The 282,720-nt window shown below is 47.6% G+C and overlaps 9 protein-coding genes, 1 non-coding gene and 1 pseudogene across 16 annotated transcripts in view; 4 read left to right on the forward strand and 7 right to left on the reverse strand.

Annotated features, from left to right (window-relative positions):
- Positions 1-12,496, forward strand: part of Tmem11 (transmembrane protein 11) — a 17,332-nt gene extending 4,836 nt beyond the window's left edge. For both annotated transcript variants that reach the window (XM_004669028.3, XM_004669029.3), the window contains one exon: positions 11,595-12,496. In XM_004669028.3, coding sequence (XP_004669085.2) covers positions 11,595-12,111 — 517 coding nt within the window. In that variant the 3' untranslated portion in view covers positions 12,112-12,496. The remainder of the gene's footprint in view (positions 1-11,594) is intronic.
- A 5,942-nt stretch (positions 12,497-18,438) lies between these two features.
- Positions 18,439-63,713, reverse strand: Dhrs7b (dehydrogenase/reductase 7B). The gene is made up of 7 exons (XM_045131214.1): positions 63,659-63,713; positions 50,748-50,926; positions 34,428-34,528; positions 26,512-26,728; positions 25,481-25,573; positions 20,542-20,694; positions 18,439-18,895 (listed from the first exon to the last, which is right to left on the reverse strand). Exons 1-7 carry the CDS (start codon positions 63,676-63,678, stop codon positions 18,690-18,692), a joined length of 969 nt encoding a protein of 322 aa, XP_044987149.1. The 5' UTR covers positions 63,679-63,713; the 3' UTR covers positions 18,439-18,689.
- LOC123453900 lies at positions 36,901-37,031 on the reverse strand. The gene has a single exon (XR_006633072.1). It is a non-coding gene; the product is annotated as a small nucleolar RNA SNORA70 (small nucleolar RNA).
- An 18,660-nt stretch (positions 63,714-82,373) lies between the features above and the next one.
- On the forward strand, positions 82,374-112,726 carry Shmt1 (serine hydroxymethyltransferase 1). Its single transcript, XM_004669031.2, has 12 exons — positions 82,374-82,550; positions 94,167-94,281; positions 95,648-95,793; positions 97,828-97,943; positions 98,319-98,479; positions 101,458-101,539; positions 101,967-102,179; positions 102,908-103,024; positions 106,042-106,164; positions 109,902-110,018; positions 111,387-111,497; positions 111,788-112,726. Exons 2-12 carry the CDS (start codon positions 94,186-94,188, stop codon positions 111,958-111,960), a joined length of 1,455 nt encoding a protein of 484 aa, XP_004669088.2. The 5' UTR covers positions 82,374-82,550; positions 94,167-94,185; the 3' UTR covers positions 111,961-112,726.
- A 943-nt stretch (positions 112,727-113,669) lies between these two features.
- On the reverse strand, positions 113,670-125,329 carry Smcr8 (SMCR8-C9orf72 complex subunit). Its single transcript, XM_004669033.3, has 2 exons — positions 122,736-125,329; positions 113,670-118,511 (listed from the first exon to the last, which is right to left on the reverse strand). Exons 1-2 carry the CDS (start codon positions 125,087-125,089, stop codon positions 118,058-118,060), a joined length of 2,808 nt encoding a protein of 935 aa, XP_004669090.2. The 5' UTR covers positions 125,090-125,329; the 3' UTR covers positions 113,670-118,057.
- A 270-nt stretch (positions 125,330-125,599) lies between these two features.
- Top3a (DNA topoisomerase III alpha) lies at positions 125,600-163,186 on the forward strand. Its single transcript, XM_004669034.2, has 19 exons — positions 125,600-126,197; positions 131,268-131,327; positions 134,654-134,727; positions 135,900-135,975; positions 141,242-141,350; positions 141,658-141,801; positions 141,925-142,095; positions 142,362-142,462; positions 143,862-143,936; positions 144,382-144,464; positions 146,493-146,700; positions 149,988-150,173; positions 150,298-150,427; positions 153,722-153,835; positions 153,938-154,103; positions 155,978-156,121; positions 157,041-157,163; positions 160,221-160,921; positions 162,442-163,186. The coding sequence occupies exons 1-19, from the start codon at positions 126,018-126,020 to the stop codon at positions 162,618-162,620; spliced, it is 3,024 nt and encodes a 1,007-aa protein (XP_004669091.2). The 5' UTR covers positions 125,600-126,017; the 3' UTR covers positions 162,621-163,186.
- Positions 127,281-127,399, reverse strand: LOC123453933 (annotated as a pseudogene).
- Positions 163,187-168,452: 5,266 nt separating the features above from the next.
- On the reverse strand, positions 168,453-176,830 carry Mief2 (mitochondrial elongation factor 2). 3 transcript variants are annotated; one of them, XM_045130971.1, is made up of 4 exons: positions 176,711-176,830; positions 171,728-171,881; positions 171,341-171,494; positions 168,453-170,784 (listed from the first exon to the last, which is right to left on the reverse strand). In XM_045130971.1, the coding sequence occupies exons 2-4, from the start codon at positions 171,872-171,874 to the stop codon at positions 169,730-169,732; spliced, it is 1,356 nt and encodes a 451-aa protein (XP_044986906.1). In that variant the 5' UTR covers positions 171,875-171,881; positions 176,711-176,830; the 3' UTR covers positions 168,453-169,729. The 3 variants fall into 3 exon arrangements, with proteins under 3 accessions (XP_044986906.1, XP_004669093.1, XP_044986905.1); XM_004669036.2 differs by lacking the exon at positions 176,711-176,830 and adding an exon at positions 173,619-173,734; XM_045130970.1 differs by lacking the exon at positions 176,711-176,830 and adding an exon at positions 173,551-173,668.
- On the forward strand, positions 175,724-194,909 carry Flii (FLII actin remodeling protein). 2 transcript variants are annotated; one of them, XM_004669037.2, is made up of 30 exons: positions 175,724-175,821; positions 179,627-179,737; positions 179,991-180,062; positions 184,863-184,943; positions 185,251-185,336; positions 185,435-185,596; positions 185,772-185,875; positions 186,920-187,095; positions 187,170-187,327; positions 187,531-187,615; positions 187,856-188,003; positions 188,152-188,288; positions 188,447-188,659; positions 188,778-188,957; positions 190,172-190,254; positions 190,365-190,439; positions 190,633-190,716; positions 190,807-190,978; positions 191,844-191,948; positions 192,029-192,220; positions 192,452-192,640; positions 192,732-192,871; positions 192,957-193,191; positions 193,326-193,480; positions 193,548-193,608; positions 193,692-193,820; positions 193,897-194,003; positions 194,089-194,194; positions 194,326-194,391; positions 194,513-194,909. In XM_004669037.2, exons 1-30 carry the CDS (start codon positions 175,759-175,761, stop codon positions 194,645-194,647), a joined length of 3,810 nt encoding a protein of 1,269 aa, XP_004669094.1. In that variant the 5' UTR covers positions 175,724-175,758; the 3' UTR covers positions 194,648-194,909. The 2 variants fall into 2 exon arrangements, with proteins under 2 accessions (XP_004669094.1, XP_012806789.1); XM_012951335.2 differs by having other exon boundaries at positions 188,155-188,288.
- Positions 194,910-194,953: 44 nt separating this feature from the next.
- On the reverse strand, positions 194,954-213,808 carry Llgl1 (LLGL scribble cell polarity complex component 1). Of its 3 annotated transcripts, none has more exons than XM_045130968.1 (22): positions 213,681-213,808; positions 208,885-208,982; positions 207,055-207,136; positions 206,825-206,955; positions 205,719-205,865; positions 205,486-205,648; positions 205,267-205,399; positions 205,077-205,131; positions 204,768-204,922; positions 204,432-204,655; positions 204,195-204,262; positions 202,688-202,841; positions 202,494-202,598; positions 201,702-201,994; positions 201,299-201,446; positions 200,993-201,146; positions 197,638-197,933; positions 196,881-197,145; positions 196,642-196,738; positions 196,360-196,472; positions 196,030-196,150; positions 194,954-195,935 (listed from the first exon to the last, which is right to left on the reverse strand). In XM_045130968.1, exons 1-22 carry the CDS (start codon positions 213,759-213,761, stop codon positions 195,860-195,862), a joined length of 3,159 nt encoding a protein of 1,052 aa, XP_044986903.1. In that variant the 5' UTR covers positions 213,762-213,808; the 3' UTR covers positions 194,954-195,859. The 3 variants fall into 3 exon arrangements, with proteins under 3 accessions (XP_044986903.1, XP_044986902.1, XP_044986904.1); XM_045130967.1 differs by having other exon boundaries at positions 205,267-205,402; XM_045130969.1 differs by lacking the exons at positions 207,055-207,136; positions 208,885-208,982; positions 213,681-213,808 and having other exon boundaries at positions 205,267-205,402; positions 205,719-205,922.
- A 21,767-nt stretch (positions 213,809-235,575) lies between these two features.
- Alkbh5 (alkB homolog 5, RNA demethylase) lies at positions 235,576-265,373 on the reverse strand. Its single transcript, XM_004669039.2, has 4 exons — positions 264,607-265,373; positions 252,072-252,152; positions 239,750-239,905; positions 235,576-237,320 (listed from the first exon to the last, which is right to left on the reverse strand). The coding sequence occupies exons 1-4, from the start codon at positions 265,371-265,373 to the stop codon at positions 237,143-237,145; spliced, it is 1,182 nt and encodes a 393-aa protein (XP_004669096.2). The 3' UTR covers positions 235,576-237,142.
- Between the last annotated feature and the right edge of the window lie 17,347 nt (positions 265,374-282,720).

Consider the following 282,720-nt stretch of genomic DNA (forward strand, 5'->3'; position numbering starts at 1 on the left):
ACTGCTAAGCCATCTCTCCAGCCCTCTAGTTACTTTTTTGTTGTTGTTTCTTTTTTGTTTGTTTGTTTGCTTTTTCAAGGTAGGGTCTCTAGCTCAGCCTGACCTGGAATTCACTATGTAGTCTCAGAGTGGCCTTGAACTCACAGTGATCCTCCTACCTGTTTCCAGAGTGCTGGGGATTAAAGGCATGTACCTCCACACCCAGTTGGATTCTAGTTATTTTGGTTTCCTTCATGGTGCAGTCCTATAAGCATATTCCATTGGAGATATCCTGAGGAAAGCTGGGCTCACCATGTTCCAGGAAAAGGGAGGGACTGAAGCCAGGCCTCAATTGGGCTTCTCGGTACTGCTTGGGTGAGTTCAGTGAGGGGCTCTGGGTGAAGGTGGGGCGTGCACCAACATGCTCAGGAACCTGAACCTGTGTTTGATCCCTGGTACCAGAGGCAACTTGAGGGGCACAGGTCCTGGGTAAAGTGATCACAACAGTTCTTCAGCTGAGGGCTGTGCCAAAGAGCCCTCTGCATGTCTGCTGCACATCAGCACTGCCACGAGCCTTGTGTGGATGTCAGCACTTACAATGCTCGTGTGCTAGGGACTGAGGTTTTATCTATGTAGATCTAATTAAACAGCCACAGTTGCTTTGCTCCTGTCACATTTGGTTTGCACACCTGGCCCAGGTCATCACTTTACCTCAATGCTTTTAGAGACCAGAACTTTTGGGCCTGTTTGACACATAGGAAACTGGCTTAGTGTAACAAGTTTTTTTTGCCCTTGGACCCAAAGCCAAAAAAGTGAACTTGAACCCACGACCCTGAGTTCTCACTTGACACAAAGATGACACAAATATCCTCACTGCTTAGGCAGAGGGCCTTCTCAGTCACCAACCACAGAGCAACAACAGAGGTGACCTCTTTCTTATACAAGGAAGTGTCATGTGCCCTGTGAAATAGCCCCTGGCTCTTAGTACTGGCCTCAATGTATGGGCCTGTCCCTCTCTGACCTTACTGACCCTTATATCTGCAGCATAGGGCGGGCTGACTGCTTTTTTTTTCCTGCTCTTTCCTGCCAGTCCTGAGGAAGCAATGCTTGGTTAGCCAAAAGTGACTTTCTGGGGCTGGAGAGATGGCTCAGTAGTTAAGGCACTTGCTTGAAAAGTGTAAGGACCCAAGCTTGACTCCCCAGTACCCACATAACACCAGATGTACAAGGTGGCACATGCATCTGGAATTTGTTAGCTGTGGTTAGAGGCTCTGGTAGGTCAATTCTCTCTATTTGCTTCTTTCTCTTTATCTCTGTCTCTCAAATAAATAAGTAAATTTAAAAAAAATTTTTTTTTTTGGTTTTTCGAGGTAGTGTCTCGCTCTAGCCGAGGCTGACCTGGAAGTCACTATGTTGTCTCAGGGTGACCTTGAACTCACAGTGATCCTCCTACCTCTGCCTCCCAAGTGCTGGGATTAAAGGCGTGTACCACCACGCCAGGCTATTAGGTCAGCCCTGAAGAGAGACAGTATCTTCATAAACCAAAAAATGGGTGGGGGAGAATTTCCTCAAACCCCAAGAAATGCACAAGTGACTATATATTTATGGATCAAAACACAGTTTGACAGATGAGCCTGCTTTACATTTTTAGGCATCAGGTTCCTTAATTACAACAAAGGGTTTTCTCTTCCTGGCCTTCATTACAGATTTCTATTAATGTTTTGGGAACCTGTTGCCTTCAGGCTCAGAACTAGATGTGGGTGTCCTGATATAAACAACACCTGTCATTCAGGAAGCCCAGTGCCCTCCCTGATTATGCTTATTATTTTTGTTTGTTTATTTTATTTGAGGGACACAGAGAGAATGGGTGCACCAGGGCCTCTAGCCATTACAAATGAACTCCACTTTTACTTTGTTTGGTTTTTGAAGTAGGATCTTGTTATAGCACAGGCTAACCTGGGACTCACTCTGCATTCTCATGTTGGCCTTGAACTCATAGCTATCCTACTACCTCAGCCTCCCAAGTACTGGGATTAAAAGGCTTATGGCACTACACCTGACAATAAGAATATTTAAAACAAAACAGAACCAAAGCCAGGTGTAGTGGTGCACACATTTCTTTCTAGCAGAGGCAGAGGAAGGAGGATCACTGTGAGTTCAAGGCCACCCTAAGACTACATAGTGAATTCCAGATCAGACTGGACTAGAGTGAGATCCTACCTCAAAAACAAACAACAACAACAACAAAAAACCATGTTGTGACAGGGTTGGGGAGATGGCTCAGCTGTTAAAGGTGCTTATTTGCAAAGCCTGCTGGTCCCAGTTTCAGTTCCCAAGGACTTAAGTAAAACCAGATGTACAGTAGTGCATGTGTCTGGAGTTTGCAGTGGCTAGAAGCCCTGGCATGCCATTCTTTCTTACATATAAATAAATAAAACTTTTTAAAAAATTTTTTTGTTCATTATTATTTATTTGAGAGAGAGAGAGAATGGGTGCGCCAGGGCTTCCAGCCACTCAAATGAACTCCAGATGTGTGTGCCCCTTTGTGCATCTGGCTAATGTGGGTCCTGGGGAATTGAGCCTCGAACCAGTGTCCTTAGGCTTCACAGGCAAGTGCTTAACCGCTAAGCCATCTCTCCAGCCCTTTGTTTCTTTATGAGAGAGAATGGGCATGCCGGGGCCTCTAGCCACTGCAAATGCCAGACGCATGTGCCACCTAGTGCATCTGACTTATATGAGTACTGGGGAATCAAACCTGGATCCTTTGGCTTTGCAGGCAAGCACCTTAACCACTAAGCTGTCTCTTTAGCCCAAATAAAAATATTTTTTGTTTGTTTGTTTGTTTTCAAGGTAGGATCTCACTGTAGCTCGGCTGGCCTTGAATTGTGGTGATCCTCCTACCTCTGCCTCCCAAGTGCTAGTACCCCTCGTCCAGGCTGACCTGAAATTCACTATGTAGCCTTAGGGTGGCCTTGAACTCACAGTGATCCTTCTACCTATACCTCCCAAGTGCTGGGATTAAAGGCGTGCACCAAAGCCAGAGGACAACCTTGGGCATTGCTCAGCAACACCATACATTTTTTTTTTTAATTTATTTGACAGAGAAAGAGGGGGGGAGAGAGAGAGAGAGAGAGAGAGAATGGGCTCCTCAGGGTCTCCAGCCACTACAGATGAGCTCCAGATTCGTGGGGCCCCTTGTGCATCTGGCTGATGTGGGTCCTGAGGAATTGAACTGGGGTCCTTTGGCTTTGCAGCCCCAGTCCAGCTTCTACCCCTTCTTTCTCTCTTTTTTTTTTTTCCAAGATAGGGTTTCACTCAAGTCCAGGCTGACTTGGAAATCACTAAGTAGTCTTATGCTGGCCTTGAACTCACAGTGACCCTCCTCCCGAGTGCTGGCATAAAAGGTGTGTGCCACTGCGCCCAGCTTCTGTTTTGTTCTGTTTTGTTTTGTTTTTTGAGGTAGGGTCTCCCTTTAGCCCAGGCTGATCTGGCTTCACTCTATAGTCCCAGGCTGGCCTCAAACTCATAGCAGTCCTCCTGCCTCTGTGTATATATACCACCATGACGCCCAGCTTTTTTTTTTTTTTTTAATTTTAATTTTGAGACAGTTTCACTACGTTATCCACACTGGCCTTGAGTTTAATTCTCCTGCCTCAGCTTCCTGAGTAGCTGTGATTACAAGCCTGTACCACCAGGTCCAGTTTTGTACAATGGAATCTTACTTGGCCTTAAGATTCTGGAACATAATATGCCATGTGGCTGGACTTTGGAAAATATTCAAGTAAAATAGTCAAAAAAGTTCAAATACCATGTGATTCTGTGCATTTGGGGTCCCTGAGATAAATTCATAGAGACAGAAAATATAGTGGTGGGTGCTGGTGGTGAGTGAGGACTTAATGTTGAATGGATACAGTTTCAGTTTTACACAGTGAAAAAGTTCTAGAGATTGATTGTACAATGGTGTGGATGTAATTAATACTTAAGGTGCTGAAATTTTGTTATGTGAATTTTTTTTCTTTATTTATATGAGAGCAACAAAGAGAAACAGGCAGATAGGGAGAGAGAATGGGTGTGCCAGGGCCTCCAGACACTGTAAATGAACTCCAGACTCTTGCACCCCCTTGTGCATCTAGCTAACATGGATACTGGGGAATCAAGCCTTGAACCGGGGTCCTTAGGCTTCACAGGCAAGCGCTTAACTGCTAAGCCATCTCTACAGCCCTGTTATGTGAATTTTATCACAAATAGTGATGAACCTTGTGTTTACCACTCAGCTTTGCCTTGCCCTGGTCCATGAGAGCTCCTAGGCAAAGATTACTGCTCATGCAGCCTCATTCCCTTGCTCTTCATAGTTGACTGTGGGAGACAGCCTAATGGCAAAGGCTTTGCTCACTTTGCACACTTGAGTGTGTTCCATCTCTTTTGTGGCTGGGATCCCATCAACCTCACTTGGATGGCAGGTGGTCCAGTTTAGAGTTGTTGCTTCTCTTGTCAGCTTTTGCTCTTATCACACAGCAGTGCTGTGAACAGTCTAATGCAACTCATCGCTTGAGGTGTCTGTAAACTATGGGAAGACCCACATTTGAGATTCCCTCATGCTTTGTGCTAGAGTGAGGCAGCCTGCCAGGGACATTGTCAGTTCCCAAAGGATACAGTGTGTTCTTCCTTTTTTTCTTTTCATATTTGATGGATTTTGTTTTGTTGTGTTTTTTGAAGTATGGTCTTACTCTAGCCCACGCTGGCCTTAAACTCACAGCGAACCTTCTACCTCTGCCTTCCGAATGCTGGGTTAAATTCATGTACCACCATGTCCAGCATAAGCCATAAGGCCACTTTTTCCTCCCCAAAATATTTATTTATTTGAGAGGGAGAAAGAGGCAATGAGAGAAAGAATGGGTGCACCAGGGCCTCTGGCCACTACAAATAAACTTAACTCCACATGCATGTGCCATTTTGTGAATCTGGCTTATGAGGGTTCTGGGGAATTGAACTTGGGTCCTTAGGCTTTGCAGGTAAATGCCTTAACTGCTAAGCCATTTCTCCAGCCCCTTGTTTGTGTTTTCTAGAAAGCACTACTGATATAACAGTATAACAGTTCGTTTTATTATTGCTATGTCTATCCCAGAAGAATGGAGGCTCCAGAAAGGCAGAAATGGCCTTTGTGTCAGCCTGACATGGGATTACAACTTTACTTCTAAAACAACCAAACAAAAAAGCTGGGTGTAGTCAGCAGGAGGATCACCTTAGGTGGGTCTCCTTGAGTTAGAGGTCACCCTGAGACCCCACCTCCAAAAAACAAAAGTTTAAGTCTATCTGGTCTCAGGAGGGGGCTGGCTATTCAGCTGCCCACCCTTTCCCCTACAAAGTACAGGGTTTTCCTTCAATTTTCCAGCATGGGACGGAATAGGGACCAAACATGGAGGACTCATGTGCCCCAGTGACTTGGGGCACATCTTGGTTACTACAGCCTGGGTGTAGGTAGCAGCAGACAGCTGTCCAAACCCTCGCTGTGGAGACAAGCTAAGAAAGTTCATCATTGGCTGGGTGTGGCCTTCAGGAGGCAGAGGTAGGAAGATTGCTGTGGGTTTAAGGCCAGCCTGAGACTACATAGTGAATTCCAGGTCAGCCTGGGCTAGTGAGAGACCCTTCCTGGAAAACCCAAAAGTAAAAAAAGTCTGTCATTGAATCCTGTCCAGTCCCAGTCCTGAGAGTATGCCTGGTACCTACTTCATACTCCCCAAGGTACAGGTGGGACAGCCACCTTATCTGGAAGCTGGGGCCAATGATGGGCACCAGAGAACTGACCCAAGATGATGATCCAAGGAATTTGGTTGGGTTGAGGGTAGGCTGGAAGAGAGGGAGGTCTGTTGGAGCCATAGTGGAGTGCCAGGATTAACAGTCTTGGATTGGAAGCATGGAAGTGGGGGTGCAGGGAACCTGGTGGAAAGAAGAAACCAAGAAGGGAGCATTGGCCAGAGCCATTGAGTTTTTTAAACTTATGTATTTGCACGTATGTGTATATGTGCATGTGTGTATAGGTGCACTAAGGCCTCTTGCTACTGCAGATGAACGCTAGACATTTGTACTACTTTGTGCATCTAGCTTACATGGATGGCTTTGGAATTGAACCTGTGCCGGCAAGCTCTGCATGCAACTGCCTTTAGCTGCTGAGCCATCTCCCCAGCCCCAAGTACTGCTTTTAAATCTGCTTCCATGAACTAGGCAGGGGTCAGGCCACCCAGGATCTAAAGCCCATGGCCTTCCAAATTGGGGCTAGCTGGTGGTGCCATGAGTGATTTAAGGCAGCTTTCCACCTGGGCTCATGACCAGGTTACATTTGACCTAGAAGCCTCAGCCAGCTGCTCTGGCTGGGTGCTAAGGTGGTAGGGAGATGGTTGGACTTGACTCTCTGTTGGGGAGCTCAGCCACCAATTTCTGAAGTGAGGAGTCCAGAGTCCTCATCAGCCATGCAGACCTGAACCCTCAAATACCTACATATGCCATGGCATACAGCACCTCTCCTGCCAGTGTATAATAGAGTGGAGTGCTCACTGCGTATCTGCGCCACTGGGCTTGTGCCTGTGTGTTTCTGTTTGAACCTTAGCACTGACTTGTACTCCTGACTCCCTGGAGCTACTCAAGCCCTTCCTGCAGCTGGAATAACCTGTCTCTGGCTTCCTGTTGGTTACAAGTGTCTTAAATGCTTTATTCTTCTGGGAAGAAACAGCTTCAGTGACTTGTTCACCTTCTCCTTCTGAACATTTGCTCCAGCTGGAGAAATGCCAGAGGACCTTGTTGAGAAAACCCAGGTTTCCAGTTGAGCGTGTTAGCTGCCCAAGGTTTCAGGCAGCCTCGTCACTGTTGCAGGCTGTTTGTTGCAGGCTGTTGTTTTCTTGGCAGCACCCGGGGTAAGCCTAAGGCCCCAGCACAGACAAGCCAGCTCCACCTCTGAGGCACCTTTCCCTCCCATGCTAAGACTTCTGGACCCACCCAGGGGAATACCTTTCTTTCTAATGCACAGTTGACTAGGGGCCTGCAATTTAATTAGGCATTACCTGAGTGTAGCTTAATTACAGTTATTGGTTTAGGGTTAAGTATTCCCATTGCCTGAGTCTAAGCCAATGCCTTTTTTGGTTTTTTGAGGTAGGGTCTCACTCTAGCTCAGGCTGACCTGGAATTCACTATGTAATCTCAGGCTGGCCTCGAACTCACAGCGATCCTCCCACCTCTGCCTCCCCAGTGTTGGGATTAAAGGCGTGCGCCACCATGCCCAGCAGCCAATGCCTTTTTATTAAAGGAGTTCCCATCTGAGCATTGGACCTCCTCCCTCTGCACCTGGAAGACCGATATTTATTTTATTTATTTATTGCATTGGTTGTTAGATCTACTTTTTTCTCAATTTTTTTTCTATTTCTTTTTTATTTTTTCTCAATTTTTATTAACATTTTCCATGATTATAAAAAGTATCTCATGGTAATACCCTCCCTCTGCCCCCCCACCTTTCCCCTTTAAAATTCCATTCTCTTATCATATCCCCTCCCCATCTCAATCAGTCTCTTTTATTTTGATGTCATGGTCTTTTCCTCCTCTTATGATGGTCTTGTGTGGTAGTGTCAGGCACTATGAGGTCATGGATATCCAGGCCATTTTATGTCTGGTGGGAGCACGTTGTAAGGAGTCCTACCCTTTCTTTGGCCCTTACATTCTTTCTGCCACCTCTTCCACATTAGACCCTGAGCCTTGGAAGGTGTGATAGAGGTATTGCAGTACTGAGCACTGTGGTCATTTCTTTCCACCAACCCCTATGATACCTTCTGAGTCATCCCAAAGTCACTGCCATCTGAAAAGAGAAGATTCTTTACCAAAAGTGAGAGTAGTGTTAATATATGGGTATGGATATTAAGAGAAGTACTTACTGGGCAGTTTGATAAGCATAGTATATACATTTTTCCAGACATCAGCAGATGTTACACCCCTAGGGCTTATGACTAACCCTGTTTTAACTTTTCATATTAGGGATGTGTTTCCCCCCATGGAGTGGGCCTCCAGTCCAATTGGAGGGCAATTGGTTTCCACCATGATAGACGTGCCACTATTGCACCTGTTGGCTCCTTTGGCCTGGCTTTCCAATTATGAGGTTTGCAGTGTCCACTGTTGAGTATCTTCAGTGGTGGTATCTTTCTCCCATTGAACTACATGTAGAATAGCTTCTTCCAGCTTTCTGTCGGCTGGTCTACATGGAGGAGGTTATCAGCTCAGTTCCAGCAGGATTTCTCAGTGACCTTGCAGCCCAAGTATGTGGAGTGTTCAGCAATAGGGTCTTACCATCTGTTCCTGGTGGGAAACCAAGGGCTTCAGCAACAGCCTATAATGTTTTGGGGGCATCAGTGACCTCCCTGGTCAACAACTCACTGGAGGTATCCCATCCCTGGCACTGAAAATTTTCTAACAATTATCTATGGCTCCTGAGTGTTTCATTGTCCAAAACCGGAGGATTACATATGATTTATTTGTATCTTCTTAGATTTTGATTCGCCCTCCCTCCACCTTTCCTTTACTCAGTCTCTTCCCCTGACCTCACTTTTGGGCCTTTTCACCCCCGTTAATCTATTCTTCTACTTTCATATATACAATACCAACCTATTAAGTACCCTCCTCCCTTCCTTTCTCTTCCCTTTATATCTCTTTTTTAATTTGCTGGCCTCTGCTACTGAGTTTTTTCCTTCTCACACAGAAGTCCAATCATCTGGAAGACAGATTTTTTAAAAATATGTATTTATTTATTTATTGAGAGAATGGGCATGCCACAGCCTTTAGTCACTGCAAACAAATCCAGATGCATGTGCCACCAAGTGCATCTGGTATATGTGGGTTCTAGGAATTGAAACTGGTTCCTTAGGCTTTGCAGGCAAGTGCTTTAATCGGTAAGCCATCTCTCCAGCCCAGAGGTAAGGTCTCGCTCAATCCCAGGCTAACCTGGAATTCACTATGTTGTTTTAGGGTGGCCTTGAATTTATGGTGATCCTCCTACCTCTGCCTCCCAAATGCTGGAATTAAAGGTTTGCACCATCATGCCAGGCTCAGCCCCAGATCTGCCCTCGCCTAACTCCCCCCACTCCCCCGTAAGGCCTCACTGTAGCCCAGGCTGATCTGGAATTTACTATGTAGTCTCAGGGTGACCTCAAACTCTCTGCGATCGTCCTACCTGTGCCTTCGGAGTGCTGGGATAAAGGCATGCGCCACCGCACCTGGCTCAAAAATTATTTATTTGCAAGCAGAGAGGAAAGAGACAAAACTATGGGCATGCCATAAGAGCAATAGTGAGTTTATCCAGCTAAAGTGAAACTCAGTCTTTGAGGATTGCTTATCTATTAAGAGTTGTTCTTAAAGTGTTGAGTCTTGCCTGAAAAACTCTGTGGTAGAGTATATTCTTGGCATATATGAGGCAAATTTATCCCTAGCACCAAAATCATATAAGCAAGGTTTAAAATAAAGCACTAAATCCTGCCCAAGAGTGACAATAGGAGGTCTGTTGGGCTCTCTGGTGCCTGTCATTTTCTTGATGTCTGCCCCAGTGATTCCGTTTTCCCCACCTTTGGAGCAGGGCTGGAATCACAGCATGCCAGGTTCTAGGGTTGGCTGTGTTTCAGGTCTCTACTCATCTCTAGTAGTAACTGACGAGTCACTGCCCTACTCCCTGTGGCTTTCTTCTGCACAGCTGCTGGCGTGCATGCTTCTGGGACAACCCAAGCAGCCAGGCTTTCTGTGAACACAGGAATGTATACTGCTGGCTATTGGAGCCTGGCTCCTATCAGGCAGCCAGCTGCAGGTAGATGTCACACTGACTCTCATGTGGCTGGGTATACTTTCACAGAGTCCTCAGTTAGAGGTGCCTGGATTTAAATAAGAAGTCATGACCATCAAGTCCCTGGGATCATGTTTCCTTTGTGGTCTGTCTTGTCAACCGGGGACTACAGGCTGCTTTTCATTGAGACAGAGGTGGGTCGTTGTAGCATGGGTAATGAGTTTGTGGGTCAAAAGCCTGATCCTGCTTCAAGGGCTATATGTACAGTGTCTCTGGGAGGCTTGGACAAAGGCTTCCTGTCAGACATAACATAGAACTAAAGAAGCAGTCAGATGTGAATAGGCTGAAGCAAGGCCTATGAAACATGTTGTGATGCATCTTGTCAACTTGAATGAAAGATGCCTCGGCTACTAGAGAAGTACACCTGGGTGTGTGTCAGGACATTTCTAAAGACCATTACGTTACCAGAGCTCTGACCTAATCAGTTATAACTCTAATGTATTGATGGGTTAAAAAATACTGGGATGTGGTAAAACTGAAAGGTGGGGCCTTATTGGAAGAAGTAGGCCCAGGGATGTGTCTTAGCAGTGTGGGGGGTGTATCTTGCCCTGGCCTCTTGATGTCTAACACCTTCCTGGGTACCATGAAGTGAACAGCTCTGTTCTACCGCGCTCTTCCTCCATGATCCACCTCACCCCAGGCCCAGAAATACAGAATCAGACTACCATGACAGAACCAAATTTCCCCTTCATTTTTTTTTTTTTTTTCAGGAATTCAGTCTACAACATAAGGAGTGTACAGCCTTATAGTTAGGTTTGCCTGTCACAGTGGGAGAAGATTCTGCTCTGAGTGAATTCTGCACAGGAGAGGCCTCAAACTACTTGATGTTCCCTAAAGCCATGATCATCACATTGAGGCCTGGCTGTCTTTGGCTTTGGTCCAGAGCTTAGCTTCCACAGTGCTCTGATTCCTTGTTACCTGGTCAGAGGCCTGTAGTCCATTCCCTGGGGAGGTTAAGTCCCTGTATACAAGAGCAGAGCAGTATCTTTAAGTTGACAGAAGCCCCCCCCCCCCCCCCCCCCCCAGTGATGACAGCTCTGGCCCTCCATGGTTAAATTGTAAAGCATCTGGGCAACATGTTTAAAAAGCTCTGCAGATGATCCTTTTTGTTCACCAAAGGATCTGAGAAGTCTGTTCCAGCTCAGAGAGGGTTGTGTTTACTTCCAGTGGCTTGTGTTCCCTGATCCTCTACAAGAGCCTTTGCTGAAGAGAGGGGCTGGTGCTGCGCACTATCCTTCCAGGGACCAGAAGAATCTGGTTGGGGGCACTTGGGTTAGAGTTGTTCCTCATTACCTGTTGTTCTACAGGCCAATGTGACCAGTTGAGTTCTGAGCCCAGGGCAGGTTGTTCAGCAGCCGCTGTCAGTTCCACTGAGGAACCTCCTGCAGGTGCCCTGAGGAGCTAGAGCAGAGCACATGTTGACTTGTGCTTCTGTGACTGCATACGCAGTGTTCTGGGCTGAGACTCCTTTGCTTTGCATTAGTGATGGCTCACAGGTCTGTCAGGTGCTGGGCAGGGGGCTCCCCACTAGCCCAGCATACAGCATAGCAACTTGTCCTACACTGAGTACTCCTTTTCCTGTGTCCTTTGTTTCATGTTTCATTCTTTCAGAAAACACCATTGCTGAGAATCTTGTGTGCTGGGGTCTAAAACAGATGAACCCATAAGTGAAGCGTGCTTGAGGCTGAGGGACACACATCTATCCAACCAGACTTGCTCAGCCTAAACTCTTTCTCTTTCCCTCCTAAAGGGTGAGCCTGTCGGCCACAGACTGCTACATCGTGCACGAGATCTACAGTGGGGAGAATGCCCAGGACCAGTTTGAGTATGAGCTAGAACAGGCGCTGGAAGCCCAGTACAAGTACATTGTGATCGAGCCCACCCGCATTGGAGACGAGACAGCACGCTGGATTACTGTGGGCAACTGCTTGCACAAGACGGCTGTGCTGGCAGGCACTGCCTGCCTCTTCACCCCGTTGGCACTGCCCTTGGATTACTCCCACTACATCTCCCTGCCCGCTGGTGTGCTGAGCCTGACCTGCTGCACTCTCTACGGGATCTCCTGGCAGTTCGACCCTTGCTGCAAGTACCAGGTGGAGTACGACGCCTATAAACTGTCCCGCCTGCCTCTGCACACGCTCACCTCCTCCACCCCAGTGGTGCTGGTCCGGAAGGACGACCTGCACAGAAAGAGACTGCACAACACGATAGCACTGGCCGCCCTGGTGTACTGTGTAAAGAAGGTTTATGAGCTCTACGCTGTATGACTGCAGGAGCGGGACGCGGAACAGAACCACAAGGCCCACAGGACACAGAGGACTCAGATCGCTACAGCAACACTTTGGGCTTGCTCTGTGAGGCAGCGGTGCCTGGGAAGGTGTTTGGTTTAATACATGTTATTTTTAAAAAAAATAACATCATGGGTGTACCAAGGGTTTTTTTCAGCTCATCACACTAAGATGTCTCTTTCCCTAACCCAGGAGTGGGTCCGAGACCATAGAGGTCATGCTGGGCAGTGGAGTGTGGATGGAAGCCACCCTATTTACTGAGGGAGTGTGAACATGCTTGTGGGGGGTCTTTAAGTATATTGTTTAACCATACCATTCAGAGCCAACCAGAAGCTATTGACCATTAAAATTATGAGAATTTCAACTGCTGTTCTCTTTCTATGCCTGAGCCTGTAGTTGCAGTGGCTGCATGTGGCATGTGCAGGTGCTGCTCCTCACCCTGCCAATTTCATCACCTCCAACAAGGACAGACCAAGATCGGAGTTCCTGCACAAAAAGACCGTACAGCACGATACCACTGGCCACACCAGTGAGTCGAGTTCAGTTATGACTCCCTTGGCCCTGATGTGCGATTTCAGAGAAGTGGTACAAAAAGGTGGCCTAGAGGCCATAGGATCTCCCTTTTGTTCATTTGGGGACTAAAGGGCTATGAGCCCTTCTCCAAATTTCACCATGCTGCACTTTGATTTAGGGCCCAGAAATATTTCTGCTTTCCTCTTTGTTTTTTGAGGTAGGGTCTCACTAGCTCAGGCTGACCTGGAAGTCACTCAGGGTGGTATTGAACTCATGGCAATCTTCCTACCTCTGCCTCCTGAGTATTGTGATTAAAGGTGTGCACCACCACGCCTGGCTTTGCTTTCCTTCTTTTTTTAAGAGAAGTGCTGTGCCAGGGCCTCAGCAATTGAACTGCAAATGCTTGTGTCACTTAGTGGGCATGTACAACCTTGCATTCGCCTCACCTTTTGTGCGTCTGGCTTATGTGGGATCTGAAGAGTTGAACATGGGTCCTTAGGCTTATGCACTAAGCCTTCTCTCCAGCCCTCTGCTCTCCTTTAAAGCACTGAAGCAGTTCCTAATGTGGCCTGAGCCCTGCAGACCCTGGCCATGGTGGATCTGCCTGCTTAGGGGAGCTGATCCACTTTTGTCTAGACTTTGGATAAGCGGAAGTGGTCCCCTGCACAGAGGCTGAGGCTGCTGTCACTGCTGGGTAGCCGCCCAGCATCTCTGCAGAGAAGTCACAGACAACCAAGCTGACTCTTCCTCAGGAAGGTCTGGTGCCAGTGTTAGGAAAGGGTGCCTGCTCTGCGGTATAAGGCAGGAAAACCTTTGTGGGGAGCTCAAGGGGCAATTGGGCTATTTCGGGTACAGATTTTGAAAGATATGAAAAGGGACCCACGGCCCTCCAAAATTTTACAAACTTTCACTTAATTCCAAATACCCTAGGGAGATTAATGACTTAGTTCAGATGGATACACAGTATTGTGGACATGGCAGCATGGCTGGGACTGTACTGAAGAGGTAACTGCCTTGGCCACAAGCAATCCCTGGTGCACAGGCCTCCTGACTGCAAGGTGGGTTGAAACGTGGCACGCGCGAGACCTTGGGTGTCCGCAGGCTGGCTTTGAGCCTGCTGGTCATGCATAGCATGGGAGGGGTTTTTAGAACAGGCACCTGGACTGATTGCTCTTTCTGCCCATCAGATTGCATGAGGGGGAAGGAGTTGGACCCCAGTGGGCCAGTAACCCCAAGTAAGCTTAACAGGTGTTCTTGTCCAAAACAAATCAGGTTCAAGGTCTGGCAAGATGGCTCAGTGGGCAAGTGGTTGCTGCATAAGCATAGGCATTGCACACCCCTAGGAAAAGCCAGAAGTGGTCACATGTGCCTCAAAACCCCAGTGTGCTAGGGGTGGGGTGTGGACAGGAGAATCATTGGCTGGAGCTCCCTGGTGGGACAGTCTGGCAAAAAAAAAAAAAAGAACTCCAGGTGCAAGCGGCTCCTTTCTGTTTCCCCAGCTGTGCTGCACTTGAACAAAGTGACTCTCATCAGAGATGGGTTTGACACGTGCAAAGAAAAGGCCACCTGGCCTAGGCCCTCCTATGGGAATCCATCTGACAAGGGAGTCCCATGTGGCCATTTCAGGACATGGGTCAGGCTAGTCTGCCCGCTCACCCACTTCGGGAGACCCATAAGCTGTGTAGAGGCAGCCAATGGGAAATGTGGACAAGCAGATTCTGGGGCGCGCCTGCTTGCACCGCACGTGCATTCACCCTTTCTCTTGTCCTGCAGGAGCAGTTGCTGTGGGAGTAAGAAACGCCAGTGACCCGCTCCTGCCCAAGCACCAGGGGACTCGTAGTCTTGAAGATACCTGAAGCAGAACAAGCTTTGAAAGCTTCCCAGCAGAATTTAAGGATGACAAGGGTTGTGGGTGACAAAACACCCACTAACCTTTGAGGACCGAAAACTGGCAATAGTGGCAGCACCATTACCCCAGTGGCAACCACTCATTCAGACACCAGCTAGAAGAGCCAGAGCAAAGTGAGGCTTGCGGAGGCCCCGAGCTGAGGGCAGGCTGCTGCTGGGGGGCCCTCCCCTCACGCGGCTGCCTGGATGACTCGCAGAGCAGGTAGACAGGAAGTGAAGCCTAGCTTCCAGGCAACTCTGAGCTGATTGGGAGCAGTTCCATGTTTCAGAACCCTCCTGGCCTGTCTGCCCTCAGTCCTCAGCCAAGGGCATCATCTAGCACAGGGGTAATTATCTTGTTCTTCCCCCCCCCCCTCCCCCCCAGGTAGGTTCTCCAGGCTGACCTGGAATTCACTATGTAGCCTCAGGGTAGCCTCAAACACAGTGATACTCTTACCTCTACCTCGGGAGTGCTGGGGTTACCTGTTAACACAGAATAAGGTATAGGAAGCCAGGTTTTAAATTTTTTTCAAAAATAAATTTTGGATTTTTTTTTTCCTACGTTTCTCCAGGTAATCTTGCTCTAGCCCAGGCTAACCTGGAATTCACTATGTAATCTCAAGGTGGCTTCAAACTCATGGCCACCCTCTTACCTCTGCCTCCCGAGTGCTGGGATTAAAGGCATGTGCCACCACACCCGGCAATTTTTTTTTAATTTTAAATTATTTTACTTACTTGAGAGAGCAGATAAAGAATGGGCATGCAGGGGATGAAGAGATGGTTTAGTGGTTAAGGCTTGCAAAGCTAAAGGATTGCATTTCGAGTCTCCAGGACCCACATAAGCCAGGTGCACAAGGGGGCACATGCATCTGGAGTTCATTTGTAGTGGCTGGAGGCTCTGGGGTGCCCATTCTTTCTCTGCCTCTTTCTCTCTCTCAAATAAATAATAGATAAAATATATTAAAAAAAAAAAAAAGAATAGGTGCTGGAGAGATGGCTTAGTGGTTAAGGCACTTTCCTGCAAAGCCTAAGGACCCAGGTTCAAGTCCCCAGTACCCATTTAATCCGTATGTCCAAGGCAGTGCATGCATCCTGGAGTTCATTTGCAGTGGCTGGAGGCCCTGGCATGCCCATTCTTTTTTTAAAAATATTTTTATTATTTGCAAGCAGAGAGAAATAGAAGAGAGAATGGGCATACCAGGGCCTCCAGCCACTGCAAATGAACTCCAGATATGTGTGCCACCCTTTGCATCTGGCTTTACATGGGTACAGGGGAATCAAACCTGAGTCCTTTGTCAGCAAGCGCCTTAACCACTAAGCCCTCTCTCTAGCCCAAGGTTTTTAAATTTTCAGTAAAGAAACTACCATGATAGTGACCTTTAGGTTACATGAATTTTTTTTTTCTTATGTGTGTATGTAATGTGTGGTGTGTCCCCTTGCAGTGCCCCATCAGCAAAACATCAGGTGTCTTGCTCCATTGCTCTTCCACTCATTCTTGGAGCCAGGATCTCTTACTGCTTTTTACAAGCCTGGATAACCCCTGGTCTCTGCTCCCCTTGTATGGAACTGGGGCTACAGGTGCATGCACGGCCTTGCCCAGTTTATGTGGGCTCTGGAGATTCAAATTCAGGCAGGCTCAGGTCCCCGCACACTCTCATGCTTGCACAGGAGGGCCACGTGACCAGACTTAGCCCTATGTGAACTCTAGTGCTGCTGTGCTCTCCAAGTCCTCCATACCACAGCTGGGAGTCACAGTGGTTCCCCAAACCAACCGCTTCAGCATGTTTAATGTTCCATCTCGTGATGACTGAGTGCTGTTGCTCACCTTGTGTTCCTCGGAGCGCACTCTGGCTACCATTTTATTTAATGGAGGTGAAAGGATCGTACTGGACATGGCCCTTCTCAAAGTACCAAAGTGTCCAGAGAGAGGTGTTCTTATTTCCACATAGAGGAAAGTGCTCTGGCTGCTGCTATTCCCTGGGACCATGCTGGGTACTTTGTAGTTTCATGCCACTCCGGATTAGGCCTCAGCACCAGTGTGATCCTCAGGGCTGAGTACCAGTTCCTTTCGTGTGCTGGCATCTTCTATGAACTATTGAAACATAAAGGAGTGCTTTTTCCCTGTTGGAATGGAGGGTCTGTGCAGCCACATTTCACCCCCAGCTCCTGGGCCATGCAGGACATGGTAGGTCACCATTTCTGATCACTACTTGTCTTCTCCCATCCCTGAACTTGAATGAAAGCCTCCAACACCAACTCCGAGATTTTTTTTTTTTTTTCTCCTGAGGTAAGGTCACTCTAGCCCCAGCTGACCTGGAGTGTACTGTGTAGTCTCGGGGCTGCCTTGAACTCGAGGCAATCCTACCTCTGCCTCCCAAGTGCTGGGATTGATTAAAGGCATGTACCATGCCTAGCTTGAGGTCTTTTTTCAAGGAAGGGTCTTGCTGTAGCCCAGGCTGTCCTCAAACTCACAGCGATCCTCCTACCTCTGCCTCCCGAATGCTGGGACTAAAGAAAGGCATCACCTGTCAGGGGCAGGTGATTCAGGTAGAAGTACAAAGGGCAGACTTGACGTACTGAAGACGGCCTGATTGGGGGGGAAGGGGAGATTTGCAAGTTGGGAGAAATCTGCAATGGCCCTCCTATGATTTCAACTGTTTCAAAAACAAAACATTTTTTAACTTGAGAAATGAAACTGACCCACTTAAAAAAAAAAAAGCAGAGAGATGGCTTAGCAGTTAAGGTGGTTGACTGCAAAGCCTAAGATTCAACTCCCCAGAACCCACTAAGTCAGATGCACATGGTGGTGCATGCGGCTGAAGGCTCTGGTGTGCCAATTCTCTCATAAATAAATTTAAAAAATTTAAATCATGTCAAAGGTAGATAAAAATGCGTCTCTCTTCCCCTTCTGGGTGTATGTGTGCATGTATGTGTACAGATGCATGTCTCCTGTGCCCATGCATGCAGAGGCCAGAGGAAGAGGTCAGTTTCACTCTTCCACCTTATTTCTCGAGACAATCTCTCCCTAATTCTGGAGCTCATTTTTCAGTTAGACTGGCAGCTCAGTGATTCCCAGTGCACCTAGCCATTTTTTCAGCTCCTACATGAACTCCTGAATAAATTTTGCTGTGCTTCAAGAACACTATACCACAGCTGTGAACTGGCCTGTCGCCACCTCTTTAAGTGCTGGGATTACAGTCATGCGGCCATGCCTGGCTTTTTACATGAGGGCTGGAGACTGAACTCAGGTCCTCATGATTGGGCAGCAAGTGCTCTCAATCTGAGCCATTAGCATGTGTTCTTCACTTCATCCTACCAAGTCTCTACTAAGGAATTCCACCAGGAGGCCTGGCCAGTGTCTGAAGGCCTCCTTGCACAGAGCCAAGCAGGATCTCTTCCTTGTGGCTGCTGTCTTGTAGCAACAGCTCAATCTACTTGGAGTGGTACCCGGTACCCTACAGGCTATAGTAAAAACAGGAACATGAGGAGACCTGTTGCTAAAGCTGGCACTAAATATAATGTACCAACTACCCTATCACACTGACACCCATCTTCCACATGGAAGGAGCCATTATAAGGACCCTAGGAGTATCCTAAAGCGACAACCAGCATTCTCTCAGGCATCAGAGCTAAGCCAGTGGCCTCAGGTTCGCTAAACGTAAGAGCACATGGGCCAGGGACTCTCATGATATCTGATGCTGAGTCCATTTTTTGAGGCAGGATCTTAACTCTAATCCAGGCTGACCTGGAATTTGCTCTGTAGCCAGGGAGGCCTTGAATTCACAGTGATCCTATTTCAGCCTCCCAACTGCTGGGATTACAGGGATGAGCACAACGCTTGACTTTGTTGCTAGGTCTTACACTTTTAGAACATATAGTTCTCCTGGTCCCACAGGACTCTGACTCTTACTGTTCCAGTCATTTATTTCATATTTTGAGTTCAAGCCCAGCTCCATATATATTCCCCTTGGGAGAAGCTCATTGCTGGTTTGGTTTCAGTTTTCTGGAGCAGGGGCTAAGTAAGAAAGCAGCAGGAGTGTTCACTAGACCTCCATCAGGTCTCAGCAATGCACAGTCCCTTATGGAGCAAACCTGGCCCAAGAAGGTGTGCTGCTCAGCCCAATCAGGCTAGCCAGAGCTGTCAGCTTGAACCTCTATCAGGAGTTCTTGGATTTCCGCTCCTTCCTGGCCCGGGACGCCATGACCTTGAAGAAGAGCCCAGGAGCCAGAGTTCGGAGGTAAATGGCCACAGAAGGCAGGAAGTCAGCCAGGACCACATCTTTTTTCCTCTTCCCCACAGCAGCAAGGACATCCAGAGCCACTTCAGCAGGACTTCGGCCCTGGGCTGTATTCTTGTCCATAGCTACAGTTAAAAAAATAAATAAAGGCACATGAGGCAAAGTCCCTTTGAGGGCAAGGCAGGATCCACAGGCCAGCTCCCCACAGTCCCATCAGGGATGTCTTTCCCAAAGAGCGTAATTTTACACTGAGGAAATGAGGAACCACTGGCAAGCGAGGGAAAGGAAAGTACACAGGATGAGAGGACAAGATAGACTAGGCATGCTAATAATGCTACAAAGTCCCCTGCCTGGTCGTCTATGACATGCCAACAGCCAGCACAGATAGGTCTCAAAGTGGTTCCCAGATCACATCTGAGGAGAAGCTTCCTGACCCTGGATGTTCTACAACTGGGAAACAACCAGTGACTAGGAAAGGTACACAATTTACTTTCCTGGCTAGCTCAGCCCCAAACTGCTGGAGGACAGTGGTTGCCATCTGACCCCACGCATGCCCCCAGAGCAGTCGGGAGTAAAGAGAGAGCCCAGCTTCCAATGGCATGCAGTAACTGGGTAAGAGACAGCTGGACGGGTGAGAGGCAGAGGGTAACAGTGGCCGATGTTCTTTCTTCACTAACGGCAGGCATTTGACCAGCAAAGCAGGACCAGTGGGCAGGTACAGAAGGGAGTCCCCTAGCACACTGTCAGCTGATCGTGGCCTCCCCTACCAGTTATCTTCCTTCACTGAATGCTCACCACAGGAGAATGGGAAGTCTTAACTGCTAGAGAAAGAAATGTTTATGCTGAATCTTCTGGGATAAACAGGCATGCAGCTCTTGCCACTGTAGCTTTCTGTGGAAAATCTACAGCAGCAGCTACCACGCAGGACAGGGTAGTCAGGTCTGGCTAGGCAACATGGAGGACCAGCAGGCCCTGGGCAACATCTGCAACACAGACCCAAGGGAGAGTCTATCCCACGACGCAGGGCCTGGTGGGCAGTCTTCAACAGAAAGACAGGGCTGGCTCCAACACTCATGGAGACAGAAGTCAACTGCTTCCTTCCTGGCCCTGTATCTGCATGGTAGGCCTGGGCGGCTCAGCCCACAAACAGCACCTGCAAGTCAGTTTCACAGTGCCTCCAATTTGAAGCAAGATGGAAATGCTGATACTGTTCTCCACACTCAACATGGCCCTGAAACCAGTCATTTCTCCAACAGCAGACAAAGGGGCAGGTCAGCCTCCCCTTATTAGCCATGAGTTGGTTTAGTCCTAATTGTGAACATATGGGATATAAGGATGGGTTAATGGGAAGCTTGGTGGCACTTCAGTTATTTTTAATTGGGGGGGGGTGGTTTTGAGATAGGGTGTTGCTCAAGTCCAGGCTGGCCTCAAATTCACAGCGATCCTCCTACCTCTGCCTTTAGATTACTGGGATTAAACGTGTGCACCACCACGCCCAGCTCAATTGAGGAACTTTCTGCCCCTCAGTCCTCTAAGTAAGGGGTCCCGTTCTTAAAGCTGCAGTGGTGGCGATAAGGCCAAGGGCGGCTCAGTGGGGAAACAACGCTTAGGCAGCAGTCCGTATCTGCAACCAATGTTCGGGCCAAGGCTTTTAATTTTGAAAATTACATTCCAAATGAAAACAACCAGAAATTAACGGAGGTAAGAGTAGCATGATGCATGATCACCAATCAATAGCTCTTTGTGAGGAAGGAGAGAAACCAGGCCTTACCTCCATATATGGAGCCATCACCTGTGACAGCATTGACAGAGAGGTTGGTGTGGATGTAGCCAGGACTTATCACAGTAACCTCGATCGCATCCTGTTCCATCTCTGCACGCAGGCAGTCAAAGAACGCCTGGGTTGCATGCTTGGAAGCTGCATCTGCAGACATGGACAGAGGTGATGAATGTTCTTGTTCTTAACAAGGCCTAAAGCAGCCATTAGAACAAAGCAGCACCAGCTGGGCTTTTACCTGGTACATGTGGCCAGCCTCTGAGAGGACCCTGCCAAGCGGGTTTTGTGGTCTAGGGGCCCTCAGTGACAGAAGTGCCCCAGAGGCGCCTTCGTGTGTCGTTTCAGTCTCTTCCCTGCCGGGTGTGCTCCCAAAGCCTGCCTGCATGAGTGCTGTGCAGACCCAGGCCTGGCTCTCAAGAACTTCTTACAAGCTGGGCGTGGTGGCACACGCCTTTAATCCCAGCACTTGGGAGGCAGAGGTAGGAGGATTGCCATGAGTTCAGGGCCACCCTGAGATGACAGCTAATTCCAGGTCAGCCTGGACCAGAGTGAGACCCTACCTCGAAAACAAAAAAAAGAACTTCTTACAGCTTCCATCTGGAGAAACCTGAACTTGCTCCACCTGGAGGAGGGGCCTCTCCTCCCCCGCAGCAGCTCCCCAGCCTGGTGCCAGGTACTTTGAGGGACACAGCGACCCCAGAGCCAGGCTCTTGAGAAACAAACCAGCATCTCTACAGAAGAGCTGCTACCTCCAGCTCACAGTCCTGAACTTAGTTTTGCTCTCAGCACCTAGCCGCCAAGCAGACAGGAAAAAAACCCATTGACAGCAGCCAGGCTGCTGTAGTCAAGTCCACACTGCTTCCATGCACAGTGGGTCCTCCCCTGGGCACACAGGGTGCTGTGCACCCATGCAGATCCCATGACGTATTCTCAGTAACAGCACCCACATAAACAGCTAGGCGTGGCTGCACATATATGTAACCCCAGTACTATGTGGAGCAGAGACTGGAGAATCTGGAGTTCCCCAAAACAGCAAACTCTGGAATCAGTGGACAGCTCCATTTCAAGGAAACACACAGAGGAGTGACAGAGGGGGACACCTACTAGCTCCTTTGGTCTCCACGCCTGCACAGGGTGTGTGAACCTACATACATGCATACACCATATACGCTACACATACGACACACATGCAAAAAATAAAAAAAGCCAGGCATGGTGGCTCACATCTGTAATCTCAACATGTAGGTGGATTACTGTGAGTTTGAGGCCAGTCTGGGCTACAGAGTGAGTTCTAGGTCAGCCTTGGCTAGAGTGAGACCTTGCCTCAATAAATAAATAAATGGGCCCCCAAACAAGAAACTCCATTCTATGTACTTGCTAGCATAACATGGACAGAGAGATGAGGTGACATCTGACATTGGGGCACCCCACTCTCCTATAGGAAGGTGACCATGGGAACTGGAAGTCAATTTTTTGTGTTTGTTTTGTTTCGAGGTAGGGTCTCACTCCAGTCCAGGTTGACCTGGAACTCATTCTGTAGTTCTACACTGGCCTCACACTCATAGCAATTTTCCTACCTCTGCCTCCCTAGTGCTGGGATTAAAAGTGCACACCACTATACCCAGCTCCTGAAAGTCTTTTTTTTTTTTTTTAAAGTAAGAGAGTGAAAGTGAGAGAGAGAATTGGCATGCCAGGGCCTCAGCCACAAGCAGTCAAACTCTAGATGTGTGTGTCCCCTTGGGTACATGTGCAACCTCGTGCACTTGGGTCACTATGTATCTGGCTTACATGGGACATGGAAAGTCGAACATGAGTCCTTAGGTTTTGCAGACAAGCACTTTAACCACTAAGCCATTTCTCCAGCCCTGAAAGTCAAAAAAAATTTAAAAACTTTAAAAAATTTTATTTTTATTTGAAAGACAGGGAAAAGGGGGTGGGGAGAATGGGTGCGCCAGGGAATCCAGCACTGCAAACAAACTCCAGACGCATGCGCTACCTTGTGCATCTGGCTTACGTGAGTCCTGGGGAGTCAAACCTGGGTCCTTTTGCTTTGTAGGCAAGCGCCTTACCCACTAAGCCATCTCTTCAGCCCTCACTTTTTTGTTTCTTTGTTTTGGTTTTGATTTTTCAAGGTAGGGTCTTACTATAGCCCAGGCTGACATGGAATTCACTATGTAATTTCAAGGTGATCCTGAACTCATGGCAATCCTCCTACCCCTGCCTCCCAAGTGCTGGGATTAAAGGTGTGCACCACCATGCCTGGCTTCTGAAAGTCAATATTTTTTAAAGATTATTTACTTATTTATTTATTAGAGAGAGAGAAAGGGCATGCCAGGGCCTCTAGCTACTGCAAATGAGCTCCAGATGCATGTGCCACCATTGTGCATCTGGTTTATGTGGGACCAGGAGAATCAAACTTGAGTCCTCAGGCTTCACAGGCAAGCATCTTAACCGCTAAGCCATCTCTCCAGCCCTGAAAGTCTTTTTTTTTTTTTTTTTGGTGTTTTCTGAGGTAGGGTCTCACTTTAGCTCAGGCTGACCTGGAATTCACTGTGTAGTCTCAGAGTGGCCTTGAACTCACTGCGATCTTCCTACCTCTGCCTCCCAAGTGCTGGGATTAAAGGCATGGACTACAACACTCAGCTTGAAAGTCAATTTTTAATGTTTTGATTTTGCCTAAAGATTTCTACTTCTTGGAATTTATCTTATTAAAATTGCCCTGTGAACACCCAGAAATGGAAATATTCACAGATACTCAATGTCATAAATCAGTGCTAAAGGTCAAAGCCTGAAGTGGGAGAAATTCTCCAGTGTCCATGAAAATGGCTAATTATGCCACATCTATTCATCCTTGTCTCTATATCCACTTAAAAGGATGAATAAATAGTATAGAGAATATCTGCAGGTCCCCCAAATGGCAAGCTCTGGAATCAGTGAAGGACTCCATCCCAAGGAAACATGCAACTGAGTGATGAAGAGGAACACCTCCTTTCTCCTTTGGTCTCCATGTATTTATTAAGTAGGTCAAGCAAGTCTCAAAACAGTAAGCAAAATGTGGGCTGGAGAGATGGCTTAGTGGTTAAGCACTTGCCTGTGAAGCCTAAGGACCCCGGTTCGAGGCTGCATTCCCCAGGACCCATGTTAGCCAGATGCACAAGGGGGCGCACACGTCTGGAGTTCATTTGCAGTGGCTGGAAGCCTTGGCACGCCCATTCTTTCTTTCTCTCTCTCTCTCCCCTTCTTTCTCTCTCTGTCGCTCTCAAATAAATTAAAAAAATTAAAAAAAAAAAAAAAAACAGTAAGCAAAATGTGATCCCAGTGCTGTTTGATTATATGCAGAAAAGAAATGAAGGCACATGCACCAAAATGCTAAAATAATTTTAGTTCAGAGCCCTCCAGGTCTCAGGGGGGTCTCTATTTGCAAATAAGATGTCCACACAGAAGTAAAGACACCTGCCCAAGTTCATGCAGGGTAAGAAGTGGAGATGGGATTTGAACCTGGGCATGGGTCCTGGCAAAATTCCCTCATGGGCCGGGTGTGGTGACGCACACCTTTAATCCCAGCCCTTGGGAGGCAGAGGTAGGAGGATCGCCGTGAGTTCGAGGCCACCCTGAGACTCCATAGTGAATTCCAGGTCAGCCTGGGCTAGAGTGAGACCCTACCTCAAAACAAACAAACAAAAAAAAAGGACTGGAGAGATAGCTTAGTGGTTAAGCACTTGCCTGCAAAGCCAAAGGACCTTGGTTGGACATGTGTCTGGAGTTCTCTTGCAGTGGCTGGAGGCCCTGGCACGCCTATTCTCCCCCTCCCCTCAAATAAATAAATAAAAATTAGCCAGGCGTGGTGGCACATGCCTTAAATTCCAGCACTCAGGAGGCAGAGGTAGGAAGGCTGCAGAGAATTTGAGGCCACCCTAAGATTACATAGTGAATTCCAGGTCAGCTCGGGTTAGAGTGAGACCCTACTTTGAAAACAAACAAACAAACAAAATGCCAAACGCTTGCACCACCTAGTGGGCATATGTGACCTTGCTTGCCTCACCTTTGTACATCTGGCTTATGTGGGATCTGGAGTAGAATATGAGTCATTAGGCTTCACAAGCAAGTGCTTTAACTGCTAAGCCATCACAGCCCTCCCTTTTTTAATTTTTTTTTTTGGAGATAAGGTCCCATTCTAGCTCAGGCTAACCTAGAATTCACTATGGAGTCTCAGGGTGGGCTTAAACTCACAGTGACTCTTCTACCTCTGCCTACCCAGTTCTGGGATTAAAGGCGTGTACCACCATGGCCAGCTTAAACATTTTGAAAATAAGTTGATTTATTTGAGACAGAGAAAGAAGCAGACAGTGAGTATGGTGGAGGGGCATACCAGGGCCTCCTGCCACTGTAGACAAACTCCAGAAGCATGTACCACTTTGTGTATCTGGCATTATGTGGGTAGTGGGGAATCTAACCCAGGCTGTCAGGATTTGCAAACAAGTGCCTTAACTGCTAGGCCATCTCTCCAGCTTACCATATCATTTTTTTGTTTGTTTGTTTGTTTTTGTTTTTCAAGGTAGGGTCTCACTCTAGTGCAGGCTGGCCTGGAATTCACTAATCTCATGGTATTCTTGAACTCATGGCAAGCATCTTACCTCTGCCTCGCAAGTGCTAGGATTAAAGGCAGGCACCACCATGGTAAGATATATTTTTACTTATTGAAGACACACACACACACAGAGAATGGGCATGTCAGGGCCTCTAGCCATTGCAAATGAACTCCAGATGCATGCAGTACCTTGTGCATCTAGCTTATATGGGACCTGGGGAATCAAACATGGGTCCTTATGCTTTCCTGGCAAGTGCCTAAACCACTAAGCTATCTCTCCGGCCCTCATTTTTATAACTGGGAAAAAATAAAAATGCTTTGGAGGGAAGAGGAGGATGTACTCACATGCTGATCGAAAAGGAATGCTGATTTTGCCCTGGATGCTGCTGATGGTGACAATGTGACCTTGCTTCCTCTTGACCATGGAGGGCAGGAGCGCTGAGGGGAGACAGTGGAAAGTTAGGTTTTCACCCGTCACTGTGCCAGATGCTGCTGGAGGCCACTGGGGAACATTCCTATGAATAGTTCTCCATGGAGCACCACAGGACAGGAGGGAAACAACAGGTGGCACCAGCAACAACCAGCAACGTCCCCTTGTCCTACATACCAGAATATGCCGACCTCGGCTGGCTGCGGAACCATGGAGAGGACATGCAAAACAGTGCCAGTGAGGGCACCACTGATAGGAGGGCAGAAGCAGATCAAATACAAATCTAGGCCAGGTGTGGCAACTCACACCTAAAATCCCAGGTCAGCCTGAGCTAGAGACCTTGCCTCAATAAATAAATAAAGCTGGGCGTGGTGGCGCACGCCTTTAATCCCAGCACTCAGGAGGCAGAGGTAGGAGGATCACCGTGAGTTCGAGGCCACCCACCATAAGACTACAGAGTGAAATCCACGTCAGCCTGAGTGAGACTCTACCTCGAGAAACCAATAAATAAATAAATAAAATAACGAATGAATGAAGCTGGGCATGGTGGTAAATGTCTTTGATCACAGCACTTGGGAGGCAGGGGTAGGTGGATGGCCTTGAGTTCAAGGCCAGCCTACAGAGTGAATTCCAGGTCAGCCTGGGCTAAAGTGAGACCATACCTCAAAAAAGACAAAACAAGAGGGAATTAACACTAGATTTTTTTATAATCATGGAAAATGCTAATAAAAATTAAAAAAAAAAAACAATAAGTAGATGAATGAGTGATATAAAATAAAATGCAAGCCTGGAATAGGCAAAAAGCAAATGCCTAAGCTAATGACCACAACCACTGCATGGGAGACAGTGGGTGGGGACAGGCAATGTCTCACCAAAAAGAAACCAGGTGAGACAAAAGGCAAGTTTATGATTAGTGTTCATGTCTCGTTTGACCCAAGATGGCTACCTTTAGTTAGAGCAACCGGACCAAAGTAGTTTGTCTCCATCAACTTCCTGTCCACGTCCACTGTGGTGTCTGTGATGGTACCACGGAAGCTGATGCCAGCATTATTGATGAGGATATCCACATAGCCAAAGCACTGCAGAATTTTGGTTGCTGCAACAGAGATGGCCCCAGGATCAGAGAGGTCGAAGGTCACTGTGTGCGGCTTGTGGGTCTGTCCCTGGTCAAATACAAGACATTGATGCATCAACTGAAAGCCATGTGAGCTATGTGTCCCTGCCTTTTGTGGTTTTTTTTGGTTTTTTTGAAGTAGGGTCTCAATCTAACTCAGGCTGACTTGGAATTTACTATGCAGTCTCAGGGTGGCCTTGAACTCACAGCGATCCTCCTACCTCAGCCTCCTGAGTGCTGGGATTAAAGGCGTGCACCACTACGCCCTGCTGTCCCTGCTTTTGAGGCCTGGGACTGGCCCGCTGGCCACAAGAGGATGCAAGTTGTAGCAGCTCTTTCTAAGAAGCAGCCTATGGAGTTCCTGCCCGTGGTGCTCACACCTGTCCCGGCAGCTCTTCTCCTGAACGGAAGATGACTAGTGACGAGTACACCTTACAAGATGTGACTATGGGCCGGGCGTGGTGGCGCACGCCTTTAATCTCAACATTCAGGAGGCAAAGGTAGGAGGATCACCGTGAGTTCAAGACCACCCTGAGAACATAGTGAATTCCAGACCAGCTCTGAGCTAGAGTGAGACTCTACCTCGGAGAAACAAAAAACAAACAAAAAAGATGTGACTCTGGGCCCTTCATGTCCGGCCCACGCAGGCTCGTGTACGGTGTACACTGCTCTAGCAGGTTGCCACAGGAGCTGTTAATCACAGCCACTTTGCTCCGCCAGGGACTCATGGACAGGGTTGCTCATTTGTTCATGAAACATTACTTACAGGTCACATATGTGCCTGGCACTGGGCATGGCAGAACATATGCCATAGTTTCTGACCGCTGAAGCACAGTCCAGAGGGGCGGTCAAATAATAGGGTCGATTACTACAAAGAGAGCTGCAAAGAACTAGGGGTGCTAGAAGACTGAGGAACTGAGCCGTGGAGCTCGGAGGATTCCTCCGGGAATAAGAGTGATGAGAGTGAGACGGCGAGTGCGAGCGAGGTCAGAGAAGATAGCAGAACAGGATGTGCCAGGAGCCCGTCTCCCACCCAGACTGCAGCACTACACAAACTCTCTGAAGTGCTTCTTTTGCAACTCAAATTTACCTAAATGCTTGCGACTTCCAGGGACATGGTTTGCTGCCAGACTGTCATTAACTTTGGTGGATTTCCACCATCCACTGCCACCCGCAACTTGGGAAGCAGCTCTGTGGAAAAGCAATCCACATTTCTGAGGAAGCTTGCAGGAGCCAGGGCAGGCAATAAGAACCTTGTTCTTCACATAATGGGTAACCTGTTACTCTGATGCCCATGCAGCCCAAGGGCAGGTGACACTGTTTCAACCACGACCAGCTGATGCAGCCTCTAGCAGACCTAAGGACCTGCACCTGCTGTAGAGCATTCGAAATTATATGGAAATCTCTAGAAAGGGCTGGAGATATGGTTCAGCAGTTAAAGTACCTGTCTGCAAAGCCTAAGGACCAGAGTTCAATTCCCAAAGCATGCGTTTGAAGTTTGTTTGCAGTGTCCAGAGGCCCTGACACACTCATTCTCTCTGTCTCTCTCTCTCTCACTCTTTATCAAATAAAGTAAAGTAAATATCTACAACAAAAGACCTGAGGAAGCTGAGTTCCTTAGCTAGACAAAGACACTGCAACAACTGTCTCTACAATGCTGACACAACAAAGGACGGCATGGGCAAAGACAGGAAACTGAATCAGCACAAAGAACATTTCATTAAGGGGGAAATTAAAAAAAGAAGTTCTCGCCAGCCAAGGTGGCACATGCCTTTAATCCCAGCATGCAGGAAGCAGAGGTAGGAAGACTGCTGTGAGTTCAAGGCTACACTGATTCTACAAAATAAATTCCAGGTCAGCCTGGGCTAGAGAGCAGGACCCTACTTCAAAAAACCAAAAACTAAAATAAAATAAATTCTGGAACTGAAATATAAAATAAATGAAATGGAAAAATATACTGAGTTAAGGCAGGTGAAGGAAAATGGAGAGAACTGGTAAACTTTAACAAGGATAATTTAAATGACCAAATCTAAGGAGAAAAATAAAAAAGTACAGTAAGAGCCTAAGAGATCTGGGGTAGAATCTACGAAGCAAGGCAACCTGCAAACTGTGGGGATCTGAGAGGTAAGGGCATTTAAAGACACAGTGTTGGTGAAATACATGAATTGGCACATCTACCAGGTTCAACAGCAAGTAGCATAAACTGAGTGACCAACATTGATATTAATTAATTAATCCCCCCCCCCTTTTTGAGAAAGAGACACAAAGGGAGAATGGGCATATCAGGACTTCAGCCACTATAAACAAAATCCAGATGCATGTGCCACCTTGTGCACATGGCGTATGTGGGTCCTGGGGAATCAAACCTGGGTCTCTTGGCTTTGCAGGCACATGCCTTAATCACTAATCCATCTTTCTAGCCCTATTTATTTTTTAAATGATTTTTTATTTATTTACTTTTTTGTTTTTCAAGGTTGGGTCTCATTCTAGTCCAGGCTAACCTGGAATTCACTATGTAGTTTCAGGTTGTCCTCGAACTCACGGTGATCCTCCTAACTCTGCCTCCAGAGTGCTGGGATTAAAGGCTTGCACCACCATGCCTGACCCTATTTTATTTTATTTAATTTTTTTTTTTTATTTATTCATTTGAGAGCGACAGACACAGCGAGAAAGACAGACAGAGGGAGAGAGAGAGAATGGGCACGCCAGGGCTTCCAGCCTCTGCAAACGAACTCCAGACGCGTGCGCCCCCTTGTGCATCTGGCTAACGTGGGACCTGGGGAACCGAGCCTCAAACCGGGGTCCTTAGGCTTCACAGGCAAGCGCTTAACCGCTAAGCCATCTCTCCAGCCCCCTATTTTATTTTTGAAAGAGAGAGAGAGGGCACGCCAGGGAACTGGAAATTCAAACAAGCATTCTTCAGCTTTGCAGGTGTTGCAGTCCGGTTCGCATTTCTGGTAGAAATCACCCAACCAAGAGTAACTTCTGGGAAAAAGAGGTTTATTTTGGCTCACAGGCTTGAGGGGAAGCTTCACGATGGCAGGGGAAAACGATGGCATGAGCAGAGGGTGGACATCACCCCCCGGCAAACATAAGATGGAACACAGCAACAGGAGGGTGTGCCAAACACTGGCATGGGGAAACTGGCTATAAAGCCCATAAGCCCGCCCCCAACAATACACTCCCTCCAGGAGGCATTAATTCCCAAATATCCATCAGCTGGGAACCTAGCATTCAGAACACCTAAGTTTATGGGGGACACCTGAATCAAACCACCACATTCCGCCCCTGGCGCCCATAAACTGATAATCATACATGATGTAAAACGCAATGCATTCATCTCATTTTAAAAGTCCCCATAGTTTTTATCAATCCTAAAGATGTTCATACATCCCCATATTCCAAGATCTTTTAACTGAGCCATAATACCAAAAAATAACCTCAAAAAACCCATACTGGCACAGATTAATATTCACATTGCAAAAGATGGCATTGGGCATAGCAAAGAAACATTCAACCAATACAAGATTTAAAACAACCAGGGCAAATATCAAACTCTGTAGCTTCAAGTCCAGTAACTCTAACCAGTGACAAATCTTCAAGTCCAATAATTCTAACCAGCAACAAGTCTCTGGCATTCCAATTCTGCCCCTCCAGCTAGGCTACTCACAGTCCTGGAAAACTTCATCGGGGCCGGCAGCTCCTCGGCAGCCATCTCATGGTCCCGGCATCTCCACTGGGTCTCCACTGCAAGCCATGGTTCATCCTCATGGCCCCATGGGGTCTCTGTACAGGCAACCAGCAAACCCGCTTCACACTGCCCATGGCCATTTCCAAAACACAAGACCATGTTGCAAACTCAATGACCCTCTTTCCAGCATTTCTTATACTCTATGATACCAGGTAGGGTGCCAATTTGTTAATCCAGGGGGGAAATAAAGCAGACTTTGAAGAACAGGACACTCCTTAAGCACTCAGACCCCTTCTAAAGAATCTACATTCTTCTTGTTGCCCCAGTGCAGGTCAGCTAGCCCAGTCTCAAAGGTTGTAATCTCTCAGTTGCAGCTGAATGTGCAATAGTTCACCCAAAGATTTTTCTTTCTGTGCCATATCCCTCTGCACACACCAGTTCATTTCTACGCAAAGCAACCCTGCACAACTTCTCAGGACATGGGCACAAGAGCAAGCTTCTCACACAAACTGCTAGCCCAGTCCAGGCAAAGCTCTTTCTCACCCTCATAAGCCAAACCTCACAGTCCATAGTTCTCACTGCCTTCAGGTCTTGCAACTCAGACCAGAATAGTTCATCAAGCTGTACTTACAGCACTGCAAGGCATCTCTTAGGCCAAAGTTTCAAATCCTTCCACATTCCTCTTGAAAATCAGCTCCAAAAGGCCAAAGCCACACAGTCGGGTGTCTAGCAGCAACCTCACTCCGGGTACCACTTTACTGTTGCAGTCCGGTTCGCATTGCTGGTAGAAATCACCCAACCAAGAGTAGCTTCTGGGAAAAAGAGGTTTATTTTGGCTCACAGGCTTGAGGGGAAGCTTCACGATGGCAGGGGAAAACGATGGCATGAGCAGAGGGTGGGCATCACCCCCTGGCAAACATAAGATGGACCACAGCAACAGAAGGGTGTGCCAAACACTGGCATGGGGAAACTGGCTATAAAGCCCATAAGCTCGCCCCCAACAATACACTCCCTCCAGGAGGCATTAATTCCCAAATATCCATCAGCTGGGAACCTAGCATTCAGAACACCTAAGTTTATGGGGGACACCTGAATCAAACCACCACAGCAGGCAAGTGCCTTACCCACTAAGCCATCTCCCCTATTTATTTATTTTTGAGACAGGGGGCAGTTAGAGAGAATGAGCACAACAGGGCCTCTAAGCCACTGCAAACGAACTCCAGACGCATGCACCACCTTATGCATCTTGCTTACGTGGGTCCTGGGCGATCAACCCTGTGTCCTTAGGCTTTGCAGCCAAGTGCTTTAACCACTAAACCATCTCTCCAGTCTTATCTGTCTTTTGATAGTTTGATTATAAGTTATGGGGCTGGAAAGATGGTTTACTGGTTAAAGCACTTGCCTACAAAGCCTAAGGACCCAGGAGTGATAGTCCAGAACCCACGTAAGCCAGATACACAAGGTGACGCATACATCTGGAGCTCGTTTGCAGTGGCTAGAGGCCATGGCGTGCTCATTGTCTAACTGCCCCCCTTCTGCCTCCGCTCAAATAAGTACTTTTTTTGAAAAAAATTCTTAAAAGTTGAAAAGAGAATCTTGGAAATAGCAAAAGAGAAGCAACTCTTCACACAAAAGGGATCCTCAATAAGATTACCATCTCATTTCTCATCAGAAACCTTACAGGTCAGAAGCCAGTGGGCTGATATATCAAAGTGATGGGAAAAATCAAAAAACTAAGTCTAAATCTGGCACAGCTGTCCTTCAAGAATGAGTGAGAAGCCAGGTGTGGTGGCGCATGCCTTTAATCCCAGCACTTTGAAGGCAGAGGTAGGATTACAGTGAGTTCGAGGCCACCCTGAGACTACACAGTGAAATCCAGGTCAGCCTGGACTAGAGCAAAGATGTAATTAAAACTGTTGTGGCAAAAAAAAAAAAAAAAAAAAAAAAAAAAAACCTGTTGTGGCCATCTTTTTTTAATAAAGTTAAGGCATAGTTCTTCAGCCTTAGGTTAAGTAATTATTTTCAATATTCAATATGTTGAAATTCATGAGAATTAGGATTTTGGTGCATCACCACTTGATAGGAACAGTGGTTGTAAACGTTGCTAAGATGTTTTTACATAAGGTTCAAAATAATACAGAGAAAAAACAGGTAGTGGGGGCATATGTGTTAAGAATTTTCTTTAGGGCTGGAGAGATGGCTTAGCGGTTAAGCGCTTGCCTGTGAAGCCTAAGGACCCCGGTTCGAGGCTCAGTTCCCCAGGTCCCACGTTAGCCAGATGCACAAGGGGGCGCACGCGTCTGGAGTTCGTTTGCAGTGGCTGGAAGCCCTGGCGTGCCCATTCTCTCTCTCTCCCTCTATCTGTCTTTCTCGCTGTGTCTGTCGCTCTCAAATAAATAAATTAATTAATTTAAAAAAAAAAGAATTTTCTTTAGTGTAGCTACCTATAGATGAAACAGTAAACAAGTATTAAAATATTAAAATATATTTCTACTGGTCAATTGTTATAGTGTTCTGTAAACTTGAAAACTTGATCTACTCTTCGCTAATGTAATTTGAAAGCAAACTTTAAAATAAATTTGTCTGTAATTGTATATAGTTCAGATCCTGTGAAATGAAGTATGGTTATTGTAGACCAAAGGGCAAACTATAGGTAACAGAATGGAAATCATTAGTTGAGAGAAAAAGTTATCTTGAAGTGGTGATTATAAATTAATCCTTTTCCAGCCTGTACCAGAGTGAGACCCTACCTCAAAAAAACAAAAAAACAAAATTAATTAATTAATTAATCCTTTTCAAACTGATACACTTAACAAAAATCCTTATAAAATAAACATGAAGTTAATGGACTTGCTTTCGGAAAAAAAAAAAGAGGGCAGGAGGCAGGGAAAGAAGAAGAAAGAAAAGACCTAAATAAAATAAGGTTAAGAATGACTGAGGAGGGCTGGAGAGATGGCTTAGTGGTTAAGCGCTTGCCTGTGAAGCCTAAGGACCCCGGTTCGAGGCTCGGTTCCCCAGGTCCCACGTTAGCCAGATGCACAAGGGGGCGCACGCGTCTGGAGTTCGTTTGCAGAGGCTGGAAGCCCTGGCGCACCCATTCTCTCTCTCCCTCTATCTCTCTGTATCTGTCACTCTCAAATAAATAAATTTAAAAAAAAAATTAAAAAAAAAAAAATGACTGAGGAAGACACTTTACATTGGCCTCTAACTCCCACGCATACACATATGTACATGCAGATACATAAGCACCCACACATATACAAAGACCACCCCTCAAAAAAAATGATTCAGGGGTTGAGGATTTAGAAGAGTATACTAAATTTGGTCCCCAGCACAGGGGTTGGGGAAGGGAGGGCAGGAAGATGATCCAACTATATGTTATGTGTCAAAGTTACAAAGAAGGATGTTCATTACAGGCTGGAGAGAAGGCTTAGCAGTTAAAGATGCTTGCTGACTGTCTGGGTTCAATTCCCATGTAAAACCAGATGTACAAAGTGAGGCATACATCTGACATTTGTTTACAGTAGCAAGAGGTGCCCATTTCCTCTCTCTCTCACTCTTTGTAAATAAGTAATTTTAAAATCAGCCAGGTGTGGTGATGCACGCCTTTAATCCCAGCACTCAGGAGGCAGAGGAAGGAGGATCACCATGAGTTCGAGGCCACCCTGAGACTACATAGTTAATTCCAGGTCAGCCTGGGCCAGAGTGAGATCCTACCTTGTAAAACAAAAATAATAAAAGAATAATAATAATAATTTTAAAGTCATCATTCCACTACTCCTACCCTCATTAGAGGAGTAGAAGTTAGTCCGGCGCAAGGAACAGGAGTGAATTCCCACAGTAGGAACTTCCTCGGCTGCAGTGGCCCTGCCGCGGTGTGCACTGTGGAATGGTTCTTGGGCTGTGGCTCATGGTGGCTGGAGTCCAGCTTCGTTCCCTGGTCATGTGTGACCACATGGATGCTCAGCAGTCCAAAAGTGGACCACTGTGGCCTCAGATGCCCATGAAAGACAGACACAGCCCTTCCTTTCCCACAGAGCCCTCACCCTCAGCTCACCTGGGAAGCAGCGAGCTCTCTGGAAAGTTCTTCAAGAGCCTCCACATTTCGGCCACAAAGTACCAGTTTAGCACCTGCTGCATGGAAGACTCTGGCACATTCTAAGGGAAAAGAAAAGGACTTTGACAGCCAAGAATATCCACTGCTATTATTCCTCAACCCAGTCCAGTTCAAAGTCACCTGTCATAGTCAGCTCCATGCTGCTGTGGTGAACCTCCAAGCCAGACAGTTCATGAGTGGAAGGGATTTATTTGAAGCTTACAGATCCAGGGGCAGTTCCACAGTGGCAGAAGCTGGCCCCTTTATCAAACATGTAGAGTAAAACCAGCAGCAGAGCCACAGCAAGCACACTCCGGCACTCTGCACACCTTAGACTGGAATTCACATCTGCCTCTGTAACACCTTAGGGTGGGACACAGATCTACCCAGTGACACCTATTCTAGCCAGGCAGCTGGATATCGAAGTTACAGCTTTAATAAGACATCTGAGTCTATTGGGAACATAAATTCAAACTACCACATCACTCAATGTTGCAGAATGTGTGCTTCTCATGCACTCAACACATATGTGGACAGGTGCGGTAGACCATAGTGGAGTAGGAGTTAGGGCCCAACTGAAGAGTTCCTGTCCAGAGGGGGTGTGACATACATCTATCCGCAAGGCGGAGGAAGGTGAGGGAGGCAGACAACTGTGCTATGCTCACAACTTTCCCTGGTGTTCAGCAATCCTGTGGGATTGGCCCATGGTTCATGTCTGAAGAGGCCCAGCCACCCTAAGCAAAGTTCTTAACAAGCAGCAGGTGGCCTGTCCCTGAGCACTCACACAAGCAGTGCTGGCTATCAGGACAGTGTGGTCTGCTACAGCCCAGCACCATTTACCCTGCTCCTCAGCCATTAATACAGCCATACAATCAGCACCGATCCACTGGCATGATTCTGTGTAAAGTCAGGGCAGAGGGTCTCAGGAAGTGCTAGGAATAGAGGGAACCGTGCACAAAGAGTGCTCAGGAGGCCATGGGAGGTGACGCGGAGCAGAAAGTGGAGGGCCCAGGGCCTTGCTGGGCTGGGGAAGGAGTTCAGCCAGCAACATCACATGAGGCAGAGGAGGAAGATGCATCTTGCTTCCTGCTCGCCTTTCCCACAAACATGCCCTAGATAACTGCCCAGTCCCTTGCAAGTGCAGCTTTGGGAAGGGCTGTGATGCTCAGTGCTCCAGAGAATGAACTGGAGCCAGGCTTCCTATGCACCATTCTGACTTTTCTCGCCACTAATTCTGCGATCTCAGCTGAGTTACAATTTCTCTGTTTCTTCCAGTCTCCTTCTGTAAGAGATAATAACAATACCTAATTCAGAGGGAACTGAGGCTGAGTAAGTTAAAGTAGGTAATCTACAGTGTTGGATAGGGAAGGAGTACTATGAAGTTTGTTTCAAGGTAGGGTCTCACTTTAGCCCAGGTGGACCTGGAAATCACTATGTAGTCTCAGAGTGGCCTTGAACTCATGGTGATCCACCTACTTCTGCCTCCCAAGTGCTGGGATTAAAGGTATATGCCACCATACCCGGCTCCGTTTTTTGTTTTGTTTTGTTTTTGCAAGCAGAGAAAAAAAAAAAGAGGAGAGATGAGAAAGGAGGGAAGGGAGAGGGGAGAGAAGGAGAAGGGAAGAGAGGCGAAAATGGGTGCATCAGGGCCTCTTGCTGCTGCAAAAAAACTTCACACACATGTGCCATATTGTGGGTACTGGGGAACAGAACTCAGGATGGCAGGCTTTGCAAGCAAGTACCTTTAATCACTAAGCCATTTTCCCAGCCCCTATGTAGTTATTATTATTATTTTTTATATTAAGATTTATTGAGTGAGCATGGTTGGGAAGGCATGGGCAGTGGAAAACCTCATGAGTACAGAGCCTGCCACTTGTCCAGGGGACCATGACTGGGGATATATTTGACCCCGTAGCCATCAGGGATAAGCAGTTTCTCAGCTAACGTCTTCAATTTCATCTGCATGACACTTAGTAAAGCCTCATATCTTTGACATGTGGATCTTCTGGTGGCCAGGAAACTTGGACTTGACTCTCTTGCAGGGCCTCAATCACATGCTCTTTATGCTGCAGCTTGATGCAGATGGACATGATGACCTGGCTAATATGAGCTCGGCCCTTTGTGCCCTTTGGCTTTCCCAAAGCAGCCTAGATTGGGAATAGCATGAGATCAGAAATATGATATCGGGCTGGAGAGATGGCTTAGCGGTTAAGCGCTTGCCTGTGAAGACTAAGAACCCTGCTTCGAAGCTCGATTCCCCAGGACCCACGTTAGCCAGATGCACAAGGGGGCGCACGCGTCTGGAGTTTGCAGTGGCTGGAGGCCCTGGGGCGCCCATTCTCTCTCTCTCTTTATCTGCCTCTTTCTCTGTCTGTTGCTCTCAAATAAATAAATAAAAATTTAAAAAGAAAAGAAATATGGATATCCACCAACAAACTGTCTTCAAGGTACGTTGGGGCAACCTGTACAAGCAACAATTGCTACACTTCAAAGAGGCTGCTGCATTCTGACACCGCACCTCGCACCCCATGAGGACAGGAACCCAGTCAGCTTAGTTGGCTGCAGAGTATGAAGTTCTTTTTAAAATATTATTTATTTATTTATTTGGGAGAGAAACAGGTAGGGAGAGTGAGAGAAAGAGGCATGTAAGAGAGAATAGGTGTACCAGGGCCTCCAGCCACTGCAGATGAACTCCAGATGCATGTGCCTCCTTGTGCACCTGGCTTATGTGGGTCCTGGAGAATCAAACTGGGGTCCTTAGGTTTCGCAGGCAAATGCTTTAACTACTAAGCCAACTTTCCAGCCCTGAAGTATTTTTAACACTTATCTTTCATACTTTTTTTTTTGTTTTGTTTTTCGAGGTAGGGTCTCACTCTAGCTCAGGCTGACCTAGACTTCACTATGCAGTCTCAGGTGGCCTTGAACTCATGGCGATCCTTCTACCTCTGCCTCCTGAGTGCTGGGATTAAAGGTGTACACCACCACACCCGGCTAATACTTTTTTTTTTTAAGGTAGTTTCAGCCAGGCATGGTGCTATAGGTGCATAGGGGTGCCATGCATTCTGAAGGAGGCTGGTGGCTTTGTCATTGGCTCATTCTGATGAAGGGCAGATGCCCAGAAAAGTACACCACTGTTTCTACCTGTCCCTGGGTAGCCTGGTGTGGTCACAGCCCTTCTAGTAGAGTAGCAAAGGATTCCTGGCGCAGGCAGGGCGGGGCAGAAAGTAGTCCATGGGTAGGACTGCAGAAGGCTGAAACTGTTCATCTGGTTTACTTAATCAGTCTGAAGGTCAGAAGCCTTGGGCCTTGCTGGCTTCCTTACTCCATTTTGCCCTGTCTTGACCAACATGGGACATTTAAAAACTTTTTTTAAGGAATGGAGAGATAGCTTAGTGATTAAGGAGCTTGCCTGCAAAGCCAAAGGACCCAGGCTCAGCTCCTAGGACCCACGTAAACCCGATGCACAAGGGGGCGCCTGCATCTGGAGTTCATTTTTAGTGGCTAGAAGCCCTGGCATGCCCATTCTCTCTCTCTCTACCTGCCTATTTGTGTATCAATCTCTCTCTCTAATAAATAAATAAAAATTAAATATTTAAAGAATCCAAAAAACATTTTTAAAATATTTATTTGAGAGAGATATATACAGAGAAAGAGAGAGTAGAGACAAGAGAATGGGCGTGCCAGGTCCTCTAGCCACTGCAAATGGAACGCCAGACGCGTGCACCACCTTGTGCTTCTGGCTTATGTGGGTCCTGAGGAAATTAACCTGGGTCCTTTGGCTTTGCAGACAAGCACCTTAACTGCTAAGCCATCTCTCCAGCCCCAACATGGGACATTTTCTGGGTGCCAAATGGTGGCACATAGGAGGAAAGGCAGAGTCATGCTGGTGGACAGCAAGCTTCTAGAAAAAGATGGCCCAAATTCTGCTTGCACTCTGCTTTCCAGCAGCACCTCCAAGAGGAGACTGAAGTTGTAAGGAGTGGGAGAGGTGAAAACAACATATTGGAAGGATTCTACTTTTGTTTCTAAAAAAAAAAAAAAGCTGTCACCGAGAGGCAGGAAGACCAAGGGAAAGGCTGTTATCTATGTACCAGTTATCTAGGGTTACAGACAAGTCTCAGTGCTGCTGGCAGCCCTGGGCTGTAAATCAAGACAGCTGTACATGGCCATGCTTCAAGCTAGCTGAAGCCAACATCTAGAACATTCTGTTCATTTAGTCAATGGTGTTACTGTTCTACAAGGACAAGCTCATGTAGCTCAAATGTAAAAAACAGAAGACAAGCTGGGTGTGGTGGCTCATGCCTTTAATCCCAGCATTTAGGAGGCTGAGGTAGGAGGACTGGCATGAGATCAAGACCAGTCTGGGCTACAGAGTGAATTCCAGGTCAGCCTGCGCTATAGTGAGAGCCAGCTTTAAAAAGCACAAAAACAGCCAGGTGTGGTGGCGCATGCCTTTAATCCCAGCACTGAGGCAGAGGTAGGAGGATTGCATGAGTTCGTGGCCACTCTGAGACTATATAGTGAATTCCAGGTCAGCCTGGGCGAGAGCAAGTCCCTACCTAAAAAGAAAAAAAAACCTAAGCAGAAGGCAAAAGACAAGCTAGGAGAATACAGAAAGCTCACGGTATAACCCCTGACCTCAGGGCAGCAGGCATGGCAAGAGCGCCACCAAGACAACATGGATCTTCTCAGCAGATGCTAAGGCACTGCATCATTGCTTTGGCAAGATCAACAGTGGTTTCTATACCTGAAATGGCCAGTTAAGACTCTTCCCACTTTATTTGCATGGAATCCTGTTGCTAAGGTGTTAAATGGAACAAAATACAAGCACAGTGACTGGAACCTTGGAAAAGTCTGAGTGACATCACATACTACACACCCAGGTGTGGTTTCCCGCTTTATTTTTTGCTCTTCAGTACTGGTGTCAGGAGAGGAAATGAAAAGTAATAGAGGACAGTGCTCTTCTGCACAGCTTCATATCCACACCTGCCACAGTATTCCACCCAGCCAGCTTTCAAATGGTAGTGCACACCTTTAATCCCTGCACTTGGGAGGCAGGAGGCCTACCATGAGTTCAAGGCCACATTGAGACTACATAGTGAATTCCAGGTCAGCCTGGGCTAGAGTAAGATCCTACCTTAAAAAAAAAAAAAAAAAAAAACTGTTCCTTCCAGGCTGGAGAGATGGCTTAGTGGTTAAGAAACTTTCCTGCAAAGCCTAAAAACCCATGTTTGACTCCCCACATCCCATGTAAGCCAGATGCACAAGATCGCACATGCTCACAAAGTGTTGCACGTGTCTGGAGTTTGACTGCAGTGGCTAGAGGCCCTAGCATGCTAACATTCATTCTCTATCACACACACAAAATAAAAAACTGCTCCTCTCGGCTACAGATTCCTACCCAGCCCACTGCTTTCTTCCAGTGTTCTCAACAAACTATTCTTCCTTTTCTGGTCTAGAGGGTGAATTCACCCATCAATCCCTTCCCCACTACAAAATAAGTAAAATTGCTTCTCTCAAAGTGGGCATACTGATGCATGCCTGTAATTCCAGCACTCAGTAAATGGAGGATCACTGCAAGTTCAAGGCCATCCTTGTCTATATAACAAGTTCCTGGCCAGCCAGGGCTTCACAGTAATACTCTCTCTCAAAAATAGGTAAATAGGGGACTGGAGAGATGGCTAAGCAGTTAAGACACTTGCCTGTGAAGCCTAAGGACCCAGGTTCAATTCTCTACTACCCACATAAGCCAGATTCACAAGGTGACACATGTGTCTGGAGTTCATTTGAAGTGGCTAGAGGCCCTGGCACATCCATTCTCTCTCCTTTGGCTCGCTCTCTCTCTCTCTCTCTCGCTCACGCTCTCTCTCTCTCTCTCTCTCTCTCTCTCAAATAAATAAATAAGATATTTAAAACCAAATAAATAGGGCTGGCAAGATGGCTTAGCAGTTAAGGTGCTTGTTGGTAAAACCAAAGGACCTAGGTAAATAAATAAAATACTTTTATTTAAAAATAAATGCAAGGGTACCCTGAGACTACATAGTTAATTCCAGGCTGAGCCATAGTGAGATACCTCAAAAAACCCCCAAAAATTTAAAAATAAATAAATAGATAGGGGCCAGAGAAATGGCTTAGCAGTTAAGGCACTTGCCAGCAAAGCCAAAGGACCCAGGTTTGATTACCCAGTACCTATGTAAGGCCAGATGCACAAGGTAGCACATGCATCTGAAGTTTGTTTGCAGTGGACAGAGGCCTTAGCACATCACAATCTCTCTCTCTCTCTTCGTGTCTGTGTGTGTATGTGTGTGTAATCTTTCTCTACAATAAATAAATAAAATATTACAAAAACAAATAAATATTTCCTCTTCTCTTAAGATCCAGGAAGGCAGCTGCTAACTATACTATTTATAGTAGCTGAGTAAGGTTGGAGGACTGACCCATGGCAAAGAGCTTGATGGCAGCTGTGCCAGCATATCCAATGGCAGACACAGTGGTCACCACCCTCGCCCTGCATAGGTTGCCTAACAACCAATCAATATTAGGCACACAAGTAAATTCAAAGGCCTTCTCCATTCTCCCTGGATGAATGCAGATCTCTAACCCTACATGTCAGGTCCCGTCTGCATCTGTTCCTTTGTGTTCCTTCAACGTCCAGCTGCTCACAAGTCCCTGCATCACCCTACTGCTCCTATTTCTGGCCCATCTGGAATACCATTCCTTTGGTCACCCCATTCTTTTGCGGGGCCACTTCCCCAGATGAGGCTTTTGAGTTGAGCATTGGAGTCAGAAACATGGGTTTGGCTCTGAGTTCTTCACTTTCTTTTTTTATTGTTTGCTTTTGGTTTTTCGAGGTAGGGTCTCACTCTAGTCCAGGCTAACCTGGAATTCACTAGGAAGATACAAGATGGCCCCAGATTCCTAGTGCTGGGATTCAAGGTGTGCACCACCACGCCCGGCTGAGGTCTCTACTTTCTGATGGAAGTTCTAGCGCTCCTCATGCTGTTATGAATCTGAGACGGGATAAAGCGGGGGAGATCACCTAAAATGCTCATAACAAGCACTACAAGTAACTGTCTCCCCAAACATGCCTAGTTGGTAACATCCAGAGCTAATGCAGATAAGGCCGGGCCTTTCTCCAGGGGACTGTGACTTCCCCAAGGAAAGGGACCCTTCATCTGTCTGTCCAGCCCTTGGCCCACAGCCTCAATCCCACCAAACAAAATATGCAATGGCTGGGCATGCTGATGAATACCTCAAATCCCAGCCCTCAGGAAGCAGAAAGGTAGGAGGATCACTGTGAGGTGTCCCTCTCCCCACACAGATAGGATCTCACTTTAGCCCAGAATGATCTGGAATTCATGGAATACACTGTGTAGTCCCAGGGCGGCCTCAAACTCAAGCACCACGTACCTCTGCCTCCTGAGGTGTGGGATTAAAGGCATAAGACCCTGCACCTGGCTAATGGTTTTTTGTTTGTTTGTTTGTTTTTGGATGCTGTGAATTTGAGACCAGACTGTTCATAGTGAATTCCCAGGTCAGACTGGGCTAGAGTGATGGAACAGGGCAGGGGGCTCCCCAGAGTGGAGTGTCAGTCAGTGATGGAACAGGGCAGGGGGCTCCCCAGAGTGCAATGTCAGTCAGTGATGAACAGGGCAGGGGCTCCCCACAGTGGAATGTCAGTCAGTGATGAACAGGGCAGGGGGCTCCCCACAGTGGAGTGTCAGTCAGTGATGGAACAGGGCAGGGGCTCCCCACAGTGGAGTGTCAGTCAGTGATGAACAGGGCAGGGGCTCCCCAAGTGGAGTGTCAGTCAGTGATGGAACAGGGCAGAGGCTCCCCAGAGTGGAATGTCAGTCAGTGATGGAACAGGGCAGGGGGCTCCCCACAGTGGAGTGTCAGTCAGTGATGGAACAGGGCAGGGGCTCCCCACAGTGGAATGTCAGTCAGTGATGAACAGGGCAGGGGCTCCCCACAGTGGAGTGTCAGTCAGTGATGAACAGGGCAGGGGCTCCCCAAGTGGAGTGTCAGTCAGTGATGGAACAGGGCAGAGGCTCCCCAGAGTGGAATGTCAGTCAGTGATGGAACAGGGCAGGGGGCTCCCCACAGTGGAGTGTCAGTCAGTGATGAACAGGACAGGGGCTCCCCACAGTGGAGTGTCAGTCAGTGATGAACAGGGCAGGGGCTCCCCACAGTGGAATGTCAGTCAGTGATGAACAGGGCAGGGGCTCCCCACAGTGGAGTGTCAGTCAGTGATGGAACAGGGCAGGGGCTCCCCACAGTGGAGTGTCAGTCAGTGATGAACAGGGCAGGGGCTCCCCACAGTGGAGTGTCAGTCAGTGATGAACAGGGCAGGGGGCTCCCCACAGTGGAGTGTCAGTCAGTGATGAACAGGGCAGGGGGCTCCCCACAGTGGAGTGTCAGTCAGTGATGAACAGGGCAGGGGCTCCCCACAGTGGAGTGTCAGTCAGTGATGGAACAGGGCAGGGGCTCCCCACAGTGGAGTGTCAGTCAGTGATGAACAGGGCAGGGGGCTCCCCACAGTGGAGTGTCAGTCAGTGATGGAACAGGGCAGGGGCTCCCCACAGTGGAGTGTCAGTCAGTGATGGAACAGGGCAGGGGCTCCCCACAGTGGAGTGTCAGTCAGTGATGAACAGGGCAGGGGCTCCCCACAGTGGAGTGTCAGTCAGTGATGGAACAGGGCAGGGGGCTCCCCACAGTGGAGTGTCAGTCAGTGATGAACAGGGCAGGGGCTCCCCACAGTGGAGTGTCAGTCAGTGATGAACAGGGCAGGGGCTCCCCACAGTGGAGTGTCAGTCAGTGATGAACAGGGCAGGGGCTCCCCACAGTGGAGTGTCAGTCAGTGATGGAACAGGGCAGGGGCTCCCCACAGTGGAGTGTCAGTCAGTGATGAACAGGGCAGGGGCTCCCCACAGTGGAGTGTCAGTCAGTGATGAACAGGGCAGGGGCTCCCCACAGTGGAGTGTCAGTCAGTGATGGAACAGGGCAGGGGCTCCCCACAGTGGAATGTCAGTCAGTGATGAACAGGGCAGGGGCTCCCCACAGTGGAATGTCAGTCAGTGATGAACAGGGCAGGGGCTCCCCACAGTGGAGTGTCAGTCAGTGATGAACAGGGCAGGGGCTCCCCACAGTGGAGTGTCAGTCAGTGATGGAACAGGGCAGGGGCTCCCCACAGTGGAGTGTCAGTCAGTGATGGAACAGGGCAGGGACTCCCCACAGTGGAGTGTCAGTCAGTGATGGAACAGGGCAGGGGCTCCCCACAGTGGAGTGTCAGTCAGTGATGGAACAGGGCAGGGGCTCCCCACAGTGGAGTGTCAGTAGGTGATGAACAGGGCAGGGGCTCCCCACAGTGGAATGTCAGTCAGTGATGAACAGGGCAGGGGCTCCCCACAGTGGAGTGTCAGTCAGTGATGAACAGGGCAGGGGGCTCCCCACAGTGGAGTGTCAGTAGGTGATGAACAGGGCAGGGGGCTCCCCACAGTGGAGTGTCAGTCAGTGATGGAACAGGGCAGGGGCTCCCCACAGTGGAATGTCAGTCAGTGATGAACAGGGCAGGGGGCTCCCCACAGTGGAGTGTCAGTCAGTGATGGAACAGGGCAGGGGCTCCCCACAGTGGAGTGTCAGTCAGTGATGGAACAGGGCAGGGGCTCCCCACAGTGGAGTGTCAGTAGGTGATGAACAGGGCAGGGGCTCCCCACAGTGGAATGTCAGTCAGTGATGAACAGGGCAGGGGCTCCCCACAGTGGAATGTCAGTCAGTGATGAACAGGGCAGGGGCTCCCCACAGTGGAGTGTCAGTCAGTGATGGAACAGGGCAGGGGCTCCCCACAGTGGAGTGTCAGTCAGTGATGGAACAGGGCAGGGGCTCCCCACAGTGGAGTGTCAGTCAGTGATGGACAGGGCAGGGGCTCCCCACAGTGGAGTGTCAGTCAGTGATGAACAGGGCAGGGGGCTCCCCACAGTGGAGTGTCAGTCAGTGATGGAACAGGGCAGGGGCTCCCCACAGTGGAGTGTCAGTAGGTGATGAACAGGGCAGGGGCTCCCCACAGTGGAGTGTCAGTCAGTGATGAACAGGGCAGGGGCTCCCCACAGTGGAGTGTCAGTCAGTGATGAACAGGGCAGGGGCTCCCCACAGTGGAGTGTCAGTCAGTGATGGAACAGGGCAGGGGGCTCCCCACAGTGGAGTGTCAGTCAGTGATGGAACAGGGCAGGGGCTCCCCACAGTGGTGTGTCAGTAGGTGATGAACAGGGCAGGGGCTCCCCACAGTGGAATGTCAGTCAGTGATGAACAGGGCAGGGGCTCCCCACAGTGGAATGTCAGTCAGTGATGAACAGGGCAGGGGCTCCCCACAGTGGAGTGTCAGTCAGTGATGAACAGGGCAGGGGGCTCCCCACAGTGGAGTGTCAGTCAGTGATGGAACAGGGCAGGGGCTCCCCACAGTGGAGTGTCAGTAGGTGATGAACAGGGCAGGGGCTCCCCACAGTGGAGTGTCAGTCAGTGATGAACAGGGCAGGGGCTCCCCACAGTGGAGTGTCAGTCAGTGATGAACAGGGCAGGGGCTCCCCACAGTGGAGTGTCAGTCAGTGATGAACAGGGCAGGGGCTCCCCACAGTGGAGTGTCAGTCAGTGATGGAACAGGGCAGGGGGCTCCCCACAGTGGAGTGTCAGTCAGTGATGGAACAGGGCAGGGGCTCCCCACAGTGGAATGTCAGTCAGTGATGAACAGGGCAGGGGCTCCCCACAGTGGAATGTCAGTCAGTGATGAACAGGGCAGGGGCTCCCCACAGTGGAGTGTCAGTCAGTGATGAACAGGGCAGGGGCTCCCCACAGTGGAGTGTCAGTCAGTGATGGAACAGGGCAGGGGCTCCCCACAGTGGAGTGTCAGTCAGTGATGAACAGGGCAGGGGCTCCCCACAGTGGAGTGTCAGTCAGTGATGAACAGGGCAGGGGCTCCCCACAGTGGAGTGTCAGTCAGTGATGAACAGGGCAGGGGCTCCCCACAGTGGAGTGTCAGTCAGTGATGAACAGGGCAGGGGCTCCCCACAGTGGAATGTCAGTCAGTGATGGAACAGGGCAGGGGGCTCCCCACAGTGGAGTGTCAGTCAGTGATGGAACAGGGCAGGGGCTCCCCACAGTGGAGTGTCAGTCAGTGATGGAACAGGGCAGGGGCTCCCCACAGTGGAGTGTCAGTCAGTGATGAAACAGGGCAGGGGCTCCCCACAGTGGAGTGTCAGTCAGTGATGGAACAGGGCAGGGGCTCCCCACAGTGGAATGTCAGTCAGTGATGAACAGGGCAGGGGGCTCCCCACAGTGGAGTGTCAGTCAGTGATGGAACAGGGCAGGGGGCTCCCCACAGTGGAATGTCAGTCAGTGATGGAACAGGGCAGGGGCTCCCCACAGTGGAATGTCAGTCAGTGATGAACAGGGCAGGGGCTCCCCACAGTGGAGTGTCAGTCAGTGATGGAACAGGGCAGGGGCTCCCCACAGTGGAGTGTCAGTCAGTGATGAACAGGGCAGGGGGCTCCCCACAGTGGAGTGTCAGTCAGTGATGGAACAGGGCAGGGGGCTCCCCACAGTGGAATGTCAGTCAGTGATGGAACAGGGCAGGGGCTCCCCACAGTGGAGTGTCAGTCAGTGATGAACAGGGCAGGGGCTCCCCACAGTGGAGTGTCAGTCAGTGATGGAACAGGGCAGGGGCTCCCCACAGTGGAATGTCAGTCAGTGATGAACAGGGCAGGGGCTCCCCACAGTGGAATGTCAGTCAGTGATGAACAGGGCAGGGGCTCCCCACAGTGGAGTGTCAGTCAGTGATGGAACAGGGCAGGGGCTCCCCACAGTGGAATGTCAGTCAGTGATGAACAGGGCAGGGGGCTCCCCACAGTGGAGTGTCAGTCAGTGATGGAACAGGGCAGGGGGCTCCCCACAGTGGAATGTCAGTCAGTGATGGAACAGGGCAGGGGCTCCCCACAGTGGAGTGTCAGTCAGTGATGAACAGGGCAGGGGCTCCCCACAGTGGAATGTCAGTCAGTGATGAACAGGGCAGGGGCTCCCCACAGTGGAGTGTCAGTCAGTGATGGAACAGGGCAGGGGCTCCCCACAGTGGAATGTCAGTCAGTGATGAACAGGGCAGGGGCTCCCCACAGTGGAGTGTCAGTCAGTGATGGAACAGGGCAGGGGCTCCCCACAGTGGAATGTCAGTCAGTGATGAACAGGGCAGGGGCTCCCCACAGTGGAATGTCAGTTGTGATGAACAGGGCAGGGGCTCCCCACAGTGGAGTGTCAGTCAGTGATGAACAGGGCAGGGGCTCCCCACAGTGGAGTGTCAGTCAGTGATGGAACAGGGCAGGGGCTCCCCACAGTGGAGTGTCAGTCAGTGATGAAACAGGGCAGGGGCTCCCCACAGTGGAGTGTCAGTCAGTGATGGAACAGGGCAGGGGCTCCCCACAGTGGAGTGTCAGTAGGTGATGAACAGGGCAGGGGCTCCCCACAGTGGAGTGTCAGTCAGTGATGAACAGGGCAGGGGCTCCCCACAGTGGAGTGTCAGTCAGTGATGAACAGGGCAGGGGCTCCCCACAGTGGAGTGTCAGTCAGTGATGGAACAGGGCAGGGGCTCCCCACAGTGGAGTGTCAGTCAGTGATGGAACAGGGCAGGGGCTCCCCACAGTGGAATGTCAGTCAGGGATGGAACAGGGCAGGGGCTCCCCACAGTGGAGTGTCAGTCAGTGATGGAACAGGGCAGGGGCTCCCCACAGTGGAGTGTCAGTCAGTGATGGAACAGGGCAGGGGCTCCCCACAGTGGAGTGTCAGTCAGTGATGAACAGGGCAGGGGCTCCCCACAGTGGAGTGTCAGTCAGTGATGAACAGGGCAGGGGCTCCCCACAGTGGAATGTCAGTCAGTGATGGAACAGGGCAGGGGGCTCCCCACAGTGGAGTGTCAGTCAGTGATGGAACAGGGCAGGGGGCTCCCCACAGTGGAGTGTCAGTCAGTGATGAACAGGGCAGGGGGCTCCCCACAGTGGAATGTCAGTCAGTGATGAACAGGGCAGGGGCTCCCCACAGTGGAGTGTCAGTCAGTGATGAACAGGGCAGGGGCTCCCCACAGTGGAATGTCAGTCAGTGATGAACAGGGCAGGGGGCTCCCCACAGTGGAATGTCAGTCAGGGATGGAACAGGGCAGGGGCTCCCCACAGTGGAATGTCAGTCAGTGATGGAACAGGGCAGGGGCTCCCCACAGTGGAGTGTCAGTCAGTGATGAACAGGGCAGGGGCTCCCCACAGTGGAGTGTCAGTCAGTGATGAACAGGGCAGGGGCTCCCCACAGTGGAGTGTCAGTCAGTGATGAACAGGGCAGGGGCTCCCCACAGTGGAATGTCAGTCAGTGATGGAACAGGGCAGGGGGCTCCCCACATGGAGTGTCAGTCAGTGATGGAACAGGGCAGGGGGCTCCCCACAGTGGAGTGTCAGTCAGTGATGAACAGGGCAGGGGGCTCCCCACAGTGGAATGTCAGTCAGTGATGAACAGGGCAGGGGCTCCCCACAGTGGAGTGTCAGTCAGTGATGAACAGGGCAGGGGCTCCCCACAGTGGAATGTCAGTCAGTGATGGAACAGGGCAGGGGCTCCCCACAGTGGAATGTCAGTCAGTGATGAACAGGGCAGGGGCTCCCCACAGTGGAGTGTCAGTCAGTGATGGAACAGGGCAGGGGCTCCCCACTGTGGAATGTCAGTCAATGATGGAACAGGGCAGGGGCTCCCCACAGTGGAGTGTCAGTCAGTGATGAACAGGGCAGGGGCTCCCCACAGTGGAGTGTCAGTCAGTGATGGAACAGGGCAGGGGCTCCCCACAGTGGAGTGTCAGTCAGTGATGAACAGGGCAGGGGCTCCCCACAGTGGAGTGTCAGTCAGTGATGAACAGGGCAGGGGCTCCCCACAGTGGAATGTCTGTCAGTGATGAACAGGGCAGGGGCTCCCCACTGTGGAGTGTCAGTCAGTGATGGAACAGGGCAGGGGCTCCCCACAGTGGAGTGTCAGTCAGTGATGAACAGGGCAGGGGCTCCCCACAGTGGAGTGTCAGTCAGTGATGGAACAGGGCAGGGGCTCCCCACAGTGGAGTGTCAGTCAGTGATGAACAGGGCAGGGGCTCCCCACAGTGGAATGTCAGTCAGTGATGGAACAGGGCAGGGGCTCCCCACAGTGGAGTGTCAGTCAGTGATGAACAGGGCAGGGGCTCCCCACTGTGGAGTGTCAGTCAGTGATGGAACAGGGCAGGGGCTCCCCAGTGGAATGTCAGTCAGTAATGGAACAGGGCTGGGTCTCCCTAAAGTGGAATGTCATTCAATGATGGAACAGGGTAGGGGGCTCCCCAAAGTGGAATATTAGTCAGTGATGGAACAGGGACTCTTTGGGCTGCCAGAGTAGTGATGGAACTCCAGCAAAAGGTTTCCCATGAAGGTACAGGGCCAGGGTCTATATCCCCGAACACTCTCTCTGTGTCTCAGAAGCTTGAGGTATCCCTGAAGGGGAATGGAGTTAAAGAGGAAATCCTTGCTAAGAACCTGTTTCCAATGCTGCCAAGCCCTGAAAAGGGGAGAGGGAGGGGAAGGCACAGAGAATACAAGCACCCAGCCCACAAAGTCAGGGTACCTGCTGAAACCAGAGAAGATAAAAATACTTGTTCATTCAGTTAGCAATATTTGAAAATGAGATTTCATATCAAAATCCTCTTTCAAGGACAAGGAAGATGGCTAAATGGTTAAAAATGCTTGCTTGCAAAGCCTGACAGGCCAGGTTCAGTTCCCCACCTACCCACTGAAAGCCAAATGGGCACTTATATGCAGCAGCAAGAGACCCTGGCACACCCAAACACACACACTTACACAGCACATACAGGTGAAAATAAATAAATCCTGTTGTTTTTTTTTTTTCAAGGTATGTCTTACTCTTGCCCAGATGACCTGGAATTCACTATGTAGTCTCAGGGTGGCCTTGAACTCATGGCAACCCTCCTACCTCTGCCTCCCAAGTGGGATTCAAGGTGTGTGCCACCAACCTGGCTCAACAAATATATATTTTTTAAAACCCCTCTTTGGGGGCTGGAGAGATGGCTTAGTAGTTAAAGACACTTGCCTGTCAAGCCTAAGGTCCCAGGTTCAATTCCCCAATACCAATGTAAGCCAGATGCACATGGTGGCTCATGCGTCTGAAGTTCACCTACAGAGGCTAGAGGCCCAGGTGCACCCATTCTCTCTGCCTCTTCCTCTTCCTCTCCCCCTCTCAAATAAAAAAATAAAATACTAAAAAATATTTAAAGCATTGAAAAGGGGCTGGAGAGATGGCTTAGTGGCTAAGGTGCTTGCCTGCACAGCCAATGAACCCAGGTTCAATTCCTCAAGACCACATAAGCCAGATGCACAAGGCAGGACATGCATCTGGAGTTCATTTGCAGCAGCTGGAAGTCCTGGCGTTCCCATTCTCTCCCCCTCTTTCTCTCTTTCTGGTTCTTTTTATCCCCACCCCCAAATAATTAATTTTTTTAAAAAGTAAAAAAAACAAAACAAAAGGGAGCTGGAGACATGGCTTAGTGGTTAAGCGCTTGCCTGTGAAGCCTAAGAACCCCGGTTCGAGGCTCAGTTCCCCAGGACCCACGTTAGCCAGATGCACAAGGGGGTGCACACATCTGGAGTTCATCTGCAGCAGCTGGAGGTGCTGGCGTGCCCATTCTTTCTCTCTCTCTCTGCCTCTTTCTGTTACTCTCAAATAAATAAATAAAAATAAACAAAAATAATTTTTTTTAAAGTAAAAAACAAAAATTGGGCTGGAGGGATGGCTTAGTGATTAAAGTGCTTGCCTGCAAGGCCAAAGGACCCAGGTTCAATTCCCCAGGACCCATGTTAGCCAGATGCACAAGGGGGCACATGTGTCTGGATTCATTTGCAGTGTCTGGAGGCCTTGGCACGCCCATTCTCTCTTTCTCCCTCTCTTTCTCTGTCAAATAAATAAAAATTTAAAAAATATTTTAAAAATATTGAAAACAAACAAACCCCCTTCCAACAATCAGCTGAGCTGTGTAAGACCATTGCTTCTGGGGGCAGAGCAGCTTCTTCACACATTTTCCAATCCACACTGAGATCTGGGCCTTTTCTTGTTGCTCACAAGGTAGAGTTTTTTCCCAGCTGGACCAAGGACAATGGCATCTCTTTTGCTTGTCCTGTGGTCCCTAGGCAGCCTGCTGACTCCACCCTCGAAATCACCATCCCCATGACTCACCTCTCCCGAGCCCTGAGGTGGCCCCTGTGATCACCACCACAGCATTCCGCAGGTAGGCCTTTGTGCGCATCCACTGCAGCAGCCGGAAGAGCCCAAAGATGCCCAGGCAGCCGAACAACAGGGGCAGAGTGGTCGTGTGGGTGATCAAGTCCATGACCTTCCCTTTCAGTAGACTCTTCCTGAAGACCCAAAGCAAATCCAGCAGGGGTAAGATGAAGCAGACCAGACGCAGCTCTTTCCTAGCTGCTGCAAAGCCTACTGAGCCCCATCAAGTGTGTCTCAGGCCTCACACCCCACTTGGCTATTCAGCATAGTGAGTCATTTTCTCTCACTGTGCACAGAAACGAGCAGACAGCAAAGCACCAGGCCTCAGGATGTCCCTGAGAACAAGCTCAGAGTGTGACTCAGGATTAGACTCCAGTTTGGCCAGTGTCCCTACAATAGCATTCACCCAATTCCCCTTCAGTAACTTGTTTGGGGGCAGGGAACCTATTTGGGGAAACTTATGTGGGCCTTTAACAGTTTTAATCCATAAGTAGTTATGAAATAAACAAAACACATGTTTGTTTGGTTGGTTTTGGTTTTTTGAGGTAGGTTCTCACTCCAGCTCAGGCTGACCTGGAATTCACTATGCATTCTCAGCATGGCCTCAAATTCATGGTGAGATCCTCCTACCTCTGCCTCCCAAGTGCTGGAATTAAAGATGTGCACCACCACACTGGCTCAAAAAATATTTTATTTTTTATTTGTTTATTTGAGAGAGTGAGAGAAAGACAGAAAGAGAAAGCAGAGAAAAAAAGAGGCAGATAGAGAATGGGTGCACCAGGGCCTCCAGCCACCACAAAGAAACTCCAGACAGGTGTGCTATCTTGTGCATCTGGTTTACATGGGTCCTGAAGAATCAAACCTAGGTCCTTTGGCTTGACCTTAACCACTAAGCCATTTCTCCAGCCCTTTTATTTTTATTTATCCACTATATGACAAAGAGGGAGGGGGGCATATAAAGAGAATGGGCATGCTGGGGTCCTCAGGCTTCACAGGCAACACATTAACTATTAAGCTATCTCTCCAGCCCAACATTTAATTTTTTTATTTATTTGCAAGCAGAGAAAGAGAGAATGAGCACATCCAAGACCTCCAGCTGCTACAAATGAACTCTAGACGCATGTGCCACTTTGTGCATCTGACTTTACATGGGTACTAGGTAATCGAATCTGGATCATTAGGCTTTGCAGGCTAGCACTTTAACCATTAAGCCATTTCTCCAGCCCCTGTAGAACATTTCTTTCTTTCTTCCTTTTTTTTTTTTTTTCTTTTTCTGTTTTGGTTTTTCGAGGTAGGGTCTCACTCTAGCCCAGGCTGGCCTGGAATTCACTAGGTAGTCTCAGGGTGGCCTTGCACTCTCAGTGATCCTCCTACCTCTGCCTCCTGAGTTCTGGGATTAAAGGTGTGTGCCACCATGCCTGGCCTAAAGTTTAATATTTAATTCTTTAAGGTTGGAGAGAGCATGGTGGCGCACACCTTTAATCCCAGAACTCAGGAGGCAGAGGTAGGAGGATCACTGAGAGTGCAAGGCCACCCTGAGACTACCTAGTGAATTCCAGGCCAGCCTGGGCTAGAGTGAGACCCTACCTCGAAAAACCAAAACAGAAAAAGAAAAAAAAAAAAAAAAAAAGGTTGGAGAGATGGCTCAAAGGTTGAATATGCTTGTTTGCTAAGCTTGACAGCCTGGGTTCAATTCCCCAATTCCCACATAAAGCCAGGTGCACAAAGTGGCAAATGCATCTGGAGTTCATGTGCAGTAGCAATTGGCCCTGGCATTCCCATTACTTTTCCTTCTCTCTCCTTACAAATAATAAACTTAAAAATATATTTCTTTGCACATGTGCATTGTGTGAGTGTGTGGGCACACCAGAGCCTCTTGCTTCTGCATATGAACGCAAGATGCCTGCTCCACTTGTTGCACCTGGCTTTATTTGAGTGCTAGGACACGGAACTCAGGTCAACAGGTTTTGCAAGTGCTTTAACCACTGAGCAATCTCCCCAGCCCCTAGTATTTTTCCCCTGCCTGCTCAAGCAGCTCTAAATATTTTCATTAAGTAGAAAGTTGTATGGAATGGATACATCATATGTTAGTGCCACCATTTCCCTCCTCCCTGCCCTCATTCGGCTGTACTTCTAAAGTTTTGAAAACTAATTATATTCTTAGACAGTAAAAATGACTTTCTCATGATCTTCCACTAGGGGTCAGAGTGGCATCTCAAATACACACTACCTGGGTGGGGCACTGACCTCGCCCTTAGCAGGAAGTTGAGTTCTCTACTATGGTATGCTGGGCCTAAGCATGCTCTGGGGGACCCATGGCTGCTTCAGCTGCAGAGTTCAAAGCCATCCCTGGTGCTGTGCCCTGCTAGTGTCTGCCAGGGTCCTTTAGGGGCCCCATCTGGGAAGAATGTGGGTGAGGGAAGGGTTCCCAGGGGTGAGGCAGGAAGGGCTACCAGTGTTTTGGTATGTTGGTACAGTAAGTGGCAGAAAGTCTAGGCTGGCCCCAAGGTAAGCATATCTCAGACTTTCCAACTAATGAACTGGGGGCGGGAAGGATTGAGGCTTAATTTATCTGGGTGGCTGCTTGGGAAGTTTTGTTGTTGTTTTTGTCTTGGTGGTTCTTTCTTTCATTCTTTCCTTCCTTCCTTCCTTCCCGCCCCCTTCCTTCCCTTCCTCCCCCCCCCCCCCACCTTTCTTTCTTTTCCTAATTGCAACCCAGATCCTTGTTCCAGGCAGGCCTCAGGGTAGAACAATACTACCTTGCCCAGAATGGCCCAAGACCCAGCCACTTCCCAGGATGAACAGGAAAGTGTTTGGTAGGGCCCTGCTCAGGGAAAGACAACACACCTGAGACCAGAACCAGAGTCCACTAGGTCTGTTTGGGGGAAAACGCTGCACAATATTCCATGGGCCCCTAGAGACCACAACTGGCAGAGCTGGTCCACTTCAGACCCTCAGCCTAGTACTGAGTCACCAAAGGTGCAGCCCATTACCTTTCAAGGTGCACAGGTTCCAGAGACCACCCACGGACACCAAATGTGGCGTGGCAGCAGCAGTGTGAGTCAGAGGAAAAGCCTTCCCACTGGCCTGACTGCTGTACATCCTGCCCTGCACTTCCACCCTGAGCCTCGGTGTCCTTGGTCTTTCAGGTCCGTCAGCCATTTGGGTGGATTACCTTTGTGCACAGCTCAGTTACCCGCTCCAGGGATATGGCTGCCAGCAGCAGCATGACCCAGGATGATCTCCAGAACTCAGAAACTCACCTCACAATAAGTAAATCCCCAATCTTCTAAAGAAGATAGTCTTCAGTTCCTGAACACTGGTTCTTTCCAAATTAAAGAAACTCACTCAACAGGGTTCAATGAAATCATTTTTCTTTTTTTTTAAATTAAAAAAAATGTTATTTTTTTATTTATTTGAGAGTTACACACAAAGAGAGAGGCAGATAGAAAATGGCATGCCAGGATCTCCAGCCACAACAAACGAACTCAGAGGCATGAGGCACCTTGTGCATCTGGCTTATGTGGGTCCTGGGGAATAGAGCCTCGAATTGGAGTCCTCAGGCTTCACAGGCAGGCGCTTAACTGTTAAGCCATCTCTCCAGCCCTCTTTTTTGTTTGTTTTATTTAGGTAGTGTCAAGATGGCCTCAAACTCACCCCTCCTTCCTCTGCCTCCCGAGTGCTGGAATTAAAGGCATGTACCACCACACCTGGTTTTATTTTGCTTTTGGAGGTAGGGTCTTGCTCTAGCCCAGGCTGAGGTGGAATTCAATATGCAGTCTCAGGCTGGCCTCAAACTCACAGTGATCCTCCTACCTCTGTCTCCCAAGTTCTGGGATTAAAGGCATGCACCACCATATCCAGCTTTTCAATGAAGTTTTTATGCCTTCATAAACCCTTTAACTTTTCAAAACGAGTCCTATGTCTCAGGTCCTGTGTGTCTCCAAGGTCAGTGCAGCAACAAGCTGGTACACAGACACTGGATTATCCCTCAACCCTTTCACATATGGGCATACCAGGATGAGAGTTACATGGCCCAGTGAGGCTCCCAAATGGAAGACATTGAAAGCACATTTTCATGAGGCCTAATTAAACTCAAGCCAGCATCCTATGACAGGAAGAAAAGTGAGAAAGGGGCTGCAGAGATGGCTCAGTGGTTAAGGCACCTGCCTCCAAAACCAAAGGACCCTGTTCAATTCCCCAAGACCCACGTAAGCCAGATACACAAGGTGGCGCATGTGTGTGGAGTTCATTTGCAGTGGCTGAAGGCCCTGGCGTGCCCATTCTCTCTCTCTTTCTCTCTCCCCGCCTCTTTCTCTCAAATAAACAAAATTTAAAAAAAAAACAAACTAAAACTAAAGATATCCTAACTTATTCCGCTCTGAAGTGCCCATGGCCACAGAGCCTAAGGACCCTAGTTTGAGGCTCTATTCTCCAGGACCCATGACAAGGTGACGCATGCATCTGGAATTCATTTACAATGGCATGTCCATTCTCTCTGTATCTGCCTCTTTGTCTGTCACTCTCAAATAAATAAATAAAAATATACAAAAAATTAAAAAGGAATGTGAGGAGCTGGGCATGGTGGCACACGCCTGTAATCCCTGCACTTGGGAGGCAGAGTTGGGAGGATCGCCATGAGTTCAAGGCCACCCTGAGAATACAGAATGAATTCCAGGTCAGCCTGGGCTAGAGTGAGACCCCTACCTCAAAAAACCAAAATAAATAAATAAAGAATAAAAAATAAAAATAAAAAGGAGAGTGAGAGGGCTGGAGAGATGGCTTAGCGGTTAAGGCACATTCCTGTGAAGCCTAAGAACCCAGGTTCGAGTCTCCAGGTCTCATGTAAGCCAGATGCATATGGTGGCACATGGAGTTTGTTTGCAGTGGCTAGAGACCCTGACGTGGCCATTCTCCCTCTCCCTCTCTGTCTCTAATAAATAAATAAAAATAAAATCTTTTTTTAAATTTTTTATTTTTATTTATTTATTTGAGAGCAGCAGAAAGAGAGAATGAGGAAGGGGGGGGGAACAATGGATGCACCAGGGCCTCCAGCCACTGCAAACGAACTCCAGACGCATGCACCCCCTTGTGCATCTAGCTAACGTGGATCCTGGGGAATCAAGCCTCGAACTGGGGTCCTTAGGCTTCACAGGCAAGCGCTTAACCGCTAATCCATCTCTCCAGCCCACCCCCTTTTTTTTTAAGAGTGTGAGCAAGTATTTTGCTCAAGAGTTCCAGCATTTGGATATCAACTGGAAGAGAGAAAGGACAGTCTGCCTGAGCCTTCTTTGAGCTGTGGCAGGAAGCGAGACAGGAAGGGGAGAGGGTTCAGAAAAGGAAGACGCCCTGGACAGAAAGCACAAAGCACATATCCAGAAGTGAGGACACACCACCTACACATACAACATATGCATGTACCAACCTCAGTCACGTCCACTATTGTTGCTAAGGAAGGGACCTGATGATACACGAGCTGCACCAACAGGCAACATGAACTGACACGAGGAAGTGGCGGAGCTCAGGGAGTCACACCGGAAGGCTGCTTAGGTTTTCATATAACGCAACATCGGAAAGCTGTGGGCCTCCAGTGAGTGTGGGACAGGAGGAAATCCCTTCCAGGGTGTTCCTTGGACCAGGGAGCCACAGACTTGATGGGTTCTCAAATCTAGCTGCTCCCTTCTTTTCCACTGAGAGTTCTTGTCAAGGGTTTCAAGAATCTCACCTTAAGGCTTAGAGGTTAAAGTGCTTGCCTGCAAAGCCAAAGGACCCAGGTTTGATTCCCCAGGATCCATGTAAGCCAGATGCATAAGGTGGCGCATGTGTCTGGAATTCATTTGCAGTGGAATTCATTTCCTGTTGTGCCTGTTCTCTCCCTCCCTCTCTCATAAATAAATAAAAATATTTAGCTGGGCATGGTGGTGCAGGCCTTTAATCCCAGCACTCGGGAGGCAGAGGTAGAAGGATTGCTGTGAGTTCAAGGCCACCTTGAGACTACATAGTGAATTCCAGGTCAGCCTGGGCTAGAGTGAGACCCTACCTCAAAAAAACCAAAACAAAATGCTCATCAAACTGCCCAGTAAGCACTTCTCTTAACATTCATACCCATATATTACGCTACTCTCACTTTTGGAACGAGAAGCTTCTCTTTCCAGATGGCAGTGACCACCTTAGGATGACTCAGAAGGCACCACCCTACCTCAAAAAACAAAAACAAGGGCTGGAGAGATGGCTTAGCGGTTAAGCGCTTGCCTGTGAAGCCTAAGGACCCCGGTTCGAGGCTTGGTTCCCCAGGTCCCACGTTAGCCAGATGCACAAGGGGGCGCACGCGTCTGGAGTTCGTTTGCAGAGGCTGGAAGCCCTGGCGCGCCCATTCTCTCCCTCTATCTGTCTTTCTCTCTATGCCTGTCGCTCTCAAATAAATAAATAAAATTCAAAAAAAAACAAAAAACAAAAAACAAAGCCGGGCATGGTGGCGCATGCCTTTAATCCCAGCACTCAGGAGGCAGAGGTAGGAGGATTGCTGTGAGTTCGAAGCCACCCTGAGACTCCACAGTGAATTCCAGGTCAGCCTGGGCTAGAGTGAAACCCTACCTCGAAAAAAAAAAAATATATATATCATTCCACACCTGGAAAGAGAGGACTCATGCAACACCATGCCACATTCCAAGCAAACTGGGTAAAAGAGCAGAGTGGGTTCCAAATGGGAAACAAGACACTGAACTCTCTGCAAAGAGTGGCTTACTGTCACCCAAAGCAGCTAGAATCTGTTGTCCAAAACCTCCACCTCCTCTTCTACTGTCTTCCTCTTCTACTGTCTAACAACCTCCCACCCTAATCAGCTGGTCTATTTCAAGTAGTGTACACTCTGGTTTTGACCCATATGTGAAGATAAACCTGAAAATTCCTATCTAGTTTCAGAAAGTAAAGGAAGGCCAGGCATGTGGTGAGTGAGTGAGGCATGCCTGTAAGCCTAGGTTCATGAAACAATGGCAGGAGATCACAAGTTTGAAGCAGCTTGGTTTGCAAAGCAAGTACCAGGCCAGCCGGAGTTAGTCAGCCCGTCTCCAAAACCTAAAAATAGGCAGAGTAAAACCATTCTTTTGTGAACTCAAGTATCTATATGGCAGCAACTGCAGCTGTCTTCAGTTCGAGAAAGACAACCAATTAGGGCCAGTGGCAAGTTCTCTGCCAACAGAGCTCCTGGTGCCAATGGCAGAGTGACTGAGACTAAAGGCCATAGTGTCAGTGGAGAGGGGACTGTGACATGGCTCCACATTGTCACCCTCAGCAGCCTGAGGAGTTTGCCTACACTTTTAAGAAACTCTCAACTCAGGCAAAATCCAGGACTTATAAATTCAACACAGTTAAGAATTCCAGGAAGCTGGGCATGGTGGCACATGCCTTTAATCCCAGTACTCGGGAGGCAGAGGTGGGAGGATCGCTGTGAGGCTAGCATGAGACTGCACAATGAATTCCAGGTCAGCCTGAGCTAGAGTGAAACCCTACCTCAAAACAAACAAACAAACAAAAAAAAAAAAAAAAAGAATTCCAGGAAAGCAGGTATGAAGCAGAGTTTAGGCCCAGAAAACCAACTCATATGTGGATCCTAGCTACAAATGACTGGACTTCTGTGTGAGTAGGAAGAAAACACAGTAGCAGAGGCCAGTAAGCTAGAAAGGGAATAGAAAGGGAGAGAGGGGGACCTAATAGGATGGTATTGCATATATGTAAGTAGAAGAACAGATTAATGGGGGTAAAAAGGCCTAAGTGAGGTCAGGGGAAGAGATTGAGTAAGGAAAGGTGAAGGGAGGGCTTATCAAAGTCTAAGAGGCTATAAATAAATCATATGGAAACCTACTTTTTTGAACAATGGAACATGTATATTGTTACTAGAAAATTTTCAGTGCCAGGGATGGGATACCTTCCAGTGAGTTGTTGGCCAGGGAGGTCCCTGATGCCCCAAAACATTACAGGCCATTGCCGAGACCTTTGGTTTCCCACCAGGAATAGATGGCAAGACCCTATTGCTGAAGACTCCACATACTTGGGCTGCAAAGCCACTGAGAAATCCTGCTGGAACTGAGCTGATAATCTCTTCCATGTAGACCACCTGACAGAAAACTGGAAAAAGCTACACTGCATGCAGTTCAATGGGAGAGAGAGAAATCACCAATGAAGATACCAAACAGTGGACACTGCAAGCCTTATATTTGGCTGGCCAGGACAAATGAGCCAATGGGTGCAACAGTGGCATATCCGTTATGGGGGAAAACAAATGCCCTCTAAATTGATTGGAGGCCTACTCCAGGGGAAGGAATACATCCCTGATCCTTGAAAACCTACAACAGGGATAGTCATGAGCCTTAGGAGTGTAACATCTGCTGCTGCTGTCTGGCTAAATGTATATACTATGCCTACCCAACTGCCCAGTAAGTAATTTCTCTTCATGTTCTTCACTTCTGTTAATGTTCATACCCATATATTAATGCTACTCTCACTTTTGGTTAGAGAACCTTGTCTTTTCAGATGGCAGTGACCTTGGGATGACTCAGAAGGTACCATGATGCTAATAAGAAGTGACAGAAAAGTGCTCAGCACTGAAATACCTCAATCATACCTTCCATGGCTCAGGTTCCCTTGCGGAAGAGGAGGCAGAAAGAATGTAAGAGCCAAAGGAAGGGTGGGACTCCTTATAACGTGCTCCTCCAGACACAAAATGGCCTGGATATCCATGACCTCACAGTGCCTGACACTACCTACACAAGACTATCATAAGAGGAAGAAAAGATGATGACATCAGAGTAAAAGAGAGACTGACTGAGAGGGGGAGGGGATATTATGGAAAATGGAGTTTCAAAAGGGAAAATGGGGGGAGGGAGGGGATTACCATGGGATATCGTTTACAATTGTGGACGTTGTCAATAGAAAAATATATTTAAAAAAGAATTTATTAGAGATTTTAATACAGGCTTAAGTATGAAGTTTGAAGGAGAAACTCAGAAATACACCAGACATCATGGATCATGGGTGTGGGCTTCTTTCTCCCCCCCCCACCCACCCACCAGGTAAGGTCTTGTTCTAGCTCAGGCTCACCCTATGTAGTCCTATTCATGTATGACCTATTCACTATGTAGATTCAGGGTGGCCTCAAACTCAGTGATCCTCTTACCTCTACCTCCCAAGTGTTGGGATTAAAAGTGTGTGCCACCATGTTTGGCCGGGTGTGGGTTTCTCTATGAGAATTTCACACAAGGAAGTGATATATGCAAAATGTGGGTGTAGGCATCTCAAGGGAGAGTTCTGGTATATGGGGGCCTTCTGGAATCCCACTGTTCAACGGGCTCCTAGGAGATCCTCTTCTCTTTTCTCTGTTCTCCTGTTTGATCCCTGAGTTTAGGGGATGGCTCCAGAGAGGCCACCATCTGATGAGATAAACCAAGAACCACTAGTTTACTGTAAATGAAAATTTGGATGAGACTACTAGAAAATTGTAGGCTTACAGCTGGGAAAGGAAGAAAGTCCTTAAACAGTTCTTGTTTCTCTGTGGGCGAGAAGAATTAATCACACTCCTGAATGGAGGATCCTTTCTCATCTCATATTCCCAAAACTTTCCCCATCATTCTATTCTGCCTCAAGAGGATACCTTCAGGACAGCAGGAGCTTGCTGGAATACTAGAGACAAACTATGGAGGAGTGGCCTGTCATGTATATTTTGTGGTGCCTGCCCAAGGGTCCCGGGTCTAAGGGATGCAGGATAGCATCAGTAAGCATGTCCAACTCATTTTCATTTACTGAAATGTTTCTACACAGTATAATATTCTGCAACATGCAACATACTTAGAAATGTAACTGATATTTTCCTCCAAAGCTATATTAAGTGGATTTTTTTTTCTATAAAATTTTTGGAGAGTTATTATCTGAGAAACATATTAAGTATTATAATTTTTAAATTAATAGATTGAAGTTTTTAAAAATCCACTAGCATCTAAACATGGTGGTGCATGCTTATAATTCCAGCATTCAGGAGTCTGAGGTAGGAGATTCACCATGAGTTCAAGGTTAGCCTGGGCTAGATTTGAGATCCTGCCTCAAAAAAGCTAAAAACAAACAAAAAAATTTAGTCCACTAGAGTATTCCTCTGTTAAGAATGTAAGTTTGGGGCTGGAGAGATGGCTTAGCAGTTAAGGTGCTACCCTGCAAAGCCAAAGGACCCAGGTTCAATTCCCCAGGACCCACGTAAGCCAGATGCAGAAAGTGGCACATGTATCTGGAGTTCATTTGCAATGGCTCAATGCCCTGGTGTGACCATTCTCTCTCCCTCTGTGTGTGTCTATGAAATAAACAAAATAAAAATAAAACTTAAAATATTTTTATTAAACTCAGGCCTTATGCATGATAGGCAAGCACTCCATCAATTAGCTACATCTCCAGCCTCAGTGCTTTTTAAAAACTCAGTTACTTGTGTGTGCATGTATGTGCACACGTGCCAGGGTGGCTTCCACCACAAATGGACTCTCATCCATAGCTTTATGTGGGTGGCTGAAGAATTGATCCTGGGCCAACAGATTTTGCAAGCAAAAGCCTTTGACTGCCAAGCCATCTCTTTAGCTCCCATCAGTGCTTTTTATATATCACAAGATGCTATAAGATCTGTCACAATCCTTCATTCCTTTGAAAATTTCATAAAAATCCAGGCCTAGTAGCACAGACCTTTAATTCCAGATACTCAGGGGATCGAGGCAGAAGGATAACCAAGTTTAAGACCTGCTTGAGCTACAAAACAATTTCAAAAAGGGCTGAATAGGAAATAGTTCAGTGAGTGTATCGGTCAGAGTTTTCAAGAGGAGGAGAACCCATGGAATGAGTATGTACTATAAAGGGAATTTATTAGAAGAGTCCACAGGATATGGCTGGGCAGTCCAACAATGGCTGTCTGCTTGCTGGAGAGCCTAAGAACCCAGTAGCTGCTAAGTCCACAAAGCAATGTCTCAGCAGTCCCAATATGATACAAAAAGTCCTGCAGGATTCCTGGAGAACTGTTGGCCTTCAGTCCAGGCTGGAAGGCTGAGGAAGCTGGGTTCTGATGTCCAGGAAGGATGGAAGCAACAGGCTAGATGCACTTACCAGCAAGTAGCACAGAAGGCCAGGAAAGGCCCTGGGTTCTCCTGAAGCCACCACCAGAAGGGCTGCCCACTCTGGGGGAAGGGCTTCCAACTCCATCAAATCCTTCTTGGAAATTCCCTCACAGACCTACCTATGAGGCATATCTCTTACTTGATTGCTAAGTCTTATCAAGTTGAAAACAACTTGAGTTTCAACTTAAGTTGAAAACAACTTAACCAAAGCAGGAAACAGTGCTGGCCACACAAGCATGAGGGCCTAAGATAGAAGGCTGAGACCCCTGGAGCTCAATCTAGCACACATGTAAAAAAACTGGACATGGAGGACTACAGAGATGGCTTAGTGGTAAAGGCACTTACCTGTGAAGCCAAAAAACCCAGGATCAATTCCCCAGAACCCATATAAGCCAGGTGCACAAGGTGGGGCATCTATCTGGAGTTCATTTTCAGTGGCTAGAGGCCTTGACATGCCCATTCTCTCTCTCTCTCCTCTCTGCTTGTAAATAAATAAATACTTAAAAAAAAAAAAAAAAAAAGATTCTGGGGCTGGAGAGATAGCTTAGCAGTTAGGGTGCTTGCCTGCAACTGCAAAGCCAAAGGACCCCCAGGTTTGATTCCCCAGGACCCATGTAAGCCAGATGCACAACATAGTGCATGCATGTGGAGTTCCTTTGCAATGGCTGTAGGCAATGGTGCACCCATTCTCTCTCTCTCTCACATTCTCTCTCTCCGTCTCTCAAATAAATAAATATATATTTTTTTAATTAAAAGGCCTGGAGAGATGGCTTAGTGGTTAAGATGCATGCCTGCGAAGCCTAAGGACCCCAGTTCTATTCTCCAAGTTCCATGTAAGCCAGATGCATATGGTGGCAAATGTGTCTGTAAGTTAGTTTGCAGTGGCTAGTGGCCTTGGCATACCCATTCTCTCTCTCTCTCTCTTCCTCCCTCAAATAAATAATTTTTAAAAAGTAAAAAAAAAAAAAAAAAAAAAGCCAGGTGTGGTAGCGCACGCCTTTAATCCCAGGACTTGGGAGGCAGAGGTAAGAGGATCACCATGAATTCGATGCTACTCTGAGACTACATAGTGAATTCCAGGTCAGTCTGAGCAAGAGTGAGACCCTACCTCGAAAAACCAAAATAAAAAAAATAATAATAATAAATAAAAAATAAATCGGGCTGGAGAGACGGCTTAGTGGTTAAAGTGTTTGCCTGCAAAGCCAAAGGACCGATGCACAAGATGGCACATGCGTCTGAAGTTCGTTTGTAATGGTTAGAGACCCTGGGGCGCCCATTCTCTCTCAACAGCTAGCGGCCTTGGCACACCCATTCTCATTCCAATTCATTCCCTCCCTCTCTTACAGACACACACACACACTCACACCCACACACTCACCACCCTCCTTTGCTAGTCCTAACCCTCCACCAGCTAAGCTGCCCCGTTCCTCTGGCGTTCCAGCCCTGGGTCACCGCGCCGCAGGCCCTCCGTGCGCCGCGCACAACGCGGGGAGGACACGCGCGACCCTCGGCACAGCAGCCCCGGGCCCCGCGGAATCGAGCCCAGGCGGCCCCGCCGAGCACCACCGAAGGGCTCCGTCTCCGAGCTCCGGTCCGTCAGGGTGGAAGCACCGCGGGGGGGCACTGGAAGTCACCGGGGCCCGCGGCCTCGCGCCGCGTCCCGCCCTTCCCGAGAGCCCGGAGTCGCCGGATCGGCGGGGGAAGAGGTGGCCTCGCCGCAGCACTCACCGAGGGGACCGGGAAACCATCGCTGCTCACTTCATCGTCCCGCCCCGGAAGTAACGTAAAACCCTCGGCCCGCCCCGACCAATCCCAGCGCTGGGAATGCGCGTGCGCATCGGACTCGTGCGCGGTGTTGGCGGAGTCCCTCGGACCCTGGTCTGAGGAAAGTCCTCTGCAGCCCTTCCATGGCTTCAGAGGGAAATTGGAAACGTGTTTGGGGCTCCATGCACGTTCAGGGAGAAAGTAAGGGAGATGTGTTTGTTGTTTAGGATTTATAGTACAGAGCCGAAGGTGGACTCCTGTAATCACAGCACTTGGGAGGTGGAGGCAGAAGGATCAGGGGTTCAAGGTCTTCCTCCACCAGGGCGACAAGACGCTGCCTTAAAAAATAATAATAATTATGCTACAGTTAGCAGAAAAAGCCCTAGTAATGAGAACAGAGATATTGGGGAGATGATTAAAGCAGTTTAGACTGGGGATTCCCCAGGGCAAGCTGAGTAAACTACAGTAGCCAGATTGGCAGATTCTGTGATCCTGCCTCAGTAAATAACGTTGAAAGCTACAACTTCTGACCTCCACTTCCACGCACGTGTACCTCCCAACACACACACACACACACACCAGTATAAAAAGAAAAGCTTGGGCTGGAGAGATGACCTAGCGGTTAAGCACTTGCTTGTGAAGCCTAAAGACCCCAGCTCGAGGCTCCGTTCCCCAGGACCCATGTAAGCCAGACGCAGAAAGGGACGCACGCATCTGGAGTTCGTTTGCAGTGGCTGGAGGCCCTGGCGCGCCCATTCTTTCTCTTTAACTTCCTCTTTCTCTCTCTCTCTGTTGATCTCAAATACATTTAAAAAAAAATTTTTTTTAAGAAAAAAAAAAGCTTGGGCTGACAAGCTGGCTTAGCAGTTGAGAGGCATGCCTGAGAAACCTAAAGACCTAGGTTTGATTTCCAAGTACACACGTAAGCCAGATACACAAGGTGGAGCATGCATCTGGAGTCCATTTGCAGAGGCTAGAGGGCTCCTGTTCTCCCTCCTCTCAGCCTCCTGCCACTTTCTTTCTAAAAGAAGGGAGGGAGGGCAGGCAGGCTTGAAACATCTACAAATAAATAGTTACTTCTCCCCCAGCCCCAAGTAGCCACTGTGATCTAAGGAGGAAAGCTCTATTAATAGTGGTAAATCTGCCAATTGCTTTCTCTTTGCTGAAACAAAATACAGGGCCAGAAGCAGCTTAAGGAAAAAAACAGGGTTTGTTTTTGGCTTACAGTGTTAAGAAGAGTCTTTTGTGGCTGGGAAAGCCTGGCAAGCCTAAGCAGGAAGCCTGTGTCACATCTTCACATCAGCAGTAGGCAGTAGAGCCAAGAGACATTTGGAGCTGAGCTGTAACACCTCAAGCCCTGCCCCTAGTGACCCAATTCTTCCAGCAAGGCCCTACTTTATAAAGTTCCACAACCATCCTTGACAGTGTACCAACTGGGATTAAGTGTTCACATACACAAACCTATAGGAGACATGTTACATTCAAGCCATCAGAGCCTCATTAGTAGACCAAGAGGGCCTACAACTCCTGATCCTCCTTCCTCGGCCTCTCAAGTGTTAGGATTACAAAGTATGTACCCCGACACACCCTCATTGGGCAAAAAAAGAATCTTGACTCCCACTTCATGCAAAGGAATCAATGTGAAAAGTACAACTCTAGACAACAGGAGAATATCGTGATAAAAGAAATGAAAAAGGCTTTTTTTGGGGGGGGGGTTGAGGTAGGGTTTCACTCTAGCCCAGGCTTACCTAGAATTCATTATGTAGTCTCTAACAAAAATACTTCTTAGTAGGATATAAAAATAATAACCCCAGGGCCTGGGAAGATAGCTCAGCAGTTAAATGTGCTTATTTACAAAGCCTGCATCATGGGTTCAATTCCCCAAAATTAAGTGGTGCAGGTCTGGAGATGACTCAGTGGCTAAGACTCGCCTACAAAACCTAATGGTGATGGGTTAATTTCCTCAGTACTCACATAAGCCCAGATGTACAGAGAGGAGCATGCATCTGGAGTTCATTTTTGGTGGCTGGAGGCCATAGCGTGTCCATTCTCCCTACCTGCCTTTCTCACTCTCTCTCAAAATGGATAAATAAATAATTATTTTTCAAGGCAGGGTCTCACTGAGGCCCAGGCTGACCTGGAATTTACTATGTAGTCTCAGGGTGGCCTTGAACTCATGGCAGTTGTGGTGGTTTGATTCAGGTGTCCCCCATAAACTTAGGTGTTCTGAATGCTAGCTCCCCAGCTGATGGATATTTGAGAATTAATGCCTCCTGGAGGGAGTGTATTGTTGGGGGCCGGCTTATGGGCTTTATAGCCAGTTTCCCCTTGCCAGTGTTTGGCACACCATCCTGTTGCTGTGGTCCATCTTATGTTGGCCAGGGGGTGATGTCCACCTTGTGCTCATGCCATCATTTTCCCCTGCCATCGTGGAGCTTCCCCTCGAGCCTGTAAGCCAAAATAAATCTCTTTTTCCCAGAAGCTGCTCTTGGTTGGGTGATTTCTAACAGCAATGCGAACCGGACTGCAACAGCAATCCTCCTACCTCTGACTCCCAAGTGCTAGGATTAAAGATATGCACCACCACACCTGACAAATAAATAAAAATGTCTTTGTTTTTATTTTTATTTATTTATTTGAGAGTGAAAGACGAAGGGAAAAGGAGGCAGGTAGAGAGAGAGAGAGAGAATGGGTACGCCAGGGACTCCAGCCACTGCAAATAACTCCAGACACATGTACCCCCTTGTGCATCTGGATAACGTGGGTCCTGGGGAATCGAGCCTCGAACCAGCGTCCTCAGGCTTCATGGGCAAGCACTTAACCACTGAGCCATTTCTCCAGCCCAGATAAATAAAATTAAAAAAAAAAAAAACTGACCAGGAATGATGGCACACTCATTTAATCCCAGGACTCAGAAGGCAGAGGTAGGAAAATTGCTGTGAGCTCAAGTCCAGCCTGAAATTACATAGTGAATTCCAGGTCAGCCTGGACTAGAGTGGTAAAACTCTACCTCAAAAATCTAAAACATAAAAAATAAAAATAAAATATTAGAAAAAGAACGGCTGAGCTGACAGAAAGCTAGAAAAAGCCACACTACATGCAGTACAATGGGACTGAGAGAAATCACCAGTGAAGATACCCAGCAGTGGACACTACAAGCCTTATATGTGGCCAGCCAGGCCAGATGAGCCAATGGATGCAATAGTGGCACATCTGTTATGGGGGAAACCAACTGTCCTCTAATTTGACTGGAGGCCTGCTCCATGGAAGGGAATATATCCCTGATACTGAAAACTACAACAGGAGTAGTCATGAGCCCTAGGGGTGTAACGTCTGCTGCTGACTGGCTAAATGTATATACTATGCTCACCTACTTCCCAGTAAGCACTTTTATTAATGTTCATACCCATATATTAATGCTACTCTCACTTTTGATTAAAGAAGCTTCTCTTTTCAGATAGCAGTGACCTTGGGATGACTCATAAGGCACGCACCATGATGCTGAGAAGTGACAGAGGAGTTCTCAGTACTGAAATATCTCAATCTCACCTTCCATGGCTCCAGGGTTCATTGCGGAAGAGGTGGCAGAAAGAATGTAAGAGCTAAAGGAAGGGTAGGACTCCTTACAAAGTGCTCCCCCTACACACAAAATGACCTGGATATCCATGACCTCACAGTGCCTGACACTACCTACACAAGACCATCATAATAAGAAGAAAAGATCATGACATCAAAATAAAAGAGAGACTAATTGAGGGGTGGTGGAGATATGATGGAGAATGGAGATTCAAAGGGGAAAGTGGGCAGAGGGAGGGAATTACCATGGGATATTGTTTACAATTATGGAAGTTGTCAATTAAAAAAACAATATATAAAAAGAAAGAAAAAAAGAAGGGCTGGAGAGATGGCTTAGCGGTTAAGCGCTTGCCTGTGAAGCCTAAGGACCTCAGTTTGAGGCTCGATTCCCCAGGACCCACGTTGGCCAGATGCACAGGAGGGCGCATGCATCTGGAGTTTGTTTGCAGTGGCTGGAGGCCCTGGCATGCCCATTCTCTCTCTCTCTCTCTCTCTTTCCCTCTCTGCCTCTTTCTCTCTCTGCCTGTTGCTCTCAAATAAATAAACAAAAAATAAAATAAAATAAAACAGAGACTGATTGAGAGGGGGAGGGGATATGATGAAGAATGGAGTTTCAAAGAGGAAAGTGGGGGGAGGGATGGCATTACCATGGGATATTGTTTACAATGATGGAAGTTGTCAATAAAAATAATAATATATAAAAAAAGAAAAAAGAAGGGCTGGAGAGATGGCTTAGTGGTTAAGGTGCTTACCTGAAAAGCCAAAGGACCTAGACTCGATGCCCCAGGACCCACATAAGCCAGGTGCACAAGGTGGCACATGCATCTGGAGTTTGTTTGCAGTGGCTGATGGCCCTGGTGCACACATTCTCTCTCTCTCTCTCTCTCACACACACAAATAAATAAATAATTTTTTAAAGTGTGGGGGCTGGAGAGATGGCTTAGCGGTTAAGCGCTTGCCTGTGAAGCCTAAGGACCCCAGTTCAAGGCTCGGTTCCCCAAGACCCACGTTAGCCAGATGTACAGGGGGGGCGCATGCATCTGGAGTTCGTTTGCAGTGACTGGAAGCCCTGGCGCACCCATTCTCTCTCTCTCTCTCTCTACCTGCCTCTTTCTCTCTCTGTCTGTTGCTTTCAAATAAATAAATAAAAATGAACAAAAATATTTTTTTTTAAAGTGTGAGCCAGGAGTCGTGGTGCACACCTTTAAGTCCCAGTACTCCCAGTATTCGGGAGGCAGAGGTAGGAGGATCCTCGTGAGTTCGAGGCCACCCTGAGACTACATAGTGAATTCCAGGTCAGCCTGGGCTAGAGTGAGACCCTACATCATAAAAAAGTGTGACTGCAGTCGGGAAGCTGAGAGAGATGAATGCTGGTGTTCTGCTTAAAGTGGGTGTGGTGGCACATGCCTTTAATCCCAGCACTTGGGAGGCAGAGGTAGGAAAATGGTCATGAGTTTGAGACCAACCTGAGACTACAGAGTGAGTTCCAAGTCAGCCTGGGCTAGAGTGAGTCCCTACTTCACAAAAACCAAAAGAAGAAGAAAGAAGGAGGAGGAAGAGGAGGAGAAGAAAATAAAACAGGAGATTTGGGCTGGAGAGATGGCTTAGTGGTTAAGCGCTTGCCTGTGAAGCCTAAGGACGCCGGTTCAAGGCTCAGTTCCCCAGGTCCCACGTTAGCCAGATGCACAAGGGGGCGCATGCGTCTGGAGTTTGTTTGCAGAGGCTGGAAGCCCTGGCGCGCCCATTCTCTCTCCCTCTATCTGTCTTTCTCTCTGTGTCTGTCACTCTCAAATAAATAAATAATTAATTTAAAAAAAAAACCACCAGGAGATTTCTGTTTCCAATGGGCTAAAGTGAATTTCCCTATTTCTATCTCTAAGAATGACTATAAACCTTCAACATCATATGTGAAACAAGCAGAAGACAGAAAGGAAAGGAGAAGGTAGACCAGCTAGGGACCTCAAGCCCCAAGAAATAACATGATGGCTGTTACCTCATGTACCCTAAGAATAACATGCTACATAGGCAAGGAAGCCTAAGAGCAGGTTCTCCAGGTAACTACGCCTTGAATAGCCAATGAATAAATAAGGAGCTAAATAGAGAGTTCTCAAAGGAAGAAATACGAATGGCATATAAGCATCTAAAAAAATGTTCTACGTCACTAGTCATCAGGGAAATGCAGATTAAAACTACATTGAGATTCCATCTCACTCCTGTCAGATTGGCCACCATCATGAAAACAAATGATTATAAATGTTGGCGGGGATGTGGAAAAAAAGGAACCCTTCTGCACTGCTGGTGGGAATGCAATCTGGTCCAGCCATTGTGGAAAACAGTGTGGAGGTTCCTAAAGCAGCTAGAGATTGATCTACCATATGACCCAGCTATAGCGCTCCTAGGCATATATCCAAAGGACTCATCTCATTTCCTTAGAAGTACATGCTCAACCATGTTTATTGCTGCTCAATTTATAATAGCTGGGAAATGGAACCAGCCTAGATGTCCCTCAACAGATGAGTGGATAATGAAGATGTGGTACATTTATACAATGGAGTTCTACTCAGCAGTAAAGAAAAATGAAGTTATGAAATTTGCAGAAAAATGGATGGACCTGGAAAGTATTATACTAAGTCAGGTAACCCAGGCCCAGAAAGCCAAGCGCCACATGTTCTCTCTCATATGTGGATCCTAGCTACAGATGACTGGGCTTTTGCATGAGAATGAAAATACTTAGTAGCAGAGGCCAGTAAGTTGAAAAGGAGACATAAAGGGAAGAGAAAGGAAGGGAGGAGGGTACTTAATAGGTTGATATTGTATATATGTAATTACAATGATTGTAATGGGAGGTAATATGATCGAGAATGGAATTTCAAACGGGAAAGTGTGGGGGTGGGGAGGGAGGGAATTACCATGGGATATATTTTATAATCATGGAAAATGTTAATAAAAATTTAAAAAAAAAAAAAGTGACCCATCACGGACTGAAGAGATGGCTTAACAGTTATGTGTTTGCCTGCAATGCCAAAGGATCCCGGTTCGATTCTCCAGGACCCATGTAAGCCAGATGCACAAGAGGACACATGCATCTGGTGTTTGTTTGCAGTGGCCCTAATGTGCCTATTCCCCCCCCCCTTTCTCTGTCATAAATAAATAATTTTTTTTTTTTTTTTGGTTTTTCGAGGTAGGGTCTCACTCTGGCCCAGACTGACCTGGAATTCACTATGGAGTCTCAGGGTGGCCTTGAACTCATGGCGATCCTCCTACCTCTGCCTCCCGAGTGCTGGGATTAAAGGCATGCGCCACCACGCCCGGCTAATAAATAATATTTTTTTAAAGTGGCCCATCGCATAATGTGAGTCACACATACCCCATTCACCCACCCCAAGAGAAAAGTGACCTCCAATCCAAGTCACATATGCCTCACTCTCCAGCCCCTTTGTGAAGCCTAGATCACATATGATGCAAAGACCTCCTCTTCTCTGAAAAGCCTTAAAAATACATCTCCATTCTCTCTGGGTGGCTAAAGTGGCTGCTTTAAGCTCTCACTGTTTGGCCAGTGTTGATAAAAAAAAATTTGGGGGGCTGGAGAGATGGCTTAGCAGTTAAGCGCTTGCCTGTGAAGCCTAAGGACCCCGGTTCGAGGCTCGATTCCCCAGGACCCATATTAGCCAGATGCACAAGGGGGTGCACGCATCTGGGGTTCGTTTGCAGTGGCTGGAGGCCTTGGCGCGCCCATTCTCTCACTCTCTCTCTCTGTCTGTCACTTTCAAATAAATAAATAAAAATAAACAAAACAATTAAAAACAAGTTTTTGAATGATTTTTATCATTAAAGCATATAAACATCCTTATGCCTCCTGGGGAGAAGGGAGTCATTAAAGTTCTCAGAACCAGACACAATAGAATGTGTCTGTAATCCCAGCATGGCTGTAGCAAAATGAGAGACAGAGACAGGACAATCCCCAGAAGCCTTCAGTCCAGCTAGTTGTGATATGCAATGATGAACAAGAGACCCTGACTCAGAAACAAAGTAGAAGGTAAGGACCAACCAACACCAAGCTTGCCCTCTGGCCACACACATGCTGTGACATAGATGTGCCTGTATTCACACATACACAGAAGACAGATTTATTTTTTTTTAATTTTTTATTAACATTTTCCATGATTATAAAATATATCCCATGGTAATTCTCTCCCTCCCCACCCCCACACTTTCCCCTTTGAAATTCCATTCTCCATCATATGACCTCCCCATTACAATCATTGTACTTACATATATACACAATATCAACCTATTAAGTACCCTCCTCCCTTCCTTTCTCTTCCCTTTATGTCTCCTTTTTAATTTACTGGCCTCTGCTACTAAGTATTTTCCTTCTCATGCAGAAGCCCAATCATCTGTAGCTAGGATCCACATATGAGAGAGAACATGTGGCGCTTGGCTTACAGAAGACAGATTTAAAACAAACAACAACAAACCTTTGCAGTAAAAAGGACAATCCGTCTTCACATTTCTCTTGAACCACTTCTTTCTCTCACTCTCTTTCTCCTTACCTTCTTTAAGAAATTTTACTTATTTTTATTATTATTGTTATTATTATTATTATTATTTTTGGTTTTTCAAGGTAGGGTCTCACTCTAGCCCAGGCTGACTTAAAATTCACTATGTAAAAGGGTAGAGAAAGGAAGGGAGGAGGATACTTAATAGGTTGATATTGTATATATGTAATTACAATGATTGTAATGGGGAGGTAATATGATGGAGAATGGAATTTCAAATGGGAAAGTGTGGGGGTGGGGAGGGAGGGAATTACCATGGGATATATTTTATAATCATGGAAAATGTTAATACAAATTAAAAAAAAATTCACTATGTAGCCTCAGGGTGGCCTCAAACTCACAGCAATCCTCCTACCTCTGCCTCCCAAATGCTGGGGTTAAAGGCATGGGCCACCATGCCCGGCACTGATTTCTATGAAGTTATTATTTTTTTAAATTTTTTTGTTTATTTTTATTTATTTGAAAGTGATGGACAGAGAGAGAGAAAGAGGCAGATAGAGAGAGACAGAATGGGCACACCAGGGCCTCTGGCCACTGCAAACAAACTCCAGATGCGTGTGCCCCCTTGTGCATCTGGCTAACATGGGTCCTGGGGAATCAAGCCTTGAACCGGGGTCCTTAGGCTTTACAGGCAAATGCTTAACCACTAAGCCATCTCTCCAGCCCTATATGAAGTTATTTTACAGACTCTCTCTACTTATTCCCTTAAAGTCCAACAGAACACAACTCAGTTTAAATATTCATTTGAGGGCTGGAGGGATGGCTTAGCACTTAAGGCATTTGCCTGCAAAGCCAAAGGGTCCAGGTTCAATTCCCCAGGACCCATGTTAGCCAGATGCACAAGGGGATGCAAACGTCTGGAGTTTGTTTGCCGTGGCTGGAGGCACTAGTGTGCCCATGCTCTCTCTTTCTCTGTCAAATAAACAAATAAAAATAATAAAAAAAATTCATTTGAAGCCATGCATGGTGGCGCATGCTTTTCTAAATATTTTATCTTTACTTATTTATTTGAGAAAGAGAGGGAGGGAGAGAAAGAGGCAGATAAGAGAGAATGGACATGCCAGGGCCTCTAGCCACTGCAAACAAACAAACCCATATGCAAGCACCACCTTGTGCATCTGGCTTACGTGGGCATGGGGAAATCAAACCTGGGTCCTTAGGCTTCACAGGCAAGTGCCATCTCTCCAGCCCAAGATGGCATATGCTTTTAATGCCAGCACTCTGGAAGCAGAGGTAGGAGGATTGCCATGAGTTCAAAGCCACCCTGAGACTACATAGTGAATTCTAGGTCAGCCTGAGCTAGAGTGAGACCCTACCTTGAAAAATTAAAAAAAAAAAATTCATTTGACACCTGCTTCTTCAGGCTAACCTTTTAAGACTATTCCAGAACTCCAGTCATCACTTAGCTTGGGTTATGGCTCCATCTTTACCTCCTAACTGCAGCATCACTGAGCTTCTATACTGGGCACGGGGCTTCTTTGCCTCCTCAAAACCACTGTTATCACACTCTTACCTGTCTTGCTGAAATCGCTCTGTGGTGTCACTTTTAGCCACTATGACTTCTGTTATTCTTTTTTAAAATCATTTTATTTATTTATTTGATACAGAGGGAGAGAGAATGGGCACACCAGGGCCTCTAGCCAATACAAATGAACTCCAGACGCATGTGCCACGATGTGCATCTGGCTAACGTGGGACCTGGAGAATGGAACCTGGGTCCTTAGGCTTTGCAGGCAAGTGCCGTAACCACTAAGCCATCTCTCCAGCCCAGACTTCTGTTATTCTTTTACTCATGTTCACAGTCCTGTTCTCATTAATTCAACAACTCACCTCAAGGTAATTCCTTCTGCCAGACAACTGACTCCTGCTATGGGGCCTCCCAACAGGCCTCCATGGTGTGTATAGATTTTCTGGCTGGGTCAGCTTCAGGCAGCTTTTCAGGATGTGCTTGGATTCTCTTTGGTCCTATATCACCTTTCTTTTTTCTATTATTATTATTATTTTCGAGGTAGGGTCTCACTCTAGTTCAGGCTGGCCTGGAATTCAGTGTGTAGTCTCAGGGTGGCCTCAAACTCATGGCAATCCTACCTCTGCCTCCCAAGAGCTGGATTAAAAGTGTGCACCACCATGCCCAGCATAAATTGTTTTTGTTTTTTTCCAGCCAGCTTTTCAGGATGTGCTTGGATTCTCTTTGGTCCTATATCACCTTTATTTTTTCTATTATTATTATTATTTTCGAGGTAGGGTCTCACTCTAGCTCAGGCTGACCTGGAATTCACCATGTACTTTCAGGTTGGCCTTGAACTCAGTGATCCTCCTTCCTCTGTCTCCCAAGTTCTGTTATTAACAGCATGAGCCACCATGCCAGGCTCAGCTATAGGCCCTTTCTTGTGGATTTTATTTTATTTATTTTATTTTTTTGGTTTTTTGGGGTAGGATCTCACTTTAGCCCAAGCTGACCTTGAATTCACTCAGTAGTTTCAGCCTGGCCTTGAGCTCACTGCAATCCTCTTACCTCTGCCTTCCAAGTGCTGGGATTAAAGGTGTGCACCAACATGCCTAGTTTATTTTTTATTTATTTATTTATTTTATTATTTTTTTTCAAGAACAAATTATAATGTTTTTTCTCAATTTTTATTAACATTTTCCATGATTATAAAAAAAATCCCATGGTAATACCCTCTCCCCCCCCACCAGTTTATTTTTTCTTAAGTTTTTTTTTTTTCTCTTTCAAGGTAGGGTCTCACTCTAGCACAGGCTGACCTGGAAATCACCATGTAATCTCAGGGTGGTCTCAAACTCACAGCGATCCTCCCACCACCACACTGGGCTTTTGTGGTGAGTTTCAATAATCCCAGTGCACCTATGGGCAAGGAGGAAGACAGAGGGCTGGAGAGATGGCTTACTGGTTAAGGCACTTGCCTACACAGCCTAAGGACCCAGGCTCCATTTCTCAGTATTCACATGAGCCAGATGCACGTGGTGGCCCATGCAGTGGCTATAAGCTGTGGCGCACCCATTATTTTTTTTCTCTCTGTCTGTCTGTCTCTATCTATCTCCTTCTTTTTCTTTCCCTTCTTACATAAATAAATAAAATATTATAAAAAAGAAAGACAGAGACATAAGAATTTCCCAGAAGCACACGAGCAGATAAGAGACCCTGCCTCAGAGTGGGGGAGAGGACCTATTCAAATGTTGTCCTCTGATCTCCACACATGCATTGTGTCATACATGTGCCTGCACTCAAACACATGAACACATATACATATACATATACATATACATATACATATACATATACATATACATATACATATACAAATACAACATATACAATTCTTCCCCCGCCCCCCAGGCTGACCTGGAATTCAAAAAACCAAAAACAACAACAACAAAAAAATTCACTATGTAGTCTCAGGGTGGCCTCAAACTCACAGCAATCCTACCTCTGCCTCCTGAGGGGTGGGATTAAAGGCATGTACTACCACGCCTAGCTAACCAATACAATTTTTAAAAATACTTTTATTTATTTGAGAGAGAGAAAGAAGAAGAGAGAGAGAGGATGAGAGAGAATGGGCATACCAGAGTCTCCAGCTGCAGCAAATGAATTCCAGACACATGTGCCACCTTGTGCATCTGGCTTACCTGGGTCCTGGGAATCAAACCTGGGTTCTTTGGCTTTGCAGGCAAGTACATTAACTGCTAAGCCATCTCTCCAGCACCTCTTTTAAATTTTATTTTCACTTATTTATTTGAGTCAGAGAGAGAGAATGGGGTGCTCCAGGGCCTCTAGCCACTGCAAACAAACTCCAGATGCACGTGGCCCCTTGTGTATCTGGCTTACATGTATCTGGCTTACATGGGTCCTGGGGAATCAAACCTAAGTTCTTTGGCTTTGCAGGCAAGCACTCCAAGAGCTAAGCCATCTCTCCAGCCCATAATAAATACAACTTTTTAACATTTTGGTTATTTATTTCTGAGAGAGAGAAAAGGGATACACCAGGGCCTCTAGCCACTGCAAATGAACTCCATATGCATGCTCCACCTTGTGCATCTGGCTTAAGTGGGTCCTGGGTAGTTGAACCTGGTTCCATAGGCTTCACAAGCAAGCACTATAACTGCTAAGCCATCTTTCCAACCCAACAAATACTTTTTAAAAAAATGTATTTGAGAGAAAGAAAGGGCAGAGAGAAAGAGAGAATGGGCTTGCCAGGGCCTTCAGCAGCTGCAAACGACTCCAGATATGTGCGCCTCCTTGTGCGCATGTGTGACATTATACATTTGTCTCATTGTGCATATGGCTTATGTGGGACATGGAGATTCAAAAATGAGTTCTTAGGCTTTGCAGGCAAGCACCTTCACTGCTAAACCATCTCTCCAGCTCACAAATGTTGCCCACAAAACATTACAGGCTATTACCAAGGCTCTTGGTTTCCCACCAGGCATAGATGGTAAGACTCCATAGATGAAATCTCTACATGCTTGGGCTATAAGGTCACTGAGAAATCTTGCTGGAGCTGAGCTGAAAACCTCCCTGTAGACCAACTGACAGAAAGCTAGAAAAGGCTATGCTGCATGCTACTTCATGGGAGAGAGAGGTCATCAGTGGAGATAAACAACAATGGACACTGCACGCCTTAAGTTTGGTCAGCTAGGCCAAATGAGCCAATGGGTGCAATAGTGGCATGTCTGTTATGGAGGAAACCAACAACTCTCTAATGGGACTGGAGGCCTCCTCCATGGTAGAGAATACATCCCTGATACTGAAAATCCATAATGGAGGAAGTCATGAGCCCTGGTGGTATAACACCTGCTGAGGTCTGGCTAAATGCATTTGCCATGCTCACCAAACTGTCCAGTAAGCACTTCTCTTAATGGTTATACCAACATATTAATGCTACTCTCACTTTTGGTTAGAGAAGTTTCTCTTTTCAGAAGGTGTGGTACCTCTGGGATGACTCAGAAGGCACCATAGCGCTGAGAAGAAGTGGCAGAGGAGTGCTCACCACTGAAACATCTCTATCACAGCCTCCAAGGCTCAGGGTGCATTGCGGAAGAGGTGGCAGAAAGAATGTAAGAGGCAAAGGAAGGATAGCACTCTTTACGATGCACTCTTCCAGACACAAAATGGCCTGGATACCCATGACCTTGAATTCCAGGTCAGCCTAGGCTAAAGCAAGACCCTACCTTACAAAACAAAAACAAACAAACAAAAAGACTGCCTAATCTCTAAGCATAAGGCCCAGTTATTTTCCTGTGATGATTTGATTCAGGTGTCCCACATAAACTTAGATGTTCTGAATGCTAGGTTTCCAGTTGATGGAGATTTGAGAATTAACCCCTCCCAGAGGCAGTGTACTGTTGGGAGTGGGCTTCTGGGTATTATAGCCAGTTTCCCCTTGCTAGTGTTTGGCACACTCTCCTGTTGCTATTGTCCACCTTATGTTGCAGGGGGTGATGTCCACCTTCTGCTCATGCCATTGTTTTCCCTTGCCATCGTGGAGCTTCCCTGCAAGTCTATAAGCCAAAATAAACCTTTTTCCCCACAGGCTGCTCTTGGTCAGGTGATTTCTGGCAGCAATACAAACCTGACTACAACATTTCCCAAAAGGTATTATTATATCTAGGATTCATTTCAACTCCAGGGATAAAATTCTTTTGGCTGATTCTATCAATGCTAGCCAGGCCCTTCCAATTCTTAGCACTAAAACACAACTTAGGGCCTATTAGTACTAACAGGTTACTCTTTAGAATCCAGAATAAATCCTTTTGGAATCCTGAACACAGCCTTGTGGCAGGAGAGTAGGAATGCATAGAGGGAGGCTTCAAAATGAACATATGGAAGGGGCTGGAGAGATGGCTTGGTGGTTAAGGTGTTTGCCTATAAAGCCAAAGGACCTTGGTTCAGTTCCCCAGGACCCACGTAAGCCAGATGCACAAGGTGGCTCATGTCTGTCGAGTTCGTTTGCAGCAGCTGGAGGCCAAGGCACACCCATTCTCTCTCTCTCTCTCTGTCACTTTATCTCTCGCTCTCTCAAATTAATTAATTAATTGAATAAAAAAAGATGAATATATGGAAGAAACCAGTTGGCAGAAAGATTGCAAATCCATCCTCAACTAGGCTTGCTTTCTTCCTTTTTTTTTTGGTGAGGTAGGGTCTCACTCTAGTCTAGGTGTGGTAGTTTTTTGGTTTTTTTGTTTGTTTTGTTTTTCTAGGTCTTGCTCTAGCCCAAGCTGCCATGGAATTCACTATGTAGTCTCAGGCTGGCCTTGAACTCACAGAGATCCTCCTACCTCAGCCTCCTGAGTGCTGGGATTAAAGGCGTGCACCACCATGCCCAGCTTTGATTCAGATGTTTTATTCAAGCTTGTAACTTGGGTCTCCAGCACCTGGCTGTCCAGCCTTCTGGCTGGAGGAGGTGTCACTGGGGTGGGCCCTGGGGTTCAGCACCAAGGTATATTTGGAAGTAGATATGATTTCTAGTGTTGGGACCCCTCCTCACGGAGGGACTCCAAATCTCGGGAATCGAGCAAAACCCCAAAGACTGACACTGACGCTTCTCGATGCAATGTAGCAAGAGGTGTTTATTGAAGTACCGGTGCACGGGGGGCTCAACACAGAGTCCTCACGCAGCAGGGGTGAAGAGCCTCGAATAGCAGCTTTACAGGGTTTATATAGGGAAAAACCACAGAGCTAGGGAGGGGTCTTGCTCAAGGGATTTTCCATATAGAGTGGATTCTGATTGGTGGAGTAAGCCACAGAGCTAGGGAGGGGGTCTTGCTTAAGGGACTTTCCATATAGAGTGGATTCTGATTGGTGGAGTCCACCTGGTGTTGCTTGGCTAGGCCAAAAGTGACCACAGGCAGGGTGGTGGCTTCCTGGGTTCCAGGAAACAGAGACAGGGTTCGGGAACTAGGCAATGGAGCAAGGTTCAAGAACAACAACAGTCGGTTAGATTCTCAGGGCAGGGGCTAACCAGAGATTACCATCTCAAAATGGTTGTTCTTTAGTCAATTTGAGGCAAGCAAGCAACGTTACAAAAGCTAAGAGGGCAGGTTAGCATTTTTTAACCTTACACTAGCACAAAGGTATACAGAGCAGTCTGAGCTCTTGTGTGGTCCCTGATGTTTATTGCCAGTTTTGTGCTTGCTGCTTTTGGATTTTGCTGGCTGATGATGGTTTCTTTCTGCTTATATGTATGGAAACAGCTTCTTCCACCACAGAGTGATGGAATTTCCCCTGGATCTGTAAACTTGAAATAAATTCCTTCCTCCTCTAAACTCTGCCTGGTTTGGATATTCACCCCAGCAATGTGAAGCTGATTACAACAGAAACTTGGTACCAGGAGTGGGGTGGTATTGTTGCATAATTAATCTGACCATATGGATTTTGGTCTTGAAAAACAAACAAACAAACAAATACAATTAAGACATCTAGGTAGCTGGACATAGTGGAACATGCCTTCAGTCCTAGCACTTGGGAGGCTGAAGTAGAAGAACCACTGTGAATTTTAGGTTAACCTAGAGCTACAGAGTGAGTTCTAGGACAGCCTGAACTAGAGCAAGACTTGGTCTTATCAAATACAACATAAAAGACTTCTAGGAGCATGTTATAATAAAGCAGTTCTTAATTTTTCTTTGTCAGTAGGTCAAGCACTTCCAAAATACAAATTCCTAGCCAGGCATGGTGGAGCACGCCTTTAATCCCAGCACTTGGGAGGCAGAGGTAGGAGGATTTCTGTGAGTTTGAGGCCACCCTGATAATACAGAGTGAATTTCAGGTCAGCCTGGCCTAGAGTGAGACCCTATCTCAAAAAACAAAAACAGCAGCAACAAAAAAACAAAACAAAACAAAAACAAAAATGAATTCTTATACACAGTGAGTACTGGACTTAAAAGGAACACTTACTGACCATGGCCAGCCTTGGGATAAGTTGACAGCATGCATTCAGCTAGGCAGGCAACAAACCATAGTGACACATGGAAAAAAAAAAAAAGGTTGTTGCAAATAAATTTTTACAACTCAGTTAGCTTGTACTGGACAGATTGCTTAGCGGTTAAGGTGTTTGCTGGCAAAACCTAACAACCTGGGTTTGATTTCCCCAGTACCCATGTAAAAAGCCAGATGCACAGTTGTGCATGCATCTGGAGTTAGTTTGCAGTGGTAGGAGGTCATGGCACCCCATTCTCTCTTTCTCTGTGTGTCTCGGAGAGAGAGAGCTGGGTGTTATGCTACACTCCTTTAAGCCCAGCACTTGGGAGGCAAAGGCAGAGGCAGAGGCAGAAGGATCACTATGAGTTTGAGGCCAGTTTGAGACTACTAAGTAAATTCAAGGTCATTCTAGTCTAGAGCGAGACCCTACCTTAAAAAAAAAAAAAAAAAAAAAAAAAACCAGACTTCATGAAGAATGTAGATATGTCTGTTTAGTTCAGGTGTTTCAGTTGTTTCAGAATGGATGTCTCATGATAAATCTGAGGGGACAATTTCATACTGTAAGGTGCTAATGTGTCCTGGATTGATTTCAGGGGCAGCCCTACTGGACTATGACAGTGCAGGCTGCCTAGACTCAAGCTGCTATTAAGAAACCTTGCCTCGCTTCCTTTCTCCCCAAGCTTCCCTTCCTTCACTGGTTCAGTGACTAGCACCTCGGTCCTCTTTCCTGGTCCAAGCAACTAGTGTCTGTCTTTTCCTTCCCTGGTTATGCAGGATAATTGGCTAATGAGCGAGCACTCCTCCCTACCACACACAAGCTGGCTGTCCCAAGAAGACTGGTACGTGGCTCTAGCTGAGCCAAGTTGTCATTCTTTTTTTCTCCTCCTCCTCTTGACTTACTGACTTTGAAATCGAGCTTTTCAGTGTGAGTGGGGACAGTAAGCTCTTCAAGTTGTTTAAGCTAACATCAGCAGGAGGCTCATGCAGTGAACTAACCTGATTTGTGATGAAGGAACAATGTGGAATCCTTGCTTCACCATTTCCACCCTAGCCAGCTGCAGAGGTGCCTCCTCCAGCCTTACCCAATCCATTCTTTTCAAGCTTTGACATGCCTTTCTTATCAGATTTCTCTTTGCCTTGTTTTTTCCATTTGGAAAGCTCTAGAATGAGTTTGGGTTCACAGTAATGGTTAACCTTACTCTCTTTCCTAACCAAATTATCTAAAACCAAGGATGACCTCATGTTGTAGTTACGTGATGATTTGGGTACTGCCACCATGGCTCAGTAGAGTGACTGGTGTCAAAAGCTGGAGGGCTGGAGAAATGGCTTAGCTGTTAAGACACTTGCCTGTGAAGACTAACGACCAGATCCCAGATGCACAAATGTGACGCAAGTGCAAGGTTGTACATGTGCACTAGATGCCACAAGCATCTGCTGTGTTTGACGCCCTGGCATGCCTATATATTGTCTCTTTCTCTCTCTTACATAAGTAAATAAATATATTTTTTTTAAATGAATACAGGGCTGGAGAGATGGCTTAGTGTTTAAAGCATTTGCCTGCAAAGCCAAAGGATTCCAGTTCAATTCTCCAGGACCCAAGTAAAGCAGATGCACAAGGGGGCGCATGCATCTGGAGTTCATTTGCAGTGGCTGGAGGCCCTGGCCCATTCTCTCCCTCTCCCTATATATATAAGGAAAGTGTACAAGAAAGGCAAAAGAGAACACTGGACTTGATCTCTACAGACATGAATGTCTTACTGAGAGAAAACAGCAAGTTTCCTCAGCTTTCCCTGGATGAAGGCTGAAGCACTGAACCAGGTTAGGGTGCGAGTTTATAGAGAGAATGCTAAGGAAAAGCCAGGCTGTACCAGGTGTAGTTAATAAGAAAATTATAGCTGTTTGTGTTCTTGTTCAGAATAGGCTTCTTCAGTCAGGAGTGTCTAAAGAAGGATACTCAGATGTTTCTGGTCCTTCAAGGCCATCTAGGCTGACTGGGAGTACATCAATCAGGAAAGGTGTCAAACTTAATGAGGCTGAATACCTCTGTTGTTTCTTTTATTGCCCTGAGCCTAGGGGATAATCATTAACTCTTTTTGTTTGTTTTCAAGGTAGGGTCTCACTCTAGTCTAGGCTGACCTGGAATTCACTAGTAGTCTCGGTGGCTTCGAACTCAAGGCAATCCTCCTACCTCTGCCTTCCGAGTGCTGTGGTGGCACACGCCTTTAAATCCCAGCACTCGGGAGGCAGAGGTAGGAAGATCGTCGTGAGTTCGAGGCCACCCTGAGACTACCTAGTAAATTCTAGGTCAGCAAGAGCCTACTTCGAAAACCAAAAACAAACAAACCAAAAAAGCATAATATAGACTTTATTCATGACTCCCTAACTTGGCCAAGCAGTCACTGTCGCCTTCCGTGCTCCCGTAAAGCCCTTAGGATCTTCCCGCCCCAACCCAAGGTGAGCAGCCGCGCCTCCCAGCGGGCCTGGCGGCCAGCGCGCACAGCCGCGCAGCCCACCGCTCCGGGACGCCTGGGGGCGGGGTCTTCCCGGACACGCCGTCTGATTGGTCCGCTGAGGGGGCGGTGCCAATCCGGGGGCGGGGCTCAGGGAGCGTCTAGTAAAGCTCCCTCCGCTGGGCGCCAAGTTCGGGTTCCGGGTGGACTCGGCCGGTCACGTGTTTGGGGTCCCTGTCCCCGTCCAGGTCGGCGAGTGTTGCGTCCTGCTGGGACGGTCGAGCCGCGGAGGCGTGGGGCCCCGGGCGTCGTCGGCTTCGAGTTGTGGGGTCGTTCCGGTAAGGTGTGCGGCCTCCGGTTTGAGGGACTTGGCGGCGGGCGATGCCGCGTGCTCCCCTCGCCCGGGGTGAGCCGGCCATCGGCGGTTAGCGCCTGGCCCGACGGCTGGGCAAGAGGCCGGCTTCGGCTGCCCGTGTCCGTCCCGTCGGTGCGAGGCGGGGGTCTCGTGGCTCACCGAGGGTAAAAAGGAGCTGCCTTGTTCTGAGCGCTGTTCTCATTGTACTGTTTTTTTTTTTGGGGGGGGGGTAGTGTTGGCGGAGTCGGAAGGGCTCATTGACTGTTTTCGAATTGAGGATACTCGTTCACTTTGCTCCTGCTGGGTGAGAGGGTTAGTGGGCTGAAAAGGCTTAGTGCCATTCTTAAATTCCAGCCCGGGGAGATGGAGGCAGGAAGATCAGAAGTTCTAAGCCACCCTGTGCTGCTATGTGAGACTGTCTCAGAACAAGTGCATGCTCCTAAAACTAGCTATGTAATCTCTATTGTCCTGTTGTTTCGGTGTTGTTTTTTTTTTTTAAGTTTATTTGCAGACAGAGAATGGGCGTGCCAGCCGCTAGATTCCTGTGCCACTTTGTGGTTTTGTGTGGGTATAGAAGAATCGAACCTGAATTGTTAAGCTTTGCAGGCATGCGCCTTTACCGCGGAGCTCTCTCTCCATCCCTTGCTTTTTTAGGGGGCTTGGGGTGGGGGAGAAGACAAGGTCTCATGTGGATCAGGTTGGCCTTGATCTTGCTTTGTAGCAAAGGATGACTTTGAATTTCCGATCGCCTGCGTCTTCTACCTTCCCAGTGCTAGAATTAAAGCTGTGCACCACCAGTACTGGTTAATGTGGGGCTGAGAATGAAGCCCAGGGTGTTGTGTATGCTAGACAACACTCTTACTAACTGAGCTACATCTCCAGCTCTATAATCTACCTTTGGTGTGCGCACAGGTCCCTGCTGTCTGCAGACTGTTCCTCATGATCTAGGAGACAAATGTTGCACTGCAGGATTCTTGGCCAAGTGCCCGTAGTTCAAGATTCTGAAAGTTAGGTGACCCTTGGACCTTTGAGGCAAGCACAGGCAAGATCCCTTTCTATCAGGCAGTTGTTGGTCTGAGAACAGTTTAGGTTCCTGTGGGATACAATTTTAAATTTCTTATTTGAGGGACCATGTGAAGGAGGTGGTTCAGAGCATGTCTCATGGTGTTGTATGACCATACACAAGGTAGCTGTTCGCCTCAGTGTCTTCCTGTGTAAAAGCAGAGAGCACAAAAATCCGTGTGTGAGACAGGTATTCTGTGAGGAAGTTGCTTCTGCAGCCCCTGCTTGGATTCACCGATGTGGCAAAGTCTCAGGTTAGATTCACACATATAGTCTGTAAATTACAGTTGGTCACCTTTCAAGTGACTCCTTACTGGATCTCTTTCCCTGGAGTTGTGAGCATTGTGCCACACATGGATGGCACTTCCACAGAAATATCAACAGTTGGGTGGCTGGACATTGCAGTGGGCTGGGCTCGGGTGCTCAGCAAAGAACAACACCCAGGCTTCTTTAATAACAATAAACTAATCACTGGTGTGGGTTTTGTTTTGTTTATTTTATTTTTTAAAGCAGTTTCACTCTAGACCAGGCTGACCTGGAGCTCACTCTATATAGCCCATGGAGATCCTTTCTATCTCATTCTCCCAAGTGCTGAGATTAAAGGTATGAGCCATTCTGCCCAACTGTTTCCTGCCCCCCTCCCCAAAGTAAGGTCTCACTCTAGCCCAGGCTGACCTGGAATTCACTACCTTAGTCTCAGGGTGGCCCTGAACTCATGGTGATCCTCCTACCTCTGCCTCCCGAGTGCCAGGATTAAAGGTGTGCGCTACCATGCCCAGCTTCTTTCTTTTTGACAGAAAAAGAGAGAAAGACAGATAGAGAAAGAATGGACTTTGTTTTATTTTTTGACATAGGGTCTCTAGCCCAGGCTGACCTGGAATTCCTCCTACCTTTGCCTCCTGAGTGCTGGAACTAAAGGTGTGCCCATGACACCCAGCTTGTTTTTGTTTTTAAATAATTTTTATTTATTTGCAAGCAGAGAGAGAAGAGAGACTGAATGGGAAAATGAACTTCAGACATATGTGCCACTTTCTTTGTATATCTGGCTTTATGTAGGTACTGGGGAATTAAACCCTGACTGTCGGGCTTTGCAAGCTGAGCTGTTTATTTAGTTATTTTAATTTAATTTTGTTTTTTTTCGAGGTAGAGTCTCACTCTAGTCCAGGCTGACCTGAAATTCACTATGTAGTCTCAGGGTGGCCTCAAACTCACAGAGATCTTCCTATCTCTACCTCCCGAGTGCTGGGACTAAAGGCATGCACCACCATGCCCAGCTTTTAGTATTATTATTATTTCTTAATTTTTTTTTGAGGTGGGGTCTCACTCTAGCTCAGGCCAACCTGGAATTCACTATGTAGTCTCAGGGTAGCCTTGAACTCATGACAATCCTCCTACCTCTGCCTCCCGAGTGTTGGGATTAAAGACGTGCACTACCATGCCTGACTCTTATTATTATTTTTTAAGATAATGTCTCCCTAGCCTAGGCTGCTGACCTGGAATTCACTTTGTAGTCTCATGGTGGCCTCAGACTAGCAGTGATCCTCTTACCTCTGCCTCCCAAGTGCTGGGATAAAGGCGTGCACCACGATGCCTGGCTCTTTTTTTTAAATTAATTAATTTTTTTTTTTTTTTGTTTTTTCGAGGTAGGGTCTCACTCTGGTCCAGGCTGACCAGGAATTAACTCTGTCATCTCAGGGTGGCCTTGAACTCATGGCAATCCTCCTACCTCTGCCTCCCAAGTGCTGGGATTAAAGGCGTGCGCCACCACTCCTATCTCTGCCTCCCAAGTGTCCGGCTTTTTTAAAATTTTATTTCTATTTATCTATATATTTGAGACAGAGAGAGATAGAGAGAATAGGCGCACCAGGTCTCTAGCCACTGCACATGAACTCCAGACACATAGACACATGCACCACCATGTGCATTTGGCTTATGTGGGACCTGGAGAATCAAACCTAGGTCCTTAGGCTTCACAGGCATGTGCCTTAACCACTCTTAAGCCATCTCTCCAGCCCCTCTTGTTTTTTTTTTTTTTTTTTTTAATTTTTATTTATTTGAGAGCGACAGACACAGAGAGAAAGACAGATAGAGGGAGAGAGAGAGAATGGGCGCGCCAGGGCTTCCGGCCTCTGCAAATGAACTCCAGACGCGTGCGCCCCGTTGTGCATCTGGCTAATGTGGGACCTGGGGAACCGAGCCTCGAACCGGGGTCCTTAGGCTTCACAGGCAAGTGCTTAACCACTAAGCCATCTCTCCAGCCCTGTTTTTTTTTTTTTTTTTTTTTTTTTGATACAGAGTCTCACTTCATTTGTAGCCTAGGCTCCCTTCATTTGTGGTAATCCTCCTGCTTCAATCTACTTTATGCTGGGGTGACAGGTGTCCAATTACATGCCCACTTTCCCCTGTGCTTTTGAGTATTGTTCTGAGTGTCAGTGACTGATGTCTCTGCTTCACAGCTGGCTTCAGAATGTCATCATCTCTGTCAGATGTGAGGAAGCTGAGACGCAGATGCCAGTAGATGGGGGTCACGCGTTAAAAGTTGGCAGTGTAGCTGGTGTGGTGACGCATGCTTTTTTAATCTCAGCACTAGGGAGGCAGAGGTAGGAAGATTGCTGTGAGTTCAAGGCCACCCTGAGACTATATAGGTAATTCCAGGTCAGCTTGGGCTGGAGTGAGACCCTACTTGGAAAAACAAAAACAAAACAAAAGGCAGTAAAGGATTTGAATCTAAAGCCATCTTTCTTTTAAAAAATATTTTATTTATTTATTTGTTGGAGAGAGGGAGAGGAAGGCACAGAGAGCATGGGTGTGCCAGGGCCTCTAGCCATTGTAAACAAACTCTAGATGCATGTGCCTTGTGCATGTGGCTTACATGGGTACTGGGGAATCGAACCTGGGTCCTTAGGCTTTACAAGCAAGTACCTTCACTGCTAGGCCATCTCTCCAGCCCCCAAAGCCTCCTTCCCTTTAACTCACACCTTGTGTATGTCCCTTGCCTATTGGAATAAGAAAATCTGAGGTGTCCATCTTATAACATACCCACCTGTTGTCTCACTGAATGATCTTGCTTTTCTCCCATTGGTTTTCCCTCGTTGTTAGACTTCACAGGTGGATTAGGAAATAGCTCAGGACCTAAGTTTCTGGAAAGCAGTTTGAAAGTGGAGAGATAGCAAGGTGAAAGCCTGACCTGCAGTGCTCTCTCTTTGGGCTGTGAGTCTTGGTGCCTGTGGCACTGCCTTGCTCTCCCAGCGTCAGCTTCATGAGCCTGCCCTCAACCTTCAGCCAGTCCACCTTCCTCCTCTCTCCTCAGTGCTTGTTTTTCCACCAGGGCTTGGCTCCCTTCCATTCTTGGGGTCGCAGTGCAGGTGCTCTCCTGGGACCGATGTGTGCTCTCTTTGTGGTGCTGGGTACTGAACACACAAGCACTCCACAACTGAGTGGTACCTTTCTCAACCCGTCACTCTAAGGCAGCCACACCATCTATAGCCCTTTATCATCACTGCCTAGAATTATCTTACATACTTCTTTCTGTTTGCTTTTTTGAGGTACAGTTTTGCTGTAGTCCAGGCTGACCTGGAATTCACTATGTAGTCTCAGGGTAGCCTTGAACTGACAGTGATCCTCCTATCTCTGCCTCCCAAGTGCTGGGATTAAAGGTGTGTGCCACCACTCCTGGCTTGTTTTCTTCTTTTTTAAAAAATATTTTTTAGAGCTGGGTGTGGTGGTGCACACCTTTAGACCCAGCACTTGGGAGGCAGAAGTAGGAGGACTGCTGTGAGTTCAAGGCTACCCTGAGACTACATAGTGAATTCCAGGTCAGCCTGAGCTAGAGTGAAACCCTACCTCAGAAAACAAAAACAACAAAACTTTTTTAAAGTTTTATTTATGAGGAGGGGGGAGGGAGGGAGGGAGAGGGGAAAAGAGAGAGTGGGCGTGCCAGGGCCACCAGCCACTGCAAATGAACTCCAGACACATGTGCCACCTCGTGAATCTGGCTTATGTGGGTACTGGGGAATCAACCTGGGTCCTTAGGCTTCAAAAGCAAGAGCCTTAACTGTTTAGTCATCTTTTCACCCCCTTATATGTAGCCCAGGTTTCTTTAGCCTCTGGAGCACATGTCACCATGCTCAGTACTGTCTTGTGTGTTTTTTGTTTACTTGTTTATAATCTATTTCTCATAAGTACAAGGACTCTTATTAGTTTTAGGAGTTTTGTTTTGCTTTTTGTTTCTTTAGAGATAGGGTCTCATAGAGCCCAGGGTGGTCTCAAACTTCTGACTTCTGTCTCCTTACTAAGTCCCAGGAATAGAGATATGCCTTACAACACCCAACTAGGTTCCATTTCATTAACCTTCATAGTTTTTTCTCCCTCTCTTTCTTTTTTTTGGTTGTTTTTTGAGGTAGTGTCTCACTCTAGTCCAGGCTGACCTGGAATTCACTATGTAGTCTCAGGGTGACCTCGAACTCACAGTGATCCTCCTACTTCTGCTTCCCAAGTGCTGGGATTAAAGGCGTGTTCCACCATGCCCAGCTTTAAAATATATATATATAATTTATTTACTTGAGATAGGGAAAGAGGCAGAGAGAGAGGGGTCGGAGTGCTCCAGGGCCTCTAGCCACTGCAAACAAACTACAGATGAATGTACCCCCTAGTGCATGTGGCTTATGTGAGTCCTGGAGAGTTGAAATGGAATCCTTTGGCTTTATAGGCAAATGGCCTTAACCGCTAAGTTACCTCTCTGGCCCCCAACCTTTGTATTCTTACTGTCTCGCTCTGTTCCTGGGCTGGGACATAGATGATGCTCAGTAAATATTAGTTGTCCCAATCGAACATGCTGGCCCATGCCTGTAATCCCAGAACTCAGCAGGATGGAGGATTGCTGTGTTCAAGGCCAGCCAAGGCTGCATAGTATGACCCTGTCAGAAAAATCATGGGCTGGAGAGATGGCTTAGCGATTAAGGGGTTTGCCTGCAAAGTCAAAGGACCCAGATTCGATTCCCCAGAACCCACGTAAGCCAGTTGCACAAGGGGGTGCATGTGTGTGGAGTTCGTTTGCAATGGCTGGAAGTCCTGATGTGCCCATTCATATTCTTTTTTTTTAAATATTTTGTTCATTTTTTATTTATTTTGAGAGTGACAGACAGAGAGAAAGACAGATCGAGGGAGAGAGAGAGAATGGGCGAGCCAGGGCTTCCAACCACTGCAAACGAACTCCAGATGCGTGCGCCCCCTTGTGCATCTGGCTACGTGGAACCTGGGGAACCAAGCCTCGAACTGGGGTCCTTAGGCTTCACAGGCAAGCGCTTAACCGCTAAGCCATCTCTCTAGCCCACCCATTCATATTCTTTCTCTTGCTCTCTCTCCCCCTGCCTATTTCTGTATCTCTCTCAAATGAATAAATAAAATATATAAATATATATAAAGACAACAAAAACAGGAAGCTGAAGAGCTGTCTCTGTGGATAAAGCGCTTACAGCCTAACTTGAGTACATGAAGTTCAGGTCTCTAGACCATATGGAAGCTGTGGTGGGCTTCTGTAATCCCAGTAAGCCGACAGTGAGAAGAGAGGTGAAGACAGAACAGTTTCCTAGATCGGCTAGCCTGGCCAGCTATGAGAGAGATCCTGCCTTAAAATGAGGTGGATGGTGAGGACCCACCAAAAGTTGTTCTCTGACCTCCATACTTGCACATGAGTTCCCACATGCTCATATGCACACACTAAATAAATAAATAAAACACATACACACAAACACACACACACATATATATACATTTTGCTTTGCTTTTTGAGGTAGGGTTTCACTCTAGCCCAGATTGACCTGGAATTCACTATGTACTCTTAGGGTGGCCTTGAACTCGCAGTGATCCTCCTACCTCTGCCTCCCACATGCTAGGAATGTGTCTGGAGTTCCTTTGCAGTGGCTAGAGGCTCTGGCACACCCATTTTTTCTCTCACTGAGATGAAAATAAAATATTTAAAAAAATAAATACTTGTTGAATGAATAAATGAATCCATTCTAGGCTAATTTCAGCAGAGTAGTGTGCTTACATTGCACAGGCTCAGTTTGATTGTAATGTAGAATCATCCTATGATCCAGTGATTCCACAAGTGGTCATATCCCTTAAGAAGTTTAAAAAGAAAAAAAAAGACGCAAGCTGGGAGTGGTGGTTCTTGCCTTTAATTGTAGCACTCTCGAGGCTGAGGTAGGAGAACTGAGTTCAAGGCCAGCCTGGCCTATGAGTGAGTTCCCGGTTAGCCTGGGTGTGGTAGTCAGTTTGTTGCTGGAATGAATCTCCAAACAGACACAGTTTGGGGGAGGAAGGAATTTATTTATTTTACTTTTTGTTTTATTTTTTTTTAAATTTTTTTTTGCTCATTTTTTATTGATTTATTTGAGAGCGACAGACACAGAGAGAAAGACAGGTAGAGGGAGAGAGAGAGAGAATGGGCGCGCCAGGGCTTCCAGCCTCTGCAAACGAACTCCAGACGCGTGCGCCCCCTTGTGCATCTGGCTAACGTGGGACCTGGGGAACTGAGCCTCGAACCGGGGTATTAGGCTTCACAGGCAAGCGCTTAACCGCTAAGCCATCTCTCCAGCCCACTTTTTGTTTTATTTTTTTTTTATTAACAACTTCCATGATTGTAAACAATATCCCATGGTAATGTCCTCCCACTTTCCCTTTTGAAACTCCATTCTCCATTATATCCCTTCCCCCTGTCAATCAGTCTTTTTTTTTTTTTTGATGTCATCATGTTTTCTTCCTATTATGACAGTCTTGTATAGGTAGTGTCAGGCATTGCAAGGTCATGGACATCCAGGCCATTTTGAGTCTAAAGGAGCATGTTGTAAGGAATCCTACCCTTCCTTTGGCTCTTACATGCTTTCCGCAATAGACCCTGAGCCTTGGAAGGTGTGATAGAGATATTGCAGTGCTGAGCACTCCTGTCACTTCTTTCCAGCACCATGTCACTTCTTTCCAGCACCATGATGCCTTCTGAGTCATCTCAACGTCACTGCCTTCTGAAAAGAGAAGATTCTTTACCAAAAGTGAGAATAGCATATGAGTCTGAACATTAAGAGAAGTCCTTACTGGGCAGTTTGGTGAGCATAGTACATACATTTAGCCAGACAGCAGCAGAGCACCCCTAGGGCTCATGACTACCCCTGTTGTAGGTTTTCACTATCAGGGATGTATTCCCTCCCATGGAGCGGACCTCCAGTCCAATTAGAGGGCAGTTTGGTTTCCACCATGATAGACATGCCACTGTTGCACCCATTGGCTCTTTTGGCCTGGCTGGCAAAATATAAAACGTGCCGTGTCCACTGTTGAGTATCTTCACTGGTGATTTCTCTCTCTCCCATTGAACTGTATGCAGAATGGAGGAAGGGATTTATTTCATCTGGAATTGTTTTGCAGTGGCTAGAGGCCCTGGCGTGCCCATGTGCTCACTTGCGCGCGCGCGTGCTCGCTTCCTCTCTCTCTCTCTCTCTCTCTCTCTGTTTCTTTTTCTCTCAAATAAATAAATTTTAAAAATAAAAAAGTAAGATAAGCTGGGCATGGTGATGCACGCCTTTAATCCCAGCACTTAATTTGGGAGGCAGAGGTAGGGGAATTGCCATGAGTTTGAGGCCACCCTGAGACTACAGAGTGAATTCCAAGTCAGCCTGGCTAGAGTGAGACCCTACCTCAAACAACAAAAAACAAACGAAAAAAAAAAACTTCTAGATTTTAAGAACAAACAGTGTTTGTTTTCCCTAAATAGAATATTAGCTAAAAGTGACATTTTCCTTTTGTGTCTTACAAGGCATATCATCTCAAGATCTTTCTTACTCTAAGAATGCCCAGGATATAATATAGGCCGAGAATCTTGAACTCTTTGAATAAATACAGCCTTTTTGTGGTTCAGGAAAAAAAGCTTATTTAGGACTCACGCAACTATGAGTAAAATAAGAGATGTACTACTACTACTAAGGGTTAAGAATTCCTGGGCTTGAGGGATCCTTGGTCCTGTGTGTTAATAGGAACAAAGTGGAAAACGCCACCTTGTAAAGTGAGCAGGAAGAGATTGCTGGGTTCAGGAGCCTAGGTTGCCACGCTGTCAACTCCCACCCTGGCCTTGGAAGGGAAGCACAGCTCACAAAGACTGTCGTGGGTCAGAAGAAGCATTGCATATGGGCAAACCGGCAGCACGATTTCGCTGAACAGAATGGGGGTGGGTGGGGTGGGGTGGAGGTGGTGATCTGTTTTTCCCAAGGCACAAGCTGACCTGAATGCCCCTTGTCAAGTGATAGAAAGTTTGCCTTCCAAAGAAGAGGTTTCCAAATGGACTTGAGTTCTTTGGTAGTTAAGAAATAGCTCTTCATGTTGTTAGGCACTGTGGAGCCCTTTATAGAACTAGGTCCTTTATAACCTTCAGTAGTTAATATTTGATAGAGGTGTTGATCTTTGGGATTCCAGGAGCAGAGGGCCCAGCTTGACTCTGGGGCTGATTTGTGGCTCCCACAGTAGGCCCATAGAGGTATTGGGATTGCCTGAATTCCAAGCTGTGTGGGAAGAAGAGATGGCATAGCCAAGTTCCTCAAGCACGTACCTGCGTCAGTGTTCTCCCCACGCCACAAGGCACAGGTGCTGCCGTTGCGGCTGAGAAGTGTGTTTGAGCCCAAGCACTTCTGCTCCAGTGCCCCTTAATGCTTGTGCCATGGCTGTGTGCCTGATGATTTCATGTTTGTGTGAAAGTGACTGCTTTGAGAGCTCCTAATAGGAATTTCCTGGTCAAAGATAACTGACAGTTCCTTTGTCTAGCTCTGTCAGAGAGAAGAGGAGCCCTGTGGTCTGGGACCACTTAGGTTGTTCAGCCCATTATTTGTATATGATGTGCCTCTTGGAGAATGTGCTTTCCTTTCATGACCACCTCTTTCTTTTTTTTTATTTTTTAAAAATTTAATTATTTATTTGAGAGAGAAAGAGATTGAGAAAGTATGGGCATACCAAGGCCTCCAGCCACTGCAAACAAACTCCAGACTCATGTGCCACCTTGCACATCTGGCTTACATGGGTTGTGGGGAATTGAACCTGGGTTCTTTGGCTTTGCAGGCAAATATCTTAAGCCATCTCTTCAGCCCATGATCACCTGTTTCAATGTAGGTATCTGCTCCTCCAAAAGGCCTTCTTTCCTGACATCTATTATCCTAGCACTGAGGTCTTCACCCATTTGGGCCTTATGCAACCAGTGCTTGTGTTGGTGAGTGGTCTGTCTTCCCACATATATCCCTCAAAAGGCAGGGCTCCAGTCGGACTTGTTCACCGTGGACCCAAAATGTGATAATTCATGCAAGTTTCCATGCAAATGTCCTCAAATTGATGGAAAAGGACAGATGAGCTAACAACCATTGCTTAAAGGAAGGCCTTCTCTGAATGTTTAAACTTCTACCTCAGAGTTGCTGTGTAGCTCTGGACTAAAGACACTTCTGATCTCATTTTCACTACTAAAAACATGACAAAAATGAGCACATTGAAGTGATACCCAGAGTTCAATGACATGACTGGAATTCAATATCTAGAAGAGGAGGTGTTTTTTTTTTTTTTTTTTTTTTAGAGGTAGGGTCTCACTCTAGCCCAGGCTCACTGGAATTCATTGTGTAGTCTCAGGGTGACCTTGAACTCAAGGTGATCCTTCTAGCTCTGCCTCCTGAGTGCTGGGATTAAAGGCGTGCGCCACCACTCCCGGCTTAGAAGAGGAGTTTCTTGCACAAAACTCCCATGTGCACTCTAGAGTCTTAAGAGAAGTGGATACTGATGGAAGAGTGCTATACTTGCATCATAGTAGCCAGGTCTGGCAGTTGCTGTCTGCAATCCCAGCACGTGGGAGGTGGAGGCAGGAGACCAGGAGTTCAAGGTGAGCCTCAGCCACATAGCCAGTTTGAAGCCAAACTGGACTACATGAGACCCTGCCTTTAAAATATATACATAGGGGCCGGGCATGGTAGCGCATGCCTTTAATCCCAACACTCAGGAAGCAGGAAAAACAGAAACAGCACTAAGTCCTTCCCTTCCAAGACCTTTGTCTAATTGGGAAAAAGGGGAGTGTCAGAGGGGGCTCTTCTGGGTTTGGTGTAGTTGCCTGGAGAGGCCTGGTGGGGGAGGCTCTGGTGGACAGCATTGGAAGAGGTTTGGAAAGGAGCCACAGATTTGCACAGTGTTTTTACAACAGATGCTGTTCTTTCCCTATAGAAAAGTTGCAAAGGGGGCTGTAGAGATTTCTTAGTGGTTAAGCTGCTTGTCTGTGAAGCCTACGGACCTATGTTTGACTCTCTTGGATCCACAAGGTACCACAAGCATGCAAGCACATGTGCACAAGGTGGTGCACGTCTTGAAGTTCCATCGCAGTGGCTGGAGGCCCTGGAACACCAATTCTGTCTCTCTCTCTCTTTCATAAAAAAGAAAAAGTTGAAAAAGTGTGTCAGCAATCCAGAAGAGCTTTCTGGTTTCTCTGCGGATTGCTGGGGTTGATGCTTTTTTTTTTTTTTTTTTTAAGGCAACTTTGAACCAGTGCAATGGCAACATCAGTCAATGGAGCCCACAAGGATGCTGCCTTGTGGTCCTCCCATCATAAGATGCTGACTCAGCCCCTCAAGGACAGTGACAGCGAGGTGAGATTTGTGACATTTTCACATATGTTTTCATTGGAGGCTTCGTTTGGGTCTCTGCAGGTTTTTTGTTTTTTCTTCTTTTGTGTGTGTCATGGGGGGTGGGGGGGAGGCGGGACCTCATCTGTGCTAGGCATGTCCTCTCCCACTGTGCTGCCCCCTCGGCCCCTAGATCACTAGTTGCAATCCTGAATTAACTTTATTACATATAGACAGCCTTGCATTTACTGTAAGAGTACCAGATTGTGGGCTAGGGTGTTGCTCAGTGGTGGAGCACTTGCCTAGAATCCATAAGGCCCGGGGTCTCATTTCTAGCACCAAAAGGGGGGGGGGGAGGTGGCAGATTGAGAGGCTAAAAGTCCCCTGAGGGTAATTGTCATTATTTTGAGTTTGTAGAGGAGAGAGCATGTGTTGGGTGCTATGGAGGAAAGTTGGAGGAGGCTGATCTTTCCCTTAGAGTGCACAGCAAGTATCTGCTTGGATGTATAGAAGCAACTTTAGTTTTTTATAGCAGTTTTATCAAGATACTTTTCACTTATCATACAATTGACTAATTTTTAGCATACAGATGATTCTCAGCACCCTGATAAGCATGTCATAGGTTGAAAATATCACCAAAGCGCATTGAATGCACTACTTCTCACCTGCCACACATCTTGTAGATTCTTGAGTGCTTCTTGCTCTTGTGAGAGTGGGGCTGACTGGGCGCTGTGGTTTGCTGCTGCTGCTGCCAACATCAGAAGAGAGGCTCAGACCACGTCCAGCCCAGGAGATCCATGTTCAGAACTGGAAGTATGGTTTCTGCTGAATGCATTGCACTTTCCACCACCATAAAGTTAGGGAACATCAATACTCAATATCAGTTTTAGAATATTTTTGTCCCCAAGAACGCATCAGCAATCACCTCGTCCTTCCCAGATTTCCATCCCTGGGCAACCACTAATGGACTTTATGTTTTCCTGGGTTTGCTAAAGAAGAATAAAGTTTAGGGAGGCAGGAACTTGGTAAAATGTAAGGATAGAATTCAAAATTCAGATACTAAATCATGTTGTTTTATTTAAGTCTTTTTTTTTTTTTTTTTTTTGAGGTAGGGTCTCATTCTTGCCCAGGGTGACCTTAAACTTACTCTGTAGTCCCAGGCTGACCTGAAACTCACAGCTTAATTCATTTTTGTTGTTGCTTTTTTTTCTTTTGTGGCAGGGACTCACATGTAGCCCAGGCTGACCTCAAACTTGCTGTGTATCTGAGGATAACCTTAAACTTCTGATTCTCCTGCTTTTACATCCTGGATGATTATAGGCTTCTTCTACCACTCTGCCCATGGTAGGCATGCACAGTGTCAGCCTCCTGTCTGTTTTCTTCTTACAAGGTTTACGACATCATTAAAAAGGAGAGTAACCGGCAGAGGGTTGGATTGGAACTGATTGCCTCAGAGAATTTTGCTAGCCGAGCTGTATTGGAGGCCCTGGGCTCTTGCTTAAATAACAAATACTCTGAGGGATACCCAGGCCAGAGGTAAGGAAGTGTCCTCAAAGTACCGCTCTGATATAGTTTTGTTTGGTTTTTTGTTTGTTTGGTTGGTTGTTTTCAAGGTAGGGTCTCATTCTAGTCCAGGCTGACCTGGAATTGGCAGTGACCCTGCTACCTCAGCCCCCCCAGTGCTGAGACTGTAAGTGTGCACTACCATGCCTGGCCCAGCTGTGTTGTTTATTGTTCTTTTGTTTTGAGACAGTCTTGTTGTGTCGCCCAGGGTGGCCTTGAGCTCTAATTGTCCTGCTAGGTACTGAGATTACAGGTATGTGCTACTATGTCTGGATTTTTTTATTTCTTATTTCTTTAGATTTTATTTATGAGCATGCATTCAAATGTGTGACGCCAGAGTGACTTACCACTGCAAACAAATGCCTGTGCCTTTTGTTCTTGTTTTTGTTTTTTCCAGGTACGGTCTTGCTCTAGCCCAGGCTGACCTGGGATTCCCTATGTAGCCTCAGGCTGGCCTTGAATTCACAGCCTCCCAAATTGGGGTTAAAGGCATGTGCCACCACCTTTTGGTGGGTTTTTTTTTTGTTTTGTTTTGTTTTTGGAGGTAGGGTTTCACTGTAGTCTAGGTTGACCCGCAGTTCACTATGTAGTCTCAGGCTGGCCTCTAACTCTTGGTGATCCTCTTGTCTCTGCCTCCTGAGTGCTGGGATTAAAGGCATGCACCACCACGCCAGGCCTTGTTTTGTTTTTTTAGGCTGGGTCTCATTCTAGCCCAGGCTGACCTGAAACTCACTCTTTAGCCCCAGGCTAGCCTTGAATTCATGATGATTCTCCTATCTCTGCCTCCCAAGGGCTGGGATCAAAGTTTTGCTGTGTGTCCCTCTGTACCTTGTTGTGTAACTGAGGTTGCCTGAAAACTTGTGATCCTCCTGCCTCTGCCTTCTGAGTGCTGGGACTGTATGTGGGGATATGCCACTCTACCCAGCTTTTTTTTCTTTTTAAATTATTTATTTGAGAGGGAAAGTAGCAGGGAGAGAGAGAGAGAGAGAAAATGGGCACAACAGGGCATCCAGCTGCTGCAAACAAACTGTAGACGTGTGTACCACCTTGTGTATCTGGCTTATGTGGGTCCTGGGGAATTGAACCTGGGTCCTTCAGCTTTGTAGGCAAGTGCCTTAATCGCTAAGCCATCTCTCCAGCCCTTTTTTTTTTTTTTTTAAATAATATTCCAGGTCAGCCTGGGTTAGTGTGAGACTCTACCTTGAAAAACCAAAATAAATAAATAAATAAAAATTAAAAAAAATATTTCAGAGAGGAGACAGGCAGATAGAAAGAATGGGGTACACCATTCTCTAATAGTAGCCTCTAGCCACTGCACACTAACTCTAAACACATGCACCACTTTATGCATCTGGTTCTATGTGGGTACTGGGGAATCAAGCCCGGGTCCTTTAGTTTTACAGGCAAAGTGCCTTAACCACTAAGCCATCTCTCCAGCCCTGTTTTTACTTTTTTTTTATTTTAAATTTTTTTGTTTATTTTCATTTATTTGAGAGCGACAACAGAGAAAGAGGCAGAGAGAGAGAGAGAGAGAGAGAGAGAGAGAGGAAAAAATGGGCACACCATGGCCTCCAGCCACTGCAAATGAACTCCAGATGCCTGTACCCCCTTGTGCATCTGGCTAACGTGGGTCTTGGGGAATCGAGCCTTGAACTGGGGTCCATAGGCTTCACAGGCAAGCGCTTAACCACTAAGCCATCTCTCCAGCCCTGCTTTTACTTTTTTACATTGTTATCAGGCAAAGAAAAACAGACATTGGGTCCTGAGATTTCATTAAAGCCCACTGTAGTAGTCTGAGGGTCAAGTTGAAGGCCTTGTTTTGTTTTTTTTTTTCCCCACTGTGGATAACTGTTTAGGTGTGCTTTCACAGTTAACATTTCAATGGATCTTCATAGCAGCTTTAGGACAAAAGTCACTCACTTCCCTCCACCATGCGTTGCCCACCCATAAGCACCTTTAGCCTCTAGGTACAGAGTTTTGAAGTGGCCCCTGCTTTTCTCTCCACAGGTATTATGGTGGGAACGAGTTCATTGATGAGCTGGAGGTGCTGTGTCAGAAGCGTGCACTGCAGGCCTATCATCTGGACCCTCAACACTGGGGGGTCAATGTCCAGCCTTATTCAGGTGATTGCCACATCCAGATAGGCCCATGCAACTCATTAGGCACAGTTCCAAGGGCTGACATTCACCAACAGGAGTCCTGAGAAAGGCTTCTTATAAAGAGCAGGAGAAATAAGTCAAACTCACTAGAAGTGCCTTTTTCCCCATTGGCCCTTGGCTCCTGGCTCCACATCTCCTTCCCAGGCAGCACTATCCCTGGAACTGAACTTACTCTCAATGCCACTTGGTAAAAGGTCACCTCCCAGGGCTCAGGGTAGATAATGTTGATGGCCAGGTGTGTTCTTGCCACTCTAGTGTGACTGTCTAGTAGCCACACACCTGGATCCACTCAGTGTGTCCTGGGAAATAATCATGGCTCTTCTCACCTCCCTGTTTCAGGCTCCCCTGCAAACTTTGCTGTGTATACTGCCCTAGTGGAGCCCCATGGGCGCATCATGGGCCTGGACCTGCCTGATGGAGGCCACCTGACTCATGGGTTCATGACAGACAAGAAGAAAATTTCTGCCACATCCATCTTCTTTGAATCTATGCCCTATAAGGTAGGAGTGTGTGTTTCTCCAGAGCTTTCTTTTCTCAGGAGGCCTGCAGTGTTGGCAGCACCTTTCAGGATAAGTAATCTAATTCTGCAGCACTGCCAGCTTTAGTTCTGGGTATTAGGAGCTATTCCTGTGCTCCAGTGCCCAATTTTGTCATATACTGTGCTGGCTGCAGCCTGATAGGCCGTGATGGTGCCTCCCTGTGGTGGCCAGTGGAATGCAGAGTGGCAGGGCCAGGATGGGCTGGCTAGGGCCCAGGAGGAGGTACAGCTTGGCTGCTGCAGGGCTACTGTGAGCACTTACCTTGATGGCCAGGGAGGAGGAACTCGGAATAACTGGCCACTGCCCAGTTTCTTAGGCCTGCCTGGGCTGCTTTCTACCTAGACTTCCCCAGACGATCTGCTTCTGTCTTTAGTTCCTGAGCGTTGCCACAGGACTCTTGACAGCTGCTCTCTGAAGGTCCCTGTGTTGCTTTTCTCTGCGGAGCAAGAGCAACCCGCCCTTTATTGTGCTTCCAGCTCACTCCTCTTCATAATAACCTGGCCTAATAAGCTTGGTAACCTGTGAATACTTCAAACTGCTGTTGTTTTTTTAATTTTATCTTTATATTTGAGAGAATGAAAGGCAGATGTGTGTGTATAAGAGAGCACGCCAGGGCCTTCAGCTGCTACAAACGAACTCCAGATGTATGTGCCACTTTCTTCATCTGGCTTACATGGGACCTGGGTAATCAAACCATGATCCTTTGGCTTTGCAGGCAAATGTCTTAACTGCTTAGCCATTTCTCCAGCCCCTGCTGTTTTGTTTTCTGAGTCAGGGTCTTACTCTGTAGCCCAGGCTGGTTTCAAACTCATAGCAATATTCCTGCCTCTGTGTCCTGAGTACTGGAATTACAGGTGGGAGCTGTTATACTTGATTTTGTCTTAATTTTCAAGATCAAAAAAATTTTTAATTTTTAAAAGATTTCTAGGTTGGGCTGGAGAGATGGCTTAGCGGTTAAGTGCTTGCCTGTGAAGCCTAAGGATCCTGGTTCGAGGCTCGATTCCACAAGACCCACTTCAGTCAGATGCACAAGGGGGCGCATGCATCTGGAGTTCGTTTGCAGTGGCTGGAGGCCTTGGTGTGCCCATTCTCTCTCTACCTACCTCTTTCTGTCTGTTGCTCTCAAATAAATAAATAAAAATGAACAAAAAAATAATTCTAGGTTGGAAAGATGGGTTAGCAGTTAAGAACTTGACTGCCAAGCCAAAGGACCCAGGTTCAATTCCTTAGAACTCACATAAAACCAGCACAAGGTGGCCTATGCATCTGGAGTTTGTTTGCAGTAGCTAGAGGTTCTGGTACACCCATTCTGTGCCTCTTACTCTCTCTCAAAAAAAAAAACTGCAAATGAATTCCAGATGCTTGTACCATCTTGTGCATCTGGCTTATGTGGGTAGTATGGAATCAAACCTGGGTTCTTAGGATTCTCAGGCAAGTGCCCTAACTGCTAAGCCATCTCTCCAGCCCAGGAAGTGTTTTTAATTGCTCCAACCCTTTAAACAAAATTTCTTTTCTTTTTTTTTTTCTTTTTTTTTTTTTTGAGGTAGGGTCTCACTCTAGTTCAGGCTGACCTGGAATTCACTATGTAGTCTCAAGGTGGCCTTGAACTCATGGCAATCCTCCTACCTCTGCTTCCCGAGTGCTGGGATTAAAGGGGTGCACCACCACTCCCGGCTAAAAAAAATTTTTTTTTACCCGCCTTCCATGTGCCAGGAGTTCTCTGTACTTCTCTTAATCTAACAGTGTCTCTAAACCTTTTTAAAAAATTAGGGGCTGGAGAGATGGTTGAGCACTTAAGCGCTTGCCTGTGAAGCCTAAGGACCCTAGTTCAAGGCTTGATTACCCAGGACCCACGAAAGCCAGATGCACAAGGTGGCACATGTATCTGGAGTTCATTTGCAGTGGCTGAGGGCCCTGATGTGCCCGTTCTGTCTATATCTGTCTGCCTCTTTCTCTCTCTCTCTCTCTGTTGCTCTCAAATACATAAATATAAATAAAAAATAAAGTAGGCTGTGTGTGGTGGTGAACATCTTTAATCCCAGTACAGCCATACTGGGAGTGAATAGGGTCCTTTTTTCTTCTTTCCTAATCTTTACTTTTTTTTTTTTTTTTTTTTTTTCCTTCTTGCCTCAAGGGACTTAGAATGGAAGTGGTGTTAACTGGCAGTTTTGTGCCTGAAGATAACAGAATTTAGGATTGTGCATCATGAGGGAGTCTATTGTCTATTGAGAGCATTTTTACTTTTTTTGTATGGATGGAACCCAGGGCATCTTATATGCTCAGCAAGTATTATATTACTGAGCTACATAACCAGTTCTTCTTTTACTTTTTTTTTTCCTTAAGGTAGGGTTTCACTCTTTCACTCTAGCTCAGATTGAGCTGGATTTCACTATGTAGTCTCAGGATGGAGTTGAACTCACAGCAGTCCTCCTACCTCTGCCTCCCAGTGTGCTGGGGTTAAAGGTGAGTGCCACCACGCCTGGCTTTTTTTTTTTTTAAAGAGAGTGAGAGAGAGAGAATTGGTGTGCCAGGGCCTTAGCTACTGAAATTGAAATCCAGACTCTTGTGCCACCTAGTGCACATGTGCAGCTTTGCGCTTGCATCTGGCTTACGTGGGATCTGGAGACAGATCAAACGGGTACTTAGGCTTTGCAGGCAAGTGTCTTAACCCCCAAGCCATCTCTCCAGCCCCACGTGGGCTTTTTTGTTCTTCCTTGTCATGGGTGTGGCAAGTGTTCCTCTTCACCTTGAGGTCCCTTGGAGGGCTTCCCCAGGCTTGTGTGATTCTTGGCCCTCTACACTCCTTGTGCAGGCTGAAAACAGTGCCCTGCCTCAGATCTTAGACTGGATCATGGCAGGTACAGGGGCTTAAAGTGGGTGGGCAGGAGGCTTCATGCATCGAAAGGAAGCAGCTGAGCCTGTTTTCCTGATCTCACCAGGTATACCCAGATACTGGCTACATCAACTATGACCAGCTGGAGGAGAATGCCCGCCTCTTCCACCCGAAGCTGATCATCGCAGGTGAGCAGAAGGCAGGAAGCAGCTGGGTTTCCAAGCAGGGCCTGTGCCTCCTGCAGAGGATGTGAAGCTGTCTCACCTTCTTGCTCACTGCAGGATCCACCTTGGATAGCTGAGCTTGTGTCAATGCATTTATTTTGGTACTCAGTCCATGTTGCCCACCAATACTGCTCAGCAGTGGTTCAGATCTAAAGCTGGTCTCAGCAACACATTTAGAAATGTTAGTCCTTCCTGACTCACGGTGCTGTAGTGTATTAGACGTCATCTCACCCCATGAGCTGAAGAGGCAGGTCAGCGTGCCACCTTCAGCACAGGGTTGCCTCTAGTTTTGACCTCAGGTGAAGGAGAATCTCCAAGCTTCAGATCTGTACATCTAGACCCAAATGTCCTAGACATCCCTGACACTCCCATGTCACCTCTCCTTTCTCAGGCACCAGCTGCTACTCTCGAAACCTGGACTATGCACGTTTACGGAAGATTGCCGATGAGTGCGGGGCATATCTCATGGCAGACATGGCACACATCAGTGGGTTGGTGGCGGCTGGTGTAGTGCCTTCCCCTTTTGAACACTGTCACGTGGTTACCAGCACAACCCATAAGACCCTGAGAGGCTGCCGTGCTGGCATGATATTCTACAGAAAGGGTGAGCTCTCTTCACGCGGGCCAGGGCCTGGGAACACTCTGGTCTGCGATTTCTGGAGACTATCGGGATCTGTTGCCTTGAAGAGCTCCTTAGGAAGGAGTAGTGATGGACTTTGAGGAAGCCCTAAACTACCTCAGTCTTTGTGTCTGCCAGAAAAACAGGAAGCAAGTTAGTTACTGCTGCATGTTATAGTGGTGCTGGGGGCCAAGAGGCCCTGGAATGCAGCGTTATTTTGGTGAACTTGCTGTGGTCCAGCGTGTTTCTCAGAGAAAGATCACAAGGGTTGTGTGCAGAGATGTGCACCTATAATCTCAGAACCTAGGAAGCTGAGGTGGGAGGATCATGAGTTTAAGGCCAGACTGGACTATTAGTAACACCCTGTCTCAAAAAACAAATAGAGAAAAAGAGCTAGAGAGCCTGACTTACAGGTCAGGTGTAGAACTTGTGGGGCTGAAAGCAGCACTTCAGCCACTCATCCATGTACCAGGGCCCTCTGCTTGGCATTAAACCAGCTCTCTTCACAGCCAGGTCAATCTGTTAAGCATTCTAATGACATTTATTTTGAGTTTTCGAGGTAGGCTCTCACTCTAGCCCAGACTGACCTGGAATTCACTCTGTAGTCTCAGGGTGGCCTTGAGCTCACAGTGATCTTCCTACCTCTGCCTCCCAAGTGCTGGGATTAAAGGTGTGTGCCACGACTCCTGGCTTCTAATGGCTTTCTTTACTAGGTGTGCGCAGCGTGGATCCCAAGACTGGCAAAGAGATTCTGTATGACCTGGAGTCACTCATCAACTCTGCCGTGTTCCCTGGCCTACAGGGTGGCCCCCACAACCACGCCATTGCTGGTAACATCATCACGTTCATCTCATCTTGTGGGTGACACTCGGGTTGCAGCTTCAGCCATGAAAGCCACTGTGCAGTCTGAAAGGCATCCCATGGCTCATAATTCCTGTCCTCCAAAACGTGCTGGACATTGACAGTGGGGAAGGGATGTTAGGGACCATCTCTGTCCAGGAGATGGTAACACTGGAGGTAATTAGAAGATAAGGGAGGCTTTTAGGAGTGGTACAAGGGAAGCTGGGCGTGGTGGCGCACACCTTTAATCCCTGCACTCGGGAGGCAGAGGTAGGAGGATCACTGTGAGTTCAAGGCCACCCTGAGACTACATAGTGAATTCCAGGTCAGCCTGGACCAGAGTGAGACCCTACCTCGAAAAACCAACCAAACAAAAAGAGTGACATAAGGGAGGGCAGGAGAGAAGCATCCACTCAATTGGCCTCCCTCGGGCAAAACTACAGCAGGGACGAAATGTAACACAGTAGAGTATAGCAGGAATGAGGAAAAGCAGGCTCAAATCCTCCTGCCCATAGACGTTGCCTATAGGGGTGTAGGCTCCCGCTCCCACATGGGAACCTTGTACCCCAAACCTTGGCCACAGCAGTAACTCCTGGGTCTATATCCACAGTAGCTCCACAGACTCTCTTAAGCTTGTTCCTTGTGCTTGGACACACGGTGTATGGACATCTGTGGCAGTCTGAGTCATCCCATTGTTGTCTTGGGCAACAGTGGTGCTTATTGGCACTGAGTGCTCAGGACAAGGTGGGGTTTCTCAAGTGAAGCACACATGTGCCCACGGAGATTGGAGAAAGCAGCATAGAGTGGGATGGAGGTGCGGGTGTGGGGTAGAGGCCAGGAGGCTTTTGGGTTCTCTATGCTCAGCACTTAGTTCCTGCCACCCAGAAATGCTGAGGCCCAGCTACTGGCAGGTTTTCTAGGTGTTTGCACAAGCAGACAGGAGGCTCCAAATGAGGTGCATGGGTTTGGCATGATCATCTGTCCCTGAAGTAATACAGTTCTTGGGACTGACCCCTGGGGGCTCATTGCACTTGGGTGGTGTAGGGGAAAGCTGGCCTTCCTTCCCATGGGTATGATGGGAATAGTACATGATATAGTGCCAGGCAACAACTTCCTGGGTACCTAAGGATTCATATTCACATGTCAAACATGAAAAAAAAAACAACCTAAAATCCATCTTGCCACTGATGGTTTTCCTGTGGCAGTTGCATTGTACTGGGCTTTCCTGCCTCAGGATAGGCTTCCTCCAAAGCAGTCCTTGAAAGGGGTTTTCCTTCACTGAGGTCTACAGGGATAGCCAGGTAATATAGGGCCAAAGCAGTATAGCTGGGGTGTGGCTCAAAGACAGAGCATATGCTTGACATGAATAAGGCCCTGGATTCATTCCATCCCTAGCACCCCAGCACTACATTAAGCAAAGCATATTGGGGCTGGAGAGATGGCTTAGCGGTTAAGCGCTTGCTTGTGAAGCCTAAGGACCCCAGTTCGAGGCTCAATTCCCCAGGACCCACGTTAGCCAGATGCATAAGGGGGTGCACGCATCTGAAGTTCATTCGTTTGCAGTGGCTGGAGGTCCTGGTGCGCCCATTCTCTCTCTCTCTCTGCCTGTTTCTCTGTCTGTCACTCTCAAATAAATAAATAAAATTAAAAAAAAAAGAAAAGCATATTGTTTGGGAGTGCTGATCCACATCCACTGGATAGCCATGGTGCAAAGCAGGAGGCTTCCTTGGCAACACTCTGAGAAGCCCATATCCATGATCTCAGATGTGTCTTTGCAGCACTTCCCTTATGCTTTAAGTCTGTTAAAAATACCTTTTGATTGCAATGGCTAGAAACCCTGGCACACCCATTCTCTCTCTCTCTCCCTCTTACATAAATAAATAAATGTCAAGAAATAAACCCAGCCTCCAAAACCAAAACGCACCAATAAAAATATCCATGAAGATTTTTCACCACTTTTCAGTGGTTCTTGGCTATTGTGGGATGAGAATGTGCCTACGTTAAATCTGCTTTATTTCATTTTGCACCTGGGTTGGGCTCTATAGGTCCACAGAGAGTCAAGATCACCTAGCTGGAAAACCCACTGGTTTCTAAGACAGTTGACCCTAGCAGTTTTGCAAATTTATAATCTGTGAGCTCCTTCCACCTAGAATCCTTCTAGCACTCTGGAAGCTGATTCTACAAATGGGAAGAAGGAAATTTGCCTTTTAGACTCTTAACAGACTGGGGAGATGCCTCAGTGGTTAAATGTGCTTGCTTGCAAACTCAGCCAACCTATGTTCAGTTCCCCCAGCACCCACATAAAGCCAGATGCACAAAGTAGCACACACATCTGGAGGTCATTTATAGTGTCAAGAGGCCCTGATGTACCTGTTCATATTCTCTCTCTCTCCCCTTGCAAATAAATAAATAAAAATACCTTTTGAGCTGAGCTGGGTGTAGTGTCACACACCTTTCATCCCAGCAATCAGGAGGCTGAGGTAGAATCACTGAGAGTTTGAGGCCAGCTTGGGACCACATAGTGAATTCCATGTTTCCATGTCAGCCTAGGCTAGAGCTAGACCCTAACTGGAAAAACTAAAAGTAAAACTTTTTTTAAAAAAGGTCTTGATAAACAATTTACCTTTTTTGTTTGTGTTTGTTTTTCAAGATAAGGTCTTGCTCTACCCCAGGCTGATCTGAAATTAAAGGCCTAAACCACCATACTTTTTTTTCCTTTAAATATTTTGTTATTTATTTATTTACTTGACAAAGAAAAGGGGGTCAGAGAATGGATGGCTGTGCCAGGGCCTCCAGCCACTGCAAGTGGACTGCAGATGCGTGTGCCCCCTTTTGCACCTGCCTAATGTGGGTCCTGGGGAATATAACCTGAGTCCCTTGGCTTTGCAGGCAAGTGCCTTAAGCCATCCCTCTAGCCCCCCCCCCCCCCTTTTTTTTAAAGGAGGCTTCAGGGTTTACTCCTATGTCTTCAACTCTGATCCTGCCTTTCTGTTGTCTCTCTGTTCAGGTGTTGCTGTGGCCCTGAAGCAGGCCATGACTACAGAATTCAAAGTCTACCAGCTCCAGGTGGTGGCCAACTGCAAGGCTCTGTCCGAGGCCCTCAAAGAGCTGGGCTACAAAATAGTCACAGGTATAAATGCTCATGATGGTGGGCAGATGTGCCCCCCTCCTAGGTGAGTGGGTGGGTGCATAGAAGCCTTGCCCCTTGGTTCATTTTATCAAATGGGTCCTGCAAGACAGGGGCTCTGGGCACTGCCATCACTGACTGCTGTGATGCTCTCAGACACCATGTCCTCCAATGAAGAGCCTGCTTTGTGGCCTTTCCCTCCATTTGTCTCTGCTACCTGTCCCCTCAGGTGGGTCAGACAGGATAGTAATAGTAGCTGCCACTTAGCACCTAGTATGGCAACTATTCATTCTGGAAATAGCAATAGCTTTGGGGGAGGTTGTGAGGCTCACCTGAGAGGGCTCAGACTATGATCTTGGCTGGCTGGTGCAGACATGGCATTCTTCACCGTGGTGATATCTCATGCCTCACCCACACAACAGCTTCTCCCTTCTTGAAAAGGCTTTGGTTGGCTGGTGGGCATTGATTTACTAGAGCCTTGTCTGCTTTAAAATAAACCATGCTGGTCTTTCCAAGGGGTGGCTCTGATGTGAGGTTCTGTCCACCTCCCGGGTGCTGTGAGTTTCCATAAGAGAATGGAGCTTTCTCAGTACACAGTCAGTCATTGGGCGGGGCGCTGAGGTGGCTTATGTATAATCACAGGCCTCAGTGCAGCACAGTGAACCAGGAAGATGGGGTCTGGCATCTGCCAACTCAGGCTTCCTACCTGCTCCCTTCACTGTGTGCTTTTTTCTTTTACTTTTTTTTTTTTTTTTTTTTTTTTGATGCAGGGTCTTACTCTAGCCTAGGATAACCTAGAACTCAATCTGTAGCCCAGGCTGACCTCACATTCTCAGTGATCCACATCTCAGCCTCCAGAGCACTGGGATTACAGGCCTGAAGATCCATATCAGGTTCCCTTTTTCTCTCTCTCCTTTTTAACCTAAATATTTATTTTTTGAAAGAGAGACTACAGGTGTGCCAGGACCACTTGCTGCTGCAAACAAACTTTAAGACACGCGTGCTATTTTGTGCATTTGGCTTTATGTGGATACTGGGGAGCTGAACCCAGGCCATCAGGCTTTCCAAGCAAGCACCTCTAACCACTGAGCAATCTCTCCAGCCTTCCCTTGATTCTTTATAGAGATTACAGGCACTGCATTGTGTAGAGGAGCTCATACCAATTGTTGGTAGCAGGGACTGGGCAAGCAACTCCTTTCCCCGAGTCTTGGGCACACCCTTCTTTTGTGTTGTACTTCTTCAGCCTTCACATCTTAAAGTAATGAAGCCTGAGAAATCCCAGTGTCCCAGTGTGGAGATGACCTTCAGGGCCCCTAAGGTCATTTTTTCAAACTCAGATGTGCTCATGAATTCCCATTTAAGTCACAGCTTCTGACTTGGGTTTGGTGTGGGAGCTACAGTTGTAGCCAGATGGCACTGGTCTGTGAATTGCCCATGGAGTTGTAAGGACGTAGGTCTTGTACCTTTCTGCCATAGGCCCTGTGGGGTAGCCTTGCTGTCAAGAATGTCTTAGTCTCCTTGGCCTTTTTGCATCCAGACCTGCCCTCCTCCTGGTGCTATGCTGGGTATATTACTGAGTCTCATGATAGTCTTGTGCCTTACTGCTCATTTTTTACACATGGGCATCTGAATCCAGTGTTTACTGACTGATGGAAGCCACATAGCAAATCTGTGAGCCTTGGTTGTGGGGCTCCAAAGCTAAACTGGGGGTTTAGTTAACCTGCACCTTTGAAACCATCCCATGGCTATAATCTTTGAAAGCCATACCATAGTTTAATAAAGTTTGAAGTAGAAAAACTGAGGACGAGGGTGTGAAGAACACTTGGGACTTTGTGCTAGATCCAGAAAGCTCTGTTTTATCCCTATTTTCATCTGTGTTAGCTAGCTGTCATTAACAAGGACCTACGATCATTATCTTTAAAACAGAAGAGACTTTGGTTCACAGTTTTGGAGTTTCCATTCCACAGCTGAGTAGCCCGATTAGTCCCATTACTTTTGGACCCATGTCAAAGAGAGTACATCATGGAGGAAGCATATGATGGAACACAGCCATTCACCTGGTGGAAGAGGAAGGGACTGTGTCCCAAAAGTACCCCTGGTGACCTACCTAGTAGGGCTATCTTGTTATTTTATTTATTTATTTGAGAGAGAGAAGGAGTGCACCAGAGCCTGCAGTCTCTGCAAATGAATGCCAGATACATGAACCACCTTGTGCATCTGGCTTAACATGGGTCTCGGGGAATTGAATCTGGGTCCTTTGGCTTTGTAGGCAAGTGCCTTAACCACTAAGAAATCTCTCCAGCCCTGTTTATTTTTAGGGAGAACTATAGAGAATTGGTGTGCCAGGGCCTTAGCCACTGCAATCAAACTCCAGATGCTTGTGTCCCCTAGTGGGCATGTGCGACCTTGTGCTTGCCTCACTTTTGCGCAACTGGCTAATGTGGGATCTGGAGAGTCAAACATGGGTCCATAGGCTTCACAGGCAAGCGCCTTAACTGCTAAGCCATCTCTCCAGCCCTATTTTTGTTTTCGAGACAGGGTTTTACTATGTAGCCCAGATTAGCCTCAAACTCATGATTTTGCCTTCCCAAGTGCTGGGATTACAGGCATGTGCCACCAAGCCCAGTGTCAGGCCTGTCTCTTACAGGTTCTAGTGCTGTGTCGTACAGTAAGAACTTAATCTTTACCACCTTCAGAGACAATCTACACTGTAGAATGATCTTGATCATTGACAATACAGGTTACAATTCTTAATCCAGAGTCGGAAAGTTTAAGGACTGACAAGATACCGATCAGCCCTGAAGTCTAGTATATTTGAAAATACAAAAATATTCCAAAATCTGAAATGTTGCTTCTGATCTGAAGCTTTTAAGTTAGGGATCTGTACTGCTAGCCTTATGAGGTTTGGGATAAAGTGACTGGTAAGACTAGCGCAGTGATTCTGGTGACTATGTGCTCACTACGTTACTGTTTGCAGGGAGCCTTCAAAATTGGCTTCAGAGAGGCTGGGTATGTGACTCAGGTAGAGCGATCATCTAGTTGTGCATAGGCTCTGGGTTTTCAGATGGAGGCACTTGGGAAAGTCCCAAATCCATTTGTCACAGAACCTAAGAAGACACTAAGCCAGATATACCTCAGTCTGTGCAAGCACCTTGTACGTCCTGGTGTGGACAAGGGCGGACTGTGCTACAGGATCTGTTTTACCCAGCAGCCTTGTTTTCTTTTAATCAGGAGCACCATTTCTAAGAGTTGTCCTTTTTCTTTTTCTTTTTTTTTAAATTTTTTTGTTCATTTTTATTTATTTATTTGAGAGCAACAGACAGAGAGAGAAAGAGGCAGGTAGAAAGAGAGAGAATGGGCGCCAGGGCCTCCAGCCACTGCAAACGAACTCCAGATGCATGCGCCCTCTTGTGCATCTGGCTAATGTGGGTCCTGGAGAACCAAGCCTTGAACCAGGGTCCTTAGGCTTCACAGGCAAGCACCTAACTGCTAAGCCATCTCTCCAGCCCGAGTTGTCCTTTTTCTAATTCCTAAGTCTGGGGCATCTTTGCTTGCATGGGTGATTCTCATTCTGGGCCCCATAGTTGGGTCCTCTGTTTCCTTGGACTCTGCCTCCTCTACCGCTGAGTATGTGCTCAGTGAGTGTGGCCATTTCCCAAGTTCTGCCCACATCTCTCTGGAATTCAGGTTCCTTGTAGTCAACCATGTACAGATTCCTTTGTGTCCAATTCTGCTCCCAGGTGGTTCTGACAACCATTTGATCCTAGTGGATCTCCGTTCCATGGGCACAGATGGTGGAAGGGCTGAGAAGGTGCTAGAAGCCTGTTCCATTGCCTGTAACAAGAATACCTGCCCAGGTGAGACTTCTCCATGGTTTTTCCTTCTATACCCCACCCATTTCTTCCAGCCAATATTGTAGCTGATAATATTTTTTAGTTCAAGGGAAAAATAGACTACAGGAGGGGTCCCCATCCATTCCTCCAGACCTGGCCTTAAGCCAGTGTGGAGCAAAAAGGAAAAGCTAATGTGAATGGCTCAACTGTTGGTGAGAGGCAGGGCCTCTTGCAAACAAGACAGCATTTCTCACATCTGAGAGCCAGCTAGATATGTTAACTACCTGTAGGACTCAGGGCCACACTATAGAAGACTGCTTTGCACAGGTTAATCAGTGGTCCATACTCATCCAACCTCATCCTCCGACTGTTTCTAGTGGGTTTTTTGTTTGTTTGTTTTGTTTTTTTTGAGGTAGGGTCTCACTCTAGGCCAGGCTGTCCTGGGATTCACTATGTACTCTCAATTTGGCCTTGAACTCGCAACAACCCTCATACCTCTGCCTTCCAAGTGCTGGGATTAAAGGCATGAGCCACCATGCCCAGCTGTGTTTTAATATTTTTTAAATTATATATCTATATGAATGAGCCAGACAGAGACTGTGTGCACTAGAGTCTTCAGCCACTGCAGACGAATACCAGACACACGCGCCACCTTCTGCATCTGGCTTAACATGGGTCCTGAGGAATCAAACCTGGGTCCTTTGGCTTTGGAGGCAACTGCCTTAACCACTAAGCCATATCTCCAGTCCTGTTTCTAGTTTTTATTTATTTGTTTATTTATTTATTTTTATTTGAGAGCGACAGCGAAAGAGACAGAGAGAATGGGTGCTCCAGGGCTCTCTAGCCACTGCAAATGAACTCCAGATGCATGCCCCACCCTGTGCATCTGGCTTACATGGGTCCTGGGGAATTGAGCCTTGAACCGGGGTCCTTAGGCTTCACAGGCAAGTGCTTAGCCGCTAAGTCCTCTCTTCAGCCTCTGCTTCTAGCTTTTAAGTCGATTAATTGCCTTCTTGTTAGATCAAGCTGGAATCCCTTGCCTAAGTGTCCCCATAGGATCTCACTCTAACTGGAATTCACTATGTAGTCTCACGGTGGCCTGGAACTCATGGTGCTGCTCCTACCTCTGCCTGGGATTAAAGGTGTGTACCACCACGCCCAGCAAAGAGAGAGAATGGGCATGCTGGGGCTTCCTGCTGTTAAAAACAAACTCCAGACACATGTACTTTATGCATCTGGCTTTATGTGGGGAATTGAATCCAGGCCATCAGGCTTTGCAAGCAAGTGCCTTTAACTGTTGAGCCATCTCTCCAACCCTCCAAATGTCCCTATTTAAATGCAGTGGCCACAGTAGTGTGTTGGGGCGTGGCTTAGGGCCCTTTTGTCTTGCAGGTGACAGAAGTGCACTGCGGCCCAGTGGACTGCGTCTAGGGACCCCAGCACTGACATCCCGAGGACTTTTGGAAGAAGACTTCCGAAAAGTAGCACACTTTATTCACAGAGGTAAGGATGACGTTTGGGCGTCAGCACAATTACTGTGTGTGTGAAGTTTCTTAAGACCTGGCCACTGGAGGGCATTTCGGTGTAGAAGGTGAGGGCTGGGGATAGGACAGCAAAATCACTCTAGTAAGATATTTTGTCTGAAAGGGTTGTCAATGTGTGCTGCCTAGGATACACCTGAGAATCTCCTAAGGGGAGAGTGCTCATACCTATGAAGCTTGGTCATTCCCTGCTGTGGGAACATTATGGAAAATGTCTAGTGAGGGGAACCTCATACACTGTTTTGTATCCAGGAATAGAGCTGACTCTGCAGATTCAGAGTGACATGGGCCCAAAGGCCACACTGAAAGAGTTCAAGGAGAAACTGGTGGGAAATGAGAAGTACCAGAGTGCCATGCAGGCTCTCCGGGAGGAAGTGGAGAGCTTTGCTTCCAGCTTCTCACTGCCTGGACTGCCCAACTTCTGAAGGTGCCAGCCCACTCCCACACCTGCCAGCTAACGGGACTGCCCAGAGGACAACCTGCTCAAGGACACTGTGGCTTTTACCCAGAAGGGACCCCACTGAGCTGCTCTCTGTCCTTGTGAGGACATTTCTTTTAGGCTTTTCTCATGTTTTCACAAAGCAAAAAGTCCCATTGTTAGTATATACGTCTGAGACAGGCTACAAGGAATTTAAATTTGAAATTCATTTCTCAAAAACCGTATGTAATTCTGGCAGGGTGTGGTGCACACGCCTTTAGTTTCAGCACTTGGGAGGTTAAGGTAACAGGATAACTGAGTTTGAAGCAAACCTGTGACTTCATACTGAATTCCAGGTCAGCCTGGGCTATATAGCAAGACCCTATCCTACCTTGGGGGTGGGGAGAACTATGTAATTCTGGAAAAAATAAGTACTTGGCCTTAATCATACAGATAGAAGCAAGCAGTACGTGGCAAAGCTATTAGAAAGATTCCAGGATTCTTCTCTTTCTCAAAGCTCACTGAGCCCTGTAGCATGTAATGAAGGTTCAGGTTCACAGCTTGCAAATGCTGCTGCCGCTTTCTCTTCTGCTGTGCAGGGCATGCCAGAGCAACGCTGAATTACAGCTGTTAAAATGGCTGGGAGTGGGGTGGGGCTGGGAAGATGGCTTGGTGGTTCAGGTACTCGTCTGTGAAGCCTAAGGACCCAAGTTTGATTCCCCAGTACCCACATAAGCCAGATACACAAGGTGGTGCATGTGTCTGGAGTTCGTTTGCAGTGATTAGAGGCCCTGATGTACCCATTCTTTTTCTCTCTCAAATAAATAAATAAATAAATGTAATATTCAATTAAAAAAAAACATTGCTGGGGAGACGGCTCAATTGGTAAAGTGCTTGAAATACTAAGACCCAAATTCGGTATACTCAGTACCCACAAAAAAAAGCTAAATGTGGAGCTGAAGAGATGGCTTAGCAGTTAAGGCGCATGCCTGTGAAGCCTAAGGACCCAAGTTTGAATCTCCAGGTCCCATGTAAGTCCCATGGTGGCACTTGCATGTAGAGTTCATTTGCAGTGGCTAGAGGTCCTGGCATGCCCATTCTCTCTCACTCACTCCATCTCTAATAAATAAAAACTAAAAAAAAAAAAAGTTGGCAAAAATAAACCTTACAAAAACCCAAAAAACAGCTGAATGTGGTGGCACATGGCTGTAATCCCAGTGCTGGGTAGGCAGAGACCTGGGATTTGCTGGCCAGCTAGTCTGAATCAGTGAGCTCTTGGTTCATGGACAGGGCCTGTCTCAAAAAAATAAGACAGAGAGTGACTGAGGAATGCCTGACATTAATGCCTGGCCCTCCTTACGCAGTGTGGACAAACAAACATGTTCACATAAACACACACAGTAAAAATGGCACAGGACAATTTGGAGTCATCTGCTCAGAGCTTCACACTAGACAAGTGTGTAATGGGATGTTACAGAAGGGCTAGGCATAGGTGTATCGCCTGAAGATGAAACATGTACTTAGCATGCTGAAGGCCTGAGTTCATCCCTAATGCATGTATGCACATACACACACAATTTCATAAAAATGATCTGCTCCACTTCCCACCCAGAGACATGCCCTTTTTTCCTGGTTTAACAATCAGCAAGGGCCAGGGACCTCCTGGGTCACCTGCGCAGAATAACTAGCTCCCTCCTATAATCAGGATTCCAGATGTCACCTTCCCAAAGAATCTTTTATTTTTCATAGTGGAAGTGCAAACTATAGGTGATTTTTTAAATATGCACATTTTTGTACCACAGAATGTTTCTACAAGAATTATAGCCTTAAAAAATACAACCAGTTTTTATATTTTAAAAATATCTGAACTCAAATTAATTTCTTAAAAAAAGTACAGTCTTCATACTATTTCTTTAGCATTTACTCTGGTTAAACTTGTGCAGTGACACTTGTGGGACAGTCACGTCAGCTGTGCTCTGGCTCCAGCACTGTGGCTGCAGTTCACAGGGTTGGGAACAGTCAGAGATGTGGTAGGGCTGGAGAGACAGCTCAGCCGTTAGGAGATGCTTGCTTGCAGAGACATGGTAGGAACATGCAGTAACAAAATAGCTTTTTAGAAAATGATAAAAGTTCATTATAGCCTGTGCTTCTCACTACAACCTCAGACAATTATCTCCCTCAGTCCAACCTGCTGCTTCCAACTCTCCTGTACTAAACAGCTTGGCCAAGGTTTCTTGGTGTCCAGCCCATTGTCAGCACTTCTCCATGCTGTGACCGTCTTCAGGGGTCATGGTGACATGATAGAGTTTCTACATCTTTGCTTCTAGGGCTGCTCTGCTACCTAAGCAGGTTTACATACAAGATCCTGATTCCTGCTTGGCTAAAGGCAACTGCACATCTCCAGGGCTTCTGTGCATAGCCGCCCCGGAAGCTGAGCCAGTTGCTTAATACACTGTGTAGGGTGCTCACTCCCCACCCCACCTGCTACTGCTACCTCCTTCCCAAAGCTTTAACCAAATGAAAACTTAGTGGGCTCAGGGAAACTGTGTCTACCTTATTAGGAATGGCTTTGCCAAGAGAAATCTGATGCACTCATTTTCACATCTAAGACAGTATATATAAATATGTGAGTGGTTCCAATTTGATCACAATATTGGGGTAAAGCCAGAAAGCTGGCTAATTTGTTTTAAAGTGTAAGCCAGGCACTTTCTTGTGAGCTTTCTAGGGAAACAGAAGGTGAAGGAGCCTGGGAAGGCTGGCAGGTCTGCCTCTCTCCAAAGGCCTGGCATACCTGCTGACCCATCTCACTCTTCCTGCCATCAGCCGAGCTACCAGACATGTATAAAATACAACAGCAGCACAGGACACTGGGCCAGCATGAAGCATTTCAGGCTGGAGAGTGGCATGTACTGGCAGATGGGTGGTCAGTATATGCAAGATGTCCAGGGAGCACAGGGTTATATGCTCTCCCTCCAGACCATGCAGCCTGGCACTTTGTTGGGGGCTTGTGGGTGGGGAGGGAGGAAGAAATCTCCTGGCCTGCCTAGGATTGTTTATAGGACTTCTTATGAATACTGCAACTGATCTGAAGTAAGAGTTAAGAGCCGAGTTGGGAATGACAGGTCTGCTACTGCAGTCCATTTCCAAATCTGGAAATGACTACAGGCTATTGTAGGAAATTATGGAAGAATCACATTTTTTTTTAATCCAAAGTGTCTACTGAAGGAAGTAAGGTAGGATACAGCAACTCAGGCCGGTGAGTGTGTCCTAGCCCCCATGCTATCAGAAACCATGAACTGACCTCTGCAGTAGAGCTTCTGAATGCTCACTAGGGTACAGCTGTTAGCTTGATCAGATGGTTCTTAAAATGAGGAGGGAAATGATGCCTTGATGGTCAAGTTGAAACGAGCTTCAATTTTAATGTCTTAGTGCTAGAGCCCTCAAAGAGAGGAGGGAAGTAATGAAGGGCTCTGATATCACCTCCTTTTTAGGTCTTATTAAATTTATTAAAACTTACTAGCCAGATAGGGACGTAACTCATTCAGTAGAGTGCTTGTCTAGTATGCATAGAGCTCTAGGTTTGTTCTCTAACACTTACTAAACCTGCTATTGTACATGCCTGTATATATTCCCAGCGCTCAGGAAGGTGGAGGCAGAATAATCAGGACAAGGTCATCCTCAGCTATGTAGTGAATTCAAGGCTAGCTTGGGCTACACGAGACTGTCTTACAAAAAACAAAATTATTAGCCTGTTACTGCAGAAATACCTCAAATGGAAACTCTTGTGTGGGTGCATGACTCAACTATCAAGGTATATAAATGTGAGACTTGTAGGTTCCAGTCTTCAATCCCAGCACCATTCATTGTGATCCCTCTGAGGAAACATGTTTTTTTTTTTTTTTTTTTTTCATGAAGTAATCCTTTGAAATCACCACATGGAACTTTTTAAACCAAAATCTTAAATCTCGAAATCAGCACTGGTGGCATGTGATCTCAGCACTTTATGAAGTGGGAGTATCAGAAGTTGAAGGGCATCCTTGACATAGCAAGTTTGAGACCAGCCTGGGCTGTGTCTTTTTAAGAAGAATTTTTTAAGAGTTCAACCACTCTCAGGCCATCTTTACTTCACTGCTTTGAAGGGAAGGAACCACTTGCCATTTTCGTGGCTGCTACACAGGACTCTCCTGTTTGCTCCCCACTAGTCTTGCCTTTGAGCCACCCTTGTGGCTGACTGCCAAGGAAATACCCCAGATGGACCTCCACCTTAGATGACTGAAGTGCAGGGCTTCAGCATCTCAAAGGCCAAGCATGGTTGCCATTCAGCATCTGTTTGAAGCTCGGCTCCTGTCTTAGCACTTTTCCAGGGGTACAGTGTTAGCCTAGAGTTGCCATGCTAATGTGACCACTTTTCCAGCCTGTCTAGACCTTCAAGATAAAATGCCACTTATCCTTAGAGGCCTGAAGATAGAGCATTTTGCCAACCAGTCAGAAGGCAGAGCAGCATCTAAAACAGGAGGAGCCATTGGTAGATAAGGGGCTCATGAGAAGTGGATGGCTCAGCCAGAAGCTCCCAAGGTATCTATTACATGTCTGCTATGATATGTAACAGTGACAAAGAAACGGATGATATGTAGGCAGTGTCATCTGCCACAGCATCAGAAGCAAAATCATACCTTCTGACAAGAAATAGGGCCCATGACCAACCGGACACAAGATTGGAGCAAAGGTGACCATAGGGGTGACATGCTCCAAACCATCTTTGGTCACACGGCTTCCATGGGGGGGGGGGGGTCTCTGCTTTTCTCAGAGATCTCAGTGGTGTGTCCAGCTAACAAGGAGACTAGGCCTCAGCAGCAGGACCCATGAACAGTGTACACAGTGCCTAACAAATGTACACATGAGGCTGACTCAAGTCCAGTTTACCACAATGCTTTGGAACAAATTAAAAAAGTAGTAGTAATTCCCAGTTTCCCCACTAGGGGAAGAAAAAAGTAAAACAGCTTAAAAAGAAAAAAGATCTAACCTTTTCAAGCTTGCAAGAAGCCCTCCATTCATAAATCAGTGGTAGCTGCATTAGAAGCCCTAGGTAAGCCATTTTGATAGCCACCAGTGAGTCAGGTGTGGAACCAGAAAGGTGCCTCCTTGCCAGGCTCAAACCCTTTCCTTGAAGGGCTGAGGACTGACGTGAGTCCCACAATGGCAGCTCTCTCTGAATGTAAGCTCTCACCAGACAGGCTAACCAGCCATTGCCAAGCCAAGACCTCAGGACAGGTAGTAAAATGGCTGCAGAAGTGTCACTGGAGTGTGACCTGCAAAGTCCCAGCATGTCTGCAGACATCCCCAGGGAAGTCAGTACTTGTTTTAGCCAGGAAGAGCCTTGGGCAGCCCCAGGATAACTGCAGGCAGCCTGTCTTGCACAGTGGTGATGGCCATGTGGCCTGTTCCATCTGTAGATCCTAGGACAGTCCCCATACTGGCTGTGGTCATTTGGCACCTACTTCACACTCACGCCTAGTGACAATTGAGGAATAACCTCCAGGGACTTACAAGCATTTCTGGGTGGATATGAGGATGGGTTCACGTGCTCTAGAGCCCAGGAGTCTACCACTCCATCTGGCCAGAACACTCTCCATCTCCTTGTTCAGGGGCCTCACCTGGGACTATGGGCTCCAGGAGGCCAAAGGCCACAGTGGAAGGTCAGAATGAGGCAATGGCTATTGTGGGCTGTTTCCCACCACATCATCACAGTTATCAGGCTGGTTCACAGGCATATTTTGTCATTCCAATGTCTGATGGTGCTGGATGTGTCCAGTGCATCTTCCCATCCAGGCTTTGGCCACTCTTTTCCAGCCTGAGGGGTTACAGCCTTTTCTTCCTGCCCAAACTGCCAGTCTTCAGGTGTCACTCTTTCCCAGGGCCTACTTCTGCCCAGCCCACCTCACAAACTACCCAGAGCCACATGAGAACCATGGCTGCCACCAGTTTCCTTCCCACTTAACTACATCAGAAGGCTCAACAATGCAACTCAGGCAACCATTTAGTCATGCCGACCCTTCCCCTCTTGTACCAAGTCACAGTCTTGGTCACAGTGTCAGGGACGAACCTCAGATTTTGTACAGAAAGCTGGGGACATAGTCAAACCTGAGCAGGGGATGGGTGGTCCCAGGTGACTCCTGTATATAGCGCAGCTTCAGCAGCTCGGCCAGGTACTGTACCACCTTGATGTCCTCATTCACCAGGCCCAGGTTCAGCTTCAAGAAGTTTGCCTGGCGACTGGCCACCACTTCCTGGGTCTCCTCATTGTGGGCAGGCAGGTGCAAGTGGTGACAGAAGGTGTAAAGAAAGGCCTTGGAGCAGAGCTGGGTGAGCATGCTCTGGACATGCAGGTAGTAGGTGCTGCCCCGCTTGATCTGAGTTCGATGGTCAGCGAGGCGAGGCACCAGCGTGCCTCTGTATAGTGGGCAGCGTAGGGTCTTGCTGTCCAGGTCCAGGATGCTTATATAGCGGCTGTAACGGCTCAGGGCATGGAGGGTATTCACACTGGCAGGGGAGGCCACTCTGAAAAAGGGCAAGGTCAGGAGGAGAGGTAGGGGTCAGGAAAATGGAGGCAGACTCTCAGGACATGGGGCTCACATGCCCAAAGTAACACCCATCTAGCTAGCACATGCTAGCATCTTCTGGAAGACCAACTATGACCAGGATCTTCAAAGGGCTCCTTCACTACCCTTATACTGAGTTCAAAACCTTTGGCTTGGCCTCCAAAGCCCTGATGAGTCTTGATTCCTGCTGACCTCTGAGGCCTCATGCCAAAGTGGATGCACCATGGAGAGAGCCAAGCTTCAAAACCACCTGCCCGTTTGCTCTTACGAGAATGTCTTTCTCATTCTTGAACTTGGACTCCCATCAAGTTAAACTATATTCTGATCTGCTCCTTGGCTTCTAGCCTGTGTACTTAAGGACTCAAGCTCTTTTACCCTTTCTAAGCCTCATGTATGATGTGGAGATAATAGTTGTATTTCTACTGAAGTCACTATAGTGACAAATTGAGTCTTCATAGGACAGTGCCTGGCCTTTAGTGGGTGTTGTTATCTTTACTATTTTGGTCCCAGAATCGACCAGTGTGGTACCTACTATTTACTTATCTTCCCCTATGGACTGAAACGTCTTTATTCTAGAGCCCCAGCACTGTCTGGCTTGGTATCATGTCCCCATTGCTTCCAGGGGACAGAGTAGGAAGGAGGCAAAGTGCCCAGCCTTCCCAGGCTATTCCTTAAAAGCCTTCCTTTAGGGTAGGGCGGGGGTTGGCTCAATGTTAAGAGTATTTGCCTACCTGGGCATGGTGGCACACGCCTTTAATCCCAGCACTCAGGAGGCAGAGGAAGGAGGATGTTGTGAGTTCAAGGCCACCCTGAGACTACATAGTGAATTCCATCCAGGTCAGCCTGAACCAGAGTGAGACCCTAACTCAAAAATTTAAAAAAAAAAAAAAAGTATTTGCCTAGCATGTCCAAGGTCCTGGGTTCAATCCACAGAACTGCAAGTAAATAAAAAATGTAAAGCAGTTTTCTTAGAGGAACAGTCATTATCCTAGAGGTCTGACAAATATGACTGGTCAACAAGATTTTCAAATAACCCACTTCTGACATTTAAGATTTAATTCAGACATAGATGGGGTGTATGTTAAAAGAACTGATGGTGGGGATAGGGTCATTTCACAGTATCTCTTCCTTCCTGGATGTTACTGTGTATTTAACAGTCATTCACTGAACATCTATTCCATACCAGGCATTGGCCTGGGAGCTGAGGCTGAGATGAAGAGTGACCTAGAGTCTTGTCCTGCACAAGCTCCATCTGACTGGGAGACTTTTACCTCCTTTAGCAAGGTGAAGGAGTATGTGGCCTCAGTATCCACTAGAGATCCAGGGGCTTCATGGAGAATCTAACCTTGGAAGGAGGATAAGATCTAGAGACTAGAAGGCCTAGAGACCATGGCAAAGTCATGTTAGAACTGGAAAAGGAAGACTCCCACAGGCCCTGGTCCTGTTCCATGAACCATAAGGAGCAGTGGTCAGGATAGCACACCCCACAGGCAGGGGAAATTGGGGCCTGCTGGCAGGAAACAACTCATAAAGTCCACAAGGACAGTTAAGAGGTTTCAAAAGAGCCTTCTCACCCTGTGCCAGTGGTTTCAAACTCTTGATCTACCTCAGCCTCCAGAGTGCTGAAATTACAGGTGTGTACCACCACACCTAACTTCCTCTTCACTTTAGTGTTTTTGTTTGTTTGTTTCCAAGGTAGGAATTCACTATGTAGTCTCAGGGTGGCTTCGAACTCATGGTGGTCATCCTACATCTGCCTCTCTGGGATTAAAGGCGTATGACACCACGCCCAGCTCCCAGTTGTCTTTTCTAAGGGCCCCTTCCTAAAGTCACGCTAGCCAGGACCAGTTGACCCTGCCTGCCTCCCTCATAGTCCACTAGGGTGTCAGAGAATCACTCACTCACAGGCCATGGTCAGATGCTGGGACATCTGTTATCATGAGGCAGACATGCTAATTCTATCTGTAACGAAGGATACAGCCCCAGAGAGGTCAAGCTTGGCATGATGACAGAATGGAGGCTGAAGTCACCACAGCTGATTTACCCTATAATTCTGGCACTGAGCAGTGGATGGCACTTAGTTGCTCTCATAAATATTCAGCAAATGACCATTCAGTGACCCAATCTTCCTATTTGCTTAGAATGCAAGAGTAACCTGCCCAGATATCCACTGAGAATGTTCCACAGGGCAGGGCAGGACCAAACTTCCCCAAGTAGAAACAGGTGGCAGGGAAATGAAATAGCCTTCAGAGGGAGGGGAAGGAACTGTTGTGGTTCTTCGTTGAGTTGGGCTTTCAGAGCAAACACAACAGCAGAGGAAAAGCCATTGTAGCCTTCTTGCAACTCCCAGAGGTGGTCAGACATTTACACAGTGTGAATCTAAGAAAAAAGTCGTCAGGCTGGAGAGATGGCTTAGTGGGTAAGGTTCTTGCCTGCAAAGTCAAAGGACCCAGGTTCAATTCCCCAGGACCCACGTAGAGCTAGATGCACAAGGTGGCGCATGTGTTTTGAATTCATTTGCTCAGCTAGAGGCCCTGGCATGCCCATTCATTCTTTCTCCCTGACCTTTTTTTTGTTCTCTCTCTCTCTCTCTCTCTCTCAAATAATTCTTTTAATTTTTTATTTGTTTATTGGAGATAGAGAGAAGGGTAGAGAGAAAAAGAGACTGGGCATGGCAGGGCCTCTAGCCACTGCAGACGAACTCCAGACACATGTGCCACCATATGCATCTGGCTTACGTGGGACCTGGAGAATTGAACTTGGGTCCTTAGGCTTCACAGGCATATGCTTTAAATTGTATCTCTGGCCCTGATTATTTAAAAAAAAAAAAAAATCAGTCATTCCTAAACCTCACTGTGCATTAAGATTCCAGATCTTGGGCTGGAGAGATGGCCCAGTGGTTAAATGTACTTGCCTGCAAAGTGTGCTGGTCCGGGTTTGGTCCCCCAATACCCATTGAAGCCAGATGCACAAAGTGGCACATACATCTTGATTTCGTTTGCACTGCCAAGATGCACTTGTGCATGTGTGTTTGCTCTTTCTCAAGTAATTTTTTTTAAAAAGGGCAAGAAAGCAAATTTTCTGTTGCATCTTTCCACCCTAGACTCCTTTCAAAACAAGAGATTTGGGCTGGAGAAATGGCTTAGTGGTTAAGGCGCTTGCCTGCAAAGCCAAAGGACCAAGGTTCAATTACCCAGGACTCACGTAAGCCAGATGCACAAGATGACACAAGTCTGGAGTTTGTTTGCAGTGGCTGGAGACCCTGGTGGACCTATTCTCTCTCATAAATAAATAAATAAATAAAAACTAAAAAAAAATTAAATAAGCTGGGTGTGGTGGCACACACCTTTTATTCCAGCACTTGGGAGACAGAGGTAGGAGGATCGCCATGAGTTCAAGGCCACTCTGAGACTACATAGTGAATTCCAGGTCAGCATGGCCTACAGCAAGATCCTACCTCGAAAAACCAAAATAAATAAATAAATAAGAGATTCAAGACTGGAGGGATGACTTAAAAGGTTAAGGCACATGTCTGCAAAGGGAGGGAGAGAGATTCCTGGGCTGGAGAGATGGCTCAGCAGTTAAGGGCACTTCCTTGCAAAAGCTGACAGCCTGAGTTCAGTTTCCCAGGATCCACATAAAGCTCGATGCACAAAGGGGTGCATGCATCTGGCATTTGTTTGCAATGGCAAGAGACCCTGGCGTGTCATCCCCTCTCTTTCTGCTTGCAAATAAATAAATAAAAATAATTAAAAAAAAATACAGATTTACCCAAGACCAACTGAATCAGGATCTCTAGGCTTGGAATCCATGACTTAAAGAAATTCTCCCAAGAACTAGGGACATAGTTCAGCTAACACTCAGTGGTGCATCTGTTTAGCACATGCGAAGACCCAGGTTCAATTCTCAGCACCACAAAAAATAAAAATGAAGACATTCTCCCAAACAGTTCAGACACAAAAGTAGAGGTAAATCAGGGTCAGCAATCACTTAGGAATCATGAACTCCTTACCCCACAACAGACAAGACAACCACAAGAAGCCAGAGGAGAGTGATATGCCAAAAGTAACAATGAGTTGGTGTCAGGCCTTAACTAGAAACCAGCCTTCCCTGTCTGGTATCCATAAGATCAACCTGTCTCATTCCAAACTGTGGCCCTTCCCCACCACCTGGAACCAGTTACCTCTGTAGGCCAATAAGCTTCCACTTCTGGAAATCCATAATTTGCAAAGGGGAGGAAATCCAATGCTTCACAGGCTTGGCATAGTGGCCATAGTTGGGTACAAAAATGGACAGTGCTGACACAAGCTTCCTGACTATGGTCTCATCTTCACCAAGGACCACAAGTGTCCTCCCACTAAGCAGGGAATAGATGGCTGGGTGCGCAAAGGGGTACTGACGGATGAATTTTAAGGCATTCTGGCCAGCCCTCTTTTTGTGTCTCTCGGAGGACAGGCCACCAGGATGAGCAGAGGAGGGGATTCTGTCCGAACTGGTGGAAGCCAAGCTGCTCACGTAGCTGGTTGTGTCCGAGTAGTTGTCCAGGCTGGTCTTACTAACATCCCGGCTAGCCAGCAGATGGCTTGGGTCCAGCTCATAAGATGGGAACATGTCACTACTTTTGTCTCTGGAAGGACTGGCATTTTCCACTGTAAAGTCCACATGGAACACCTGGTCTTTCTGCCTGTAGGGCTGTGGGGGGATGCTCACCACACCATCCTCGTCAGAGAGAATGTGGACTGAAGTGGGGAGTGGCACCAGCTGACCTTCACTTTCCTTCCCAATACAGCAGGAGTCTACTTGGGATAGGGTGTTTTCCAAGCTACCCTCCTGAGCCTCATCCAGCTCTGGGGCACTAACGCTTGCCTCGAAGTGGATGGCCTCCTCATTATCTGCATAGGTTTCTTCCTCATTAATGGCACTTGGGTAGCTGGCCTTAAAGTCATCAGGGATGAGGGCCTCGGAAGGGCAGGTGCTTAGAACTTCAATACTATCCTCACTGATTGTCCTGTGGCTGACTGCTTTGCTACGGACCACTTGGGGGCTCAGTGGCACTGTGAGGCTGGCCTGGCTGTCAGACTTAGACAAAACAGAGGTGAATTTCTCCATGCCCAGAACCTCAATGCTTTCCCCACTGCTGATACTCCCTTTCATATCCATATCTAGGTAGTCCAGGTTTTCCTGGAGGTCAAAACTGTTTGACTCTGGTGCTTCCACTTCCTTGTTGTACTCATCTCCAAGTTCCTGTTCCATCTTTATCAACACAGACTCCACACTAGACTTGTAAGAACCAACACTAATTAACACTTTAGGAATGGGGCATTCTTCCACAGACCTGGAAGGTGGCCGGTCCTGACCGGGCTGAGAGGACACACTCTCTTGTCTGTCTGCCATCTTGTCACTGACCTCCACAAAGTCTTCAAAAAGGAAATTAGTTACACGCTGTTGTTTTAGAAGTGCTCTGTCAATCTGACTGGTCAGGAGGTAGCACAGGTCTCCTCTGAACATGTGTTCAATGTGGCTAAGCTGGGCAAGAGTCTGGGTGAAATATTCAGTGTCACAGAGCTCTTCCAAGGTCTTCAACTTCTTGTCAAAACACTTGGTGGACTTTGCTTTGATGAGTTTGGGGGTATAAGTTGGTCTACAGGTGTAAAGATCTACATCAGCCAACTCATCAGGGTTAGAGGTAGTGGATGCCTGGTCAGCCTGCTCATGGTTATGTTCCATCTCACCGGGACACAAATCAGACGCCTTCATCTTCTGACGAGGGTAGGAGCGGATCTGCTTCAGCAAGTCTTGATGCTCAATGATGGACTTCTCCACGCTAGCCAGTTCATTGGCTTTCTCAATTGCCTGAGATGAATAAAAGCCTTTGTCGTTGGCTTTCTTCTGGATCTCGGTTTCTGTGTGCAGCACTGTCCTAGTGTAATCCAAGTCTTTGAGCTTTTTTTCAAGCTCCCCAGCAAATGCCTTCCTGTTGCCTGTTTTCAAACACTCAGACGCTTTAGAAAACTCAGCTGAAAGCTCCTGAAATTGCTGCATGATTTTATGTTGATCTGAAGAAATATAAGCCATGCAAAAGGGCCTCACAAAGCCACGGGCCTCCAGGTCGTACAGGGTAAGGTGGTGGACATAAGCAAAAGCCCCTTCCTTGGAGTCTCCCAGTACTACTTTGGAGTCCTCCACGAAGTTCAGCTTGGGGTAGGCCGAACCAGGAGGATGACCCACAAAGGAAGCCTGGTAATCCACAGACATGATCCGCAAGGAGAAGTAATTGAGATCAAAAGTGCCAAAAACTTTAGTGTCATTGGGGATGGTCAGCAAGGGTTGGGGTCCCACCTGTTCAGAGAACTCGGAGATAAGGATGAAGTCCCTTGAGAACTTGGCCCCGGAGAGTTTGGACCACGGGTTGGCTCCCTGGCTGGTAAAGGGGAAGAGGGGCACAGAGTATTCCTCCGGCAAGGCCGGCTCATTGTAAGGCTCTTCCTCGTACTCGTCCTCTTTGGTGAAGGCCACCACATCAGGGGCGCTGATCATATTTCCTGAAATACGGAGAGAACATTGAGAGGAAGTAGATGATGATGCGGGGTTAACCGGCGCGGGGAGGTCAGGCCTTGGGATGAGGAAGCGCAGATCCTGCGGCCGCCCGGCGGACCCTCAGTGGTTCATGAGCTCCAAAGCTGCAGGCTCAGATGACCGAGGAAGCTGGTCGCTGTCCTCGTCCCCCGGCGAGGAAGGCAGGGCATCCGCACCGAGACGGCCGCACTTCCCTAAACCCACCGCCACGGCGACGGCTTCGGCGACAGCCCCCGTCCCGATCAGGTTCCCGACGCAGGCTACCGGCCGCCGCAGGACCAGCCAAACGTTGCCGCCCCCACGACCCAAGGACAGAAACGGCCGCAGCTCCGGGGACGCCACAGCTACCCCTGGGCTACCGCGGCACCGCCATCTTAGCGTCACATGACTCGCGGTCATCCGGGTCACGTTGACCCGGAAGCACCCGTGCAAAATTCCGAGCAAAAGAAAACCATTATTAGCGCTCTGAGAGGCAGTTTTCAGCGACCCTCTACAAAGACTAAGACTCACTACCCGACTGCTGCCCAAAAGGAAGGAAAAAATGGCACACAGAAGGGTGGAAGGGTTAAGAAATAGACCCTGATGAGCGTCCTTGGGGGCGTGAGGCATTCTGGGAGATGTAGTTCGCGGTCGCTGTGGAGCGCGGACCTGGCGGAAGTGGCCCGAGAAGGCGGGCGGAAGCGGGAATCTGAGATGCAAGTTCGAGGCCGAGGCTGGCATTGGGCGCAACTCTGAAGGCTAGCGTGTCATTGGCGAAGTGTGACCGAAGGCGCGGGGTGGCTCCCCGAGACTTTGGTTCCTCGTCGTGCGCGCCAGGAGGGCCTCCGCGCCCGCTTCCCCCAAACATGCTCGGGCACCCGTGGGGCAGCTGCCGGCGCCGGGCCCAGGCATGATCTTCCCGGTCGCTCTCCTCGCGCTCGGCTGGCAGCGACGGCCCGGAGCCCGTGCCCTGTCCCGCGCTGCCATGGAAGTGGCCTTCCGAGGCGTGCGGAAAGTTCTCTGCGTGGCGGAGAAAAACGACGCGGCCAAGGGGATCGCCGACCTGCTGTCCAATGGCCGTATGAGGCGGGTAAGAAGAGTTCGGGTCAGCTTCCTTGGAGGAACGCCCACCCAGCGGGACAGCGCGGTGGGCCCCCAAGTCTAGCCGAAAACTTCTTCTCCCGCTCGGTGACCCAGGCCTCCTGTCTGCTGCCCCGGGCTGTTGCAAAATGCACTTTCAGGACGTTTCATGCACGTCTCTTTGCAGCAAAGTCCTCAAACTTGTCTGATCGTCCCAACCGCCTTGGGAAACGATGGCTCTTCCATGGGTCTGAAGCTATTCTAGGGCAATCTGTATTTTAATATTATTCTTTTTGTTGTTGTTGTTGTTTTTAAATTTTTATTTATTTATTTGAGAGAGAAAAGGGGAGGGGAGAGAGAGAGAATGGGCTCGTCAGGGCCTCCAGCCACTGCAAACGAACTCCAGATGCACGCGCCCCCTTCTTCAGCTGGTTTACATGGAGTCCTAAAGGGTCGAACCGCGATCCTTTGGCTTTGCAGGCAAACGCCTTAACCGCTCAGCCATCTCTCCAGCCCTAATATTATTCTTTAGTGATTCTAAAGTTCAGTTGAGTTGGAAACCCCTAAGCAAACTCCAATAACATGGAATTCAAACCTTGCTCCATCATTGCCACCTACCGAGGCCCATTCAGTGCCACATCCTCATGCATTCTGCAGTCTCTGATGGCACTCTGACAGTAGTGGGGTAGCACTGAGGTTTGGGGACCAGAGGTAAATGAAGTCAGCCCTGTTCCTATTGCAGATTTATTCCGAGACACAAGTAGGGATAGGAATGTGTCCCAGACACAGGAGGCACAAAGTTGAAAAAGAAGATAGGAGACATTGTCTCAGAGTTAATCTTAAAATGACTTGCCAGGAATCCTTCCTCTGAGCTGTTACTTTTTCTTTACAAATCTCAGTGTCCTTAGGCTTCTTGCCGGCTCTGGGATTTTGTGGGAGGGGGGCCAGGGCGGGGGTGGAGGGTGTATTGGTGTTTGTTCAGGCCTTCAACTTTTTAAAAAATAACATGTAATTTATTAACTTTTTGAATTTTCATTAAGCTTAGAACAAGCTAGAGTAAAATTTTAATTATGAAAAAGCTTCACCATTATGATATTATAGCCATTTTCAGGGACTCATTTGTCCTTAAGACACATAACATGGCATCACTATTGCCAACTTTTTCTACACTTCTGCAGAAACATTCAGATAAGCAGATTAATTGGCTGGCTTTAGGCCTTCAACTTTTTAATGAGTCACATGGCCTTGTGAGCAGTTCCACCACTTGCTCCTTATAGATTTCTGGATGTCTTAGTGGCCACTGAACCTTTTTTTTTTTTTTTAATGTTTAGAGAGATTGTATTAGATTAAAAGAAAAGGAACTCCAAGGGAGTGCAGAGAGCTCCTGCAATGTGGAAGGCAGGAGGGGTTAGAGAGCCCATGGGGGAGTAGGGATTCCTGCCTCCAGCATCCCAGCCCAGCTGGGCTGAGAGACAAGGGGAGGCTTACCAGAGCAGGAAACTGTAGGTTCATGTAGCCCAGGTTGACTCAAACTAGCTATGTAGCCGAAGTTGACCTTGAGCTTCTTGCTACTCCTGCCTTCATCTCCTGCGTGCTGAGATTACAGGCAGTCATCCAGCACAAATCTGTCCTTTAGGGCTCTGCTTAAATATTTTTCAAGGAACCTTGCCTTCACTTCCCTCACTCACTACCACCACTAGACCAGGGATCTTCAGTGGTATTCCCTCATAGAACTTAGAAAACATCTGCCACTTAGAGATAAAAAATGTGCCATGTATTTGTTCATTTGGTTTGTTTCTGCTCTTCCTTGAACTCAGCTCCAAAGGGCAAAGACTTTATTTTGTTCTCCTATTCTAATGCCTAATTCAGTGTCCGAAGTACAGGAAGACTTTGAGTAAATACTGGCTATGTGAACATCTGAACTGAGTTTGGAAAGTTTCATCAGGTAGTAGAAACAGTATAAAGAACAACCCAGTGACACAAGCTGCTTGCATGCTCAAAACTCTGACAAGTTAGGGATGTGGTATGGTGGAAGGAAGAGCTAGGGAGTTAAACAGGAGTGGCATGAATGCAGACCATGAGGATATCTGGGAGCCTTGTAGTTTGTATATGTATTATGGGACTTTTCCTGGGAAGGCGAGAACAATCCCTATGGATCAGCTTGGGTACTGACAGTAAACCAAAGAAACAGTTCTACCCAAGTCTAGCTTGTGGAACCATTGAGCTTATCAAGGTCACTTACCTGAGCATGGGTAAGGGATTAGAGGAGTATGGGTAACTCAAAGTCAACAGTATCACCAAAAATCACCCCCAGCCATGAGTGATGTCTCAGGACAGCTACCTCTCTGGAGCTCCCTGCACAGCCTGCAGTCAGCTCCAGTGGAAGTGTCTCCTCTCCCCAACAGCTGTTCTCTGCTCATATATATAAATCTGGGGAGCAGCCTTGGGAGTCTTTAAAGTAAATAAATAAATAAATATTTTAAATTATTGCCATCCTAATAAATGTGAGATTTTGTTGTTTTTTTTGTTTGTTTGTTTGTTTTTTGAGGTAGGGTTTCCCTGTATCCCAGGCTGACCTGGAATTCACTATGTAGTCTCAGGGTGGCCTTGAACTCTCAGCGATCCTCCTACCTCTGCCTCCCGGGTGCTGGGATTAAAGGCGTGCACCACCATGTCCGGATTTTTTTTGTTTTTGTTGTTGTTTTGGTTTTTCAAGTTAGGGTTTATCTAGCCCAGGCTGACTTGGAATTCACTATGTAGTGTCAGGGTGGCCTCAAACTCACAGTGATCCTCCTACCTCTGCCTCCCAAGTGCTGGGATTAAAGGTGTGTGCCACCACACCTGGCTTTATCTTGAATTGTTTTATTTTTTAAAATATTTTATTGTTATTTCTATTTATTTATTTGACAGCAACAGACAAACAGAGAAAGAGGCAGATAGAGAGAGGGAGAGAGGGAATGGGTGTGCCAGGGCCTCCAGCCACTGCAAATGAACTCCAGACATGTGCGCCCCCTTGTGCATCTGGCTAACATGGGTCCTGGGGAGTCGAGCCTCGAACAGAGGTCCTTAGGCTTCACAGGCAAGCACCTAACTGCTAAGCCATCTCTCCAGCCCGTTATCTTGAATTTTAAAAAATATTTTATTTATTTATTTGAGAGAGAGAAAGAGGCAGAGAGAAAGAGAATGGGCACACCAGGGCCTCTAGCCACTGCAAACATGCTCCAGGTGCATATGCCCCCTTGTGCATCTGGCTTACATGGGTCCTGAGGAATCAAACCGAGGTCCTTTGGCTTTGCAGGCAAACGCCTTAACTGCTAAACCATCCCTCCAGCCCCCTAATTACAGTTTTAAAAAATCAAAAGATAGGGCTGGTTAGATGGCTCATCATTAAAAAGCTGGGTGTGGTGGTGCATGCCTTTAATCCCAGCACTCAGGAGTTAGAGGTAGGAGGATTACCAGTTTGAGGCCTCCCTGATACTACATAGTGAATTCCAGGTTAGCCTGGGCTATAGAGTGAGACCCTACCTCAAAAAAAAAAAAAAAACGACTAGAGAGATGGCTGAGCATGCAAAGCCAAAGGACCTTGGTTCGATTCCCCAGGACCCACATAAGGCAGATGCTCAAGGAGGAGCATGCATTTGGAGTTCATTTGCAGTGTCTGGAGGTCCTGGCACACCTATTCTCCCCACCACCACCACCCGCCTGCCTCTTTCGCTTTCTCAAATAAATAAATAAAATTAGAAAAGAAAAAGAACTTGCCTGTAAAGCTTGGTGGCCTGGGTTCAAGTCCCCAGTACCCACATAAAGCCAGATGCATAAAGTGCACATGTGTCTGGAGTTTGTTTGAAGTGGCAGGAGGCCCTGATGTGCCCAACCTCCCCTGCAAATAAAATATTTAAAAAAAACTCTTAGCTGGGTGTGGTAGTTCACATCTTTAATCCCAGCACTTAGGAACTGAGAATTTAAAACCAGCCTGGAGCTACAGAGTGAGGTCAGCATGAGCTAGAGCGAAATCCTACCTCTAAAAAGCAAAACACACCAGGTGTGGTGGCGCACGCCTTTAATCCCAGCACTCTGGAGGCAGAGGTAGGAGGATCACTGTGTTTAAGGCCACCCTGAGACTACATAGTGAATTGCAGGTCAGCCTGAGCTAGAATGAGACCCTACCTGGGGGGGTAGGGGGGGGCAGGAAGCAAACAATTTTTCTGCATGGAATACTAGATAAATTGCATTTAAGACTAAATGACATTTCTTTGTTGTTTTTTGATACTGGGGATTGAATTTAGAGTTTGTTGATGCAGTTGTATGGCCTTGAAGTAGCAAAGATGTGGAGAGAGGAAAAAGTAAAGAAACTACCATTATGTGACCATGGACAAGTTTATTCCTTTTTGTATGTATGCATGTATATGTATGTGTGTATGTTGTGTTTTTTTTTCAAGACAGGATCTCACTGTAGCCCAGGCTGACCTAGAGCTTACTCTGTAGTCCCAGGCTAGCCTCGAATTCTTGGCCATCCTTCTACCTCTGCCTCCCATGTATGACTAAAAGTGTGTGCCACCAAGCCTGGCTATTATGCCCTTTTATATGATATTCCTGATCTAAAGTTTACCTTCCACCATACAAATACAGTGATTCTATCAAGGACTTTCTGATCATTATAGCAAGTTGTGAAAAGTGTTGCATAATTTTGATGCTTAGTACCTGTGTTTTGAGAGGCCATTTAATACTCTTAGTTATTTAGTCTGTTTTTTTATTTTGTGGCACTGGAGATTGAACCCATGGCATTGTGCATGCTAAGCAAACTCTATAACACCAAGCAATACTCCAGCCAACCTAGAAAACACTGTTACTTAAAGATAAATAAATAAAAGAGGCTCTGGCTCCACAGCCCAGGCTTTCTAGCCAGCTGGCTTCAAGCTTGCAGTGGCCGGCCTGTTTCCGGAGCACTGGGCTTATAGGCATGCATTACCACACCTTGGTGCTGTTTTACTATTCCCCCTTATCAAGTTTTGCTTGTTCTTTATGTTGAGAAATCATTTAATTTTGTATTTTTTTTACATATTTTTGTTTTGCTTTATAGAAAGAAGGACTTTCTAAATTCAACAAGATCTATGAATTTGATTATCATCTGTATGGCCAGGTAGGTACTAAAATGTTTTCCTCATAAAGCTGACATGTAAACTAGATGTCGTCACTGATACCTGTAATCTCAGCACTTAGGAGGCTGAAGCAGGAGGATCATTGTGAATTCCAAGCTAGCTTGGGCTACATAGTCAGACTCTGTTTCAAAAAAAAAAAAGAGGCTGGAGAGATACCTTAGTGGTTAAGATGTTTGCCTGCAAAGCCTGGGTACCCAGATTCTATTCCCTAGTACCCATGTAAACCAGATGCGCTAAGTGGTGCATGTGTCTGGAGTTCATTTGCAGTAGCTAGAGACCCTGGCATTCTCTCAAATAAGTTAAGGAAAAAAAGAAAAAAACAAGAAAGAAAGAAAAAAAGCTGATGTGCTTTTCAGTCTGTAAGTCTTCCCTAAATTGCTTATGTTTTAGAGTTAATTAAACAAGAATTAACCAGCCTGACCATATGTTAAATGTCACTGTCTTTTTGTTGCTGTCATTGTTGTTTTTTGAGGGTGGGTTTTGCTCTAGCCCAGGCTGACTTGGAGTTCACTATGTAGTCTCAGGGTTGCCTCAAACTCAGAAATCATGGTGATCCTCCTACTTCTGCCTCCTGAGTGCTGGGATTAAAGGCATGCGCCACCATACCTGGCTTTTGTCACTGTCTTGAGAGCTAAATGTTTTTTTTTTTTTGGTTGTTATTTTTGGCTTTTCAAGGTAGGGTCTCGCACTAGCCCAGGCTTACCTGGAATTTACTCTGTAGTCTCAGACTGGCTTTGAAATCACAGCAAACCTCCTACCCCTGCCTCCTCAGTGTTGGGATTAAAGGTATGTGCCACCATGCCTGGTGAGGTAACTATTTTTAATAGAAAGCTCTCTGGTTACAGGTGATGATTTTATAACCTTTTAAAAAATATTTTTAAATTTTTATTTATTTATTTATTTGACAGAGAAAGAGGGAGAGAGAGAGAGAGAGAATGGGCATGCCAGGGCCTCCAGCCACTGGAAACAAACTCCAGACACGTGCACCCCCTCATGCATCTGGTTAACATCAGTCTTGGGGAATTGAACCTGGGTCCTTTGGCTTTGCAGCCAAATGCCTTAACAGCTAAGCTGTCCCTCCAGCCCATAACTTTTTTTTTCTTTTCATAATTTTTATTAACATTTTCCATGATTATAAAAAATATCCCATGGTAATACCCTCCCCCCCACACTTTCCCCTTTGAAATTCCATTCTCCATCATATTACCTCCCCATTTCAATCATTGTACGTACATATATACAATACCAACCTATTGAGTACCCTCCTCCCTTCCTTTCTCTTCCTTTTTAACTTACTGGGCTCTGCTACTAAGTATTTTCCTTCTCACGCAGAAGCCCAATCATCTGTAGCTAGGATCCACATATGAGAGAGAACATGTGGCACTTGGCTTTCTGGGCCTGGGTTACCTCACTTAGTATAATCCTTTCCAGATCCATCCATTTTTCTGCAAATTTCATAACTTCGTTTTTCTTTACTGCTGGGTAGAACTCCATTGTATAAATGTGCCACATGTTCATTATCCACTCATCAGTTGAGGGACATCTAGGCTGGCTCCATTTCCCAGCTACTATAAATTGAGCAGCAATAAACATGGTTGAGCACATACTTCTAAGGAAATGAGATGAGTCCTTAGGATATATGTTTAGGAGTGCTATAGCTGGGTCATATGGTAGATCAATCTTTAGCTGTTTTAGGAACCTCCACACTGATTTCTACAATGGCTGGACCAGATTGCATTCCCACCAGCAGTGTAGAAGGGTTCCTCTTTTTCCACATCCCCACCAACATTTATGATCATTTGTTTTCATGATGGTAGCCAATCTGACAGGAGTGAGATGGAATCTCAATGTAGTTTTAATCTGCATTTCCCTGATGACTAGTGACGTAGAACTTTTTTTAGATATTTATATGCCAGCCCATAACTTTTTATTAAAGATTTATTTTTATTTATTTATTAGAGACAGAGAGAGGGAGAGAAAGACAGCAAGTGAGAATGGACACACAGGACCTCTAGCTACTACAAATGAACTCCAGACACATGCACCACCATGTGCATATAGCTTACATGGGACCTGGAGAATCGAACTTGGGTCCTTAGGCTTCACAGGCAAGTGCCTTAACCACTAAGCCATCTCTCTAGCCTGATTTGATAAGTGTTTTTTTTTAAATTTTTATTTATTTAATTGCAAGGAGAGAGAGAGTGCACATGAGCATAGACATGCCAGGGCCTCCCACCACTGCAAATAGGCTCCAGACCCATGTACCACTATGTGCATATGGCTTTTTTGTTTGTTTGTTTTTCGAGGTAGGGTTTCCCTGTAGCCAAGGCTGACCTGGAATTCACTATGTAGTCTCAGGGTGGCCTCCAACTCATGGTGATCTTCCTACCTCTGCCACCCGAGTGCTGGGATTAAAGGCATGAGCCACCACTCCCGGCCATGCATCTGGCTTTTCATGGGCACTGGGAAGTCAACACCAGGATGGCAGGCTTTGGTAGCAAGCATCTTTATCCATTGAGCCATCTCTCTATCCCACACTGTTTTTTTTTTTTTTTTTTTTGAGATAGTGTTTCCTGTAGTGCAGGCTGTCCTTGAACTCACTATGTAGCCAAGGATGACCTTAAACTCCTTAACTGATTCTTCTCCCTTCATCTCCTGAGTGCTAGGATTATAGGCATACACCACCACATCCAGTTTATGTAGTGCTGGGCATTAAGCCCAGGGCATTTTGCATGTTAGACAGGCATTCTACCAACTGAGCTACATCCCAGCCCTGGCACTTTTAGAACTTAAAAGTTTCTTCTTATTAGAATATGGTCCCATCTCAACTGTTTAGCAAGAAAGATGCTAATACATAATCTACCACATACTTCCACCCTGTGCTGGAGACCAAATCCAAGGCCAAACCCAGGCAACTATCACTGAGCTATACCATAGCCCTGAGGAAATTTTAAGTGATCCAAAAAGGCATTTACGTACTAGTATTAGAATGGTAATTGTAAAGCGGGGCATGGTGGTGCATGCCTTTAATCCCAGCACTCGAGAGGCAGAGGTAGGAGGATCACTGTCAGTTTGAGGCCACCCTGAGACTCCATAGTGAATTCCAGGTCAGCCTGGGCTAGAGTGAAACCCTACCTCGAAAAACCAAAAACAACAAAGAATGGTAATTGTACTACTATGACTTTTATATTTATGTTTCTTCCCAATCAGCCTTGTTTGTTCTTTTGTCAAATGTCCTTCCTTTCATTTGAATGATTTAGCAAATTGTAACAGGAAAATGACTAACTTTCATTTTGTTATTATTCAGAATGTTACTATGATAATGACCTCAGTTTCTGGACATCTGCTGGCTCATGATTTCCACATGAAGTTTCGGAAATGGTTAGTACAATTAGTAGGGAAGGACTTTCTGATTACTAAAGTAAGTTGTAAAAACTGTTTTATAGTTTTTGGGGGTCGGTTTTTGAGGTAGGTTCTCACTCTAGCCCAGGCTAACCTGGAATTCACTATGGAACCTCAAGGTGGCCTTGAACTCACGACAGTTCTCCTACTTCTGCCTCCCGAGGGCTGGGATTAAAGGTGTGCACCACCATAACCTGGCTATGTTTCATTATTTTGAAGCATGTTGGAATTATCATGTCATTTATAATACAAAGATGACCTAGGGTTGTCTGATCCATTATAAATTTTTATCCTATCTTCAGAAATAGTCATTTTTAGGTGTTCCCTTACAAATAGACCTTTTCATGCAGTCATTGGATTGCATTTATCCTATTGCATATGTGCATGAAAGGATTAGAAAAAGTGTTCTCAAAAAACAAAAACAAAAAATCATACCTCTTCATTTTCTGGATCATTTTCCTTTTCTCTCTCACTCTCTCTCTTTCTCTTGGGGTCTTGCTCTGTAGCCATGTATAGTAGACAGCTTTAGGTCACTAGGATGAACCTCCAGACCAGACACAGTTATGGAGGAAGGGAATTTATTGACTATAGAGGGGATGTTTCAAATGGCAGATGAGGTTGGCCCTGCTTTCATAGATGCCAGCAGAGACAGAAAAGCCAAAGGCATCCACACCAGCACAGGCAGCACACTCCAGGACCAGGCAGGACTCACTTTACATGTCTTTTGACTGGATTTCTAAATCCATCCCCACACCTTAGGGCTGGACCCTAGGATCCACCCAATGGATCTCTTCCAGCCAGGTGAATGTTGTCCTTTGACTCTCCTTAACTCAGATTCCCCAAATGCTGGTATTTCAGGCAGTGTGCTTCCATGTCTGGGCTTTCTTTTTTTTTAAAGAATCAAGGTGTTGCTGCTCCATTGCCCAAGTTTGTCTCAAATTCCTGGGCCGAAATGGTCCTTCCACTTCAACCCTTCAGAGTAGCTAGGAATATGGGCGCATTGCACTGAGCCCACATTCTCTTGACTATGTCTTGTGGGGTGGGGGTGGGGGCTACATGTGAGCCTGTGGGAGTGTTAAGTTTTCCTTCATATAGAAGGCCCTCCATCTCATGTTAAAGTAAAGCTCTTCATGCTTTCGTTTCTTTTCTAGGCAGAGCTGCAATCCCCTTGTCCTCTTTGAAGCAGAAATTGAAAAGTACTGCCCTGAGAATTTTATAGACATCAAAGTAAGATCTTTGGGATATATGTGGCATCCAAGTTGAAAACCCATGCCTGAATTGAGTGATTTCTATGTTTTTATTTTATATATTTGCAAGCAGAGAGCGAGAATGAGAAAGTGAGTATGGGTATGCCAGGGCCCTTTGCCACTTCAAATGAACTCCACATGCATGCAACACATTGTGCATCTGGCCTTACATGGGTACTGAGGTACTGAACCCAAGCACCTTTAACCGCTGAGCCATCCCCTCAGCCCTATTTCTTTCTTTCTTTTGTTTTTGTTTTTGTTTTGCTTTGTTTTGGTTTGGTTTGGTTTGGTTTAGTTTTTCAAGGTAGGTTCTCATTCTACTCCAGACTGACCTGGAATTTACTCTGTAGTCTCAGGATGACCTCAAACTCACAGCAATCCTTCTACCTCTGCCTCCCAAATGCTGGGATTAAAGGCATGAGCCACCACACCCAGCTGATTTTTATGTGTTTTGATGTATTGAAATTTTAACATAAGGGTTGCTACCAAACTTAGTGTCATGATTAAAAGTTAATCTTGGGGTCCAGGCTGATGGCTTAGTAATTAAAGACAATTGCATGTAAAGCCTGGTGGCTTGAGTTCAATTCCTCAGAACCCATGTAAAGCTGGATGCAAAGTGGCACATGCATCTGGGATCCTAGGAAGCCTATGACAGTGAGAGGCAGAGCCAGGAGAATCCAAAGCTCTCATACCAGCTATTCTGATTTTCATTTGCAATAGCAAGAGACCGTCTTGAAGAAGGTGTGGTTAGGGCTCTCACAGAACATAGAAGAAGACGCATATGCCACCATGTACATCTGACTTATGTAGGTTCTGGGGAATTGAACCTGGGTCCTTAGACTTTGCAGGCAACTACCTGAACCACTAAGCCATCTCTCCAGCCCACAATATAAATTTTTAAAATCTAAAATAAAGTTATTCTCACTCCCTTCCTCCCAGTTCCCTTCCTGTACTGGGGTGGTGATAGCTGAGAGGAAGTAGGGTCACAGTCTCCCTCTACTGAGCTCTTGCACATAACCTGGAGTGTGTGACCTTCAGAGCTTTTCACTTGTACTTTGTGCAGAATGACTCCTGTGAGGGCTTGCCAGCTGGAGGTAGTGAGCCTTGGGCCTCAGGGAGGTACCTGTGGCATAGAGGGAGTTCATGCACCCTATTTTTACCCAGAGGGGCTGGACTCAGGTTAGTTTGGGGTGGAGGGCCCCTGCACTTTGCCATAGGCATGGGAATTCTTTCCACCCTGTCTGCCCTCTCAACTTGGGTTGTACATTCCAAGAAGGTGATTTGCCCATCATTGACCCTGTCCCCAGAACAAAACGTGTTGATCATGTGCAATATTTCTTACTGTGCCGAGAAGCCATAATGGCTGAGATTAAAGCTGTTGATCTTTTGTTATTCTTTGCCAGGCATGGTCATGCATGCCTTCATTGCCAGCAGTCAAAAGGCAGATAATGTTAGAAGGATAGCCATGAGTTTGAGGCCAGCCTGAGATTACATAGTGAATTCCACATCAGCCTGAGATAGAGTGAGACCTTAACTCAAAAAATCAAAAGCAGAGCCAAAGGAAGGGTAGGACTCCTTACAACATGCTCCTCCAGACACAAAATGGCCTGGATATCCATGACCTTGCAGTGCCTGACACTACCTACACAAGACCATCGTAATAGGAGTTAAAATATCATGACATCAAAATAAAAGAGAGACTGATTGAGAGGGGAAGGGGATATGATGGAGAGTAGAGTTTCAAAGGGGAAGTTGGGGGGAGAGAGGGCATTACCATGGGATATTGTTTACAATCATGGAAGTTGTTAATAAAAAATAAATTAATTTAAAAAAGAAACCAAAAGCAGAGCAGGGGAAAATGATATGAGCAGAGGGCGGATATCATCTTCTGGCCAACATTAGGTGGACAACAGGAATAAGAACACGTGCCAAACACTGACATGGAGAAACTGGCTATAATATCCATAGCCCGCCCCTAGCAATACACTGACTCCAAGAGGTGTTAATTCCCAAATCTCCATCAGCTGGGAACCTAGCATTCCAAACACCTAAGTTTATGGGGGACACCTGAATCAAACCACCACAGTTCCCCAATAGATTCAGGAGTTTTATTTATTTTATTTTTTATTTTTTAAATTTTTTAAATTTTTTAAATTTTTTATTTATTTATTTGAGAGCAACAGACATAGAGAGAAAGACAGATAGAGGGAGAGAGAGAGAATGGGTGCGCCAGGGCTTCCAGCCTCTGCAAATGAACTCCAGACGTGTGCGCCCCCTTGTGCATCTGGCTAATGTGGGACCTGGGGAACCGAGCCTCGAACCAGGGTCCTTAGGCTTCACAGGCAAGCGCTTAACCGCTAAGCCATCTCTCCAGCCCAGGAGTTTTATTTAAGTTTGTAACTTGATGTTACTGTTGGTGGATCCTATCGTGCAGCCCTAAGGTTTGTTTGGGTGTGGGTCTGTTTCCACCACAAAAGATAGCAGTGTGCTGGAGCTCTGCCTGGATTACTAGAGTGTGCTTCCTTATGGTGCTGGCTGTTTCTTTTCTCTCTGCATGCGCCTGTGAAAGGGGGCCAGATGCTTCTCCCTTTATGGAACCTCTTTATCTGTAAGCTTCATGTGTATTATATTCTTCTTATAAGTTGTGCTTGGCTTGAAAATTCATCCCAGCAGCATAAAACTGACTGATAGAATTGGTACCGAGGAGTGGGTAGAGTTGCTGATACGACTATAACAATGTGAATTTTGGTCTTTTGGAACATTTGTTTTAGAAAAATGGGCATGGATTTGGTACGTGCAACTGAAGATGTGTTCAAGACTGGCAAATCAAGGTTAATGGACTAATTTGTGGAGAATCTGAAAATGCAAAGTGCAGAGAGAATTGTATTGTGAAGGCTTTGTTTCTAAACTTTCTAAGGGGAAGGAAAGACTATAGAAATTTCGTTGGAATGGGGTGTAGCAGACAGCTTCCAGTTCGTTGTGATGAGCTTCCAGACCAGGCACAGTTTTGGAGGAAAGGATTGATTTATTTATATTTTTTTGTTTAAAAATATTTTATTGACAACTTCCATAATTATAAACAATATCCCACAGTAATTCCCTCCCTCCCCCCACTTTCCCCTTTGAAACTCCACTCTCCATCATATCCCCTCCATCTCTCAATCAGTCTCTTTTTTATTTTGGTGTCATGATCTTTTCTAAGGAAGCTTACAGATCCAGGGGAAGTTTTACTTTTACAAGACTGACAGCTAAAAAGAAAAATCTTAAAGCTCTCAGATAAGGCTATGGGGACCTTTAAAGTTGGACTGAATGCAATTTACTTTGTAAGTGGCTGTAAATCTGTTGGGGGCCAGGGGTAGAACATGGTAGTTTAAATGGATGTCCCCCAGTAGATTCAGGAGTTTTACTCAAGCTTGTAGTTTGATGTCACTGGGTGGATCCTAGGTGTGCTTGCTTATGCTGCTAGTGGTTTCGCTTCTCTCTCTCTGCATGGACCCATCATGGAACTTCCTCTCTATGTGCAAGAGTCCAATAAATTATGTTCCTCCTATGGAAAAAAAAAAACAACTAAAAGCAGGGCTGGAGATGTGGCTTAGCAGTTAAGGTGCTTGCCTCAAAGCCAAAGGACCCAGGTTCAATTCCCAGGACCCATATAAGCCAGATGCTTATGCATCTGGAGTTTGTTTACAGTGGTTAAAGTCCCCGGGACACCCATTCTCTCTCTCTCTCTCTCTTAAATAAATAAATTAATTAAAAGCAAAGTTATTTTTACCAGGTGTGAATCCAGGTTGTTAGACTCTGCAGCTGAGCCATCTCTCCAGCATTAGTTTTTTTTTGTTTTTTTTTTTTTTGAGGTAGGATCTTGCTCTAGCCCAAGCTGACATGGAATTCACTATGTAGTCTCAGGGTAGCCTCGAACTCATAGCAATCCTCCTACTTCTGCCTCCCAAATTCTGGGATTAAAGGTGTGTACCAACATTCTCAGCACAATCATTAATTTTATTTTAAATTTTATTTTATTTATTAGAGAGAGAGAAAAAAAGACGGAGATAGAAAGAATGGGTGCACCAGGGCCTGCAGCCACTGAAAATGAACTCCACATGCATGTGCTTCCTTGTGCATCTGGTTTATGTGGGTACTGGGGAATTGAACCTGGGTCCTTAGGCTTCTCAGGTAAGTTAGGGTCTTGTTCTAGCCCATGCTGACCTAGAATTCACTATGTAGTCTCAGGCTGTCCTTGAACCCATAGAGATCCTCCTACCTCTGCCTCCTGAGTGCTGGTATTAAAGACATGTACCACTACACCCAGCTCCCATCTTTAGTTTTTAGTTGTTTTTTTTGTTTGTTTGTTTGTTTGTTTGTTTGTTTTTGTTTTTTATTTTTTTTGAGGTAGGGTCTCATTCTAGCCCAGGCTGACCTGGAATTCACCCTCTATTCTCAGGGTGGCCTCGAACTCATGGAGATCCTCCTGCCTCTGCCTCCCAAGTGCTAAGATTAAAGGTGTGTACCACCACACCCGGCTAGCCTTTAGATTTTATGAGTACTTTTTTCTGTTCTTTTTACCTAACAAAGTTGGAACATTCCAAGAATACTACTAATCCTCAGTCAAATAGATTTCTTAGTGGTTTTAGTTTGTTTATTTTATTTTATTTTTTTTGTTTATTTTTATTTATTTATTTGAGAGCGACAGAGAGAGAGAGAATGGGCACTCCAGGGCTTCCAGCCACTACAAACGAACTCCAGACGTGTGCGTCCCCCTGTGCATCTGGCTAACGTGGGTCCTGGGGAATGGAGCCTCGAACCAGGGTCCTTAGGCTTCACAGGCAAGCGCTTAACCTCTAAGCCATCTCTCCAGCCCTTAGTTTGGTTTTTTTTAAAATGTTATTTATTTACATATGTGAGTGGTGGGGGATGCCAGGGCCGTTTGTTGCTATAGAGAAGCACCAGACTCCTGTGCCCACTGTTTGCATCTGGCTTATATGGGCAGCTTAGGAATTGAATCCAGGCCAGCAAGCTTTGTAAACAAGCACTTTTAACTTCTGAACCATCTTCCCAGCCCCTTTTATTTTGATTTTGTTTTGATTTGGAATTTCACTTTGTAACCTAGGCTGGTCTGAATTCACAGCAGTCTTCCTGTCTCAGCCTCTCAAATGCTGAGATTATAGGCATGGGCTGTTTCCCAACTCAGTTAGAGTACTTCAGAGGTGCCAAGTAATTGTTCTGCTCTTTCCTGCTATTAATTTTAGAAAACCCTGGAACGAGAGACAAGGCAGTGCCAGGCCCTGGTGATCTGGACTGACTGTGACAGAGAAGGTGAAAACATTGGGTTTGAGATTATCCATGTGTGCAAGGCTGGTAAGTCTGCTACTGTTCGGGGACCTGTGGTCAAGTTCTTCCACATATGCATTCCTTCCTGAATTGATCTCTGAGCTGCGCTGGCTGTGTGTTGTAGAACAGATCATTGCACCTTCCAGAGCCTTGACTTGACATCTGGAATGTCAAGCTAGTCTGACATGCTTCCTAGGGCTGTTACGAGGATTGAATGAATATTTTAGTTTAACATTTATGTGTTGAAGACAGCATGGTGGTACACACCTATACTTTCAGCACTCCAGGCACAGTGTGACAGTGTTTGATATTGATGCCCCTATGTGTTCTGTAGTGAAGCCCAGTCTACAAGTATTGAGAGCCCGTTTCTCTGAGATCACGCCGCGTGCTATCAGGACAGCTTGTGAAAACCTGACTGAGCCTGACCAGAGAGTAAGCGACGCAGTAGATGTGAGGCAAGAGCTGGATCTGAGGATTGGTGAGAAGCAAGATGGGCCCACCTATAGCCCAAGTGGCACCTTGGTGTTGGGTTCTGAAACCAAACACATCCTCATCATCCATCACTGCCTCATTCCTTCCTTCTTTCTCCTTCACTTTCCAGGAGCAGCCTTTACTAGATTCCAGACTCTGAGGCTCCAAAAGATTTTTCCCGAAGTGTTAGCAGAGCAGCTCATCAGCTATGGCAGTTGTCAGTTCCCCACGCTGGGGTTTGTGGTGGAGAGGTTCAAAGCCATTCAGGCTTTTGTGCCAGAAATCTTCCACAGAATTAAAGGTAGGGCTGAAAGATTGTTTATGGTATGGGGCTTCAAGCTCCTGATAAGAATGGGATTATGGAGCTAATATTAACTGTGCAATTGTTTTTCAGTCTTGCTGTCCTTACCCTGCCCTATTAGAACATGCAGAATCCACTTAAAGTTTCCTTACTTACCCAGGATTTATCACTAGTTCATAATCTTTTGATTGTTCCCTTTTTTTTTCCTGTGTGTCATATGGTGGTTTCTTTGAGACAGCCTCTCTGTTTGTCTCTTCCCAATATAGTAACTCATGTCCACAAAGATGGTACCGTAGAATTCAACTGGAAAAGATACCGTCTCTTTAACCACACAGCTTGTCTTGTCCTCTATCAGCTGTGTGTGGAGGTAAGGAGTTCTCGTTTTTTAAATTTAAAAAAAAAGCATTATTTATCTGTATTCATATATTAGAGACAGAGAGAGTGAGAGAGAATGGACACGCCAGGGCCTCTAGCCACTGCAAATGAACTCCAGACGCATGTGTCACCTTGTGCATCTGGCTTACATGGATCCTGGGGAATTAAACCTGGGTCCTTTGGCTTTGCAGGGTAACCCCTTAACCACTGAACCATCCCTCAGCTCTTTTTTTTTTTTTTTTTTTTTTGAGGTAGGGTCTCACTCTAGCTCAGGCTGACCTGGAATTCAGTATGTAGTCTCAGGGTGACCTTGAACTCATAGTGATCCTACTACCTCTGCTCCCGAGTGCTGGCACTAAAGGTGAACACCCCCATGCCCAGCTTAGGTGAGGAATTCTTTGATAACTCAGTGATCTAGGAAGCATTCTACGCCTTCCGCCCCCCACTGTAGAGGTGACATGCCCATTAGCTGGCTTAGTTTGTATCTTAGAGCATTATTTTTTGGGGACCAGCAAGACTAGAATCCCATGAAAAAGCACTAAAAATTCTTCAAAGCAGCTGGGCATGGCAGCACATACCTATACTCCCAACCTTCAGAATGCTGAGGTAGGACACCCTAAGTTTGGGCTGGAGGGATGGCTTAGTGGTTAAGGTGTTTGCCTGCAAAGCCAAAGGACCAAGGTTCGATTCCCCAGGACCCACATAAGCCAAATGCACAAGGGGATGCATGCTTTTGGAGTTCGTTTGCAGTGGCTGAAGGCCCTGGCATGCCCATTCTCTCTCTCTCAGATAAATAAATAAAATAAAATATTTTTTTTTTAAAAAAAGAGCACCCTAAGTTTGAGGCTAACCTCGTTTGCCATAGTTCAGGAAGTCTGGTCTACATAGTCAACACCCACCAAATAAAAAAAAAAGAAGTCCAAGGAAAGCTGGGCAAGGAGATGCATACCTGTAATCCCAGTACTTAGGAGGGGAAGGTAGGAATATCAAGAGTTCAAGGCCAGCCTAGATACATAGTGATTTTGAGGCCACCCTGTTCTACACAAGACCATGTCTCAAACCAAAATAATAATAATAATAATAACAACAACAACAACAACTAAAGAAATAAAATAAACGTGTAAAGGAAATGTCTATAGAACTTTTCAACAATGTCCGAAATTTTAAGTGGGATTTTAAATTAATTATTAATTAATTTAAGTGTAATTTTAAGTGGGAAGGGAATGATGTAGTGTCAGCTACAAATGACATTACATGGAACACTCCTGGGCTGCAGCTTTGGCCTTCATTGGCCATAGGTGATCTGGATCTGGAATGATGAACAAGGGCTGTGGTAGGCTGGAGACAATACACTATATGCTAATGTGGGCTTTGCTTTCTTGGCTTTCTAGGATCCCCTGGCAACTGTAGTAGAGGTCAGATCTAAACCAAAAAGCAAGTGGAGGCCTCAAGCTTTGGACACTGTGGTATGTTCCAGATAGGCTCTTTCAAGGCACTGAAAAGCAATTACTTCCTATACGGGGGACTACAGTTCTACTGGTTTTACTACATGCACTATGGGCCAGTGGAAGGAAGAATATCACCCTTCTCAAGGCTGTACTACAAAACACTTGGGGAAGACCTGAGTCTTCTTGACCTGTTAATGCTTTCGTTTTAAAGTTAACAAAAGCACTGCAACAGCATCTTCAGCTACATGATGAGATTGAGGCCAGCCTGGACTACATGAAACCTTATTTCAAAGCAAAACAACCAGTGACTCGGATCAGCCTGGCAGGCCCAGAAATCTTCCTTGTTAGCATGAAGGCTGCAGCTGAAGTGACAGGACCAGACCTGCCCTAAGATGAATCAGATAGTTGTATCATGCTCTGATTTACATGTTGCATCCTAACTGTCCTTTGACTTTCTTTGCAGGAGCTGGAGAAGCTGGCTTCTCGCAAGTTGAAGATAAATGCAAAAGAAACAATGAGGATTGCTGAAAAGCTCTACACTCAAGGGTAAACCTAAGAACCACGACAACCAGTTTTAGGAATTAAATCCAGAGCATTGTACATGCTAGGCAAGCACTCTATCACTGAGCTATATCCCTAGCCAAAATCCTACCCTTCACTCCTCAGCAGCCTCCCCTGGGATCCTGCAAGTGGCAGACAACAAGTAGACCTATAGGAGTTGCCTGTGAGAATATCCTCACCTCAAGGGTCATGAGCACACCACTACGTCCTTTTACTGTGCTGTCCAACATGCCACTGGTACAAACTTGAAATTTGCATAGTCTGAATTGAGATGCATCATTGTAAGTGTAAAATATACAGTAGATTTTATTTTATTTACTTATTTTGAAAGGAGAATATTGGCACACCAGGGCCTCCATCCATTACAAACGGACTCCAGATACATGTACCACCTTGTGCAGCTGGGTTACATGGATACTGGGGAATTGAACCTGGGTCCTTGGGTTTTGCACAAGTGCCTTAACTGCTAAACCATTTCTCCAGTCCTTTTGTGTGTGTGTGTGGGGGGGGGGGGTTCAAGGTAGGGTCTTGCTCCAGTCCAGGCTGACCTGGAATTCACTTGGTAGTCTCAGGGTGGCCTTGAACTCATGGTGATCCTCCTACCTCGTAGCCTCAGTCCTTTTTTTTTTTGAGGTAGGGTCTTGCTTGCTCTAGCCCAGGCTGACCTGTAACTCATTCTGGAGTCTCACAGCAATCCTCCTACCTCAGCCTCCTGAGTACTGGGATTAAAGGCATGAGCCACCACACCCAGCAGCACAGTAGATTTTGAAGAGGTATGTGAAAATAAGATATAAAGCATCTAATTTTTTCCTTTGTTCTTTCTTCCTTTTTTATTTTATTTTAGTTTTGGCTTTTCAAGGTAGGGTCTCACTCTAGCTCAGGCTGACCTGGAATTCACTATGCAGTCTCAGAATGGCCTTAAACTTGTGGTGATTCTCCTACCTCTGCCTCCCAAGTACTGGGATTAAAGGCATGAGCCACCATGTCTGGCTATTTATTTCTTTTTTTCCATGCTAAGGATTAAATCCCTCACATGCTAGATACACACTTACTGAGCCTTGGCCTCAGTTTTTTTTTAATTATTTTTATTTATTCACTTGAGAGTGAGGGAGGCCGGAGAATGGATATGCCAGGGCATCCAGCCATCACAAGCTCCAGATGCATGCACCACCTTACACATCTGGCTTACATAGGTCCTGGAGAATTGAACCTAGGTGCTTTGGCATTGGAGGCAAGCGCCTTAACTTCTAAGCCATCTCTCCAGCCCCTTTGCTTCAGTTTTTAAGTGGCCAGTACATAGTTTGTATTAACAGTTCTATTGGGCAGCATTATTCTTTGTATGCTTTAAGAACCGTTTATAGGGGCATGTACTTTTAGAACTGCCAGGTCCAGCAAGGCGTGAAATTTTTCTAGTACAATCTATAGCTTCTGCAGCACCCAGGAATTTGATGTAGTAGGATGGCTGAGAGTTTGAGGCCAGCCCTGGCTACAGAGTGAGTTCCAGGTCAGCCTGGGCTATTGTACAATTGTGCCATTAAAAAGAAAAATCCAGAGCCAGGTGTGGTGGCACACTCCTTTAATCCCAGCACTCGGGAGGCAGAGGTAGGAGGATTGCCATGAGTTCGAGGTCACCCTGAGACTACATAGTTAATTCCAGGTCAGCCTGGGCTCGAGCAAGACCCTACCTAAAAAACAAAAAAGAACAACAAAATCAGGAGATACCAGCGATGCCAGTGATACACCCAAGGCCACAAGGCAGCTGTAGCATCTTGGGCCATTATTCTACTCTGCTGCCCCTTTTCTGTCTCCTCCTTGGAAGGTGCTAAAGAAAGTCTGCTGCTTTCCACCCCTGAAGAGGCTCATCTCAGGCCTTTTCTCAGCTGAGGTTACGGAGGTGTTAACGCGGGTATATTGGCAGTGTCAGATGGATGAATGCAACTATTAGCTGTGGCTTCCAGTTATTTCAGACCAATGAGAAAACCTAGTAATTTCTTTCTTGTGATTTTCTTTTAGGTATATCAGCTATCCCCGAACAGAAACAAACATTTTCCCCAAAGACTTAAACTTGGCGACATTAGTGGAGCAGCAGACCCAGGATCCACAGTGGGGAGCCTTTGCTCAAACCATTCTTGAGCGAGGTGGTCCCACCCCACGCAATGGGAACAAATCTGACCAAGCTCACCCTCCCATCCACCCTACCAAATACACCAACAACTTACAGGTGGGTGTCTCTATGTGCAAGCCCTGCTGGAACCAAGAGGCAGGTGCTAAGGGTCAAGAGAACAGTTGGAATTTGCTCAGTGGGCTCTAATATTTGGAAATAAGTGATCCAGAAATGTCTCGTTTCAAGAAAGGCAGTGTTAGATTTCTAGTTTGGATCATAGTCCTGTGTGTGGTTCCCCTGGTGGCTCCACTTGTGGTCATCTCCACTGCTTTGTCATAGTCCCTTAACATGCTCATCTTCCGTGAGCCACATGGCCTTCCAGACTCCACGCGAACCATCCTCAGGAATGAATTAGTTCCCATAGCCTTCCCCACCACCCTGCCCTCTGAGCAATGTTCACACTTAGTCACACCGGACAGTCGCTGTACAGCATCTATGGCGGCTTCTCTGACACCTGCCCTAAGTACACTGAAGTCTTTTTTTGTCTGTTTGTTTTCATTGAGGTAGGGTCTGGCTGTAGTCCAGGCTGATCTGGAGTTCACTATGTAGTCTCAGGGTGGCCTCGAACTCACAGTATTCCTCCTACCTCTGCCTCCTTAGTGCTGGGATTAAAGGTGTGAGCCTCTATGCCCAGTTCAGAACACAATATTCGTGTGTGGGCAGGGATGGGAGTAGGTTTGCTCAGTGGATAAAACACTTGCTCAAGCCTGACTACTGAAATTTGAACCTAAGACTCATGTAAAAAGCCAGAAGCCTTCTGTAATCCCAGCAGAGAGGTGGGAGACAGAGACAAGAGAATTTCCAGGAAATGAGCGCAGCAGTTCAAACAGTGAATATGGGGATGGAGGGATGGTTTAGCAGTTAAGGCAGTTGCCTGCAAAGTCAAAGGACCCAAGTTTGATTCCCCAGAACCCATGTTAGCCAGATGCACAAGGGGTCACACGTGTCTGGAGTTTGTTTGAAGTGGCTAGAGGCCCTGGTGTACCCATTCTGTCTCTCTCTCCTTCTTTCTCTGTCAAATAAATAAATATATAAAATAAAATAATTAAAAAAAAAAACTGAGTATGAGCTGGGTGTGATGGTGCAAGCCTTTAATCCCAGCACTTGAGAGGCAGAGGTAGGAGGATAGCTGTGGGTTTGAGGCCACCCTGAGACTACATAGCGAATTCCAGGCCAGCCTGGGCCAGAGAGAGAAAGAGAGAGAGAGAGAGAGAGAGACCCTACCTTGAAGAAAAAAAAAAAAAAAAGCAAGAATGAGAGACCTGCTTCAAATGAGATGCAAGATGAGGACTGACCCAAAAGTTGTCCTCTGGCCTCCACATCTTCACTGTTGCACACACAACTACATTCACATGCAAACACAACACACAAAATAATTACATTCTGATTTTTAAAAGTTTCACCTTTATTTTAACCTAGAAAATGTAAAAGATTTTAATATTGGGGGCTGGAGAGATGGCTCAGCTATTAAGACACTTGCCTGCAAAGTCTAGCAACCCAGGTTCAATTCCCCAGTACCCATGTAAAGCCAGATGCCCAATGTGGCACATGCATCTGGAGTTCATTTGCAGTAGCTGAGGGTCCTGGCATGCCTATTTTCTCTATCTCTGTGTCTCCTCTTTATCTCTCTCTGCTTGCAAAAAAAAAAAAAAAAAGATTATAATAGCCGGGTGTGGTGGCACATGCCTTTAATCCCAGCACTGGGAAAGCAGAGGTAGGAGGATCGCTGTGAGTTTGAAGTCACCCTGAGATTACACAGCAAATGCCAGGTCAGCCTGGGATAGAGTACTAGGGAATTAAACCCCGGTTCTTGGAGTTTGTAGGCAAGTGCCTTAACTACTAAGCCATCTCCCCAGCCCTTAATTGTTTTCTTTTTTGTTGTTGTTTGTTTGTTTTGGGTTTTTTTCATTTGGGATTTTTGTTTATATATATATACATATATATATATATATATATATATTTTTTTTTTTTTTTTCTTTTTTGAGGTAGGGTCTCACTCTGGTCCAGGCTGACCTGGAATTAACTCTGTAGTCTCAGGGTGGCCTTGAACTCATGGCGATCCTCCTACCTCTGCCTCCCAAGTGCTGGGATAAAAGGTGTGTGCCACCATGCCTGGCTGTTTATGTTTTTTTGAGGCAGGGTCTCACTCTAGCTCAAGCTGACCTGGAATTCACTGTGTATTCTCAGGATGACCTAGGACTCACAGTGATCCTCCTCCCTCTGCCTTCTGAGTGCTGGAATTAAAGGCATGCACCACCACCATGCCTGGCTCTGTTTTGTTTGTTTTTTTTTTTGAGGTAGGGTCTCTCTCTAGCCCAGGCTGACCTGGAATTCACTATGTAGTCTCAGGCTGGCCTCAAACTCACAGCGACCCTCCTACCTCTGCCTCCCAAGTGTTGGGATTAAAGGCATACCCAGCAATTAAAAAAAAATTTTTTTTAACTGCAAATAGCTTTGCAAAAGCTACTTAAAAGTCTGTCATAAGCATTTCCATATATCTTACATGCCACCATATTTTAAAGGATGATAGGTAACTTGTTAAATTGCATCTGTGTAATATATTTTGCAAATTTTTTTTCATAAAATTTGGGGTTTTTTCACCCTTTGTATATGTGATATCATTTATACACATTTTGACACATTTGTGTACACCTCCAATTATTTCCTTCGAATGAGTTCTCAGAAGGATAATTGTTGGATGTATGAATGAATGTCTCATGGGTTTTTGCTAGGTTGAGCCTCACTAAATCCTTGCTCACTTGTTTAATGGAAAATTTCCCCATTTCATAGGATATCACTGCTTAATTGCTATCAAGTGCAATGCTACTGTCTAATAATGCTCAGTGCCATTCACATTGTTGCAAGTACTAATAGCCATGTGGCCTGTTCTGTGTGTTAATGCTGACAGTGGCATGAATCAGGTTGCAATTCAGGGGCACAACTGTCCTTGAGACATGCTGTTTATTTTATCAGGGGAAGGGGTGTAGGTATATGTAATATGTATGTACACGTGTGTGCCATGACACATATGTGAAGGTCAGAACAACTTTAAGTTGTCCATCTTCTCCTTCCACCTTGAGACAGAATCTCTTGTTATGTCCCTGCATGTGCCAGACTAGCTGGCCCACAAGCTTACAGTTTTCCTGATTGGGCCTCTCATTGCTGTAAGTACATTGGGATCACAAATGAGTGGGCCACTTTGCATCCAGCTTTATGTGGGTGCTGGGAAGGATCATCCTTATGTCAGCAGGCATGTAAGCAAGCACCTTGAACTGCTGAGCCATCGTCTGACCCCCCAGTACATGTTGTTCTGAAGAGAGATTCACACCCTTCCTTTTCTTCAGGGAGATGAACGACGATTATACGAGTTCATCGTTCGTCATTTCCTGGCTTGCTGTTCCCAAGATGCTCAGGGACAAGAAACCACTGTGGAGATTGACATTGCTCAGGAACGCTTCATAGCCCATGGCCTCATGATTCTGGCCCGTAACTACCTAGATGTGTATCCTTATGATCACTGGAGTGACAAGGTGAAGAGGTGGACCCCAGGGAGAAGGGGACAGTTGTACTGCAGCCCTGTGCTGGCTGACAGAGCAAGACTGGATTGAGTGTGATGACAGACTGATCTAATCTCTACACCTACTTTTCCTGTAGCTCCTCCCTGTCTATGAGCAAGGCTCCCGCTTTCAGCCCAGCACTGTGGAGATGATAGATGGAGAGACCAGCCCACCCCAGCTGCTCACTGAAGCTGACCTCATCGCCCTCATGGAGAAGCATGGCATTGGTCAGTAGCTTGTGTGAGGTGCTATGACATTGTGGGCCAGGCTGACCTCCTCTCATTCCAGGTGCTATATTCCTATCCCATTTTATAGTTGAAATAAGGGGCTGAGGTGAAACTCAGTGGAGGAGCACTTGCCTAGCATACATAAGGCCCTCAAAAAAAAATAGTGTTAATAATAGGCCACGTTGTGTCCAAAAGACAGCATTCCACAGCACTCCTCCCCGTCCTCTGGTTCTGATGTTCTTTCTAGTGTTTCTGGACATTGGAGGCTTGATAGGTACATATGTCCCATTCAGGGTTAAGCACACAACACTCACTTATTCTCAGCACTTTGACCACTGAAAAAAAACCTTTTGGGTGATTGTGGGGTGGTTGAGGAAGAAGATACTTTTATAATCGCTGATAAGAGCAGCATTACTCTGCAGGTATAAACATAAACATTATAAGGCAGTTTAACAACCTGTCCATTAAGCATAATAATAGCAGTTGGTTCACCTCTAGGGCCTATGCGCTCCCTAGGTTTAGACCAGGTTTACAGTACAGGCATGAATTCCCTTCGTTGGAGTAGGCCTCAAATCCAGGGAGAAAATGGTTGCTTATTCCCGTAACAGTCATGCTATTATTGTACCGGAGGGCATTTTGTTTGGCTGGTCACTTGTGGAATGCACAGGGTCTAAACGGGGTAATACTGTGAATGACTTTTCTCTCCCAGCAGCCTGCATAGCACCTTCCAGCACTATGAAAGGTAGTTCCAGCTCAGTGTCAGCTGGAGTTTTCTAGGCTCTGCAACTGAAGTGTGTGTTGTCTTCAGCAACAGGGGCTTACCATCTAGTTTTGGTGGGCAGCCAAGTGAATGGGAACAGTCTATTGTTTTAGGGGCCTCTGTATCTTCCCTAACCAACGACTCATTTTGATGCACCTGGCACTGGGATTTTTTTTTCTTCCGAGGTAGGGTCTCACTCTAGCCAGGCTGACCTAGAATTCACTATGGAGTATCAGGGTGCCCTCAAAGGAGACCTTACCTCGAAAAAAAAAAATCCAACTAAACGGGCTGGGGAGATGGCTCAGTGGTTAAAGCTTCTTACTTTCAAAGTCTGCTGGCCTAGGTTCAAGTCCCCATCACCCACATAACATTAAACACAAAGTGGCATATACGTGGGTGTGGGAAATCAAAGCCAGCGTAAATCAGACCTCTCAGGCCCACATACTTGTATGGCAAATGCTCTTAACTGCTCAGCCATCTTCCCAACCCCTCCCAGTGATTTTTCATTTTATGTTAAGATAAAGTCTACCTCAGTTGCCTAAGCTGGCCTTGAACTTTTATAATCCACCTGCCTCAGCCTCTGGCATTTGTATCTCTGTTGTGCCCGTACATACATACGTGCTTGCCAGGTGTGCTAGTGCACGCCTTTAATCCCAGCACTCGGGAGGCAGAGTTGGAGGATCGCAGTGAGTTTGAGGCCACCCTGAGACTACAGAGTGAATTCCAGTTCAGCCTGGGCTAGAGTGAGATCCTACCTCAAAAAACAAACAAAAAGACAAAAAACATACATACATGCTTGCATGAACATGTAATTAATTAATTTATATTTTTCATTAAAATACTTATCTAAAGGCCATGCAATGGATCACAGCTAGCACTTAGGAGACTGACGTAGGAGGATTGCCATGAGTTTGACATCAGCCTGGGTTACATAGTAAGTTCCGGGATAGACTGTGATAGAGCTAGAGAGGTTGCTCAGCATTAAGGGTGCCTCCTGCATCAGCGTGAGGGTTCAGAAACCATTGCACATAAACAGATGGGTGTGGCCTCACATGCCTGTAACCCCAGTCCTGCCTAGGGAAGCAGAGACTAAAGAGAGAGCTGGGCATGGTGGCACATGCCTTTAATCCCAGCACTCGGAAGGCCAAGGTAGGAGGATTGCTGTGAGTTTTGAGACCAGACTGAGACCACATAGTGAATTCCAGGTCAGTCTGGGCTAGAGTGGGACCCTACTACAAACCAGACGAAACAAAACAAAAAGGAAAAAAAAATCCAGCTAACTCTATGATATGAAACAGATAGTAGATTTGTTTTGGTGGGTTTTTTAATTTATTTATTTATTTGTTTGTTTGTTAGAGACAGAGAGAGGGAGGGGGGAGAGAGAGAGAATGGACACTCCAGGGCCTCTAGCCACTGCAAATGAACTCCAGACATATGTGCCCCCTTGTGCATCTGGCTAACATGGGACCTAGAGAATCAAACCTGGGTCCTTAGGCTTCACAGGCATGTGCTTTAACCACTAAGCCCTCTCTCCAGCCTTTGGTGTGTTTTTTGTGTGTGTGTGTGGGGGGGGCATGTGCCACACTGCATGTGAAGTTAAGAGAACAACTTTGAGTGTTATTCTTGGCTCTGCTATGTTTTGAAGCAGGTTTTCTTTGTTGTTCACCACTGCATACACCAAGCTAACTGGCACACAAGTTTCCAGGCACTCCTCCTGTCTCCGTCTCCCTTCTGGCAGTGAGCACTCAGGGTTTGCAGGTGCTCATGGCTTTATGTGGGCTCTGGGGATCCAAATTCAGGTCCTCACACTTGTGCTCGAAGCCCTTTATTCACCGAGCCATCTCCCCAGTCCATGTTGGAAGTTTGCGAGTGTTTCCCTGTGTCGCCTAGGCTGGCTTGGGATTCATGATCCTCTTGCTTCTGCCTTCTGAATGCTGGCATATGGAGGTGCCACTCCCCAGCCCTCTCAGCTAGTTTCTGAGGCGTTACTATACTATTCAGTGGCTGCACCATTTTGCATTCCAGCTCCTCTACATCATCCAATGTTTACTGTTCCCCTTTTTGGTTACACCAGAGCTAGCTGGTGTGGGTGGTAGTATGTTATGATTTGCATCAACTTTTTTTTAAAGTGTTTTACTCATTAGAGAGAAAGAGGCAGAGAGGGAGAGAATGGCACAGCAGGGCCTTTGCCACTGTAAGCTACCTGGGCTCATTGACTACTTTTTGCATCTGGCTTTCCATGGGTACTGGGGAATTGAACCCAGGTCATCTGGTTTTGTAAGCAAGCACCTCTAACCTTTGAGCTATCTCCCCAGTCCCAGGTGCTGCTATCTGTAGCACCTCAAAATATAAAGAAATGAGCCAGGAATAGTAGCACATGCCTATAATCCCAGCATTAAGGATGATCAGCATTTCAAAACCATCTCTGGCTATGTAGCAAGCTCAAGGCCACCCTGAGCTATGAGATACCCTGTCTCTAATAATAATAATAATAATAATAATAATAATAATAATAACTGGGAAATGATTTCCAGGTACTGATGCCACTCACGCAGAACATATCGAGACCATCAAAGCCCGGATGTACGTAGGACTTACCTCAGACAAGCGATTCCTCCCTGGGCACTTGGGCATGGGACTTGTAGAAGGTAAAGGGGGATGGAGGTTGCATTGAACACTGGGGAAGCCACGCCATCCTAGACCCTGGAGAGTGTCATACAGAACCTGACAGCACTGCTCTTCCCCTACAGGTTATGATTCGATGGGCTATGAGATGTCCAAGCCTGACCTCCGTGCTGAGTTGGAAGCTGATCTGAAGCTAATCTGTGAGGGCAAGAAGGACAAGTTTGTGGTTTTAAGGCAGCAAGTGCAGAAATATAAGCAGGTTTTCATTGAAGCAGTAGCGAAAGCAAAAAAGTGAGTGCCAAACCCAGACCCTGCTGCCTTGTGCAGTAGCTCCCAGCCATGGTACAGCATTTCCCTGTGAGGAGGAGGAGCACCTGGGCATTTCAGCAGAAATGAAGCAATGTAGCTATGCTTTGTGTGGTTAGTCACACTGGCTCCATACCTTTGGACTGTCCCCTCCAGGTTTAATTAGTTTTTTTTATTTTTTTTTTAAATTTATTCATTTGAGAGCGACAGACAGAGAGAGAAAGACAGAGGGAGAGAGAGAGAATGGGCGCGCCAGGGCTTCCAGCCTCTGCAAACGAACTCCAGACGCGTGCGCCCCCTTGTGCATCTGGCTAACGTGGGACCTGGGGAACCGAGCCTCGAACCGGGGTCCTTAGGCTTCACAGGCAAGCGCTTAACCGCTAAGCCATCTCTCCAGCCCTAATTAGTTTTTTTTAATGTATTTTATTTATTTGAGAGAGAGAGAGAGAATGGGTACGCATGGCCTCCAGCCACTGCAAACAAACTCCAGATGCATGCGCCCCCTTCTGCATCTGGCTTACGTGGGACCTGGAGAGTCAAACCAGGATCCTTTGGTTTTGTAGGCAAACGCCTTAACTGCTAAGCCAACTCTCCAGCCCTAATTTATTACTTTCTGTAGAATTTTGCCAAGATGAAGACAGTAATTCATTTTAATATAAATTAGGCTGTGTAGTCTTTTAAATCAGTAAATCCAAGTGCTGGTATGGGATCCATTTGTTCTGTGAAGCATTTGGAGGTGGCCATTTAGTGAGAAGCATGTGTATATTATGCTAAAAGTAACATCTTGGAGCTGGAATTGGTGGCTCTTGCCTGCCATCTTAGTACTTGAATGGGTGACTGAGGCAGAGGGATTGCTGAGAGTTCCAAACCAGCCTGGGCTAGAGTGAGACACTACCTTGAAAAAGCCAGAAGAAGCCAGGTATGTTGGCACGTGTGTTTCATCTCAGGACTCAAGAGGCTGAGGTAGGAGAGTTGCTGCGAGTTAGTTCAAGGCTAACCTGGGTTACAGACTGAGTTACAGATCAGCTTTGGCTAGAATGAGATATTGCTTCAAAACAAACCAAAAGGAAAAAAAAAAAAAAGAAATAACATATTTTCTACCAATAATGCTGTAATTTATCAGATACATATACTTGGTCTTTATTTCCTCCTAAACTCCTTGGACTCTCCACAGTGATAAGTGTCTTTGTAATCACCTGACTAGTGGAGAGTACCTGATGAGCCTCAGGGAGGGTTAATTCCCAGGGAAGCAGCCCTACGGCTATAGGATTGGCATTTTCAGCTACTCTTAGGGGTTGAAGTGTCCGAATTGACTTGAGTTAGGGCACCCAGCTAGTGCCTAGGCAGTTGCTTGGTGTGTAGGGAAGATGCTAAATACGGCAGTTATATGGATGGTAGGAAATGGTGGTTGGGTTTTTTTTATTGTTGTTGTTCGTTTTGTGTGGGTGTTTTTTTTTGTTTTGTTTTGTTTTTTTGGTGTCTTATTTGTTTATCAAAGTAGGGTTTCATGCTAACCCATGCTGAACTAGAACTCACTCTGTAGCCACAGGCTGGCCTCGAACTCCCAGTTGTCTGCCTACCAGTCTCCCCAGTGCTGGGATTCGAAGTGCATGCCACCACATCCAGTTATAGTTGGGGGCCTCTAATCCGTCATGCTGTGGTGGGGAATGTGAGTGGATATTGCTCTTGATGCTAGCACCCTTCCAAGAGTCTGGAGCCAGGGTGAGTGGAGTAGGGAGTTCCATCTCCTCTGCCCCTCGTTTTCTGTTACCAGTGGCTTTCAGGCTTGTATGTGTTGTGGACATGTGAGAGTGCTAGAAATGCCTTTGCAGTGATGTCGGTTGGTATTATATCTTCAGATTGGATGAGGCCTTGTCTCAGTACTTTGGGGAAGGGGCAGAAGTGGCCCAGCAAGAAGAGATCTACCCAGCCATACCAGAGCCCATTCGGAAGTGTCCACAGTGCAACAAGGACATGGTCCTTAAAACCAAGAAGAGCGGTGGGTCAGTACCTGTCTTCTGCTCACCCTGTACATGCTGTGTTAGCTGGCCAGCTCATGTTCATGTCATTATAAGAGGCAGGCCTGAGAGGTTTTAGAGGTAGAAGGATAGCAGGGTGGTAACTGGAATATGAAGTGCTACAGGAATTCATCTTCAGTTATAAAAAGTCAGAGCCAGGTGTGGTGGTGTTCATCTTTAATCCCAGCACTTAGGAGGCTGAGGTATGAGGATCTCCATGAGTTCAAGGCCAACCTGGAGCTACAGAGTGAGCTTTAGGTCAGCCTGGACTAGAGTAAAACACTGCTAGAAAAAAAGAAAAGCCAGTCAGCAGTATCTCCTTCACAAAGCTGCTTTGAGGGTAGGGACTGTATTTCAATGCTGGGGTAAAAACCCAAACCCCAGGACATTACTGTGTTTTTTGTTTTGTTTGTTTTTTTTCTTTCTTTCCTCTTTGTTTGTGGCAGAGACTTGCTATGTAGTTCAACTGACTTTGAGCTAAAAATCCTCCTGCCTCAGATTCCCAGGTGCTAATATTACAAGTATGAACAGTAACACCCAGTCATGGGTGGCGGCATTTACATAAAACACAATGGAAAATAGTTGCTTTACTTTTTAGGGATATGAGAAGAATACGCAGGCTAGATTTTCTAAGCCATTTCAGATCATTGATAGTATATGCAGTTAAGAGTCATCTTAGTCCGGCATGGTGGTGCACACCTTCAATCTCAGCACTTGGGAGGCAGAGATAGGAGGATTGCCATGAGTTTGAGGCCACCCTGAGAATACAGAGTGAATAAAAAAGAGTCATGTAGGAAAATGAAGGTCCTCTTCATTCTGGAAGGGGGGACTTTTTGACAGAGAGATGGCAACCCAAGTGTATGTGCTGCATTCATAGGGTCTAACCTGGCCACCTCCTCCCCAGGTTCTACCTTAGCTGCACGGGTTTCCCAGAATGTCGATCAGCTATGTGGTTTCCTGACTCGGTGCTGGAGGCCAGCAGAGATGACAGCGTGTGTTCCATTTGCCAGCCATCCCCTGTGTACAGGTGAGCCAGAGGCCTCTCAAGACATATGCTGCAGGACCATCTTTTCCTCGCTTTCTGCTGGAACCCAGGCAAAAGTGCCCAGGGAATGCTATCTCATAATCACCTCACTTCTCAGCAGCCCAGGTAGCTGTGTTCTGTGGAAGCCCAGGTTGAGAAGGAGCCCTGTGTAACTCAAGGTGCCACTGAGGTGCCTTCATCTGTCCTCACCCGACAGTTGTTACAGCATTTGGTTCTACAAATTGTCTACATCTTAAGTGTGGTGTCCAGCCTTCTCCAAAAAGCCTAGAACCCAAGCGCAAGGCATTGGTTCTTTTTTTTTCTTTCAAATTTTTATTAATAACTTCCATGATTATAAAAAAGTATCCCATGGTAATACCCTCCTTCCCCCCACTTTCCCCTTTGAAACTCCATTCTCCATCATATCTTCTCCCCTTCTCAATCAGTCTCTTTTATTTTGATGTCATGATCTTTTCCTCCTCTTACGATGGTCTTGTGTAGGTAGTGTCAGGCACTGTGAGGTCATGGATATCCAGGCCATTTTGTGTCTGGAGGAGCACGTTGTAAGGAGTCCTACCCTTCCTTTGGCTCTTACATTCTTTCCGCCACCTCTTATGCATTAGACCCTGAGCCTTGGAAGGTATGATAGAGATATTACAATACTGAGCACTCAGGTCACTTCTTTCCAGCACCATGATACCTTCTGAGTCATCCCAAGGTCACTGCCATCTGAAAAGAGAAGATTCTCTACCAAAAGTGAGAGTAGCATTAATATAAGGGTATGAACATTAAGAGAAGTGCTTACTGGGCAGATAAGCATAGTATATACATTTAGACAGACAGCAGCAGACATTATACCCCTAGGGCTCATGATTATCCCTGTTTTAAGTTTTCAGTATCAGAGGTATATTCCCTCCCATGGAGTGGGCCTCCAGTCCAATTAGAGGGCAGTTGTTTTCCACCATGATAGACATGCCACTATTGTGCCCGTTGGCTCATTTGGCCTGGCTGGCCAAATATAAGGCTTGCAGATTCCACTGTTCAGTGTCTTCACTGGTGATTTCTCTTTCTCCTATTAAACTGCAAAGGCATTGGTTCTTAAATGTCCTGGAAACATGCCAAGAGAGAAATCATTGAGAAACCCAGTTTTTTTTGTGGGTAGTGCTTTTCAATATGTACCGAACTTAAAATTAAAGTGGGGGCGTTTATTTATTCATTTTTGCCATGCTGGTTCATCCAGGGTCTTGTACATACCACAAGTATTCACACTGATTTATGTCCCCAACCTTGGAGGCATGTTTAAAGCGTTAGTCATTTATAGCAAATGCACTGCTTATTAAGATAATTTATTTTATTTTAAAAGATTTCTTTTAGCTGGGCGTGGTGGTGCATGCCTTTAATCCCACCACTTGGGAGGCAGAGGTAAGAGTATCACCATGAATTTGAGGCTACCCTAAGACTACATAGTGAATTCCAGGTCAGCCTGAGCTAGAGTGAAACCCTACCTCAAAAAAAAAAAAAAAAGAAAAGAAAAAAAGATGTCTTTTTATTATTTATTTGAGATAGCGAGAGGGAGGGAGGGAAGGAGAGAGATAGAGTGTGTGAGAGAATGGGTTCACCAGGGCCTCTAGCCACTGCAAATGAACTGCAGATGCATGTGCCACCATATACATCTGGCTGGTGTGGGACCTGGAGAATCGAACCTGTGTCCTTAGGCTTTGCAGGCATGGTGGCACTTTCCTTTAATCCCAGCACTCAGGAGGCAGAGGTAGAATCACTGTGAGTTCAAGACCATCCTGAGACTACATAGTGAATTCCAGGTCAGCCTGGCCTAGAGTGAAACCCTACCTTGAAAAATGAAAAACAAATAGCAACAACAACAAAAAATTAATTTGTAGGGGCTGGGGAGATGGCTTAGCAGTTAAGGTGTTTGCTTGCAAAGCCAAAGGATCCAGATTCAATTCCCCATGACCCACATTAGCCAGATGCATATGGGGGCACATGTATCTGGAGTTTGTTTGCAATAGCTGGAGGCCCTGGCACGCCCATTCTCTCTCTTCCTCTTTCTCTCTGTCAAATAAATAAATAAAAATAAATTTTTAGGGCTGGAAAGATAGCTTAGTGATTAAGGCATTTGCTTGCAAAGCCAAAGGATCCCAGTTCAATTCTCCAGGACCCACGTAAGCCATATGTACAAAGGGGCACATGCATCTGGATCTGGAGTTTGTTTCCAGTGGCTGGAGGCCCTGGTGTGCCTATTCTTTCTTTCTCACTCTCTGCCTCTTTCTCTCTCAAATAAAGTATATTTAAAAAATAAATCTTTTAAAAAACTTAAAAAAATAATGGTTTGTCAGACAAAATCCTTGTTTTCCAAAAAAAATATACTACTACTAAAGAGAATTACATTGCTTTTCATCCAGGCAAGACCAAAATTCCATCTCTGCCTCTGATATGAGCATTGCATGTGTTGTCAGCTCTGCAAACTAGTGTGCACACATGCAAGAGCGAGAGCAAATTAGATGTGCCTCCTTATCATCCTTTTGGTTTTGGCCTTCCTTCCTTTAAAAGGACTCCAGAGGGCTGGAGAGATGGCTTAGCGGTTAAGCGCTTGCCTGTGAAGCCTAAGGGCCCTGGTTTGAGGCTTGATTCCCCAGGACCCACGTTAGCCAGATGCACAAGGGGGTGCATGTATCTGTAGTTCGTTTGCAGTGGCTGGAAGTCCTGGTGCGCCCATTCTATCTATCTCGCTGTCATTCTCAAATAAATAAATAAAAATGAACAAAAAATATTTTTTTTTATAAAAAAAAAAAAGGACTCCAGAACCCTGAAGTGTCCTGTAACCACACCTAGAGCCAGCAGTGTGGAGAAACAGAACCTTTCCTAGATGTCTAACTAGGTGATTGATTGATCCCAGTATGAGTTATCTGCATGGCTTTCCACTCTGCACTCTGCATGGGCTTCCCATGACATGAGAGGAGGCTGGGGCTTGCCACCCCTGTGGACCAAGGAAGATGTTGGCACTGGCTAATTAATATCTTTTCTCATCTTCTGCCTCACTAGGTTGAAATTGAAGTTTAAACATGGTAGCCTTCCCCCAACCATGCCCTTGGAGTTTGTTGGCTGCATAGGTGGATGTGATGAGACCCTCAAGGAAATCATGGGGCTAAGATTTTCACAGGGGCCCTCAAGAACTGGCCAGCCTCCTAGCCAGCCCTCTGGACACCTGCAGGCCAGTCAGGCCCTGAACAGGATGGACAGCAGCCAGCACGGCCATCCCCAGCCTCCCAGAAGCAGACAGACTGGACTTTCAAAGGCTGTGGCCTCAACCTTCCTACCACCCACGGCCACTGGGGAAAGCAACTCTGTGACCTGCAACTGTGGCCAGGAGGCTGTGCTGCTCACGGTCCGGAAGGCGGGCCCCAACCAGGGGCGGCACTTCTACAAGTGCAACCACGGTGGCTGCAACTTCTTCTTGTGGGCTGACAGCAGCCATCCCGCCACAGGAGGGCCCCCCACATCTGCATCAAGACCCCCAGGTGGCTCGGTGGGACACCCACTTGGCTCAGATGGCCACCTGGGCGGGTTTGGCAGCCCTGACAATGGCAGTGGTGGCAGCACATCCTGCCTGTGCAGTCAACCTGCTGTCATGCGGACTGTGCAGAAGGATGGGCCCAACAAAGGGCGCCAGTTCCACACCTGTGCCAAGCCACGAGAGCAGCAGTGCGGTTTCTTCCAGTGGGTCGATGAGAACGTGGCCCCAGGTAAGAGGGCAGGGCAAGCAGATCTGTGCGTAGCTGTCCTCAGTGGTCAGGAAGTAAGCCAGTGTAGCGGGAGCCTAGACAGAGTTACTTTTTCCCTCCATTTCTTCATCAGCCACCTTCAGCTAGGTAATAACCACATGGTCTTCATTACAATTTAAAGGGTAGTAAATATACTTTCTTTTTTTAAAAAATAGATTTTTAAACCACCTTTATGTATTTATTTATTTATTTTGGTTTTTCTAGGTAGGGTCTCACTCTAGCCCAGGCTGACCTGGAATACACTATGTAGTTTCAGGGTGGCCTCCAACTCACAGTGATCCTCCTACCTCTGCCTCCCGAGTGCTGGGATTAAAGGCATGCACCACCATGCCCAGTTTAAACCTTAAACCACCTTTTTTTAAAAAAAAGATCTTATGACAGAGAGAGAGAGAGCATGCCAGGGCCTTTAGCCACTGCACATCTTAAGTGACCAAGCATCCACTACTGAGAGACCTGTTTATAAGATGGAAAAATCCAGTTTATGGTTCCTTATATTAAGGTACTAGGGGGAGATGACTGGTGATCACAGACTCATCTCAGTTGTTGTTTGCCTGGGTTTTTGGTGTGCAGAAGGGACTGGTATAAAGTGATACTATTGGCTTCTTATAAGAATAGTAGCTCTCAGCCAGGTGTGGTGGTGCACGCCTTTAATTAATCCCAGCACTTGGGAGGCAGAGGTAGGAGGATTGCCGTGAGTTCAAGGCCGCCCTGAGACTACATAGTGAGTTCCAAGTCAGCCTGGGCTACAGCAAGAACTTACCTTAAAAAAAAAAAAAAAAAGAATAGCCCTTAACTCAGGGTACTTTATGGAGGGGAAGCAGGTAACAGGTGGTAGGCGCACCATATCCTGACATTGTAGAGCTGTCCTTCACAGTGCAAGGGCAGTCTGACCTGTGGTTGTACCTGACATGCAAAAGACATGGTACCTCCAGCCAATGCTGTATAGTACTGTTTCCTTTTTTGAGATGAGGTTCTTATGGTTCAGGCTGGACTAGGACTCTTTTTTTTGTTTGTTTTTGAGGTGGGGTCTCATTCTAGCTCAGGTTGGCCTTGAACTCACAGTGATCCTTCTACTTCTGCTTCCCAAGTACTGAGATTAAAGGTGTGCACCACCACACCCAGTTGAATGTGAACTCTTTTTTCAAAATATATATATTGACTTGTTTGCAAGCAGAAAGAATAAATGGCTCTAGGGCCTCTTACCAGTAAAATGAACTCCAAATGCATGTGCCACTTTGTGCATCTGGTTTTACATGGGTCCTGGGGAAATCAAACCTAGGCCATAAGGCTTTGCAAGCAAATGCCTTTAACCACTGAGCCATCTCTCCAGCCCTGAGTTTGAAGTCTTATTGATCCTGCTACCTCCACTTTCCAGGTGCTGAGATTTCAAGCATGCACCACCACACCTGGCTTGTACCTATATTTCTTGCCACCTCAGGATATAACTTGTACACTTAGTTTTTCCATGTCTCTTCCCACAGAGACATTTGCAGCCCCACCATGGCCAGGAGGCAGAAGAAAAACCCAGAGACCAGAAACCACAAGCAAAAGATCAAGAGCCAATTCCTCAGATGCAGGGACTACGGCAAAGACTCCCCGGAAATGCAGTCTTTGCCACCAGCCTGGACACACCCGTCCCTTCTGTCCTCAAAACAGATGAAGGCAGGCAAGGTGGAGGAGGCTACTTTCACAGATCAGGAAACGAGCCATCTAGAGCCAGGTGGCCTTCACTGTCCTGGAAACCTAGGAAAGTATTTGGTTTTGGAGTTGGCCTTTTGTTGACAAGTGCAGGGACTAGACCCCTTGGGAGAAGGCTGGCTCTGCTGGACAGTGGTCATCTGTCCAAGGCTCAAAAATGACTCTAGCCACTGTGCTGCTGAGAAATCAAGACATAAGCCCCCATGGCTCCCTGAGGATAATCACAGTATGAACCGGCAAAGCTGGTGGCAGAGATTGTACCCTGGGAGGTCTGTGTATGCTCCAGCTGTGACATGATATGCTGTCATGTGAGAAACCTCCAAGGTTTCCTTAACTCTGGGTAAACAGCTGGTGTTCCCAGCACAGGCTTTGGGCAGCCTGGATGGGGCTTCTCTGCATAGCCATCCAGGAAGGAGGGCAGAATGCCAGGAAGTGGCTCTCCTAACATTGCATCTGTAGCTTTATTCCTGCTTAAAAGCCAGGATACTCATAGTTGATGTGCCTTAATAAAGATTTCACCCCCTTTTACTAGTGGCAATGCAATACCTGGGCTACAGGACCATCTCAAAATAAAACAAAAAGGCAGGCTGGAGAGATGGCTCAGTGGTTATGCACTTGCATGCAAAGCCTAATGCCCTGGGTTCAGTTCCCCAGTACCCACATAAAGCCAGATGCACAAAGTGGTGCATGCATCTGGAGTTCATATGCAGTGGCTAGAGGCACTGGCACACCCATATCCAACCTCTCTCTGCTTACAAATAAGATTTTTTTTTGTTTATTTATTTGAGAGCGACAGGCAGAGAGAGAAAGAGGGGGGAGAGAGAATGGGCGCGCCAGGGCTTCCAGCCACTGCAAATGAACTCCAGACGCATGCGCCCCCTGTGCATCTGGCTAATGTGGGTCCTGGGGAATCAAGCCTCGAACCGGGGTCCTTAGGCTTCATAGGCAAGTGCTTAACCACTAAGCCATCTTTCCAGCCCACAAATAAGATATTTTTAAAAATATAAAAGAGGGGGGGTTATTTTTAATTCTAATTGAATATTGCAGTTGTATAATTGTCATAATTCAGTTCCATCATCAGAATATAAACTGTTTCTATCTGTTTTATTGTAAATTCAACATATTGAGAGTCATTTATAGGGCTGGAGAGATGGCTTAGCGGTTGAGAGTCATTTATAATGTTTAGAAGCTGTGTTATATCAAGGAGTAATATAATTATTGCATACAATTCTGCCTTTGAACAGAAAAAAAAAAAATATATATATATATATAGAGAGAGAGAGAGCGCTCAAACAAATAAAGTAAGCCAGGGTCTCTAGGGACTTCCACTCTATGGCTCTCCTATCTCCCAGTCCAGCCCTTCTTCCCTGACACACAGCCAGCATGAAGTCCAACTAATCTCCGCCAGCCACAGGCATATTGTAGCACTCCTGCATATATATATTCACAGTCCTGAACACCATGCTTAATTGACTTTTGGGTTTTGTTTTGTTTTCTTGCAAACAAGCACCTTTTTTTTTAAAAAATTTTTTTGTTTATTTTTATTTATTTGAGAGTGACAGACACAGAGAAAAAGGGAGGGGGGAGCGAGAGAGAGAGAGGCGCGCGTGCCAGGGTTTCCATCCACTGCAAACGAACTCCAGACGTGTGCGCCTCGTTGTGCATCTGGCTGACATGGGTCCTGGGAAATCGAGCCTTGAACCTGGATCCTTAGGCTTCACAGGCAAGTGCTTAACCGCTAAGCCATCTCTCCAGCCCTACTGAGCCTTCTTTTCAGCCCATTGTTTGTGAGGTAGGGTCTCACTCTAACCCAGGCTGACTTGGAACTTGCTCTGTAGCACAGGCTAGCCTCAAGTTCACAACAATCCCACCTCAGCCTCCTGAGATTACTGCAACTAAAGGTGTGCACCACCATGCCCTGCTGATTTCTTTTTCTGGGCGGTGGCTTCTAGGGTTTTTATTGTTTGTTTTGATTTTGGTTTTGGTTTTTTAAGGTAGTCTTACTCTAGCCCAGGCTGACCTGGAATTAACTATGTAGTCTCAGGTGGCCTCAAACTCACAACAATCCTCCTACCTCTGTCTCCCAAGTGCTGGAATTAAAGGTGTGCGCCACCACACCTGGCAGCTTTTAGTTTTGTGTTTTTTTTTTTAACAATTTTTAAACATGTATATAATGCCTTAATCATATTTACCTATTGACTTCCCTTCTATCTTCCATTGAACCCCTTCCTTTAGCTCTTCTTCTGCTTTGATATATGTGTGTGTGTGTGTGTGTGTGTGTGTGTGTGTGTGTGTGTGTGTCCGTCCCACTGAGTTTATTTAGGGCTGCTTGCATGAGTTGGGGGTTATCAGAGCATAGACAACTCACCAGGGGCTAAATAAAACTCTCTCCCCGCAACCATTAACTGTCAATGACTTCTCAGGGTGAGGTGGTGGGGTCTCATGAGCCCCTCCCTATACCATCCATGAGAGAATGTTGACAGGCCCAATTTTGAGCGGTAAGAATAGCTGCTGTGAGCTCGTGGCTATGACAGCCACGTCAAGCCTGGAAAGTAGTGTCGCCAGCGCTCTGGGAGATGGAGACGGGTGCCCTGGGGCACACTGGCCAGACTAGCCAAATCAGCAAGCTCTGGCTGCAAGTGAGAGACACTGGGTAGTAAATACCTCCTTTCTGACAAAAATTGGCTTAAGGGAGGGAGGGCTTCTTTCAGTTTACAGTTCTAGGTTACAGTCTATCATGGCAGGGAAGTCATGGTGACAGGAGCTTCAGGCCGCTGCTCAGCAAGCAAACAGAGTAATGAATGCTAGTGCTCAGCCAGCTCTCTCCTGTGCATAGTTTGGGACCCTAGCCCATGGAATGGTCTCACCTTAACCTAATCAAATAATCCCTCACAGGTGATTCTAGGGTCTGTCAAGTTGATAATATAAACCATCATACCTGGTCTCAGTAGATAAAGTAAAGGCCTATCAGGAAAGATATCCAGTGTCAACTCCTGGCCTCCTTACACATACACCCCACACACATACAAACATGCATACACATGCCTGCAACTCATATACATGCCCATACAGGTGCAAAAAAAAAAGGCTGGAGTGCCTGCTTAGAATTTAAGTCACTTGCCTGTGAAGCCTAAGGACTCGAGTTTGATTCCCCAGGATCCATGTAAGCCATATGCACAAGGAGGAGCAAGTGTCTGGAGTTCACTTGCAGCAGCTGTATGTCCTGGTGCACCCATTTTCTGTCTGTCTCTCAAATAAATAAAAATATTAAAAAAAAAAAAACTTGAAATGGGGGCTGGAGAGACGGCTTAGCAGTTAAGGCCTTTGCCTGCAAAGCCAAAGGATCTCGGTTCGACTCTCCAGGACCCAAGTAAGCCAGATGCACAGGGGGCCGCATGCATCTTAAGTCCATCTGCAGTTGCTGGAGGCCCTGGTGTGCTCATTCTGTTTCTCTCTCTCTCCCTCTTTCCCTCTCTCAAATTAAAAATAAATAAAGTTGAAATGTAAATGTTACATGCCATACATATATCAGGTTAAAGGCCATTTAAGAGATACACAGAGCTAAGCAAAGGGACAGCTCCCTTCATACTCCCAGGCCACCCTCCCTGCAGACTTGGGTATTCACCCCTGGGGTCTCCACAGCATAAGCTCAAGGCCCAGTTGAAGGTCAGGTTGAGCCAGGAACCACCTAGACTGAAAGATCAGGCAAAGCTTCCCTCAGATAGACTGGTGATTGTAGCGGATGCTGAGGCTGTGTACCTCAAGGCCACTCAGGCTGATGGCTAGAGATTGCTTTTCCTTAATGCAGATGGCAAGGCAGGGGGATGAGCACATGCTCACTGATTTTTCCATTCCACACTGAGCTGTGGAAAGGCAATATGGCAATAACCTAGCAGCAAGAGGGAGGTGCACGTTTTCATGTCCCAAACCCAGGCATTTGGACCTTCCTCCTCAGCCTCTTGCTTCTTGTGGCTCAAGCTTTATAAAGGCAGTTGTTTTTGATTTTTCTGTTGTTGACTCACTATGTAGTCTCAAGGTGGCCTCAAACACTGGGATCCTCCTACCCCTGCATCCAGAGTACTGGGATTAAAGGTGTACGCTACCACCACACCAGCTAGGGGGTTGTTTTTGAAACTGCCTCCCTTAGAATGTAACTTAACAAAATCCTTGTGGTTCTAAACAAAAATCAATATGACTCCCACTCCCAGAAGTCTTTTTTAAAAAAAATTTATTATTGACAACTCTCAAAATTATAGGCAATAAATCATGACATTCCCCCCACACTTCCTCCTTCACTATTCCACTCTCCATCATCCCCTCCCCCTCAATCAGTCTCTCTTTGATTTTGATGTCATCATCTTTTCCTCCTCTTATGATGGTCTTGTGTAGGTAGTGCCAGGCACTGTGAGGTCATGGATATCCATTTTGTGTCTGGAAGAGGGCATTGTTGGCAGTCCTATTCTTCCTTTAGTTCTTATATTCTTTCTGCCATCTCTTCCGCAATGGACCCTGAACCTTGGAAGGAGTGATAGACTTTCCCCGTCATAGGGTTTTCAGTAACCAGCATGTATTCCCTCCTGTGGAGTGGGCCTTTGTCCAGTCCAATTAGAGTGGTTGGTTCCCCCCATAACAGACATGCCAAAGTTGCACCCGTTCCCAGGAATCTTCTAATAAAGTATAAGTTTCTTCAGGATTTTTTTTTTTCAAGGCAGGTTTCACTCTGGCCCAGACTGACCTGGAATTCACTATGTAGTCTCAGGGTAGCCTTGAACTCAGTGATCCTCCTACCTCTGCCTCGCGAGTACTGGGATTGAAGATGCCCACGCCCGACCAGGATTATTTCTTGATACGATGGCAAAGGAGTGAAGATGCAGCTGTGTTGAGTACTGGCCTAGCATGTATTCAGCTTCAGTATTGCAAATAAAAACACAAGCTGGCTTCCCAGACAGTTGCCTACAGCCTGCTCAGGTCAGCCTTTCCCCAGAACCCAGAACAATCTTGTCACCCAGTGAGCTTCTCTGACGGCTGGCAGGCCTTGCTGAAGCTTGGTAACACTGATGGAGAGGAAAGCAGCAAGCCTCCCTCTCATTCTGGGTCTCCTTGTGGCAGGAGAAACGTTAGCACTGCCCCGCCTATTAGTCCACACACATGCCCAGGAAGGAGGTTTTCTGCAGTTCCCATTTTACTGACAAAGGGACTAAGGCAAGGTTCTGCCCCTGGCTGCTCCCTTGCCAACCCATGGCCATTAGTAAAAATGCTAGGAGCTCTCCATGTGTCAACGCCCTAGTGAAGCTCCCAAACCAAGTGACTTCCGCCATCCTGTCACGGGTGGAAGGCGAGGCAAGGTACGAGATGGTCTCCTCCAGAAATAAAACTCTAAGGTCAAGACAGAAACAGGATGGAAATGGCCCAGGTGACAGCAATTAGACCTAGCTTGGGTTCTTCATAGCTGTTCTGTCCCTCACTCAGAAGAGGCAATGGGGACAGGAAGACTTCACCAGGGTGGGATTTAAGGAAGAGCTAGGAGGACCAGAAATTCAAGGTTATCTTTGGCTACATAAAATTTTGAGGTCAACCTGGGTTACATAAGACCATCTGAAAAAAAAATGTTCTGGGGCTAGAGAGATGGCTTAGCAATTAAGGCACTTGCCAGCAAAGCCAAAGGACCCAGGTTTGATTCCCCAGTCCCCACACAAAACCAGATACACAAGGTGGTGCATGTGTCTGTAGGTCATTTGCAGTAGCTGGAGGTCGTGGGACACCCATTTTTTCTTTCTCTCTGATTGCCTCTTTCTCAAAATTTTTTTTTTTTTTTCCGGGCATGGTAGTACATACCTTTAATGCCTGCCATCGCTCCATAGGCTGCAGCATGCTAGGATTATAGAAACCTACCATGGCTTCCTGCTTTTTATATGGGGCCTGGGGGTTGAACTTAGGTATTTCAGCTTGAGTGGCAAGAACTTTTACCCACTGAGCCATCTCTATATCCCTAAAAACAGTAAGTACTGAAACCCTACCACCTCCAAGTTGACCTCAAGCTACTAGGCCAAACCACAGGACTCACTCATAAAGCTCCAAATAGCCAACTATGAAAGTGCCAAGATTGCCTTTCCCAGCAAGAATCACACACGGGTAAGAATTTTCTTTTATTCCTGTTCACATTCCTCAAGGCATAGCTTTTTATCAGCTTGGGAGTAGATCCAAAGACTAGAGGGGCCCCTGGGAAGAGAAGCGGTCTCCTTCCTCCAGCCCTGCTACCTCAGGCTGTAAGGTCAGAACAAAGACGTCCGCCAGAAGCAGTTCATTTTGGCACACTGCAGAGGCCAGGGCTGCACATGGGTCTCTGGGAAGGGCATGTCCTCTGCCTCCAGTGAGATCCAAGAATGGCCACTGTGGGACAGCAGCACACAGCTCTGCTCCCCCAGCAAGGAAGGGGCTCGAGAGGACTTTGCAGCCTGTACAGAAAATTCACCCAGTGGGAGGAACAGGGTCTTCCCTGAGGTATAAGATGGGGAGCAGGTGAGACCAAACGGCTGTACAGCCCGACTTGACCAGTAAAACAAATGCATGGACCTCAGGGAAAACTCTTCAACAGCTAAGCCAGGACACCACGTGACTCGGGGACATAGCTAACACAGGACATTCAATGACCAGCTCTGGGTGCCCAAGAAAATTCTCTCTCAGAAGAATGATGGAACTGGCCCTTGCCAGGCAGTCACCTAAGAAGGCAGAAGCCACATTATGCTCTTGGCAGATTTGTTGCTGGTGACAATGGGCTGAGTCTGAGGTCCTGAGTCAACCCCAGAAGGTTGAGGGGACATCAGAGTGGCTGGCACTGCAAGCTGGCAGCCAGGGTAGGCCAGCCACACTCAGGTGACAGCTACCCAGATTCTCTAGACTCTGAGATCTGGGCAGGCATGACGTAGACACATGCCCATCCATGGGCTCAAGTATTTTCTCCTTCTTTGCTCTGGCTAAAAGCAAGCAAAACCCATTCTGCAGGTCCCTGGGAGGTCAGTGGCTGCAGCAGCTTTCCAGCATCAGAAAACAAGCCAACCCCAGTCCCTGGCCTCACAGAAGACTCTCAGGTGCCTGCAAACCACTATACAACGCGTAGCCAATGTCATCGATCGTCTCCTCTCGCAAGGTGCCCAAGAGGTTCACGCTGGGGTTGAAGTGACAGGGTAAGTTGGCCTGCTCCAAGTTACACACAAGCAACTCCAGGGCCTGTAGAAAGCGGTCCCCCAAGGCCTCCTCAGTCCAGGCCACTTCCTCCTCACTCAGACGTAGAACCACTTGGGTCAGGTGTCCCCGGTCCAGCTGTCTCAGGGCTGGGTGGCCATGACACACACCACACAGCAACAGCAGCAGCCTCCGGCGAGTGCCGGCATCCTGGTCATCCAGGGTCCGCAACCTAGTGGCCTCTACTGGATACAGGTCCTGTAGCCACAGATTCCCAGCCAGCCCCTCCAGGGGCCAAGCCAGCAGGAGGCGGTCATCTGCACTGGACCCGGGGATCACCATGAGCATGGCCACAGTGAACTCGAGGTGCTCATGCTGCACCTCCAGCAACAGCTCCTCTGAGGCCACACTGGGCCGGATCAGACACCCAAGCAGGGTGCCAATGGCAGGCCAGTTGACAGAGGCAGTCAGGGCCTTTCGGAGCAGCTCCAGCAGGATGCGAGGGGAGAGGTAGCCCCCCACCAGGAAGCGGTCCCAAGGGCTGCTACCACGGGGATGGAACTCAAGGTGGGTCCTGCGCACGGCCCAGCAGCGAGGGTCCCTGGCCACAGTGTCCATGCCGGGCACCAGGCTCCACAGGCCCGGCTCCAGAACCAGTGGTGCCAGCAGACGCACACGCTCCACAGCCCCTGCCTGTAGCCCGTCATAGAGAGGTCCACCTGGCACGAGTGCACCAAAGGGCAGTTCTGGGAACTTGCTCTGCAAATAGGCCTGCAGCTCCAGTGCAATATCGCCAGCCAGCTGTTTGGCCAAAGCCACATGGGCTTCTGGGATAGCCACGTGGTTCCGCTCGAAAGCCAGCAGCTTCTCCTGGAACGTCAGGCATAGTGGTGCTGGGGCGCTAAGCTGAGGTGACATCTGAGGATGAGTGCGTACGGGCCCCACTGCAGAGTGAAGGGGTCAGGGCACCATGTCAGAAGACTCCAAGTTAAGAAAGCTCTACTAGCTGGGTGGTGATCACATCCTCATTTGTAATGGCCACTGAGAAAGTCCTGAGTTCAGTCCTTAGGACAGTGAGGGATTGGTGGGAATGACAGTTTCACTAGCCCAGAGTCCCAACAGCTTGACTCTTACAGCTAAAACGGCTTCATACAGACTGGGAAAGGTAGACCCGCCCCTCTCCAGGCCTGTTTCCTCAGCTCAGGCTTTTCATAGCATTCAAACCACTACCTTGTTCTGACAGTAAGCAAGACGACAAAAGCCATAATCTCAGAATCCCATAGCCAGGATACAGCTCAGCACAGCAGTGAAGTATGTGCAGAGTATCCATGAGCCCTAGGTTTGACCCTTAGCACACACAAAATTATATATCCACTAACCATCTGAGGAGAAGCCCACAGCCCAAAGAGCAGACACTTGTGAAGGTATGTCTCCAAATGTGATATATGTTACTATGAAAAGGGAACTCACCCACATAAAGAGGCAAAGGGTGCCCATTACCTGGAGCAGAGGTCAGGGGTGTTATGGGCTGGCTGAGGGCAGCACGGGGGGGCTGGCGCTGTTGATGTGATGTGGCCTTCAGCAAATTCAGTTCCTTCCAACTCTCGCCCTTGGCGTCATCCTCATCGGGAGGGCTGGTGGCCCTGTCAATGAGCTGCAGGCAGAGTGACACAGAACAGAGCATCCAAAATCTGGGGCGTTGGCAGGGGGTGGTGGGAGGATGGCTTTGGAAAAGCTTAGGGCAAAGCCAGCCAGGGAGCTGTGCTAGAGAAACAGGGACCCTGGGCTTCAGTCCAGCCTTAGGAAGTCCCACCACCCTACTGGGTGGCCCCGGACCTGGCCTCCTCTCCTGGAAGCCTCAGGAAGGTCCTGCCCACCTGATCTTACCCGCTTTACAGCCAAGGTGGCAATGCTCAACACGGCGGCCCCGCACACACCCAGCACCAGGCGAGCATTGGCCAGGAGAAAGTCTACCACGCTGCTCAGGCCCTCATTGGCACGGTGCTTCCCCCGCTTGTGGAAGAACTCTGCCATGGTCTACCTGCAAGAGAGGCATGAATATGTTGTTGAGGGAGGGGTCAACCTGGTTAGCAGGGCCCAACATAGTCAGGTGCTCCATAACAGCAGGTAGAGCACACAAGGGTGGCTTTCTGAAGAGAATGAGAAAGGGCTTGCTTAAAGGGTTTTGGGGAAGGAGATGAGGAAGCTTCTAGGTCCTACCCTGAAACTTTCACTCACCCCTGGAAAGGGGGTCTCACATGAAAATGCCCTGAAGCCTTTTGCTTCTGACCCTATTAACCAAGCTCTCTGCCATCAACAAATACCTGGAGAGATGGGACTTAGCATCACCACCCTTATTCTACAAAGACACAAGCCAAACCACACAAGTCTCAAACACAGCTTCAGGACTCAGTGTCTTCATGTTCTAAACCAGGATCTACCAGACACAGCAGCTCTTATTGACCACCCATCAGGACAAACTCAAAGGTCACAGAAAACCTGCAACCTGCTGGGCCTTTGACAGGACCTCAGTGAAGTTCAGGGGCCTATTTAATACTTGTCCCCCAGATCTTGACAAGGAAACTACCAAAAGCAGGGAAGGCAACCACATCAGAGGATGGGCTGAGTGAGGGTATGTGCAAATCAAAGCTGAAGGCTTCTTGGTCAGATGGTGGACAAGCATGTCTAAACATGCTGACCCCAAACAGAGAGCTGCCCAGTGCCTCTGAAGAGGGTGTGTTAGGCCCCTTGGGTTTGGGACAGTGTTGGCAGTGGGAGGCCAAGGGCTAGAGAAGTTGAGATGGGGCCTGAAGCCAGGCACAGGAAGCAGTGAAGAAGGCTGGGAAATAAAACAGTCCCTAAGTGTGTGTCTGCATGAGGTCAGGCACCTGGGAAGTGGAAGCAGAAATCTCCTAGGGTCTAGTCCACCATGCCAGGAGGTTATAGGCTGTCCAGAATGTCAATATCAGCCAGGCATGGTGGCACACACCTTTAATACCAGCACTGGGGAGGCAGAGGTAGGAGGATTGCTGAGTTCAAGGCCACCCTGAGACTACATGTGAATTCCAAGTCGGCCTGGGCTAGAGAGAGACCTTACCCCCAAAAAACCAGTAACACCAAAAGAAAAGAATGTCGGTGTCTTTAGCCCTCCCTGCTGAGCTATGGGTGTCTTGGGGCCCAGCTGCCCAGTAACAATATGCCTGGAGTAGCTGAAGCCTGAAGCACTATGTAACTCAGCCCAGACACCTGACCACTTGTCCCAGACTAAAAATAAGACCCTGCTCTGGGGTCTAGTGAGGTCACAGGCCAGGCAGGTGACCCATCACAGCCCTAGAGAAAGTTTTTGCTTCTTCATTCCTGCCTGCCATCGTGGTCAAAACTGCCACCTCCCTTAAATTCCAGCACCTGTATAAAGTGGGATTCAGCACTCTCTCCGGAGGGGTCGTGCTGAGTTCCAACTCGGGACCGCCGAGAGGCCACGGGTGGTTAAAAATAACGACTCTGCCCAGCCAAACCCTGGGTGTTGCTTGTCCTTCCCCTCTGGCCAACAGACAGCCCTGTACGGCCCCAATTCACTGGGGAGGACACTGAGGCCCTGGACACCAAGTGCAATATCCAAGACAGAGAGGAGGAGGGCTGGGATTCGAACTCGGACCTTCAGGCCCAAAGTCCTCCCTCCTTCCGCGGCTGAACGCGGGCCACGCCCCCACCTGCAAAGGACGCTTGCCACTCCCGGGTTTAGTGGACCCTGGGGCCGCCGGGCGCGCTCCAGCCGTACCTACGTCTCGGCGTCAGCGCACCGACCCGAGGACGCGGTGGACCCGCCTGGGAATGGAACGTGGGAGACCTGGGAACAGAACGTCGGGGCCGGGCGGTGGGTGACCGTGGAGGCACGCAAACAAGTAGGCCTTTGCTCCAATCAGAACGCTCAGATGCTGCGCACGCGCACGATCAGCCAATGACGACTCGGACACGCCCCTTCGCCGCAGGCGCACACTCCCTCAGGGGCGGAACTTAGGGACACGCTCTGGATTTAAAGACGTACTGTCTTATTCCTAGCTCGTGATAAGGAGTAACTCTTCAGGCTCTGTGTGGCTCATACGCGCTTCTAGTTTAGTTAATTTTATTTATTTATTTATTTATTTATTTATTTATTTATTTATTTATTTATTTATTTATTTATTTATTTAAGAGAGACAGACACACACACAGATAGAATGGGCGCACCAGGGCCTCCAGCCACTGCAAAATGAACTCCAGACGCATGCATCACCTTGTGCAGCTGGCTTCTGTGGGCACTAAGGATTCGAACCTGTAGCCTTTGGCTCTTCAGGCAAGCACCTTAATCGCTAAACCATCTCTCCAGCCCCTAGTTAATTATTTTTTTCATAAGTAAATTAGTAATTAGTAAGTAATTAATAAATTTTTGAGAGAGGTTTTCACACTGTAGCAGAAGGCTGGCCGCGCACTTGAAGCCATCTCTACCTCAGCCTTTCAAGGGCTGGGATTACATTTGTGTGCCACTACATATATGTCTGGCCTTATCCTTACGCTTGTAATGGGAACCTCGGTGTGGAAAAAGCGGTTTGGGGTCCACATTCCCTCCACCGGCCAGGCAGACAGGCCCCAAAGGGCCACATTCTGTCTCTTGGACTCAACTGAGTGGGAGTACTTGCTGCCCTCCTTAGTACCTTTATCCTGCTGGGTGCACTGTGGTGAAAAAGCCAACTATGGCCACCTGATTCATGCAACTTCCTGTTTTCTCTCCTTTGACGGATGCGATACTTCCCCCACCCCTACCCCTTGGAAGGATGGTTATTCCTAGAACTGCTGTCACCCATTTATCGAGAACCTGCTTTGTGCCCACCAAGGTGAGAAATCTTGGCCCAAGACGAGCTCTGGTCTTCTGCAGCATGAAAAAAGCCAACTGAGCAGAGGACTGACGCTTAGAGAGAAGAATAAATTCATCTTTGTGTGTGGTGTTGAGATACAACTCAAAGCCTTACACCCCTTTCTTTACCTCTGAACTACATCCTCACTCCTGAGCTGCCATCCACTGAGTGCCTGCTGCGTGCTGCAAGCTAAATCTGTTCGCTCACTTGCTTCTGACAATCACTTGTACAGTATCTTACGGATGAGGAAAGATGAGCCCAGAATTTCTGCAAGCTAGACCCCAAGTACCCAGATGTCTCACTACCACCGTTCTGCCATGCTGAGGATGCTTGTGACTTTGGGATTGGGTCAAAACCAATTTCAGGACCGGAGAGGTGGCTTAGAGGTTGCCTGCGAAGGCTGGGAACCAAGGTTTGATTCTCCAGGTCCCAGATACACAAGGTGGCGCATGCGTCTGGGGTTCGTTTGCAGTGGCTGGAGGCCCTGGCGCGTCCATTCTCTTCTCTCTGTGTCTCAAAAATAAAATAAAATAAGCCGGGCATGGGTGGTGCACGCCTTTAATCCCAGCACTAGCGAGGCAGAGGTAGGAAAGTTCGAGGGCACCCTGAGATTACATAGTGAATTCCAGGTTAGCCTGAGCTAGAGTGAGACCTTACCCCGAAAAACAAAACAAACAAACAAACAAAAAAATAAGAGTCTGAAAAAACAAAAACAAACCCGATTTCAGCATGCAGCTGTGGCCCAGGGGGACCAGTGCCTGAAACACCCTCCGCCCTCAGCGTTACAACTCCAGCTTGGAGGTGGTGGAAACCTGCAGCCTGCAAAGGTCCTGTCCGGTTCCCGAACCCGCGGGCCCCACGAAGCGCCCAGCCTCGCCCCCGCGCCCCCCCCCCCCACCATCCAGCGCTTCCCCGCGGCGACGGCGGCGCGCACGCGGGTTAAAGGGGCGGGGCCGGCGACGGTCCAGCCCGCGGCTCCGGGTCTGCCTCCGCGCCCGGCCGCCCGGCAGCGAGAGCGGCGCCGCCATGGAGGCCACCGGGGTGCTGCCGTTCGTGCGCGGCGTGGACCTCAGCGGCAACGACTTCAAGGTGAGTCGGGGGTGGGGGGGTGTCCTGCGCCCAGGCTAAGCGGCTCTTCTCTTCCGGTGCCGCCACCGAGGGGATTCCCCCATCCTCCCCCTCTCCGGAGCGGGGCGGGGCGGGGCGCGGCTCTCTCCGCGGGGCCTGTCTGCCCGGAGCTGACCCCGGCCTCCGCCCCGTGCCCTCGACGGGAAGACTTGAGACTCGGGGGTCGGCGTCACGCAGCGGGGGAGGGGGGTGGCTCGCGCCTCGGTTCTCCGCCCGCGCGGGACGGGGGACGGGGCCGCCGTGCCCCGAGCTCGCGCCGCGGCGCTCACACGTCCAGGCGCGGCCCGGTCGCCGGCTGCCCAAAGGCGGCCCGGACCGCCGCCCCCGCCCCCGCCCCGTCCGGTGTGTAGTCTTGGGCAAGTCACTTCCCCTCTCGGGACCAGGGCTGTCTCGTCCGCCCCGGGAGCTTCCGAGGAGCCCGTTTGGGGGGGGGCGTGGAATGGAGCGAGCCGTGTCTGGCAGGTGTGCGAGGTTCTGGGGCGTCGTCTGCGCAGCTGTCTTGATTGACTGATGGGCCGGAACGGGAAACCAGAGCCCAACCCCCCATGGGCCAGCCCAGAGAGAGAGAGAGAGAGAGAGAGAGAGAGAGAGAGAGAGAGAGGGGGGGGGGGGGAGAGGGAGGGAGGGAGGGAGGGAGGAGGAGTGAGAGAGAGATCCCAGGGGAGGCTGAGCTGGCCTGCAGGGGCTGCCCAGCGGCCTTGGCCCTCCACTGGCTGAGGTCCCTTTAGTTGCCAGCTTGGGGCTGATAAGGAGGTGCGTTCCACCAGTGATCACTTGCATGTGCATACACCCTATGACCCTATACACAGGTGGCTATGTTCCCCCCCACCACCACCACCACCATCCTCACCTGGGATCTCCATGTGTCTTCACTGGGCTGGGAAAGTCTGAGTCACCCTCGGGAATGTGGCTGGAGGGGGAGGGGACAGCAGTCTAGGGCGCTTATGGTGTGTGTTGCCTGAGACTTGTGGTGACACAATGGCCAGCGGTGCTGCGGTGGGCACTGAGTAAGGGAAATGGGTGGTCGGGAAGGTGGCTCTGCGATTAAACTCGCTTGTTTGCAAATCCTGCCCTGCTGGCCCTCAGTTCCCAAGCAGTCCAGGCAGGCAGACACACACACACACAGAAATTAAAAACGTAAATATGGGGAATGAATAAATGAGGTGGAGGGCTGGGCTCTTAATGTAGTGGGGTTTGAACCTTGCCAGGTTTTCTTTTTCTTTTTCTTCCTCTTCTTTTTTCTTTTTTTTTTTTTTCGAAGGTAGGGTCTCACTCTCGCCCAGGCTGACCTGGAATTCACTATGTAGTCTCAGGGTGGCCTCAAACTCGTGATGATCCTCCTACCCCTGCCTCCCAAGTGCTGGGATTAAAGGTGTGTGCCACCACATATGGCCTTTTTTTAAAAAAAAAAAAATAATTAGTTTATTTATTTGACAGAGAGAAAGAGACAGGGAGAGAGAGAATGGGTGCTCCAGGGCCTCCAGACACTGGAACTTCAGACATATGCGCCACCTTATGCAGCTGGCCTTCTTGTGTACTGGGAAATTGAATCTGGGTCCTTAGCTTCTCAGGCAAACACCTTAACAGCTAAGTCATCTCTCCAGACCCTCTTTTTTTTTTTTTAACTTTTTATTGATAGTGTCTATAGTATAGATAATAAACTATAATTCACTTTCCCATTCCCATTCTCCCCTTCTGAAATCCATCCTCTAACAAATCCCCTCCCCTTCCAATTAGTCTCTTTTATTTTGATGTCATTGTCTTTTCCAGCTATTATGAAGGTCTTGTATAGGTAGTGTCAGACACTGGGATGCCATGAAATCAAGGCCATTTTGTGTCTGGAGAAGCATATTGTAAAGAGTTCTACCTTTCCTTTGGCTCTTACATTCTTCCCACTACCTCTTCTGCAGTGTACCCTGAGCCTTGGAGGTTGTGATAGGGATGTCTCATTTAGTGCTGAACATTCCATTTGGGGGGGGATGGGCACACCAGAGTCTTCAGCCACTGCACCAGATGCATGCACCACCTTGTGCATCTGGCTTATGTGGGCCCTGGGGAATTGAACCAGGGTCCTTTGGCTTTCCAGGCAAGTGCCCTAACTCCTAAGCCACTCTCTCCAGCTCTGTAGTGACATTTTTTTTTTTTTTAAACAATTCATAGACCAACTTTTCTCTATATCAACCTGTCGTTACAACTCACCTTTGGGACAGCATGAATTCTGACAAATGGTGCAACACAAGGAAACAGTTCTGTCTTGCCTCACTTTCAGAACACGGCCAGGAGGAGCTCAATGAAGAATGTAGCTACTCTTCTTTATTTCATTTTTTTTCCCCCTATAGTGACTTTTTTTTAAAAAATTATTTATTTATTTGAAAGCGACAGACACAGAGAGAAAGACAGATAGAGGGAGAGAGAGAGAATGGGCGCGCCAGGGCTTCCAGCCTCTGCAAACGAACTCCAGACGCGTGCGCCCCCTTGTGCATCTGGCTAACGTGGGACCTGGGAAACCGAGCCTCGAACCGGGGTCCTTAGGCTTCACAGGCAAGCGCTTAACCGCTAAGCCATCTCTCCAGCCCCCTATAGTGACTTTTTAAAGTCACCCAGTGGTCACTGACATCTGAAAAGAGAAGCTTCTCTAACCAAAAGTGAGGGTAGGGCTGGAGAGATGGCTTAGCAGCAGTTAAGGCGCTTGTCTGCAAAGCCTAAGGACTCGTGTTCTATTCTCCAGGTCCCACTTAAGCCAGACACAGGGACTCAGGCACACAGTGTCACACATGCATCTGGAGTTTGATAGTAGTGGATAGAGGCCCTGGCACACCAATTCTCTCCCGCTCTCTCTCTTAAAAAAAAGAAGTGAGTCGCATTAATATACGGATATAAACATAAAAAAATGCTTACAGGGCAGTTTGGTGGGCATGATATATGCTTTTAGCCAGACAACAGCAGTTGTTACTCCCCTAGGGCTCATAACTGCCCATCATAGGCTTTTGACTAGGTTTTTAGTACCAGGCATGTATTCCCTCCAATGGTGTGGGCCTCCATTCCAATTAGAGAGTAATTGGTTTCCCCTGTAAGAGATATGCCACTATTGTATCAGTTGGCACATTTGGCCAGGCTGGCCAGTCTTAAGGCTTACAGTGTCCACTGCTGTTTACCATCATCGATGACTTCTCTCTCCCATTGGGCTGCATGCTGCATAGCTTTTTCCAGCTTTCTGACAGTCAACAGGAAGGAAGCTTCCAGCTTGGTTTCTCAGTGACCTGCAGCCCAAGCATGTGGAATCTTCAGCAATAGGGTCTTACCATCTAGTTTTGGTGGGAAACCAAGAGGCTTGCTTGCCAGGTTTTTATGCCCATACAGGAATGGGGCTCAGTGCAGTCTGCAAAGAGTCAGGGGGAAACCTCATCCCTGGTAGCCCGATTTGCCTGGAACACCAGGCAAAGTCATGTGAGTGGCACCATCCACAGCTTAAGTACTGGCTGTCCTCTGAAACAACACGTTCTCAAGGCTTGTCCTGGCCTCTCTGGGGTGTGGAGTCCAGCGGGAGAGATGATCAAGGCTAACACTTTAGTCCTGCAGGAGTTTCAGTTAGTCCCACTGTATGAGTGAAGAAGTTGAGGTATAGAGTCACTAACTTGTCCAAGGTTTCACAGCTGGGGAATTGGCTCTGTTGCTTCAAGACTGTTACGGCCATTAGGACCCATATAAGGTGATGGATCAGGGGCACCGCCTCACAGGTCAACCTCACAATAACCTCTTCTACCAGGGTGGCTACTTCCCTGAAAATGTCAAGGCCATGACCAGCCTTCGATGGCTGAAGTTGAACCGTACAGGCCTCTGCTACCTGCCTGAAGAACTGGCTGCCCTGCAGAAGCTGGTAAGAGGCAGCAGGAAACAGGGAGGGTCCCCGTGCGGGGCTGGGTGAGTGGAGCCTGCAAAGATAGCAAAACACAGTGAAAGAACAGGGCTGGCTGTGGCAGAGCTGGCAGGACTGCATCTGGAAGTATGTTAGGGGTTCTGTGGTCTGTGGGAGAGGGGGGCTGTGGGAGTGACTCCTGTACAGTGCAGGGTTGCGTGGGCAGACTGAGACTTGTTACCTCAGCCTCTTCCTGGATCCTCTGTCCATTCAGGAGCACTTGTCCGTGAGCCACAACAACCTGACCACGCTGCACGGGGAGCTGTCCAGTCTACCTTCGCTTCGGGTGAGTGCTGGCTGGGACCAGCCATGAGGTGGGGTGGGGTGGGATGCTTCCAGGGCCTTAATGGGGCCAAACCAGCCTGAGCCAGTGCATTGGGCCCCCTTGTTGTAAGAGGATAGTTATTCCCCATGTCTTCATGAGTCCGCGTGAATGGGAGAATTCCATGCGGAACAAGTGAAAAAAGTTTCAGAGCTCACCACTCGTTTTGTTTATATTTTTAAGTTTTGGATTTTCAAGATAGGGTCTCACTGTACCCCAGGTTGACTTGGAGCTTACGCTGTAGCCCCAGGCTGGCCTCGAACTCACAACTATCCTACCTCAGCCTCTCGAGTGCTGGGATTAAAGGTGTGTCCCACCATGTCCGTCTTCACCACTCATTTTGGACAACTGTGATCACAGCCAGCTCAGGCAGAGCACAGTATCGACTAGTCCTTGGGGGTTTGTCAGGTGCCTCAAACCTCCACGAATACCAAACAAAGTGAGGACTCTTAGCCACACAGGCAGGTTACTTTCCTGGAATCATCCCCAGGCAACAATGTAGCTGGTGTGGCTGGGCCTGTGGATGGCCTGAACCTCAGGCCCCTGGCCCAGTCCTGCATAAATCAGGTGATCTTGTCCAGGGCCAGAGCCCTGAAATATTCAGGGTACAGCATTGGGACTGAGGCTCCCTGACTGAAATCAGGGCTCTACAGTTTCCTGGTTTAGTGGCTTTGGACCAGTCCCTCCTCTTCACCCCTGAAAATATGATTAGCTTAAAAAGCAGAAGCCTGCCTCTGCAAAGAACATAAGAGAAATTTCAGGGGAGCTCCCCTAACTTCCACTGTCACTTGTGGCATACCACCATTCCCTGCCCCGTCCTCTCCCCTGCTCAGACTTCCTGCACACCCGTGCACTTCCAGGGTCTTACAGCTGGAGAGTTGGCTCTGCTGCCCTCAGCCATAGTATGTTCTTTTGGCATATGTTAAAAACAGCACCTCTGTGGGGTGCATGTGTGTGTGTATGTATGCAGGTGTGTATGTATCATTTGTTTATTGTTTTATATTTATTTATTTTTATTGACAATTTCTATAATTATAGAAAATAACCCATGGTAATTCCCTCCCTTCCCTCACTTTCCCTTTTGAAACTCCACTCTCCATCATACCCCTTCCCACTTTCAATCAGTCTTTTATTTTGATGTCATCATCTTTTCCTCCTATTATGATGGTCTTGGGTAGTGTCAGGCACTGAGAGGTCATGGATATCCAGGCCATTTTGTGTCTGTAGGAGCACGTTGTAAGGAGTCCTACCCTTCCTTTGGCTCTTATTCTGCCGCCTCTTCTGCAATTGACCCTGAGCCTTGGAAGGTGTGATAGAGATATTTCAGTGCTGAGCACTCCTCTGTCACTTCTCAGCACCATTGTGCCTTCTGAGTCATCCCAAGGTCACTGCCAGCTGAGAACAGAAGCTTCTCTAACCAAAAGTGAGAGTAGCATTAATATGTTGGTATAAACATTAAGAGAAGTGCTTAGTGGGCAGTTTGGTGAGCATGGTATATATACATTTGGTCAGACACCAGCAGGTGTTATACCACTAGGGCTCATGACTTCCTTCATTATGGATTTTCAGTATCAGGGATGTATTCCCTCCCATGGGGTGGGCCTCCAGTTCAATTAGAGAGCGGTTGGTTTCCCCCATGACACACATGCCACCATTGCACCCATTGACTCATTTGGCTTGGCTGGCCAAATTTAAGGCTTTCAGTGTCTATTATTGAATATCTTCACTGGTGATTTTTCTCTCTCCCATTGAATTGCATACAGTGTAGCTTTTTCCAGCTTTCTGTCAGCTGGTCTACATGGAAGAGGTTTTCAGCTCAGCTCCAGCAGGATTTCTGAGTGACCTTGCAGTCCAAGTATGTGGATTCTTCAGCAATAGGGTGTTACCATCTATTCCTGGTGGGAAATCAAGGGCCTCTGCAATGGCTTGTAATGTTTGGGGGCTATCATTGACCTCCCTGGCCAACAACTCACTGGAAGGTATCCCATCCCTGGCACTGAAAATTTTGTAGCAACAGTCTATAGCTTCTGGGTGTTCCATTGTCCAAAAAAGTAGGTTTCCATATGGCTTGTTGATATCCTCTTAGATTTTGATTACCCTCCCTCCACCTTTCCTTTACTCAGAACTCTTTTCCTGACCTCACTTAGGCCTTTTCACTCCCATTAATCTGTTGTTCTACTTACATATGTACAATACCATACTATTAAGTGCTCCCCTCAATTCCCTTTATATCCCCTTTCTAGCTTACTGACCTCTGCTACTGTTTTATTCCTACTCACATAGAAGTCCAATCATTTGCAGCTAGGATCCACTTACGAGAGAGCACATGTGACACTGCGTATGTTGAACCATCCCTGCATCTCTGGGATAAAGCCTACTGGGTCGGGGTGAATGACCTTTCTGATATATTCTTGTATTCTATTTGCCAATATTTTGTTGATAACGTTTTCATCCATGTTCATGAGGGAAATTGGTCTGTAATTTTCTTTTTTTGTTCTTTCTCCAGTTTTGATATCAGGGTGATGCTGGCTTTGTAGAAGGAGTTTGGTAGGATTCCTTCCTTTTCTATTTTATAGAAAAGTTTGAGAAGCATAGTTCTTTCATGAAGGTCTGGTAAAATTCACCACTGAAGGACAGGCATGGTGGTGTGTGCACACCTTTAATCCTAGCACTCAGGAGGCAGAGGTAGGAAGATTGCCATGAGTTCAAGGCCACCCTGAGATTCCATATTGAATTCCAGGTCAGCCTGGGCTAGAGCAAGACCCTACCTTAAAAAAAACAAAAAACAAAAAACAAAAAACTCACCAGAGAATCCATCTGGGTCTGGTCTTATTTTAGTTGGGAGGTTTTATAAATTTTTTGTTTTTTTAAGGTAGGGTCTCACTCTAGCGCAGACTGACCTAAAATTCACTACGTAGTCTCAGGGTAGCCTTGAACTCATGGCAATTCTCCTACCTTTGCCTCCTGAATGCTGGGATAAAAGGCATGCGCCGGGCTGGAGAGATGGCTTAGCGGTTAAGCGCTTGCCTGTGAAGCCTAAGGACCCCGGTTCGAGGCTCGGTTCCCCAGGACCCACGTTAGCCAGATGCACAAGGGGGCGCACGTGTCTGGAGTTCGTTTGCAGTGGCTGGAAGCCCTGGTGCACCCATTCTCTCTCTCTCCCTCTACCTGTCTTTCTCTCTGTGTCTGTCACTCTCAAATAAATAAATAAAATTAAATTTAAAAAAAAGGCAAGCACCACCTTGCCTGGTTCTCATTTCTTAATATAGACACTTAAAGCTATAAATTTCCCTCTTAAGACTGCCTTCATTGTGTCCCAAAGGAATTGGATGTTGTGTTCTCATTATTATTTGATTCTATAAATTTTTTGATTTCCTTCTTGATTTCTTCATTGACCCATTCATCATTTAGTAGTGTATTGTTTAGCTTCCATGATTTTGTGTATGCTCCATAGCTTTTCTTGCTGTTGATTTGTAGTTTGATCCCATTGTGATCAGATAGAGTGCAAGGAATTATTTCAGTTTTCCTATATTTGTTAAGATTTGCTTTGTGTTCTAATAATGGTCCATTTTAGAGAATGTTCCATGTGCTGCTACAAAGAATCTGTATTCTGCAGCATTTGGATGAACTGTCCTGTAGATATCTGTTAGGTCCATTTGTGATAACTGGAGCAGAATGCTGAGTGTCCACTTCATTGCTCTTGTGTCCTTCCCTTCTTGTTTTGAGCCAGAGTCTCTTACTGATCCTGAAGCGTGACTTTTATTTAGTGAGCTCTTGTGAGTCCCCCAGTCTCTGCACCCCTGCAGCATTGGGGTTACAGATCCATGTGGCCATGTCCAGCTGAACGTAACTGGTCTCTCAGGCCTCCTTAGGCCCTGATGCTTGTGTAGGAAGCACACTTAACTACCAAGCCATCTCTCCAGCCCGCCCCCTCCACTCCCCTCCCCTCTTTTAAAAAATATATATATTTTAGGGTTGGGGGGATGGCTTAGCAGTTATGGCACTTGCCTACAAAGTCAAAAGACCCAGATTATATTCCCCAGGACCCATGTAAGCCAGATGCACAAGATGGTGCATGAGTCTGGAGTTTGTAGGGGCTGAAGGCCCTGGCACATCCATTCTTTCTCTGTGTGTCTGCCTTTTTCTCTCTCTCATAAATAAAAAGTTTAAAATACATATTTTATTTTTATTTATTTGAAAGAGAGAATGGGTGCACCAGGGCTTCCAACCACTGTAAACAAACTCCAGACACATGCACCATCTTGTGCATCTGGCTTATGTGGGTCCTGGGAAATTAAACCTGGGTCCTTCGGCTTCACAGGTGAGTGCCTTAACCACTAAGCCATCTCTCCAGCTCCTCCCTCTCCCCTCCCCACCCTTTTGTGAGGCAAGCCCAACAGACTGCCTTTTTTTTTAATGCAAGAGAGAGAGAATTGGCATGCCAGGGCTTCCATCCATTGCACTTGAACTCCAGACACACGTGCCCGCTTGTGCACATGTGTGGCCTTGCATGCTTGTCACTGTGTGTGGCTGGCTTATGTGGGACCTGGAGAGTGGAACATGAGTTTGTAGGCTTCACAGGCAAGTGCCTTAACTGCTAAACCATCTCTCCAGGCCCCCCTCCCCTTTTTGAGAAAAGGCCAGGCCAGAGGTGGGAGAACACTCAGGCCTGGCCTCCATGAGGATTCTAAGAAGGCATCCTCCTTGGCCTGTACTTTTTTCTGAGGGTGGAAGGCAAGAATCTGACTCCCCATTTATCTCCAGGCTATTATAGCTCGAGCCAACAACCTGAAGAATTCTGGAGTCCCTGATGACATCTTCAAGCTGGATGACCTCTCAGTCCTGGTCAGTGGTTACCAGCCCACCTGTCCCCTACACTGCCCAACTACTGAGTTTTCACCCATGACTGCAGTGTCTGGGTTCACCATTATTCCATTTTACAGATGGGCAAAGTGAGACTGAGTAGACAGTGCCAGGCTGAGGTCACTTATGGAGTCAGTTCCTTAACCCAGACACCCTTTCACTCAGGATCCCACTGTTTCCTACCCTGAGTCCCTCATCACTCCCTGTTCAATGTCCTGCCAGATTCTGAGCATGGCAGAGGCCTAGTGAGGTGGGGATACCCTGACCTGGTCTTGCTCCTGCTGTCCAGGACTTAAGCCACAACCAACTGACGGAGTGCCCACGGGAGCTAGAAAATGCCAAGAACATGCTGGTGCTCAACCTTAGCCACAACAGGTGCTGGGGATGTGGAAAGTGGAACCAGGTGGGCAGGGCAGGGCAGTGTGTGGATGGAGGCGGGCACTGACTCTCAGCCCTCTCCTTTTGCTCCACAGCATCGACTCCATTCCCAACCAGCTGTTCATCAACCTCACCGACCTGCTGTATCTGGACCTCAGCGAGAACCGCCTGGAGAGCCTGCCACCTCAGATGCGCCGTCTCGTGCACTTGCAGACACTGGTGCTCAACGGGAACCCGCTACTGCATGCGCAGCTCCGGTAGGCGCCTCTTACCCTGGCCCGTCGTCCACCCTGGCCTGTGTCCCTCCACACCAGCCTCTGTGTACTGAGCATCATGCCCAATCCTTGGGTCTTGTCCTTCTGTCCATCCTGCCTGCCTGCAGCTGCACCCCTCATGTGGGCCTGTCCTGGTTGACAGCTCTTGTCCTTGCAGGCAGCTTCCAGCCATGATGGCCCTGCAGACCCTGCACCTGCGGAACACACAGCGCACCCAGAGCAACCTCCCCACCAGCCTGGAAGGCTTGAACAATCTTGCAGGTCTGGACTTCCTTGGGACCCCTAAATTCTTACTCTTTTGGGCTAACTTCCTTGGAAATAAATAATATATAAAAATAATAAATAATAAATAATTACAGTCCACAGACATTACTTCATTTTTTTTTCCTGCTTTTCCTTTTTCCTGCTTTTTCGCTTAGAGACAATGGGCATAGCAGAGCCTCTAGCCACTGCAAATGAACTCCAGAAGCATGTGCCACCTTGTGCATCTGGCTTATGTGGGTCCTGGGGAAATCAAACCTAGGTCTTTGTCTTTATAGGCAAGCTCCTTAACCATTAAACCCTTTCTCCAGCCCATTATTTTTATTTGCAAGAAGAGAAAGTGATTATGGGCCTGCCAGGGCCTCTTGCCCCTGCAAAGGAACTACAGTCACTTGAGCCCCTTTGTGCATTTGGATTTTATTTGGGTACTGAGGAATCAGACCCAGGCTGGCAGGCTTTGCAAGCAAGTGCCTTAAACTACTCAGCCATCCTCCCCTCTCCCTCTTTTTTTTTTTCAGACAGTCTTGCCAGGTAGCCCTGTGTGTCTTGGTACTCAACAATCACAATGTAGGCAAGCTGGCTTTGAAGTTGTACTAATCCTATCTCAGCTGAGATTACAGACATGTGCTATTACACGCAACTTACATTGGGCTTAAGTCACTAGACCCACCAGGTATGAGCGAGTTTTCCAAATTAAAAAATTGCAGGTCAGGACTGGAGAGATGGTTTAGCTGTTAAACACTTGCCTGCAAAGCCTAAGGACCCCAGTTCGAGGCTTAATTCCCCAGGACCCACGTGTGCCAGATGCACAAGGGGGCGCGTGCATCTGGAGTTCATTTGCAGTGGCTGGTGCGCTCATTCTCTCTCTCTGACTCTTTCTCTCTGTGTGTCACTCTCAAATAAAAAAATTAAAAAAAAAAAAAAACTTCAGGTCAGAGAGGTAGTCACTTTCCTGAAGCCACACAGATTTGAGCTTTGTGCCGGGGCTGGCTGTTCTCACGCCCACTGTGAGTCTCAGCTGCCACACTCCATCCCATGCCCTAGATGTGGACCTGTCCTGCAATGACCTGACGCGGGTGCCCGAGTGCCTGTACACCCTCCCCAGCCTACGCCGCCTCAACCTCAGCAGCAACCAGATCTCTGAGCTGTCCCCATGCATCGACCAGTGGGTGCACGTGGAGACCTTGAACCTGTCCCGCAACCAGCTCACTTCACTGCCAGTGCGTCTGGGACCTGGGGCAGGTGGGGTCGGGGTGCTGGGCTTCACCCTCACTGCCACCCTGCATCCCTTCAGTCTGCCATTTGCAAGCTGACCAAACTGAAGAAGCTGTACCTGAGCTCCAATAAGCTGGACTTCGATGGGCTGCCATCCGGCATCGGAAAGCTGAGCAGCCTGGAGGAGTTCATGGCTGCCAACAACAACCTGGAGCTGATTCCTGAAAGTCTGTGCAGGTACTGGGCAGGGCAGGCTTTCCAAGCAGAACCCGCTGGGACCCTGCTGTCCTGCCCCACACTCAATTTGGGCTTCCAGAAGGGCTGTGACAGCATGTGAATTTGTGGCTGCTATCCCCTTCTGGAGGTCATTAGCCTTACCTGCCACACCCCCCCAGCCATGCCCCGCACCCCCCGAGGCTCAGCTAACCCTGTCCTTACAGGTGCCCAAAGCTGAAGAAACTCGTCTTGAACAAGAACCGCCTGGTAACTCTCCCAGAGGCTGTCCATTTTCTGACAGAGATCGAGGTGAGGGGCTGGCGGCACCAGAAAGACTGGGTGGAGGGTGTGCCTGCATCTTGGAGTCAGGACAGTGGCCAGGTCCCAGAGTGGGGAGCTGAGCTCCAGCATCCATAGTACACAGCAGTGTCACAGAAGCACCACAGGCGGGGGCAGGGGGCACAGCAAGAACCCGGCCCCAGCAGGCAGCTGGTGGGGTGCGGCTGGAGGTGGAAGCCCAGCTACTCACCAGCTCTGCTCACCCTGCAGGTCCTGGACGTACGGGAGAACCCCAGCCTGGTCATGCCACCCAAGCCTGCTGACCATGCTGCAGAGTGGTACAACATCGACTTCTCACTGCAGAACCAGCTGCGGCTGGCAGGTGCCTCCCCTGCTACAGTGGCCGCTGCTGCAGCTGGTAAGTAGGGTGAGGTCTGGCTGGAAGCAAGGCACCCCGAGCCTCAGTTTGCCCATTTGTAACTGTACACAGGGTGGGGTTAGTTTCTGGTTGGCCAGGTGTCCAAGGGCCAGCCTGAAAGGGCCCAGCTGTTTGCTTCTCTCATAAGTAGGGAGTGGGCACAAAGACCCCCTGGCTCGTAAGATGAGGCTCCGGAGGCGCAAGGACTCGGCCCAGGATGACCAGGCTAAGCAGGTGCTGAAGGGCATGTCAGACGTGGCCCAGGAGAAGAACAAAAAGCAGGAGGTATGCCAGGCTGGGGCTGAGGCAAGGCCGGTGGCTTCAGCCCTGCTCAGGAAGGAAAAGGGGCTCTGGGTAGAGAGAATGGCCAATGCTAAGGCCCTGTGGTTCGGAGTAGGCAGAAGCCAGTGACTGTCAGTCAAGCACAGCTCCTGTGTCTCCAGGAGAGCGAGGACACCCGAACCCCTGGAGGGAAGGTGCGGCGCTGGGACCAGGGCCTGGAGAAGCCACGCCTTGACTATTCAGAGTTCTTCACGGAGGACGTGGGCCAGCTGCCTGGCTTGACCATCTGGCAAATTGAGAACTTTGTTCCTGTGCTGGTGGAGGAAGCCTTCCATGGCAAGTTCTATGAGGCTGACTGCTACATTGTGCTCAAGGTGAGGACTTGACCTCTGCTGTCCTCCACAGCCTGGCCCAAGGGGGCCAGGCAGGATGGGGGTATGTGTCCTTCCTGGCTTCCTAGAAGGCCCTCATGGCCAGTGCTTCGGTCCCCAGACCTTCCTAGATGACAGTGGCTCGCTGAACTGGGAGATCTACTACTGGATTGGTGGGGAGGCCACTCTCGACAAGAAAGCCTGCTCGGCCATCCATGCCGTCAACCTGCGCAACTACCTGGGCGCCGAGTGCCGCACGGTGCGGGAGGAGATGGGTGACGAGAGCGAGGAGTTCCTGCAGGTGCGGCGCGGGGCGCTACGCAGGTGGGGGCAGCCGGGGCTGGGTGTGCTGGGGCTGCGCAGGGAGAGAACCTCAGGCAGACATCAAGGTGAAACCTGGGGAGAATGAAGGTGGGAGAATAAAGGTGGCCACAACCCCCTGGGGCAGGAGTCAGTGGTTGAGGACAAAGGGGCAGAAACCTGGCATGGGAGCTGGGTCATTAGCTTGTACTAACACGAGAGCTAGAAGACAGGCTAAGGAGTGTGAGAAGGGGGAGGGCAGACGCTGTTAGGGGTTGACCACAGGCTCCATACTAAGGGCCAAGAGTAAATGGAAAAAAAAACAAAAAGTTTGGCAAGCTGCCTTTTCCTACATTGCTAGCTGGTTTACACACACACATATATTTTTTTGAGGTAGGGTCTTGTTCTAGCCCAGGCTGACCTGGAATTCACTATGTTGTCTCAGGGTGGCCTCAAACTCACAGTGATCCTTCTACCTCTGCCTCCCCAGTGTTGAGATTAAAGTCATGTGCCAGCACATCTGGCTTAAGCAGACTTTTTCTTTTTCTTTCTTTCTTTCTTTTTTTTTTTTTTTTTGAGGTAGGGTCTCACTGTAGCTTAGACTGACCTGGAATTCACTATGTAGTCTCAGGGAGGCCTGGAACTCACAGCGATCCTCCTACCTCTGCCTCCCAAGTTTTGGGATTAAAGGCGTGCGCCACCACACCTGTCTTTAAGCAGACATATTTTTTCCTTTAAAATTTTTTTTTTAATTGACAACTTTATGCTTACAATAAATCATAATAATTCCCTCCCCTCCTCCACTTTCCCCTTCACAATTCTACTCTCCATCATATCCCCTCCCTCTCTCCATTAGTCTCTCTTTTATTTTGTATTTTATTATTTTTTATTTTATCGTCTTTTTCTCCTAGTATGAGGGTCTTGTGAAGGTATAGGCACCGTGAGGTCGTAGATATTTTATGAGGCTAATTTGTGTCTGGATAGTTGCATTGTAAGGAGTGGTGCCCTTCCTTTGGCTCTTACATTCTTTCCTCCATTTCTTCCGCAATGGACCACGAGCCTTGGAGAGTGTGAGATGTTTCAGTTAAGGAGACATTTTTAACATTATCATAGATTCATAGCACTCACTTCACCTATGTACTCCGTCTCTCATCCTGACGGGTACTTGGGGCACAAAGGGACAACTCAGTGATGGAGAATTATATACACACACAGGTGTTTGACAATGACATCTCCTACATTGAGGGTGGAACAGCCAGTGGCTTCTATACTGTGGAAGACATGCACTATGTCACCAGGTGAGGGGGTAGAGGTGGGTGGCACTTACCTGGACTGTTGGGAAAGGGGAGGTGTTGGGGGTCAGTGGCCTGTGGTGCCCACATTGAGTCCTTTGTGCTCTGGCTCCCAGGATGTACCGTGTGTATGGGAAAAAGAACATCAAGTTGGAGCCTGTGCCCCTCAAGGGGTCCTCCCTGGACCCAAGGTGAGCCTCTTGATGGAAGGTAAGGGTACTCAGCCCTCAGCTGCCTCCCTTCTGTGGGAAGGAAACCCTGTTAACTAATCTTTGTCCCCTCCCCGGGGCCTAGGAGGAGGGCCTGAATCTCCCCCCTTTCTATGGGAAAGGTTTTGGGGGTGGGTCAAGAGCATGTAACAGCCCCTCCTGCTCTCTCGTCCAGGTTTGTGTTCCTGCTGGACCAAGGGCTGAACATCTATGTGTGGCGAGGGGCCCAGGCCACATTGAGCAGTACAACCAAGGCCAGGTAGGTGGGTCCTATGGGGTGTTTTGGGCAAAGGAAGGTGTCTCCTAAGAAAAGTATGGCCTCAGTGGGGGTTTTTGTATCTGTCTTCAGGCTCTTTGCAGAGAAAATTAATAAGAATGAGCGGAAAGGGAAGGCAGAGATCACACTGCTGGTGCAGAGCCAGGAACCCCCCGAGTTCTGGGAGGTGCTAGGTGGGGAGCCCTCGGAGATCAAGAAGCATGTGCCTGATGACTTTTGGCCACCCCAGCCCAAGCTGTACAAGGTGAGCCATGGTGCTAGAATATAGGGGAGGCCTCCTCTAGTGCTGTGGATTTGGGTGGGGAGAGGCTGCCACCTTCTGGACAAGCAGCAGCCTGAAGTCCAGTGGTAAACTCTGAGGAGGGCTCAGCCTCCACTTTCTGGCAAGGTGGAACACACCTTTAATTCCAGCACTTGGGAAGCAGAGGTAGGAGGGCTACCATGAGTTCAAGGCCACCCTGAGACTACATAGTGAATTCCAGGTCAGCTTGGGCTAGAATGAGACCTTACCTCAAAAAACAAAAACAAAAACTTTAGGAGTATGTCAGGCACGGTGGCTCACACCTTTAGTCCCAGCGCTTGGAGGATCACCAGGAGATTGAGGCCAGCCTGAGCTACATTGTCAGTTCTAAGTCAGCCTTGGCTGGACAGAGATTCTGCCTCAAACAACAAAGAAAATTAGAATAAACAGAAAAGACCTGGACTAAGCAAGCACATAATGCACTATATTTACAAGCCCTTCTAGCTGGGTGAGGTGGTGCGCACCTTTAATCCCAGCACTTGGGAGGTAGAGGTTGGAGGATCACAATGAGTTTGAGGCCACCTTGAGACCACATAGTGAATTCCAGGTCAAAAGCAAAGCCCTACCTCAAAATAAAAATAAAGGCCCTTCTACTGGCCAGGGCTCAGTAGGACAAGTACTTGCCTTACTCCAATGACTAACACCCTGGATTCCATTCCCAGCACTAGAAAACCCATTTGTTTGTAGGCTGCCCTTAAAAGGCTCTTTGGTTGGAGGGAAAATGGGTTCAAAGACTAGGGTATAGGCCTGAGCCACACAGCAAGGTGGTGCCAGACCCCAAGTCGGAGCTCTGTCTTCCTCCTGCCAGGTGGGCTTAGGCCTGGGCTACCTGGAACTGCCACAGATCAACTACAAGCTCTCAGTGGAACATAAGAAACGGCCCAAGGTGGAGCTGTTGCCAGGAATGAGACTGGTATGTGGCAGCAGGCAGGCACAGGGTCCGCGCCTTTCTGTGGTGGTGGCCAGGTATTGACCTCGCCTCCTGTCCTGCAGCTGCAGAGCCTCCTGGACACACGCTGTGTGTACATCCTGGACTGTTGGTCTGATGTGTTCATCTGGCTTGGGCGCAAGTCTCCGCGCCTGGTGCGTGCTGCAGCGCTTAAGCTGGGCCAGGAGCTGTGTGGGATGCTGCACCGGCCACGCCATGCCACCGTCAGCCGCAGCCTTGAGGGCACCGAGGCGCAGGTGTGCCCCCACCCGAGTCTCCACACTGCTACCTAGAACTGGGCCCAAACCAACTTCGTCTTTGTGGAAGCACCCACTCATGTCGTGTACCCCCCCTTCCCTTTGCTAGGCCTTCTCCAAGCCCCACCCCCAGCTCTCGAGAGCCTGGCCCCTGAGCTGACCTTTACCAAGCCTCGCCTGACCCTCGGACCTCATCTTAACTATGTTAATGGCCTGGAACTCCCCCGGCAGGTATTCAAGGCCAAGTTCAAGAACTGGGATGATGTATTGACCGTGGACTACACACGCAATGCGGAAGCCGTGCTGCAGGGTCCAGGGCTCTCTGGAAAGGTGAAGCGTGACACGGAGAAGAAAGAGCAGATGAAGGCTGACCTCACCGCGCTCTTCCTCCCCCGGCAGCCACCCATGGCCCTGGCTGAGGTGGGACAGGCTTATGAGAGAGAGAAGTGTGTGGGGAGGGGAGGTGTTGCACCATTTGATGCTCAAACCACCTGCTGGACGGGGGACACAGGCCGAGCAGCTGATGGAGGAGTGGAACGAGGACCTGGACGGAATGGAGGGCTTCGTGCTCGAGGGCAAGAAGTTCGCTCGGCTGCCAGAGGAAGAGTTTGGCCACTTCTACACACAGGACTGCTATGTCTTCCTCTGCAGGTGCCACTGCAGTACACCACTTCTGCCCTGGGTGGGCCCTGAGGCTGGGGGTTCCAGCCCCTGCTCACCACCATCCAAATCACAGGTACTGGGTGCCCGTGGAGTACGAGGAAGAGAAGAAGGAAGACAAGGATGGGAAGGCGACGGCAGAGGGCAGAGACGGGGAGGCAGCAGCCACTGAGGACGAGAAGCAGCCCGAGGAGGACTTCCAGTGCATCGTGTACTTCTGGCAGGGCCGCGAAGCCTCCAACATGGGCTGGCTCACCTTCACCTTCAGTCTGCAGAAGAAGTTCGAGAGCCTCTTCCCTGGCAAGCTGGAGGTGCCTCTCCCCCTCCCCCAGCTTAGGGCTATGCCTCGTGGTGTGGTGTGTGTGTGGTCAAACCCAGACCTGGGGATGCGAACCCCCTTGAAAGGCAGAGTTCAGAGAGCTGCCCACTTCTCCCCCACCCCCAGGTGGTACGCATGACGCAGCAGCAAGAGAATCCCAAGTTCCTGTCTCACTTTAAGAGAAAGTTCATCATCCACCGGGGCAAGAGGAAAGCGGCCCAGGGAGCCCTGCAGCCCAGCCTCTACCAGATCCGCACCAATGGCAGCGCACTCTGCACCAGGTGGGTGCCTGGTTGCGGGGCAGGATGGGCCTCGGGGAGCGACTCCTCACTAATTCTCCTTTCCCAGGTGCATCCAGATCAACACCGACTCCAGCCTCCTCAACTCGGAGTTCTGCTTCATCCTCAAGGTGGGGCTGTGGGCAGGAGGACCGTGGAACAAGGCAGTGGGCAGAGGACTGGACCTAACCCCAAGCCCCTGTACACATAACAGGTCCCCTTTGAGAGTGAGGACAACCAGGGCATCGTGTATGCCTGGGTGGGCAGAGCATCAGACCCAGATGAAGCCAAGTTGGCAGAAGACATCCTGAACACCATGTTTGATGCCTCCTACAGCAAACAGGTGAGAGGTGGACGTGAATCGGCCAGTGAGCCAGGGCGTGCCAAGGCCCTGGCTGGCTGACCCTTCCTTCCCACAGGTGATCAATGAAGGGGAGGAGCCAGAGAACTTCTTCTGGGTGGGCATCGGGGCACAGAAGCCTTATGACGATGATGCAGAGTATATGAAGCACACCAGGCTCTTTAGGTGAGGACCCTGACGCCCCCCCACCCCCAAGCCTCATTAGTCCTGGTACTGCTGCTTGTGACCCTTGACTCATCTTGCTCTGCAGGTGCTCCAATGAGAAGGGCTACTTTGCAGTGACTGAGAAATGCTCTGACTTTTGCCAGGATGACCTGGCAGATGACGACATCATGTTGCTAGACAATGGCCAAGAGGTAAGGATCCCCCACCCCTACCCATCAGCTGTCTGCTGGATGGAGCCAACCCATTTATAGATGGGAATCATGGGACCGGAAGGGAAGCTCCCAAGTCACCCATGTGGCCACTATCCCTGCTGTCCCCTCAGGTCTACATGTGGGTGGGGAACCAAACAAGCCAGGTGGAGATCAAACTGAGTCTGAAGGCCTGCCAGGTAAGCAGTGTTGGGGAAGGGGCCATAAGGCTAGCCTGATGGTCTTGGGGACTACAGGGGATGTACCATGGCCAGCCTAGCAGGTCGCAGTATCACCCAGGCTCACCCTTCCTCTTTCCAGGTGTACATCCAGCACACGCGCTCCAAAGAGCACGAGCGGCCCCGACGCCTACGCCTCGTCCGCAAGGGTAACGAGCAGCGTGCCTTCACCCGTTGCTTCCATGCCTGGAGTACCTTCCGCCAGGCTCCTGCCTAGGTACTGCCTGGAGGCCCAGTGCCCCAGAGGAAGGGGCCTCTTCCTGCTGCATGCACGTGAACGTGCATGCTTCAGCCACCCACCTGTGACCCCTCCCACCCCACCAACCGGTAGCACACAGCTCCAGGCTGAATCGCGGGAGAGGATCCTGATCGGTGCCCTCACAGTGTGTTCTTGTGTGTGAAGCCCCTCCTCCCACCAGGGATGAAGCAGATGGAGTTGCCCTTTAAGAGATATTAAATGCTTTATTTTCAATATTAAAAATCAGTATTTTTAATATTAAAACAGCTAGTTTTTTTTTTTTTAAAAAAGCCCAAGATAAGTCTATGGGAAGTCCATCCTTACCCCTCCAAACATACACCACACGCACACTTGACTGGCTCCAGCTGTGGGGTGCCTAGTAGAGCGTCCAGTCACACAAGCACATGCACTTACACTCAGGATAGAAGGTGGGTGCAGGAGTAAGTACCAAAATAATTTTAGAAATGACTGTCCCACCCAGTCAAGGTGTTAGAAAAATACTCTTTCCAAAGGGAGGAGGGACCCAGCTCCACCTGTCCCCTCCCCAAGCTGGAGTGGCTGCAAGGCCCAGTGACGGTGGTGGCAACAAGTCCCACTGGTTCACAACGATTAGCAGGTATGGTCAGTGTTAGGGACCAGGCAGGACAGACAGTGGCTAGGGTAGTGCTGGTCTTCCTGGCAGAGGGAGGGAAAGGTGCCAGCAGAGGGTGAGGAAGTCTTAGGCCATACCAATACCCCCCTCAACATCCTGTGCAGGGGCAGGCAGGGCCTTTTAGTGACAGCCTGAGATGGGCTTGCTGGAACACCAGCAGAGAGTACCAAATACTGGCCATATAACCCACTACAGAAGTAACCCAGGAAAACAAGCAGTATTTGTGCCCAACGGAGAGAATGGGCACTACACAGCAAGGTTCATTCATGGATCCAGGACCAATCTGCCTCAGTATACCTTCTGTGAAATGGGCCAACCAAGCCAGCTGAGCTCCCAGCCCTGACCTCCAAGGGCCAGAGCTGGCCTGCTGTGCGCTGAGCTGAGATAGTCATTAACAGTGAGAGCCCCCTAAGACCCCGTCCAACACCCAGAAGAAGGCAGCTACACTTCAGGGGGTGACACCATTGTAGGAGCCTGCCACGGTCCCAGGTGGGGCCAGAAGAATTGCAGCTGCTGGGTGGAGAGCAGGGCACAGCGCCTCATGTAATCAGAAGGGCACAGGACCGGTCCTCATCTTCCACCAGGTTCCTCCGATTCTCAGACTCCTCAGAGGAGCTGGGGACGGAGCAGTAATCAAAAAGATGGGTGGAGACAGCCCCTGGTGGACCAAGCCAGGGACCAACCCGAGTGAGAGAACTGCTGGCCTCACCTCAGGAAATCCTTCACATCTTCCACTGTGACATCCCCTGTTGTGTCCAGCGTGGTCTCCCCACTGGTGGCCAAGTCAACAGATGTGGGCGAGAGTGTGGCCTCAGGCAGCTCTGTTGTGTCTGTGGAGAGGAAGTACTCAGCCCTCAACACCTCCTGTATCTGGAGATCGGGGGACGCAGGTCCTAACCCAGTCCACAGTGGGATGTGGGCACCGGACACTGCCAGCCCTCTCCTGGCAGCCTCCAGCTTTGAACCAGTGGCACCTGGGTTGTATTCTCCCTAAGGCCAGGACCTGTCCCCACCTTGTGACTACCTTGTGACTACTCACCAGTTTGCTTCCTGTAAGTGATGGAGGGGCTTCCTTCACAGCTCTGTGGGGCCAGGATGATGCTCGGGGTCCCATTTGCTTGGCTCAGCTTGGGTGACTCTCGGGGCTTGTGGCTGCAGAGATCGGAGCAATGACGACTGCTGCCTGCAGACGCTACTCCCCTCCCCTCCCCTCCCTGAACAGGGGACAGACAGGCATTACAGCAGGGTGGGCAGAGTCCAGGCAGGCTGAGACCTGTCCTAGTCTGGGCCCAGCCCCAGCCAGGATCCAATCCCCACACACCTGGGCCAGCTTATATCCAGAGAGCAGAGTGGCTCTGTGATGTTGCGGGCACTCAGGGAGAAGCGCTCAAATTCTGATGGAGAAATCAGGTAAAAGCCTGTGGGCAGGAGGAGGGCCAAAGAACAAACACATCAGGAAGACTGACCCCTCGGCTGCTGTCACCCAAGTGCGTGGGCAGGGCCTGAACCCCACATCGGATGCCCTGTCTTTTGGCTTCCAGACCACTCGCCACGCCTCACCCTGGCCATGGCGCGTGAAGACGCAGGAGGCGATGCCACTGATGTCTTCCTTCCGGATGCAGGAGTAGTGCACCTGAGGGCGCAGGCCAGGCACCGAGAAGACGTGGACGTCGCCCAGGTTGGTGAGGCAGGCAAGGCAGGTCTCAGCGTAGTCCTCACATGCCACACTGGCAAATGTGGCCAGAGCCACCTTGCGTACCCGACAACCTTCATGGGCTGTCAGCTTGAATTTGGTCTTAGCGCTCACCTTGGGCAGCGTGAACACCTGCGGGAAACGGCTGATGAGCAGGGTCCAGGCCTGTCCTGCCCACAGGACCCTTCATTCTGTTGCAGAAATCCAGTGTGCTCTGCAGTTCTCAACCCAACTGCACCCTATGTCTCAATGCTACCCTCTTAACAACCCAGTCCTTCCTGAAGACTCAGCCCTGGCTTCACTGCACCCAGGATCCCTGGCCTTCACCAGTGCCCCGATCAATCTAACAGGATCCTAAGAAGCTATCTGGTATCACCTGCAAACCATAAGCCCCTGGGGACTGTACTTTAGGTTGGGGGCAGTGAGGTTAACATGCTTAGGAGAACCTGGCCCAAAAAGCATCTGGGTTCTTGAGGGGCTCATTCTGGCTGAGGCACGGTGCTTTCAATGGGGCGGAATGAACATAGGAGGTCTCGGCCAAGTAGGGGACATGGGCAGAGTAGGGGTTCTAGAGGGTCCAAGACAGAGACCTGGAGGGACTGCCACCACCCGGCAGCAGCTTACCTTGAACTGCTCCTCAGATGCGATGAGCACAGCATGTCCACCCTGCATGTCAGGCGCCTGTGCCAGGTCCCGAGAGGCCTCATACGGTTCAGGCAGCGGGCGGCCACGGCCATCCAGCACAGCGATGGCCACCACTGGTGCCCGGTGCATCAGCTGCACCTCCTTGCCTAGCACAGCCTCCACCACCTGCTCGGGCCGCTTTTCACTGCCTGCTGCAGCTGCTGGCACTTCCAGTGCATAGGCAAACACAGAGCCTGAGTTGGTGCCTGCCCACATGGTGGGCCCATGGTGGGCAGCTGTAGGGGACAGGCACACTGAGAAGAGCCTACAGTGGACTCCCACGCCCACAAATCCTTCTCCACTTCTCCTGTACCTTGACCTCTTTTTTTTTAATTTTTATTAGCATTTTCCATGATTATAAAAAAATATCCCATGTTAATTCCCTCCCTCCCCCCACACTTTCCCCTTTGAAATTCCATTCTCCATCATATTACCTCCCCATCACAATCATTGTTGACCTCTTTTTTGAATCAGGGTCTCATTCTAGCCCTAGCTGACCCAGAACTCACTTTGTAGCCACTGGATGGGCTCAGACTCACTGTGATCATGTGACCTCAGCTTCCTGAGTGCTGGGACTGAAAGCGTGTGACACCACACCCAGCTTGGTACCTCCATTCCTAGGGTCTCACTCTAGCACAGGCTATTCATTATGTAGTTTCAGGTGGCCTTGAACTCACAACAATTCTACCTTGCCACCCAAGAGCTGGGATTAAAGACGTGTGCCACCATGTCTGGCGGTACCTTGACTTCTTAAGTAGTCATGAGGTTTAGAACTCAGAGGGGGCTCTCTTCAGTCCTTTCCCACCCAGGTGGCCTTGACCCCCTAGCCTAAAACACATGCACAGCCTGGATACACCCTTCTACACAGGCATAAGCCACCTCGAGGGCAGCTGCATACAGAGGATGGGGATCACAAACTGGACCCAAATCCTCCCCCATCCTGCTGTATCAACCCCCATCTCAGCACACACAGCTCCTGCATGGCTGTCACTCAAACTCCAAGGCGACAGGTGAACACTCCCTCAGTGTCCCCTCACAAGTCCCGTCCATACACTGAGAAATCAGCCTTCACTCAGGCCCTGTCTAGCTCTGCCCCTGCCTCACACAGAAGCCTGTGCACGTCTTTGGTGGAAGACATTTACTGGTGATGTAGCACTAAAGTTCTTGGGAATATTATTTCTTGGAATTGGACTGTGGCCAAGGAATGAATCCAAACTCCCCCCACCCGAAAAAAAAAATCTTCAATGGAGAATCAGCTGAGCCATCCAGGAAGGAGCAGGGCAGGCCTGAGCATTTACCATTCTGCCCTCACAACTACTAAGCTGGAGCAAAGCCACCAGGATGTTCAGTACCCAGGTAAAAAGTGACAGGGCGATAGAAGCAGGATCCTGTCACCAGAACAAGTTAAAACCCCTGGGTCATAAACACTGTTTATCATCCTTAAAAAAAAAAAAAATCACCTTGGGTGACATCAGTCACATCTAGACAGTGTGAAAAGCTACTGAACCAAGGAGATGGCATAAGAAAGAAGGGCTCATAGACTGACCACCAGACGAGCCTTAGGACGTGCAGGGTAGGCAGCAATGGCTATATCTCAGACACTTGCTATAGAACTCATGCCAGGGTTTTCATTTAAAATACTGCAGTAGGGCTGGAGAGATAGCTTAGCAGGTAAGATGCTCGCCTACAAAGCCAAAGGACCCAGGTTCGACTTCCCAGGACCCATGTAAGCTAGATGCACAAGATGGTGCATGTGTCTGGAGTTCGTTTGTAGCTGCTGGAGGCCCTGGTGCATCCATTCTCTATCTACCTGCCTCCGTCTCTCTCTGAAATAAAAATAAAATATTATAAGGGAGCCAGGCGTGATAGTGCACGCCTTTAATCCCAGCACTCAGGAGGCAGAGGTAGGATGATCGCTGAGAGTTCAAGGCCACCCTGAGACTTCATAGTGAATTCCAGGTCAGCCTGGGCTGGAGCAAGACCCTCCCTCAAAAAGTTAAAAATAAATAAATAAATAAATAAATAATGGGACTGGAGAGATGGCTCAGCAATTAAAAGCTCTTGCTTGAAAAGGTACCCACATATAGCCAGATGCACAAAGTGGCACATGTATTTGAAGTTCATTTGCAGTGATTGAAGGCCCTGGCCAGCCCATTCTCTTTCTCTCATTCTCTTGGGTTTTTTTTTTTTTTTGGTTTTTCGAGGTAGGGTCTCACTCTAGCTCAGGCTGACCTGGAATTCACTATGTAGTCTCAGGGTGGCCTCGAACTCCTTCTGTCTCTTCTTGCAAATAAAAAAAAAACTTTTTTAAAAATAAAGTAAGGGTCTGGAGAGATGGCTTTGCAGTTAAGGCAATTGCCTGCCAAGCCTAAGGACCCAGGTTCAACTCCCCAAAACCCACATAAACCAGACGCACAAGGTGGTACATGTGCACAAGGGAGCACATGCGTCTGGAGTTTGACTGCAGTGGGTAGTGGGACCACCCATTATAAAACTAAAATAAAGCTGGGCGTGGTGGCACACACCTTTAATCCCAGCACTTGGGAGGCAGAGGTAGGTGGATCACAGTTCGAGGTTAACCTGAGATTACATAGTGAGTTCTAGGTCAGCCTGGCCTAGAGTGAGACCCTACCTTAAAAACCCAAAAACAAATAAATAAATAAAATGCTGCAGTAGCAAGGCATGGTGACACATGCCTTTAACCCCAGCACTCAGGAAGCAGAGGTAGGAGGACTGCTGCGAATTTGAGGTCAACCTGGAACTACAGAATGAGTACCTCAAAAGCAACACAATACTGCAGTAGTCAGGCACGGTGGGATATGCCTGTCACCTGAGCTGAGATGCGCGGAATGACTTATGTGCTTCACGATCACCACTCCACAATGTGAAAATCCTCAAGGGGCCATCAGCACACCCGGGACATCAGAGGGGCTTCCAAGCCACCGGTCAAAGCCAGGCTCCCGGCAGGATAGCCAGCACCAGCTTGCCTGCCACCTTTCCCTCCCCTGCTCTTCCCCACAGCAATGCCCTTTTCCCCACATGCCCACAGTGGGGCCTCCATGCCACCCTGGCCTGTGTGCCCGCACCACAGGCTCTTGTTCAACTTTGCAGGGCCTGTGTAGCAAACTCAGCAACCCCTCCGCATGTGTCCCCACAGAGGGCCCTGCTGAGTGCCCATGTGTGGCCGAACTAGCAGGTGCTCATGCCACCACCTCACCCAGCACTACAGAGACCATCCCACTTCCCAGGCAACTTCTGGTAAGCAGTCTCTAACCCACCCCTGCCATGGCCTCACCGTCGCGAAGGAACGTGTCCGCGAAGTAGAGGCAGCGCACGACACCGGAGAGGGAGTCGTCAGCAGAGCGGGGCTCGATGCGGCGCTGCACGGGCGTCATCTCTACGTCATGGGGGCAGCCCTGCTCCACCAGCTGTGCGTTGGCCTCCTGCAACTACAAGGGCTGGAGGCTCTTTGACATGCTCTTCCAAGAGCCCAGCTGCTTGCACGCTGCCCGGCTTACCACAGGAGGAGCACGGCAATTGGGCAAACCCTCCCAAGGCTCCCAGTTGGGGCACGGCTACTGGGAGGATGGTCCCACCTCACCTTGCTGGTGGCAGTAGTGGGCCGCTTCTTGCCTGAGACACGGCTCTTTCGGATGCGCCGGAATGACTGGCGCAGCGACTTCTTGAGGGACTTCACCCGGGACAGCGGCCCCTCCATGGCCAGTGAGTCATTGGGGTGAAGCGTACACCTGGGGGTCACAAGGACAGCTATGCTAGGGAGCTGCACTGCATTACTGTGTCCTGAGGCCAAGAAGACAGAGCCCCTAGGTGCTGCCTGTGGCCCCAGTGCCTGGCAGAGCTCAGCCTGGTCATAAGGAAGCTGATTCTCTCTTCCAGGGTGACAGAGGTTCTGGGGGCCTTTCCAACCAGCTTCAGGAGGAAACCAAAGTCCAGACGCATTTCGCCAGGGCTCTGACAGCCCACCCTCTCCCTCTCCCGTGTACCTTGCTAGCACTGCACTCTTGCGCTGGTAGTCAAAGAGGCCAAAGCCATGACTGGTGCCAAAGGCCACAAGGCTCCACTCAGCATGGAGCGTGACAGCAGTGACGGCAGCTGGCGGCAAACACTGCACGAGCATGCGGGGCTGGAAGCCTGCAGGCCAAGGCAGCAGGCCTGTGCGAGGGTTAAGCCGCTCGTGGCCCTTCCATGTGAAGCCCTCGCGGTCCTGCAGGAGGTCCACGCTGGCCACGCTGACTGCCTGCTCCGCCGGCGCGTCACTGAGCTCCAGCACCAGCACCTGGACCACAGTGGGCAGGGTGGGGGCAAGTGAGAAGAGACACCCTGGGCCTCACCAAGTCATTGCCAGGGTGGCCCCATACTGTCTTCATTCACCCACCTAATGAGCACTAAATGCCTTATGTACCAATTAACAACGTGAGCAAAGTCACAGGTCCCTGCTCTTCTAGAGCCCATGACTACCTGAGCCTGCCTCCCACCAAGCAGTAAGCAGACACTGAGCCCTCCGTACACAGTGGAGTGTGAGAAGCAACCTCTGACAGACCTGCAGGTCCCTGTCCTCACAGAGCACCCATGTTCCTGCTCCTTGCCCTAAGCCTCTGTGCTTTCCCCATGACACCTGACTCAAGACATGTGGCTTACTTCCCGTTTGTCCTCACCCCAATCCCACTCAGAGCTGTAGCCCGTGCTGGTCCCTCTACCCCAGTACCAAGCACTTCCCGTCAACCCCCTTCCTGCCCACAGCCTCTCTGACAAGCCCACCTAGGCACAAGACCCACCTGGCCTGCAGTGCCAGCCACCACCATCTGTGCCGTGTACTTGCAGAGCACAACCTTCTGTACCCCGAGCCGGGGGTCATCACTGTAGGGGTCAAAGCAACCCACCTAAGAGGACAGGATGGAGGGACAATACAAGTGATGACACCAGGCAGAACTGGGACCGGCTCCCAGGCCAGGGAAGGGGCAGGGCCCACCTTGCGGAAGGGCGGCCAGTCATCCTCAGCAGCCTGGGCCAGGTTGTCAGCATGGTCACAGTCTGTCTGGAAAAGGTCAGCCGTGCTCAGCTTGTACAGAGGCCGCAACGCTACACCAGAAGCGTCCCAGAACCGCACGGTGCCATCCTCGTGGCTGCAGGGAGGGACAGCAGGTGTCAGGAACACCCCTAGGAGGGCCACACCCCTTCACCCACTCTTCCAACAACCACTATGGGCATCTACTTGCAGATACCAGACACTGGCTGGAACCCCGCCACACATCAGTAAGCACCTGCTATGTAGGACAAACAGGTACTCGGTGCCTACTGCACAAGGGGCTATACCCGTCACACATACATGAGCCCTTCAAACAGGGTGGTCAGGGGTAGAAATGAACACCTTCACAATCAAAAGATGGCAGAGAAGAAATGCAGGGGACAGAGGAGGCGGTTCTACCCCATGGGAGCACCCAGAAACCAGAGCACGTGCCAGGAGAACCAGTGACGACCCAACATGGCCACGCAAGCCGACCAGCAAAGCTTGACAGTGAGGGAGGGACAAGGACGCAAGGAGCAGGAAGGGGAGAGGAAACCAGACTAGGACACGGCTGCACAGCCCAAACGGGGCTCTTGGGTGGTAGGGGTGCCCACAGTCAGAACAGAAGGGGCTGGAGAGTAGTGGTGGTTGATACTCTCTAGCAGCCTGAAAGGCCACACAGCAAGCTCTCAATAGGGAGTGGCAGATTGCCATGAGAGGCCCAAGGGTCCCTGCACAGGCAGGAGGCGAGGGCAGGGCAGGAAGTAAGGTTTGAGTCACCAGGCACGTCAGCACCCTGGCCTGGCCAGGCTCTGCAGCACCTGACTTGGGGAGTCAGCATGGGCTAGCCCAGCTTTTCCAGTCGAGAGCAGGGAGGCCGCGTGGGTGGAGCCTAGGCTGAGCTGTGGTGGAGCTCAGTTCCAGGCCAGGGGGAAGAGCAACGCAAGGCTTTGTATGGCTTCCTCCATACAACCCTTTCTGAGCACAAAGGACGATCTGGACCACCGGGGGACAACTGAACCCACTGGAACCAGGCCCAAGTCACCCGACACCTCAGTACCCTAAGGGTCTAGGAAACACAAGAGGCAACAGGTACTGCGTGTGGTGGCGCATGCCTTTAATCCCAGCACTTGGAAGGCAGAAGTAGGAGGATCACTGTGAGTTCAAGGCCAGGCTGGGATGACAGAGTCAGTTCCAGGTCAGCTTGGACTAGAGGGAAACCTTACTTCAAGAAAAAAAAGTAAGCTGGGCATGGTGGGTGGCACACACCTTTAATCTCAGCACTCGGGAGGCAGAGGTAGGAGGATCGCGGTGAGTTTAAGGCCACCCTGAGACTACACAGTGAATTCCAGGTCAGCCTGGACCAGAGTGAGACCCTACCTCGAAAAACAAAAAAAAAAAAAAAAAAAGACAATAGAAAGAAGCAACAGACTTGCTGGGTGCAGGGCCTCGTCTGCTTCCCCTCACCTACCCAGTCAGTAGTAGCCCTCTCTGCAATGGCTCCTGGGCCAAGTTCTGGCCCCCAGTGATGGGCCAGCTCTAAGAAAGACAGCAAAGATGAGAACTCAAGGTTAGTTAGAATAAAGGTCTCCTTCCTCTCACCCTGGGCACAGCATTCACAACTCACCACCTACACCCACCACCACCACAAGACCCAACACGGAACCCTCAATCAGGAACATGCATCCCCAGGGACACTCAGACTCACCGAGGCGCTGGAGGCAGGCTGGGGGCTCTGCTGCTCACCAGCACGCACAATGCGGGCCCACAGCTTGCTGGGGACATTGGCAACATGGGCAGAGCAGGTGATGGCCGATGAGTGCAATGGGGCCAGGTAGGGGGCAGGCATGGCTGGCCAGCCAGGGGTCAGCAGGTCCAGCATCACCAGCTCCTCCTCTAGCAGCACAGCTAAGGCCTGAGGGTCGTCAAATTCTGTGGGGTGGGGTGGGTGAACTTGGTCACAGGCTTCAGTGGGTGGCTGGGATGGGCAAGCTCGGTGACAGGCTGCACAGGGTGGCTGGGACGGGTGGGGGTGGACACACACCATCCTCCGGCCTCATGCTGTGCACGGTGAAGAAGTCAATGATGCGGGAGGTGAAGTCCAGGGTCACCAGCGTCTCTGCTCGCAGCACACTCACACAATGGCGGTCACCATAGCTGGCACGGGGCATGCCACCACTGAAAATGATATAGTGACCCCTGCAAGACGGGGGGGATTGTGTGAGCCAGAAGCCCCAGAGAATGGGACATACACTAAACAACCCAGAGATGGTTTCACCCCGATGTACCCAAAACCCACTCCTCTAGACTCTTAGCCAGACTAGCCCCCACCCATGCTGTTTACTCCACCTACCCCAACTCACAGCTCCGCCACAGAATCTTGTTGATAGCCTTGCAGGGGAAGGGACCTGGGGGTGGGGAGAGTGTCAGACCTTCCAGTCCTGGTCCAGCTGCTTCTCCCCTGGGGAAGGCCATACCTCCCACACCAAGGCCAGATGATTCTCCCGTTCCCATCCTCTACTCAAAGTCTCCCCAGTGCTCACCATAGGGCGTGGTGGCTACCGTGGGCTGCAGCGTCTGGGGGCTGCCAGCATCTGTGGACCAAATGGCATAGCTGCCATCACTGTGCGAGCTGATGATGGTGCTGCCGCCACGCCCCCAACACAAGCTCTCCAGCTGCTGTGGACGGGGGTAGGACAGTGTGAGCCCGCAGGCGGGTACAGGGCCCCAAACTGAGGAAAATGCAGGCCTCGCCTGCTTACCTGGTTCCCGAGGAAAACATGGTCCACACACTGACTGGTCTGGCTCCAGATAACCAGCAGGCCCCGGCTGTAGCCTATAAGGATCTTGGCGGGGTCCTGCAGGTGTCCCTGAAGCGATTCCACAGGACCCAGAGCCTTCCCACACCGGTAGTCATCTGGTACACTGTGGAGAGAGCCCTGCTGAGTCAGGAGATCTCCCCAGAAGCGGGAAGTTCTTCCCGCCTGCAGCTTACCTGCGCAGAACCTCGTCTGGGCTGAGGGTCTTCCCCTCAAGCAGCGTCAGGGTGGTGACATCCAGGAAGAAGACACTGCCACCTTCAGTTCCCAGGGCTGCCATGGTGCCAGCAGCTAACAGCAGGATCACAGTGACGCGGGTGAGGCTGGCAGGGGCACCGCAGGGAAGAGGGGAAGGGGGTGAGGCTGAGCCCATCTACCTGCTGGGGAGGGCAGACTGGGCTGGGCCCTTGCTGTGGGCTTACTCGCACCCCTTTGAGCTCACAGTGCAGACTAACACCCCACAAAGGTGACATGAGGAGTGATTAGCCCATTCAACTATTTGTCAGGCTGTCAGCAGAAAGGAGGGTAAAAAGAGGCTTCCCAGGTCTCAGAGAAGGACTCCCGGCATTTCCAGCCACCAGAGGGGGAAAGTGGAACCAGAGCACTGCCCCAGCCAGGATACTTGTCACCCACGGACATTTCAGACCGCAGGAGGTCCCAATCTCAGCCTGTAAAGACTGGGTTTGCTCAGGAACTCACCTGTGGGCAGAGATTAATCCATTCCAACCACTTACAGCAGGGCTGAGGGCATGGCCCTTTACTCTCATCTGGGTGGTTGGGGGAGGGCTGATCTGTGTACCTGGGGCACCCTGCCAGCACCTCACCAAGCCTCATCCTGTACAATCTTCCTTGTCTCAAACATGCTGTTTGCTGATACACAGGAGGCCTATGTCCCACCCCAATTCAAGAGGACAGGAGACTGTGCTAATAATGTCAGCTTGGCTTAGTCTCCTGCCCCAAGCCTCCAGATACCTCACCGCTACGGGGAGCGCAGCACCATGCTGCAAGTCTGAGGAGTTATGCATGTAACATACCTGTATCTTCTGGGGCCCCTAAACTAAAAGGTCCCACAGTGGGAAACAGGCTTCAACGGGTGGCGGGGATGGGTGGGAGTGGCCTCAAATGCAGCCAGTCTCACATCTAATCCTAAGTCCACAGGGCACTGCTGTCTAGCAGGGTCCTGCCCAGGCAGGGCACTGTGTAACCCACCCTGAACTGCAGGCCCTCAGGGCCTCCCTGATACCTCTGCCCAGTGGCTGGCCTCAAACTAGTCCTCCAGTACCTGGCACCATCAAAGCCTGGACGGCTTGGCAGCTGGAAGCTGAGTGCTTCCTCCAGGTGGGCACAGCCGTGATGGTGGGTGATCTCCCACAAATGCAGGCTGCTGTCATCTAACAGGGTCAGAAGGCGGCCCTGGTGGGGAAGCAGAGACCAAAACAGAGCTCGCTTGAAGCGTGGGAGGTCACGGGGATGGGGACCTCATGGCACGGGCAAAGGAAGGCAGATGTTCACCTGGCCAGGCAGGAAGTGCATCTGGGTGACGGTAGCAGCATCTTCGTGTCGGCCTGTGAACTCCACACCAGGTGCGCCATAGCTGAGGTCAACGGTCAAGGACAAGCACATGAAGGACAAGCCAGGACAGTTCCGATGGGACATGCCAGTCCAGGCGTCCTCCAGGACATGGCAAGGGCCCCTTCCTGACTGAAGCAGTGCTTACACTCCCAAGTAGGGTTCTGCTGTGACTCCTTCAGGTCTGCACTGAATGGCAGACTGGTGCCTCTCACCTGGAAGGCTGCTACAGATTAGGGAGGATGAAGACCTGCCCAGTACCACAGCCCAGGCCTGGCACACAGCTGTGGCGCTCACTCTACTTCAGCCTCTGATGCATCTGCATGGGCTGAGTGCCTAGCAGCTGAGGTCAGACAGGCCAAGCCAGAACAGCTACCTCTCACACAGCTTCCGGCCTACTTCCAGCTCTGAGCAAAGACCCCAACTTCTCTCTGGGTCAGGCAGCCAATAGCTTCCACTGCCCACAGTACAGAAGAGCATGCAGACTGGGAGAGGCAGGTGGAGGTGATCTGCTTGAAGTCCCCAGCACCAGTGCTCTGAGTCCCAACAACTCCAGGATTGATGGTGGCCAGCAGAGCCTGGAGGGCCCCCAAAGGACAAAGGGACAAGTTACGGATGTTGGGTCAGTGATGTTGCCCCAGTGACAAAGCAGAAGCTGTTGCTTGGAGATTGAGCCGAGACTCCCCGCAGGAGCCTGGCAAGGACAGAAGAGGGACAAAAGAAAGGGCAGGAGCAGCTGGGCGGGAAAGCGGGGTTGCCTAGGAGATGGGGCCGGCACTGCAGGGAGAGGGCAGCTTCTGAGACTAGGGCTGGAATACCCCAGCCTCAGTTTCCCAACCCCAGGGGCTCCAGACTACATGGGAGCTTGCAGGGAAGAGGAAAAATAAGGGGGACCCGGGTTCTGGCCTCCTCTTCTGGGTGTCTTCATGTGTACTGAACATGAGGAGCCAGTACACCAGGGCCCTGCCACCAGGGGGACAGCTCCAAGCACCTGTCAGTGAATCCCATGTAGACACTCCAAGATGGGAAATGCAACGAGGAAAGAGGCTACACAGGGCCGCAGTTCCCCCAGGGCTGGGAGCAGCAGGCTGGAGGGGGAGGGGTGGGGGGTTACAGCCCACCTCCCAGGGCCCCTTGGGAGAGGAAGGAAAACCTGGCACACTCCCTTAGAACGGTCAGCTCACAAGTCACAGGCCATACTCCCTGACCAACTCTGACCCTCTCTTATCATCCCCCTTCCCGGCATTAATTTATGTTCCTGCCAACCACTATCTGTAACTTAGGGTACCAAGACCCAGCACACCACACAAGGAGGGGAGGTATGGGGTAGGCACCATCAAGCAACTGCCAGATTGCACTTCAGTTTTCTCCAGAACAGTTTTGGGGGTGGTATTCTCAAGGTAGGTAAGCCTACAACCCCCAACCCAGGCCGCAGAAACATGGCAGAAGTTCTATACAGTCCACTCAGCGCATTGTGAGGCACCAGGCTCCATGCTGAGCCTGACAACGCCCTTGCCCCTGTATCTTCACATTGGCACACGTGTGGGCCACTCGCCAGGGTCCCCAAGAAGATGAAAGGCAGCAAAAGACAACTCTACACTAACACCCTGCCTCCCAGCAAAAGACCCCAACAGAATGAGTTGTCCCAGGCTGTCAGGCACACAAGGCAGAGACAACCTCTTGAGAGGCCCCAGTGAACACAGCGGGGACGCTGGTTCAAAGGGTGCACACAGGTGGCCCCCAGCAGTCTGAGCACACAGCTGTAAAGGATACATCTTGACAGCCCCAGACCTGGTGCCGATGGCCATGATGCGGAGCTCAGGGTCGAAGGCCAGGGCGCTAGGCTGGTTGGGGAAGCCATGCTCCACCGTCTGTGAGGGAGGGAAAGGCTGCTGGGGATGCACACCCAGGCACCGCTGCCCTGGCCAACCCTAAGGCCGCCTTCAAGCTCTGGAGGAGGCAGGATCCAGCTCTTCCTACTCCCTGTGAAATGGCTGACTGGGTCCTGGGCCTCCAGTTTGGCTGAGCCCTGGACCACACCATGACTGTGTCTGTGTAGGGGTCCTCCCCTTGATAAGCCCCTGTGCCCCTCATCACCCTACTGTGCACAAGACTCTACATGAAACAGTGAGTCTCCTAGGGTTGACACTGAAGAGGACCCCATCACCCAATGGGGGTCTTGCACCCCATACATGGAGGAGTGTTGTGAAGTCCTGGGGGCTTCCCAAACATTGGCCCTGCGTGGAGGTTAGAGGACAAGGTCAACTCCTGAGATCTGCTAGGAAGCTGTGGACTCCGTCCAGGCACTGGGAGGCTGAGGCCCAGAGACAGGTCGCTTCCTACAAGGTCCCTGGAGGTGCTGCCCACCTTGCCAACCTGGAGAGGACCAGGCAACAAGAAGGAGTCTCAGCTCATCAACAGTGGGGATAGCATCAGGACAGAGCACTGCCAGTGTGGATGGCACTGCTGCCAGCCTAACCCTCTGCTCCTTGTGGAGCCAGGCCTAGCATGGCCCAGCCCTTTCTCAACCAAGAGGCTCCATGCCTACCCCTTTCTTTGGCCCCGCTGGGCTTCCCCATAACTGCCCAACTACTAAAGAGCTCACATCCACACTCAAGGCAGGCAGGTACCTGGACACCCCAGAGGGATGCTCAATGTGGCCACAGCCTCGTTGGAAATCACACACTTGTATGAAAGCCCATTCCTAAACCAGGTGTGGCAGCGCATGTCTGTAATCCTAGCACTTGGGAGGCTAAAGCAGGGTGATCAGGATTGTGAAAAGGAACCATGCCTCAAAAGACAAACAAACAAACAACAACAACAAAAAAAAAAAACCATAAATATGGGCTGCAGGGATGGCTTAGCAGTTAAGGCATTTGCATGCAAAGTCAAAGGACCCAGGTTCGATTCCCCAGGACCCACGTAAGCCAGATGCACAAAGTGGCACGTGTCTGGAATTCATTTGCACTGCCTGAAGGCCCTGGTGTGCCCATTATCTCTATCTGCCCCTTTCTCTCCCTCTGTCTAATAAATAAAAACACACTTAAAAAGATACATAGATAAAACAAAGTCCAGACTGGGCGTTGGAGGCACACACCTTTAATCTCAGCGCTCAGGAGGCAGAGGTAGGAGGACTGCCGAGAGTTCAAGGCCACCCTGAGACTACATAGTGAATTTCAGGTCAGCCTGGGCTAGAGCAAGAACCTACCTCGAAAAACAAAAGCAAAAAATTCATCCACATGAAGACAGCCACTGGGGCCGCTGGCACGGTGGGGCCTGGCTGGCGTGCCCTTGGGGTGATCACAGTACTCCGGCCTGAAGGCACAGCTGCCATTTGACTGTACCCACCACTACTGTAGTTCCCTAGCTAGCCCAGACTATATAGACGAAGCACCTGTGACAACAGCATAGCAAGTGTCCACAGCCTGAGTCAGTGCCACCAGGCTGACATTTTATGGGAGAAGGCTAGGTTACTTGTCTAATCTCTTTGTCCTTTGCACCCCAAGTCGATCCATTCCTGAGCGGCATCAGTTCAGTTTCAATACACACACACACACACACACACAGTCACCCTTTTCCACACTTCTCTGGCCCCATCCTGCCCCAGGACCACCACTGCCTGCCATTAGTTTGTTCCCCACACAGAAGTGGGGGAGTCTGTGAAAACTGACCAACTCTCCTCTGCTAGGGACCTTCAAGAGCTCATCCTGCTCGGCCGCAATCCAAGCCAAGTCCTTGCCATGTAGCCCCCTCGGTCAACATCTCCCACTCTCCCTGACTACAGCTCCAAGGCTTGTTTTGCCCTCTTCATTTGGCAGCCTCCCACCCCGGGCCTTTGCATCTGCAATCCCTCTGCACCCTCCGCCACCACACAGTGTGATCCCCCCGGCATGCCCCCGGACTGGCCGCTCTGAATGGTCCCAACTGCAGCAGCCCAGTTCCACACTTCCTCACCATGCTGTATGTTGTGTGTTTGTTAGGTTGGTTGGCTTTTTTGTTTTGTTTTCCGAGGTAGGGTCTCACTCTAGCCCCTGGCTGACCTGGAATTCACTATGTAGTCTCAAGGTGGTCTCGAATTCCCGGAGATCCTCCTACCTCTGCCTCTTGAGTCCTGGGATTAAAGGCGTGTGTCACCATGCCTGGCTTACCATGCACTATTTTCCCCACAACACTGACCATCATGTGTCATCAATGTCTGACTTTTTTTCTCAATTAAAAATTTTTTTTTTCATTTATTTATTTATTTGAGAGAGCAAGAGAGAAAAAGGCAGACAGAGAATGGGCACACCAGGGCCTCCAGCCACTGTGAACGAACTATACACACATGCCACCTTGTGCATCTGGCTTACATGAGTCCTGGGAAATTGAACCGAGGTCCTCTGGCTTTGGAGGCAAACACCCTTAACTGCTAAGCCATCTCTCCAGGCCTCAATTTTTTTTTTTAATTATTTATTTACTTGAGAGCAAGACAGAGAGAGAGAGATTGCACATGCCAGGGCTTTTAGCTGCTGCAAACGAACTCCAGATGCATGTGCCACCTTGTGCACCTGGCTTACGTGGGTCCTGGGGAATGAAACCTGGGTCCTTTGGCTTTGCAAGCAAGCACCTTTAACTGCTCTTCAGCCCCTATGCTTGACTTTTTTGTTTTAGATTTTCACCCTCTTCTCACATCAGCACCCTGAGGAAGGGATATTTATCTTTTTTTTTTTTTTTTGGTTTCCACTGTGTCCCCATTTAAAAATAACATGGGGCCAGGTGTAGTGGCATATGCCTTTAATCCCAGCACTCGGGAGGCAGAGGTGGGTGGATCGCTGTAAATTCGAGGCCACCCTGAGATTACATAGTGAATTCCAGGTCCACCTGGGCTAGAGAGACTCTACCTTGAAAAAAAAAAAAGACATGAGGTGCACATTCCACATGCAACTTGTGGTTTGGCCTGCAACTGAACCCAACAGTCTACGCTAACCCCAAACCAGCACCCCTAAATACAAGAGTCTGATGCCTACTCCCTAAGGACTGCCTGATAATCTCATTGGCAATCAAGCCCCTTCCCCAAGACCACCCCAGACCCACTTCTGCTGCTCACTCAGATTGGACTGCGCCCCCCCCCCCAAAACAGTACTGAATTGAAATCCCTAGGGACTTGTGCTTTCTAGGCAAATGTTCTACCAGTGAGCTATATTTCCAACCCTTGTCCACTCAGACTGGGTCTTACCTCCTGCCACCCCAGCATGAGCCAAGTCTCAGGGCCTCACTCCAACTGTGTAGAACTGGACATGGCCCAGGGCCTTTCCCTACCCTCCTGGAAGGGCCAATCTCCTCCGTCTCAGGAGACCACACCAGCACAGAGGAGGCCCAAACTGAGGGCTAGCCTTCCCTCTCGGGTCCCCAGCAGGTTCTCAGTCATTGAATCTAAGGGTTCTGCAGCTCCACCACTACCTGGAACCATGGCAGGCTCCCCTGAGGCTTGATGTCCCCTCAGGAACCATAGGTTCTGTTCTGGACCACAGAAGCGACTCCAAAATTCCCTGCTTCTCCCCGTCCCACTGTTACAGCAAAGGCAAAGACAAAGTGGCCCAGCTCAGGGCCACTTGGGACCAGTCCTCAGTCCTCATTTAACTTCAATTTTCTCAAGTGTGTGGTGGAGAGAACAAATCTACACAGTCGTGAGAACTCTGGGGTAAAAGTGAAGCCCAGACTGAGCCTCACCATCCTAAATTCCTAAATAAGAATTAGCCTTGGTGAGGCTTTCGGCCCATCTCTGCGAGGGGGACAGGGCTGAGGCACTTTCAAGGCCCCTTCTGCTTCACCCAGGGAAAAAAGGTAGGCTCCCTAAGTCTGCTGGCCCACAGACAGGGATCTGAAACAAACAGCAAGGAGGAAAAGTGGCTCCAATTCATGGTTGGGGAAACTGAGGCACCACGGTTTGAAGTGCAGTTGGGCACAAAGCCTGGAAGGTCTCCTAGACAAGGGGGCCCCTAGCAGGGCAGGGCCTGGAAAGGGAAGAGGGGGAGGCTCCACATTGGGGTTTCCCGGCCCCACGCCCCACTTTATCCCTCTCCTGCCCCGTCTAGGTCCGAAAGCAAAACAAAACCGAGGCCTGGACTGTCCCTTGGGCCCGGCAGAGCCACAAAGGAAAGGGATAAAGAAACCGAGAGTGAGAGACAAGACAGGTCGGGAGACTCCAGCAGAGCTCGAGAGAGACGCAGAGGAAAAACAAGGGGCAGAGACCATAAAGGGGGAGAGATCCCGAAAGGAGCCACTCTTCAGAGATGCTCCAGGACAAGAGGCGGTGACCCCGACACACAGGCATGCACCGAGGAGGGCGTCGGTCTCGGGCTCAGAGATGCAGAGGACACAGAGCCTCGCCAGCTCCGGGACGTGCGCGGGGCTTGGGGCACCGAGGCCCCGGGGAGGCTCGAGCGCGCGAGCCCAGGGGCCGGGTGCGGCGCGCGCTGGGGCCCTCGGAGGGGCGCTGGCCCGACGTGGCTCCCCGTCCGCACCCCAAGGACCCCGCCGCCCCTCCGAACCAGCCCGCGCCGCCGCCGCCGCCGCCGCCGCCGCCGCACCTTGTTGAAAGCGAAGAGCTCCTGCTTGAGCTTCTCGCGCTGCGGGTCGGCACCCTGCCGCCGGAACCGAAACTTCATCATCTTGCGCCCGCCACCCGCCTCCGCCTCCGCCGCCCGCGGGATGCGCCGCGCGGCCCCGGCCGATCCAGAGGCCCGGGCGGGGCGCCAGGCGGCGCGGGCGCGTGGGGGGCGGGGCCTGCACCGGGCGGCGCGACGGACGCTACGGACGCGCAGCCCGACCAACCACGAGAGCGCGCCCGCCCCAGCGGGACAGACAATGAACCGGGAGGACAGCCAACCCCCTCCCCCACCCCACCCCCCATCCCTCCTGGACCCGGCCAGGCTCACAGAGAGACGCCCACAGCGCATGCGCCGTGAGGCTGGGAGCGGGGGCTGATGGGACTTGTAGTCTGCGAGCCGGGTCTCCAGCGTGGGCGGCTGGGACGTGGTTTGGATTGGGCTTGCTGGAGATCTGGGGATTGCAAGGAAGTTAGCTCCGTCCTAGCTCGGGTGAGCGATCGAGCTATGATATGTTCACGTCTCATAATTGGAACAGCGTCGGCCCGGAAGCCAAGAACCCCTCGAACCCGTGCGAATCCACTCAGTGTCCCTATCTTTGCCACTGGCCCACAGTTGCCAAGTTTGCCTGTTACCAGTTTGTGGGACACTTCCCAAGTGTGACCGAGCACCTCCCACCGCCATGTTCTTGTGGTTGGTAAGGAATGTTTCGGCAGCCCTTGGGGGAATTCCTACACATCCTTCAGGACCCAACGCAGAAGTTTCGGTTAGCCCAAGCACCGGGCTTTACAAGTGGCGTGAGGCAGCAGAGCGTGGAATCAGGAGGGGGCACGGGGGTGGGGGCAGCATGCGGGGCAGGCCTGGGATAGGAGATGGGCTTCAGTGTAAGATTTCACCCCGAGAACCGGCTTCCCCCACTCCCCTTCTCTCCTTCCTCCCACCAACCTGGCTCAAACTAGGACTGGGATTGTGGAATTACCTACTGTTAAGGTAACTGAGGACCCTTGAGCTGTGAGGAGGTCAAGCCACCTCCCCTCATCAGCCCCCGCCTCAATCATGTCACTCAAGGCCCCTCCCTCACTTGTGCAGTTTCCCCTCCTCCACTCCCCAATAATCCTACAAATTCCCTAACTCAAGAGTTCTGGAATCTCTCTCTTTCCCTCTTTCTCCACCTCTCCCTTCTCTCGCCTCCGGTGTATCGAACACTGAACCGGGCAGGGGGAAGTGCTTCCGCTCCACCGGGAACTCTGTAATAACAAAGCTGTGGCCCAACTCCACTGAGCCGGCCCCCACCTGCGCGGAGAGACTTACAGGGCTCAGAAGCTTAGGTGGACTTGGCACTAAATCCACTAGCTGTGTGAAGGGAGCAGGAGCTGACTGACCTCTCTGCCCCCAAGGCAGCTTACTAGCAACAGGAATTATGCTGCGCCCCCCACCCCCACTTCCAACCGTGTCCAGCCTTACTTAGCCCATTCTGGAAGCTGGAGCTAATGAGAGAACCCGCTAGAAGAGCCAGGAGAAGTTTAGGATTGCCCACCATGCGGTGCAGAGCAGGCTGAGAACCCTACTCAGAGTTCTTTCCTGGGGCCTGGCATGGCTTGGTACAGAAGGCTTGCCTAGCATGTGCCAAGCCCTGGGTTCATCCCCAGCACATCAAGAAAGAAAAGGGCCCTTGTTAAAGAGTCCCACAGCTCTCTATCCATCCCCCTCTCTCTCCCCTACCACCTGGCCATGTTAACCCTAGGACTGTGGGACTTAACTCCTAGTATGGTAATTGAGGATATCTCTGGGCTAAAAAAAAATACAAGAGACCACCTCCACCCCCAACCCTCGCCTCTGCATCGCATCCAAGGTCCCTCTCTCCCAGGGCAGTTTCTCTCCTATCCCCATAAAGCCTACTCCTATCACTGGCTCTCACTTGCCCTTTTTTGCCTCGCCTGCTCCAGGTACACAGACCATCCCTTCCCCCTTCTCTGTCCCTCGTTCTCTTGTTGTGGTGCGGCACCCCCCACCCTTTATTTTCTCTTCCCCTTTCTCCCCCATTACAATAAAGCCTTGGATTGAAGAAACTGTCTGTTTTGGTCCTCCATTGTAAACCCGAACCTAACAGCCTTCAAGGTTTCAACTGGATTAAAGTTTCAAAAACTCACCGAGGGAAGCAGGGTTACACCCAGTTTTACAGACATACTACCCCAAATCCGTAGAGGAAGCAGGAGCAGCTGGCCAGAAGCCAAGGGGTTTTTCCTGAGCAGAGCCAGCTATATTGAGCAAGATTCAGACCCCAACTAGCCTACTGTGAGGGGATAGTGACAGACACAGGTCCACAGTGTCACTCTCAGCAGCCTTAGGAGTACTCTGAATATTTTAGGGACCTCCAGTCATGTAAACCCAATTTGTGGCTTTGAAAAGAATTTCAGGACTAGCCAGTATAAAACATAGTTGGAAATGTTTGTTGTTGTTGACTTATTTATTTGTAAGCAGAAAGAGAGAGAGAGGAAGGGATGCCAAGGCCTCCAACTGGCTGCTACAAATGAACTCCAAGGTGGCACATTTGTATGTATGTGGAATTGAACTCAGATCCTTAGGCTTTGCAGGCAAGCACCTTAACCACTGAGCCATTCCTCCAGCCCTCAAGTTACATCTCAAAAGGTTACAAAGAAACCTCCCCCCCATCTCTTTTTTAATGATTTATTTAAGTCAGGTATGGTGGCACACACCTTTAATTCCAGCACTTGGGAGGCAGAGGTAGGAGGAGAGTTGGCAGTGAGTTTGAGGCCACTCTGAGACTCCATAGTGAATTCCAGGTCAGCCTGGGCTACAGTGACACACTACCTCGAACTGCGCTCCCTGAAAAAAAAAAAAAAAAAGACTTATTTGTTTGTAAGCATGGGGGGGAATGTGTGTGTGAGAGAGACAGAGAGAGAAAATGGCTATGCCAGGGCCTTCTGCCACTGCAAATGAACTCCAGATGTATATGCCACTTTATGCATCTGACTGTAAGTGGGTTGTAGGAATTGAGCCTGGGCCATCAGGCTTTGTAAGAAAGTGCCTTTAACCACTGAGCCAGCTCTCCAGCCAAAACAGGGATTTGTAGTTCAAGAAGAATTTATGAACCCCAACTTTTTCTTTTTTTCTTTTCTTTTTTCTTTCTTTTTTTTTTTTTTTTTTTTTTGTATTTTCGAGGTAGGGTCTCACTCTATCCTGGGCTGACCTGGAACTCACGCTGTATTTCCAGGCTGGCCTTGAACGCTAAGCAATCCTCTTACCTCTGCCTCCCACGTGGTGAAATTAAAGCTTGCACCACCACAGCCCCGCCAGGGCCTGCTTCAGGTGTTTTTGATTAACATTGAGCTTGCAACTTGAGTCTCCAGTAGGGGTAGACTTGCTGGGGAAGAGGTGTGTCACTGGGAGTGGATTATGTAGTCCAGCCTTAAGGCGGGTTCAGAGCAGTTTTGCACTTTTGACTGTTGGATCTATGCAAGTGAGACCACTTCCTCCATGATTGATGGTGTTTCTCCTGGATTCTTTTTTTTTTTAATTTTTAATTTTTATTTATTTGAGAGTGACAGACACAGAGAGAAAGACGGATAGAGGGAGAGAGAGAGAATGGGCGTGCCAGGGCTTCCAGCCTCTGCAAACAAACTCCAGACGCGTGCGCCCCCTTGTGCATCTGGCTAACGTGGGACCTGGGGAACCGAGCCTCGAACCGGGGTCCTTAGGCTTCACAGGCAAGCGCTTAACCGCTAAGCCATCTCTCCAGCCCGCCTGGATTCTTTTTAGTTTGTTTGTTTGCTTGTTTGTTTTTCAAGGTGGGGTCTCACTCTAGCCCAGGCTGACCTGGAATTCACTATGTAGTCTCAGGGTGGCCTTGAACTCATGGTGATCCTCCTACTTCTACCTCCTGAGTGCTGGGATTAAAGGTGTGAGCCACCATGCCCAGCTCTTCTGGATTCATTCATTCTTCTTGACAGAAAGAGAGAGAGAGAAGAATGGGTGCACCAGGGTCTCCAGCCACTGCAAATGAACTCCAGACATACGCACCACCTTGTGCATGTGGCTAACATGGGTCCTGGGGAATTGAACCTGGGTCCGTTGGCTTTACAGGCAAATGCCTTAACCGGTAAGCCATCCCTCCAGCAAATTTTCTCCACATTGAAAGGTGTTAACAACTTTTGCCAGCTTTATCAAAAGCAGCTGGGTCAACTCACAAGGGAAGGTGTGGGGAGGGTTTTTGGACCCCCACCTCAGATTTAGGTGTCCCCTGTGCCAGCTGTACACAATAACACACAAGATCTAGTGACCTGAGCGGAGAGATAGAATATATAGAGAGGAAAAGATCTAGGAACAAGGAGCTCCAATGAGGTGATAGCTCTAGTCTGTAAACCCTCACCCCGGAGCTGAGGGAGGAGCATCCGTGAAGATAATCCCAATACATTGAGCCCCACTGAAAGGTCACTCTGTGGTCTCATACTCTGGGACAATGACAAGGAGCTTCTCAAAGCGGCAACAGAGAAGTCATCATTCAGGGTGGAAGGAGACTTCTCCATGGTGCCACTGCTCTGGGGTCCCGATCCTGAGGCTGCAGGAGGAGCACCCAAGGAGTAATTTTGACACAGGAATCTCCATCAGAGTGGCTGCTTTGGGGGCCCCATGTTCCTATATGCTTGCTCTGTAAGTGACCCTCCCAATAAACTAACTGGTTCACTAAACTGGTATTTGTGTAATCATATTTGGGTCTGTCATCTGAGCGCTATTTGGGGTGAAGACGTGTGTCCGTGTCTCCCCAGGGGAAAAGTTTCCCCACAACAATCCTGTGAACCTAAAATAAACCCTTTCCTCCCATAAGCTGGTTCTGGTCAGGTGTTTGTCTGACTGTGAGAGTAACTGCAAGAGTAAAATTATGGGTGTTTGTACCCACATGCAGACAGACTGAGAGCCCATTTGGGGATGGGCTCAGGGGAAAAAGTGTGAAGGGGTGCTTTTCAAGAAAACTTTTAAAAGGAAAATGAAAAAGGGGCTGGGCATGGTGGCTCACACCTTTAATCTCAGCACTTAGGAGGCTGAGGTAGGAGGATCACCTGGAGTTCAAGGCCACCCTGAGACTACATAGTGAATTCCAGGTCAGCCTGGGCTAGAGCCAGACCCTACCTCAAAAAAAAAAAAAAAAGAAAAAAAAAAAAGGGCCAGAAGCTTTAAAAAGTTAAGAGGTAGCGAGAGTTAAATATATATATCTATACCTCTATCTATCTATCTATCTATCTATCTATCTATCTATCTATCTATCTATCTATCTCCATCCCCCATTCTGGCAGCTTGGCTTTACATGGGTACTGGGGAATCAAACCCAGGCTGTCAGACTTTGCACAAAAGCACTGTTTTTTTTTTTTTTTTGAGGTGGGGTCTAGCTCTAGCCCAGGCTAACCTGGAATTCACTATGTAGTCTCAGGGTGGTCTTGAACTCACGGCAATCCTCCTATCTCTGCCTCCTGAGGGCGGGATCAAAGGAGTGTGCCACCATGCCCAGCTCACACAAGCACTTTTAAGTGCTAAGCCATCTCTCCAGCACTGCCCTCCCCCTTTTTTGAAGTACGGTCATGCTCTAGCCTAGGCTGACCTGGAACTTACACTGTGGCCCTAGGCTGGCCTTGTACTCACGGTGATCCTACCTCAGCCTCCTGAGTGCTGGGAAAAAGGTATGTGCCACCACACCTGGCTCTTTTCTCCCTTTTGGTTAAATGAAATTATAGGTGTCTCCAGAGATAACTTGAGCGGAATTATAACCTGGTTAAAGTAAAACCAGGAGCCACTAGGGTTGCACAAGGGGCTTGGTACATGTCCTTTCCCTGTAAATGAGCTTTCTAGTGAGATTCCTAGAAAATTGCAGGTCTACAGCTGGGGAGGGAAAGCTTTAAGCAGTCGTGCTGGAATTGTTGCTTCATAGCTGGCAAGAGGTTTCAACCAGATTGCTGGTGAAGGAATCCTTTTCCCTTTTTTTTTTTTTTTTTTGTTTTTTTTTTTTGTTTTTTGAGGTAGGGTCTCACTCTAGCTTATTAGGCTGACCTGCAATTCACTATGTAGTCTCAGGGTGGCCTTGAACTCACAGTGATCCTCCTACCTCTGCCTCCTGAGTGCTGGGATTGAAGGCGTACACCACCACACCCGGCCCTTTTCCCTTTTTGAGTTCCCATAGCTTTCCATTTTCTATCCTGCCTCACTGCCTCAGATAGCTCGGCCTGGGCTCTCCTGCCCCCTACCCAGAAAAGAGGGTCCAAGATGGAGAATAGGGTTGGGGAAGATGGCTCAGTGGTTAAAGGATCTTGTTTGAAAGACTGACAACTGGAGTTTGATTCCCCAGTGACCACATGGAGCCAGATGCACAGGGTGGCATATGCACCTGGAGTAAATTTATAGTAGCAGGAGGCCCTGGCACAGACATACTCTCTCTCTTAAATATAATATATAGTACTTGGGAGGCTAAGGTAAAAAGAACATTGTGAGTTTGAGGCCAGCCTGGACTGCAGAATGAGTTCCAGGTTAACCTTGGTAGAGTGAGACATTACTTCAAAAAAAAAAAAAAACTAAATAAATAATAAATAAAACATTTATTTGTATGTATTTGTAATTACATATGAGTAGGTGGGTACATTTAAGGCACAATGTGTGTATGAAGGTCAAAGAACAATCTCAAGGTGTTTGTGCTTTTCTTCCACCTTTTTTGAGACAGGGTCTCTTGCTGCCCATGAGCTTCAGATTCTCCTGGCCTCACCTACCATTGTTGTAGGCACTCTGGGATCACAGATGCGTGTGCCACTTCGCATCAGGCTGAGGTCAGTACATTTTGCAAACAAGTGCCTTTAACCACCGAGCCATTTCCCAAGCTTCTCATTCTCTCCTTGAGCTCCTTTCTTAGTATCTTTGAGAAAATCTCCAGCTCTGATTCATATTAGCTCCTTCTGAAATTCTTTTCTGTGTCAAAGCCACACATCTTGGTTTGGCCCGAGTCAAGGTTGCTAGACAACTAAAAGGAACTCTGTCTGCTGAGGGCACCCTCCTGGAGCTGTGTCTTTGTCCCCTTCAACCACTGACAATATGAGATCACTGGGTAGTTCCTATGTGTTGGATAGGATCTGGCTTGTAATGTAAAGCCCCGGCTCACAAGGACTGTCTTACTGTAGCGTAGCTTCTCAGAAGGTATTTGGGTAAGGGGTAGGCCATACTTGAAGGTAACGTAGGCTTAGGTCTTAAGCCAGATTCAGTGCTACTTTAACATTCTTTTCCCTACAGAAGGAATATTGTCTCTATGTCAGCAACCTTCATGACAAATGTTAATTGTGCTGGAGTTCTTGGAAGACAAGAAGCTTCCCCCAGACTCCAGGTTGAGACACCTTTTTCTCATCTTGCTCCTGTCTTTCTATCTTGCTTTTACTAGTACTTACCTCAAAAGGGTTAGGGAGAAGGCCAGGTCAGTGTGTGTCCAGTCCTCAGAACCTGCTAGGCAGCTAGGAAGAGCCATGTGCACAGAGTCTTTACTAGCTTGGTTCTATGATCAGGTTCTCTCCCACCTAGGGAGGTGCTCACACTTCCATCTCCATTTTGGAACTGGACTTGGTCATCAAGTAAACAGCACCTCCCTTCACACCCAAGCTCCCAGTCTTGGGGGCAGAAGAGAGCTGAGTGGAGGCACAATTCCCTGTATTACCATCTAGGACAGTGGAAGAACAGTAGTCACCAGACCAGGGAAGGTGTCCTGGGGACACACTGGATAACCTGAGCTGCCCCTCATGCTCATGGAGTTTGCCAGGTAGGGGATCTGGGAGACTGGGGAAAAAGAATCTCATGGCAGCATTCTTAAAATGTCAGAAGCACACACCCCTTTGTTAACAGTGTAGATACCAGACTCCTAAATATCAGTGTGTGGAATAGAAGCCCTGATCTATCCTTTAAATATTTTATTTTTATTTATTTACTTATTTGACAAAGAAAAAGGAAGAGAGAGAGAGAGAGAAAATGAATGGGGGTGCCAGGGCCTCCAGCCACTGCAACCAAACTCCAGACATGTGTGCCCCCTTATGCATCTGGCTAACGTGGGTCCTGGGGAATCGAACCTGGGTCCTTAGGCTTCACAGGCATATCCCTTAAACCACTAAGCCATCTCTCCAGCCCTGAATCTACCTTTTCAAAATTCATTTTTGGGTGCTGGAGAGATGGCTTAGCAGTTAAGTACTTGCCTGTGAAGCCTAAGACCCCAGTCTGAGGTTCGATTTCCCAGAACCCACATGAGCCAGATACACAAGGGGGCACATACATCTGGAGTTCATTTGCAATGGCTAGAGGCCCTGGCATGCGCATTTCTCGATGTATCTGCCTCTTTCTCTCCCTCTCTGTTGCTCTCAAATAAATTAATAAAAATAAAATTTTTAAATTTATTTTTCAAGTTTTTAAAAATATTTTTTATTTGCAAGAGAGAAAGGAGAATGAACATCCAAGAATCTAATGCCACTGCATATGAAATCTAGAAACATGTGCCACTTTGTGCATCTGGCTTTACATGGATGTTGGAGAAATGAACCTGGGCTGGCAGGCTTTACAAGCAAGTACCTTTTAATGCTGAGGCATCTCCCCCTGGCCTGGCATTTTTATTTATTTATTTTCTTTTCACAATTTTTATTAACATTTTCTGATTATAAAAAATATCCTATGGTAATACTCCCCCCCCCCTTTGAAATTCCATTCTGGCATTTAAAAAAAAAAAAGATGTATTTTATTTATTTATTAGAGGCAGAGAGAAGGGGAGAGAGAGAGAGAGAGAGAATGGGCATGCCAGGGCCTCTAGCCACTGTAAACGAACTCCAGACACGGGTGTACTCCCTCGTGCATCTGGCTAATGTGGAACCTGGAGAATCCAACTTGAGTCCTTTGGCTGTGCAGTCATGCACCTTAACTGCTAAGCCATCTCTCCAGCCTTGCCCTGGCTTTTTTTGAACAGGCTTTCTGTAACACAAGCTGGCCTGAAACTTATAGTCCATCTGCCTCTACTTCCCGAAGGCTAGGAGTACAAATGAGCCACTGCACTGGTACTTAAAAGAAAAATTATTTATTTGAGAGAGAGAGAAATATAGAGAAGGGCACAGCAGGGCCTCTAGCCGCTGCAAACAAACCTGACGCATGTGCCACCGGCTTATGTGGGTCTTGGGGAATTGAACCTGGATCCTTTAGCTTTGCAGACAAGCACCTGAACTGCTAAGCCATCTCTCCAGCCCTGCTCTGGTACTTTTTTAAACTTCTTTCTGTATAGATCACTTATCTACCTTGCTTGAAAATGAGCTCCTTGAGGTCTGGGTGTTGTTTTAAGTGCTGGCATCATACCCAGGGCTTCGGTCCATGCATGCCAGAGAACCCCTTTACTACTGAGCTCCACCCCAGCCCCAATGGCTGGGCATTAACTATTATTGTATCCCCAGTGCCTAAAAGAGTGCCTGGTATTTAGCAGATACTGAATGCTCTGATTTTTTTTTGCAACAGGTTCTCACTATGTATCCCATGCTGACCTTGAACTTATCTTCCTGCCTTAGCCCTGGCAATGCTGGGATTATGGGAATCCACTACCATATACTGCTTGATTTTATTTTTTTGAGACAGTCTCATTTAGTCTCAGTTGGCCATGAACACTCCATATAGCTGAAGATGACCTTGAACTTCTGATCCTCCTGTTTCCAGCTAGGATCACAGGTGTTTACCACCACCCAGTTTTATGCAGTGCTGGGGCTCTGTTTATGCTAGGAAAGCACTCTACAAACTGAGCTCCATTCCTAGCCCCCTTTTGTGAATGATTTTACTGGTTATCAGGCTAGCCTCAAACTCCTGGGCCCAAGAAATCCTCCTGCCTCAGCTTCCTAAGTAGCTAGACCACAGGCACACTAAAATATTAAGTATTAAATTTTGGGAAGGCTGGGGAATGGTGAAAGGCACTTGCTTGGGAAGCCTGCTGGCCTAGGTTCAATTCCCCAACCACTCACATAAAGCTGGACAAGTATTCCTTTGCAGCAGCAAGAGACCTTGGGGTGGTACCACACACATGCAAATAAATATTTAAAAACTGTTTTGAAGGGAGGCTGGGGATGTAGCTTAGTTGTTAGAGTGCTTGCCTAGAATTTTAAAAGCCTTTGGTTCAATCCTCAGTACCATATAATCCAAGTGTGGTAGTAAACACCTGTGATCCTAGCATAGGAGGATCAGGAGTTCAAAACTATCATTAGTCAGGAGTGGCAGCACATGCCTTTAATCCCAGCACTGAGGTAGAGGACTGCCTCCTGAAGTAGGAGGATTACCATGAGTTCAAGGCCAGCCTGAGACTACACAGTGAATTTCAGGTTAGCCTGGGCTAGAGTGAGACCTATCTCGAAAACAAAAAAACAAAACAAAAAAGTTATAATGCAGGGCATGGTAGCACATGCCTTTAATTCCAGCATTCTGGGAGGCAGAGGTAGGACTGCCATGAGTTCAAGGGCTGAGACTACATAGTGAATTCCAGGTCAGCCTGGGCTAGAGTAATATCCTACCTCAAAAAACCAAAAGAAAGAAAGAAAGAAAGAAAGTTAGTTTAAGCTGAGTATGGTGGTGAATGCCTGTACCATCACTGACAAGACTGAAGCAGGAAGACCACAAGTTCAAGGCCAAAAGGAGCGGAGCAGGAGCAAGGAGTGAGCTTAAACACCACTGGCTCAAGGCAGAGCCTTTCTTCCAGGTCCAGAATTCCTGAAGGGCACGGTTGGGATGGAAAGAAGGAAATGATGGATGAGGGTTAAGGGGCTGAGAGGAATTCCAGGGCAGAGATCAGCTGGTCAGACCCCTTCCCTACCACAGGAGTAAGCACCTGAGGCTGAGATTCCTCCTTCCAGAGACTGAATAGCGTAGTGTTGCTGCCCAGTAAAAGAAAGGCTGGAGTGAAACACTGTCTTCACTTTAAGAAAAGCAAATTGGCCGGGCATGGTGGTGCATGCCTTTAATCCCAGCACTTGGGAGGCAGAGGTAGGAGGATCGCTGTGAGTTCAAGGCCACCCTGAGACTACATAGTGAATTCCAGGTCAGTTTGGGCTACAGCAAAGAAACAAACAAACAAAAAGCAAATGGGGCCCAGGGTTGATTCCCCAGTACCCATGTAAAGCCAGATGCACAAAGTGTCACATGTGTCTGGAGTTTGTTTACAATGACTAGAGGCCCTAGTGTGCCCATTTTCTTTGCCTCAAATAATAAATAAATAAACTCCAACATGCAAATGGTTCTCCAAAGGGGCTTGCCTAGGATTGAGAGTTTGAGGCCAGCCTGGACTACACAGTGAGCCTGTTTCACCTCCCTGCAACCCTCTACCCAGAAAAGAGGGTCCAAGATGGAGAATAGGGTTGGGGAAGATGGCTCAGTGGTTAAAGGATCTTGTTTGAAAGACTGACAACTGGAGTTTGATTCCCCAGTGACCACATGGAGCCAGATGCACAGGGTGGCATATGCACCTGGAGTAAATTTATAGTAGCAGGAGGCCCTGGCACAGACATACTCTCTCTCTTAAATATAATACATATATGTGTGTGTGTGTGTGTGTGTGTGTGTGTATACATACACACACACACACACACACACATGTATGTATATATAAAATGGATAACCCAGGGATACATAGCTTTCTCCAGAGGCATGGCTCAGCTTGACATAGGCACTGAGTTTAGATCCTGGGCTGTGCTTCTCTTGGCTCACATTGGGCTGAAAGATCAGGAAGACTTGTGCAAAGTGCGAGGGAAGGTGTACGCTACAAGGACATGAACACTGGCACAGACCTGTTGGAAGATGGTGCCTTATGCTCCTTTCCTCTGTGGTCCCAATATTCTTTTTATTCATTCATTTACTCGTGCATTTATTCACTTTAAAATATATTTTATTACTGGGTGTGGTGGCGCACACCGTTAATCCCAGCACTCAGGAGGCAGAGGTAGGAGGATTGGAGGACCGCCTTGATTTGAGGCCACCCTGAGACTACATAGTGAATTCCAGGTCAGCCTGGGCTACAGTGAAACCCTACGTCGAAAAAAAAATATATATATATGTTTTATTTATTTGAAGAGAGAGAGGAGCCAGGCGTAGTGGTGCACACCTTTAATCCCAACACATGGGAGGCAGAGGTAGGAGGATCACCATGAGTTCAAGGCCACCCTGAGAAGACTACATAGTGAAATCCAGGTCAGCCTGAGCTAGAGTGAGATCCTACCTCGGGGCAAGAGGGGGAAGAAAATGGGCATGCAAAGGCCTCTAGCCACTGCAAACAAACTCTAGGCGCATGTGCTACCATGTGCATCTGGCTTATATAGGTTCTAGGGAATCAAACCTGGGTCCTTAGGCTTCATAGGCAAGCACCTTAACCCTAGGCCATCTCTTCAGCCCTATTTATCCTTTTTTTTTTTTCTTCAGGTAGGGTCTTACTCCAGCCCAGGTCAACCTGGAACTCACTCTATAGCCCAAGCTTGTTTCAAACTCATGGCAATCATCCTATCTCAACCTCTCAAGTGCTAGGTTGACAAGTGTCAGCCACCATACCTAATTTTATTGTCCCAAATTATAATCATTATTTGGCTTTCCCACCAGCCCTCTCTGATCCACTTTCTCATTGTAAAATGGAGGATATTAGTCCATCTTCTGGTAATAATGAACACTTAGGGTCTGTGGAGGCACTACAGCTACTCCTTTAAGGCCACAACCATTTCACACAGGAAGAAATTGAAGCCAGGGAGGCTGGCTGCTCAACCACCACAGGGCTGTAGCCAGGATTTGACTTTTAATGTAGTCTTAGAGGTTGTGGTGAGAATTAAGTGGGACAGTAAAGCAAGGAGAGGGCCTTGCTCACAGTGAGAAAGGGGAAAGGTTGGGAGCAAGGTCCCAGGCCCCCAGCCTGCAGAGGTAACATGTACTGTGGTTAGCAGGAGGTGAGAGGTCTGCAGCCACAGAGGAGCTTGAGGAGTAGTGAGTGCTACCTGAGGCAAAAAGCATGTTATGTGCACAGGTATACAAGCCTCCCCAAGTTAGGATGAGCCTAGACTGGGAGCAGTTTTCATGCTGTCAATGGCCTGTGTGACACCTGGTGACTTAGGACCATGGTTTGTCTTTGCCTTTTATGACCAATAGCCCTAAGTGTCCTGGCTGAGCAGTTCAGAAGCAGTGAGTGATAACCTGGCAGATTTTGGGACCTCTGGGAACTTCAGCTCCTCATCCAAACCCAGAGCCAACAGAATCATGTCTCACCACAAAGCACCATCACTAGGGTTCTGCTGCCACATAGTGGGCACAAGCAGAACTGCATCACTGAGTGTCATATCAAGCTGGAGGACCCCAAACCCTGACAGGGCCCAATGGCTCTAGCACATCCCAAAACACCTAAGAGCCTAGCTCCCTGACTTCACAATTCCTACTTGTTACCAATGCAGCAGCTTTTTTGTCTTCATTCCAATTTTGACTATCCTCAACACGAGAAACCTACATCCCCTTTCTTTAAAACAGGAAGTCAGGGCTGGAGAGATGGCTTAGCGGTTAAGCGCTTGCCTGTGAAGCCTAAGGACCCTGGTTCAAGGCTCGGTTCCCCAGGTCCCACGTTAGCCAGATGCACAAGGGGGCGCACGCGTCTGGAGTTCGTTTGCAGAGGCTGGAAGCCCTGGCGCGCCCATTCTCTCTCACTCTGTCTTTCTCTCTGTGTGGAAGTCAGCTGTCTGCTGAACCACCTGTATGATTCAACTAGCAAGTCTTTTAAAATTTCTGCAGGCCCAAGGTGTAGCTCAGCAGAAGAGTACTTGCCTAACACATATGAAACCCTTGGTTTGGTCCCCAGCACACAGAGGAGGAAAAAAATTGTGTGTGTTCTCTCAGGAGGCCAAAGCAGCATAATCATGAATTCAAGGTCAGTTTGAACTACAAAATGAACCTGTTTCAAAAAACATTTTTCTGTGTTAGTTGTTTGAGTTTTGGGGGGAGACGTGAATAAATAGGGCACCAATGATGGGACAAAGAAATTATTTCACCCAAGCTTAGTGAGCCAGTGAGGTTACTGAAGTTTGTTGGAGTTACTTACAAGCACACAATAAACTGCAGACAAATGGGACAACCTGAGAGTCTCTTCCCAGCAACTTTGCTGCTTGTATTACTTTGGAAAGGGGGCTTAGAATATTACCTTTCAGGAGCTTTCTGAGACTTGAGTTTTTCTTTTTTTCTTTATTTGAGAGCGACAGACACAGCGAGAAAGACAGATAGAGGGAGAGAGAGAGAATGGGCACGCCAGGGCTTCCAGCCCCTGCAAACGAACTCCAGACGCGTGCGCCCCCTTGTGCATCTGGCTAACGTGGGACCTGGGGAACCGAGCCTCGAACCAGGGTCCTTAGGCTTGACAGGCAAGCACTTAACCGCTAAGCCATCTCTCCAGCCCGAGTTTTTCTTATTTTGAGTCTTATGTAGCCTCCCTCCAGGACTGAATGCTTTATTGTGAAGGAAAGAGCTACACAATACTTATTAAGGGTCATAATTTAAAAATGGGCTGGGGGCTGGAGAGATGGCTTAGTGGTTAAGCGCTTGCCTGTGAAGCCTAAGGACCCCGGTTCAAGGCTCTATCCCCCAGGACCCACATTAGCCAGATGCACAAGGGGGCGCATGCATCTGGTGTTCGTTTGCGGTGGCTGGAGGCCCTGGCATGCCCATTCTCCCTCTCTCTCTCTATCTGCCACTTTCTCTCTGTTGCTCTCAAATAAATAAATAAAAATTAAAAAAAAGAAAAAAAAAACGGGTTGGGATGTAGCTCAGTGTTAGTGATCTTGCCTAGCATGTACCCAGTTCTGGGGTTCTGGGTTTAGTCCTAGCATTGGGAAGAAGGGTGGGGGAATGGGAAGAGACCAAAAAAAAAAAAAAAAAAGTACATCATATAAAATTGAATTTCTATTTAAAAACTAAGATACTAATATCCAAAACTAATCATTTCATATTTATTTCACTGTATTTACTATTAGCTCCTGAAACTGGGTCCTGGGATCATAGATGTGGACCATCATGCCTAGGTTGAATTTACTAATATCTATGCTCTTATTAATTTCTTTTTGCAGTGCTGGAGATTGGACCCAAGGCCTCATGTATGCCTCTACCCAGTCCTATACTCTTAATTTTTGGTACTGTGGATTGAAGCTAGGACTTCCTAGGTTCATTACACAGTAGTGCACAATAATCAAATTTAAAAATTGAATAAGTAAATTTAAAAATTCCTGTTGAGGTATAGCTCAGTGGTAGATGACTATGTTTAGCATGCTTGCAAGGCTGTGGGTTCATTACTTGGCACAAAAATTTAAAAAAGAGAGAAAGAAAGAAAGAAAAGCTTAAACAGATTCAAAACAGAAGCAAAAAAAAGGGTAAAATTAATTTAAATAGTGTATTTTATTTAACCCACTTTGTCCAAAATAGTATTTCAACATGTAAGCAGTATAAAGTTATCAATGATCTATTTTACATTCCTTTTTCATACTAACTTCAGATTCTCATATGTATCAAGTATCAACTCAAACTAGCCCCACTTCAAGGGCTCAAAAGTCATAGTTCAGTGGCTTCATACTGGATAGCACACGTCTAGATTTAAGAAAGCAATGGAGAAAGTATTACTGATTCAGATTAAATTTAAAAATAGTGCTGAGGCTGATAAATTTTAACCCAATTAACAAAACTTCTTTGAGGCATCAGTAGGTCATATCTGATTTAATATTAATCTGTCTATGGGAAAAAGTGTGGTAAGCTGAACAGTGGCCCCCAAGGCTATCGTTACTAGATCCTGTAATTTCCCTTCATAAAGAAGGGTTGGGGCTAGGTGTGTGGCTTAGCACTAGAACACTTATCTAACACTGAAGAGTATGGTGGTTTGAATGCAGAATGCCTCCCATAGACTCATGTGCTTGCATACTTACACTCCAGTTACCTGTGCTGCTCCCGAAGGCTGCAGAACCTTTAGGAAGTAGAGCCTTGCTGGAGGAAGTGTGTTACTGGGGCAGGACCTTCACCTGTTACAGCCCAGCCCTTCTTGCCTTGCTTCCCCCCTGCTGACAGGATGCTGGCTTTCTGTCCTTGCCATGCTTTTCCTACTGTGATAAGACTTCCCCCTAAAAAACTGTAAGCTGCTTCTGGTCAGGCATTTTTGTTCCAGCAATGAGAAGGGAACTGATACAGAAAACTGGTACCAGCAGAGGGGTCATTGCAGTAATAAACCTGACCATGTGGCTCCTAAGAGTTTGGAACTGGTTTGTGGGAGGGATGTAGATTTAGAACTTTAGACTACAGAAGCCTTACAATGTGGTAAGCAGAGCTTTATGGGCCATTCCTGTAGAAGTTTAAAAGACCAGAAGGCCGAGAGAAATGTGGACTGTGAAAATTCAGCTTATGAGGTTTCAGAGAGGAACAAACACTGTATGGGGCACTGGGCTAGAGGTAGTTTTTGTGATATTCTGGCAAAGAAAGTGGCTGCATCTCTGCCCGTGTCCTGAGAACTTGAGCAAAGCTGAATTTAAAAGTAATGGACTAATGTGTTTGGTGAAGGAAATTTCAAGGCAGAAAAACAGTGAATCTGTGGTGTGGATTCTTATTGCTGTCCTGATTTAGATCTACCAATGAAATACAAATCCTAAAAATATGAATATAAAGTTTGGCACAGAAAAAAAAAATGTAAGTTTCAAGTCTTAGACCCAGAGACTACAGCTTGCTTCAACTGCAATTGTTAAAAAGATTACTACCATGATAAGGATAAACCCACTGCTCTGCATTGGGACCATAGGAAAGATGTCCTGAGGGCAAGACCCAACCCAAAGGCTCAAGCTAGTAAGAATGTGATTTCATTTGAAAGGAAAAGTCCTGAAGAAGAATGTATATCAAAAGAGGTCTCTGCTTCCCAAGATCAACATACAGAGGTTGCTATAGCTGTAGTCCAAGGCCAGCCAGGTTTTATCCTGAGCTAATAAAAGAATATGGCAGCATAGTCCACATGGTACCAGCTTTGGAAAAATGGAAGAATGCAAGATGGAGGTGATAGAATATTGTACCATGGTTCCTGAGAGCTGCTGGGGCTAAGCAGGGTGAGGGACCCCTCAAGGAGGCCCTGTGAAGCCAATGTATGAAGCTGTGAGGTGAAGGTGCCATGAGACTCCAGGATTTTGAAGATGCCAGGACTATGGGAAAACTGCCATGAAAACTTCAGGCTCACAAAGGTTCCTATCCAGGAGACACTACAGGCAACACAGCTGGAGGGCAGAACTACCTCAGTGTCCCCACCTTTTTTGTGCCTTTATTGAGATATGGTCTCACTTTAGCCCAAGTTTACTGAGAACTCATCACTCTGTAGCCCCAGGCTGGCTTCTAATTCACTGGATCCTTCTTCCCTCCCAAGTGCTGGGATTAAAGGCATGCTTATTACCATTCCTAGATATCTACGCCTTTGGGAACTGAGATTTCATCATGAGTCCAATACCAGACATGGAACTAAGGATTTGACCTTAGCCCTGCTGGTTGTCAGTCTGAACAATCCTGCCTTGTTATGCTTCATTCCTCCCTTTTGGAATGGGAATGTTTATTGTGCATCATTATATAAATATGTAATCTGTGGTTTGTTTTTTTTTGTTGTTGTTTTTTGAGGCACAGCCTCACAGAAGTCTAGGTTAACCTGAAACTTACTCTAAGCTCAGGCTGGCCTCAAACTCACATCAATCCTTCTACCTCAGTCTCCCAAGCACTGCACTACCATGTAAGCTTATGTTTTGACTTTATTAGGCACAGATAGTTACAGAGACTGCCTTAAGTCATAGATGAACTTTAGACTTTTGAACAGTGTGGGGATTGGTTAAAAACTATGGGGACTTTGGACTGGATATATATATTTCTTTTTAAATTTTGTGGGTGTTTTTTTTTTTTTTTTTTTGGTTTGTCAAGGTAGGGTCTCACTGTGGCCAAGGTTGACCTGGAATTCACTATGTAGTCTTAGGGTGGCCTCGAACTCATGGTGATCCTCCTACCTCTGCCTCCCAAATGCTGGGATTAAAGGTGTGCGCCACCACGCCCGGCTCTCTTTTTATAATTTTGTTTTGAGGTAGGATCTGACTTTAGCCCAGGATAACCTATAACTCACTCTGTAGTCCCAGGCTAGACTCAAACTCATAGCAATACTCCTACCTCTGCCTCCCACATGCTGGGATTAAAGGTGTACACCACCATGCCTGGCTTGGACTGAATATATTTTGCACCATGAAATGGCCATGAGTCTATGTGGACCAAAGATGGGATGTGGTGGTTTGATTCAGATGTTCCCCATAAATTTATGTGTTCTGAATGCTAGGTTCCCAGCTGGTAGTAATTTGATAATTGGAGCCTCCTGGAGGCAATGTATTGTTGGGGGCAGGCTTATGGGTACTATAGCCAGATTCCCCTTGCCAGTGTTTGGCTCACTCTCCTACTGCTGTTGTCCACCTGATGTTGGCCAGGAGGTGACATTCAACCACGGCACATGCCATTGTTTTTCCATGCCATCATGGAGCTTCCCTCTTCAGTTTGTAAGCCAAAATAAACCCTTTCCTCCCTCAAGCTGCCTTTGCTTGGGTGTTTTCTGCCAGCAAAATGAAGCTCATGGCAATAGTACTTTATAGCCTAATGTGTTTTAATACTCAATTCTCAGTTATTGGCAAGGTTTGTAGAACCCAAAGGAGGTGAAGCCTTGCTGGAAGATGTCATTAGTGGTGGTGAGGTATTAAAGCCCCAACTCACTTGTTTTATTTTCCCTACTGCCTCCTTGCTAATGATAGATTTCCCCTGCCATGATAGATTTCCCTTGAAACTGTAGGCCAAAACAAGCCCTATCCTTCCTTAACCTGCTTTGGATGGGGTGTTTTGTACAGCTTAAGGGGCTGGAAGCAGGTGTTCAGCCTTCAGCCAATCTGACTGCAAAGCAGTAGTGTCAGGCTCAGTGCAAGACTCCATCTCAAGAAAACAAAGCAGAATGACAGAGATAGTTGATATTCAACTCTAGACTCTGCAGGTGTCTGCACAGGGTGCATGCATCTGCACACACACCACACACACACACCAAAAACAGGGAGAGCACAGCAAGTTAGGTGTGGTAGTACACACCTGTAACCCATTACTCAGGAGATTGAGGCAGGAAGATTGCCAGTTCAAGGCCAGCTTGATTATATATACAGCAGTTCCAGAACAATCTGGGCTACAGCATGAGACTCAAAGCACGCATGCACACGCACACACACACGCACCACACAGAAATTAGAGGTACAGAAAAGAGTAGCATGAGAGGCCATGTTGACTACCTGCAAGTGAAGGAGTAGTTGTAGCTAATGCAAATGTGAGAGGCAAGGAGCAGGCTTCCAACCAGAGCCTTGGAGGGAACACGGCCTTGCCCACAGCTTTTTGTTTTGAGACAGGGTCTCAATATGTAGCCAGGTTTGGCCTCAACTCCCTATGTAGACCAATTTGGCCTCAAACTTGCAGTGCTCCTCCTGTCTCTTGCCTTCCAAGTGCTGAGATTACAAGCATGCATCACCATGCCAGGCTGCTTTGTTTTATTTTGGGACAAGGTCTTGCTCTGTAGCCCAGGTTAGACTGGAATTTTGAATCTTGCCTCAGTCTCCAAGTGATATAATTTCCAAGTGCTGGAATTATAAGTATGCACCACCATATTCACCAATTTCTGCTGTTTTAGGCCATTTATGGTAATCTCTTTTAGCAGTCACAGAGAACTTAACAGGAGTAGATAAAATACATCTTCCTTACACTGTGGTTGAATTACAGCCAAAGGCATATTGCAAATACCAGATTTCAACAACAAAAAGCCAAATGAAAGCATTCTGTGGTAAATGACTGACTTACAAGGACACTGCACATTTCATTACTTACTGCTTCTGTGCTTCACTGCCTTCATATCCAACCCCCACGTAATACGTTACACATGTGTGAGTGAGCGTGATGTCAGATACCAGGTCTGTCTTCCAGGTCCAGCACTGAACTCAGCACAACAGGACACGTATTTTCCCTGACACCTCTCAGCCTCAATCTTCTCCTTCACACAACAAGACAGAAGAATGGTGTGGGCTCCTGTGTGGATGGGACTAGTGCCAGCTGCTGCTAGAGCAACTACTGTACATCAGAAGGGCTGATCCAGGGGCTAATGAGATAGATCCCAGCGTGGAACTCACGGCTGAAACCAGCAGATTCAGGAAGTCAGGTGTGAGACTGTAGGGGGACCTTCTTAGGTTTATCAGCCTCATATAGGTGGGGGCTACAGGACCTCTGTCCAGGTACAAAGACCGATACCAAGGAGACCTGGAATTCACTCTATTCTCAGGGTGGCCTTGAACTCACGGCAACCCTCCTACCTCTGCCTCCAGAGTGCTGGGATTAAAGGCATGTGCCACCATGTCTGGCTTGGGATGGGTCTTTTTCACCAAGGGGCTGGGAAGATCCTATGTCTGACTTTGTCACAGCTATTACAAAAAAGGGAGGGAGGGAGGGATGGAGGGAAGAAAGGAAGGAAGGAAGGAAGAAAAAGGTCCTCCCTCCTAGTCTCTATCCCTTATCCCTGAAGCCAGGAGCCCAGCCATGGGTTGGGGGGTACCCACGTCTGCCAGGATGACATTTGGCAAGCACTTTTCTTTTCAGCTCCAATGTTTCTTCTTAAGGGCATCCAGGGTCTAATGGGTCCAGGTCAGTGCTGCTCCTGTGGGACCACTTGGCACAGACCAGAGGTTCTGGCCCCTCTTCTTGCCCTGGCACTGGTTTCCAGACTGAGTTGGCCAGCTACTCTCTTATAAATGAATTTGGATTGTTAGGGTCAAAAGAGTTTTGCTGGGCTGGAGGGATGGATTAACAGTTAAGGTGTTTGCCAGGAAAGCCAAAGGACCCAGGTTCAATTCCCTAGGACCCACGTAAGCCATATGCACAAGGTGGCACATGTGTCTGGAGTTTGTTTGCAGTGGCTAAAGAACCTGGCATGTCCATTCTGTCTTTCTCTCTGACTCTCTCAAATAAATTTTTAAAGAAAGAAGAAAGAAAGAGAGAGAGAGAGAGAGAGAGAGAGAGAGAGAGAGAGAGAGAGGGAGGGAGGGAGGGAGGGAGAGAGAAAGAAAGAAAGAGAGAAAGAAAGAGAGAAAGAAAGAAAGAAAGAAAGAAAGAAAGAAAGAAAGAAAGTAAGTTGTGTTATAGTAACAGTTCTAGGGAGGGAGCTCAAGAATATAGTTACTGGCACATCTTCTACAAGAGCTTGTTCCGCAGGGTGTGGTGGCTCATGCCTTTAATCCCAGCACTTGGGAGGCAGAGGTAGGAGGATCACCACTGAGTTCAAAGGCACCCTGAGACTACATCATGAATTACTGGTCAGTCTGGGCTAGAGTGAGACTCTACCTTGAAAAGAAAAATGAAAAAAATAAAAAGGACTGAGGGCCGGGAAGATGTCTTAATGTAAGGTGCTTGCTATGCAAGCATGAAGATCTAAGTACAAATCCTCAGCACCCATGTGAAATGTCCAGGGTAGTGGCCCATGCCTGTATCCCAGCACTGGGGAGGTGGAGACAGAAAGATCCCTGGGGTCTATTGGCTAGCTTATCTAGTTCAATTAGTAAGCTCTGGGTTCAGTGAGACCTTGTCTCAAAAAAACAAGGTACAGAGTGATAGAGGAAGACACTCGATGTCAACTTCAGGCTGCCACATGCATGTGCACACATGTACATGCACCCACACACCCACATGCATGCATACCACACAAGTAAAAAAGAAGGGACTGAGGAAGCACCAAGAGCAAGCTTTCTCTTTTAACAGCATCAGACAACTGTTTCAAAATATATTAGATTTGGTTTTTATTGTAGAGCACACATATCAGGGCAAAGTGCTGTACATACAACTACAAATCATTTTTTTTTTTTGAGGGGGGGAGCTGTAAAAACAAAACAAACAACAACAACAACAAAAAACTGCAACTGCTTTAGTTATGCAGTCCCGACTTGAGGGATCCACACTTGCAAAGGAGTTCTGACCCCAGAGGGTCTCCTTGATAGTGGCTGCCTCAGATTTCTGCAGCCTCTATGGCCTTAGGCCTGGGTCTCTGTACATAAAGTTGCCTGGAGTGATGGCGGCTTGGTAGCTGGGAGGGCCTCTTCTTTTGGCAGGAGCAGGCCCTGGCCTGGCTGCCAAAAGGACATGCCTAATGAATTTAAATTAGCAAAACTCCATAGCCTTCCAGGAGCTGAGTGGGTAGAAACTGCCAAAAGACTTCACCTTTTTTTCCTTTTCTTATTTTTTAGAACTCATATCCCTATCCCAAGCATCCACATCCCTGAGGCAGAGAAAGCAACCCAGTCTGCAGGTCTGACTTGTGACCTGGGATGCATGCTGTAGGTGGACAAAGAGGGCACACCTTCCTAGAGGGGACATGGGAAAAGAAGCCCAAGCTGGCCAATGGAAGAGAGCCTTCTAGAAGGAAAAGGAGAAAGACAGAGACCAAAGGGAGAGAAAAATACCTCAAGAGAAAACAAAAACCCTACCACACACCACAACAATTTCCCATACCTCAAATGCTAGACTTGGAAGGACACTGGTCCCTCTAGCTAGAAACAACTCCTACAAGTGACTCAACATGGCAAGTCTAACTGTTCCATACAATCACACGCATATGCCTGAAAGGAGCAACCCAGCAAAGATGCATGCTCTTGGCAAGAGAGGTCAAGACCACTGTGATAGTCCCTTGGCAGTCCAAGGAACAGTAGGCAAAGGAGACCAGAGGGCGTGCAGGAAGCCTGGGGCTCAGCAATGGCTTTGGGGTGGCAGGGACTGGCAATATCTAACCTCTACCCAGCTAACTGGAATAGAGGGAAGAGGGTATCTGCATGAGCTTCCAGAACCTGAAGAGCAAGTGAGAAGTGGGGGCAGCAGGCTCTACACAGGGCCTGTAAGGCTTTAAGAGATCATAATTGAGCATGAACATCCATGAAAGAAAGGGGCGGCAGGAGAATGAACTTTGTGTGGAACACTGTGAAGATTTACATTTAAAGCCAAAACAAGAATTCCTTAACCAAACATTCTGTTGCTTTTAAATAAGCCTAGCCTGACAGTCCCACTTGAAAACAGCTGTCCCCCATCTCTCTACTGGCTACTCCTACATGAGCTCTGTTTCCTACAGATGCCAACAACCTTTCCATCCAGGAGGGAAGCCAAGAACATGAGAACCCAGGTCTTGGGACAATTCAGTCCTTCAGCCTTAATGGGCAACAAAGCAAGGAAAAAGTATATAGGATTTTAAAAAACAAAACAAACAAACAAACAAAAAAACACAACTTTCAAACAAGACAGAAGGTGGGGCAGCTACATGAGGATTAGCCAAAGTTCTAGAAGGGCGCAAGGCCTCAATGCCTACGCATCTTCACCTTTCGAGCAGGGCTGCCTGCCACCTCTGAGCAGTCCTCTGAGGACTCGTAGGACTTGCGCCAATAGTTCTCTGAGCTAAAGCTACCCCTCCTCCGATGTGTGGGCAGCAGGACTGAACGTCGGTTCTCTTCCTTGTCCATCTCCAGGATCCGGGGCCTACAAGCAAAGGGGAAAAGCTGTTACCTGAGGCCAGCAGAAGGGCCTGGTCCTGCCTCCGCACTGTGCAAGTTCTTGTTCCTTGGGTTGGTTTGCTCTAACTCAGTGGTTTTCAACTTACAGTGTTACTGGCAGAATCACTGATTCCAGAGGTGTTCCTGTCCACTAAGTATCATTGGCTGCCCCTTACTTGGGGATATTTTTGGTCACCCTATGGGTCTGCTTGGCACCGAGTCTGGTGCCCTGTCAGATATACTGGGGACAAAGAGTATTTCCCTATCCCAGTTTGAAGACCCTGTAATTCTGTTGTTTCACTATTTCCTCACTTGCTTCCTCCTCCTCTTTTTTAATCCCCCCCCCCCCCAAGGTTAAGGTCTCACTCTAGTCCAGGCTGACCTGGAATTCTCCACATAGTCTCAGGGTGGCCTCAAACTCACAGTGATTCTCCTACCTTTGCCTCCTGAGTGCTGGGATTATTTATTTATTTTGTTTTTTTGGTTATTCAAGGTAGGGTCTCACTCTGGTCCAGACTGAACTGGAATTAACTCTGTAGTCTCAGGGTGGCCTCGAACTCACGGCAATCCTCCTTCCTCTGCCTCCCGAGTGCTGAGATTAAAGGTGTGTGCCACCACGCCTGGCTTCTGAGTGCTGGGATTAAAGGCATGCGCCAACACAACCAGCTTCTTCCCTTCCTTTTTTTTTTCTCACTCTAGTCCACACTGATCTGGAATTTAATATGTAGCCCAGTATGGCCATGGATTCATGGAAATCCTATCTCAACCCCCTGAATGCTAGGATTCTAGCCACTATAAACAGCTTTGCCACACCTTCTTTCTTTAATACCAGGGCCTGTTGCCACTACACCTAAATGTATGGACACCCCAACCAGCATGCTTGCAAGGAGGTGTCTTTAACCATACTTAGGCAAGGTCTTATCTAGCCCCAGGCTGACCTAGAAATCACTCTGTAGCCCAGACTGGCCTCATGCTTACAGTGATCCTCCAATTTCAGCCTCCCAAATGCTGGGATTAAAGGTGTGCACCATAATACCTGGCTCTTCATCAACCCTTACAATCTAACAATCCTAGCATCTGAAACTACCAAACTCTTTCTGCCTCAGGGCTTCAGCCTACCTAATGTCTTTCTGTATGGCATCTTAACCCTTCTGGTATCATCTCCCCTCAGAAACATTCCCCAGTCATCCTCCAAGAGCTCTTTGGGTCTACTGACTAGCACTGCTTTCCATTAGGAAGACTCAAAAATTACTGAAGTACTGAGAATAAATAAATAGTGAATGCTCAATTCAAAATGAGACAACTATATCACCTCATCCAAGTCTGAGGAAATGTTGTAGAAGAGGTAGAAAGAATTAAGAACCAGAGGATAGAGAGAAGTGTGCTATGGAACACTGTCTTCCAGACATGACATGACTGTTGCACTCTTGAACTCATAGAAGCTAGGCACATCAACTTTCTATCATGGATGGTGGAGGGGCTTATAGGGGCCTTCTCCCTCCTTGAGGAGTTATTGGCAATAATACTGCTTGGGAAAAGGAGACACTTTCTTCAGTGGGGCAGCCACTGCTAAGCTGTCCATACTTTAGTAAGTAACTCCCACTCATGTTCATGCAAGCACAACTACACCAAGTGGGTCACAACAAATGTACGTGTATGTGTGCATGTATGTGCATATGTGCGTACGTACGTATATATATGTATAAATGGAACCAGATGTGGTAGTGCATGCTTTTAATACCAGCACTCAGGAGGCAGAGGCAGGAGGATCACCTTGAGTTTGAGGCCACTCTGATAATGCATAGAGAATTCCAGGTCTGTCTGGGCTACAGTGAGACCTTCCCTCAAAAAACAAAATAATAAAAAATAAAATAGGGGCTGGAGAGATGGCTTAGTGGTTAAAGCATTTACCTGCAAAGCCAAAGGATCCTAGTTCAATTCTCCAGGACCCATGTAAGCCAGATGCACAAGAGGGCGCATACACCTGGAGTTCGTTTATGGTGGCTGGAGGCCCTGGGGTGCCCATTCTCTCTCTCTCTCTGCTTCTTTCTCCCTCTCAAATAAATAAATATTTTTAAAAATTTTAAATAAATAAAGACCCTTGATTTTCTTCTAAATACTAAAATTACCTCCTAATATCTAAATACAAACACACAAGTATATGTATCCAGGTGAGACAGACAAGGGAAGTCTTGGGAAGGCCATGCTACATTCTTTCCCCCCCTCCCCCATGATGCATTCTTAATACCTCTGGGGGTATTGTCAGCTGGCCAGAATTAGGTAGGAATGTTACTATCCAAAGGAAAAACTTAAGGCTTTGAAGGGCAGACAATCCCACACGCCTAACCAGCCTATCCCTATCCCGTCTGCATGGGCTGTGCTGTTGGCTCCCGCTGAGGGTCCTAAACTGAGTACCTGTGGGCAGCATCAGGGTCTGCCTTGCGGTGGGACCGCTTGGGTTTCGCTGCAGAGTCCCTGTTGTTTCCTGACAGGCGATCTGAAGCATAGCTGGGTGGCAATATGGAGCTGCTCAGGGACTTTGTTTCCAACCGTGGTGCATCTAATCTTGTCCTGCAAAGAAAACATATATTGGCCTGGGGTAAGGTCATAAGCTCCATCAGACCATTCTCTCTCTAGCCAGGCCAAATGGAGACCAATAGGGCCTATGTCTCAATCTCATTGTGGTTCAACTATAGATTGGTCCAGATGAGTTCCAGAGAATATCCTTCTCAATTTCAGGCCCAGGAATAGATAATGAGAGTGCTTCTATTCAGATACCTCCAATGATACATACCTGTTATCAAAGGGTGTATCCCACTGTGGGAATGCATTCTATGCATTCATCCCTGCCAGCAATATCAGTACAAGGAGAGTCCTACTCCAGGCTTACAGGCAGAAGGACAGCGGGGAAACAGAACCAGAGCCACCTACTTCATATAGACACAGAGACATACACAGTGAATGACAGAGCCAGAGAGCAGGGAGAAGCACAAGCTCCTTCCACAATCATGAGTTTGGCTCTGGCTCTGTCAGAGCCACCTGGTGGCATCTACCTTTTCCAAAATGGTAGCCAAATAGAAACCTTTGGAAGACAAGTCTCCACACAGCACAAAGTGCAAATTTTAAGAAAGCCGTGTGTGGTACGGTGCATACCTTTAATCACAGGGCCCAGGAGGCAGTGGTAGGAGAATCGTGTGAGTTTGAAGCCACCCTGAGACTATATACTGAATTTCAAGTCAGCCTGGGACTCTACCTCAAAAAACAACAAAAAAAAAAGAGCTAGAGTGGTGGCACACGCCTTTAATTCCAGCACTTGTGAGGCACAGTTAGGAGGATCGCTATGACTTCAAGGCCACCCTGAGAATACAGAGCAAATTCCAGGCCAACCTGGACTAGAGCAAGACCCTACCTCGAAAAATCAAAAAACAAAAAAATAAAAATAAAAATAATAATAATAATAATAATAAATAAACAAAAAAAATCTTTCCTATAAAGGCAAAATATACAAACATGTAACAAGGAAGAAGAGGATGGAGAAGGCAGACATGCTCAGAGCAGTGGTCTGAGTACTATATACAACCAGACCAGGGCTAGAGAGATGGCTTAGCAGTTAAGGCACTTGACTGCAAAACCAAAGGACCTAGGTTCAATTCCCCAGGACCCATGGAAGCCAGATGCACAGGTGGCACATGTTTGGAGTTTGTTTACAATGCTGGAGGCCCCGACATGCAACCACTCACTATCTGCCTCTCTCTCTCTCAAATAAATTAATACAATTTTTTAAAAATTAAAAAAACAGACCAGGAAGAAATTGGCCTGGGAATCCTCAAAGAAGCCCTGAGGCTTCTTGGGTAGCACAGAGAAAGCTGGTAAGTCAGGTAAACAGAAACAAGGGCCTGGAGTTTATAACTGGGTAGAGTGACAGAGGACACAGCTTGAAGAAGCCCCCAAAGCAGCTTTGCCAGTCTGCTAGGTGCAAAGAAGAAATGGTTCTGAGGAAGCAGGTGCTACTACCTGGTGGGGAAGAAAAGACACCCTTCAAAATAACGCTGAGGGTAAGAGAGAAGGAAATCCGAAAGCTGCATCAGGTCACTATTCCCACAAATGCCACTACCACTCTCCACAGGGTGACCTGTTACAAGTACATTGGGAAAACTGGATCAGAAAGGCAGTATGACATCATACAAGTCATGAGAGGAAGGTTTAAGCCTAGAAGATTTCAAGACTGACAGGCAGCAGCCACTTTGAGCCTGGGAAGGGGTCTTTCTCCCAAGGCTTACAGCAGTGTCTCCTCCCTTCCTTACCTTTTTCCCTTCTCTCTTCCTTCCATCCATCCATCCATCCATCCATCCATCCATCCATCCATCCACCCACCCACCCACCCACCCACCCGGGAACAAATGTTCTGATTCCTTAGGTCCAAATTGGTAGTCAAACAGGAAGGCAAGCATGACAGTCATTCCTGCCTCTTTTTTTCTGCCTTACAGAGGTGAAGGCCAGAGGGTACCCAGCTCACCAACTGCCCACTAGTTAGCTTCCAATGGGCTGTTCCAGACTTGGGGGAAGCAGAAACTAGTAGCAAGAGGAGGAAAGCTCCATCCTGCTTCTTACTCATACTCCTGTGCTGAGTGGCCCATATGGCAGATTGGCCCAACAAGACATAAGCCATTAAGCCTAACTTGGCCAGGAGTCTGTATAGAAGAAAGTCTCTTCTCTGGCATCCACTGCCAAGGTTAGACCTCACAGGTGTCAGGCAGTTACTTTAGGGGAAGGCCCCTGGGCACAGGCAGTTCTCAATTCAGCAGAGTAGAGCACAAAACTATATAGGAACAATACCATCATTCTGGGTGATGGGGAACCAGCCTGCACCTAGAGCCAAAGTGCCAGTGGTGGAAGGGTGGTACCCTGGCCCAGGGCCAACTATACTCCAACTTCTGGCTCCAATCTTACTAGGAACTCTATGCTCTGAAGCCTGGCAGCAGGCCTGATTAGAGCCTGTATCTCTCCTCTAAGACTAAGCCCCAGCACCTTAGAACACTGGACTCCCAACAAAGCCCAGACCTTCACCCTGATGTCTCACCAGCAACAGCTCCCTACCCATCATCTACCATCATCACCACTAACTCCTACCCTGCTCTCTCCACACAGCAGTGCTGGGACAGATGCAGCAGGATGCTTATGGTCAAAGAGCTCATGAGGAATAAGTATCACTTAGGGAGAGCATGCCTAGCATATGATCCCATCAGGCTCTCAGAACAGCTCCTCATACAAAGGCCTGCAAGGTATTGAGGCACCAAGAGGAGCTGCTCCAAATTGTTCAGTCTGGGTACCACAATGTCACACTACGTGCCTACCTCCAAGCTCCCAGGAGCCAGGACTCCTCAGTGCCAACCACAAAGTAAGGCCAGAACTTTAGTACACAGAAATCCTCCCAGGCTCAGGCCTAGTGAAGTACTGTTATTCTTCTGGATACCAAAAGGCTAGGCGCCAACTTTACCCACCTGTGCCACTGAACTCCATACCACTGGGTTACCTTCCTGCCATTACTGGCCTCTGTTCACACCGTGTACTTTCACTGAGCACAGCCTCCCTCTTATCTCATCACAATGAGAGGTCAGGTATAGAGACGAAGGGCCTAGGAGAAGCCCACACAGCATTCACAAATTTAACCTCCAATGTCACAATAGCAAGTGACAGCATAGGGCACTGTTAAGAATATCATTTGGAGGAGATAGGGTTCTGCAAATAAGAAGACTCCTTTCTGTGTAAATGCAAGGGCCTGAGATTGCCTAGTTCCATTCCCTAACATTCATGTAAATAAAATGCTGGGCATGAAGCCAGATGTAGTGGTTCATGCCTTTAGTCCCAGAGCTCAGGAGATTGAAGTAGGAGGATAATCATGAACTCAAAGCCGGCCTAAGGCTAGAGACACTGCTGTGAACAAACAAAAATAAAAATAGGGCTGGAGAGATGGTTTAGCAGTTAAGGCACTTGCCTGTGAAGCCTAAGGACCCAGATTCAATTCCCAAGTACCCATGTAAGCCAGATACATAAGGTAGTACGTACTCTGGAGTTCCTCTGCAGTGGCTGGAGGCCCTGGTGCACCCATTCCCTCTATCTCCTTTTCCTTGCTCTCCCTCTCAAATAAATTAAAAAAAAAAATTTTTTTTTTTAATTGGAGCTGGGGAGATGATTCAGTGGCTAAAGGCACTTGCTTGCAAAGCCTGCAGCCCAGGTTCAATTCCTTAGTAACCATGTAAAGTCAGATGCACAAAGTAGTGCATTCATCTGGAGTTCATTTGCAGCAACAGGAGGTCCTAGCATAGCCAGGTGTAGTGGTGTGTACCTGTAGTCCCAGCACTTGGGCAGAGATGGAGGATTGCCATGAGCTCAAGGACATACAGAGACTATATAGTAAATCCCAGGTCAGTCAGGGCTAGAGAGTGACCCTGCCTCAAAAAGCCAAAATACATAAGTAAATGAATAAATAGGCCCAGTCATGCCCATACAGTCTTATCCCCACTCCCACTTACAAATAAATAATATTTATTTAAATTTTTTTTAATGCTGGGAATGACCACGCTTGCCTGTAATTCCAGTTCTTGGGGTAGGGGAGCAATGACTAGAGAATTACACAGTCTGGTTTTAGTAAAACTCCTCAAGGAAGCATGTGGATGAGGAACAGAGAAAGACACTTGATGTTCTCCTCTGGTTGGTGTGCAAATCTGCTCATACAAGTGCAGAAATCATGTAACACACCACACATACACTACTCCACCCCCCTAAAATGAGAAGTTGGGCATGGTAGTGCACAGCTTTAATCCCAGCACTGGGGAGGCAAAGGTAAGAGTATCACTGTGAGTTTGAGGCATCCTGAGACTACATAGTGAATTCTAGGTTAGCCTGGGCTAAAGCAAGACCCTACCTTGAAAAACAAAAACAAAACAAAACAAACAAACAAACAAAAAAGCCATTTGGGAAGGAAACAGCAGGCCCAGTCAATTTTCTTGTGGTCTTATATTCCCTGAGCAGGTTGCAGACACATCATAATGGTCAGGAAGGCAAATGGACAGTGTCTGTGCACATGTAGATACACACTCACTCGGCTAGGGAACAAATGTGGGCTAAACCTTGCTACAGAGGACAAGAATCAGAAACAGGAGCCCCAGAAGTGGCAAAGGTCTAAGGGTCTGCCTCAGAGCCTGTACTCCCTTCTTTTCTTTTGTGTGGTGCTATAAATGGAGCCTAGAGCCTTGTACATGTTACACAAGTAGTCTAATACTGAGCAACATCCCCAGCCCAAAGAGCATCTCTTCTGGCCAAACTACCTCTGACTGAGTCCCTTACAGTCTTGGAAAAGGTTCAAGATACGCAACCAACCACCTTTAGTTGTGTGCCCTGGGTTCAATCATCAGTACCACTACCAAAAATGAAACCAAACAAATATGCTAAGAACATTGCTAGCACAACCTCAGTTAACATGGCAAGTGAATATCTAATTGCCTTTCTTTCCCACTTTATAACACTGAACCCTACTTCACCAAAAGCAAAGCTTTCTTATATTGCCTTGAGTTACTTTACCTAGTTCATTGGACAGTGCCAACCTCAGGAATATAAGTGCTACAGGCCCTAACCTTCCCTTGAGACCAACAATTCGCTGCTAAGCCCACCCATTTTTCTGACTTAAAAAGAATTCCAGATGCATATGCCACCCTGTGTCTGGCTTTATGTGGGTACTACAGAATGGAACCCAGGTTGTTAGGCTTTACAAGCAAGCTCCTTTGACCATAGAGCCATGCCTCCAGCCCAACTTTTCTGAGTTCTAACTCAAAACACATAATCTTTTCTTTGGGTGCTGGCTGAAATTCTAAACATGCCCCTGACATTCTGGGGCTTTTCTACTGTTTTCCCAATAAATAAACCTTTGCCAACTCAAAAAGACTTCTGAGCTGGGCATGGTGGCACACGCCTTTAATCCCAGCACTTGGGAGGCAGAGGTAGGAAGATCGCCATGAGTTAGAGGCCATACTGAGACTCCATAGTGAATTCCAGGTCAGCCTGGGCTAGAGTGAGACCCTACCTTGAAAAGCCAAAAAACAAAAAAAAAAAAAAAAAAAAGACTTCTGAGGCCAGGTGTGGTGGCACATGCCTTTAATCCCAGCATTCAGGAGGCAGAGGTAGGAGGAACGCCATGAGTTTGACACCCTGAGACTACATACTGAATTCCAGGTCAGCTTGGGCAAGTGTAGACCCTACTTTGGAAAAACAAGCAAACAAACAAACAAAAAAACAGATTTCCAAGGGCCTGAAAGCCATCTCTTAAGGAACAGTGGTAACCCAGGGCTTTCCTCCTTCTATTCCTGATGTGCACTGGTCTCCTAACCTTCCCTGCTTTACAGTTTATGAACATACCATTTCTGCTTGGCCATAGTTTCTAGCTTAGGAGCCAGATATAATAAGCCTGTCTTGATCCTCCCACTAAGATGGCCCTAAGTATTTTTGTTTGTTTGTTTTCTTTGTTGATGAGCTCCTCCTCACCCAGAGGACATATTCTGTCTTTTCTACCAGTGCCCCCTCTAGTTTGTGATACAATGGTATGAAAACATCGGAAACACCAAGGGTGTCTTGTGGTGTCTACCTTGGATGCCTCGATATTTCTAAGCCAGAAATTCCTGGTCAAAGATCATTCCTAGCAGCTTACTTCCTGCCTGAGCCCCTTTCCAAACAGAATCCACATCACCTATTCTCAAAGTTAATGTGTGAGTGTTTGGCAGATAGCCAGGTTCTCCAGGGGGCAGAGGGCAGCAGGCTGTATGCCAGGGAATCATACAAACTGGAACTATGGCCATGAACTGACTGCTTCACCCCCGAAGTTAGTTATATACCACTACTTTAAATCTTTAGTCATACCTCAAAAAGGTTAGGTCTAGCTTCCGTAGCAGAGGTACAAATGACTACAAAGAAAATACATGTACTGGGGAGCTTATGGTTAGTGAAAGTACAGCTACATCCAGGGATATTGGGAGATACAAGGACCTCAAGCAGACTAGCTACTGCTTTACTCCACTGTAAGGTAGTCCTCTGGATACTCAAAACTCACCAATCAGCTCTCTGCTTGCAGAGGCAAGCAAGCCCTTGTATATCTGAGGTCACTACAATGACATATGGGAGTAGGGCAAGAGCTGGGGTTCTCCATTGTGCAAACCACAAAGGGACCACAAGACCCAACATGAGGAAAACCCAGATTTAAGGTCTCACACAACCATTTACTGATTATAACCCCAAACATAAATTGGTTTAAAGCTTGAGGACCCCATTTCAAGATAAGCCCTTAAACGTCACTTCTGGCCACCTAGTGGAAGACAAGGGCATTGTGTATAAGGATCCAAGACAATTCATATCCAAAGGAGCCACATTTTGTTTAGCCAGAAAGTACTTGGCAGCTATCCATTCACTATGAGATCCCTTGAAAGATCTTGCCAGCACTGATTGACCTAAGCTGGTATCAGAGTTATCAAGCCTTCCCTCAAGCAACCTGTGTCATCTTAATCTAAACTTAAGAAGAAGGCAGGACTGGCTCTAACCCACTCTGCATGTAAGGAGCAGGCCAGGCTCAATGCCCAGACTCAACCTACTAGAACTTCGCTTCACTAGAAGACAGCTAATTAGCCAGCTCTGACCTCTAGGCCCAAGTTAGGGTACTCTTCAATTTGTCTTAGCGTATCACTGTCCAAGATAAGCCCCCATGGCTACTCTGGAACTGCTCCTTGGTAGCCTGGAATCATTCTTTTTCATACGCCAATTGATACATCTGAGAATACTAGACACTAGGAGAACAGGGATCGTCTTACCCTCTTCCCTAAACCCAAACATGAACTTGGAAAATCATAATGGTCAAGTGTATGGGCTTTGACAACATAAAATAGAAGTGCAAGCTAAGGGGCTACAGATGTGTAATGTGTCCTGTATGTCAGAATGGTCAACACCTGGGCCTTGAAGGAGAAACTAGGATGACCCTTCAGTGTGTACAAATAAATCATTGAGAGAGCAATAATGATCAACATGTTAGATGGGAGGGGGCTTCCCAATAGAGGCCACATTATTAGAGCCCAGAACACAAGTTCATTAAGTATACTGGGATATGCAGGTACTTTAAAGTAGGCAGTGGAGGACTAGAAGATGAATGGAAGAATACCTAAAGACTAGGCGGGATGCTTGGATAGCATCAAAAAATGCAAGAAAGACACCTGTGTCTCCCTTTGGACCCCTGGGTTGGGTTTCTACAGCTGGGCACTTCCCTAGCTTGGCTACTTAGCTCTTTCCAGTTCCTTCTCACCGAGGATCTCTGCTTCTGTCCTCCCTGATGAACATATAGACCTATTTAAGGCAGGTGGTCAAAGGGCCTTGTCACCCACAACAGCCATTACCAAGGTCAGGACACTGTTAGGGTCCAGCCAGGCTTGTGGGGAAATCCTAGCTGTACTGAGGTGCATCTACCTCAACCAGCTGGACAGCTAGGAATGGGAGCCATCATACAAGCAAGAAGCAGCTGTAAGACTGACTACAAAGTCCAATATGGCAAAGATTTACCCAGGAAAGGCTATTGGGGACAACTGGAAGGGAACACTTGAGAAGTTACTGCTCTATGAGTTCCACTATACATTCCTGGCTTGGGTAGGCCACATGTCCCTAGATCAGCTGAAGGCACCACGGTACAGCCTGACAAGAATGATTAGAAGGAGAGGCCAAAAGGAAGCTACTCTCTGGATTTCATTACTTCTGAGGCATGGGCTGGGAAAACCAGGAAAAGAAACTAGAAAGGCAAATAAACAGGGTGTGTTGGTGGCTCACTCCCGTAACCCAGCACTTGGGAGGCTGAGGTAAGGAGGACTATCTTGTATTTGAGACCAGCCTCAAATAAGAGTGAGCTCCAGGGCTGGAGGGATGGCTTAGCAGTTAAGGCATTTGCATGCAAAGCCAAAGGACCCAAGTTTGATTCCCCAGGGCCCACATTAGCCAGATGCACAAAAGGGCACACATGTCTGAGGTTCATCTGCAATGGCTGAAGGCCATTCTCTCTCTCCCTTTCTCTGCCAAATAAATAAATAAATAAAAATAGAATATATGTATTTTTTAAAGTTCCAGGTTAATCTAGGAGTGAGTCCCTGCCTTAAACCCCCCCCCCCACTACCACCAACAATAAAAAAAGGAAATCAAAACCTTTAAAGTGCTTTCTGTCCTCCTTCCCATCTTCCCTCTCCTACACTGGGTTTCAGTTTACAAAAACCTTCTTGCTTGAGCTGGGTGTGGTGGCGCATGCCTTTAATCCCAGTGCTTGGGAGGCAGAGGTGGGAGGATTGCCATGAGTTCAAGGCCACTCTGAGACTACATAGTGAGTTCCAGGTGCCTGGACTAAGAGGGAGATCCTACATGGGGGGGGGGGGGGAGGGGATCATCTTGCCTCAGCCTCTCAAGTGCTGGGATTATAGTTGTCAACTACCTATAAATCCAAGGTGATCCAAATAGTTACGAGTTCCCACATGTGTATGTTACTATGTACATAGGACCATCATCTCCCTAGGTCTGAATCATATGCACACTACTTACTGACAGCAAAACAAACTCAAATATTTTTGTTTTCTGAGGTAGGGTCTTGCTTGTCTCAGGGTGGCCTTGAACTCACACTGAGTTGAAAAGATGACAAGTTGATCCAGGTATGGTGTTGCATGCCTTTAATCCTAGCACTCAGGAGGCAGAGGTAGGAGAAGGATCACCATGAGTTCGAGGCCACCCTGAGACTACATAGTGAATTCCAGGTCAGCCTGGACTAGTGAGACCCTACCTCGAAAAACAAAAACAAACAAACAAAAAAAGATGTCAAGTTGAAAAACATTCACACTAACATTTCCCAATGACTAAAGCTGAACAGTTTGAATATAACCTTGAGTCCATACTGATATGAACAGATAGTTGAATAGAGAATAAACAAATCTGTTATGCAAAGAAGGTTGAATAATTCATATGGATATTCCCTCCCCTCAACCTTTAAAGGAGGTAAATGCCTTTCCTTGGTTTATTTATACATAGCTATGTGTACACACACAAAAATTCTTTTGTGTTTTTTTTTTTTTTTTTTTTGAGGTAGGGTCTCACTCTAGCCCAGGCTGATCTGGAATTCACTAGTCTCAAGGTGTCCTCAAAATCAAGGTGATCCTCCTACCTCTGCCTCCTGAGTGCTGGGATCAAAGGTGTGTGCCACCATACCCAGCTCAAAAAAAATTTTTTTTATCCGAGGCAGGGTCCCACTCTTGCCCAGACTGACCTGGAACTTATTATGTAGTCCAAACTGGCCTCAAACCCACAGAGATTGTCCCATGTCCTCAGCCTTCCTAGTGATGGGATTATAAGCATAAGCAATTGTGCCTGACTTTTTTTTTTTTTTTTTTGAGACAGGGTTTCATGTAGTCTAGCCTAGCCTTGAATTTATTATGTAGCTCAAGACAGCCTTTAACTTCCAATTTTCCTCTGTATCTCTAGCCTATACTGCATTCTAGGAGAACAGAGACTGAATATCATGTCATAATAACTATGCCTATCTCCAAGTTCCCAGGACCAGAGCTCCACAGTGACAGCAAAGAAAAAGGCCATCATAACATTAACCAGAAATGTCTTTGCTGGGATTACAGGGATATGTTACCATACCTGACTGTTGGTGGTTGTAAAGAGATAGGAGGAGTGTGTCCCTATATTGCTCAGGCCTAATAATCCTGACCCCAAGGGATTCTCCTGCCTCAGCCTCCCCAGTTACAAGCAACAGTGTTTGGCTATACTCTTTAAGTGAGCTATGCATGGATAGGAAGAATATTAATTTTACAATGGAAAAATCTGACCACGGCACCAGCCAGATACTATCAATGCTGCCAACCTGTATTCAAAAGTTTCTTTCTTTCCTCTTTTGTTTTTGAGGTAGTATCTCACTGTAGCCCGGCCTGAACTGGAACTCACTGTGGAGCACAAGCTGGCCTTTAACTCATAGCAATCCTCCAACCTCAGTCTCCCATAGCGCTGAGATTAAAGGCATGAGCCACCACGTCCAGCTATAGCATATACTTTTGGCATATGTTAAAAACAGCACTTCTTGACTGGAGTACTGAGTAACACCTTGATCACAACTTCCAAGGCTCAGGGTCTAATGCAGAAGAGGTGACGGAAAGAATGTAAGATCCAAAAGAAGGGTAGGACTCCTTACAACGTGCTCCCTCCAGACATTAAATGGCATGGATATCCATGACCTCATAGTGCCTGACACTACCTACACAAGACCATCATAAGAGGAGGAAAAGATCATGACACCAAAATGAGAGACTGATCGAGATGGGGAAGGGATAGGATGAAAAATGGAATTTCAAAGGGGAAAGTGGGGGGGGGAGGGAGGGTATTACAATGGAGTATTTTTTATAATCATGGAAAATTTTCATAAAAATTGAGAAAAAAAATAGCACTTGGGGTTTGTGTGTCTGTGTGTGTATGTGCATGTATGTATGTATGTATATATGATGCATATATGCATGCATGCATGCACTATTTATTTATTGAAGAGGTAGGGTCTCAAGCTGGGCATGGTGGCATATGCCTTTAATACCAGCACTTGGAAGGCAGAGGTAGGAGGACTGCCAAGAGTTCAAGGCCACCCTGAGACTACCTGGTGAACTCCAGGTCAGCCTGAGCTAAAATGAGACCCTACATAGACCCCCCCCCCAAAAAAAAGCTATTTCCAAAAAAAAGTTCACTTAAATGTTAAAGCAAACAAAAAAGATAGTAAACAGTACACCTCCTGATCAAGGGTAGCTTCAGTCTATATCCTGGCTTGCTTTGTTCAAGAACTTTTTAAGTTTCTCTATGTGGCCCAGACTGTATTCAAAGTCTCAATCATCCTACCTTAGCCTTCTGAGTGCCGAGATTAGAGGCATAAGCCATTGTGGCCAGCTAAAAGAAGCTAGGTTATTGATTTCAGTCAGTATGTCCCTGAGCCCCCTTCACAAAAGGCAAACAGTCACTGCTATGAGCCAGCTATTTAAATACTGCATCCTAGCCTCCCACTCTTGTCTCTTCTGCTCACTTCCTGCTCCTCCCAGAGATGGAAACCCAGAAATTTTTTAGACAAGCTACTAAGGCACAGTAAAAATCAGTATGAAAGCACGTGTGACAAATCAGGAGAGAGAGCAAGGAGTTGAAAAAGTGCTCTCCTCATTTTGTTGCAAGCCTTTGCAAGCAGAAGCATGTGCCTTTGCTCCACACTAAACTTCCTAGCTGAACAAAGCACTTAAAATTAGGACTGGAAAGATGGCTTAGTGGTCAAGGAGCTTGCCTATGGAGCCTAAGGACCCAGGTTCAATTCCCCCATATTCATGTAATCCAGGTGCACAAGGTGGTGCATGTGTCTGGAGTTTGTTTGCAGTGGCTAGAGGCCCTGGCATGCTCATTCTCTCTACTTGCTTCTTCCCCTCTCTGTCTCAAATAAATTCCCCAGTACTCACAATAAAGCCAGATGCATAAAGAGACCCTTGGTATATTCATTCTCACTTTCTCTTTCTCTCCCTCTCAAACAAATATAAAAACTATATATAAGAGACCTTACAGATTTTACCTTGGAATGCTAGGAGTAAACAGTGAGTTCTAAGGGAATTCAGATCGGCCTGCAGGTAGAGCAGAGCACTCCAGACGCAGTGGCACTTACTTCCTGAGGATGATGACTGCGCGGCGCTCCTTGATGTCCTGAGGCCTTATGCAGTGAGTGATTTCATCAGCAGCATACCCACTGGAAAAAAAAAAAAAAAAACAAAAAAAACAGAACATATCACCAGGAAGGGCAAAGACAACCAAAGTTCCTGGGGACAGGAAGAGGACCAAGTCTTATGGCTGCCCTCTGAGAAAGGTTCCAGGAACTACATGGAAGAGAAATACCTTTTTTTTTTGGGGGGGGAGGGGGTTTCGAGGTAGGGTCTCACTCTAGTCCAGACTGACCTGGAATTCAGTATGTATTCTCAGGATGGCTTTGAGCTCGTGGTGATCCTCCTACCTCTGCCTCCCCAGTGCTAGGATTAAAGGTGTGTGCCACCATGCCCAGCCTTTGAGAAAGCCATGTTTAAGCTCTAAAAAACTTTTTCCTGGAAGTGGGACATGTTCATGCCTTTAACCCCAGCATTCAGGTGGCTGAGGTAGGACAGATTTAGCTACAGAGTGAGTTCAGGTCTGCCTGGGCTAGAGTGAGGCCTTACCTTGAAAAAAAAAACAAAAACCCTTAAGTTCTAGCTATAATGTACCAAAAAGTTTCTCATTTATTGTACATACACACACATACACACACTCCCACCCTCTATACACACATACAAAAGAAGATTCTTCCCAGAAGCAACTCAAGGAAAATCCTAGCATAAAGCACCAAAGACCCACTGGTCTCTCAAGGCAGACGGCAAAGCAGCACTCTCGCTACACAGGCCAGAAACCCTTCTTGCTTTCTTATCAAGAATCATTAGGGCTGAGTTGTATTTCAAAGGTGCAGCAAGTATTGCCCAGCAGATTTGAGTTCTTTACATAAAAACAAAGAGGGGCCAGGCATGGTGGTAAACGCCTTTAATCCCAGCACTTGGGAGGCACAAGTAAGAAGATCACCATGAGTGCAAGGCCACCCTGAGACTACATAGTGAATTCCAGGTCAGCCTGGACTAGAGTGAGACCCTACCTTGAAAAAACAAAAACAAACAAAAAAAAGAGGCCCCAAGAAGGCAGAGCTTTAGAGGGTCAACAGGCAACTGTAGTGAGGATGGGAGTCCTTGATGGGGAAGCAAAGAATGGAACTTCTCCCTCCTTTTCAGCATGCAGAGGAAGCCAAGGCAATGCTGACAGTTCTGAGTCACAGGGAGAACTGGGACCGCCAAGTTCCAAATTTATCCAGAATTTATCTACTTGGAAAAAAGCTTTCAAACGCATCCTCTGGGATCCAAAATCTTAGAGACAGCTGTGTTTGGGGTATTTTAAGAATTTCCATCACATTCAGATTTCTACTTTCAATAAGTTACAGAATTTTAAAACTGCTCACAGGCCAATGAATGTGAGTCTGCATGACTGTCCTCTTCTCAGCTGGCACCCTTCTGCTTTGGAACTCTGGAAACAATTCTGATTCCTGAACTCTCTCCCCCAACCCCACATACTCTCAAATGGGAGCACAGCACACAAGAGCCACTCCTTACCCTAAATTCCTGTTAGGGAGTTGACTTGGGTTCAAACTACTTTATCAATTACTAGCTGAGCCTAAAATTTCTTCAACTGCAGTAAGATTAGTAGGTTCTTCATTTTGTTCGGTTTTATAACAAGTATTCATTTGTCTTTACTAAAGGCTACAAGATTTTAGGGGCTGGAAAGATGGCTCAGTAGATAAAGTACTTGCTAATCAAAGTGGAAGGCAAGGACTGCCTCCTGCAAGTTGTCCTAGCCTCCACACTTCTGTGTGCCTGCCTGCACTTACACACATACCAAAGAGGAGAATAAGACTACGAGATTTTAGAAGGCAGACATCACCTCCTCCCTTCTAGGCAGAGTAAGAGTTACAACACTTACATGATTTGACACCCTGAAAAGGGGCAGTGAAGTCTACTAGCTAGAAGCTAGATAATTCGGGTGCCTGGCATCCTACTGCCATCTGTTAAGCATGTGACACAGGCAGAGGGACTGCACCACCTGGGACGAGCCAGCCTTGGGTTCAGCACCTGCCAAGGAAGATACACAACCTGGGATCCCCTTAGGGATCTTTACTAGCAGAAGACTTCTGGCCCCATTCACAGGGCTAGGAACTAGCTCTAGGTCTCATTTTACGTTCCTATTGTAATTTTAAAAAATATATATTGGCGAGAAGGAGAGAAAGAGTGAGCATGGGTGTGCCAGGGCCTCTTGCCACTGCAAATGAACTCCAGACACATGTACCACATTGTCCATCTGACTTAATATGGACTAGGGTTAGTCAGGCCAGCAGGCTTTGCAAGAAAGTACTTTACACAGCAGAAGCATCTCTCCAGCCCATCTAAAATAAAAATAAAAACAAAGTTCACTCTGTAACCCAGGCAGGCCTGGAATGGCCTCTAATCCATGGTGATTCTCTTGCCTCAGCCTCCCCAAATGCTGGGTAATAAACATGATCCACCAATCCCAGCTCATCCCATGTTCATCTACATTAGTGACTAGAGGCCTGGGTTGCATAATATAGTACCACATACTGCATATATCCAAGTTTTACCAAAAGAACTGAGTCCAAAGACATTTCAAAGGCCTGAATCTGCAGTGCAAACTAAAGGCAATGTTCCCTGCTGTTAACAAGTATAACCAATTGTTTGACTTGGCTATAAAAAAGACCAAGGGCCCTGACTTCTCATCTCCAAGTTCTCTTAATGTAGCTCTGGAGCAAATCCAGATGTTTATAATAAAAGCCTGGCTGCTCCCGTACTCCTTACCCTCACCCTGCAAACGGCTGCAGAACAAACAGCCATGGCATGTTCCTGCCCTAAGTCCCAGACCTAAGAGCTAGTATAAATGTGGGGCTACACAGAACCACAGAAATGGCCTAGATACACTAACCCTACTTGGAGGGCTCATCAGTACTGGTATTCTAAAACTTTATGGTAGCTAGCTATGACAGTCCAAATTGTTCCTCACAGTACTGAGCTCCTTTGGGAGAGGGAACTCCCAAGTTCTTTGTTTTCCGGTTTTTCAAGGTAGGGTCTCACTCTAGCCCAGGCTGACCTGGAGTTCACCCTGTAGTCTCAGGGTGGCCTGAACTCATGGCGATCCTCCTACCTCTCCCTCCCAAGTGTTGGGATCAAAGGTACCACCACACCAGGGTTGGGAATTCCCAAATTCTAAAAGAAGCACTCTCCTACCAGGCATGGCGACACACCTTTGATCCCAACACTTGGGAGGAAAAGGTAGGAGGATCGCCATGAGTTCAGGCCACCCTGAGACTACAGGGTGAACTCCAGGTCAGCCTGGGCTAGAGTGAGAGCCTACCTTGGGGAAAAAACCAAACCAAACCAAACCAAAACAAAACAAAAAAAAAACCACTCTCCTGGCTTAATTTTAGCAGAAAGTGCCCAGCAGAGGCCACAAGAGTGTCATTTACTGTTAAGAAACCTGCTTGCTAACAAAAGACACTGGAAGTCTCACTTTGCCAGCTTGAAACTTAATATGCCCTGGGCCCAGCCCTACCCTTTACAAGAAGGAAAGTTCCAGGGCCTCCTGCTCTTGTTTTCACAGGGAAAAGGAGGAAATAGCAGGTGCTGTACAGTCAGCCTGTTCCCTGTCCAGGCTGAGCTTTCATACCCAGCAGTTAACAAGCACCAAGAATGCTAGCACCTAGCCTGATCAGTCACCAACCCTATACCTTAAAAGTAACTTCAGAAAACTGACCTATGACACATGGCCTATGAAAATTATCTCCTCCCTGTAAGACAAAACTTTTCAAAGACCTTACTCAACTCTGCACATAGAGGGAGGAGGGAAAACATGCACATTAATATTCTATACCAAAGTATTTTATCACTTCAGATCCGCAGTTCCATTACCTGCTTAACAGGGATTGTAAGCAAACCTTTCCTCAGATGATTATATGCAAATTAAACAAATCTGAAAAACTATTTATAAGGGGGGCTAGAGAGATGACTTAGCAGTTAAGCGCTTGCCTATGAAGCCTAAGGACCCCGATTCGAGGCTCGATTCCCCAGGACCCATGTTAGCAGTGGCTGGAGGCCCTGGCGCGCCCATTCTCTCTCTCTACCTCTGCCTCTTTCTCTGTCACTCTAAAATAAATAACCAAAAAAAAAAAAATTAGAAAAAACTATTTATAAGGGATTACTGTATATGACTACACATCTCCTCTGGGGACACTTATGGAGACTAGAGTTAGTAAGAAACATTTCCAATATATCTACCATTTTCCACCTGCCCCAATGCCCTAAGCCAGGGCAAACCGAAGATGAAAGAACTGGACAAGGTCATAGGTCTGGTACCAGCCTCCCTTTGGCAGAGGCTACCTTCCCTGGGCAGCCCCCTTGTTCTTGCCTAACCACTGATAGACCTGCAGAGCTGAAAAGTTTAGGGTTTGGGGGAGCAGTAGTCATTTGGACACAGAGGCAGGATTATGAACTCAAGCTCAACTTACCTACCAGATCTGACCCTCCAGAAGATATAGCTTAACTTTATAAGAAGTCCTATGGCTTTTCTGGATCTGAAAGGAAGGTAACCCTGAGGCACCCCAACCTACACATTTATCAAGGTACATACAGATAGTAGCTGAACATAGAAGACAACTTATGTCCAGAGACACCTTTAGCTAACTTCAAGCATTCTGCAGTGACAGAGATTCAATACTCTCTACCAAGTCTAAGGCATTGTTGGCTTCATTCTGCCCAAGAGAAAAAACTGAGGCCCATAAAGATTAATTGCTCACAGTCAAACAGTGAAAGTGATGATTCGGGAACTTCCACCAAATTTGTCATCAAGCTTTTCAGTTTTGGTATTGGAGTGTAATAGGTAACAAGGGTAAGCAGAAAAGCCCATCTGTGTTTCCTGGTAACAAGGTTTAACTTGTCCTGGGCCTTTTGCTTGCCTCACCGAAGGACACAGGAATAAGGGGGAAGGAGAAAAGTTGGGGGAACTAGGAAGGAAAGGAAATAAGGGACAGAGGGGATGAGAGGAGAAACGGAAAAAGGGAGAAAGACTATAAACTGCAAACATGTGACTAAAGACCTATCTGCCCTACTTTCCCAAATATTTTAAGCCAGAAAGCTAAATTTTGCTTTCAGCCAGCTGAATAAGATCAATCCTTAGCTTCAAACTGGGATGCTCACCCCAGAAGTCAAAAGCTAAGCTCACCAGGGCACAATGGATGACTAGGCAAAGTATAGTCGTCTCCAGACTGATGGCCTTGTCTCCAGGCACGAGCATGAAGTAGTGATTAAAGGGAGAAGTAAACAGCCTTGAAGTGATTATCATTTTTTGTTTTCCCCACACAATAAGAATTTGACAATTTTTATACATGTATAGAATGTATTTTGGCCATAATACCCATGCATTACCTTCTCTTGCCCCCTTTTCCTTTCCCTTCATTAAACACCACCTTCTTCCCAACAAGTAAATGAAGTGATTATTCTAACTAGCCCAACTGGAGTCTATTCTAATCTGTCCCATTCACCTTACAGAGATAGTAGAAATGTGGTATGAACTGACATGTAAAATGTATTTTCAGCCAGGCGTTATGGTGCAGACCTTTAATCCCAGTACTCGGGAGGCAGAGGTAGAGGATCACTGTGAGTTCAAGGCCACCCTGAGACTATATAGTGTATTCCAGGTCAGCCTGGACTAGAGTGAGACCCTACCTCAAAAAAAAAAAAAATTATTAAAAAATATATACACACACACACACAAATGAAATTATACATATGTGTGTATATACATATATATATATTGAAAGAGAGACGGGGGGGGGGGGGGCTGGAGAGATGGCGTAGCAGTTAAGTGCTTGCCTGTGAAGCCTAAGGACCCTGGTTCAAGGCTCGGTTCCCCAGGTCCCACGTTAGCCAGATGCACAAGGGGGCGCATGCGTCTGGAGTTCGTTTGCAGAGGCTGGAAGCCCTGGCGCGCCCATTCTCTCTCTCTGCCTCTATCTGTCTTTCTCTCTGTGTCTGTCGCTCTCAAATAAATAAATTAAAAAAAAAAAAAAAGAAAGAGAGACGGGGGAAGAAGGGAGAGGGGAAGGAAAGGGAGGGAGAGAGATAGATATGGCTCAGCAGTTGCCAGCCTGGGTTCAATTACCCAGTAACCACATTAAGTCAGATGCACAAAATGGCGCAGGTGTCTGGAGTTTGTTTGCAGTGTTGGGAGGCCCTGGCACACTCATACAAATTTGCAAACTTCTAAATTTTTTTTCTAGAGAACAGCATAAAAATAGGGAGAGGGGGAAATCAAGACCAAATATGAAAAGGTTACCAAAAACAAAACAGGTCATGGTGGCACATGCCTTTAATCCCAGCACTTAGGAGGATCACTGTGAGTTCAAGGCCAGCCTGAGACTACTGAGTGAATTCCAGGTCAGCCTGGGCTATTAGTGAGACCCTACATAAAGAAAAAATAATAATAATAATTCCAAGCTGGGTTCACAAAAGAATGTAAAAAGCTTCCAGAAATGTCTGTGAAGCCTTGTTTTTTTTTGGTGGGGAAAAGCGGTTTATTTTGGCTTACAGGCTCGAGGGGAAGCTCCATGATGGCAGGGGAAAACAATGGCATGAGCAGAGGGTGGACATCACCCCTGGCCAACATAAGGTGGACCACAGCAACAGGAGGGTGTGCCGAACACTGTGTGAAGCCTTGTTTTAAATGTACAGGTTTAAGCATTGAGTCAATTGTTTGCCATGAACCAAAATCCCTCCTGACCACTACTGAACATAAAATCTATTCCTGCTCATTGCCTTGGACAAATACAGACACTACTGCCACTAAACAAAGACTCAGAAAACTGCTAGAGTCCACCTACATCTGCAGAGAACCACTATTTTCACCAGGACTTCTTTTTCTAATCTGTAGCCCTACTCATCTCTGGGCTGTGATTTTAAAGTAAGGGAGGGCTGAAGAGATCTTAGCAGATAAGGCACTTGCCTGCAAAACCAAGGGACCTAGGTATGATTCCCCGGGACCCATGTTAGCTAGATGCACAAGGTGGCGCATGTGTCTGGAGTTCATCTGCAGTGGCTAGAGGCCCTGGCGCGCCCTTCTCTTATCTCCCACTCCCTCCCTCTCTGCTTCTTTCTCTCAGTTTCAAATAAATAAATAAAAATAAAATATTTGAAAAAAAAATAAAGTGAAAACACTGCCTCTTACCTGCTTCCATGCAAGAATTGATGTGTGTCACTCTTAATAGGCAGGATACCAAGCAAATAGTGCTAAGTGAACAGATGCTAGAAAATTCAAATTGATGGGTGTGTTCAGAACTGTAGAGCAATAGCATTTAACTGGGGATGATGCTGTTTTGTGACTCTTACCTCGGAGGACATGTAGCAATGTCTTGAGACATTATTAGTTTTCATAAAAAGTCCTGCCAGTTTTCATAAAAAGTCCTGCCCCTAGGGGCTGGAAAGATGACTTGGGGGTTCAAGGTGCTTACTTGCAAGCCTATCTGTTCCTTGTGTTTCTTTCCAAAGTCACTCACATATGCTGGATGCAAAAAGTAGAGCAAGCATCTGGCAATTGTTTTATAGCACCAAGAGGCCCTAGAATTTGTGCACACGTATGCAAATAAGTGAAAAACAATTTTTTAAATGCTACTAGCATCTCGCATAAAGGGGCCAAGGATGTGCCTACATTTTCTAAACACATAAGCAAGCCCACCCACTGAACAACTGGCAAGCTCCAAGAATCAACAATAACAGTTCAGAAACCCTGATCTAGATTTTCACCAGGGCCTCTCTCCCACTCTGACACACACCAAAGCCTAGTACATACAGGACTACATCTGCCTCACATCAACATCCACCAACTCCCCTTTACCAATGGCTATGTGCACTACTGCTGCAGCACCCAAGCCTTGGCTGTTGTGTGCTTCAGCACTCTTTGGCTAACTCCTAGTCATCCCTCATGTTCTAGACTTACTTCCTCCCTAAGAACTTCCAACACTATACAATGAGAAAGAAGGGTAAGATACCCCTTCGGAATGCTTTTGCAATTACCTTCCTGGGCTGTTTCTAGCCACCTGGTCTAAGGCCACCACCAAGTTTGAACTACATGAAGATTAGAGACAAAGTTTCAAGATCCACCAAATGAACAAGGGCTCATTAAGTGGCTGTAAAAGCATTTGAGTGTCAATCCTGCTTCAGGCTCTATTACACACCAAGTTGCCATATTTAATTCTAATAGGCTTCAAAAGGTGGCATCAATTCCCATTCTACAGCTAAGAAGGCCCAGCTGAATATATGATTCACTCAGGAGGTTAAAGCAGGATTTCTGTGAACTGAGCTAGAGATCCTGTCAATAAAGAAATCTAGAGCTGGATCCAAAGCCTGGTGGAGGACATGGTTGGGTCTCCCACAATAATTCTGCAGACAAGCCTGAGCCCAGGATCAGAAGGTACTGGGAAAGTTTTAGGACTTTACTACTGGTAAGGAGAAAATGAGGACTTTCCTCATGATGCAATCCGTTGTTGATCACAAACAGACCTGCACATGAAGAATTTGAAACTTCTGGGGCTGAGGAGACCCCTTACCAGTTAAAGGTGCTTGCTAGCAAAGCCTGCTGGTCCATGTTCAATTCCCCAGTACCCACATTAAACCAGATACACAAAGTGATGCATGCATCTGAGTTTGCAACAGCAGGAGGCCCTGGCCATATTCTTCTCTAAATTGGTCTCCTTGCAAAACATTTTTTCAAAATATTTGAAGCTCCCTAGTGTGGTGGTGCATGTCTTTAATCCCTGCACTTTGGAGGCAGAGGTAGGAGGATGACTGTGAGCACTCACCACTCAAGCTAGAGTACCTGAGTTTGACTCCACATAAAAAGCTAGAAGCTGGGCTGGAGAGATGGCTTAGCGGTTAAGCGCTTGCCTGTGAAGCCTAAGGACCCCGGTTCGAGGCTCGGTTCCCCAGGTCCCACGTTAGCCAGATGCACAAGGGGGCGCATGCGTCTGGAGTTCATTTGCAGAGGCTGGAAGCCCTGGCGCGCCCATTCTCTCTCTTTCCCTCTATCTGTTTTTCTCTCTGTGTCTGTCGCTCTCAAATAAATAAATTAAAAATTAAAAAAAAAAAAGCTAGAAGCCATGGAAGATTTCTTTCTTCTTTTTTTTTTTTTTAATGTTTTGTTTATTTTTATTTATTTATTTGAGAGCAACAGACAGAGAAAGAGGCAGAGAGAGAGAGAGAGAGAGAGAATGGGCACGCGCCGGGCCCTCCAGCCACTGCGAACAAACTCCAGACTCGTGCCCCCCCTTGTGTATCTGGCTAACATGTGTCCTGGGGAATGGAGCCTCGAACTGGGGTCCTTAGGCTTCACAGGCAAGTGCTTAATCACTAAGCCATCTCTCCAGCCCTCTTCTTTTTTTTAAATAGTTTAATTTTATTTATTTATTTGACAGAGGAAGAGGGGGAGAGAGAATGGGTGCACCAGGGCTTCTAGCCACTGTAAACGAACTCCAGACGCGTGCGACCCCTTGTGCATCTAGCTAACGTGGGTCCTGGGGAATCGAACCTGGGTCCTTTGACTTTGCAGGCAAATGCCTTAACCACTAAGCCATCCCTCCAGCCCCCCATGGAGGATTTCTTTAATCACAGTAGTCTGATGGGGACAGCAAGACGACAGGCAGAGATAGAATTTCCTGAAAGCGTGTGGTGAACACATTGATAATCAAGAGCAAGAAATCCTGCCTCAAATGAGGTGGACAGGTGATCTGAAAGTTGTCCTCTGACCTCCACATGTGCAATGGCATGACCACATGTGTGCACACACAAATAAGATTATGAAACTTCTATGCGCCCATGGTGGCTTACACCTTTAATCCCAGCACTCAGTACTTGGTGGCTGAGGTAGGAGTTTGCTACCAGCCTAGGGCTATCTATAGAGCCAGTTCTAGGTTAGTCTGGGCTAGAATGAGACCCCATCTTAAAAACAAAAAAAAAAAAAACCCCTGGGATCAAGAGATGGCTCAGCACTTAAGGCACTTGCCTGTAAAGCCTAATGACCTGGGTTCAATTCTCTGGTACCCATGTAATGCCAGAGTCACTGAGTAGGGCATGCATCTGGAGTGCATTTGCAGTGGCTGGAGGCCCTGACACACCCATTCTGCCTCTCTTCTTGCAAATAAAAGGGGGGGGGCGTGGTACACACCTTTAATCCCTGCACTCAGTATGAGGATCACCATGAGTTCAAGGCCACCCTGAGATTACACAGGGAATTCCAGGTCAGCCTGGGCTAGATTGAGACCCTACCTCGAACCCCCCCCCCCCAAAAGAAACTTCTGCTGTTCAATCTAGGATTGTGCAAGTGTTGGGAGGTAAGCCTCAAAGTCACAAAATTTCCTTACTAAGCAGCCAGCTGATTACTGCTAAATCAGACAACCTAAAAAGTCTGACTGTAGAAAATTAATACCCCATTAAAACTAAGTGGGGGCCTGGGGAGATGGCTCAGTGGTTAAAGGAACTTACTTGCAAAACCTGCTGATCTGGGTTCTATTCCCCAGGCAGATAGGCATTTGTTTGCAGCAGCAAGAGACCCTAACACATGCATGCATGCACAAATAAAAATAAAATGGTCCCTTTTTGAGGACTTTTAAAATAATTTTGTTTTATTTTTATTTATTTGAGAGAGACAAGAGGACCAGGTGTGATAGTGCACTCCCCTTTAATCCCAGCGCTCAGGAAGCAGAGGTAGGAGGATCACCATGAGTTTGAGGCCACCTTGAGACTAGTGAATTCCAGGTCAACCTGGGCTGGAGTGAGACTACCTGGAAAAACCCAAATGAAAACACAAAAAGAGAAGAGGGGGCATGAGGTAGGCACACCAGGGCCTTCAGCCACTGCAAATGAACTCCAGATGGAGGTGTCACCTTGTGCATCTGGTTTACGTGGGTCCTGGGGAAACGAATCTGGGTCCTTTGGCTTTGTATGCAATGGCTTTAATGGCTAAGCCATCTATGACAAGTAATTAGTCCTTTAGGTTTCAGACCCAAAAGGGAGCCAAAGTGCTGCTTCTGCTACCAGCAACTTCCCAGGTTTCTATCAGGAGGACCTGAACACCTCATGGCTCTCCTGCCATCCCCAACATAGAGGTAGCCTCAGCTGCTCAGATCAAATGAGACCAGCTCTCATAAGAAGATTCCTGGGACTCTGCTTCTCCCCATGACTGTAACCTAGGTCACCAACTACACTGCAGAGGTTAAGCTACTCCCAACAAAACCCTACCTACCGTGTCTTGATCCTATAATTGTTCATGGGAAACCATGCCACTCTGAACAGCTGTAGACCTTGTAAATTTTGGGAGTTGGACATGGTAGCTCATGTCTTTAATCCCAGCACTTGAGAGACAAAGATAGGAGGAACTGAGTTTCCGGCCAGCCTGAGACTACATAGCCAGTTCCAGGTCAGCCTGGGCTAGACCAAGACCCTACCTTCAAAAACAACAACAACAAAAAGTTTGGAGTACTAAGTATATTAGGGTCACCTTCTTCACAGCTGGAAGGAGACAGACTCCAAATAAATTTTTTTATTTCATATAAACAGAGACAATATTTCAAGGATGAACTATTCAGTGGGCCAGGGCAATGAGCTAATTCCCAGTAGGCTCTGGGATCCCAAACAGGCAAAGAGCCATCTGCTTACAGAACCACAAGGCCAAATACCAGGTCAAGAGACCAGCTGTAGTTTGTTTTGGTGGATTCCAAGAACAGGTAATATGTTGGCACAAAGAGCTTATCCACAGCTAAGTGTGGATACTTACACTATTCCTGGCCAAACCACTGAAGCGTTCAACTCCAGGAAAGCCCTTCACTAGGAAGGCAGAGGTAGGAGGATCACCCTGAGTTCAAGGCCACCTGAGACTACATAGAGAATTTCAGGTCAACCTGGGCTAGAGCAAGACCCTACCTCAGAAAAACAAAATGCTCTCAGGAGCCTGTATTTTCCGTTAACAGTAAGACTTTTATATAGTAAGCATAGCTTTTTTTAGAGCTGGGGATCGGTTCGGTTGATAAAAGAGTGTCTAGTGTGCACAAAGTCCCAGTACTGTATAAACCAGACCTGGTGGCTCAGCAGGTAGAGGTGGAGAGAGGAGGAACATCAGTTCAAGGTCATCCGCCGGCTATATAATGAGCTTGAGATCAGCCTAGGTACAAAAGAGTCTGTCTCAAAAGAAGGGGAGGGAAAAAAAAAGTCCCAAGAACAGACTCCCATGCTAGGCTTCTGGAAAGGCTTCCCCTCTTAGACACATCCTCAGTTAAGCTGCTGTAACCACATCAGACCTGCTTTCACTCGCAGAATTCCACATGGTTCACGGACTTTTTTTCCTTGAGCTACGAGTTTTACACACACGCCCCTTCCTTCTCCCGCTCTCTTACAACCTACACACAGAAGGGTGGGTCAGCACACCCCCAAAAAGCACGGGCTCCCCCAGCTCCAGCTTCCGGGGACCCCGCTGGGTAGTTAGTTAAGGCGGCAAGGTGCAGGGCCCGCCCCGCCTCCCAGGTGGGTTACCTGAGCACAGTCACGCTGCCCCTGCGCACCGGAAGGGAAAGCACAGGTTCTGACACCCGGATGGGCTTGAACTGGAACTTGCAGCCGAAGGACAGCGCCGAGTCGCTGAAGAAGGACACCGACACGATGGGGCGCTCGAAGATGTGGATGGGGTCCACGTGAGAGACGATGCAGCCGCCGGGCTGGTAGTCGTTGATGACGGCGCTGTTGACGAAGCCTTCGGGGATGACGCGGTGCTCCACCAGTTTCTGGATCACCAGCTGGTGCACCCACTCGGGGATCTCGTCTACGTCTCCGGGCGGGTAGAGACGCTCCTGACCGGGCCCGCGCTTCTGCAGTTGGGCGCCGTACGTGTAACCCTCGCCGAAGAAGTACTTGTTGCGCAGCGGGGCCCGGTCCACGGTGTGCTCGTTGTACAGGCCCTTCTCGGCTCGGGACACCACCTCGTCGATGCGAGCCTCGATCTTGACGCACTCGTCCTGGCTGAAGAGGCGCATCTGCCGGATGCCGCTCTTCACCTTGCGCGCCTCCTCCTCTTTCTGCAACTGCTGCTCCTCGTAGTCGCTGCGCTCCGGGTCCGAGTCCTCCTGGTACTTGCGCTTGGTCCCCGGCGCCGGGTAAGGCTCGGCGGCGGCAGCGGCGGCGGCGGCAGCGGCAGCCACGGCGGCGGCGGCAGCGGCCTCCCGACTGCCGGCCTTGTAGTTGTCCCGGGACGTCATGGACTTGAGCTTCTCACGCAGGTCCGTGTAGCCGCTGGCGGCCGCCATGACCCCCCCCCTCCCGCCCGCCCGCCGCCGCCGCCGCCGCCGCCGCCACCCCTGCCCACGGACACAGCTCTAGGATCCTCGGTCCAGAACAGGGCAGCAGCCGGGCATGTCTCTCGGGGGGAAGGGGGGATGCGCGCCCGCGAGGGGGTCCAGGAACGAAGGGATGTGTGTGTGGTGGCGGTGGAGAGGGCAAAAGTCCTCAGTGCCCCGTCCCCATACGTGGAGCTGAAGACCCCGGCGAGCAGCGTCGAGGCTTTGGACCTCACAAGCGGCGGGTCATGCAACGGCGACGACGGGCCGGGCTTTCTCTTCTTCCACTTTCTCCACGTCCCGGAGGGTGGGGTGGGGGTGGGGGTGGTAGAAGCGCCGGCACTACCTCATGCCACGGAGAGCAGCGGCGGAGGCTCGGCCAGACGCCCGGGCCCCGGGGCCCGCACTTTAAAGCGCTCCTCCAAGACGTCACACGAAGCAGCCGCCCGACAGCCAACAGCGAGAGGATGGGGAGGGGGGATTTCTCCGCGCGCGCAGGCGCGCCGCCGCCGCCGCGCCGCGCACGGTGCGCATGCGCGTGCGAGCGGTCTTCTCCTCTTCCACCTCCCCCTTTCCCCCCGGTAAGCCCAAGAGGTCCCGGCGCAAGCGCACACCGGGAACCCCGCGTTCGTCGTCGGGCCGCCCTTCCCCCACCCGCCAAAGGGATTCGAGAGGGAACACCCTCAAAAAAAAAAAAAAAAAAAGCCAGCGACCTGCCTCTACGCCAAGCCGCCTCCGCACGGAAACGCTCCCCGCGGGGCTGGATGTGTGCTCGCGGCTTCCACGCTGCTGCTCGGCCGCGTCAAGGCATCGTGCGTACGCCCGTAAGACGCCTCAGTCCCCGGCGCGCAGTCACAGAGGGTGGGGTGGGGTGGGGTGGGGGATGGAGGGGTGGGGGGGGGGAGAACCGCCACAACCTAAGCCGCCCCGTGACCGCCCCCTCTGGCACTTCCACTTTTTTAATTGGACGGCCAGCCACGCGCTGGGCCGAGCGCACACTGGAGCTTCTGTGAGTCGGTTGGTAAATCACGTCTGTCAATCAGGCGGTCTCCTAGGCGACTGCGTCCATCACTTAATGAGCTTGAGGAGAGGCGCAAGGACCCCTGAAGGGCGAACGGGTGGCTAGATGAGTGCCTGAAAGGAGATCCCTGAAGGGAGGCGTCCACAGAGGAGGGGGGGGGAACTTCTCCAACTGAGCGACCGAGACCCTCCCTCGAGCCCTGGCTGTGGAACAGGCGGCGGCAGACACAGCAGCTTGGGCGACGCCGTTGTTGGGTCGTCGCCACCGGCCCCTCCCTCCCTCCTTCCCTCCACGGGCGGACGTTCCACTAGTCACGTTCCGGAGCGGGGGACACGTGCGCGGCCACGGGCGCGCGCCAGCGGCCAGACGTAGCGTATCTCCTCCCCCACTCCCCGGCCGGTAGTTGGGTGGAGACGCCCCGTCTAGGGAGAGACTTCTAGACTCTAGTGTCCAACGCACACGCTTACCACGGCTGATGTTTACTTGACTGTTCAAAAAAGTTTGCGGAGGGCTGGAGCAGTGGCTCGGCGGCTAAGGCGCTTGCCTGCAAAGCCGAAGGACCGGAGGTCGATTCCCCAAGTACCCCCTTAAAGCCAGATGTACAAAGTGACGCATGCATCTGGATTTCATTTGCAATGGCTCGAAGCCCTGGTGTGCCTGTTCTCTCCGTCTCTCTTTTAACCTCTCTCTGCTTGCAAATAAAATAATAAATATTTTGTAAAGTTTGCAGAGACAGTACGATTGTCCACAAGCTGGAGGCCGGTCTGGACTGAGAACAAGGAGTGGAGGCAGGCGGGGACTCCCCAACAAAGGGGAGCTTCTTGTTCTACATCCTTTTCAACACACCGAGCCCGGTCTGTTTTCCCAGGCTACCCCCTGAATGGTGGGATTAAAAGTTCTCCGTGAAAGCCGGGCGTGGTGGTGCACACCTTTAATCCCAGCACTCGGGAGGCAGAGGTAGGAGGATCGCCGTGAGTTCAAGGCCACCCTGAGACTACAGAGTTAATTCCAGGTCAGCCTGGACCAGAGTGAGACCCTACCTCGAAAAAAAAGTTCTCGGTGAACATGGGATATCGTTTACAATCATGGAAGTTGTTAATAAAAAAATAAAATCAATTTAAAAAAAATAAAGTTCTCGGTGAAGAAGCTACAGAAGCTTCTGAGAGTGGCTCAAGAGGTGTGTTTTTGGGCTGGAGAGATGGCTTAGCGGTTAGGCGCTTGCCTGTGAAGCCTAAGGACCCCGGTTCAAGGCTCGGTTCCCCAGGTCCCACGTTAGCCAGATGCACAAGGGGGCGCACGCGTCTGGAGTTCGTTTGCAGAGGCTGGAAGCCCTGGCGCGCCCATTCTCTCTCTCTCCCTCTATCTGTCTCTCTGTGTCTGTCGCTCTCAAATAAATAAATAAATAAATAAGAGGTGTGTTTGTTTGTTTGGTTGGTTTTTTGGTGGTGGTGCTGGGCATTGAACCCAGGGCCCCTCAGTGTGCTATTTTCCAGTTTCCCCCAAAATTCTCTTAGGTGTCTAGGCAGAGGGAGGAGCTCATCCCCAGGAGCGGGAATGAGGTGACTAGTTGCCCCAATTGACAGGCGGTTATATAACTGGACAGGGTACACATACTGTATATCCCATAAGTTTAAGCATATGTAAGCCTGTCATGCATGCACATGAAATGGTAAGTAGGGCTCCCCACCCCCACTGTTGGTCAGTTCAAGGACACATTGGCTTGCGCCCATCACTGGCCTAAGCCTTTTTTTTTTTTTTTCCTTTTTGACAATTGCATATGATAATATGACAATTGCATCTTCACCCCATTGTCTTCTTATTCCCCTTCTGTTCCCACTCAATCCCTTAGTCCTCTTTTTGCTTTCATGTCTTTTGTGTGATCCACTGAATTTAATTCACTTAGGGTTGCTTGCATGACCATATGTGGTTGCATGGACAACTTACCAGTGGCTGAACCACTGAAGAGCATCACTTCTCCCCTCTTCCAGCAACCATTAACTGCCAGTGTACCCTTCATGATGTAATGTTGACTGGTTTCATCTTGTGCAGAAAGACAGCTGCTGTGGGTTCATAAGTGTAACAGACATGGAGTCCAGAAGACAGCATTGTGTAGCACTCCTCCCCATCCTCTGGCTCTTTTACACTTTCTTCTCTTCCAGATGGTCCCAAGTGTTGGAAAGGATTATATAGTTGTCCTGCTTAGGGATGAACATACATTAGTCACTTAACATTTGCCCACTGGAAAAAGAAACTTTTGTGTTTGAGGGCTGGGGAGACAGCTCAGCAGTTAAAGGTGCTTGCTTCCAAAGACTGCTGGCCTGGGTTTGATTCCCCAGTAATCACATAAAGCCAGATGGACACATCTGGAGCTCATTTGTGGTGGCAAGAGGAGCAGATGTGCCCATTCTCATGCTCTTCTCTCAAATAATTAAAAATATAAAACCAAAGAAACTCAATCTAGCAAGCTTACAAGAAAGCACATTTAACCACTGAACCATCTCACCAGTTCCTAAAATTTTCTTACAAATTGTTCATTTTAACATCTCTCTCTCTTTTTTTTTTTTTTCTGTTTTGTTTGTTTTCTCAAGGCAGGGTCTCACTCTATCCCAGACTGACCTGGAACTCATTCTGTAGTCCCAGACTGGTCTCAAACTCCTGGTGATCCTCCTACCTCTGCCTCAAATGCTGGGATTAAAGGCATGCACCACTACAGCCAACTATTTATTTATTTTTGGTTTCTTGGGGTAGTGTCTTGCTGTAGCCCAGGCTGACCTGGAATTCACTATGTAGTCTCAGGGTGGCCTTGAACTCACGGTGATCGTCCTACCTCTGCCTCCTGAGTGCTGGAATTAAAGTTGTGTGCCACCACGCCTGGTTCTAGCCCCGATTTTAAACATTTTTAAATTTATTTGTATGTAGAGGTAAAGTACCAGCGTTCTTGCCACTGCAAATGAACACCAGATGCTTGTACCATTTTTTGTGCGTGGCTTACATGAGTGACTTGGGACTTGAATGTAGCCTAGCAGGTTTTGCAAGCAAGTACCTATAACCATTAAGCCATCTTCCTAGCTCCATGATTAAAAAATATATATATTGTCCAGGACTTCTTGTTTAATACTAAAAAGAATCAATTTAGAGATATTAAATGTTCTCAATTGAGGGAAAGATAAAGCCAAGTTTAGTTAGATTTCCTCATTATTTTAAGACACTTGCAAGTTGAATTAACATAGTTAATCAAACTTAAGAAGCTGGAGTAACCAATGGCAATTCTTCTCTCTCCTTAAACTAGACACTGGAGGAGTTGCAGGAGTAACAGGCTGAATTCTAGCAAATTAACAAACTCAATTGTCAGAAACCAAAATGCTTTCAAAGTAAGCAAACAAAATGGGTGATTAAACCATAAACCAAATGTTTTGAAAGCAAACAAAAAAGAGGTACTCTAATGAATAGGATCCAAGCAACCAGCTCAGAATAAACTAATGGTCTATACCAAATAAAAGTAGTCCATGTCCCAGAAAGAACTTACCAACATGCATTCAAGGAGACAGGACCAGATAGATGATGGGGCACAAAAAGCCCTTTCTGGTCCCTGCTGCAGGCCCATAGGATTCCTCCAGTGAAAGTGGGGGCCTCCCCAAAATATTATAGGTCGTTGCCAAGTCTTTTGGTTTCCCACCAGGAATAGATGGTAAGACCCTATTGCTGAAGACTCCACATACTTGGGCTGCAAGGCCACTGAGGAATCCTGCTGGAGCTCAGATGAAAACTTCTTCCGTGTAGACCAGACAGAAGGCTGAAAAAAGCTACACTGCATGCAGTTCCATGGACGAGAGAGAAAAAACACCAGTGGAGATAACAATGGATATTGCAAACCTTAAATTTGGCCAGCCAGGCCAAAAGAGCCAATTGGTGCAATAGTGGCACGTCTTTCATGGTGGAAACCAATTGCCCTCTAATTGGACTAGAGGCCCACTCCATGGGAGGGAATACATCGCTGATACTGAAAACTTAAAACGGGTAGTCATGAGTTCTGGGGGTGTAACGTCTGCTGCCGTCTACCTAAATGTATATACTGTGCTTATCTGCCCAGTAAGCACTTCTCTTAATGTTCATACCCTTATATTAATGCTACTCTCACTTTTGGGAGAGAATCTTCTCTTTTCAGATGGCAGTGACCTTGGGATGACTCAGAAGGTATCATGGTGCTGGTAAGAAGTGACTGGAGTGCTCCATACTGTAATATCTCTATCATACCTTCCAAGGCTTAGGGTCTAATGCAGAAGAGGTGGCAGAAAGACTATAAGAGCCAAAGGAAGGGTAGGACTCCTTACAATGTGCTCCCCCCAGACATAAAATGGCCTGGATATCCATGACCTCACAATGCCTAACACTACCTACACAAGACCATCATAAGAGGAGAAAAAGATCATGACATCAAAATAAAGAGAGACTGATTGAGATGGGGAGGGGATATGATGGAGAATGGAGTTTCAAAGGGGAAAGTCGGGGGGGGGGTATTACCATGGGATACTTTTATAATCATGGAAGTTGTTAATAAAAATTTGAAATGAAAACTCTTTTAAAAGAAGAAAGTGAGCCAGGCATAGTGGTACACATCTTTAATCCCAGCACTCAGGAGGCAGAGGTAGGAGGATCACTATGAATTCGAGGCTACCCTGAGACTACATAGTGAATTCCAGGTCAGCCTGGGCTAGAGTGAAACCCTGCCTCAGAAAAAAATATAAATAAATAAATAAATAGAAAGTGGGGGCCTATATTTGGGTACCATAATCTCTCTCTCACATACACACACACACACACACACACCAGTTCTCACCTCAAAGGGATGATTTATTCGCCCAAAATACCATGTTCTCACATAGTAACAATTTCATGAAATCTCAGGCTGGCCTCAAACTCACAGCAATCCTTCTACCTCAGCCTCCTGAGTAGCTGGTATTAAAGGCTTGCGCCACCAAAGCCCAGCTTTCATGAAGTTTTTATTTTTTATTTTATTTTTATTATTTTTATTTTTTTTAATTTTTATTAACATTTTCCATGATTATAAAATATATCCCATGGTAATTCCCTCCCTCCCCACCCCCACACTTTCCCATTTGAAATTCCATTCTCCATCATATTACCTCCCCATTACAATCATTGTAATTACATATATACAATATCAACCTATTAAGTATCCTCCTCCTTTATTTTTATTTTTCGAGGTAGGGTCTCACTCTGGCCCAGGCTGACCTGGAATTCACTATGTGGTCTCAGGGTGGCCTTGAACTCATGGCGATCCTCCTACCTCTGCCTCCCGAGTGCTGGGATTAAAGGCGTGTGCCACCACACCCGGCTTTCATGAAGTTTTTATAGTTAAACAAAAAGCAACAAGGAAAGTCATGAATTAGGACATTGTTTTCAAAAACATTGATGGGAATATCACATAGATGGTTACAGCAAAGTTTGGGAAATCTCTACTACGCCTTAGATGTCATCTGATGAAATCTTAGCCTTTAAGTTGCTGGAGCACTGGGAGGGGAATGCTGAAGACAAGCTGTGCCCCCTGAGGGGCAAGTGGCCATCTCAGAAGTAGATCATCCACCACATCAGGGGTAAGGTTGGTGTTCCCTGTCTTCTTAGCTTCTTTGTAAAAGGAGGAGGGAAAGGACTGATGCAAGGAATTTCAGACCATAGTCCGTTTTTTTGTGTGTGTTTTTTTTTTTGGTTTTTCAAGGTAGGGTCTCACTCTAGCCCAGGCTGACCTGGATTTCACTGTGTAGTCTTAGGGTGGGCTCAAACTCACAGCAATCCTCCTACCTCAGCCTCTCCCAAGTGCTGGGATTAAAGGCATGCACCACCATGCCCAGCTCCCATAGTCCTTTTATTTTCCCTGTAAGGTTGTCTGGGTCAAAGTTATACCTGAGAGAGAAGTCTTGTGGAATGAAACATGAGTTCCTCATGATGACTTGTAATGGAGAGGAGAGTTTCTCCAAAAGGAGCATCCCACTGAGGGAGGAGAGCAGATCATATTCAGACTCCAAGGGCATCACCCTTTGGCATTTTCCTTAGGAGTTTTAAATGGGCATCATTGTCTATGCAAAGGTTTTCTCCATAACTTAAACCATGCCTTAAATTCCAGCACTTGGGAGGCTGAGAAAGGAGGACAGCTTTTGAGTTCAACTCACAGCAATCCTCCTACCTCTGCCTCCCAAATGGGATTAAAGGCATGTGCCACCACACTCAACTGTTTTGCTACTGTATATACCAGTTAGCTGACTCAGGATTCTTCTGTCTCTGCCTCCCATTGCCATAGGATTGTTAGTATCACAGATGCATATGCCACTTTGTTTTTGGCTTGATGTGGGTGTTGGGGAATTGAGCTCAGGCTGGCTGACTTGCAAACAAGCATTTTGTTGTTTTTTGAGGTAGGGTCTCACTGTAGTCCAGGCTGACATGGAACTGTAGCTCCAGGCTGGCCTTGAACTCACAGCGATCCTCCTACCTCTATCTCCCAAGTGCTGGGACTAAAGGCGTGTGCCACCATAACTGGCTCAAACAAACATCTTTAACCACTGAGACATCTCGGCCCCTACACCATGGCTTTTAAATGACCTTCCAATTCGAGTATATGACATTTTTTTCAGTGATATTCAATTGATAGGCATTGATTGCTCTCTTCTTTATTTACTGAGGCAGGGTCTCTCACGTGAAACGAGAGCTCACTAATTTGGCTTCTCTAGCTAGGGAGCTTGCCCTGGGATACTATCTTTACCCCAGAAGTGCTGTGATTACAGGCAGGCAGCAGGGCCTACCTAGCATTTCCATGGATGCTGGGGATTCAGTCTGCAGTCCTCATGCATGCATGCATGGTACTCTATCCACTGAGTCAAAAACAAATCCCCAGGGGTGGGGACAAGGTGGATCCTTGCCCTGACTGATAGAGGAGCTGTTATGTAACTTTGGATGATGTGTATGTGTACGTGCTCGCATGCATGTCCACGCACCTTAAATCCCATAATTTTTTTGGTTTGTTTGTTTTTTGTTTGTAGGTAGGGTTCACTGTAGGTCAGGCTAACCTGGAATTCACTGTGTAGTCTCAGGTGGCCTTGAACTCATGGTGATCCTCCTACCTGTGCCTCCTGAGTGCTGGAATTAAAAGTGTGCATCACCACACCCGGCTAAGTCCTATAATTTTAAGCATATGTATGTTCCATCCTGTATCCACATGAGATAGTATATTAGTGACTTTCTTTGCTGTGAACAAATACCTAAACAAAAGCAATTTAAGGAAGGAAGGGTTTGTTTCAGCTTACAGTTCAAGGTTACAGTCCATCACGGTATGGCAGCAGGAACTTGTGAGAGCCCAGGGATTCTCTGGTCTCTGCTCCCCACAGGAATGGGAATACAGTCATGCATGGCTACCTCTCAGCCATGTATGTGGGAGTGGGGGAATTGAACTTGGGTGAATTAGGTCCTCTCAGGCCCTCGTGTTTATGCAACTATTGGTCTTATCAGCTGAACCATCTCCCCAGTCTGTTTGCTCATCTTTTTTTTTTGGTTTGGTTTTGTTTCTTGAGGTAGAGTTTCACTCTAGCCCAGACTGACCTGGAATTCACTATGTAGTCTCAGGGTGGCCTGGAACTCATGGCAATCCTCCTACCTCTGCCTCCTGAGTCCGGGATTAAAGGCATGCGCCACCATACCTGGCCTCTTTGCTCCTTTTTTACACTCCAGGACCCCAGCTCATGTCATGTTATCACCCAGTTACAGTGGGTCTTTCCACTACAGTTAACCTAATCAAAATAATCCCTCACAGGTTTCTTAGATGAGCCTAATCCTGTCAATTTGACAATCAGTATAAACCATCACAGATGGTAAGTACAGTTTTTTTTTTTTCTTCCTGACAGGAGATTGGTCCTCATTGTACCTGTGCCCAACACCAGTCTAAGATAGCTTTATCTCTCCTTCTACCAGGATGTTCCTGACCACAAGTTATCTACAGGAGGGGACGTGCTGAGTGTTGTCCTATCAGGAAGGAGCAAAAAGTAAATTTTCCAAAGGGAGGTGCCCTGGGTTGCTAGGCTGTTCCTGTGCTTGTCTACCTCAAGTCCATTCTACCGTGTCCTTTTTTTTAAATTATTTATTTGAGAGCGACAGACAGAGAGAGAAAGAGGCAGATAGATAGATAGAGATAGATAGATAGAGGATGGGCATGCCAGGGCCTCTAGCCACTGCAAAGGAACTTCAGACACGTGTGCCCCTTGTGCATCTGGCTAACATGGGTCCTGGGGAATCGAGCCTCGAACCAGGGTCCTTAGGCTTGACAGGCAAGTGCTTAACTGCTAAGCCATCTCTCCAGCCCCTACCTTTGCTCAGCTCGGTTCTGCCCAATGGCCTTCCAGATTCTGGTCTGTAAAACTGGGATAACATTAGCTCCCACCTATCAGGTGGTCAAAAGTGTTAAGTGGACACTGTATGTATTAAGCAGAGGTGACTGCTGATCATAAACTGAGGGTTACACATTCCTGTTGGAAAGTGGGGATTGTGTGGCAAGGCCAGGCCAGGGGCATGTGGGATAGGAAGCCAAGACACAAGGGACAAGCCAGCCTTTCTCACAAGCAGCAGGCAGGTGAAGGGGAAAATGGAGCCTGGTTGGCTGGCTGGCTCCTGTGCTTTCCTGGTACAGTCCCATGCTGCAGGCAGTGAGAAGGTTACTAGTGGGCGAGGCCAAAGCTAACTGACCTGGACTCTGGCCAGGTCCTGCAGGAGCCATACAGTATGAAACCCTGGGGCAGTCCTTTACCTGCCTGATGGGAAGTTTAGTTGGAAGGCCAGAGCCCTTTCAGAAGTCCAGTGCCCTGGAGCCTGAGCATACTTGCTTATGGGAGCTCATTACTACCATATCCAAACTAGGGACTCCAGTTCCATGCATCTGTGCAAAAATGTAGCCAAGTATGCTTGTGCACACCTTTAATCCAAGCACTTGGGAGGGAGAGGTAGGAGGATTGCTATGAATTCAAGGCCACCCTGACTCTACAGAATGAATTCCATGTTAACCTGAGCTAGAGTGAGACCCTACCTCAGGAAAAAAAAAAAAAAAAGTGACTCCTGTTTTGTAGGTTAACACAGGTCTTCCCAACAGAGGCAGCTAGTATTTTTCTTTTTGACCTTTTTTTTATTGCACAGATTATTTTTATTTTTATTTTTTTAAAACAACAACAGAGGTCAACGGACATGGACCTCCAGCAATAAAAGCAGAATTTCAGGTGCCAGACACTCAGATACTGAGTTTTCTACATAAGTCACAGGGTGGTATGTTCTCGATTTCTCTACTGTGATCAAAATCCTAAGAACAGCTGGCACAAAACCATCATATCATAAGTGACTGCCTCTCTGGATGTAAAGTAAAAAAATATTATTACAGTATCATAGCCCCCACTAAAAATAACTGGGGGTAGGTATAACAATGTATAGTGAAATTAAGTGTTTTTACTCTCTTTATGAAAAGCAAATGCTATCCTACCTTAGTGGAACAAGACTTGCTTCAAACACTTCCTGAATATTTATGAGCACCTGTGAGGAAAAGCCAGACTGCCCAGTTGACCTTCCTAAGGCCATGTATAAGTCCTTTCATTGCCCTAGCATCAGTTTTCCCATCGTACAATGGTGGTGGTATTTACTGGCCTCATTGGTAGCATTAGGGGAATTAACTGAACTAGTATATTGCAGTATTGGCACATAGTAAAAACTTGATAAAACTAACTTTTTTGCTTGTTTGGATTTTTTTGTTTGTTTTTTGAGACAAGGTCTCAAGGATATCCTTGCACTCCTGATCCTCCGGCCTCTACCTCTTTAAATAACCTTTTAAAAAAAAAAGCATGTGAGGGAACTGGAGAGATGGCTTAGCGGTTAAGTGCTTGCCTCTGAAGCCTAACGACCTGGGTTCGAGGCTCGATTCCCCAGTACCCACGTAAGCCAGATGCACAAAGTGGTGCATGCATCTGGAGTTCATTTGCAGTGGCTGGAGGCTCTAGTGCACCCATTCTCTCTCTCTTTCTCTCCCTCTGCCTCTTTCTCTCTCTGTCTGTCTGTTGCTCTCAAATAGATAACAACAGACAAAATTTTTTTTAAAAAGCATGTGAGCATGGGGGTGCATGCCTTTAATCAGATGGCTGTTAGAGTCCACCCTGAGACTACATAGTGAATTCCAGATCAGCCTACACTAGAGTGAAACCCTACCTCGAAAAAGAAACAACAACAACAAAAAAGATTTTTAAAGCATGTGTTGGGCTGGAGAGATGGCTCAGTGATTAAGGGTACTTGTTTGCACAGCCTGCCAACCTGGATTTGATTCCCCAGCATCCACATATAGCCAGATACAAAAAGTGGTGCAAACATCTGGCATTTGTTTGCAGCAGCAAGAGAGCCTGGGACATGTGTACACACACTACACACACGCACACACACACACACACACACACACGTGTGTGTGTGTGTGTGTGCCAATACATTTTTTTAAGGTAGGATTTCACTGTAGCCCAAGCTGACCTACAACTCACTCTGCAGTCCAAGGCTAGCCTCGAACTCACAGTGATCCTCCTCTGCCTCATGAGTGCTGGGATCAAAGGTGTGTGCCACCACCCATAGTGCAAATAAATTATTATTATTATTATTATTATTTTGGTTTTTTGAGGTAGGGTCCCACTCTAGCCCAAGCTGACCTGGAATTCACTCTGTGTTCTCAGGGTGGCCTCAAACTCATGGCAATCCTTCTACCTCTGTCTCCCAAGTGCTAGGATTAAAGGCATGTGCCATCATGCCTGACTGGCAAATAAAAATTTTATTTAGTTTATTTCATTTATTTATTTATTTAATTTATAATTAACAACATTCATGACTGTAAACAATATCCCATGATAATTCTGTCCCTCCCCCCACTCTCCCCTTTGAAACTCCACTCTCCATCATATTCCCTCCCTCTCTTAATCAGTCTCTCTCTTATTTTGATGTCATCATCTTTTCCTCCTATCATGATGGTCTTGTGGAGGTAGTGTCAGGCACCTTGAGGTTATGGATATCCAGACCATTTTGTGTCTGGAGGAGCATATTGTAAGGGGTCCTACCCTTTCTTTGGCTCTTATATTCTTTCCACAACCTCTTCCGCAATGAACCCTGAGCCTTAGAAGGTGTGATAGAGATACTGCAGTGCTGAACACTCCTTTGTCACTTCTTCTCAGCACCATGATACCTTCTGAGTCATCCCAAGGTCACTGCATCTGAAAAGAGAACATTCTGTAATGAAAAAGTGACAGTAGTGTTAATATATGGGTATGAACATTGAGAGAAGTGCTTACTGGGCAGTTTGGTGAGCATAGTATATACATTTAGCCAGACAGCAACAGTCGTTACACCCCTAGGGCTCATGACTACCACTGTTGTAGGTTTTCAGTATCAGGGGTGTATTCCCTCCCACAGAGCTGGCCACTAATCAAACTAGAGAGCAGTTAGTTTCCGCCATAACAGATGTGCCACTATTGTATCCACTGGCTCATTTGGCCTGGTTGGCCAAATATAAGGCTTGAAGTGTCCACTGTGGAATATCTTTACTAGTGATTTCTCTCTTTCTCACACTGAGCTGCATGCACTGTGGCTTTTTCTAGCTTTCTGTCAGCTGGTCTACATGGAGGAGGTTTTCAGCTCAGTTCTAGCAGGAATTCTCAGTGACCTTGCAGCCCAAGTATATGGAGTCTTTAGCAATAGGGTCTTGCCATCTATTCCTGGTGGGAAACCAAGGGCCTTGGCAATGGCCAATAATGTTTTGGGGGCATCGGGGACCTCCCTGGCCAATAACTCAACGGAAGGTATCCCATCCTGGCACTGAAAATTTTCTAGTAATAATCTGTGTCTCCTGAGTGTCCCATTGTCCAAAAAAGTAGGTTTCCATATGATTTATTTTTATATCCTCTTAGATTTTGATTAGCCCTCCCTCCATCTTTCCTTTACTCAATTTCTTCCTCTGACCTCATTTAGACCTTTTCACCCCCCTTAACCGTTCTTCTATTTACATATATAAAATACCATACTATTGTGTCCCCCCCCCCCCCCGCTCCTTTCTATTCCCTTTATATCTCCGTTTTAGCTTACTGGCCTCTGCTACTGAGTTTTCTTCTAACTCACACAGAAATCCAATCATTTGTAGCTAGGATCCACATATGAGAGAGAACATGTAACATTTGGCTTTCTGGGCCTGGGTTATCTCACTTAGTATAATCCTTTCCAGATCCATCCATTTTCCTGAAAATTTCATAACTTCATTTTTTGTTACTGCTGAATAGAATTCCACTGTGTAAATGTGTCATATCTTCATTATCCACTCATCAGTTGAGGGACATCTAGGCTAGTTCCATTTCCAATCTATTGTGAATAGAGCAGCAGTAAATATGGTTGAGCAAGTATCTCTAAGGTAGTGAGAAGAGTCCTTAGGATATATGCCTAGGAGTAGTACAGCTGGGTCATATGGTAAATCTATTTTTAGCTGTCTCAGGAACCTCCACACTGATTTCCACAATGGCTGGACCAGATTGCATTCCCACCAACAGTGTAAAAGGGCTCCTCTTTTGCTGCATCCTCACCAGCATTTATGGTCATTTGTTTTCATGATGGTAGCCATTCTGACATGAGTGAGATGAAATCTCAAAGTAGTTTTAATGTTCATTTCCCTGATGGCTAGGTATGTAGAACATTTTTTTAGATGTTGATATGCCATTTGTATTTCTTCTTTTGAGAACTCTCTATTTAGTTCCATAGCCCATTTTTTAAATTGGGTTGTTTGATTTCTTATTATTTAGTTCTTTGAGTTCTTTGTATATTCTGGATATTAATCCTCTGTCAGATGTATAGCTGGCAAAGATTTTCTCCCATTCTGTAGGTTGCCTCTTTGCTCTATTCACAGTGTCTTTTGCCATGCAAAAGGCTTATAATTTCATTAGGTCTCAAGCGATTAATCTGTGCTTTTATTGCCTGAGCAACTGGGGTTATATTCAGAAAGTCCTTGCCAAGATCAATATGTTGAAAGGTTTCCCCTACTTTTTCCTCTATCAGTTTCACAGTTTCAGGTCTGATGTTAATGTCTTTGCTCCATTTGGACTTAATTCTTATGCATGGAGAGAGATACGGATCTATTTTCATCCTTCTACAGATACATATCCAGTTTACCCAGCACCATTTGCTGAAGAGGCTGTCTTTTCTCCAATGAGTATTTTTGGCATTTTTATCAAATATCAGGTGGCTATAGCTAACCCGGGCTTACATCTGGGTCCTCTATTCTGTTACATTGATCTACATGCCTGTTTTTGTGCCAGTACCATGCTGTTTTTGTTACTACGGCTCTGTAGTATAGGTTAAAACCACCAGCCTTATTTTTTTTTTAAATTTTTATTTATTTATTTATTTGAGAGCGACAGACACAGAGAGAAAGACAGATAGGAGAGAGAGAGAATGGGTGCGCCAGGGCTTCCAGCCTCTGCAAACGAACTCCAGACGCGTGCGCCCCCTTGTGCATCTGGCTAACGTGGGACCTTGGGAACCGAGCCTCGAACCGGGGTCCTTAGGCTTCACAGGCAAGCGCTTAACCGCTAAGCCATCTCTCCAGCCCACCAGCCTTATTTTTGTTGATCAAAATTATTTTAGATATTTGAGATTTTTTGTGCTTCCAAGTGAATTTTTGGATTATTTTTTCTATTTCTGTGAAGAATGCCATTGGAATTTTGCTGGGGGTTGCATTAAATGTGTAGATTGCTTTTGGTAAGATTGCCATTTTCTCAATATTAATTCTTCTGATCTAAGAACAAGGGATGTTTTTCCATTTCCTAGTGTCTTCCACAATTTATTGCTTGAGTGTTCTAAAGTTTTCATTGTAGAGATCCTTCACTTCCTTAGTTAGGTTTATTCCATGGTACTTTATTTATTTATTGATGCAATTGTGAATGGGAGTTATTCTCTGATCTTATCCTTTGTGTGTTTGTTGTTAGCATATAGGAAGGCTATTGATTTCTGAGTGTTTATCCTGCTACATGGCTATAGGTGTTTATCAAGTCTTAACAGTTTGCTGGTGGAGTCTTTAGGGTCCTTTATGTACAGAATCATGTCTTGTGCAAATAATGATAACTTGACCTCTTTCTTTCCAATTTGTATCCCTTTTATGTGTGTCTCTTGCCTTATTGCTATGGCTAAGACTTCCAGTACTATATTAAATAAAAGTGGGGACAGTGGACACCCTTGTCTTATTCCTGATTTTAGTGGAAAAGCTTCTAGTTTTTACCCATTTAGTAATATGTTGGCTGTAGACTTGTCATGAATAGCCTTCATTATATTGAGATATGTTCCTTCTATTCCCAGTCTCTGTAGGACTTTTATCATGAAGGAATGCTGGATTTTGTCATATGCTTTCTCTGCATCTAATTAGATCATCATGTGAATTTTGTCCTTCAGTCCATTTATGTAATGTATTATATTTATCGATTTCTGGAGACAACAAATTGTAGGATCCTGCTTTTTAACCCAGTCTGCAAATCTATGTCTTTTCGTTGGGGCATTGAGGCCGTTGATATTAAGAGATATTATTGAAAGGTGTGTATTTTTGTTTGCCATTTTTTTTTGTGTGTGTGTGTGTTTCTGGTTCTACCTGCGCTCTCTTCTGTTAACTAGTATTTGAGTATTGCTTGTTTTTTTTAGGCTCCTTATATGTGTGCTTTTCCTTTTCTTCAGCATGGAAGATTCTATCAAGTATTTTCTGTAGAGCTGGTTTTGTCTTCAAATACTCCTTTAACCTGCTTTTGTCATGGAATGTCTTTATTTCTCCATCTATTTGAATGGATAACTTTGCAGGATAAAGTAACCTTGGTTGACAGTTGTTATCTTTCAGAACTTGGAATATATCACCCCAAGCCCTTCTGGCTTTAAAAGTTTGTGTTGAATAATCTGCTGTAATCCTGATGGGCTTGCTTTTGTAGGTAGCTTGATTTTTCTCTCTAACTGCTTTCAATATTTTTTCTTTGGTGTGTGTGTTTGGAAGTTTGATTATAATATGGCGTGGAGAGGTTCTTTCTGGGTTTTGTCTGGCTGGGGTTCTAAAGGCTTCCTGTATCTGCATTGGCACCTCTTTCCCAATTTGGGGGAAATTTTCTTCTATGATTTTGTTGAAGACGCCTACTATGCCTCTGGAGTGGAGTTCTTCTCCTTCTACTATGCCCTGAATTCTTATATTGGATCTTTTCATAGTGTCCCGAATATCTTGAAATTCCCACTCATACTTTTCTATAAGTTTGTCTTTCTCTTTGTTGGACTGCATTAGGTCTGCCACCTGGTCTTCTAGCTTAGATATTCTGTCCTCTCCCTCATCCATCCTACTAGTGAGATTTTCTACAGAGTTTTTTATTTCATTAACTGTGTTCTTCATTGCTAGTAATTCTGACTGGTTTTTCTTCATTATTTCTATTTCCTTATTTATGTCTTTTATTGCCTTCTTTATTTCATGAAATTGGTGTCCTGCATCTTCTTTGATTCCTTTTATTTCCTCTTTGACTCCTTTGATTTGTTCTCTGACTTCTTTGAACATATTTACAATCATTCTTTTGAACTCTTTCTCAGGCATTTCCTCTAATTCTTTCTCACTGGAGGACATTTCTGATGCATTAATACTTTTAGGTGGGTTTATATCATCTTGCTTTTTAGTGTTTCTTGTGTTATAATGTATATATTTTTGCATCTTGGATTAAGTTAATGCTTGGATTTTCTAGCTAGCTGTATATTCTTAGCTGTATCAATTGATTTGATGTAATATATTTTCAGGGTAGGACCTTAAGGTGTTAGGTGTGGCTCTTAAGACTCTCAGAGTATCTACAAAGATGTTCTTAGGGGTTGAGTTTCTCTGCTATTCAAGCAGGCTGAGTGGAATAAAATACAGGTAGATTCTAAAATTTAACTAAACACTATACACATTCAATCAAAAACAGCCCCAAGTATGTATGCAAGAGTAGTTATTATAACGACCAGATCCTCTATCAACAAAGAGGTTAAGATTTCTGGTCTGTTGAGGGATCCAAGTCAGCTTGCGACCAAGTGAGACCCTTCCCTGGTGCAATCCCAGTTACCTTGGATGATTTTGGTCTCAGTCAAGTTGCTGCCTGGGCCGTCGGGCTGCTGTTCTGATTTCTGGAGCTGGGCACTTGCTTTTCCTGCGGGGCAAACCGAGTCTGGCAAGTGTGGCCCTGCAGATCAGCACCCCCGCTGCTG

Source organism: Jaculus jaculus, chromosome 12 (assembly GCF_020740685.1).
Source record: "Jaculus jaculus isolate mJacJac1 chromosome 12, mJacJac1.mat.Y.cur, whole genome shotgun sequence".
Taxonomy (NCBI): Eukaryota; Metazoa; Chordata; class Mammalia; order Rodentia; family Dipodidae; genus Jaculus; species Jaculus jaculus.

What these genes read in the sequence shown, in the direction of transcription:
- Mief2 (XM_045130971.1), bottom strand. Translation starts at nt 171,874, where the DNA reads ATGGCAGAGTTCTTCCACAAGCGGGGGAAGCACCGTGCCAATGAGGGC. An exon ending in CCACCTTGGCTGTAAAGCGG is followed by an intron (nt 171,495 to 171,727) that starts GTAAGATCAGGT and finishes CTCTGCCTGCAG; the next exon opens with CTCATTGACAGGGCCACCAG. An exon ending in ACCCCTGACCTCTGCTCCAG is followed by an intron (nt 170,785 to 171,340) that starts GTAATGGGCACC and finishes TTCACTCTGCAG; the next exon opens with TGGGGCCCGTACGCACTCAT.
- Shmt1 (XM_004669031.2), top strand. Translation starts at nt 94,186, where the DNA reads ATGGCAACATCAGTCAATGGAGCCCACAAGGATGCTGCCTTGTGGTCC. An exon ending in TCAAGGACAGTGACAGCGAG is followed by an intron (nt 94,282 to 95,647) that starts GTGAGATTTGTG and finishes TCTTCTTACAAG; the next exon opens with GTTTACGACATCATTAAAAA. An exon ending in CAATGTCCAGCCTTATTCAG is followed by an intron (nt 97,944 to 98,318) that starts GTGATTGCCACA and finishes TCCCTGTTTCAG; the next exon opens with GCTCCCCTGCAAACTTTGCT.
- Flii (XM_004669037.2), top strand. Translation starts at nt 175,759, where the DNA reads ATGGAGGCCACCGGGGTGCTGCCGTTCGTGCGCGGCGTGGACCTCAGC. An exon ending in CACCCATGGCCCTGGCTGAG is followed by an intron (nt 192,641 to 192,731) that starts GTGGGACAGGCT and finishes CGGGGGACACAG; the next exon opens with GCCGAGCAGCTGATGGAGGA. An exon ending in ATGCCTCCTACAGCAAACAG is followed by an intron (nt 193,821 to 193,896) that starts GTGAGAGGTGGA and finishes TCCTTCCCACAG; the next exon opens with GTGATCAATGAAGGGGAGGA.
- Top3a (XM_004669034.2), top strand. Translation starts at nt 126,018, where the DNA reads ATGATCTTCCCGGTCGCTCTCCTCGCGCTCGGCTGGCAGCGACGGCCC. An exon ending in CCAATGGCCGTATGAGGCGG is followed by an intron (nt 126,198 to 131,267) that starts GTAAGAAGAGTT and finishes TTTGCTTTATAG; the next exon opens with AAAGAAGGACTTTCTAAATT. An exon ending in AATACACCAACAACTTACAG is followed by an intron (nt 146,701 to 149,987) that starts GTGGGTGTCTCT and finishes CCTTTTCTTCAG; the next exon opens with GGAGATGAACGACGATTATA.
- Smcr8 (XM_004669033.3), bottom strand. Translation starts at nt 125,089, where the DNA reads ATGATCAGCGCCCCTGATGTGGTGGCCTTCACCAAAGAGGACGAGTAC. An exon ending in AAGCTTATTGGCCTACAGAG is followed by an intron (nt 118,512 to 122,735) that starts GTAACTGGTTCC and finishes GCCCTTTTTCAG; the next exon opens with AGTGGCCTCCCCTGCCAGTG.
- Alkbh5 (XM_004669039.2), bottom strand. Translation starts at nt 265,373, where the DNA reads ATGGCGGCCGCCAGCGGCTACACGGACCTGCGTGAGAAGCTCAAGTCC. An exon ending in GGCAGCGTGACTGTGCTCAG is followed by an intron (nt 252,153 to 264,606) that starts GTAACCCACCTG and finishes TTTTTTTTCCAG; the next exon opens with TGGGTATGCTGCTGATGAAA. An exon ending in GCAGTCATCATCCTCAGGAA is followed by an intron (nt 239,906 to 252,071) that starts GTAAGTGCCACT and finishes TTTTCTTTGCAG; the next exon opens with GACAAGATTAGATGCACCAC.
- Dhrs7b (XM_045131214.1), bottom strand. Translation starts at nt 63,678, where the DNA reads ATGGTTTCCCGGTCCCCTCG. An exon ending in TCCGGTTGCTCTAACTAAAG is followed by an intron (nt 25,574 to 26,511) that starts GTAGCCATCTTG and finishes GTCTCCCCTCAG; the next exon opens with CGCTCCTGCCCTCCATGGTC. An exon ending in CATTCCTTTTCGATCAGCAT is followed by an intron (nt 20,695 to 25,480) that starts GTGAGTACATCC and finishes CCATGTCTGCAG; the next exon opens with ATGCAGCTTCCAAGCATGCA.
- Llgl1 (XM_045130967.1), bottom strand. Translation starts at nt 213,761, where the DNA reads ATGATGAAGTTTCGGTTCCGGCGGCAGGGTGCCGACCCGCAGCGCGAG. An exon ending in AGAGGGCTACTACTGACTGG is followed by an intron (nt 202,842 to 204,194) that starts GTAGGTGAGGGG and finishes CCCTCCCTGCAG; the next exon opens with CCACGAGGATGGCACCGTGC. An exon ending in CTGGATATAAGCTGGCCCAG is followed by an intron (nt 196,473 to 196,641) that starts GTGTGTGGGGAT and finishes CGATCTCTGCAG; the next exon opens with CCACAAGCCCCGAGAGTCAC.